Raw genomic sequence first — 288,358 nt, 5'->3', positions numbered from 1 at the left:
CGTCTGGCTGTGATGTCCTGACTGGCTCATTGACTAGTTGTGACGTGTTGACTGGTTTACTGTCTGGTTGTAATGTGCTGACTAGATTGCTGTCTAGTTGTGACGTGTTGACTGGTTTACTGTCTGTTTGTAATGTGCTGACTAGATTGCTGTCTAGTTGTGATGTGTTGACTGGTTTACTGTCTGGTTGTAATGTGCTGACTAGATTGCTGTCTAGTTGTGATGTGTTGACTGGTTCACAGTTGGTTTGTGATATGTTATGTGTTGACATATCCAGAAGTGGGGCAGTATCACAGTCAGAGTTTTGAGACACAAACTCTCGCTCAGGCTCATGCTCAGACACACTGTCACAGGAGGCTGTACCTGCAGCACAGGTGTGCTCCGACCCATCCACCTGTTGTAGTTGATGCTCTGCCTCTGCAGGAGCAGTGGGGGTTAAAATCACAGGTTGGTAGGTATCACTCAGGTTTTCCTCAATCAGCATGGCACACACCATGCTCTGTGAGCATGCACCATTCTTCAAAAGACTCTGTTCTGGTTTGGCTTTAGGCTGAGTAGAAGCCGCAGTCTGTGGTTTATGTAGATTTCTGTAGTTCATGCTAATGGCTTGAGTGAGAGAGCCCTTCTGTGGGGAAAAGCGTGGTAAGGAAATATCAGCTAGCTCCACATACTCTCCCTCTGAATCCTCTGCCATCCTGCTAGAGCTCCGTCCACTGCTCTCTTTACCGATCTCACTGAGAGCAGGGAGGAGCTTAACCCCCTTGCTCTGACAGTCCATCTCCCTTGATTGGTCCGTCGAAGTGTCAATAAAAATCCTACATTGAATATTCTCAGGGTTGTCTTCTTGATCTACATCCGAGTCCCTTTCCTCTCTGTTGGCAACTTCCTTGGCCACCCCTCTTTCAGCTTCTTCTGAAACTTTGGGGGGTCTGCTGATAAACTCTGGGTGAACAATATCCTCCCACGGTACCCTAAAAATATCATTATCCGCTGATAAAAGACAGTGTTCCAGGGTGGCTTTTCTGACCACACTCCTCTCCCGGTTGATGGAGTCCAGCCAATCCATGGTGAATAGAGAGGTGTATGCTAGCTTTGGCACATCCAGCTCCTCCACATGCTGCCTGCTAGCTGCCAGACACTTCACTGTGATGCGTGGGGGGCTTTTGGGTGATGGCGTCACCTGTAAGTAGAAGTCGCTTGGCCGTAACACACGCCAGTCCAAAGATGAGAGCTGAATTATGATCTTCTCATGGACACACAGCGGCCAGCCCTCATGACGAAACAGGAAACCACAGTATGGGAACTGCAGAGAACAGAGAGAGGGAATAATCAGTAAGGTCATCAATTATTGTTAATTTAACTGTTGATAATTACATAGAAAGACTTGCTGGACACATTTCTGTTATCTTAAAAAATACATTCCAAACTTGAATATATTGCTTTTTAAAAAAACCCATGGTGGCTATTTATGCTTTCTATGTTTCCCATTCTAAGGGAACAAAGTGATATAAGATAACAGGCTTGTCTATCATGGGAAACTACTGTTAACAACCAATTGCCACAGATGACTTTGGCTTGCTCAATGGGGATTTTAAGGAAAAATATGTATTGCAAAAAGTAGAATATATCCAATAAATTAAATTAATGCCACATTTACCACAGCATATACCATGCCATTTTATTAACGCAGCACAGGGAATAATAAGGGTAAGATCACAGGGACTTAAAGTGGACAGGGATTATGAGAGATTCTTTCTTGCTGAATCCTAATGCTTCTAGATGATTCAATGAAACCGTTTGCACAATAAGCCCCTTTATTAAACTCAATTTCAGAGAGCGAGTGAGTGAGCCCTGTAGTCACTCTGTACCGTTTCATTCATTTGATCGAATTCTGCTTGCAAAGTTTACTACAACAGAAGTGTACTGGGACACTAAAGAATCAGAAATAGACATGGAGTCCAGAAACAACTGCATAATTCAGTGGGTTTCTTCCTATATGCCTTGACAGTCATGTCACAGACTGTAACACTGACCCTCTCTGTGTAACTTGATGCAAACGTGCTTTGGGATATCTCGGCGATGAAATGAATATTCTGCTTAAGTTGACTACGGTAGGCTGAAAATGACCCGTTTCCTTTGAAAGGCAGAGCAGGGCAAGGGAGGAAGGAGGGTTGGGTGTCCTTGTGCCGAATGTAAAGGGGGTGAAAGGGCTTTTTATTCACAGACCTCTCATTTTAAGCTTCTGTTTCCCATTATTATATCCTCATTCACCTTGAAGCTGAAGCCCCCACCAAGGAGGAAGAGACCTGGAGATACTCCACTGACCCCAGGTGCAGCAAGCAGCCGCTGTTCCCACAGGGTTCACAAGAGCATAAATGCACATGGACACACACACACATATGCACACACAAAGTACAAAAACTGAGACCTTAAAAGGGGGTATAAATAAAACGGTAGGGGTCCTATTAAATGGTCTTTTTTCAGGTGCACAGTGGAACCATTCCAGCTGTCCCCTGGCACTGGCTTTCAGCTCATGAAACATCACAGATACTAAGAGTGAGTGTGCAGAGTAGGGATGATTGGAACTTTTTTTCCAAACAAATAGAAGAAAAAATAAGAAAAAGAAGCCCGGGCTTTGTTATCTCCAGATCCCCATCTATCCATCATTTCCTGTCCTCTCCTTGTCACTTAGAATCAAGTATGCTGTGCGTATAGCATATTGTGGCATCACAAAGAAAACTGTAACTGAGGGACCAGCAGCTGAAGTCGAGTGTAAAGAACATGTGTGTGTAGACAGCTGTGTAGAGCATGTGAGTGTGTGTATCTGTACTGATCTGGCTGGAAAAAATCCCAGTGCTCTGCAGCGTTGATAGGACTTCTGGGGGCTTCTTCTCAAATAACCATAACAAGAAGCACTAACACAAACATTCAGGCCAACAGGCTTGCCGTGCCTTTTGTTTTAAGATGCACATGTGTGTGTTCTGGTTACACCCTCATGATGACTAATGATGAGTGGGGGCTCAGCTAACAAAACATGACAGACAGAATAGGACGTGACAAAACACAACCAGAGGCCGAAAGAGAAATGATGAACACAATAAGGTCGTAAATGTTACACTAAGATAAATGACAAAATGAGTTAAGCAATGAGTAAGAGAACTGAAAAGAATGAAAGGGAAATGTGTCACACATGTATAATACAAGTGAATAATACAAGAGAATGCATGTCTATGAATGTTATCAGGCTAGATATGGGGTTTGCATTAGTTTAGAATTAAAATATAACCATAACATATATAAGAAATAATAATGAATAAATTAACAAATAAATAAATAAAATGAGAACTTTGATACTCACACATGCATCCTGTTGAATGCTCTGTAGGATGTGTTTAGCGGGCACCAGGAAGTCAATGATGTAGCGTAGTCCGTCTCCACGGTATTTCGTCTCAACCACGTCTAACACCTGGCATAGCACGGTGGCCGCAGTGGCTTCAAATGGAGGGTAGAGAGCAGAGAGCGTGCTCTGAATGCAGTTGTCCAGAGATTCAGAGTCCTGTAGAGAAACATAGCAATAATCAGAGGAAGCACAAAAACTTTCTTCACGACTATATCTCAACAGTAGAGCCCGACCGATATATCGGCCGGCCGATATAAGCTAATTGCATTTAAATCGGCATCGGCATTTATAACGGCCGATGAAACATGAGAAACAGTCTCATGCTTCACTCATGTTATGAGTGTTGCATAGTGCGCCCACCAGAGGGAGCTCTGCAGCTCCAGAGTTAACAACAGCACCAGAAGTCCACTACAGAAGAAAGCGATTAGCCAAGCCACGGAGATGTAACTTACTGTTTTGACGGTGAGTCTGTCGTTCGTCATGTGAAATGATTTTAGATTTAGTTCATACCCTGTATATAAAAACTGTGTGGTAGTTCTAGCTAACGGTCCTATCATTATCACTTCTAAATATTCTGTAACATCACTTACAGCCGCTAATGCATTGCTATATTAGATTAGCCACAAAGCTAATACCATGTTTATCAGTGGAAGAGCGCGAATGTTAATAGGAGGTCAAACTATAACGTTAGCGTTTAACTTATTCTTATTCTATTGCGGTGTGTTTCCCACATAATGACCGCATAATTGGGCCTTTCACACAGGACGCGGTATGCACGGCGCTTGCCGCTGGGTTCAGCGTTGCCCTTCAGATACAACGCGATTTGCGATGCGCTATGGCGTAGGCGGGGTTTTAAAAACGTTTAGCGGGAGCTCTTTCATAGTCTGTTCCTCCTCCTTTCAGTCAGAAGCAAACATGTATCTGTCCCGTTGTAAGAAGCGAGCGATAGCGCTAGTCCTGCTGATGAGAATTAAGAGAGAAGCAAGGAAGAAGAGGCTACCCTCAGGTCCAGAGAACAATTTGGTGAATTCAGGCTGGTTACGTTACTCTAACGCTAATAGCTTGCTTTTTAGCAGGCCCCTTTAATGCTTGCTATTAACTTGTTTGAAGGTGGTTCTTCTCAAAATTGACAGCGGTGTGTTCATGACACTAACGTTAACCATTCAACTTGGAATTGATTCCTTAATCTTCCGGTAATAGTAGGCAAGACGATGTTCTGTGAGAGCAAATATAGTGTAGTTACAGTAACTAGAGTAGGTGCGTCAGAAATGATTAAACCAGAGGGGACATGTAAATAAATGTGAGCTGAACAAGCGCTTTTTTTTTTTTTTTTTTTTTTTTACATATTGTTTCAAAGCAGCTTTACAGACATAACAGGAAAATGTTGAAATAATATTGTTAAATATAAGTAGGTAATACCTATTACTTGACAAATAATATATATATATATATATATATATATCTCATTTTTGCCTATGTAGGAGATCCCAGTTTATTATTATTATAATTCTAATGATGACATGAGTAATGATACATGGTGATATTATTAATACACATGCTTATTCTTTCTCTGTCTCTCTTTCTGCCTGCAGATGGCTGAAAAAGGTGAATGCTGTAGCAGCAAAGTGTGGGACTACTTCTGCAAATACTTTAACTTTAGTATTATAATTTATTTACAGTACACACACAGACTGTTAAAACCAGCTTCAACTGGAAGAAAGTAAAAGTGTTAAATGTTTAAAACCAGACTGTTTTTTGATCATTAAAAAATATATACTTTTGATGTGCAATTGTTTAGTCATTGAGACTGTAATCTAAGGCTTTTTTTTAACATAGTCCATTCTGGAAAATGGTTTATACAGCCCACATACATAGAACAGGCAGATATTTTGCTATTGAATGTTGTGTAAGTGCAGTTTATAGGAAATGGGTCTAAAATCCAGATTATTTTTAAAATCAAAATATCGGCTTATAAATCGGCTCTTCTCGAGTTAATATCGGCATCGGCCCCCAAAAATCCATATCGGTCGGGCTCTACTCAACAGTATTGACATAAATACAACAACATTGTTTGTTTCTAATACGAACAATGAGAATTCAAGATGGTTTTAAGTCCAACACAGGCACACAGATAGACACACTCTCAGGAAGTGAATCACCCCAAGCCTGGCCTTGTCAGTCAAAACCTAGACCAAGCTTTTTTTCTACCATGTCCACACGTGTCCTGAAAGCAGCTGATCAGTGTCCCTGGTGGTCTCCATCATGAGCCTTCCGATCTGAGAAGTTTAGAGAAGAACAGCGACTGGTGAAACATGACTCTTGAAGTCAGTGCAGGGAGCAACCAATACATGCTTAAAAATAACAGCTGCTCCAGCCTCTAGTCTAACTTTACTGTGTCTACAGTCAGTGACTGGTTAATGTCCATTAAAATTGTATTAATTGAGCTCATCGACTGACAGCTGATAAATCAATAGCAGCATAAATGCAATAAATACTCATGCAAGGAGATAAAAAAAAAAACATCTGTACAGTCCATACAACTTTTGTAGTGCATGTCATATCACATCTGCAACAAACATGCATCACTGCCTTTCTTGAAAAAACTTATGTTGCAGTGTTTCTCTGTAAATAAAGATTACGTTCACTGCAAACACTATAATTGTATCTCATCAGTCCTTCCCACTATCATCTCAACCAACAATCATGTCAGTACTCGCCAGGTTAGCATCCACGTAAATTCACCTGAAATCTCTGTGTTGCCATATGTTATGCATTGGTTTCTCATTGGGTATTATTAACCGGAATATTTCACAATCCCCAATGTTACGTTTTAATTAAGAAAAGGAAATTAAGAGACAATGAATTAAGTGACAGTAAAAACATTTATAACTCTCACCATGTGGGCCCATCTTACCTACCTCTCCTGTTCTCTGTATCACACATAACTGTGTTATTGAATTATTTCCTTTATTACTCATTTCCAGTAGATTATCAATAAACTCATTGATCTTACTGAATTCCACCCAGACCAGACAACTGCCCTGAAAGAAAATCAACTAACATCCTCATGATGCAGTACCGTATTTTCCGGACTATAAGTCGCACTTTTATTCATAGTTTGGCTGGTCCTGCGACTTATAGTCAGGTGCGACTTATTTATCAAAATTAATTTGACATGAACCGAGAGACATGAACCAAGAGAAATACCTCATCATGACGTATTTTTGGACTGATGCGACTTATACTCATGTGCGACTTATAGTTCGAAAAATACGGTACTTACAGTACCACTTAGGGCCTCACAAAACTACTGGGGTCATTAAAGCTCAAAAGTACAGTCTAGCATATCCATGACTGAGGCATGCCAGGCAGGAGGGATGGATGAAACATTCAGACACCACTTTAGAGACCCCTGATTACCTGTATGTGCACACATGTGTAGATAGTAATCTGGGGTATGACCGTACCATACAAGTTAAGGGAACCATAGCAAAACCAGAGTCAGAATGAAGATGTTTATGTTGAGAGTAAGAAAGATAAAGAACGTGGGAATGAACAAACTAAAAATCAACATGACACAGCTGTGAGCCAAGCAGACACACAGGTGCACTGAGGGTAAATATTGTAATTCCACCAGCATTAAACCGAAGATGAGAGATTAAAGATGTCATGTGACTACACTTTATGATTAAAGTCAAAAGCTGGTTAGCATAAGCACCACATCTTACAATCTAAGTGCTGCTTCTGTTAGGGATTGTCTACAGTTTGGATAATTAGAATATATAAAAACGATAAAAGTCTATGGAAGTTGTTCTCAAACAGCCTGTCAAACTTGTCACAAAAATTGTTGAAGTGATAATATCTTAAATGAAAATTATATTTAAAGAAGATTAATAATAAAGATGTACATCAATGTTTGTTTTATTACAACAGGAGTTCCAGAGGAACATTTTAGCTCAGATAACAGGACCTTCAATTTTGTCCTGGACAAGCCAAAATAGTTGAGAATCCCTGCTCTGTGGTATGTCCCCATTTATATAGCCAAGTAAATGTCTTCATTTAAAACGACCTTGCTGTGCCATACTGTTATCAGTGCTGTAACTCAGTCAGCCTGGGAACTGAGATCCCCTCACACACATTTCAACCATCTGAAATAACACAAAGAGGATGAAAGTGTGCTCATTCTCTGGCTCTCATCTTGTTGAAGCTCAAATCTGCACGAGAGTTTTATGCTGGTTTCATACACTGATCCATATCTGAAGCTATAAGAATGCACATTGGTCTGTCTAGTCAGGTTTCTCCAGCTCTGAAAACATTCTTAAATACTGTGGCATTGATGCATTAGATTCATTAGAAGAACAAACTTCATTTGATCAACTCATTTTACATTACACAAATCTAAATTACAGAATCGGTGTTGTTTGAAGTGAAAGTTCAACTGATGTTTACCAGGTCTAAACATCATCAACATGCCTGAATGTTCTTCATCAACATCAGTCATTTCCAATATATGAGCCACTTCTTGTACAGAATACATTCTCACAGCCATTTTCAAGAGTAAATTAATTCCAGGTTGTGGGATCTTCATTGGTTTTTGATGTTTGTTCAGATTCAGCTAAAATCTTATATATAAAGATTCTTTATTGACATCAACATTTAAGTTTTTTTCAATTTCACAAACTGTTCTTTAGATTATTAAAATGTTCTTTACACTTATATAAGAAAAAATATTATTTTAATGGGAAGAAACCAGGAGATCTATAAAACCAATGAGTTCTATGTTCTATAATGGAGACTTATAATGTCCATTGTTATTTGAGTATTTGAGATGAGTGGAAGTCTTTTTTTTTTGCAGCAGGACGGCCTTTAAAAGCAAGAGACATAGGGCTTTTCCTCTCAAACAGTTCTGACAGAGGTGCCAAGAAGTCATCAATTAAAAAGCAGGGCCTGAACCTTGGGGAAAAGCTCTTGAGACCCACAAAACCCTGCACCCTCTCTGCTGGATAATGTATAACATCATTAGGATCCCCATTTAAACCCGAACAGTAACACACACCACCCATCATTGTGAGCAATCGCAATATCATTTTTTCAAGAGCAGTCACTCTCGTTAAACTCATGCGAACACGAACGGTAGCAAGACCTGACAGAAATATGTTGATTAGAGGAGGCTGTGTTCATGTACTCATCATGACTAATGCTCATTTATGAGTCTGACCGTGCCTGTAGTGTGTTGACCAAGGAAGGAATAGGAATCAATGCACACTTCCTGTCTCTAACAGTGTAAAAGCAAACATTTCCAAGAGAAAGTCAAATATTCCACATTTTCAGTCTCCATTTTACCTTTTAAAGGTAAGAAACAGCAGCTTAGGCTTTTCCTCTGTGAGCTGAATTGGAGACCTTAAGAAGGGCCTATTCTGAGAGAGGAGAGGGATTTACTGTTAGTCTGCAGTAGACGGCTTAATTCTCTCCAGATCTGAATGGCCACACAAGCCGTTCATTCCTCTCCCTTTTTTAATCACTCATCTTGGTCTTTTCTCTCAGGCATTAGTGAAACAAGTTGGTGAGATTTGGGTCTACAATGGTATCATTCTGCAGAGGACCGTAGTCATGCCTACAGGATAAACACGGTGCCTCATAAGCTTGTGTGAGTGCGCGGTACCACACTTTGTCAGGCAGATATTCTGTGGTTTTGGTTTGGCTTGTTCTTCATTACACTGAGCCCTCATATGCAGGCCCTGGCAGAATCTGACAAAAAGTCTTTTAGCATGTTCTTCAGTGATTCAGGGACAAAACTGTCTTAAATCAGTTAAATAGTTTGGGGTCAGTACGACTTTTTTTAAATCAGTATTTTTATTCAGCAATGATGCATTACATTTATGAACTTTCTATTAAAGGGGTCATATGATGCTTTTTTAAAGATCATTATTTTGTGCATTTGGTGTAATGGAATATGTTGACATGCTTTATTGTTCAAAAAAAAAACACACTATCTTTCAAATATTGTACATTATTGTAGGTCCTCTATGCCCCGTCTCTCTCACACACGTCTTTTCTACAAAGTCCCTACTTCCGACAAACACAGTCTGCTCTGATTGGCCAGTGTATTGACCCAGTGTATTGTGATTGGACGAACACTGCAACACTCGTCGGAAATGTAATGCCCCTTTCCATAATTGCTAGCTTCATCTTTCAAAATAAATGTAAAGACATAATGTCCTTAGTTTTACCATCAGTTCAAGCCCAAAGGGGAAACGGAGTTGCATGACAGACACAGTGATGAAAATTGTATGTGTTTTGTAGTACACAAGCCACGGACGGATAAGACAGCTGACTCCACTGTGTGACCTGTCTCTCTCTCTAACACACGCACGTGCACACACACACACACACACACACGTGCGTGAACACACAAACACACACGTGTCCATGTCTGGGGGCACATAGAGCCAATGTTGCCAGGGGGGTGGTTTTACCACACAATTGGGCTATTTTGAAAATTCAGTCGCGGGAAAAATTTAAGAGCCAAATTTTTTCGACTACTTTTATAATGGACCGCGGCCACTCAAAGTATATCTATAGACAAATAAAAATAGACCCTTTTACTAATGTGTTTTATACTTGGAATATATACCTGGCAACTTGAAAACAGAGAGGCGGAGGTCACATCACAAACTAGTACGTGACTTTCACCCAGAGCATTAGAGGTTAAGGCTTTTACAGAGCAGAAATGAACACAACAGCCAGCATGTCGCTTAGAAGTCTGTATGTTCTGTGTGTTTCTGTTTAAATAGCATAGTTTTATCTCCTACAGTAACTGAGGTTTAAAACTGTTCAAAGAAAAGGCTCATTAAACTAGCCCACAGATTTAATACAGTACGTATCAATATCTCTTCCCTTTGTACTAGTGATGTCCAGTTCGCAAACAAATCGTTTGGTTTAAATGGTTCTTCCGCGTCTCCAGTAAGCATTAATCCACAAATTATTTACTTTTTTAACGTGGCCAACACTCCCTCTGAGTCTAAATAAACCAATATCCCAGAGTAATTAATTGACTCAAACAGGACATTGATTGAACTGCTGTGATTAGGCGAGCAGCTTGTGTTGTGCGCTATGTGAACTCAGAGGGCTGCGCAGCCTGCACACTGTGATTCCATGTTGTTTCAAGCTCATCATTATGCGCACAGGATGCAAATAAGTGCTCGGTGTCGCTCTGTATTGGCGCCTTTAGTATTATAATAATTTTTCTGCGCAATCAAAGATTATTAATAGTCTTTCTTGTTCTGTCCTATATATGTTGCTGCCTTTATTACTGAGCTATACATTTAAAAAAAAACATCTTTTAGATTTCTATATAAATGTATATACACTTGTTTTTTCATGAATATATTTTACAACAATACAAAGAGTAAATGTGTAACATTTTACCAGATTTTTTTTTTTTTATAATTTTACTTATTCACTTTTATTTGCAAATAAAATATTTTACTAGATTTTATAAAATTATATTGTGCAACCGTGATTTTTCTAGAATCAAGAGTATCTTTTGCTGCTCAATTATCCACTAACCTAGTTTATAATAGTATTTTTGTCATAGATTATGATTATATATTTTTTCATGTTATTTTTCATTAAAATGTAGTTGTTTATATGTAGTAGATTGTGATTAACACAAAAGAGTGATGATCAGGTCAACACAGAGAAGTACAGAAATTCTACATTGATTAAAAAAAAACTGCGCTGGTATCGGATTGGATCGGTATCAGCAGATACTCCGAATCTTCAGTATCGGATCGGTTCTGAATAAATGGTATCGTTGCAACCCTAATTATAATTTGAAGGTTTTTAGACAGGATTTTTCATGATAAATTTGTATTAAGCATACAAAATAAATAGTTAAACAAAATAAATTAAATCAAAAACACAGAATCTAGGGAAAAAATAAAGTGAATTTCATGGGGCCTTAAATTAAAAGTTGGCTTGAAAGAATCTATGATAAAAAGAAAAAAAAAACTAATACTACTACACTCTAAAAATGCTGGGTTAAATACAACCCAGTGCTGAGTATATATGGACAAACCCAGCGATTGGGTTGTTTTCAAACAGCAGTTGGTCAAAACAACCCAGTCGCTGGTTCGTCCAAATTTGGCTGGTTTTCATTCCTTTTGTGCAGGTTTTGAATAAGCTTTGGACTGGAAATTTTTCTGGGACCTGGCAACCCTGCATAGACCTAAAGGGGACTTTAGCATCAGCTAATAAAGGGTAGCTGAAAGTAATGTTTGATAAATTAACAAGCGAACATGCATGTAAAAACTTTGAAATAAGTAAGCTTCATTTTTTTTTTAATGTCTGAAACCTTAAGGCAAACTAACAGACATAGATAATGTGATTGTAGCTCTGTCTAATTCAGCATGTCAACATGTTAATCAGACTACAACTGGCTTTGTGTGCTTTCTCTGAAACACGTGTGACATGTATTTAATCTCATTATTGAATTATACTTTGTGTAATGTCCAAGTGATCAGACAAAGTTCCTTTGTATTGTTTTTGCTTTCTGAAAACAATATTAAATCTTGGCATACACGCTGAATTGAACCATTTCCCAGAATGTAACAAAACCATCTAATGGTGGCTGTCTGTGTCTAGGGATGTTGTCAGGAGGAGTGTTATTTATGGCATGGGCTCTTTTCATTAATGATAATCATGACATGAGAGTGCACGGCATACTGCTTTGTTAAATCAAGCCTGTCCCCTTTTAAGATGGCAGCTTGGCCTTTGGCTGCACAATATTAGATTACTTAAAGCATCTCTATGGGTAACACTCTTACTGGTGAATAATCAAATCAATTGCATCTGTCCCGAGGGAACAGTGAATCCCTCTGTAGACTGTTTGAGCCTTACAGAACAACATTTTTAGGAAATGAAAGCACAAAAATGTTTGAAAAGCAGTGATGTGGAACACAATCTAGGTTTACATGTGCAGTTGTAATCGAGCTACAATGGGTTTTTGCATAGTTGAGCAGCAGCCTTCATCTGTCTATTCAAGTATAGGAAAAAAATGAGTAACTGAGTAGAATTGCAATTAAACTTTTTAAAAGTGCATTTAAACCTACATACTGTCCTTGTGTACAATAGTGAAGTGCTGCATAGCACAGTGGTTGGATAGATGATAGGAATTTGAGATTTCAGATTTGATCTTAAAAACTGCCATCTGACGAAGAAGGAAAAGATTGAATAATGTAACTAGAGAGATAATATAATCCATTAAAAATGTCGGCCAATTTGAATGAGTTGAATAAAAACAACCTTGTTCTTTCAAGTGCATTTGTGTCAAACTGCAGCTGAGCTCAAACAGATGTGCAAGGTAATAAGAGACATGGTCAACTATGTGTGCACACACTAAAACACACACACACCGACTCTGAGAGACAACGTATGGCAGGCCAAAGCCCTGGGGACCTGACCTTTCACCCCAGCACAAGTGACAGATTGAACCATCTGTCCATTAAAGCAACAGAGTGAAAGAGAAAAGAGGGACAGAGAATGAAAGAGATGTTAGGTACCAAAAAGAAAGAACAAATATTTCCATTTCTAGTGTTTGTCCTGTCCCAGCTGATCAGGTGACCAGGCTATTGTGCATGAGGGTGGCACAGAGGTTTAGAGGGTGGAAACTTTGGCAGGGTACAATGTGATGGTGGTACGTCATTGGGGAATTATGAACACAAAAGAAAAGTATAAACCTCTCTTTTTCTCTACTCCCAATCCCCAATATAGACATTTTCCTACTCCGTTATCAGCAGGCTGATAAGAATAAGGTTCCGGACAAGGGAATATTTAGCATCTACTGACTTCCCGAAGAGGTGAAGCAGCTGTTGCACTATCACACCTCCCAGTCACCACATCAAATGACTGTCCAATGCTGCTGAACTCACTCACAGATCACTGATGAGGTCAGATTTACCTGGAACACCTTCCAGTGCTCAAATATAGCTCACCACATTCAGGAAATATTTATCAAATGGCTAACTACAGAAATGGTACCTAGCTAGTAATTTTTTTTCACTAAAACGGATCCCCAGAGAGACATTTTGGCTTAAGAGAACAGGAAAGGATTTTAGAGAGCAGGCCTAATTATGGAACTATGTTCAACTCTAACTGTCAGCAACATTTCATTTATGATTGTGTAGACAGGGTTTGAGATTCTGGCACTCTGCTTGTTTATAAAAGATCTGCATTAAAGCGATAGATACTAATATGTTGCTGTATGACTGACTTTCTAACATGGAACACAGAAGTCTGTGATTTGAACATCTTTAAGTGTTAGTTTTTGAGTGAATTGTTGATTTTAAGTTTGAGTTATGAAACACCAGAGAAGTTACGAAAAATCTGAAAAAATGGTGCCATGCTAAAACTGAGTTCATCACATTCCTGGGGTGAGTGAGGCAGAAAATGAGAGCTGTCTGACATTCCACAAGGAATCAAACCTGATGCTCACACATGTCATAACTGTTCAAACAGCCCTTAAAGAGATCAACAAACCCTACCCACGTGCATTTTACATTTACATTTAATCATTTAGCAGACGCTTTTATCCAAAGCGACTTACAAATGAGAACAATAGAAGCAGTCAGGTCAACAAGAGAACAACAACAGTATACAAGTGCCATGACAAGTCTCAGTTAGTCTAGTATAGAACGCATAGGTAAGGTTTTTTATTATTTTTTTATTTTATTTTTTTTAAAAGACAAGAAAAGGAAAAGTGCTAGTGTTAGTTGGTTAAGTGCAGGCGAAAAAGATGAGTCTTTAGCTGTTTCTTGAAAATGAGTAAAGACTCAGCTGTACGAATTGAGATTGGGAGGTGCATGTTTTTTAACAATCATTTACTGTGGTAAGTTCCCAGTGACTAGAAATTTGCTGGTCCAAAAGAAAAATTAAATGCTCTGCCAGTCAGAACAGATCTAATGTTTATTATATAAGGTCGTATGATGCTGGACGAGTGGCAGTCTTCAGGCGGCCCACATGCTGACCCAGAGGCGTCAGGCCAGCGCTGATTCACACTGCCACTGCGCTGGCGTCAAGCTGTGAACAGTGTGCCTGAAGCCAAGACTCATAAGAGGGTCCATCCATTTACAGCTGTCTACTCAAAACACTCAAATGTGCATCATTAGTACCATTTGGGGCCCACAGTCATTATTTATGGCTTTGTGGAGAATGACCAATTGATGTATGTGTAGGTGTGTGTGTTTCTGTTTGTCTTACCTTGCTAACACATCCAGCCGTTAATAAAAAAAAGAGATCATCTGACGATCTTGCCAAATTTTGCAGTCAAATCATAAAACTTGATCCGGCAGGTTAGGATGGGAAGGTTAACTATATTCTACAACACTGAGAATTTTGAAGAAATCACTATGCTACTACACAGTACTTTGGGGTGATAACTTGTTTTAAAGACATTTACTATGGCAATACTACAGTGTATTTTGAAGAAGCTTGGTATACAAAATTGACACTGCTTAAATCCAATGAATAGGCAATACAACAGAGGGACTTTAGGATAAAGACATGGCTGAGAGGCAGTTGCTAAAATATACATGTTTGTATGAATGAAATTCATACAAATACCAGACTTACAGGGCCGGCCCTGTAACAGCTTAGCTTCTAAGCTTAAAGTGTCTCCTTAAAATAAACCCCATCTAATTTTAATCAGTCTTTCCATGAAATCCAAACCTGTAGATGGGACTCCATCTGAACTCACTGGCACATAATCAGTCAAATACACAACTCAAAATCCTGAGTCCTTGGGTCTTTGGGGTTAATCTCCAGAACGGTGTACAACTTCAGAGCGGCTGCATTGAGATCAAAGCCTATTCATGAGCTAAACACAAAAAACGTTGACTTTTGGCCCTCTGCCACTGATGGATTGAGACCTCGTCTCTTCTATTGTGAAGAAAGACTCCATTGGCTGAGAGCTGGATATTGTGGCGACACTGTCTGGGGCTGAACTCAGCAGGATGTGACAGTGTAAGGTCATGTGAAAGGGGTTACATAAATTTGGGGGGGTCCCAATGTTTGACTTTGGCACAAGCAATGAGCACCAACTGTGAAGATAAACAAAATTTAGAAGATCACATGACAACATAGAGTACAGCCATTCTAGGACATTCAGTTACACTTTACACATCCTATACATTTAGACTTCAAGCAAGCCTAAATGTGTGCTTCTAGCGGCAATTCTATTTAACAAATTTATGTGCAAGCTAACAGGTAAGTGTGAATAATATGAGCAAGTTTCAGTTTAAAGCTGTGGTCTGACAAGATTTTTTTTCAGTGTTTACATGTTGTCGCTAAAATGTGTGCACGTTTATATTTATGGTCCTCCTTTTCATCCTTTCCTCTACAAATGAACCATACATTTTTTCCTCAAATGGTTCACACAGAATGATTTTCTTTCCAGCCTAGTGTGTTGGGATTACCATATTGAAGAAGAGAGACCCAAAGGGTGTGACAGCATTCTTAAAGCAGCAAGAGCCACACAAACGAGATCCATAACAGTACACTGATTCATGCGGTCATATTCCGTTTGAGAGATCTGATATCTGCTTTGTCAACTCTTCTGAAAGCCTGATTTATTTATATTAAAAATATGTATTATAAAGCAATAGTTCACAAAAAAATTAATTAAAAACTCACAACCTTTACAACTTCTGTTTAAAAACAACAACAACAACCGTTTTGCCCATTTTATATAAAAAAAATTAAAATTATTCTTACAGTCAAAGTCTACCCCATTAACTATTTTGTTAATCAGAAAATGTATACTGTTGGAACTTCAGTCAGGTTTTACACATTATGGTCTGACTACAATTTACTAAAGGATGAAGACTGTCTGTGCACAGATTGTAACTTTAGCGTGTGAAGTAATGAAATGGCATGAAAATGAATGATGATTAGCATCAATGCCTCAAAAGAAACAAGACAAAAAGCCCCTTTCACTCTGCACATTGGTCCCGGAAAATTGCCGGATTGCATTATGTGTGAACGCAAACACATCCTGGGATTGATTCCGGGATCGATCCCGGGTTGGGGACCTAGTAACATTGCCGGGTTCAGTCCCAGAACGAGCTCTGTGTGAACAAAAGCCAGAACCAATGCTAACTGTAATGGATTTTTCATAGTGATGACTCTTTTAACAGGTGTTTTGAAGACAGATCAACGTTCACGGTGAAAAACTATCCGTGCTGAATCTGAGCAACAGCTTAAGTGAAAGTTAAAGTGCATAGCGTTTTCGACTTGTACATTACACATCATCCTGATGTCACGTGTCATTACGAGACCTTTCATGGGTTATGTGTGAACGCATGCACAGATTCCGGAAAATCACTGGCAGTGTGAATAAACCAAAATCTAAATCTCATAGGTGTGATCGACAAAGGACAAAAAAGCAGGAAACTATACGGTGCACTTACCCCCCCACCACACGCACACAGTGACATAATTTATATAGTATAATAATAAATTAATAAAAAATATTGTACTTGTTTTTTGTTTAAATGAATTTATAAATTAAATAATAAAAAAAAATAATTAAACACACATCTAAATTAAATGATTGAACAAAAAAAAAATCATAAAATGAGTAATGTGGGAAATATGCTTCAAAGACTGGGCAAAATAGGGATGAAATCCAAAAAAAATCTGTCAACAACTTGCTGCTGACGTGCACGAAAACTAGCCATTTATTGGGCATTTCTTGTCCTCCCAGATGTTTTGTTTTTCCTTATTTCTATGGTGTCCTTTACATCTATTAAAAATAACATCTTTATTTGCCTCTATATTTTTGAAAGGTATCTTTTCTTGTGTTTTTGTTCAGCCATTTTGTCAGTGCTTTATTATAGACTTCTAGGATTGCTAATTCACAACAGAAGACGATTATTAGGTTGAACGTTCAGAATACGATTCCATAGGTTATATTTCAGCACGAATTTCGCGAATGGACAGCGACTCTTAAGTAGCACGTAGAACGCGTTCATGTCAAGTAAAGTTTTTGGGATAAGCGCGTGGAATTTCGGCGAGCGTTTATAACCTTGCACGTTGAGAGCGCTCTTCAGAGCTAAGATACATTGTTATCGGGAAACTCGACCCAGATCAGATTTATGCATTCATTAAAGTGAATCGGTTCAAAGGAGTCATTAGTTCGCAAATCGGACGAGTCATTAGTGGACAGATATGCTCATATGCTCCGCGCATATAACGTTACTCCCAAATATATTTTTAGGTCGCACAGATTAAATTTCAGGAGCATATGCGACAAAAATGTTGGCAATTTCGAGCATTGTAGAAGCTGCTAAACCTTCTAGCTAGAAGTAAGCAATAACCAACATGGCGTTACTTTGCTAAGTTAGCCCAGAATCGTTTAACATTAATGTTATGGAATCATGACAAAAGTGATCAATTGATTGGTCAAATTTTACTAGACCTGCATATAAAAATGAAAGACAATATATTGGATTTGCTTACATGAATCACCCTTGTTCACGGTCTTCGTCAATCAACTGAAGCTGTTCAAGTGAGTAGATGGTTGGGTGTGTGACATTCAGAACGGTGCACGTACACTTTGAACTTCAATTGTGACAAATTATTGGACTACTTGCGGAGTGACATGACGACATGATTCAAAGGCACAAAAAACATTGACAGCGGTGAGCGATCATTATGTTTACCAATACCTGACCCATCGCAACAGACTACATTTTTTTTTTTTTGCTTGATTTAGGAGAGCAGCATTTTCAGGTCGGAAAAGCCGGATTTCGGGATTTTTCCGGAAGAATCACACCCCTGAGATCTAAATCTAAATCTAAAAAAACAGAACAAAAGCCGGGACACGCAGGAGCAAACAGTAAAATCTCCCATGTCTTGAGTTGTGTCTGTATGTAACAGTTGTCCCAAAGGTGACTAGTGTACCATGATTTACAGACATGTAGGACAAAATTAACCCTAAAGGTCTTTAGTCACCAGCCCTGAACTCTGCCCGAATCCCATTATATCACAATTACATTTAAAAATGCTTCCCTTTTACTCAGACATCTGTTAACATTCACACTAAAAACTATTTCAAACCAAGCTGACTATCCTAAACGTACTGGATGATCTATTTTTGTACACAAAAGATAGATCAGAGCGCTCCAGCTGCATAACAAACATGTACTCTTGCAGGGTCAAATTTTAGGACCTGTAAAGCACATATGAAGGCTAATTGGTTAGTCCAAGCAGACCATAATCCCCATGTGACCTGTTCCACCAAACAGCATTTGCAGTATTGAGGACTATCCAATTAGCAGGGTTTGGAATGGACCTGACTATAACCAAATGTCACAATCTGAGTGCTGGACTAACATGACATTTAGTTTTTTTAGTGGTGGGAATGATGGGAACAGTGGTTTTCTGTGCATATCTAGAATAAAAGCCAGAAAGCAACAGAAGGGAGCAAGAGCGAGAAAGAGAGTGCTGTGATCATGTATTAAACAGGTCTGATCAGGAGAAGCATCGCGAGTATTCCTCTGCCTCAGCAATATGAAGAGCAGCCATGAGATCAGCCTTCCTGTTCTCTCTCTCTCTCTCTCTCTCTCTCTCTCTCTCACACACACACACACACACACACACAAATCCTAGTTAGGGGTCTGTAACATTTTTTAAAATTATTTTTATTTAATTAGGCAAGAACGCATTACATTGATCAAAATTGACAGTAAATACATTTATAATGTTACAAAAGATTTCTAATAGCCTAAATGTTGTTCTTCTGAAGTATTCAATCCTAAAGCATTATCTTTTCCTAACAATTAAGTAAATTAAGTACGGATGATCACAATAAATGTTTCTTGACATGGGTATGACCCAGGTATTACAAGAAGAGGGTGACTTATTAGGACATAACCCATGTCCCCAAGTTTTCAGAGTTTTTCTGAGAAAGTAAAAATGCACAAAGTTTCCTGTGAGGGTTAGGGTTAGGTGTAGGGTTGGTGTAGGGCCATAGAATATACAGTTTGTACAGTATAAAAACCATTACGCCTATGGGATGTCCCTACTTTTCACAAAAACAAACGTGTGTGTGTGTTTGTGTGTGTGTGTTCCAAAAGGGGTGTATTGTCATATTTATTTTACTTCTTCAGGTTGCCCTAAAGGTAATCATACTCTCAGAAACACGTCAGACAAATTTGCCCACTAGCAAAATGTAGCCTCAAATTTACAAACAGATGCCTACACATTAAATATCATAGACAAGGTGTTTGTTATTACTGTTGAGACCCCCTAGTTATAAAAACCCTGCAGCTGCCTTTCTCATGAAGCCTCCTGAAGAATAGAGTGGTGAAATTCTTCAGTCAAGAGTCATGATCTTATGGCGCTTTTCCATTGCATAGTACTGCACGGTACGGATCACTTTTGGGGGTTTCCACTGGATACAGTGCCTGGTACTTTTTGTAGTACCACCTCGGTTGAGGTTCCAAGTGAACCGTACCATTACCAAAACGTGACGTGAAAACTCCACTGATCACTGATTGGCCGAAGAGTATTGTCACTACCTGAACTTGCACACGAGACACACACAATCAGCACAGCCAGCGAAGGACCAAACCCAACGGTTTTGAACGAGCGCACCTTTTTAAACAACCAAAAATGGCTGTTTTGTTGTCTACTGAGGAAGTACAAACAATCCTTTCGTTGATAACAGAGGAGCGGATCCAGCAAGAGCTTGATGGGGCAACGTTGAATGAAAAAGTTTTTTAGGAGTCGCGGCAGTAGAGGCGGCACAACAATAACAACATGTGAATAGACCAAGTCATATCACGCAGCAGAGAAGTGCCATTAGAAGCATGCAGTGTTACTCTGAAGGGTTAAAGTTTAACACATCAGAGCAGGCTCAAGAACAGCTCTCTACCTGACAACAGATACAGACAAACCACAGACCTCTCTGAAGCATCTGAGTAAACCTGCTCTTCAAACACAACTTCTAGATAACCCAGTGACCCTTGGACAAATGTCTCTACAGCGAGGTGGGTCGAATTAAAAGATCACCTCACCGCCAAGCCGCACAGAGACACAAAAAAGGACACAATAAATGGACCTAATTTAAGCTTCTGACATCTTGACAAGCAGTGGTGGGCTTGAATGAATGAGGTGGAGGCTATTTTGCTTTTAAACCCATTTGTTTCCAGTTACCTCTACAGCTACAGATCACTGAGCCAGAGCTGCAGTGTTTCCTGAAAAACTGAACCATATGCAGCTTGGCCGGTTTGGGGGATTGGATGTTTAGATTGTAATTGAGTGAGCCGGGTACTATTTACAAAGTCAAAGACAGAGCGATTGCTCACAGGACAAGCCCAGCAGCGCTCTTGGAGACGATACACTCCAGGTCAGAGGAAGTTCCTCGTAAAGCATAAGAACAACGAATGTTTGTGGTTCAAATTAGCAGATGTAGCACAGCACAACCTGCTCGGAGCGTAATTGTGGTTTGGAGTGAAGACTGAGCATATGAGTGTACTAATGACAAAGTACTTCTACTCCAAACACTTAATTTTGCCCCTCTTTCCGCCCCCATTCTTTCCTTCTAGGCTCATTTTTGAAATCAACCTGGGCAAACCCAAACACAAAAGATGAGGCTAAATTGAGTCCACACATGTCAGTGTTTTAAAACTCGATGAAGATACAACTCAGATAAAACATATCGCCTTCTTTCCACACCTTCAGGGCAGCAGTCACCTTTAAAAGAGAACGAAAGTACAAGAGTGTTGTACACATACACACTTTCCTTCCTCTCTGCAAGGCTGACCTCTTTATAGGCATGCTGAGATGTAAAGGAGACGAGTGTAATGCAGAGAACAGCTGGCGTGACAGGCCTGAGCACACACACACACACAAATTTGGAAGACCCCGATAATCATGAAGAGAGGTCACACACAGACACAGTCAAACCAGCAGAAAAACAGCATCACGCAGTCAGCTCTCAGCGGAATGTATTAATGCTGAATCCACAGTTTCATTGCCGTCGGCTGCTTTACCTGCGTCAAGGACAGTCCAGACCACCAACACACACTCTGAGCACTTATTCATTAAAAACACACACTGACTATAGGTCCTATTCAAGTCTAACACGGATAACCAGCACAATGCATCACCACAAAGATGTTCCCCTATAGCTAAAGTGTATTCTCACACTGTTGTCACAGTCAATCAGCAGCAGTACAGTAAAAGTCAGTAAAAACAGCAACGGTACCCCCTGTCTCCCACCCCTCCCCCGTCTCAACCCCCACAAGGTAAAGCCATTAGCACCTCTAAACTCCAGAGTTGTCTGTACTCACCATGCTGTAGGCTGACTGTCCATCCCTTCATTAAATTCATTTTCCAGCGAGTCCGGTGGCGGCCCGTGCCACAGTTGAGTTTGTGTGTGAGTGCATGTGTGCTGAGTGGGCAAGTTTGTGTGTGTGTTGCTCACTAACCCTTCCAAACTGCAGGTCCCCAACACACTGACACACTCCCCACACACTGCAGCAGCTCACGAGGTAGAGACCGCCCATTCACTCCCCTCCCCTCCCCTCCCCTCACACTGCCTGCCCGTCTGTCTCAGAAAAGTATTTTTAAGGCATAGTTTACTCAATATATATATATATATATATATATATATATATATATATATATATATATATATATATATATATATATATATATATATATATATATATATATTTACTGGGAAACTTTACTTCAAAATATCTTCTTTAATACTTCACAGATGAAAACGTCATACAGGTTTGAAAAGCCATGGGGATAAATTATTCATTTCCATTTTTGGGTAAAGTATCCCATTGAAATTATGTTTTCACACAATCATGCATCAAATTCTGATCAGCTAAAATCATCCAACAAGTTGGTAATGTGACCTTCCAGTAACTAAAAAAAAAAAAAAAAAAACTTCATAAAAAAAATTATGCTGCCTTGACAACTAATGGAAATAAATTAATTAACATTGAAATTAAAATAAATTAAAGCTAAATAGACAAAAAAAGACAACTAATACAAATGAAGTGAAAATATGAATATAAAATCTAATTCAAAATATTAATATATAATACACAGTCAAACCAAAAAATATTCAGACACCATATATATAATATAATATATAATTTAATCTTTTTTACTAGTGGGTGCAGGACACTATAGTTCATAAATGTAAGTGAGGATAGAAAAATAAAGTGAACTGTGACATATTATACCCAAACATCCTTCATACAGTGGACTACCAGTAAAACTTGGGATGCAAAAATATTCAGACACTTTGACCTGAGCATGTTTTGCTTAAGTGTGTTTCTTTAATTGCTAATGCAACTCTTTATACCACAGATTGAACAAAATCAAGCATTGCTTGGTAATTGGTTGACTTTAATTGGTATTATCTAATTGTGAACTTAAATTTAACAGATGAATAATTTTGGTTGATTGTAATCCATTACATACTTTTCTATCAAAGTTATCTGATATTATCAATATTAATTTGTTCTGACACAGGTTAACTCTTGAGGTCTTGACGTATTTTATTACCATTTTCTAAACTATAGCAAATAATCTGTGATATAATGTGAGAAATGTTGAAGCTGTCTGAATACATTTTGGTTTGACTGTAATAGTACATAAATACTAATATATATATATATATATATATATATATATATATATATATATATATTCAGGGTGTAACCGAATGCAATATTTTGTATGCAGAACATAGGTACATTTTCGTGTTTCCAAACGAACATATTAAGTGGCGGAAGTCTTCGCGATCAGCGCAAATCCCGCCCTGCAGCTGATTCTAAGGCCGGTGACACACTGGCTGCGTGGCGTGAGTGTGCGTTTCTGCTGCGTGTCAGTTGCGTGACGGCTGCTTCGCGTTTTCTGTGTCTTTACACACCAGAATCGTGCCTGACGCGGCACTGGCACGCTGCTCCTTTTGTAGGTGACATAGAGGGAGACCGCCGACAGACCAGGATCTTGTCTTCACGACAACAATATCTATACTTCATGTTGAGCATAAATATAAAGCCTACTGATAAAGGACACCGTCAACAGTATTGACGGCAAAATAGACTATGTTTGACAGGTGCAATATGCCAGTGTGTCACCGGCCTAAGGTTTTCAAAAGGCATCACGCGAGTGTGAACATCACTACAACTAGGAAAAAAACGACTGTAATTCAAACGCAGTTCCCGTCGGCATTTAAACAGACCTTTGCTCTTAATTCCTATCGGGCAAACGCAATAACGAAATCTGAGCAGGTCTAAAAACTGAAACTGTTGAAGCTGCACTTTACACTTTGGAAAAGTTATATATATATTTTTTAAATATGAGCAGGCCTACAAGCTGGGATTGGTAATGCTGTACTGTAATCATAGTTATTTATTTATATTTTTCATTATATTTTATTATATGATATTGGTTTGAGACTGAGAGTATTTTATTTAGTGGAGAACTTTGCAGCAGTATTTATATATATATATATATATATATATATATATATATATATATATATATATATATATATATATATATATATATATATATATATATTATTAAAAAGTATTTAAAAAAAGTGTAAACAAATAGTTAAAAAAAAAGTTTATAGTAAACAACCTGCAGTTTAATGTTTGCATTTCTTTCCCTTACTGTACCAAAAAATGAACTGAACCGTGACTTTAAAACCGAGGTACGTACCGAACCGTGATTTTTGCGTACCGTTACATACATATATATATATATATATATATATATATATAAATAACTGAACTCACTGACACGGTTAAGTAACCTTAACTGACTTTATGTGATGTTATAAATGGGAACAGCACTTTTACAATTAAATGTTAACCAAAATTGATCATTCAGTCAAATTTAATTTACTGCACAGGACTCTTGACAAAACACAGTAGGAAACACTGTAATCTGGCTTTTCAGTGAGAAAGCTACACACACCCAGAGACTGGCTCCCCGCTGACAGAGTGAATGGACACAGAGCTTTAGTGGGAGGAGACATGCTGTCCAAGATGAGTGATTGACACTTGATCTGCTCACCACTGTCTAAAGATGAGCTGGGATCAACCAGGAGAAAGACAGACCGTGAGGGGCCACTGACTCAGCCAAATGCACAGCTGTCACCTCTTAATACACAGTTAATTCATTGAATGATTGATTCATTATTTGTACCTCAGAATGCTTTTTCTTTCTTTAAAAGTCTGTATGCCTCTTTCTTGTCCATCTGCAGTTGTTGGAGTTTTTTTCTACCATTACATTTGATTAATATCTCAACCTGATGACAGAATTGTCATTTATGAGTTCAGCTAAAGCTTCTAAACAACAAACATGTCCATAATAACACTGCATTCATATGTATACTACTGTTAAAAAGTATAGGGTCTATAAGATCTGTTCATGTTTTTGAAATAAGTCTCTTATGCTCACTAAGGCTGCATTTATTTAAAACATGAAAACAGTGATATTATAAAATAATTTGACAATTTAAAATAACTGTTTTCTGTTTTAATATATTTGAAAATGTAATTTATTCCTGTGATGGCAAAGCTGAAGTTTCAGACTCAATTACTCTTCAGAAATCACTCTTATATGCTGCTTTGGTGCTCAAGGAGCTTTCATACCGGGCAAACAAATGTTACTCAGTGTTGATAAATTGCTAAATACAACTGGTTAAATGAAAACTAGGTTAAAGCAATTTTTCAACCAATGCCTTTCAGTGTCATCTTGGATATTGACTTTCTTAAGAAACATTGACAGGGCCCTTAAATCAATCATTTAACCATTAAAGTAGATAAGGCATTTAGGAAAATCAGCAAATACAATACATTATTTCATAAATGAAAACAGATGGAATTAATATTATTCAAATTAATTCTGTATTTATATTTCTCCTGCTGGAAACATCATGGGAAGCCCTAATAATCAAACATTTAGCTTGAGGCTGATCTGCAAGAGCACAAAGGAGATTTCAACTACCACACTGCATGTGAACCTGAACAATGAATTAAGGTCATACTAATTTGAACCCACATATGTGGGTCAGTGTATTTAAGTTTTTCATCACTGGGTTAGGTTTATCTATTTTTATAGGGGTCCAGTATAAACAGAGCCTGTGCAGTGCAAAGCCCTACCTCACTAAAACTCTCTATGTCAAGCATGTGACCATTCCTCAATTAAAATATATTTACTTTTAAACAGGCATGTAAAAAACACATGTTCCTTTGGCTCTAGACCAGGGGTCTTCAACCTTTTACAAGCCAAGGATCACTTGATGGATAGAGAGATGGACCAGGGACCCCTGTAGTATATAAATAAGCACAGCATTTTAAGCCTGGCCTATAATAGCATAGGTACATTACCATATTGATGTATTTATATACTTTGTTATCATGTCTACATTGCACAAACATTAAAAAAATATATATATATTATTAATGTACAGTCAAATCTTACTTAACATTTAGCTGAACTTTAGCTTCTTTTGGTTGAGCTTTATTTAACACTATTTTAATTTATTATTTATATTTTATCCATTATCTATTATATATTTTAACATAACAAAAATGTACTTCACTTGAAGATGATTTGAGAAGCTGAGGTGCGATAATAAACCTCTAACAGGTATCTGATGGTGCAAATCAGTCATACTTCCGTCTGTTTCTCTCACACTAAAAGTTTGTTGAGAGCTGAGCTCGAGGAATATGAACACTCACATTCCAGCTGCAAACAGCAACAGCAGGAAGCCATGTAGGAAAGATTCCTCAAACAGCAAGATCAACTCACTGCCATACCAAAAACATTCAAATTGAAAATGTAATATATTTTTTCCCCTGTTCAAAATAGTTTCATTTTAATAAGCTTTACTGGCATGACATATATTTGTATACTGTATGTATACAAATATATGTATAGAAACGTAAATATAAACGTATACTGTACCTTTACATTCATATTTCCAATGGCTTTTCCAGCTTAGCTGCAAACAAATAAATTATTCCAAGGAAAAAAAGCCATTAATGACAGCCATTGGGTTTCCTTATTAAGAAATTGTACATAAAGGTTTAAAATGTGTGGTATATATGTCTAATTTAATATCATAATATATTACAATTATTACATGTCTGTGTATTTTGTGCATTCTGTCTCCCTCTGTAAGTCCAGTTTTGACACTGACATGTCACCTTGAAAAAAGACACGAAAATGATCTCATTAAGTCCACACAGAAGCTGTATGGCAGGAAGTGGAAAACGGAGGGAGAGTGGATATTCAGCCATGGGACAAAAAGCAGCTCTTGTACTGCAGCCTTTGTTAATGGCCTGTTATATGACATGGTCCTTCACTCAAGGCTTTCATCAGGAGTAATGCTTGGTTCCTCTGTGTGTGTGTGTGTGTGTGTGTGTGTGTGTGTGTGTGTTTGCAGCACACTTTATCACCGGCTACACAAACAGAGTAGAGTTTGAGGTAAAGGAACAGCTGAGATGCTCTGCTACAGAAATTTAGCTTTGGCCTCAAGTACAAAAAACAGTGAATGTAAAGTGAGAAGGACTGAAGTCACTAATTAGAGCAGTTATACCAGATGTAATTGGGTAACCATTATTTCCAAATTGAATTAAACTGAGATCAACGGGAATATATATTGATTCCCATGCAATTGTATCAGTCGTGAGGATTTATGTCCGAAGGAAATCTCAGAAGCTGATACCTCTTTAAAGCAGGTTTCACAAACACACGCCCCCATCATCCAGAGTGTGGCAAGGTTGAAGGACTACATCTACAGGCCAGAGTGAGCGTGTGCTTGATGACCGTTCTTTGATGGGGAGGTCAGATAACGCAATGACTGAACAGCATTATAGCTCTTAAACAACATCAAAAAAAGGAAGAAACAGTAAAAGTAGGAAGGAGAAGATGGGTACAAATGATCACTCCAGTTGTTTTCTTACCTTTAATGGTAAAGAAGGCCATAAATGAGTAGGGCTACAAACATCTCCAGACATACCGGAGATAGGAATTGATGTTTATGTGTTGAAGTAACAGCACAACAGGCATGCACAGGCCTCAGGCAGCCAGCAAATGAGGAATAAACTTTGGAGTGGAGGGTAATGGTGCAACACATAAACACATAGAACCCTAAAGTACTGTACTTACAAACTGAATATTTCAACCTCTCTCGGTGTTTGTTGATGTAAGCTGCAAATCTCCAACATCAAGTTTTATGAAACCACACATGGATTTTACTCACTACATATACTTCAAATACAAACCAGTAAGGAACAAACACTGGTCTTTTTTTTTTTAGCTATTTATTGGTATAATTTAGACTATGTTTATTGCAAAGGCTTCTCTGAACTAAAGTATGTCTGGAAAATGAAAAGTCACTCAGTGACTTAAAACAAACCATGTTTAAGGTAATTTTACACATGAAAAAAAAAAAAGAATTAAAATCAGTCTAATTTGGAACCGCATGCTCGCCATCCTACACTTATTATTTTTTGCCATATATTTCTATGATAGTGTCTTATAATAGTATCCTTGTATGATATTGAGTTATCCTGAATCCATACAAATCTTTGGAATTCCATTTATACACCATTTATTCCATTTGACATATTTTGGTGCAAGATGTTTTTAAACGTTGAAAGTCAAAGATCACAGCCAAACTGGATATTCAGGAAAATTAATATGAAATTTCCTGGTGGAAACATGATATTACTTCATCCACTTTTACAATGACTTCTTTCCGACATTGTTTGCTTCCACATACAGATACTCTCAAAAACACATCCACAAGCACAGATGATGGAAAAACAAGACTTTCTGTCCTGATCTGTTTCTCCAAAACTTAATCTGATTTAGTGATTAAACATGAAAAGCCATGCAGTTTGTCTGGCATGACTGACTAAAGCACTGCTGATACCAGTTAACCTGAAGCCCTCTGCTTTCTGACAGGATCAAATGACTGAGAAACTGATTTATTTTTACATTTATTAGCTTACGCAGTTTATATAAAGAGAACAAGAGAATAAGAGCAAGAAAAGAGAGAGAGAGAGAGAATAAATCAAGAACAGGACATGTTTTTTCCATTATATGTTATGAATGGATAAAAAGCAGTAATATAGATATGACCTTAAATTATAAGAAGAAAAGGCAAACTATCTCAGAGACAGTTGAAATAAACCTTCATGTGATCCTATGATAATTCCATCTATTTGCACCAAAATTTGTCATAAGAGGTGAACATTACCAGCCAAAACCAACAGAGATACAGAGAGGCACAATAGCCAATCTGAGCTCCAACAATATCAGCAATGAAAACAAGGATTAAACAAATAAATGACAGAACACACATGTGAATTTACTGAATGAATATGCCATGTGGTTGCATATGCTGAAAAAGTTGAAAGAGAGAGAGCCTGTTTTCCTTCTAAAAAACAAAATGTGTAAAGCCTGGTTCACACGGCAGGATAATTAGGCCGATTTTAGCCCCGATTCATCCCTTTCGACAATCTTAAGGATGCTCCGATTATCGTAAAATAATCTGATTAGATACTCCTGCCGTGTGTGGTGTGTTAAGACTATATCCAACATGTTGGATTTATTTGGCCCGATTTCTTCTCGTGTGTGGTGTCCCCCGAGGACAAACGATCACGCAGCCTGTGGACTGTGGCATGTAGCCAATCAGAAAGCGAGGTGACGAGGCTGCGAGGAAGTACCGGGAAACAAAATCAAAACAGCCGGTGGCATGGCGCACCAGAAATTCCGGTGGACAAATAAAGTCGATGGGCATAACTACATCCACAACTGCAGTCCACCAGAGTACATTAAAACGAATATATGAACGTTTATTTCAACAGTAATTAATCTGTGTAGAATGTAACGACATTTCTATGAGATAAAACAGCAACTCACCTCCATATCATGATGTAGCAAGTATAGTCCATGCTCGCGTTGTCTCCACTTCTTTGACCATTGCCTTTTCTTGTTTTTCTTATGTTTTGTTCGGTTAAAAACAAAGCACAAACTATGGCCACTGCATCCTCTTCGTCCGCCATGATTGTTTACTCTGAAGTCATGTTTGATCTCGAGGGATTTTGTGAGATTTCCCGTCTGACCTGGGAATGCTCGGGAGTCAAATCGGTTCGTGTGTGATGTGTTGATTTTGCCGTGTGGCTGCACACCACACACTGTACGACCAAAACTGTTAGACCCGTGATTTTTTATTGCCGTGTGTGGGGTCTCTCAGGTTTGGAAAATCGCCCGACAATTTTAAAATCGTCCCGTGTGAACCAGGCTTATGAAGAACCATCACAGATCTCATCAGCATATCTATAAATCCAGGGATGTGCATTTTGTTGTAAGTAGCTAGTAAAACTGATCTGCCAAGAATAGTGAAAGAGTTGACTACAGCAATTCTGACAGAGAGAGAGAGGGAGAGAGAGAGAGAGAGAGAGGGAGAGAGAGAGGGAGAGGGAGCGAGGGGGACTTAGTGGCATTCCATTCATGGCCATTGTGACTAGGGATGTGCAAGGATAGTCAAACATTCGAATATTCGTTCTGCTCTAATTATTCGATAAATAAAAATGATATTCGAATTTCGCAAAAAAAAAAAGTTCACAATAAAACCTAATTTGGTCACTTTCTGTGATTCTCCACGGCATATTTGAAGGTGTATGCAAGCAAAAAATAATTAATGAATGATTAAGGGGCCATTCACATATCGCGCCTAATAAGGCGTGGAAAAGGCTATGCGCGCTGCTTTCTCCTTCTTTCCAAAGCGCTCGGGCAGAAGCGCTCCTGAGGCGACGCGTTCTCTCCATGAAGACGCGGAAATTTCAGCAAAGGATAAATGGCTTTGCAGCACAAAAAAAATCGCTTTCAGTAGCTCTGCTACTAAATTTATTTAAAAATGGCAATCCATATACAGCTATGATCAGCTGTTCCATCATCTTGGCTGAGCTTTCAACGTTGTTACAGGAAAGGATGAAGCTGAATGTTTAGTTCTTGTCACATGCCCTTGTGGCATTCTGAAAGTTGAGATGTTTTTAACTCAATGCTGTGCGGACGCGCCTGGAAAAAACGGGACCGCGTCGCACCGCGTCGCTTCCATTATGAGCGCGCATACCGCGCGCCTACATTGGAAATAACGAACTTGAGCATGCAAAAGACGTGATATGTGAACACCCCCTAAAAGAACTGCGGTCTTCTACACTACTTCAAATATGCCGTGGAGAATCACAGAAAGTGATCCAAGAACATTGTTGCAGCATCTCTCAAGCAACGAATAAACACTGCTAACTTGGAGAATGCAGTGAAAACTCCTCTTTTCGCGTCTGCCCTAGACCCTCGGCACAAACATCTCAGGTTTCTCGATGAAAACATGAGAGAAGTAAGAAAAAAAAACTTTTTTGAACATTATCAGAACATTTTCCTTGATGCAAGTGGTGCGGATGCAGTCGCCACGATGAAGATGCAATGCCCACTCGTCGGAAAAGGCTGAGCCAGTTCTCCAGCGATGATTACAGAGAGTCCAGCCGAGACGAGTGGGAACAGTTCTTGCTGGAGCCATGTATTCCACCAGATGAGCATCCCATTCAGTGGTGAAACGAAAACACGAGGCGCTTCACAAAACATATTCGCTTAGCACACCGTTATTTGTGAGTCCCGCCAACGTCTGTGCCGTCAGAGCGCGTTTTCTCCACGGTCGGTCTTATTGTTAACAGACTAATTAGCCGACTTTCCCCCGATCATGTTTACATGCCCGTATTTCTTAACAAGAACATTTGAAACAATAGAAAAAAAGAAAAAAAGATTTGCTGACAGTTTAAAAGTTAAGTGTAAGCTACATTCTGTACAATAGCCTAATTGCTGCAGGCTGCTTTACGTTTTTTCTTTGTTCACTTTTTTTTTTTTTTTTTTGCTTTTAATCTGTACTTTTGTTTGTTTGCACGCATTGTTAAAGGTTTTCAGCTACAAAACACGATGTGTAATGTTCAAGCTTATTGTAAGCTTGTTCAAAATGACGAAAACAAATGTTGCTGAAAAATAACGTCTGACTCATTAAACTTAATTTAAATAAACAAATATTCGAATATTCGTTTTTTGTGAGCTCAAATATTCGAATGTGATATTTGTGGAAAACGCCCATCCCTAATTGTGACAAATGGACAGAAAGCAAGCTACATAAACATACCCACAATCTATATCAGCAAAGCTAAAATCTCTAAATAAACCACCTAACAGGCTACCTCCTTAGATTTACCTTAGAATGGGAATGATTTGTGCTGAATCACAAGAGATTGTATATGAACATTCAGTTCAATGCCAATTTTTTTTTACCCACTCAAATATCAAGGTCAACAGAAAAACAAGGACCACCACCCACCCCAAGCACATGTATTTTGACTCAAAAGTATAAAATCTTGCAATTAGAAAAGATTTCACACAAACATTTATTCTTCAGCATAAGCATAAGGGTGGTGCTCTTTTAGTCCATTGTGAGGATTTCCTCCAGATAAAACCATGACTGGCTGATGGCATTATACCAATCTTAAATAATGACTTTAGTTCAGTAAATCACTGCAGCTCTGTGCACCTGTCAGCGACTGCCCCAACAAAAGACGAGATTAAAAATGTGCCATCATAATCATTCCACCAGAATCACATTCTGATGTCATATCTAAAAGCAATCTGATGCTTTAGTATTTTCTACTGGTTGAATTTACTTAATTAAAATGGAACACAATTCTGTAAAATGGAACACATATTTTGTCAACTTCTTTTCAGTGTGTAGTATTAACAAGTGAAAGATGACAGGAAAAAAACGTAACACTTTCCTAGAACATATTTGTGTCTCTAGAGGAGATTGTGCCTGTATTAAGTGTACCATCTGTTAAATAACTAGGCCTACTTCCTAAATCTCCTTACATCAGAGTAGTTAATCTTCAGTTCTATTAACTTTAATCTGTTTGTGCACTAAGTGTCTATTGAATGGACGGTTAACCACAGCCAGACGTGCTTTTGTGGACATAAGCACAGGTAATCCTCAATGAAAATAATAAGTCCACATATGTTCTCAAGTGCACCTGTATTCTGAATAGGTAAAACCAGAGCATAAGTCTAATAAAGCACAATGCTTATTTTCCAAGCTGAGGTAAAGTTAAAATCAACAAATTATGTGAGATGTTATTAGGTGCTCTGCAGGTTACCTATTGAGTAAACATCCACGTTTCTATGTATGACATTAGTAAACACACCCTCAAAACATTTTCATTGATTCTGGGATACACATGAGAGGTTTGTGGTTTAAATGAAACCTTTTGTGAAGGCAGTGAACTGAAGTGTGCTTTATACAGATTGCTGTGGAGTTATTTTTATTTTAGAAACAGCACACACAGGCTGAACAAGTCAGTGCTCTTTTTAAGCTGAAAAAAGCTATGACAGTAACAAATATTTTATGTTGCAAATAAATAACTAAATGTTCTTATCAAACTGGTGTAGGGAATATAAAAATAGATGTGCAGAATAATAATAACAAAAAAATGTATTTACTGATTAGTACATATTGGATTATAATTTGTGCATGCAAATTCACTGACAAGGCCTGTCCCATGACACATGCCTGTGTCACCAGAGCATGTAAAATGTGTCCAATACTGTAGAAGGAGACTATTTGTACACATCAGTGTTTCAGAGAGTTCAGCCATAAGCCATGAAGTGAGACTCACCAACATCATTAACCCCTAACCTCAGCTTCAATGCATACTGAGGATAAATTATCCATAGCCTTCAAAGAAAATGAGTTTCCTTCAAAAATAGCAAAGATAACCCTCCAACATATTTATTTACAATGTCTGTTTGAATGATGGGCCTGGACGGGATGCAGCCCACTGTGAGATGAAATGCCACAGTGATGGGGACCAGCATATATTTCACTGATTTCACATTAAATACTTCACTTTTTTTTTTTACACACAATATTAAGCAATCTGTTTTTTACTTGTAAATCTTAAACCAGATAAGAATCAGCAGTTGAATTATGCATGAATTAAGCACAGATGAATTATGCATGCATTCATTATTGAAGGATAATAGTTCAGTTTTACACACTGAATTTTGATTCTGTAGGAATATGACTGAAAGAACTAGAACCCACTTAAAGGGCTTAACATTTTTAGGAATGTGGATTAGTAAAGTGATTTAAGGATAGAAACTCACTAACAGGTGGAGCCCTGATGACACGACTCACTTGTGCCTAATCAGAAGGGTGCGTTGTATGCTGCTTTACCGCGTGAAGTCTCATTCAGCTTCATATCCTGAAAATAAATTCAGGCAAAAGCAAGGACCTTGATCAACTAAATATGGGGTCACCGATGACACAATTTCCTGCAACATAACTACTGGGCAGAGCACTGATTAATAAGCTAACTGATTGAAACACATAGGACGCATTCCAAGATAGGGGGGCATCAAGGCACGTCCAAATTCAATAATAGCTTCAGCTCCTGTCTCCTGAGATGCCTTCATCTGGCCGATTTTTAAAGGCAGGATAGATGTATACTTCGCTGCCTTTGATATCCCACAATCCTGTGCGTTCCATTCTGTGACAGTTAAGCTAAAAAATAAAGATGGTGTTTGTGTGTAAATGTACGTTTTTGATCAGCGTTTTCCACTTTCGATGTCGTTTCTAGCGAAATTTAAGAAAAATTGAATTTTTCTAGCGAGTAATTTTGGGAAATTCCAAGTTTTCAGAAGCAGCCTTCGGGCCGTTAACATATCGCTTTCTCCTTCTTTCCAAAGCGCTCGGGCAGTTGTGCTCCTGAGGTGTCTGCCGTTGCTAAGCAACCATGACCTGCTCTCTCCATGAAGACGCAGAAATTTCAGCAATGGATAAATGGATTTGCAGCATTAAAAATCGCTTGCAGTAGCTCTGCTACTAAATTTATTTAAAAATGGCAATCCATATACAGGTTTTATCATCTGTTCCTTCATCTTGGCTGAGTTTTCAACGTTGTTACGGGAAAGGATGAAGCTGATTGGTTGGTTCTTGTCACATGACCTGCAGTGCGCTTGCGGCATTCTGAAAGTTGAGATGTTTTTAACACTATGCAGTATGGACGCGCCTGGAAAAACGAGCGCATCACACCGCGTGCGCATCGCGACCGCATTGCTTCCAATTTGAGCGCGCATACCACGCGCCTACATTGGAAATAACGAACTTGAGCGAGCAAAAGACGCGATATGTGAATGGCCCCTTAGAATGGCACACCCCTACACTCGGAGTGTCTTGCTTTGTCTCCATTTTCCATCATCCTTAATCTGACACATGGATACGCTTTGCTAGGATTGCAACATTTGAGGTGGATCAAAAAAGTTCAAAGTTGTCCTAAGACAAGAACACATTTTGGTGAAAGGTTTTGATAAACTTCAAATGTTGAGTACTGTATTTCCCCTAGACCACTGGCTCTCAAACTTTTTGAAAGAAATAATATTAATCTAAAGAACAAATTTAAAGAATATATTTATTTTTTACTCAATTTTCTACCTGAGAAAATATTTTAGAGCTTTGCAGGGAGCTTTAAGCTTTTAATAATTTACATGGCTTTTCTAGGTCTTCCATGAAAACCCTGGTTCTTTAAAGAAAAATCGAACAAAAAATAAATAGATAAATAAATACCTTGATTTTTTGTTGTTTTAGCTCATTTTAATACTTTTGTCTTCATTTAAATAATCTTAAGCAATCCTGAGGATGCATTCTGAGGCGCCCGCTAGGCCTCTCACACCATATGAATGATTTACAGACATTATTTTTGGATGAATGAGAAGAGAGGATAAATACAGAATATGGTGATTAAATGATACACACATACACCAATTTCCAAAAATTTCACAGTGGAAACCTATATGATTAACAGAAAACATGTTTTGGCAAAACAGGAGGAGTATGACTTCTCTTAACGGCTGGCTGACACGGATGAAGAGAAGGAGACTTTGTGACATGCTGAGAGTCTCAGTGTTACATCAGAGCAGGACTGAGCAGGTCCGCTCAAGCCCAACTAAGATTTCAATATATGAGGATTTATTCACTAAGTTCAGGTCAGTTATTATCTCTCGCTTTTCTCTTCATGGCTGCCCTCTTTCATCATTCTGTTTCTTATATCTTTATCCTGTTATCTGAAGCATTATTATTTGGGCAAAAAAAGGGAGACAGACATTAGGGATGCACCTGTTGACTGGCCATAAATCGGAACTGGACGGTTTTTGCTTAAAATACGCGATCTGCAATCGGCCGGTTTTGGTCTTTTTTCAACCGATTTTTCTGGAAGTGCGCCCGCGTGCACAGACTACATTGTAATCATTCGCTATCATGTCAGCTGAGTGGAAGTATTTCGAAATCTGTGCTCAGGACACGGGCAACCGTTCAGCGCTGGAAGTGCAGAGCTACATGTCTGAGGCACAGATAGCAGGAAGCGAACAGCCGACTGCACAAAATAAGAGTCCCTTTCCTGTGCTCACTGAAGCTGTGCGAGTGTATCTGTACCTGTCCGTGCCCTGCATAAGCGGAGACAGTGAAAAACTGAAATACTTTTTTTTTTTTTTTGTAAAGTAGAACTTGCATACATGTTTGAGCGAGAAGTAACCTCAGTTCTTTATAGGATGATTATTTTTATTTACCTTAAAATTACATCGACTTTATTTGATTTAAAAATCACCAGCACACTGAAGTGTTTCATTCATCCAATTAAAAAAAAAAAGGGTAATGATTCACATCTATATATTTTTTTTAAACTTAAGCCAATAGTTATTTATTTTTCATTAGCTCAAGTAAAAAAAATATAGGTGTGAATCATTACCCTTTTTTTTTTCTTCCCTAATTTTTACAATTTTTAATTGGATGAATGAAACACTTTGCATCTTTATTTTATTCGCACCAACATTATTTGATTTTAACATTTTGGAATAATGTATTTATATAGCATACATTTATTTAGTCTCACTGGTAAAGACCTTTTTTTAATTTAAAACCAAATTTAAATACTAAAACAAATACTGAACGCTGATTAAGAAACATCTTATTGAACGTGCTTTGATTTTGTTGTTTGGATTGTAGAAATATGCAGTCGTTGCCTTTAATTCACATGGTTACAGTTAATCTTTGAATTTAAGGCCAGTTCTCTGTAGTTTCAACCCAATTCAAAAACAAAAGCTAAATGCTGATGTCTGTACCATCTATGTTTGTATTGAATGTAGGCTACTTACTGTGCAGTTGCTGCTGTTAATTTCAGATGGTTACGGTTATTGTTTTTAATAGCCAAAAGCCAGTTTGGCCTATTAAATACCAAATAAACATCTTGTTTATGCATACTTTCCTTCTTTTTTGTTTGTTGCTTAAAAAAAGATCGGAAATCGGTATCGGAATCGGTCAGTTTGCTTGTAAAAAAAATCGGTATTGGAATCGGCCATAAAAAATCATGATCATGCATCCCTAACAGACAGATCCTTTGGTGGTTCACTAAATGAAAACGAGACAGGCCTTCATTGTGATGCAGTAGAGATTTAAACCAGATCTCGTATACATGAGCATCTGTTTTTGTTTTAACACTCTGCTTGTTCTTATTAGATATACCATTCATAAATGATGTGGAGAAACTGAACAACATGTGGCTGAGCTGAGGTTTTCTGCAAAATATTACAGTCTGTCCACCACGAGAAGAGTCCAAAATATTCTTCCTATCTAACTGCCGTCCTGCAAAAGACAAATAAATAAATGTGTAAAGATGACTCAAGGTCACTTTTTCATCCAAGCTTCACCTTCTGAAGCTTCACCTGTTCAAGGAACTTCCTCACAACTGTTGGATGTTCAAGGCATCAGGCAACATTGTTAAACTAAATAAAACATTACTGAAATAAATATAACCCACTCGAAGAGAATCAACTCTCAGTTTCAATATATAATTTCTCTTAGGTGGAGGGCAAACACTCTCTCTTTTCTGGACCCGCCTGCAGTTCTGTGAACCCACTTCATCTTCCCCGTTGAGCCGAAGGATTCACCTACAGCCAACATGTTATGCAAAACGAATGAGACCGAGATACCATCACTGAGGAAATCACATGACTGTTTGTGTAATTTAAACATGAAACACAGGATATTCCGAGAGAAAGAAAAAATATGAGAGAGGATATGCGTTTGATTTGCATAAAAAAGTGAAGAGTTTAACCTGAGGTTATGAAAATCAGACAATCCAGGTCCAGGGCTAAGTATCACAGAATACCTCTGTTAGCCAAGCGCTAACTGCCAATTTTTTCAATCTATCTCATATCTGCGTCTAAGCAATGCATGAGCACATGCGTATTGGGATGGGAGAAGGCAGATGACTGAAGCTTCAGCAGAGGAAATTGAAGTTTAAGAGCAATGTATTTCCTATTGTCCAGTGCAGACATTCTGTAATATCCTGTGTCTGTGTCTATCCCTATTTTTTCTCCCTCTCTGTTTATGTCTATTCAAGCAAAACTTTTTTTTTTTTTACTCCTAATCACCCTAATACTAGGCAGCAGTTGTTCAACGCCCTATGAGGTGGGTCCTCTATTGCAGAGAAGGTGCCCACCTATGCACAGTGGCAGATTAAGACTCTTTGGTGCTCCTGGACAACGACACCTAGAGTGCACCCCCCCCCCCCCCCCCCCCCAAAAAAAAATTATATTAAAAAAGAATAATAATAATGAATGAAATGTGCTTCATGTGATAATTTAGATTTTATTTATTGCAAAAATTTATATTAATAAACTGATCTGATATGGCTACAAAAATCATTACAGAAACAGGTTAACACTTTTTACAGTGTACTCTGAAATTAATATATAATTATTTATAACTTGTGAACCCACCTCTTACAGGTAATCTGTAATCTGTTCTAAAATGTGATATAAATCTGAAATGTATGCAGCAAATTGAACATTTTTATAACTAGCGACGCTAACTGTTACAGGTATAATAATAATAATCTAATCTGTTAATCACTTCAGACTCTATGGAAAAAAGGAAAAAGTGGATAATCTCTTTAGTCATTTATATTTAATTTACAAAAACATTTTCTAATGTCTTACTCCCTTGTGTAAAAAGGGTGTTTTTTTAGAAATGCAACAATGAGTGCATGGTCTTGTTAGCAATTACATATACAGTGCTTAACAAATTTATTAGGCCACCACCCAATAGGTTTGTGCCACAGCTGCCCTAAACTAAGTATTGGTAATTACCAAAAATGACCCTTGTTATGTTTCTGTAATGGTTAATCCACCAGAATGTGTAAGATCTTTAGTCACAGTAGTGTTTCTAATGCTAAAATATAATTATTGTTGGGACTGAATGATTTTGAATGATTAGATTGCACAAAAGTTTAATCAAAAGCAAGTCTTAGGGAACAACTAATCTATTTGGAAGTCAGTAACACTAAAGACTGGAAAAGTGCATAAAAATTATGCCAAAAAAGAATAAAAATACAGACTTTTATCAAGGCCAAAGTAGCCTATTTATATTTTTCGGTTTATTCGTTTTTGGTTGTTGTGTGTAAATAAAGACCATTTAGTTTCAATGATAACACAATTTTTAGTTTTAAACAGGTTTCTGATGGGGGGGGGGGGGGGTCTAATAAATAAGTTCAGCACTGTATATAGCTACATATAGTTTTGTGAGGATTTGAACTGAAAATAAAAAGCTTACAAACTCACTCGTTTACACTTTGACCCTTTCTTGATTGCCAATGGCTGCAAAGTACAATGTGAAAGCTCAAGGCTAACACTCCGTAGCGGATTCACACATCAATGAGCGATGCATTTCAGCTGAAGAGACGGGAGGTGCGCGACAGCATGCTGCTAGAATCTGTTTGAGTAATATATGGCTGTCGAAACGAAAGCACATGGGTTCACGCAGGATAGCCTATGTGTGAATCTGCCGATTGATCAGGCATCCACTGTTTCACGCATGAAAGTTTTTTTTTTTTTAAACTTTCAGAGAACGTACTATGTTCTGATAAATGGGTAACGTAAATGGGTAAATATGTATAGGCCACGGCTAGATAAGAGTTTGATAATACGTTGCTTGTTTTACCGCAGAAAATTTATTTGCGTGGTGCCCCCCGAACGTGGTGCCCCTGGGCACTTGCCCAATTGCCCGTATGGTTAATCCGACTATGACCAGGCAGTGCTAACTTATCCCACATGACACTGATAAAAATGTCAACTACTCTGAGGCCAATCTGTGATTACTTCAATTGGCGCTGGCAGTCCAACAAATCCCCTCAAACAACATAAATCATTTCATGTGCCTCCACAATTTCCCTGCAACAAAGTTCCCATCATAAAACATACTTCTCACGGAGTAAGATTTATGCATCTCTTTCCATAATATTTTCAGTGCTGCATATAAGATTAATTTCTCATTTTGTGTCGTTGAAAAGAGGTCTGCTGGACAGAGAGACATTGAAGGTATGTTTCCCACACTTTCAGTGCCCTCTGGGTCAGACATTGTAGCTTCAGGTCCAGCTGTAGTGCATAGACGCACCCAGCCGTGACGGCACAGCACTGTACACATCAGAACAGGGTCCACAAAGGGGTCTCAACATAATCCAGAGTAGAAAACCTTCACCAACTGACCCTCTTAATGATAATGCAAAGCATAATCTTAACAAATAAATCAACATTAAAACACATAGACATAGACAGAATTTCAGGGTAACTTGGATCTGGTGGTGGGACCCTTGTTTGTCAGTTCAGGAGTTCTTGGGAAATAAAAGACAGTCAGGGGTATTTACTATGACATGCTACTCTGGCATCAGCTTTGCTTCATGCTGACGAGAATCCAAAACCAGTGTCTATTACAAGCCGGTTAGACTGAGGTGTCAAACAGGGGCTGCAGCACTATTAAATCAACAGTCACATTCATCCTGCCACGTCTAAAAGTTCAGCAACCATTCATCTGGACTCCTCATTGACCTAGCTGATGTAAGAACGGTCTTCTTTATGCGTGTGAGGTTAATGGTGTGTGAACTCATCGCAGTCATGGCATACAAAGTCTTAACAGGGCTATTTAAAACAAAAATACTGAGCTGTGCAGGCATCTGTCCACACACACACACACACACACACACACACACACACACACACACACACACATTCCAGCAAAAGACTAACACAAAAAAAACTATCACTCTCTATATGGACACACACATAAGTAAAAGATAAGTTTACACATATTAAGTAAAAAATACATTTATATTACAGCACAAACACTTTTCAGATATAAGAATGGTCCAACATTACATATATCAGTGGTTCTCAACCAGGGGCCAAGTGTCCACTGAGGAACTTCAGGGGGCCCCAAGATTACTTTAAATTATCTAAAATAACACAAACAGCCATCAAATTGAGCTAAAAGAACTAAGGAGAGCAATTTTAGACCTTCCAAAGTCTTCAAATTATTCAGAGTTTAAATTCAGATTCAGGGAGCGATGGGAAAATTAGTTCAGAGATAAAGGGAGGGGAAGACACAGTAAAGCATGCAGAGGAAAAGTGGGGGAAAGCAACAGTCAGGATGACTTGCTCGGGCATGGAGAGCTGTGACTGCAGGCTGAGTGAGTGGAGAGGCAGAATTCCAGAGACAGGTGGAAAGAGACAGAGACACTAAATGTTCAATCTGAGAGTCACTTACCCTTAGTAGATCTGCAGTATCAGCACTACAGCAGCTCTCCACTGACCCAGACGCTAATCAGAAAACAGTCAGTCTCCGTAGACCCTCCGTGGTAATGCTGACAGCATGTGAGAGGAAAAACCAAAAACACCCTGTGAGAAACTCATACACACACTGAGATTTGTCTGTCACTGTGGTAACTCAGCCAAGGAAAGCTCCTCCCCTTTCCCTTCTGTAAAACCTCCATCTCTCTCCTTTTTTCTCTCTCTCAGGGAGAATAAACTCCTCTATTTGTCCATTTCCTCACACTGTTCCCAAATCCGCCTGTTGGAGCATGTGAGACTCTCCTATCTAAGCAGTCTGAGTAGTGAAGACTGATATTACAATAAGAGTTACCTCACAGACACAAACACACGGTCGAGCACTGCCTTTCACAACCACCCACACACTTACAGCCAAGCCAACTTGCACTGAAAGCAAGGGAACATACTCATACTCAAATTACGGCATACAGCTTGTGGTCTTTGGAAATGTTCACAGGCACAAGACATCCTGATATACAGCCCTTAACAAAACAGCCCTAAAGTCCACTCGCTGTCACACACCGGCTGCAGGATGGAATCTGCATGTGCAAAATGAAAATAAATGCTAACGAAGGAAAATATAAAGAACAGAATGTTATTTAAAAATGTATGACATTGTTCTTAGAAGGTTTTTAAAAAATAAGTTTTAGTGGAAACGACTTTTCTTATCCATCACCTTTTCCATATCCACTTTCTGTATTTCTATAGAATATTTTTTTAGGGCATCTATCATGTTGAGTCTTCATCAGCCACTGCAAACAGAGATAGCTTGCTGTAGTTCAAAATAGATTCCCCTTTAGCTTATGATGTAAACAAAACTAAGACGTGCACTTGATGGACCACTAAACGGATGGAAAGTGTTCGAACTCTGGCAGAGCAGGTTTACCCACCTCTTCACGTCAACAGAAATTGCCAACAAAAGGTGTGGATGTGACACAGACACAAAAGGTGAAAAACAAAGGCTTTTTCTCAGATCTGTTGAAGCCTGCTTAAAGACTGATTTAAGACAGACATGTCACTGAAATCCTTCTGCTTAAGGTCATCGGAACTCAATACAGGCAGGAAATATCAACCCGGATGCTCTTCTACCGCTTTCTGCCTTACTGCATGCTTTAAACTCATGTCCTGTTATGACTTTTATTCAAAAAATATTTTGGGATTTGTCCATGTATTAAACACCATATACACCATCCAAAAGTGACTCATCAAGGCAGCACTTATTTAATAAAAAATACTGTAAAACAGTAATATTGTGAAATATTATTACAATTCAAATGTTGAACTGTACTGTATATATGCTTACTCTTTCAACTGGAGTTCAGCTGCTGAAGAGAAACATGAGTGAAGGCACAAGCGGGTCTGGAGAAGACATAACACACATTAAATCTACTCTGTTTCTCACTCTGTAAAACACGAGAATACTCAGGGCGCTCATCATGGTGATGGTGCCGACAACTGGGCTGTCTGAACTTAGACAGGGGGTCTCAGATGGCACGAGAGTGTCCTGCTCTTCTCCTTTTCTCCAGATCCAGAGCACTCATCAGAATGTGTTCTTTACATTATAAGAGATTCATTGTCATGATCTAGTGTGAAGCGTGCTTCCTGTCTCAAGTCTCTATAGACATGACTGAAGACTTCGGTCTTCTCAGTGTTATTTAAAGGGATAGTTCACCCAAAAATGAAAATTCTGTCATTAATTACTCACCTACTACCACACGGAGCCGCATGGCACAGCTGACACAGAACAGCATACACTGTTTATGTTCAGTGGAAACTCTACAAAAGGCTGCTAGGGTGATTTTTTTTTTGCTTACAAAACGTATATTCATTGCTTCATAAAATTACAGTTGAACGCTGATGTCACATTGATTATTTTACCGATCTCCTTGCTAGGTTTCTGGACTTTGATCATGTAAGGACACTTGCTGTCTACAGAGGGTCAGAGAGCTCTCAAAATGCATCAAAAATATCTTAATTTGTGTCCTGAAGATGAACCGAGGTCTTACAGGTTTGGAATGACATGAGGGTGAATAATTAATGACAGATTTTTCATTTTTGGGTGAACTATCCCTTTACATATCACACTAAAAACGAATTCTAAAAACCTAACAATAATCAACAAGGCCATGGAAGTGGAAAACTAAAGGTGCAAGAGTCAGGACTTTTTTTAGTGCTGACAAAGGCCTCTTTCATGGAATCGCTGCAACATGCTAAACTTTATATCCCTAACCTTCACTTCAAGTTTGCGGTGATGTTCAGAAAACCACGTCTGATGTCTGGAAGCTCTTAACCTCCAATGCTAAATGAATTCAAACAAATCTGTCACTTCAATGATTTCGCATACAAAGGCCCGGTTACATTTATTATTGTATGGTGAAATTTCATGGGTGAAATATCAGCCATATCAATAGGAATCTCAGTGATCGGGATATTTGTGTGAGGGACATGTGAGAATACGTAATCCCACATGGATACATTGCATTAAAGTCTTGTGAACTTTAACATGCAAATTTGTAGTGATTACAAATTACGTCTGCCGCTTTAAATCCTCGAGCTCGTTACAGCAGGATGGATTCTGATTGGATGTCAATGTTTGTATCGTTCATCAGCTGGAAAAAAATCATTCTGAAAATGATTCCAACGATATCGTTTCTCTATGCCTTTATCGTTATAGTTGTAGTGTGGACTCTGCTATTCTTTAATATTGAGAACGATTTTTAGAACTATATCTTAATCGTTATCTTTATAGTTATCGTGCTTTGTGTGAACGGGCCTTTACCGTTCTTGTGAACACACTTATACTTAAATCCCACCTACTGTATTCAACATAGTTGTTGCACAGTTATGTAATCAGACACTTTTGAAAGGAGAAAACTTAAACGCATTCTTAACATAATTCTGGTGCATGAGATCTGGCTGATTACAGCCTGACAGCCACAAATGTCAAACTAAATGTGTTAGAACAGCATCTACAGACCATTGTGTTAGACTTCAGATTCTGAACGACATATAAAGGCTTAAGACAGTCACATTCCAGTGGACAGAAGCCTTATTTACAGCCATATTATACAACCGCAAGTCATGTGACTATGTATTCAAATATCTATGAAGAAAATACACTCTAAGTGTTGCAGTGAGAACCAAATGGTTGTTTCAAACCATCCACTCACTCACTTTCAGTTCAAAGCGTGTAGCTATTCATATGCCAAAACAACACCACATCGCACTCAGCTCAAATGTACAAAATGTAACACACAGTTCCTTCTCAACCAACACTTTACTTTTGATTTAATCCAATGTTCTCTTGTGGAAATGCCAGATTCTATTATTCCTCTGATTCAATAATAAAAAAAAATAAAATTATTAATGACATTTTCCCCATTTAACCTCACACACACATAAATGTCTCTTAGGTAAACATTAAGAAACCAAACAGACAGATAGACACACATGCTGGAAAACAAACCGAGGCCAAAAAAAGAAAAAAAGAAATTCACAGATAGTGTTTGTCTACAAAGAGTAGTCAGGGCAAAAAATGGCCATGGGTTGTGCTTTTTAAAATCCCAAAACATATTTTATAATAGCTCTACTACTATCATATTCACTTCTTACATTTGTACAAGACTGACACATCGATTAACTGTGAATGTTACAGAAAACCATTATTATTTCACCAATGGAAAAGACAGGGTGGAAAAACCTCATCTGAGATCATCTGATTAGCTCTACTATCCATGAATAGAAAATATGTACGTGATACACCACCTTTTCTGGGAAAAAAAACACACATGATCATAATTTGTGATTACCCAGAAGGGCCCCTTTCACAGAACTTGTGGAGCTCTAATCAGCTAGTGCTCCAGCCTGACATGGAAAATTCCTGTTCTCGGTTTGGAGGTCCCACTGACATATCAGCCAGATATCGGATGATCTCCTGCACAGTGACAATGCAAAGTGTCTGTTAAGAATGTGAGCAGGTTTTCCACCCGGGGGAACAATTTCCACCCAGCCAATAAGGACTGAGCTGTATGAACGCTGCCCTCTAATCTACCCTGGACAGGCCCACAATTAAGCCCTGAAAGAATAACTCCGTTCTTGGACCTGCACAAGGGATGGCAGAAACTGTGAGCTCCACACACTACTGTTTGATCAGTTTAATGTGCACCAGAAACACACAATCTGCAGACTGCCAATGGAACCAAATGTGCTCTGAAAATTTGGGGACTTGTTGCTTGATTCATTTTAGTCAAAAAAAAAAGATTACCGTATATTCCTGTACAGACATGTATATATGTACTGAGTCTGAAATACAGTTCATCAGTTTATCAATCACACAAAGTAAAAATAAGTAACTAAATAAATAACCAAGATTATGAAGAAGTTTGATATTATGTGTTATGGTGCTTTTGTTATATATTTGTTATGGTGTTTTAATCTGCAAAAACCTGAAAATATCATTCAATCCTATCTGTATTTCTATCTCACAAACATATAATTGTACATATGCAGACACCCTTTAATTAGTGTGATGTATACAGTTACCTGCACACTTGTTAACCTGCACAGGGGGGTTAATTACATCAGAAGTTCAAGGTAATATGGAAATTGGAACACCCTCCAGACTTTTTTATACCAAACAACTTCCTGGTGTCTGCTGATATTTAATGGCAAATCCAGATTTAAATAAATAGAAAAACAATTAAATCCACCATCTTTATATAGTTTCAAGTTGACAATGACTTTGTAAATAATCCATAAAATAATAATAAAAAATAAAAAAAACATGGAAATTAATTTGTCAAAAGGTGTGCAAGAGCTGCAATGTCACATTTGTGCTTGTCAATGACTATATAAATTAATGTGCACAAATGCAAACAGAGTTAATATATCGTCTAAAAAATAATAACCTGGTGTGCAGCAATGTGTCTCAAAAGGAGCAGCTGAATCTGGCTTTTGCCATCGTCATTACAGGGGTGGAGGACAAGGCACTGCCAACAAATGGAAACAATTTTCAAATCTACAAGTTAATCACCTCTAACAGGCCTCTGTGAAATGTGGCTCCTGATTGAGCCTGTGTCCTTCGCCCTAAAGAGCTCCAATTACATTCTTCTAAACCACTCATCAGGCACTCGTCCACACCTTTACAAGAGTCCCAACAAGCTTGTGGCTTCAACCACATTTTCAGATTCAACAGAGCTAAAGCTACATGTTTTTAGGTCAGTGCACCCAAAAGAAAGGAATCAGTATTTAGGCCTATTATCAATCGCATTATTATAGCATCTCATTGCACGTATGAACACCCAGTTCAGCTGGACAGTTCGTTCGGACGACCGATTCATCACGTGATCTCACAGTTTCACAACTAAACGATGTCTATCCAGTATGGTCAAGACCATAGACTGTATAAAAACGGGTCCAGACCAGTGATCTCCAAACAGACGGCTTAAGCCTTAAGGTGTCGGTTCAAATGAACAACTCATTCCGACATCACTAACGTTAGGCCCAGAGACCAACGCAACAGGTGCACGTGTATACATTTAAAAACAGACATTTAGGTTAAATATAGTGAGTTTCGTATACAATTTTTGCAGGTTAAGTTATAATATTCATTTTTACTTGCACTAGCACTGTCTACTTTAATATTTAATACTTGCTCATTTTTGTAGATTTATTTGACAACATATAGAGTTACGTTAGACAGCGATCGATGATTATAACGTTACGTTACCTGGGGCGACACTGTAAACAGAGGTCGACAAGTTGACAGAAATCCAAAACAAATGCGACTTCTGTAGTCGTAACTAGCTACATTGCTAGTTCAGTATTTCACCTATGTAGGTTGCTGTTTAATACGTTACAGATTTATTGTTTAACGGATGTTTCTGGCTCTACATTCCGAATGGATGACGTACGTCCAACGGTTGTCGCAATATTAATGCGCCAAACTATGCTGCTGTGCAACGCTAAACAGCGACCTATATTACTTGGCGGAAGAATTTACAATATGATTACTTTTAATAATCAATGTTTTATTTTATGTTTAAAATAATTTTGAACACTATAGTGTCCTGTATCATGTTATCTTGATGCCGTTTTCATTTATTAAATATTACATAATGCCAATAATCCTTGAGAGAATGAGTTTAGCAAAGTTAAAGGGATAGTTCACCCAAAAATGACAATTCTGTCATCATTTACTCACCCTCATGTCGTTCCAAACCTGTATGAGTTGCTTTCTGATGTTGAACATAAAATAATATATTTTGAAAATTGCTGGTAATCAAACAGTTGGTGGTTCCCATTGACTTCCATAGTATTTTTTTTCATATTATGGAAGTCAAAGGCAACCACCAACTGTTTGATTACCAGCAATCTGGTAAGAATATCCCTGGCCAATAGTATGCCATTGCACCATCATAATTATTTAGTTAGTAGTAAACAGCCTGCTGAAATTAGGACACATTCTTGTGCGTTATTTCCAATAAAACTGTAAGTTGCCTGATTACTGCAAAATAAAAAAAAAGTATGAAAATATTTCATTTTGCGTAGGATATATAAAATGCTAGCCGTAGTCATAACATCAAAGGAAAACTGGATAATTAATTTTAAACATTTTACATCGATTTTCATTAACGCCACTTCCATTAAAGAATGTTATCAAGCTCAATACATAATCTAATATGTGACAAAAATGACAGTTAGAGAAAGAATCCCTACTATTGGACATTAGTAGACAAACTAAATTTGTAGTTTTTTTTTATTTCTAAAACTCAACAAAAGGCCTAAAGTGCTCATAGATACAGTTATTTATCAAACATGACCAGAGAAATCTTAAGATTACTTCTGAGGGCAACAACAGAAAACCCTGATATTAAGTGAGGTGGGAAAATCACTTGGTGGAATCAGTTTTAAGTCTCCACATTCAAATCTAACTTTTGTTCTCTCGCCAGTGACTTCATCGGTGCCCGAGATCTGTTTCAGGACTTGAGGAAGAGAAAATGGCACATTAGCACATAAATGCGCTGTAGTCTTTTGAGGGCAGTCTCGGGAAGCCCTGCCTAAACCACAGGGACTCCTGGGTTGAAGGGGGAATATAACTTCATTATTCACCAAAAGGTTCCCTTCACTGGGCCTCCTTAGGATCTACCTAAAATGGACGAAAAGCCAGCTGAGCTAAATATGACACAGTTTGGAATACATGAATGATAAGTTTTTGTCTAAACATTAAATAGGTAAATGAACATGAAATGATGAGACAAACAACTAGTGGCATTCAAAAGCACTGTCCTCTCTTATGTTAACTTTATTCCAGGAAGCTATTCAAAGTCAATATTTGGCACACAGATACCTAATACAGATGCCTACAAAAATAAACACATATGGGAGAAAAGAGATTAAAATTTCATTAAAATTTAATGGATGGATAATTTAATTCCAGTTCAATTTCAAGGGGGTCAAACGACTGGGGCAACATGTCTGCTAACACGACAAGTTCAAGAAAGACAACATACAGTAGCACGAAACCACTCCAAACCGTTTACAGTCACAATAAAGATCGACAAGGCCTCTTTCTCAAAATCTTCCACTGTCCCTCTCAAGGCACAACAATCATCAGTACATACAAAGAATTACACAGCAATACAAAACAATGAGACAGCAGCTTCAACAGCACAAGTACAATTGGGCTAAATGGCATTCGACATAATGTGCAAAACCTAAATTCTGTTCCATTGTATGGTACAGTAAAAAACTTTAAGGGTGAAGATGTAGTATAGAGCAACAGACTGAGAGGCGACATATTTAGAAAAGAGAGAAATTACATCCATCTTCAAGTCATTGTGCCGGCATACAGTCGATCATGAGAAACCTCATTAAAATAAGTGCATTAGATTATATAGATTAGTCTGTGCATTGTCTCGATCAATTATTTCTGTAGACATTTTGCATCACATCAGACCTACAATATAATTAGGCACACAATTTACATGGTGAGAGTTCATTTTCAGGCCCCTACTACTGATTAAGCACATACAATTTGGATGATCCTTAATTAGTTATTCATGATTATAAATATAGTATCATAATTAATAATGGAGGAAAATTACACTAAACAATTAACATAATACACTTTGGTTATTTGTAGATTAAAATGCAGATTCACATAACCCTGTTATTCAAAAAGCAAAAGCATTAAAGGCATGAAGATGATACATAAATATAAAATAAATTAACACGCTTTACTTTTTTGCCCAAACACAACAACAAAGGACAGGTAATGTGCTGCATAGAAGCTTATATATCCTGTACACCGCATAAATGCTCCTGATGACAACCATCGTGGGTTTTTTGTCACCCAATACTGTGGGTGTGGATTTGTTATGCATATTTAAAACCCACTGAGAGATAATGGCTCTGATTGAAGAGGTGTGACCCTAACCTCATGTGCTTTCTGTAATCTGTTACGTTGTCATCCCAGTCTGAAAAGGGAAGACCTCAGTATTACTCATTTTTGTATAAAGATGGATTGGCTGATTAAAGATTAAAGCTGTGAGGTTATGAGTAACCATGAAGTGATTTTCTTTTCTTTCATGTGAGTGAAAAAACACTGTTTGACAGACACACCCAGTAGGCCCTTGGAATGTGGTTTAGCCTTATATATGTTCAGTAGTTGTACAATCACATATGCAGAGGTACATAATACAGGGCAGATCCCTTTAAACTAAGAGAAAAAGCAACTGTGAAAGGAACTGCCCTGTACACAAAGGATTGGACCCTCAGCAAACTCTACCAACCATTTCTAAACCCACGTAACCTATTCGTGTTAAAAAAGGAAACCAAATTAATAGTCTCTTAGAAAGGAATTTACTGACTTTCTAAAAAACAAAGTCTGGCCTGAGGAGGTAAATGTCTGCAGTTAGGTGATTGAGGGTCCTAAAAAGATAAAACATGAAAGAGGGAGATTTTACAGCTGGGTCGGCCTCCTACTTTGTGGCTCCGCACCAGAAGGTGGCATTGTCACCAGACTTCTAAGATAAACACAAGGATTCCTTCTCTTTCCTGCGGATTGCGTGGCAGGTGCTGGAGGAGGTGGTGGCGGAGGTCTCAAAGATGACATTAGCGGCTGCATTTCCTGCTGCTGCTGAGAGAGGGCACCCTCCTCCTCTTCTTCCTTCCCTGTAGGGAACTTGAACTGCCCTGAACTTGGGGAACCTGTATTACTTCCTGATCCTGCACCACTACCACTACTTTTCCCCTTCGCTGGGGTCCGCAGGGGTCCTCCCAGCCTCGAGAGGGCGCTAACACGTGGGTGCTGAGGCTCCGGAGGTGCTGGAGGAGAAGCCAGGCTCTCCAGAGAGGAGATGCTCTGGTACCAAGCCTGCTGCAGGTCTATAGGGATAATTTTAGTTGCCTCCACAGACACACATGGAGGGAGGGAACCCATGCCACTTTTCCACGGCAGGTTTTTCTCTCCACATGTTGGTGATGGAGGGGCTGCGACTGGGCTCTGACAAACATCCAGTGCAGCTGGTACTGAAAGAACAGAAAGAGACACAAGAAGATATAGAAGTGTTGGGGACAAAACACAATAAGTTCTCATATTCATATCTCACCTGATTTTGGTCTCTCCTTTGGTGTTTCTGGGGCTTTCCGAGCCACAAACGTGATGCCTACATCATCATCTTTATCTGGTTCAGAAGGGTCATGTTTATCCTCCTCAGGTGCCACTGGAACCACAACTGGGTCTGAAGACGTGCACAAAAACATATTACCCACAATGCACTGGGAACTTTTAGTAGCATGGCATAGCTTAATGAACAGTTAATTGGACAACCAACCTTTGTCCTGCCAGCTGACATTTCGACGTGGTTTGTCATTGGTGTCTTGCTCTTTAGCATCTGACCCTTTCCGCTGTAAAACAATATTATCAACATTTTAAAATGTGGGTGGGGAAAACAAATATCGAAAACTTATCTTAATCATCATAGCTTCATAAGATATTTACACACACACACACACACACACACATATATATGTATATGTGTGTGTGTGTGTGTGTGTGTGTGTGTGTCTACAATATGTAAGATTTTTTTATGTTTTTGAAAGAAATCTCTTTTCCTCAGCATTTATTTTATTAACAATTAATTTATATTAAACTTGTTAGAAATTTTATATATTTCTATATTTTTTCATGTATTTAATTCTTGCAATGGCAAAACTACATTTTCAGTAGCCATTACTCCAGTCTTTAGTGTCACATGATCCTTCAGAAACAATTCAAATTAGCTGAGGTTGTGATTAAGATACAATATTATTAATATAATCAGTTGTGCTGCTTCATTTTTTTGTTTGTTTGTGGAAAACATACATTTTTAAGGATTCTTTTACGAGTAGCAAATTCAAAAGAAAAGCATTTATTTGGAAGGGATATCTTTCAGTCAAACATTATATCTTTATATCAGTCACTTCAATCACTCAATAAAAGAAGTAATAATGAAGAATAATTGTAACATTCCCTTTCATTTTCTCTCTCTCAATAACATGCACATGCAGATTCACACACACACATTAGCTAGTCATTACTCATGATACACACCAGTAACTACAAACATTACCTGCTGATACATACACACACACTTGTCTGTTTTAGCCTACCTTGGCCTCCCTCAGATCCCCCTAACTCAACATAAGTGTGTTCTGCTGCAGTTTTGAGCCCTTGCCTTTTTCTGACTGCGATCCTTCTTGTGGCGCTTGTAACGAGTGGATTTAAAGGACTCCAGACGGTTGCGCATATTCCTCTGGAACACCTCCCTGTCCTGTCTCTCTTTTTCACCCACTGTCATGAAGTGGCGACTGTAGTGGGACTGGTACTGCAGGAATAGAGGAGGAGAGGTCAACAAAAGCAAACACATCATACAAATTGTTACCCATTTTACTGATATAATATAATGCTTCAGAGCTCTTCTCAGTGAGAGGATGTGTGTGTGTGTGTGTGTGTGTGGCAGGATCTGTACCCGTCTCCTGGGTTTGTAGAGGTTTCCAGCAAGTACATGATGTGTCTCTAGCTCTTCCTCTATCTTGGCTCCTGGCACCGTGTCAATCACCTGGAGGTCTAGACACACCCCACTGCCATTTTCTCTCCTGAGGGATCACACACAGAGAGACACAGAAAAGTTACACGAACCAACATGCATGTAAACACATGTGCACTTAGACCACATATATGTACCAAATGTCTCCTATGTCCCTGCACACACTAACACACAAAAAGATTTTTCTTAAGCAACAAGTCAGCATATTGGAATGATTTCTGAAGGATCATGTGACACTAAAGACTAGAGTAATGACTGCTAAAAAATATACAAATATAATTTTATAGTTATTTTAAATTGTAATATTATTTCATAAAATGACAGCTCTTTTTCACTTAATTTAGATACATTAAAATGTACCTAAACAAAAGCATTTTCAATGTCCTGAAACATATTCACATACTCACAGGTAGTTGGTAACATTTGTGACCTCTGGAAAAGAGGTTCTGCTGGCCATGGAAGGCAGAGAGAGTCTAGCAGAGGTCAACACATTCCCACCCTGAGAGAGAGACAGAGAAATACCCTAGAATCAAACATACTCTCATACTCTATGCTCGATTCTGATTCTGGCAGACACATACAGTTGATTATAAAGCTATTGATTGATGCTCTATAACTGCCTAGCTATCAAGCAGTTCCAGTTCTTGCATTGCTGAAAATAATGCACACCTGAGATGATAATACAGCTATTTTTCAAAGTGCACTCACACCTTAAGTGTGCATTCATTTTAAATGTTTTAGTCAATTTTCAGTCAAAGCGTCTGCTAAATGATTAAATGTAAATTTTGCTCCTGATATAGATTGCAGCTCTCGGTTTTACATTCTCCATATACAGTAGATGGTACGTCTAACCGCAAATTACTCCGGCATGTGGGTAACTAATTCTCAATGTGGATAAGCAATATGTTTAAACACTGTCTGGTCTGCACTCTTACATGAGACCTCCTAGTTCATAAAAAATAGACACACAGTAAGTACACACCTGTGGGAAAGAAATGCAAGTAAACGTAAGAGCAAAAGTAAAAGAACACACTCTATTTTTATGTTTTGGTTGATACATTTAGTTTTTACCCTGCCCATATTAAGAGTGATTCTGTGCCTCTTTTACTGGGTGGTCCAAATAAAAACAGAGGTTTTCTATCTCTCAATCTTGTGCTAATATTAGCTTGATAACTCCTCTCAGGAAGCCGAGCTCTATGAAACTCAAGGGTACAGGAAATGATCTCGCTCGAGGACAAAAGTGCCGCCTGACTAGCGTTCCAGGTGTTCTAAAAAGGTGAATCTAACATGACTAAAGACAAATTATAATCAACTAAATTGCATCAAGTGGGAAGTGTGTAACAGTTATCATATTTAAATACATTACATCACTCTACTGGAGGCCCTTCTTTCTCTTTCCTCTTTCACTCTCTTTCTCTCTCTTTGTATGATGCCATCTCTGAGTATTTCTGTAGGTAGGTTTGATGTTGGAGCTGACAGGTATCAGATGCCTTCAAAAGGCCAGTACTGGCAGAGACACAGTGGCGTCAGCGTAACTAACAAAGAGAGCAATTATCCTCTGCTCTTCTCAAACGACTCTCTTGAGGCTGAGAAAAGATCTCCGTGCTTCCTCGGCTCATGCCATAATCCAGGGGCTTTCAGCCTTTAAAGGCCCAGAGACCCCCAACCAGACTCTCATCCAACCCCAGAGACCCCCCCAGTATAAAAAAAACTCCAGTATCACTTTTATGAAGAACATTAAGTAACATCGGTGCAAAAGTTAATGTTCATTCAAAAAGTTATACAATTAAAATGTATTGGAAAAACTTTGATACACGACTGTGAGTAAGTCTGAATGAATAAAAACTTGGAAGTGGAAGCAGATGAAAATATAAGTGGTTTTATAGCAGTTTTATTGTTGTGTCGCACAGCAGTGAGGTTTTTACCTAGTACTGATTTCTTGAGTGTGGGCCCCATCTAGCGGTCAGCAATTATAATACAGCATGGAAACCCTTACAAAAACGCCATGGAGAGATACTGTATGTCTAAATGCAGAAATACAGCTCCATACATGACAACCGTTTCATCACCGTGTCTAAAGAATGTGACCGTTCCAATCTACCTTTTTAATGACAGAACAAGCAAATCCCAAATCTAATACAATTTCTTTTAAAAATAATGCTGATAAACAGACCGTATACCACATAAATTGCTACATTAAGACTTTTACCTGATCAATGACACTGATGGCATCTCTGATGTTGATTTTCTGATAGGCCTCCCACAGTTCACTCTTATGGTACACAGACTTTCTCAACAGCAACTTACTCAAATAGTTCTTGTCAAATTGCTCCCACCTAAAGGATAAAAAAAAGATTCTTTTTAGTTTTTGTATTTTCACTGAGCAGATTTATTATCATAAGAGTATAAGTGCCGCTCACTTGTCCCTCCAGTGATGGTATCCATTCAAACCGGCAATGTCCTCCACAGCTGTCAGAATGTGGTCAAAGGCCTGAACACAGAAGAACGGACATGTTCAGTGCTTCTGTAAATTATTTATGGCTATTTAATTTGAATTATCTACATCTCTGCATTTAGATTTACAGTGGGTACCGAAAGTATTCAGACCTCCTTAAATTTTTCACTCTTTGTTATATTGCAGCCATTTGCTAAAATAATTTAAGTTTAATTTAAGCCATTTCTTTTGACGAATGGTTTCAATCGAGGGAAAGATGAATGCGGCCAAGTACAGGGATATCCTGGATTAAAACCTTCTCCAGAGTGCTCAGGACCTCAGACTGGGCCGAAAGTTCACCTTCCAACAAGACAATGACCCTAAGCACACATCTAAAATAACGAAGGAGTGGCTTCACAACAACTCCGTGACTGTTCTTGAATGGCCCAGCCAGAGCCCTGACTTAAACCCAATTGAGCATCTCTGGAGAGACCTGAAAATGGCTGTCCACCAACGTTTACCATCCAACCTGACAGAACTAGAGAGGATCTGCAAGGAGGATTGGCAGAGGATCCCCAAATCCAGGTGTGAAAAACATGTTGCATCTTTCCCAAAAAGACTCATGGCTGTATTAGATCAAAAGGGTGCTTCTACTAAATACTGAGCAAAGGGTGTGAATACTTAGGACCATGTGATATTTCAGTCTTTCTTTTTTAATGTCAACAATTCTGTGTTTTTCTGTCAATATGGGGTGCTGTGTGTACATTAATGAGGGGAAAAAAGCACTTAAATTATTTTAGCAAATGGCTGCAATATAACAAAGTGTGAAAAATTTAAGGGGGTCTGAATACTTTCCGTCCCCACTGTATATATTAGGTTCTTTATTTCATGTCAGCATCCAAGGCTATTATCAACAGCGATGCCATTAAAAAAAAATAGGAAGTTCAAACAAAACTGCTGCTTTCCAAGAAAATGTCTCTTCTATTCCGCTTTATTTTCTCTGTCTCTCCTATATTATTTTGTATCTCTTCTGCCAGCTCAGCTACACTACAGTCTATCTTTAGCGCAGGTTTTAGAGTGCTCAGCAGGTAGTCTTGAGTCCCAGAGTGTGCATGCAGCAGCAGGGTGTGTAAGGCCTTCAGAAAGAGGATGAGGTAAATGGCAAGGGGCCGTGTGACCTCTGCCTATGTGTGCACATCTATTTATGGAAAGGCAAAAAAGGGCTCTGATGATTAATTCATTGGAATGAAGAGTCTAACGTCAGTCTGTTGGTCGCAATTCTGCTGTTTCAGTCGTCAGATCACATCACTGCACAGACAGCAAGGTCAACATCTTCACTCACACATTTCACCACAGGCAGTCAGGCAGGGACAGAGAGAGACAGGTGATGAGAAACGGAGACAGAAAAGAGGCATGAGAGTATTGGATGTGATATTGACTCACACGCTCGTGGATCTCTTCGTTAATGGTGGGTTTTCTGTTTGTGCTGCGAGGCACTTTCAACCATTTCACTAAAGGCTTGATGGTTAAACCCTGGGAGGAAAGATTAGCAAAATGTCAACAAATCAGAGAGAAGGAAACCTCCAAACCTCTCAACTAAATGTCACAGCTCATATTTCTAGGAGAAGCACCAAGTCAGTCTTTTTGGTCTTTTAAATAAACTTTTTTACCTAATTAAGCAGTATCACACTAGCAAAAATGCTGTTTTTAGAAAATCAGCAGGACTATGGCCTACGAATGACTTTAGACCAGCAGCGTGATCACATATGTAATATTGCTTTTATTTAACAGTTTGAATAAACAAGAACTTAATACTGAATAAGATCATTTTGTGAATTTTTGCTCTATCACTGAAAGAGGTTTTAAATGAAGCAGAAACATAATCAATGTTACGTGTGAATCACGGTCTTTGAATAAATTGTATAAGCGAATGATTCAATGACTCATTCAAATTTAGTTGTGTTAAACATACTGAAAAACTGTACTTAAAGTACAGAACTACAGACACTACGTCAAAATATTTGACTAAAAATTACTTACTAAACTAGCCAAAAAAATCCTTGAGTTAAATTAAAAAAGGATTTACTCGTACTCTTATTATTGCTAACATACTTGTATAAGGCAAAAATGTATAGCAGTATGTTAGTATGAAGTTGCAAATTCATCGAGTGTTTTCAAATGAATTGGTTGAATGAATGACTCAAATGACTCACTCATAAAAAGTGTCTGAATTTGGAATTGTATCACACTATAAAAACTACACTAACTATTCCTTCCATATCCTAATATAGTAGAGATAATATGAGTAGTATGTGGTTTCAAATTTAGCCAGCCCCTTGTTTAAGTCCTGTATGAATCATTGTTTTTGAACAAATAGGCTGAATGAATGAGTCAATGTCTCACTCATAAAGACAGCCACTTTGTAGGCACCTACAGTGCTAGCATATCAATGTAACCTACAGACAGATTTGCTGAAAAACCTTCACCACTAATCCCCAGACTGACAGTCTTAAAATGTATATTATTTCATGTTTTAAAGTTTTTTTAAGCAATACAAAAAAAGGCATACTTGTCTAACCAGCATGAATATTTGTGGGATCTATTGACAGATGAGTTCCTAACCAAAGCTTGGCAGTATGTCCTAATGATTTCAGCAGTCAGATATACTGTGGCATGTTGGATACACCGATATGACAACACGCACATAGACACTCCAGAGATTCTCCAGCCTTAAATAATGGATGAGATTGGAATAAGGTAATATGCCTCGCACTGGCCAGATGGGCACATCACACACACACACGCATTTACACATAGGCAGCACCTTCAAAATCACTCCATTCATCATAATTAATATCTCTGTGTCAGACCAGCTTTGGAAATAACAGCAATTTGACACAGCAGTGGGGAAATGTCATCCCTGCAAGGCAATTACCTGTATGCTGCCCACACACACACAAGTAATAATAATAATCAGAGCATAAGGAAAGATGAAACAGAACAAAAAACACTTTTATTAACACATAATGATTCTGTAAAGGTGAATGGAGAGGGAAAACATGAATTGGCAGGAATACAGAAAAATTAAATCAGTTACCTGAAACATTACTGTGAAGAAAACCACAACTATGGTTGTTGCCACAAAGTAGTCTTTAGCCATCACCTGTTCTTTATCTAAAAGTACCACCAGCGCAAAGGCCACCGCACCTCGGAGACCGCCATATGACATCACCACTTGATCAATCTTGTCCAGGGGAACCAGTCTGAACCAGTTCAGGAACCAAGTCTGCCCAACAACACCTGCAAATGTTGAGCAAATACATAGGCTAACTGTTACAGCTGAGTCCACTGCAATGTTTAGTGCAATGATTAATTCAGCATCTCAATCCATTATAAATGACTAAAGAAGTTAAATGAAAACTTATGTACTATATGGTATATTTTCAGCTTTCGTGGTTTACAATAATAAATGAGCCAATGTGCCAAAGCCAAAACCTTAAGCCAAAGTAAAAGTTAACTCTAAAGCAAAATTTACTTTGAGTGAAGAGTTTCAATTAACAGTTCTCTTTTTGTTTTTGACTTCAGCAACCAAAGTGTACCAACAATACAATGTGACTATCATGTTTTTTGAAAAGAATAGAATAGAATAGACTCTCTCTCACCCATGGCCCTGAAGACTAAGATAAATATGAGTGTGCTGACAACAAGGCCAGTGTCCCAGGCCCATTTGGACTTGTCCACAGCTGAGATACCCAAAAAGATAAAGATGATCGTCTCGGCAATACTGGCCAGGGTTTTCATGGTGTACTTCACGGTGGTCCGGGACTTGTGGGATATATTTGCCTCCACATACTTTTTGCAGCCAATGCCACAGAAAGTCATCCTATTATCGATATACATTAGAAAGATATAATAGATAGACCGTTAGATATAATGATGATAGAATACAATACATGTATTTTTATACAAAGAAAAAAATATAAATAATTGAGTTTAGAATTGAACTGGGAGGTTGTTAATGTTCATATAAATTGTTTCAGACCTTTGTACCTTTGGATTGATGTCTATATTTAGACAGAGATACGAGATAGCTCCATATTTACATTCCATATACTCATAGTGCTGTGTTACATGAGTCACTCTGCATTACCCACAGAACAGACAAGAATAAAAAGTGCAAATTATATTGATGAGAACATATTTATGTCATCCAGTTTCACATGGCCTTTTCCCATGATCTTTAAATCCTACTATGGCTTATTTCAGTCCTAACTCAATTGCACCTTGTGCAGTATGTGTGATGACGTGCCATCAGGGGGCGCTCCAAGCAATGCATTATTATGTACTGTACTTATAAAATCTGAAAGACATGCCTTTACTTTGAACTACATACAAGATAAATCATTACTTCATATCTTGTACTACTGATCTCTGTCCTTAAGGCATGTTGTATTCGAGCATGACTCTGCATCTTAAAATCTGTTCTAATGCTCTGCTGAGCAATACTAAAATGGGTAAATAATCTAATTCCTCTCTTCATAATCCCCTTATCTGATTTATGACCGCCAAAAAAAAACTACTGAGATTTACAGGTCAGCACAAATGGTTTGAAAACAATCTGAAACAATCTTCGAATTGGTAGTGGAAATATTTATATACAGCTCATCTAAACAAGCGCACTCGCCACTTTTCATTCATTGTATAATTTATCCCTGACCCTGATGTTTTCGTTCTCCTTTCTCTATTATGCTCATATATTCTCACTCTCTCGTTGTAGTACTCTTAGGTATGAATCATTCCCACTCTCTGCATTAATACTGTCATTTAACTTCTCACCGTTTTAAATGTCAGCCACTACAGCATTTGTCACAGAGCTGCACAGACACAGTTATTTTTCTATCATGACAGGAACCTTCCCCTGACTTCTATTTTTTATTCTAAGCTTATGATATTTTCTATCCCCTCATGCTCATACAAATCTTTTTTCATTTCATATTTTCAGTAATATTTACTATACATGACTGTATATTATTTGACTAAATAAATTCCCTGGTCACAGTGCATTTTACAAGTATGTTTTTAAATAAGTCAAATTATTGAGATGAGTATGCTAGCAGTGGCAATACTCACGATAGAATAGCTGACAGAGAGAAGAGTTCTGCCGTCAGGTAGGCCAGGTAAACCAAGAGGAAGACGAACAGTGGCTCTATGATGCGCACTTTCTTTGTAAAACGAGTGACAAAGGCCAGAATAACGGCAAAGATGAGACCGACCAAAGTCCCTCCAATACTGACAATGAGGAACGATGCTGGAATAATTCATTATAAGATAAAGAATTATTATTATTATTTTTTAAACTCACTCAGCAACTGGGTGTGACAGAAACAACTGATACATTTTGTACTCACCAATTCCTTTAAAATAGTCTGCAGTGTGAACATTTCCTGGTCCCACTTCCACAAAGGATATGTACACTTTATATAAGACCTGTTGAGGGAATTACAAATTTATCCCTTGCCAATCTATACATCTAAAAAATAAAAATAAAATAGACATTGAAACTTTAAAAAACAAAAACTCTACACCTTTAAATGATAATAACATTTCAAAATTTGGGGTCGGAAAGATTCTTACATTTTTAAATCTAAAATGTTTAATTATGCTCACCAAGGCTCCATGTTTTTGATCAAAATAGAGATAACAGTAATACTGTCAAATATTATTACAATTTAAATAATTATCTATTCCTGTAAATTTTCAGTAGTCATTATTCCAGTCTTCAGTGTCCCATGATCCTTCAGAAAGCATTCTAATATGCAGATTTTTAAGAATCTAAAATAAGGTCATGCAGAAGGCATAAATATGTGCTTTATATGGACTGATAAAACGCCAATATGCATGCTTATAAGCAACTAGTTAATAGTGAGAACTAGTCCCTAAGCTAAAGTGTTACCTTAATGAATGTATATATGTAGTCAACGCTAAGATTTAAAGCTACTGTAGAAAGTGCATGGACAGACTGAAAGTGCATTTGAAATTGTTCCCCGTAATAGCAATATAAGATTTCCTATTGCACACATCAGGTGAGTTAATATGCAGCTCAGCAATCAAACTGAAGATGTGCAATTTTGTGAAGAGCTTTGTCCATCTTAAATGTCTCATAATTGCCTTGAATAATATATGATATGGCCATTAGGCCAGTAGCACAAGAGACAGAGCCCTGCATTTGACTCAAGTGTGTTCAGCTCCTTCTCATCACTAAATTAACATTGTGTTACCGTTGATAATGATTATAAGAAGAAGAGGCTGCACCTGTCCCCTTGTCATTTGTTAACAAGACTTTTTTCAATCTGTTATTCAGTGCCTATCAATAACAAAAAGTGTCTAATTAACAACAGATTAGTCTGATTGCAAAGTCAAAGCTGGATTTTCAGTAACAGCCTTTCATTTTTAAGTGCATGCTGGTTTGAATGGTATCCACTTGTTTTTAGACTCTTCCTGTAGATTGCGAAGGCAGCACTCAATTTAGCATCAATCTAAGTCATGACCAATATTAATTGGTATGTATTGAGAATGTATGCATTCCAAATAGCATGTCCTCAAAAGACACACAATCACACTCTAACCCACTGGCACTTCTACGTTAAAGCTTGGTGAGAACCAGCTCATAAGGGGAAAATCCCTAGAATGTGACTGTGTTAACTTTACAACTAAGCTTCTAAAAAGGAGACTTACAATAGAAATCTCGTACCGACACAGCTCAAAGAGCATTGACATGAACAGAACAAAAGAAAATTATTATGGCTGAGAAAAGCTGTTATTTATTGCCATTTAAAGGGATAGTTCACCAAAAATGAACAATTCTGTCATCATTTATTCACCCTCATGTTGTTCCAAACTTGTATGACGTTCTGTCTTCTGTGAGACAATTAATAAGAAGATATTTTGAAGAATGTTGGTAACACAAACAAGTGGTGCTGCCAACTGGCTTCCATTGAATATGTACAAAATAAAAAGAGACATTTCTCAAAATATCTTCTATATCCCGCAGAAGAAACAAAGTCACACAGTTTTGGAACAAAGTAAATGATGACAGCATTGTCATTTTGGGGGTGAACTCTCCCTTAAAGGCATAAAAAATAAAATGTCAGTTCTGATTTTAGAGTTGAACGTGTATAAGAGTCTCTGTCTTTGTCCAGACTGGTAATTCATAATCTTTGATTTGCCCTTTGTGTTGGATGCAGTTTTACAACATTCACAACTGACCTATAAAAGAGCAACTCAAAACTTTTCCACTACTGTCTGTTACTGCTGTTCCCCGTATAACCTGTGTATTCAAGCATAAATATGCAGACCCAGAAGACTAATCTTCTGAATGGCATTCAGATATGGATGGATACATCCATGCTTTTACATTCCAGACAGAGTGAGGCTGATGCTGTAGGGTAGAATGAGGTGAAGTAGGTGGGGTGTTTAGTGATGAAGGGTCACTGGGTGTAATCCTTTACATTTGGGTCAACAAGTGTGATCGCTATAAATCTAAAGACTTCAACAGTCAACACAAACTCAAGACTGCACAAGCAAGAGCTTGATATTCTATACCACAGACATAGCATGAACAATTAACACTAAATCAGTTTATCTCTAACCAGTAGCTACTGTATGACCTCAGAGTCATTATATAAAAAAATACAAAGAAATGGTTTGGGTAATTCAGTGGAAATGTCTTTGCCAAAGTCATTTACTATCGATTTGCTTCTCCAGAGCAAGTAAATGACTTCTGGTTATGTTTTATAACATAATCATGTCAGCACCACAGCAGAGGTTTCTGGTGTAATGTTACCATAACAACAGACATGCGACTGAACAGAGAGAACACAGAAGGAAGGATGTCTTGAGCTCTCCCTGAGCCTTTTAAATCCCCAAATTCTCAAATGTCCACAAGAAAATAATTAGCGTAAGTAGGTATATCAAAACACTCTATCATGTCATGCCAAGATTGAGTAACCTCATCTATGGTACTACAGATCTTTTAAAAGAAATTAATACTTTTAATTTGCTAGGGTGAATTAAATTTATCAAAAAGGACAGAAAAGCCTTTTTCTTGTTAAAAAATATTTTTATTTCAATAAATTGTATTATTTTGAACTTTCAGTGCTTCAAAGCATACTGATTGCTAAAACATTGCTAATAACAGGAAACAGCAAATGAGCAAATTACAATCATTTCTGCAGGATCATGTGACACTAAAGACTGGAGTAATAGTTTTGGTGAGCATAAGAGACTTACAAAAAAAAAAGAGCTTACTGACCTCAAACTTTTAAATGGTAGTGTATTTTCTCACTCACATTGCTGACCACATTGTGTCACATTGCCCATGCTTATATAGTAAAAAGTAATTTGTCTTTTATAAGTAAAGGATCGAAGCAAACAAGAGTCATACAAGGGAAGATGATTAAAAACTAAATCCTCCTGACTCACCACAGTGACAGCATCATTGACCAGTGACTCGCCAAAGACAATGATGAAGAGTGTCTCATTCACATGGACTTCTTCAAACACAGCGAGCACTGCTACAGGATCCACAGCTGAGATCAGAGCTCCAAACAACAAGAAATCCATCAAACCTGCGTTCACTTTTTCATCTGCACACAAACACAGTACAAAAACAAGCTGCAGTCAGTAATTACAACAGAATTGGCCGTCATACAGCCCTAATGGTGTGGTGTAGAAGTTAAAGATCTGTGATGGTAGCTTCAAACATTGCAAGCGGTGATTCACCATAGTGCCCTCGAGTGCCCTCACCTATGACCCCTGCCATCTTGACTCCATAGAGACAGAATCCAGTGCAGAAAGCATTCCACAATGTGCCTACCACAGCATACAACAAAATGGCTCCCAGGTTGTCAAAAAAGAGCCGTGCTGGCATAAAATACCCAGCATCCCCCACTATAGTTGGCAGGAGAAAGAGGAAAAAAAGTCCTGGGTCCAGTTGGTACGGCTGCGTCTTGCTGGCGATAAGAACCACTCCACCCAGAACCAGTCCCAGCAGAATCAGCATACAGCTCTCTGGGACCGCTGTGGTGAAACGCTGAGAGAAGTGGAACACTGTAGATTACAGACCAGAGAAAAAAGAGAACAGGGAACAAAGGTAAAATGAATTGAGATATTATGTTGCCATTCAGTGTCATTAAAAGTCATAAAATTATATGTTAAATTTGACCCTTTTCAAACAGACTTGAGTTTGATTTTGCACATAATGTAAATACAGCACACTGCACACATGTACTGCACTGTAGTAATTAGTACAGTGATTACTATATAGCATAATAATTGTATTGCGTAGTAAATAGATTGCAAAATCTCAAACATCACTGCAATATCTGACTGATCTTTTAGAGATACTTAGTGCATCCCTAATTTTGTCAGGCATTTTGAATTCATGTGGTTTAAAAAAACCTAAAGCAAATTAAAAGACAGTCATACAGGATTATGACTAAGGGTCAAAGGTCAACATGAAACATCATACCCTAAACAGTTTAAAGATCTTTCCACTGTACTGGATGTCATGCATTAAAGGATGAAAAATTGTAACAAAGTTTCCAACTTGCTTCCAGATGCACACATGCCAATTTTATAAACACGCAAATGCAAAAAGCATGCAAAAAGCTAAAAGCTTCAAAGCCCACAGCAGCCAACAAGCCTCATTTAAAGAGTAGTTTATAAGTTGCGGCTGCTGTAATTCCATACCGTGGTTTCAGGTGAATTGTTACTCAACACCACTCTAACGTACAATGCCTTGCAGTGACAAATAGTGAGTCACAGAGGGACAGTGTGCTGGCACAAAAACATCAATCTCAATCTACAGCTTTAAGAAAGAAGTATAATATACACAAACGAAACAAACGGCCAAAAACTGGACAAGGTGACTGCATACTCACTTCACCAGTAAAATGCATGACCTTACTCCACGAAAGAGTTCATCACAATATTTCCACTGGGAAATTCAGTCTGACCAGTTTCCATTCACAAGACATATCAAATGGCCGTACAAGTGATTATCAGAAGCGGAACAATCACACCACAAAAACCCCAATAACTCAGGTTCCTGGTTCCTCCTCAAAATAATGTTGATTAATAAAGCTTATTACACACACTGACCTCATTTACAAAAGTAGTCCTCATGAAATGCCAGTGTGTAAAATCACAACACATTACAGCATATTGAGAGATTCTAATGGCACTAATTATTAATGTTTCCGCGATCTGAGTGATTTTGTGGAGGAGGGAGAACACGCTGCACACCTCTGCCAAGAAACATAACAATCACCGCTCACCATGAGTCATTCACACAAGGACAGAAAAACACTGACGTACACCCAAAAAAAAGCATACTAGACATCTGCACAAACACATGCATGTGTGCACACACAAACACTAAACAACAAACAAGCCTATATAGATATAAAATACACAGAGCTACAGATTCATTTCATTCATACTGACACCTGTACAACCTCTTACTGTTGTAATAGAAAAGACCTTCATATGTGTGAATATGATGCTTCTTGGTACTGCTTAATCATTTCTATCACGAGACCTCCTGCTTTTAAATTATTACTTGACATAAGGTTTTAATAATCAGTCCACATATAATTACAAACCTAATGAAAGAAAATTAAATCCAATTACACCGATGCCCTTCATTTTCAAGGACAGGCAGAGAGAGAACTTTTGCACAGCAAATTAGGAATATAGAGTGGGGGGATCTTTATTAACATTAGAACAGGTCTGTCATTAAACTAAAGTGTGTGTGTAATGGGATTGTGCTTTGTATAAAACCCCATGACTCAAACTCTACAACTGTGAGAGAATGGATGTTTGAAAAGAGTGTGTTCTGAATGCAGTACTCTGAAAAATGAGAGGGTGAAAGTGACACAGTGTCTGTTTTTTTTTAATCATGAAAGTTAACGAACGAGACGGTAAACAATGTTACAAAAGATTTCCATTTTAGATAAATGTTGTTCTATTGGACCTTCATCAAAGAAAATTAAGAAGGTTTTAAGCAAAACAGTTTTCATCACTAAAAATATCAAATATTTTTTGTGCATCAGTGATTTCTGAAGGATCATGTGAAACTGAAGACTAGAGAAATGGTTGCTGAGAATTCAGCTTTGCCATCACAGGTATAAATTACATTTTAAAATGTATTTAAAAATCAGAAAAAGTCATTTAAATGTTAATAATATTTCACTTTAGTAATATATATATATGTTTTTCATTTTGAGCAAATAAGAGCATATGTAATTTCAATAATGTACTGATGCAATGTTATGAGTGTCATTATGAAACAGTAGTTTAAGGATATTATAAAACACGTTGCCTTTTGTGGTTTTGTCACTTACTGTATGTAGGTGACACACTATAAAAGTATGTACTGCTTTCTTATCACCTGTTCAGGCTTTGTGTACTCAGCACTGAACTCAGCTGAACATTGTGCGCAGGTGCTTCAGACAGTATACTTTCTCTAGATGCAAGATAAATATTCAGAGTGAATTTTGATGGTGTTACCGTGGCAATTGAATCATGAAGAAACAGATGATTGAGCTACCAGAACTAAATGATCTGATATAACCATGTCATAGCCAAAAATACAAGCTGGAGAGACGCCTGAGAGACACCCACACATGCAAATACAGGTGGCAGTGCATTTTGTGTATGAATATGAGTGTATTTTCATGAATAACCTACGCCACAAAATCTACAGCGAGTTTTTTTTTTTGTTAGCCATTTTGTCCTCAAATCCTGAATTCTGCATTCATGGGTCATTATTAATCTGCAAGTTGATAGTACCATTAAAACTGAGAAGTCTCCTGTGTTCTTAAGATATTATTATGATGTACATTTGGCACTATGTGAGCTTTCAATTTACTACTTACTGCAGCACAACTGAATACAACAGACCTCTCCCATAAAGAAATCATTCATATGAGGTGGATCTTTTCACTGAATCAGTTGAACCATTTAACAAAAGGGCTCAAATTCATTCATGAATAACACAAACTCATATGGTTCTCATGTAAACTCAAGCAAGAATCATCTTATTTGTAATGAGCCGAGAGAAGATGATTGTACAAGCATCTAACTAATTGATTTTGACCAAAAAAAACTATTAAACAAATAGCATCAGTGTTGCAAGTTAAACATATTGTAAATAACTTTATGGTATGAAAATATTATTCATACACATGCCAAACAGTGCCGATTTAAAGAGTTCACCCAAAAATCTAAACTGTATTTTTCTCACCCACAAGTTGTTCCTCACCTGCATGAGTTTGTTTCTGCTGTTGGACACAGATGATGATATTTTTAAGAATGCTTGTACCAAATCTTCGAAATATCTTCTTATGTGTTCAACAGAAGAAAATATCTTACATGTTTGGAAAAACATGAGGGTGAGTAAATGAACTGAATCGATTTTTTTTAAACGTGTTCTTCGTAAAACAGTTCGAAAGAACCGACTCGTGGTCAAGAATCGAACTTCCCATCAGCAGCAGAACACCGCGCGCAGTGTTGCCAGACGTACGATAATTATCGTATTTGTATGATAATTTTTACCTCTGTACGATCAATAATGAAAAAAATCCCGTAATGTACGATAATTTCAGAATTTTATGAAAATTTAAATGATGGTAGTTGCAGTCATAGGGCTTCTTTACTCATACACGAAATCGGCTCATTACAGACACTCTAAATGCGTTGGTGTGCACCTCAGAGTGTGTTAAGAATGCAGGAGGGTGCCCTGAACTAGTTGCGGTCCATGACAGAAAGAACCCCTTCAACATCAACATGCAGGATTCCGATGACAGCGACTCAGATGTGGAGTTACTGCACCACGCAGAAACAGCTAAATTCCTTCTTCACTGGATGCGACGAAGCAAGTGTTAAAAATCATTTAAATATGTTTTAATATGCGCCACGCCGGAGACAGTCACTGAAAATAATGGGATAGTATTTTGTCTCATTGCTTCCTTCCAACAATACGCCTTGTTATCTATTGTGCTAATTTGCAGGTCGTGTCAAAATGTTGTTGGTTTAGAATAGATAAATAACTCTTTTGACTCGTGTACGATAATTTTCTTCCAAATACGATAATTTTGAACTTCTGGTACGATACTTGGGCATTTCCAATCTGGCAACACTGACCGCGCGAGACTAATGACGAGTCAGAGCACGCTACTGTCCACAGGGGCTCGTGCCTTTGGAAAGGTGCCGGACCGATCGGCGGGAATACGGTGCACAGAGATATCTCGCGGGGTTTTACAGCACTGATTGCAATAAAGAAAAATCGAGAAAATTATAGGTACAAATAGAAACCCATCAAAACCGCAAAGTAGGTACAGTGCTATCCGGCAGCCATATCACCCTGGAGCCCAAGAACGGTTTCCCACTGAAGCTAAGCAGGGCTGAGCCTGGTCAGTACCTGGATGGGAGACCTCCTGAGAAAACTAGGTTGCTGCTGGAAGAGGCACCTATTGTATCCGTTAGCGTAATTTTTTTCTTCCGCCGCAAGTCTATGGCAGCCCATAGAACCGATTGCGGGAAAGTTGTATAATTGGGCACACTGATAGAGGACAGTCCCAACATTAACTACAGTACAGCAAATTTGAAGTCCCTAACTCCAACTCTCTAGTGCCACCACTTGTCCAAAGTTTCAATATTTTTATGCTAATAACTTTTGAACCGTAAGCCAGAAAATTATAATTCTTTTTTTCCTCTGAATCCTTGGCTCATTCCAAGTCGATTTAACCCAAAAATAGTTTTTTTTCTATTTTCAATTTTTTTTTGAAAAACCTACTTTTTCGAACTTGTCCTAGACGGTTAGTCCGATTTTCACGAAAATTGGTTTAGATCATCTTCAGACCATGCTGGCAAAAAGTTATGGAATTCAAGTTGATTTGTCCAACTGTTCTCTAATGACACATGAACAAATTTGACGAAAAGCACACAAAATGCATGTGAGGCTATATCTCGACAACGCTTTGGCATATTGAGACCAAACTTGGTGTGTGTTATAATAATCATGACCTGAGACTACCTGCAGTGTTTCGAAACAGCGCCACCTAGTGGTCAGGAGATATGAAAAATGCATATTTTGACTTATAACTTCTGAATAGTTTGGCCAAAAATCACACAACTGGTCTCTTTAGATTCAGTGAGTCATGTTGAGTCGAATGATATCCAGATTTCCAGCCATTTTAGGCGTCGGCCATTTTGAATTATGTTTTAAAATGCTGTATTTTTTGAACGCATTATCGTATCGTTATGAAAATAATTACAAAAATATTCGGCTCCATGCCCTGAAGGTACTCAAAAAGTTCGGTGGCAGCGCCACCTTGTCGTCAAGAGTTATAATGAAATATCTAAAAAATGCTAATAACTTTTGAATAAATTAGACTATTGAAATTATAATGGTCTCCCTATATTCTTTGCGTCATGCCGAGAACAACGAATCCAATTATTCCCAAATTGGCCATACTTCCTGTCCGCCATTTTGATTAATGTTGAAAATCTACTTTTTCGAACTCCTCCTAGACCGTTAGTCCGATTTTCACCAAACTTGACGCGGATCATCTTCAGACCCCACTGGCCAAAAGTTATGTATTTCGTGTCGATATACGAAACGGTTCTCATTTAGAGCATCAACAAATTTGCTGGAAGGATGCCAAAATGCATTTGAGGCTGTATCTCAACAAAGCTTTGACATATTTGCACCAAACTTTGTAACAGTACCAGCACCACCTATTGGCCAAGAGTAATTAACCAATAATTAACCTTAAATTATGAAATTTCCAAAAATGCTAATAACTTTTGAGTGCATTAGGCTATTGTAATGAAACTGATCTCAAAATATTCCTTGGGTTGTGCTGACAATAGACATATTGAACGCTTTGGAGTAAGAGTAATAAACCATTAACTAACCATGAATTATTACACTTTTATAAATGCGAATAACTTTTTAATGCATTAGCCTATTGCAATGACACTGGTCTCAAAGTATTCCCTGTGTTATGCCGACAACATAGATACCAAATATGCCAGAGTAAGCTGAACTTCCGGTCCGCCATTTTGATTTATGTTGAAAACCGACTTTTTCAAACTCCTCATCAACCGTAGGTCTGATTTTCACCAAATTCGAATCAGATGATCTACAGACTGTGCTGACAAAAAGTTAGGGATTTTGTGTCGATAGACAAAACCGTTTTCGCATACCACCACAACAAATTTGAGGCATCATGCCAAGATGACACTTCAGCCTATATCACTGCAATGCTTTGGCATATTGACACCAAACTTTGTGTGTGCCATCGTCATCTCTCACAGAACACCGCCAAAATGATTTGATAACAGCGCCACCCCTTGGTCAAAAGTGCTAAGCCATTTAATCATATTACTAGTGGTTGTATTTATGATTTTTCAGCCATTTCAGTTACAATCATTCTAAAATTGCTGTAACTGCTCACTGCTGCATTTGGTGTGGTCCTTCATGCCATGCTTAGCTCCTAAATTTGCCGTTGGAGTGCTTGGCCCCGTAATTGCTGCTTGCAGCTATATTTTTTATTGTTATTGTATCACAATGTCCCCGAGGAAATGTATGGGCTTTATTGCCATGACAACCACCAGCGTCTGCCAGCGTGCCTTGCGCTTCTTACGCACGGTTTTACAGCCATCTACTGAATACACCGCGCTGCGCTTTACTAAAATAAAAACCCTAGACATTAACGTCCTTAAGAAAGTCAACTTTCCGCCAAACGGACAGAGGAAGCGACTAAACACCACAGTCAAAACAACTCGTTCAGTACGCGAAAACTACATTATTATTACAGAACTTACGTATTTTCGCCACACTGGCCACTAAAAGCCAGCTGGCTATAATGTAAGGTGTCTGCACGTAGCTCCATTCCCACTGCACTATCTTGTAACCTCCTCCTCCGTGGTGGTGAGACGACTCTCCGTCCTCCGAGCTCGGCGCCGCCGGTTCTTCCGCAGACCGTGCGAGCGCAATACCGGGATGCCCGTACTCTTCTGGAATATAGCGCGAGGCGACGGGGGATGTGACGGCAGGTGCGGCGCTCGCCCCCAGCTCCGGCTGCAGCGATGCAGCTGTCACGTAAAGGTCAGTCACAGCATCACGAGCCACCGTTATGAACAGGAGCAAACTCAAGCCCCGCATCTTTCTGGCGTGTTCAACGGCGTGTCATCTTCATTGCTTTTATACAATCCTGTTGCGATGGGAAGCCCTCCGCGGGACGCCCCATTACCGGTTTACAACATCAACACACACTCCACTTGCCGGTAACTCGCGAAGGTGCAGCTGGCGTATAGGAACACGTGATTCGCTCGCGCACGAGGAGGTCCTTATTAAAGAGCCGCCACTCATCATCACACACACATCAAAACAGTCACATAGCATTCAAAACTCGCGTTATGTGACACGGAACATTACATAATTGAGAAATAGATTTGTTTTTATAACAAAATAATAAATTTAACCATTTACGCAGTATATTCTAAATATCAGATTATAACTCATAAAGCAGCTCTCAATTGAATTAAAAAAAAGACACATGCGCCCCCAGGAGAACAAAACAATTAAGCATTTCTGACATCTGACCTTATTGTTTGATTGGCACTGAGCAAATAAAAATGTCTAATAAACATTTATTTTTTTTAAAAAGCTTCAAGGCCAACATCTCAATATGAAGCAATTCTGAAACACAATACAATTAGAATACATAATACATTAGAAGCACTGTACTTTCAAACGGTTTCATTGCAAAAAAACCTTTCTTTGTGCAGGTGTCAAGAGTAGTGATGGGACGTCCAGCACTGGAACATGCTAATAGTGATACATTCAGAGTGAACAACACATGCACTCATGCAAACTGGTAATAAGGTCAAACATAAAACAACAGAGTGATTCATAGTGACTCTAAATTCCTACAGCATAACCCCCCATAAAAAAAAAGCAATACCAACAAAATCCTTAAAATATGTGCTCGTAACGGTTTTTAAAATTTGCTACAGAAATACTGTGCCTTTAACGCAACACTTCTCTTCTGCAAGAAACAGAGTGGTCCATGCACATTTTATAACATCATAAAAATGGTATAACTAAAAAGATGAACTCAAAAAAACTGCACAATAATAAATATCAGGACAGAAATGTGATACAGCAGAATACAGGACTGTTGTAGCATCCACAAACCTTTCAAGAGAGCTCTGTGATTAATAAAAGAAAAACAAATGTGACCTAGTTTGTGTCCTCTCTAATCAAGATCTCCTTGGTACTCAGGATATTCAGTTGAACACCACCCAGGTGCACATGGGTCAGCTTTCCAGACACAAATTAAACCCTGTGCAAGACTAAGGAGTTTTCCATGGTCAATCATTACTGACAGTGCCATTTATTCCAGGGTTTAGCTTCATTAATGGGCACCAGTGTGTTTGAGTTACCCTATTGCACTGATCTCAATTACTGGCTTCCAAGATCCTAACCTTGAGCTGAGACATTTTAAAAGATATGGCCAAAATATAAAAACTTTGTCTTAAAAAAAAATGTATTCCCTTAAAACCTTTCAAACCCTTAGATATTGTACATATCCTTCACCGATAAATTGTGCTCCAATCTATGCAATCTAAGGCTCTATGCAAAATAATGTGTGTGCACCTGGTCAAAATATATAACATTTTAATTCACTGGATCATATATGCATCTATTCTCCATCAGTAAACATGGGCTGGTATTTAATACTATGCTATTAAAGTTTGTACCAATCAAATCATGATATATGTCTAATGGATATCATGCACACTTCATTTATTTGTATAGTAATGCAGTTGTTTGTATTTCAGCTGGAATTACATGATTCTTCCACTAAAGCGTCCAGATTGGCAGGCAAATTTAGTTGCAGGCATCCCATGAAATGTCTTTATCACAGTTCCTCCTTTCATTACAGCAGCTCTCCTTATGGCCTCATTGCTGCCTTTCTACAGTTTCCCCTCACATGAGAACTACCAGCTTCAGACCTTCCCGTTAGTACTGCCGAGGCCAAGGGCCTGCACCACATCCACACTCAGCCCACTCTTCAGAGTCCTCCGCACTGCAACACAAACAGCACACCATTAAAACCACAACACTATGTTATACTGATATATAAAACATGCAATTCAGTGTCAAACGATCTAAATAATACAAACTGTTTGCACATGTATAAACACGGTCTTTTGATGAACTAAAATGATCTGGAACAGTAAAGGCAAAGCTTTCCTGTTGTTCAAACAGTTTAGCAAGGCTAGCAACACCATGGTCATGGCTGTAATTCACACTTGATAAATGTGTACCTTCAATGCAACGCAAGTCACGCTAAATAAAACTTCTGCCAAAAGCATAAATGTAAATGCAAAAAAATTTAAAAGTTGTAGACAGATTAGCAAATATTTGGCAAAGTTTTGCGGTCAAAAATTACCAACTTGAGCAGTTGCAAAGTCTGCATGCTGAAGTCTTCGGCCCCTGGTTAAATTCCTGATAACATGAATTCATATTCCTATTCATTTGGAAACAATGGTAAATGTGACTGTGCCTTAAGACATATCATAGACGGCTTCAGCATGTTACAAATAAACCTAAAAGGTTCTCAACTGCATAGAATATTTTCCAGGTTTGGAGGTTTGTGTGCTTTCACTTTCCATGTTTAAAAAGTACAGTTGTAAGAATGCCCTACAAAAGACTCTTCGTGGCATTCGATTTCTGAGATGTCTGGCAGTTCAATCCGGCACAAGCAGAAGTAAAGAGGTGGCACGATACGGATCTGACAGGGAGATTTAGGGGCTTTTGAAAGCTAAGCAATGGTTGAAGCCAGATTACATTGTGTTTTGAACACAGATAGTGTTGAATGCAAACAGTGACTAAATCCTTAATCTCATCCCCCAGGTTTAGGTCTAAAACAACCTTCAGAACTGGTTATGAAGTTCAGTGGTCAAAAGAAAAAAAAAAAAATCCAGTTGACAGTCAAAATGTACTCACATGACTTTCTGTTAAGCCGGGAGCGTTTCCGTGTTTTTGGACTAGATTTCCTCTCTGTGGGATTCTGGGTGACAGATTTAACCAGACGATCCATGATCTCATCTGTGGCATCGTCCTGTGAGCTGGGGCTGTCCTCTTTGGCTACAGACATGCTTGAGTTAACTCTGCCAAGACCTGTGTGGAAATTACATGAGATCAAGCATTAGTGCGCTTAATTACTTTAGGAACCAGTCCAAGATCTTTCCAAGGAAGTGTTAAAATGAATGAGGTTGCTATTACATCTTGGCAAGCTAATGAAAATCTGTCAGATATTCAGGCAAACACAGAGTTGGGTGCAAAGTCTGAATCGACGCTTTATTCATCCAGGTTTTTCCATGTCTGTCTTGTCAGTTACCCCTCAAAAATAATTTCAAAGGGCATGATTTATTTACTATTTATCTCACAATAATTATGTTAGTTGAGCAAACCCACTCCATGCAGCTTGTGCAGTAACTCTACCTTCATCATCACCATCATCATCGTGTGCTGACTGGCTCTCTACTGGTGAAGTAGGAACACTGTCAGAGTCATAAGGCCTCTCTGTAAGATCAAATGACCCAACCTTAATGCTCTCATTAATTATAAAGTTTTATCATATATTAAAAGCTGCACAATTGCTTTATCTTTGCACACATCCATGCTCCAAATGCTCTACCTTCATCACTCAACTGAAGAGTGGGTGAAATTGGAGAAGTGTCCCCACCAGTGGTAAGAATCTCTATAAAAGATCCCCAAATTGACAAACAAAATAATAAACAAAACTTAAAATAATCATCATCATCATCCAAACAGTCTTAACAGATGTTGTAGCAGAATAAAAAATAAATAAACAAAAGCTACATTTGGGCTGGGTAACTGCACTTTTTGTGATTGAAACCGTAGATCTCAGTTTGGCTTGGAGATCTACCTTCCTGCAGTGGTTCCTTCTGTGACTGTAATTAAACAAATCTGAATCACCTAATGAATGTTTCTAAATCAGGTGTGCTAGAGGAGGGGTGTAACTAAATTCCACAGGAAGGCTGGGTCCAAGCAGGAGGACTAAACTGCTAACTCTTATATAACCTGGATTTGCTGCGTGTTGTGGTATCTTACTTCGTACAGCACGGCTCCTGCGCAGCTTGCTGTTGTCAATGAGCAGGTTTTTCATGTTCTCATGCTCCTCTTGGGCTGGCTCTGATTCGACTGTTGAAGAAACCGGGGATAGATTGTCCTCCAGAGAGAGCTGTGGAACTGCTACAGAAAACTTCTCTGTCTATGAGAGAAAGAAAGATTCAGAAAGTATAATTAGTTACTGGTAAAGTTTTTTTTTCTCAGCCTACTAACTGATGATTGAGGGTGATACAGTGGGGTTGTGGAGAGGACCATGAATTGGTTCATTCCCTCAAATTAATGATCTGAGCTCAATACCAGTTAAGCACTATTGACAACATTTGTGGCATAATGTCGATCAGTGCTGTCTTCGGGGGGAGGCCCTGTGCTGAGGGGGCCGGCTAAATACTTTATACTGCGGAGTGTTCAGAGGTAGATTTTGTCTAGCTATGGGTTTTGTCTAGCAACGGCCTTGATGGCACAGAAACGATGAAGATGTGAAACTGTCTCGTTTAAAAGAGCTTTTTTTCCCCTATTTAATACTGCCCTTCAGAAGCCACACAAAACAAGGACACTTTATCCTAATCCTAGTATTTAAAAAAAATTACTCCTGGAGGATTTTTCTGAAGATAAGTTGAACTGCTCTGGACTATCCATAACATGAAAGCTGTGGCTCATCCAGAGAAAAAAAGAAAAAAAAACCCTGGCATTAAGAATCAAGCATATGTACACTTTTGAAAAGGGAAATTTAGAATAAATATTCAGCGATTATTATTCCTATTATTTTGCTGAAAATTTCAGATTCTACAAGGTATGTGTAAACTCAAGACTATAACAGTAAACTGGAAGTACATGAGCAATAATCATTAAAATAGTTAAAAAAATTATATCAAAAAGTTGTAAACATTACATGTTATGGAATTAGGTTAGTGGACTAAAATCAGAGGACATCTTGGTGTTTTAAGTTGGTGATTTTCCTAAAGAGCGTTCATTCCGCACCTCAGTGATCAGCTTGCCCCGTGTCTTGGTGCGCTCCCGGAGGACGGCACGCTTGCGTTTCTGGGTGAGGACTCTCTCTCGTGTGGTGCGGTACTCCAGGGTAAACTCACTGATGATCTTACAGAACGGAGTTACTTTAGTGTCCCGCACCGAGTATGAGGGCTGACCCAAGTACAGCAAGAAGGAATGAAACCTGCATGAAGGAAGTATGAGTAATATACTGTATGCTCCGATTTAAAAAATTAGGCATAATCATTGAAGCTCATTAACTTAAGGGGAGAATCCAAATGAAGTTGGTATCTTTTAATTTAACGAAGTATAAAATGTGTTGCAGTGTTTTTTTATTACCTATTAATAATGCGTCTATGCACTACTTTCAGGATGATGATCCTTTCTGTACAGTCTTTCAGAAATTCTGTCATTTTGCTTCTCAAGTTAGGTTTAGTTTCATGTTTGGCCACTACTTTAATGTTGTCCCAAGATGCTTTGCATTTTCTCTCCAACTGAATCAGGTTTTCAGACAACTGCTCAAAATCCACCTGTGGGAACAGAAAGGTGGTAGTGATAAATTATGAAGGTAAACAATGTTATTTGCATGGTAAGCTTCAAATTGAGAAACAGAACAAAAAAGAAACCAATGTACACAGCAGTTTGTTAATTACAATGGCAACCTTTACAAAAAAAAAAAAAACGGCTACTTGAAAAGTCTAGAAGAGAGCAATGAAATGAAAATCCCAGGGCAAATGAATAAATAATTTTGAACACTGTTACATTTAAAAGTGTCTGAGTCACCTACTTTAGCAGAGCGTGTGATAGCAGGGATCTCAGAATAAAGGTCTGTTGTATCTGGGTAGTCTTCCACCACAAAATTGCAGGTATGATGAAGCAGAGACTGCCTGTGTACTGTGTCCTTCACCTCAGTAACCTTCTCCAGATAACTGAGCTCAAAGCCCTTAGCCTGCCAGAGAGACAATAAGTGCCAATTAAAGTCATTATGTGATGTTTAATGAAATACTACATTAGCTTTGATGGCAACTGGTGGGGAAAAAATATTAACAACTGCCAATTTTTAACATGGCATTGCAACGGACAGCAAGTTATAAAATTGGTACTGCATTAATGACCTCATTAAAATTAATGATGTTTCTGAATATTTTTAAGTAAAGCTTTAGAGAGCCTGAACTGATGAGAAAACTTTCACTTTTCTGGTCAATTATTCCTTGTAACAAATGCATAGAATCTTTTCAGAAGGCCTTTATTACACTTTTTTATAATGGATGGACGCACTTTTTTGACCTTCAAAATCTCATCCACTAAATCTCATCCACTATTCACTTCCATCATAAAGCTTGGATGAGCCGGGACATTTTTTAATATAACTCTGTGTTCGTCTGAAAGAGAAAAGTCATATAAACCTAGGATTGCTTGAGGGTGAGAAAATCAGTGGGCAATTTTCATTTATTGGTGAACTATCCCTTTAAAATCACAAATTGGTTTGATCTGTCCGCCCTGGTTCAAAACGAAAGTGTTCTACACATCGTAGTACAGAGTGAATACGGTTTTCAATACTTGTGTGTACGAGTTCAAGAGGTTGTGACATAATTCAGCACAGAAAATACATGCCATGCAGGGTCTTGATCATATCTTATCTTCCACAAGGCAAAAGCAAAAGATTAAGGCATCAGAACAGAGCTGCTCTGACTAATCACGTGTCCATCAAGCTTCAGACTGCAGCACTTGCCCTTAATCCAGGTGCTTTAAAGGTAGCTCTGCTCCTAGGACTCACTGTGGAGGAGATGGAGCACTTACATTGGCACAATTGAGGAAGTTGCCAATGGCCAGTAGTGTTGCTAGGATACGCTTGAAGGTTTTGTTCTTGGCGAGTTGTTCCATTCCCAGTTTCAGGTCAAAAAGAGGCTCCGCAATCTCCTGCAACATTTTAGTGTGAGGGATAGAAGAATGACAGAGAAAGAGAGAGACTGAGAACAAATGTTTGGAAATGAAAGCCTCACTGAACACAAAGTCACTACAAATCAAGGTCAGCAGAAATGCATTATAGAAGCCTAAATTACTAAATTACTACTATCAGAACTAGAGTTCAATGATCAGAAAGAATGCAATTCTGAAACACACTGAGGCTGTGAATAAGTTATGTTCCAATATCAAAATAGATAAATAGAATTACACTGTAAAACATTTAAAAGATTTATTCTAATAGGTGTAGGGCTGGGCGATATATCTAACGATATGATCATGCACATTTAGTCAGTAAATCTGGTTCAGTGATTAGCGCTAAATCACCATCACCAGCTTTCAAATGGAGAGGCACTAAATAGTAAGAAACCGTAGATCACTGACAAGCTACGCAATATCGCGTTCATTATCCAAGGTGATTCATCTGCAATAATGAACGCGATATTGCGTAGCTTGTCAGTGATCTACAGCTCTGTCTATTTAGTGCCTCTCCATTTGAAAGCTGGTGATGGCGATTTAGCGCTAATCACTGAACCAGATTTGCTGACTAAATGTGCATGATCATATCGTTAGATATATCGCCCAGCCCTAAATAGGTGTAAACAATGCTTCGACCAATTGATATAATCCTTTAACTAAATAATTGTAAGGGTGCCAAGCAATGCAGCATTAGGCGAATTCATGAGCATTTTTACAGTTGCTTCAAATGCAGCAGACTTCACATATATACATATATATATACATACACGCACACACACACACACATATACATATATATATATACATATATACATATATATATACACATATATACATATATATATATATATATATATATATATATATATATATATATATATATATATACACATATATATATATACATATACATATACATATATATACATATACATATATATATACATATATATAGAGAGAGAGAGAGAGAGAGAGAGAGAGAGCGAGAGAGAGAGAGAGAGCTTGGTCATCACAGGAATAAATTACTTGTATTACTTTTAAATGGTCACCTCTGCATGGTGTAATACAGCAGACTAGAATTATACATATAGTTATACCGCTTTAGTCAATTAATCCTTTTATTATGATCATTCTGCTGGAGTAAACAGGTTTTCATTCCAAGTATAAAAAGAGGATTAATTGTCGTAGGGCACTGACCTTCTCCAGGGTCTCATAGTTCAGTTTAAAGGCCCAGAGCTGTAATCTGGCTTTGAGGCCACTGATGGATGAGAGAGCGAGCAGAAACTGCTCTGCTGTGCCCAGTGGTACATCAGGGTTGGCCAGCTGCGCCTCCTGAATCTTCTGTTTCTCTTCATCCGTGGGAATCATGGTCAGGATTTTCTACAGGTGGATAGAAGCAGAAGGTATTTTACTTCAGATTTGTAATGTACTAAATAATCATTTTAATCTTTCTTAGTTTTATAATAATTAATAAAAATAAAAAAACATTTATGCTCAATACAGAAATGAGGGGAAATTAAACAAATGTAACAAGCTTCTACTGCCCCCTGGTGGTAGGAGCCAGTGTTACATTACCTCAATGCCCTCTTTACTGATGGCAAACTCATCAAAGGTGAGGATGGCACTTTTAATGACATGTGTAGCAGGCAAAACAGTCATGCCGATGTTGATGGCATTGCTCCTCTTTGGATCAAGCACTAAAATGGCTGCTTTCTTGATCTCAGCACCTTTCTGTAGGAGAATTATAGAACCATTTTTAGCATGCACTGGCCATAGAAAAGTTGTTGCTTTAACATTTATTCATCCCTATATTCAATAGCAGCATTCCCTCAGTGAGGTGACCCATCATATTATGATAGAAAAACAGCTTTAGTAAATTTATAAATTTTCATTTGTGTGTAACCCTGAATATTTTTTTTATTAAACAAGTTTACCAGTTTGAGTTGTCTGGCATCCGTATGCTATTTGTTACTTGTACTGTAGGTAGGTATAATATGCATAATATTGTGTACATTCACTGTAAATGCATACAAATGCGCAAGGATGAAATTGTAAAAATAAATAATTTTTTCTTACTATTATTATTATTATTATTATTAAATAATTTAAATAAGTACAGATCAGGGAGAAAAAAAAAGTCTGCCCATCGCACCTTTGCTACTGGAAGATCCTTTCCCTTGCACTCAAACAGGTGCTCCAGCTTAGCTGTATCGACTGCAACCTTATCAAGTGAAGCCCAAACTGTGCCCCTCCCAAACTTGCACTTCCTGGGGCTGTCGGGCTGCTTAAGCTCCTTCCAGAACAGCTTGACCGTTTTCCATTTCTTTAGAAAAGCTGGATCATTTCCTTGAGACGGGGACGGAGGGAGGAGTCCTAGAGGTGGAGGAGGCACACTTAAACCCCCAGGAAGAGGTGGAGGAGGAGGGGGTGGAGCCAGACCAGGAGGTCCAGGAGGAGGAGGAGGGGGTGGAGCCAGACCAGGAAGTCCAGCAGGGGGAGGAGGAGGGGGTGGAGCAAGACCAGGAGGTCCAGGAGGAGGAGGAGGAGGAGGAGGAGGAGGAGGGGGAGCAGAGCACAGTCCTGGCACTGGATGAGGGGGTGGTGGTACTCCATCAGGTGAAAAAATGTCAAAAGTGTCTATATCCAGCACATCGATATCCTCCTCCTCCATCAGATCTGAGAAGTCAAGATCTTTAATCCGCAGAGGTCTGGAGCTGGGCTGCAGCTTCTCCCAGGCATCCCGACTACCCCTGGATAATGGTGTCATCTTTGTCTTCTCTAAACTCTGTGAATGGGTCTCCGCTTCAATACTATACTGTGGACGCAGCTTCTTGCCCCGTCCCTCTGCTGGCCTGGCACGAGCAGCCTGAGCAGTACCTTCAGGGATCTCCAGGTCCTCCCGTCTGGATGTGTCCTCTGTGGGCTGAGAAGTGTTAGACTGAAGCCTGGACAGTCGTCCAGCCATACGGGTGATCCCATGGCCCTCAAGTGTACTTTCTAGACCAGGAATTTGTAGGCCTTCAGGGGTGTTTTTTTTGGAGTAGAGCATATCCAACATGAACTTCCTGTCATTAGAGAGGGTGCTGTGCTGTTCTGCTGCACTGCCCTGACGCTGCAAACCACCCTCTAGAGGAACAAAAAAAAAATCATTCAGTGCTGTAAGAAAAATAGTAGGGATGCACAATACATTTAGTACCATACAGCATAGAGTAGAGTTCTTTGTATAATTATTTATCAGTATCGGCTGATACTGAATATTTTTATTTATTTAGTATTTTAGATAAACAGAAAAATTACATCTGCAGTCCATGGAGGAGAAAAAAAAAATAAGCGTATTATGCTTGTTCTATAATAAACAGTCCAAAAAAAAAAAAAAATTATATATATATATATATATATATATATATATATATAAACACACACACATACATACACACACACACTGTATATATATAAAAATGCTACACTGAAAATTTTTTATATAGATTATACTAAATAAAAAAATTGTGTAGGTTCATTAACTTAAAAACAAGAAATAAAACTTAAGACCACAGTTACAAGGCCTAAATTCATTTGTAGCAATTTACAATGACGGATTTACATTTTTTGCATTTTATATTCGATCTACTTAAAAGTCTATAAAAAAAAAAACACTTCAGAATTTTAATATCGGCCAGGTTTTAGTTATCAGTCATAAACAAATCTGCTTATTGATACAGGTCAGAATTTGTATAGGTGTGAATTGCTATAAAGTACAGTATGCAACCTAAGTGTTGCCATTTGCACTGTAAATCAAGCAAATCTTTTTTTCAGTATAATAGAAGCAGGCTAAAAGAGACATCCTACCTTCAAAGTGCCCAGTGCAAGCACAGATCATGTTGTTCCCACATGCTACCATCCTCTAGTTTCAGTGACCCAGAGCAGACTAATAGCAGTAACTCCTGAGCTCTAAAGGCATTGAAGTGCTAACTGCTTAAAAACTCTACATGCCAAAACGGAAACTGAAAAGAGGAGATCCCCCATCTCCAAATCTAAACCGTTTACATATCTGCCCTCTACTTCAGCTAATTTACGTTCCCTAGACGAAAGGCCTGTTAGTGGCGGTGTCACTTGGAGCAAAGCCACTAGAGGAAGAGATGGAATCACTTACATATTTCCACTTTGAAGTTTTCTGCTTGAAATAAAGCTCTTGACTTCTCAGAGAAGCCCTCACACAGAAGTGCTTTACTGCTCAGTGTCAGAGTAGTCTGAGATTTTTTATGGGCAGAAACCAGGTTATGAAACCTACTGGTAAACAGTTGCTTAGCAAAAGAAACAAGTAGCTTCTTAAATTAATCTTAAACAAAATGTCTCAAAAAGCCAATAAATACAACTGAACAACAGAAATACAACTGAACTCTTAAGAATGAAGGCTGGGTGAGCTCTGATTGAATTAGGTATGTGGAAGACACAGTGACATGGAGAATGACAGAGACCGAGGGTTGTGGTGGGAAAGTAATTTCTTGCCTGCTTCATTGTGGGCTGTTGTGTCCTCTGGCTGCTCCAGGGTGTGCCCGGTCAAGTTTACCTCTTGAGATTCCTGACCACTAATAGATCCTGCAAGACACACATACACATTGGAAAACACTTTAAAAAAAAAAAAAAAAAGGATCTAGCAGTTTTTGTAAGCCATACAAATTCCATATAACTGTTTGGAATATGTAACAGATCATGAAGTGAAGTGACATTCAGCCAAGTATGGTGACCCATACTCAGAATTTGTGCTCTGCATTTAACCCATCCGAAATGCACACACACACACACACTGTGAGCACACACCCAGAGCAGTGGGCAGCCATTTATGCTGCGGCGCCCGGGGAGCAGTTGGGGGTTCGATGCCTTGCTCAAGGGCACCTAAGTCGTGGTATTAAAGGTGGAGAGAGAACTGTACATGCACTCCCCCCACCCACAATTCCTGCCGGCCCGGGACTCGAACTCACAACCCTTCGATTGGGAGTCCGACTCTCTAACCATTAGGCCACGACTTCCCGAAGCACACTACTAATGTCTAAAAGATGGTCCGGTTCTGCTTCACACATCTACCGGTACTCAGTTTTGATTTGAGAAAATGTGTTGTTAACAAGGATCACACAGTTGCCATAGGAAGTTCAAATAAATTAGCTTTAATATTATTCATATACTATTATGGCATTCATTATTTTGAATTGGAATTTTTTTTTATTTTCTGTTTTCATTCTAGTCATGTGCTTGTCATTTTAATGCATTTTAATTAGGAAAATTAATATCTAATTAGCTTTTATTTCAAACCAAAATTTTTGTTTGAATATTTTAGCATTTCAACTTTATTTCAGTCAGTGGATATTACTAATTTAAACAATTTTTTTCATGTAATATTTAGATTTTGTTACCTTTATTCCTATTAAAAAATAAAAAATAAAAGTTTAAGCAAAGTTTTTGTTAAAAATAAACAGATAGTTGACCCCCAAATTAAAATTGTATTCAAGAAAATTATGTATTATTATTATTATTATTATAATTTTGTCTCAGTAATTTTTTCCACCCTCATTGTTTTATACCTGTATAACTTGCTTTCTTCTGTGGAAAACCAAAGATATTTTAAAGAATATTGGAGTGCCCACTGACTTCCGTTGCATGGACAATAACATTATTTTTATTTTTGGTGTACTATCAATTTAAATCTCCCGCAAGACGTTTCCCTTCATATAGTAGTTAGAGAATTTAATTAACTCTTGATGAGCTATAGCTCTTTAGATACAGCAGTGATGTGGCCAACCAGCATTTCTGCTTCCATAATAATCAGTCACCTCACACTTAACTAGGAACTTTCAGCCCTGTAAGACCCATGACCCCAGAAGAACAACACACAAAGTTCATCCCAACCTTACAACATTAATCAAGTTAGGCAACTTCCTATCTATGCTTGAAAACCAGATGACAAGCTCGTAATCATCCATGACAGTGTACACATACTAATAGACAAATAAAATGACCACAAATACGCTCACACACTCATATGCATTCAGGATTAAAGCTTCACTGATGAGGGGAAAGCAGAGAGCTTAAAATGTCAGATCATGACTGGAGTCTTGAAAGATAGAAAGACAAGCAGAGTAAGAAGACAACTAGACAAAAAGAGACAAGGAGAAGTGTAAAGATTGAATGCAGAAGACTTAAAATGAAGAAGTCCATGCATATTGTAAAGGACAACAGTGTGACATTGTGAGGAACAGAAGGTCAGGGTATCAGCACCTGTGGTGGTTGAGCTGGAGACTGGCTGCTCGTCTTCAGTAGATAACTCTATGCCTGGAATCACCACACTCTCGCAAAGAGATGGTGGTCTCTCATGGGTGCCGTTTGACTTTTTCTTCTCCCACTGGGATGCAGCCAGACTACGCAAGAATTTGTCTCTATAAAGCCAATGGAGAAGAAGAACTCACTTATTGGGCTGTAAATGGAGGGTTGGGTGACATAAGTGTTCTGATTCTGAGGATAAGTTATATATAGTAGACTTGCTCTGAAATGAGTGGATGCAGAATAGAGTGAAACCATAAACTAGTTCAAATCACAATGGCATGTGTGACCCTGGACTACAAAACCAAACTACAAAACCAAAGTCTTAAGTGTACATTTTTCTAAACTGAGATTTATATCGTTAATTCAGCTTTCGGATGATGTATTTTACATTGATATATTGGTTGCTAGGATAGGACAATATTTGGTTGAGATAGAACTATTTGAAAATCTGGATTCTGAGGGTGCAAAAAAAAAAAAAAAAATTATGGGAAGATGATCTTTACTTAATATTGTAATGACTTTTTGGCATAAAAGAAAAATATATAATTCTGACCCATAGTGTATTTTTTGGTATTGCTATAAATATACCCCAGCACCTTAAAGGGATAGTTCAGCCCAAAATGAATATTTTATGTTTATCTGCTTACCCCCAAGTCATCCAAAATGTAGGTGACTTTCTTTCTTCAGTAGAACACAAATTATGATTTTTAACTTCAGTCGTTGTAGTCTCTCAGTCGTACAATGCATGGCAAATGGTAACAGAATCTATTAGTAAAAAAAAAACATGCACAGACAAATCCATATTAAACCCTGCAGCACATGATGATACATTGATGTGTAAAGACACAAAACAATCGCTCTGTGCAAAAAAACTGAATGGTAATTATATATTTTTTTTACCTCTGATTCACACAATGTCCAAACCTTGCACAACTTGCACAAACCGATCGTTTTGTGTCTTTACACATCAGTGTATCATAATAAGCTGCAGGGTTTAATATGGATTTGTCGGTGCATGTTTTTTTTTTTTTACTCACAGATCGTTACCATTTGCCATGCATTGTACAACAGAGACTGCAACGACCTAAAAATTATAATTTGTGTTCTACTGAAGAAACCAAGTCACCTACATCTTGGATGCTCTGGGGGTGAGCAGATAAACGTTACATTTTCATTTTTGGGTGAACTATCCCTTTAAGACTGGTTTTGTGGTCCAGGGTCACATATTTAGTAAAAATGTAAGCTTTGGGACCAAAAACTTTATTTGCCCATAAATTTGTGTTTAGTACATTAACACACAAAATTATTTTAAAGGTTATTACACACTTGTTTGATACAGTGCAGTTATATTGCAAAGAGAAAACGGATTAAATAATGTTCACTCGTACAAAATGGCAAAGGTATGCAATATGGAATAATAAATGAATGCATTTTAAAAACAATCCCTTGTGTTCCATCACAGAAATCCAGCCCTGTGTCTGACAAAGCCCACCACCACCACCACCATATAAATTATTAGAAATTAGAAATATTTCCCACAATTTCCAATTTTATTGATTTTTAATCTTGGAAACATGTATAAACCAATGCAGAAAACAAATTTTCTGTATTACTTGTTTCAATAACCACCATACTGATCAGGTTTGATTAACTCCACCGTGATCCACCAGAAGAAGTGTGGTAAACTCAGTGTTACACTGAAGCATGTGCGCAGAAAATCAACTGCTTCTCAAGAATGACATATTGATGATGAAATCTTTTATAAGAGTTTTATTTTAAAAGGCAGTAAAGTAGATAAGAATGTAATTGTTAAACCCAATGCCACTTCATTAATACATGCAATTCTACCCATGTATAATCAGTAATATAAGGATCATACTACATGAAATTAAAAATAAATAGCCAAACTAAAGGTTAACATTCACACAAAGCCTCAGTTTCGGAGGATAGTGGCTGAGTTATGCCCCAAACACCTGGTTGCTTGCTGATGTATGCAGAAAGAGAGCCTGTAACCAAACAGAGTTGCTCTATACTTACGCATAATTCCTCAGAACCGGCAAGTCCCTATTCACACTCTCTAGACTGAAGAAAAACACTTCAATTTACACACTTTGCCCATATCACTTCTGTTAACTACACTTCACAAGGCTCATTAAATGTATAGAAAATGGCAATAGCAAAACCTGCTCACATTAAACCACATCTGGTATAACTTTGGATTTTAAGCTTTGGAAAAAAGTAAAATAATAATTGCAGCCCAAAAAAGGCAGGAGATAAAGGTATCTTGGAGTAGAAACCTGAGATAAAAGAAGAACTTTAAAGAAAGAATGACCACAGAAGAAATAATTATTGTCCATTCATGACAATAAAAGTAATTCTCTCACTTCTAAACTCTGCTAAATATTCTGCACTAATGTTATGTCTGAAATATCAGAAATAAAAAAATAACCAAGTAGCATGACAAACTATTAAAAAAATTATAATTAAAAAAACTAATAAAAAAAAGTGGATTAAGTCTTTTTCTCCATAAAATGGATTGATTCAATTTATTCAAAAATTTCCAGCCAGTAGTGGTTTCCTCCAACTCTCCCTCTATGACTTTGTCTCACCAAAATGACTAAGCATCAGAATAATTTAAAGTGCTAGCACCTCCAAAAAGCCACATTCTTTGGCCACACTGCAGCTACTCACCAAACACTGTCTGCCTGCTGCGGTCTGTAAAAGGAGAGAGAGAAGCAAAGCGCAGGAATGTTGGGCGCAGCAGCAGAGGAGGAAGAGATTAGGATATGCGCCAAATATTATGAGAGAAGAGAGCAGAGGAGTGAAAGATGCAGGGGAGACAGAGAGAGAATACACAGAGAGAGAGACAGAGAGAATACAAGATGGGTAAATCAGGTAATTGGCAAAAACAGAAAGAAAAAAAAGACCAGAAAACAGGCAAAGAACATACTGAAGCAAATCTGTTTCAAAAAATATAAGCAAAGAATACTTGAGTAGAAGTAGGAAGATAAAAAGAAACACGCCTGATCCTACGCATTAGAAGGAACATAAAAGGAATAATCCTCAGTGTAGCAATTCCAGATAGTTTAAAAGTTATAAGTTGAGAACAATTAAATAAACACGTTAACATTTACGGTAATAAATTCAGTATTTTTGAAACCTCAAAAATGGAAAACTTACCTATTTTCCTATAACTTCACAGTTAACAGTAGATTCCCATATAAATTAATCACTGATCACACAGTCCAAAACAGCTCACACCATTCAACTAATCCTTGTTTTGCTCCTCAAGACCTTCCCAAAAGGTTCCCATGTCCTGCCTTCTCTTATTCCTACACCTCCTTTCACATCTCTTTCCTCTCACTCCTCCCATCACAGGATCAGTTGCTTTCTTACTTGAAGACTTGCTTTCCCTCCGTCTGGCTGGGCTGCTCCGCTCCCGTCTGAGAAGGCATCTCCTGAGGAGAGTCTGTTTCTGTGAAAGACGCCCTGTCGAGAGACAGCTAGTAAGTGCAAGCTAAAAGCTATAGCACACTATGGGCAGTTTGATGTGAATCAGGTCAACACGTACACAAACACACAAAACGTGCATGTCAGTAAATGTGCGTCTCACAATCCACCCCAAAATACACAATATTTGAAGGCACATTGCTTTGTTTCATCAAATTTTCATATTCTATTTTTCTTACAGGTACAATGCTAATACAGATCCTTTGAGAAAAACAATTTAAAATAAGGTTAACATATGTTTATGTTTTTTTTAATAAAATGAACTAACAACAAATAACTTCACAGCATTTATTAATCTTGGTTCATTTCAATATAAACTACTGATAAAAGGTTTGGTGGTCAGCAAGTCTCTTACCAATAAGGCTGCATTTATTTGATCAGAAATACAGTAACATTGTGCGTTTTAACAATATAACTTTTCTATTTAAAATGCAAATTATTCCAGTGATGGTAAAACTGAATTTTCACCATTAATCCAGTCCTCAGCATCACATGATCCTTCAGAAATGGTGTCCAATACACATTTATTATTATTAATGTTGATACATTTTCCGTATTCTCTGATGAATAGAAAGTTCAAAAGAACAGATTTCATTTAAATTTTAATTTGTAACCATTTTGGTAACAATAAAAGTCTTTCCTTTCACTTTTGATCAATTTAATGCAAACTAGAGGAAAAAATTCTCAATTCTACATATAATAATAATAATAACAACAATAATAATAATAATAATCAGTAAAGTCATGAATGCTTCAAATTCATATTATCAAATCATATTTCATAAACTAATAAATGTCTATCAGCACTGGCCAGCAGTAACAGCAGTTTGCTAATCTAATATACTGTACATGACGTTTCTTCAGATGGATCACTTTAAACCTTTCTGCTGCTTTATTAGAGTCAGCACTTTTATTTAACATTTCACAGATGAGCTGAGCATCCTGGCTGCAGAGAGCTTCTTCTGCAGTTCTGCTCGAGAGAGCAGCATTCAGGACATCTTTAGTGAGCTACAATAATCCTCTGCCACCACTGCCAACAACTTGTCCATTCATGTGATGCACCTTGTCAAATGTCAGATATTAAAAAAAGAAACTAAAATGGGGACTATGACATGTGCATGAGAGTTATATGTTGTAATTCTTGTTAGTTTAGAAAAGGTTGAAATTAGATTAATTTATTGTTGAAGTTACTCTGGCTTGCTGATCTACAACCTCAATCCAAAATCCAGATTACTTTGAATATAATATGAGCTCTAAACTGGCATCAGATCAGTAGCCAGGACAAGTTCAACAAACACCAAACAATTAGTCCAAGGCTCGAAAGCAGAAAGTGATGTAAATGTGATACAGACCTGCTGGAGATGCTTGAGGTTTCCTGTGTAATAGACCTCTCCTTTTTTAACCTCCGTCTAGAAATTCCCATGTGTGCTATGTACTGACTCGTAAAAGAGCGCTCCCTAGTGAATGACCAGGGAATTGTGGGCGAGAAGAAACAGAAGTAGAGAGAAAGAGGAGGAACGGTGGTTGTTACATGGACAAACAGAGAGTTAATATGTTGACATGACCAAAACATCAGCAAGAATCAGAGAAACAGTCCCAACCACCCAGAGCCACTGAGAAAATATGCAGCACTGAATTAAAAGAGGAGCAAAACAGCAAATGAACAGAAATTGTTATAATTAAGGAAACACAAAAGGGAATGGTTACCAGTGTAAACCAAATATTACAAATACTTCAAAAAAAAAAAAAAAAAAAAAAGGTATGCGACATGGATGTTTTAGAAATAATGATAATTTTATGTATTCTATAATTTTATGTATTCTATCTCTTATAAAAATAAAGTATAAACTGCTGTATTATTGAATTTAATGCCTGTGCTTGTGACTGGTCATGTTCCTTTGTGATGTCACATAAAAATGGCAAAACATTTAGAGGGAAACAAGCTCGTATCAAAAGAGCTGATAGGCAGATCACAATTGTGCCCAGTTCTGGACCTTTTTGGACCAAACACATCCTGTCCAACCCTAGAAAACATTCCTGTAGCTCCACACAGAGAGGAAAGCTTCCCAAATAAAACATTCACTTTCCACATATATGTGCAAGACTCAAGACATTTCCCTTTGGCCAAAGGCCAAAAAAGCATGCCTACCAAAATGTCTTACATACCCCATCTACAAAAACCAGAAAAACCTGACAATCTGAAAACGTAAAATGAAATTTACAAGCTTATATGCGTAAATGTAACAAAAATGTAACGCTGGCTACCCACGTGTGACGCAGATCTGAGTTATTAATATAATAAAATAGTAGCCTATATTTTCTATCCACAATCTGGTTTTATAAATGGTTTGTGAAAAATGAGAATGGTAGATTGTTTTGTGGTGCATCTTGGTGCCACATGGTAATTACATAAGACACCCAGAGCATAGGAAATAAAATAAGCATTAACTAATGAATCAAAGTAATAGGTCACCTGCCTAAGGACTTCACCTACACAGACTGGAAAATGAATACTCATCACTTTTACCACTAATGCTGCATGTATCAATCACTGACTTGGTCATGTGTAAAGACTCTGATAATGGCTGTGAAATGTTTAGCAGATTCCAGTTAGGCTGTACACGGTAGGTAAAGTAGGAAGGTGCTAATCATTTAGTATTTCAAACATGACAAACAATGCTGTGTGTCTACATAAGGAAGACCGCATAAGAGTGCAGGATTGTGTCTGTCATACCCTCATCCACAAAGGAAAAAAATACATAGAGTCAAAGAACAAACAGAAATCTAGAAGGAATGATTGGTCAGGAAAAAAAAAAAAAAACCTAACCAGCCAACTAACTAAATAAATAGATAGATAGAATTAATGAATTTAAAATAAATAATAAAATCCATACTGGTGTGGGTGTCATTTTCATTCATTTTAAAAAAAATATACTAATTAATAAATAGAAATGCTGCTTTGTCAACTAAGTTGAAGTATTAAATTCACTGGGGGGTGGGAATAAAAAGGACTACAGTGGATACACTTGAAAACGAATTACCGTAATTCCTCAAATAAAAACCTGTAGTCAAATAAACGCTAGGCCTATTATAGTGGCCGGGGGGCATGGTCAACACGGACAAATAAAGGCCGGTCTTAAATAAAGTTTGGGGGAAAATTTGTGCAGCAGAGCCAGATAATGAACATACACGCCCACTGCCGGAGCGTTTCTCGTTCTCGAGTCAAGAACCGGTTGCATCGGTTTTCGGATCGCCAGTACACTGAACCAAGAACCGTTTCTGTCGGACGCGTCCGATTCGAGAACCGAGGAGCTGATGATACTGCGCATTCGGGATTCAGCATGAAGCAGACCGACACAGAGCGCGTCTGAACCGAACTGGTTCTTTTGGTGATTGATTCTGTGCTAATGTTATGATCTCTGTCCACTGGAACGCTAGCTTTTAATTTAAAATGGGTTATTTAAAACAATTACTTATCAAACAGATGGAATTAGAAATAAAGGCCTGCCTCTAATAAAAGCCTGCTTCAAATAAAAGCCTGTTACCTTCTGCAGTTCAGGTAAATAAAGGCCCTGGCTTTTATTTGAGGTATTACGGTATTTTGCATTACACTAAAAAGAAAAGCTGTTGCCTTAATAATCCATATAATCCAAACATGAACTGAATCCATGAGATGAACCAATGAATGAATGAATGTTATTGTTGGTTGAGAACTTGATTGATCTCAGAATGGATTCACATCTGTGAAGGCTACAAATCATCCTTTATGAAACCATTCTTTCCTACAGTGTCACGACTGAAAGGTCTGCTTACTTTACACTGCCACACAGTGGAGAAACATCACATTGCTGTATGAAAGTCATGCAATGTATCCTTGCTGTTAAATTATTGAAAAGCTTAGTAATAAAAAAACATATTCCAAGTATATGATCTGATTATGAATGTGCAAGAATGCATAAACACACAATGCACTGTTCAAACTCACAAGTTATGCTCCTGCTCAGCTGTAGTTGTAGACTCTGCTCCATTAGTCGCTGGAGTGACAGCAGGAGTGAGGGAGCCAGGGGTCATAGAGGAGGGACTGGTAAACACAGGACTGCCAGGAACAGGAGAAGAAGAGGAATCTGACAGCTGAGGGGAGGCTGTTTCCATCACCTCTGAAACACAAAAGGTGCAAGAGAAATGTGAATGCAATAGTCTTTTACCATTAGGTCTGAAATGATGCGTGAATGTGTGAGACAGGCCCTTCAGGGGACAGCACAAGGTACAAGGTCAGGGACGGAGAGAGACTGCATTAAAGATACCTGGGGTAGGGCTGTTAGACGAGACTGATACAGTTGGGGAAGCTGGTGGAAAGGAACTATCTGTAAGATTATGAGAAGATGACCGCCGGCTCCTCCTGCCCTCCTGCTCGCTGGGTGTCAGTTTCCTTCGGTCTTTACGGACATTTGGTGTCCCTTCATCAATCTCATCATCTTCTTTCTTGAGGGCATTCTACATAATATACACAACACCGAAATCATTCAGTATTGTTATACTGGTAGTTATACTACCATTTAAAAGGTTGGAGTCAGAATCTTTTACTTTGACGAAGACTCGTATGCTCACCAAAGCTGCATTGCTTATTTGACACACTTTATATTAGGTGGCCTGAACTACTATGTACCTGCATCAAAAATAAGTACAATGTACTTATTGTGTTCATATTCTATTGCAAAACACTTTTGCTGATATTGCACTGGGCTACAGGTAAGGTTAGGGACAGGTTTGGTGGTATGGATAGGTTAATTACAGATGTAATTACCAACAGGTATATTTGTTAAATATAAGAACAAGGTAGAAACATGTATGTACACTATGTGAATTGCATCAAATTATTAATTTAAATTTAAGTACATTAGTTGTGAAGACCACTTAATACTGCATAAAGTGTGACCGTAAAGACAATTACTATAATATTAAATACAATTTAAAAGGACTATTTTCTAATGTGATTAAAAATGTAATTTATTCCTAAAAACTAAAATGAAGCCACATCTTTACACAATCCTTCAGAATCATTAAAATATGCTGTTTTGGTGTTCATTTTCAGAACATTTTTATGGACCTCAAAGAATGAAGGCATGTGTGTTTGTGCAAGTAGACTGTAGAAATCTCATTGGTAACCTTCTCTCATCCAACATATTCCCAAACCATGGTCTGATCACTGTAAGAACACTGTAGTTTTTTTTTATTTTTTATTATTTGATAGCTATATTCACAATATTGCACATAGCTAACACCAGCCAAATCATCTATATCTTGAAAATAAAGGTTCCAAAAGGTAGGTTTCATAATGATGATTTTTTACTACTATAAAGAACTTTTTGGGCAATGGAAATATTACATGGATGTTAAAGGTTTTTGACCATCAATGGAACCATCAATGGCAATAAAGAACCTTTATTTTTAAACATAATCTTGACCAGCTGTTTTAGAAAATTTACTCTGCGTTCAAATATGTCTACTTCCCAACTAGGTGAAAAACAGTATGTGAGATGAGTAGTATGTCTGAATTGTGATATATATGATATATAAAACTCCCAATTTTATATATCATACTACAAACATTCATGTATTATTAATCAAATGTTGAAAACTATTGTGCTGTTATAGTTTTTTTCCCGAAATCTTTGATTAATTGAAAAGTTCAAAAGAACAGCATTTATTTTAAACAAAAATCTATATAAATGTAATGCTATCGCTTTTGTTCAATTTATTGTGTATAATAAAAGCATTAATTTCTTTATTAAAAATAAAACAAAATGAAAATCTTACTGACCCCAAACTTTTGGTCAAAAGTCTATAATATACTGGAGATATGGAGTGTTTGAGGTGTACTGGAAGTTAACCTCATAAATGATGAACTGTTGTTTGAGGTCACCCTCGTTGCCGCTGCCAGTCATGTATTTCTGAACAATGCCTTCCATTCCTAGCTGCTCCAAACAATCGGTCATGTCATAAAAGGAGTCCTGATCGGGAAGCGCAGACAGAGTCTGGGAGGGCAGAGGGATAGATACACATCAAGGACATCTAGGCTCAACCTTGTGCTGATGTGTTGTAGATTTGGGTGTGTATTCTGTGGTTTACCTTGTTGATGAGGGTCATGGTGTAGATGAGCAGCTCTGTGTCTGATCCATTCTTCTCTGACAGGATCTCTGTTAGATATGCCCAAGGCTTTACACCTGAAAAAGATAACATACACCTTAAGTGCTCTCTCTCTAAAAAAAAAAAGTTACTGTGAGGGTAATGACAGAAAAAGGGAATGAATGACACATGATTGATTCAGAGTGTCCGTATTATGAGAGAATGTTTAAATGTGTTTAACCTCTCTTGCCATCCACAGTGCTGACAGCTTGAATAAGCAGTGCACTGTTGGACTCTGTGTACTCCACAAACACTATCAGCAACTTCAGAGCTGTCTTCACAACCAGCCGAGACTGAAAAGAAAGGGAATGAGAAAAATAGGCTATAAAGAGGCAGCATTTACCATCATCTTACAGAAGATGGCAGTATAAAACCTAAATGAGGCCAAGTTATAGTGAAATCAAGTGCTGCACATAATAATAATAATGTGTCATGACAAAAAAAAACATGCATCTCCAACATTCTGTATTCGCTGTAAAAAACAGTCTGGTTCAGGTTTGGTTTCTGATACTTACTTGATTGCCCTGCCATTCTCATTTTCACTTCCTCACACAGAAGGATATGACATTAAACTGATGTTCAAGATGACTGAATCCAAAAACTGTACAAGTCCCATGTCAACGGATTCACACTAACTTTGCAATAAAAATAACTTCCAAAACTATACATACATATTTAAATTTTCATTTGAAAAGATGCAAACTCAACAGATGAATGGCACAAACTTGTGCACCAGGCAGTTTATTATGGCCATTTTAACTTCAGTAACAAGTAATAAACATCTCCGTGGTAGATTTGGCAAACTATTCTCCCACAGTAGTAATATTTAACTTTAATAATGTGAAGCCTGCAAGTTAAGATCAAAATTCTTGTATTTGCTCCAGATTCACACCAACATCTCTGCACTAGCTTGAACATACATACATACATATACACACACACTCTTATAATTTTACAGCGCATTAGGATGAACTGACTGGTTTGCTGAACTGCACTTTTTCCCCCCTTTTCTTATTTTTTTATTTTTTACATTTACACATTTGGCAGCCACTTTAATCCAAAGCGACTTCAAGGTGTCTAGCACTATGTTGTTCTGTTTGAGCTATAAAAAAGCATTCGTAAGTTGCTTTGGATAATTTAACAGACTAGCATTTGCTCAATGAGTTAATGTACAGTAAATGTAATCCAGCCCTCAGGAACCAAATGGTTATCACATACGATTACATTTTGAACATGGATCTATTGACTCTTAATCAACTGGCATGTTGTGGTATTAAAATGTCAAGGTGCAGTAATTCACAGCCACTGGTGGAACAGTGTCCTAATTCTATATTGTGGCCAGTGTTTAGTGATGCTGTGGTGTGTGTGTTTCTGTCACTCACCAGGCTGCCAGTCAGTGTGTACAGCCACTGTACTGTCTCATTGTGGTTCACAACACCGTTCATTCCATCCACAAACAGCATGATCTGACTGAGAGCTGGGAACAGGACAGTAGAGTTTACTGTACAGTGCCGGCATGTCCTTAAGGATCTAGTGATTTGTCCTAAAGCTTTCCTGTTTGCTGGTCTAAGTCCAGTCAGTATAAACTTCCTGTTACAGATACTTCTGTACTAGTCTGCATGCAAGATGTGAGGTGTTCATGCATAATAAATACATCATATAAGACTGCTTTAGATACACACACACACACCTCAAGTCATGTCATGTCAATGATAAATGAAAGAACCAGCGTTAGCAACTTAGCATAGCCCTGCTAATAATGTTAACAATGCTAAACATTTGAATTGAGGCATGCATTAATTATTATGTCGTAGTTGCATATGTTTCAGTAAAGACGTAATGTTGAATACAAACCTCTGAGAATGTAGTTCTGGTAGTTATGATCTGCCTCAGCACCCACTTTAATGAAACACGTCAGACCCTCGGAGATCACAAACTCTGGAACCAAGTCCTTATCATCCTGTTCAAAATAAAACAATTAACTTCTGCTTCTGTGTACAACTACATACAATGCTATGAACTACAGTTCAAATAGTTTTGGGGTCAACATTGATATGGGTATATATGGATTATAGGTGCACCATTAGTGTAAAGGTGGATTGTATCAAAATAGCTGTGTCCTGTTATGAGGCACTCAGGATTTAATTTTGTGCTTAATTTTCCTCACAATTTAGACTACATTTAGAATCCAATGTAATAACAGTACATGTGGAAGAGATGAGGTCTGTCACTCATTCAGTTCAGACTATACTTCACTGTTCTGTTCCAACTCTCACTCTCTGTAACCAGTCCCCGGTGCCTGGATGCATGACCTGGGGGGGCTCGCATTTTATAATGCTCATTCAGAGAATCGGATCTTGGGATTAACATAACATGAAATCACCCATTTCTCCCAAAATACATAAAAGTTAGCTACCTTTGAAATAGAAGAAGAGAGTGAACTTTAACTACACAACCTTTATGTAAATATAACACTTTGTCAGATTTTAATTAAAAGGCTACTGCAGCTTTCCTTAGACACCAGTGTATTAAACTCATGTCTGAAACCTAAAATAAATTTGTATGTGGTGTAAAACACAGAATTATTGTGATATAGGCAATGAAAAGCACTGGTGCGTCTCTGGCTCAGCGCCAGACAAAGTGCTAAAACATGTTTGAATTATCAGTGATCTTCTAAATACACGAGTGATCGTCTGCATCGAATCGTAATCGACGGGGTTCCGAGGGGTTGGAAGGTGTCAAATTGAATCGGAGGTGCCACAAATCAGATCCGAGGGATACCCCTTGGTTGAAGTCACATTATTTTAGATTGCTTTCTGCATTTAAAATCGTATTCCAGGGTGGAGGGGGTGGGTCATTGAGATCATTGCAGGGAGCTTCAGAACCTCACAGAGGGGCTAAGCCTCTTGATGCCGGGCATGTCTGTAATATCTCATTGTCCTTATCCAACTAGTCTCAGCCTCAGACTACACACCCACAGACTGGTAAATGTCTGATGCATACAGGACACAAAAGTGGAAAAACTTCAGAAGTGTCGAAGTCGTCATGGGATTGGCTGAATTATACAGGATTTCCGGGAGTGGCCGTCACGTTTTTTTAACGTTATGCCTGGAAACAAAAATGATGTGGCCTCAAATGCCCTCACGAATGAAGAAAGCTGTTGTGTTTACAACGGTGACGACAAGCAGTTCAGGATATACTAAACGCTGGATATTTAAAAGTATCTCAAAATTTAAAAGTTCACAGCATAGAATATTTAAAATATATCCGAGAGTTTTACACACTGTCTGTTTTTGTGGCGACATTTCCGCTCCCTGAAACATGGCGCTGAACGAAACGAACTGTGATTGGTTGTTTGACATGTCAGTCAAACAGCCTCATAGGCAGGACTTAGCCAGTGAAAGCTGCCATAGATTCCAGACTTACAGTCTTCAGTCTGAAGGTCTGGCTATGCGAGACTAATATCCAACTCACTCACATATAGCTTTTTCTCTCTTAAAAAAACTTGAGTGTGTTTTTTATGATCTTACCTGAAAGAGTTGCTTTAATGAGAACAAGGACCGTCGAAGCTCAGGACCATGGGAATTATACAACTTCTCTATAAGAGGGAAGAAGGGGAGGAAACTGGTTATTTATCAGTCAACTGACGAGGGCATCAGTACTTGTATCTAGGAGGCAATGATTGTTATTATTGCAGTGACTCACTGTCAAAGAGCACTAAAACACACCTTATCAAGACACCTACTCACAGAAATTGACCTTCGCAGTATGTCTAAGACACAGTATCTGATTCAGTATAACTCACACAGCTATTTAGATCCTACCAGTACAATTTGTGTGGTGGTAAACAAGCAACTTTCGATAAAAACAAGGCATCATTAAGCATCGGCTCTTAGGAATTCTCTAACTGGCTTATCATTCAGAATCAGAGGAAATGAGAGGTGGCGTCACTGACTACCTGTAAACATTCCTGTCATATAAAGGCCTTTCACATGTTCAGCACTCAACTGACAGGTTATTCTTGACACATTCAAGTAAAACCATTTAACCCTTTAACACAGTTTTTTTTCTCTAAGCATTTAAAATTGTTGTACTGTACCAGTCGAGAGAGAGAGAGAGAGATCATGCTCAGATCTTTCAGTCCAGCTGGTTATCCTGTGCCTACTGTGAGAATTGAAAGAATCTGGCACAGCAGACACATGACAATCTTCCTCAAGTAGCTAACGCAGGCTGATGCACTCAGGCAATGTGTGCTACAAACAGCCTCTCTTATATTTTCAGACTTATTCACCATCTTTTGCCTACTGTTTATTTGGAAAATTTGCAGAGATGCTTACTAAACAGTAGCCGCATTTCCACTGTCGGGCCAGTGCGAGCCAGGGCTTAAAATGGGCCGGGCGGGGCTCATAGAATAGCGCAAGGTTTCCAGTCGAGCCTGAAGCACCGCTGCGCATCACTTAAAACACGACCTTTACACGCCTCTCAGTAACATCATCACACAACCTCATTTCACCGACAAAGAGAAGTTATCAGAAAACTAATAAGAAATAAATCACTGGAACATGCGATCACACACGAACACGATAAAAGCGGCCGTTTGTTTGCATGCTTTGTTAAATATTCAAATTCAAAAGCATCAAAGTTTTACTATAGAATAAATGATACATTGATCATAATTTATCAGGACTCAAAATTAATTCACACTGAAATAAATGTATATATTTTTTTATTTTTAACTCTTATGAAAATTGCCTGCTTATTCAGTCGAGTCTGTTTCTGTTTATTTGTAGCCACAGTACCCTATACGTCACATTAAGAATGAATGATATCTTTATTTTTATAAAAGCTCCCGGACAAAACCTTTATTATATTTTTATAATAGGAAACGTGGAGCTATAACTCTCTATGGTAACATTAATGTTTAGGGTGCACAGTCTTTTACATCGCTTATAAAGTTAAAATTCAAACACTTGATGCTGACTGAAAGTGAGTTTTGAGCTCAACTTATTTTTAAAAGTCTTTAATACTGTTATCTTTCTGAAACGATCTGCAGCGCTGAGCTCTCCAGACTGGGAGAAACTCCGCCTTAGTTCATAACCCCTCATCTAGCCCCAGCTGGCACGCTTTGGCCAAAAAACCCTGGCCGTTGGCCCCAAGGAAGCCCCAACGAGGCACGATCAAGCACCGGAAGTGACAGTGGAAACGCGACTGGCCCTGGCATGCACTAGCACGCCCGGTTTAAGCTCGACAGTGGAAACGCAGCTAGTAATTCCTCAATGCCTGGGAATAGCATTTGAAAACGAGCATTTGGAATGCAACTTAAAACTTACTGGTTCAAAAGGTCTAAGACTCCGCAAACAGGTATTAAAGCTCTAATGTGTTAAATTAATGTTAATATTAACATACATTAATAACTTTTAAAGTTTTCTCAACTTGACAGATGTATATCCCACAATATAGGGCATGAATGGTGATTACAAAAGAACATTGAGATTACCGTATTTTCCGGACTATAAGTCACACATTTTTTTCATAGTTTGGCTGGTCCTGCGACTTATAGTCAGGTGCGACTTATACAGTGAATATTTGTAGATTATGTGCCCAAATTAATATCCCGTGAGAATTGAACATCACTGGCCACTAGATCCCTTGATGTTGCGTCATGAAGCACGTCAAATGAGAAGCTTCTGGCTTTTAGCCAATACATGGGTTTCAAATAATGATTTGTTTTGGTGATCTGTTTTGACAACGGAAAATCAAAGGTCTGTGACTATGATGTGTTCTGTTACAGTTAGTTTCGCTTTGTATGTGTGTGCGCGCAGTGTGTGTGTGTATTCAAAAACACAAAGGAGAAAGAGTGAAAGAGACGGGTACAGAGAGCGTTTGTGTGTGTGTGTGTGTGTGTCTGTGTGTGTGTGTGTGTGTGTTCAGCCAGGCATCTGAGGTAAAGTCCATGACAGCACGGATAATGATGTGGTCCACCACAGACAGCTGTTTGCTACTGATAATGTTACACACACACAAACACACACACACAAAGAAAAGGAAGTATAGTTTCCTGGAGAGAGTGTGGCACACATTTAAAACAATTCCCTCAAAATCTGACTTAGACAAATATACACCTAGCACATTCTTTGCATGTAAGACAACAGTCTTTCAATAAATTATATCCAACCTTTTTTACCGTCAGCAAATGTGGTACCATAAACCAGTCTTTTGAGTCTAAAACTGTACATCACTGGGGTAGAGCCCTGCACAGGCCTCAAATATAGGCCTGTGCCTGGCCCTGGCCCCAGATGCTCAGGCCCGAACCCGGCCCGTGTTCGACAGCTTATCAGAATAACCGGCCAGGGCCTACACCTTCTCCCAAAACAGCTTATACTACCGTTTCAGTAATTAAAAAAAAAAAAATCAGTTTTGTATGTAATTGCAAAGTGATTAGATTTCATTTCATTCAAGTTAATTTCGAAAAACATTTGGACCTTTTTTTTTTTTTTTTTTTTTGAGAATAATGACCAAGTGGCCAGCAGCAGATAGTAAGCTGACAGTATGTTTGATTAATTTAGCCTTCTCAAATTATCAAGACTTGCCTAAAATAAAATATATAGATATACTAAAACAGTTCAAGCATATAACAATGTTTAAACATTAAAATTAAAAGTACACTTACTAGGTCTACTTTTATTTTTGTTCACTCACAATATCAACAAAACATTGTGCTTTTATGAAATAAAGAAAACAAACATATGATGCGCTTTTTGTCTTGAAAAGGAGCACTTCACAGAAATGAACTGAAACTCAGAATACATGCATCACAGACATGATAAATATATCTATAGAAAACACATCGAAAACAAATCTAATGAGATGGCGAACACTTCTATATTATTCGATATTCTAAAAGTAAGATATTCAAACACAAACATGAAACCACCAAAAGATCTGAGAGTTATTCTAATGCCCTTATGTGAAGGGTAAACCAACAGAGAGACTATAGAGCTAACAAACTAACACATTAAAGTGAACTTTAAAGTGATCTTTAATATGAACTCACTTGTTACACAAGCAGTCACATGCACATCCTACATAATGAATAATGCAAAGCACATAAATGATTGACACGTTAGACAGTTCTGCTATTGCTTCTTTTCCTAACCTCATATACTGTAACCTGTCAAGCCCAGTCATACAACAATAGCTACTGTTAAATCACATCATAAAGCAGAACTATGGGAAGCTCAAAACACAAGGCCTTCTTGCATTTTAGACAATGGATTACACACCGATTCTTACTCAAGGAAGAAAAAAAAAGAAAAAAGAAATCTAAATATTTATTAATATTTAACAATTAAGATTGTCATTATTAACTGGTCATTATTAAATTACTGTCAATAAAAAGAGCACAGTTTAATTTATACAGGATTGGTTCAACCCTTCTGTGAAAGAAAGGATCGCTCTAGGTTCATCTGAGGGCAAGCGAGTGACAAAACCAAATATGACAGAGGACACAGAATCCAAGGGGAACTGTGACTTGGCACATTCTTCATGTCACACTGAATGAGATTATTCCTCATGGCCTCTGCCTCCATTTATGAATTCACTGCTCCAACTCAAGACAAGATATTTGCTATGCATCTAAGGTTTGACAAAAATAAGCGATTAGATATAACTGACCTTCACACCACGGAATCACTTCAAGAACACGGTTTAAAAGGAACCGTTAGGATAAACACAACATAGAGTACTAACGGTGTAAGTGATAACACCTGAATTCTGCACCATGCCATATTCCTCCAGCTATGTTTTATTAGTCATGATGCAGTCCTGCAGTACTGTGACAAAGGGTGCTTCAGAAGTCAAGCCCATTGTATGAGGGCTCCAACACAGGAAGCCATTATGGGCAGGAAACGGAAATGTGGGAAGAGTGACAAGGGAAGAGTAACAGACATCACTCGGAACTGTTTGAGAAAACAAGAGTGCTACTAATTTAGATCAGCTGGATCAGACATTTACAAAAAGACAATTACAAACTGATTACCATCACAGGGTCTACAATGACAACTTCATGAATCAGTAACTATAGCCTTGTGTTGAGCATACCAGACAGATCTCATTAGTTATAGTTCATAATCACTTATCAATCAGAGGAAAACAGGTGGTGCTTCATGTAACTACATCATATGGACAGAATTAACTTCTACAGAAAGGCCTTCTTTGGAAGTCAAGTTTTGCATTACTAAATATCTTTTAAATCAGGCTGAGAACTTGTTCATTTGTTAGAACATGAACACACATGAACACAGATGAACCTCAATTTGAATTTTGCATAACAAATGTTCTCTACAGGTTACTGCTGGCCTGACATTTATTACCACTACAGCATTTCAGTGTTATTCTCAGTGGAAGCTTGGCAAGACTATGGAAATAAACTTCTACCTCAGTTAACCCCCATTTCTCAGGACCGGTTCCTCTGAAAGCTGATATGCTGTGAGTTCCTTATACTGCTTTATTCCATAAGAAATTAAGAATGGTACATGTATTTGTAACGAACCGTTTCGGTACAGGTCTGTCGGTCTGGCACGCATGTGTACTGAATGAAAAGTTGTTTTTTCTTCTCTCAAGAAATACAAATAATAAATGGCGTTTTGACAGTCTTTGATGTGGGATGACAGATCGCTGTAAAAAACACCTCGGAGAGCCGCTTCAGGGGACGATTCAGAAACTTGTTGGGATAATCCCAACACAAGCACTGACAAGAGCAGTCGCGATCAGCTCTGGTTCCCATGTCTGAGCCATGATGCCCTGCAGATTTGAGCAGAGCATAGCACGAGGGAACGCGGCCAGTTCTTTCCTGTACTAGTTTTAAAGCGAATAAACTTGACTGAACATCTAATGCCTCATGTAATTGCCCAATCAATGTTTCAACTGCGGAAAGACAACAACAACAACAACAATACAGCATGGATATAAAATGTCACGTAGTATTAAATTTACCTCAGCAAATCATCAGTGTCCACAGCTCGTTAGTTCAGCAGAGAAATCTAGAGAAGAGCATTTAGCAAAATATTACACCATATACCGGTCATCATTTTACTAAACCTGTTAGTCTTTATTTAATGTACAGTATGTTTAAATTAATTTTAGGAAACATGCTATGACAGCCATTGTGTAATTGAATACATTTTAACAAACAGCTTAGAAGTTTTATACATTTATTAAGTATAAAGTTGAGTTGAGTGTTGATCTTCATAGTAATTAAATTTAAGTTTGGGTTAAGTTGTTAGGCCTAATGGTAACTTTATACTGTAGATGGACTCCCTGTAGTTTTAAGCATAAACTGAAGTAGATTTTTAATCACTAAGAAAATGTAAACTATAACAATGTATTTACAGAAAGAGCAACTTGCTCAGTAAAAAAAAAAAAAAAAAAAACACTTTACTTTTACCCCCTGCTGTACCGAAATCATACCGAACCGAGACTTTAAAACTGAGGTACGTACCGAACCATCATATTTGTGTACTGTTACACCCCTAACACATCATGATCTAGGCTTGTAAGCTTCTACCCTAGAGCAGGGAAATGGTTAACAATGCAGGTAAAAACAATGCCTATACAGAAATGCTCTGTGTGTCATGTTCACGCATGCCATCCTAAACTGCAGTAAACAATATACACTACTCCTGCTCCATGCCCATATACAAGAACTGCACATTGGTACAGAATCACCAAAAATGACAGGGCACAGTCCCTGAAGACAGTTTAATGTGCCTGTGAAGACTAAGTACGGGTGACTTTTAGCAGTGCCACAACAAAAGGTTATAGGTTAGACATTTACTATAGGTCAGATTTCACTTTCGGTGATTCCAGTACATCTAAAGATAGATCCTGTACAGCCTTATAAGGGCAAACTAGAAAAACCACTCTCTCTGATCTGCATCAATAGAAAGCATGCACAGAGCTGGTTGCCAAAAAGAGTAATCGAAATTATTCCCAGAATACAGAAGACCATGTTCAAGACAAAAATCAACAGTAAATGAGTCCTTGATTAAAAACAAAAAACAGACCACAAAGAAATTTATGCTTCGCACAATGAGAAACATTTGTTATGGGCAGTGTTTGAATTGTGTCAAGCTCTTTTCCTCGTCCCATCCTCGTTATCGCTGAGAAAACCTAATGATGATTAGTGAAATAGGTATCCCAAACGATCACGAAGCAGAGAAGAATTAAATATCTGGCCTAGGGGTGTGCGATGTTGCCAAAACATGATCGCTCTATATTTTCTCTGACTTTATTGATAATCAGATGAAATTTTGGTAAAAGTTTTGTGCTGCAGGACTGCCATGGAGAGCTGAATCTGTGTGGCGGTCAGTTCACAGCATTTTTTTTTTTCTAGAAGTGTGGCAAATTCTTACCTTTAAATAAAAAAAGTAAATTACAAAAATAAGACATTTGGGAATGTTACCAAACAAATAAAATAATTACCAACAAAATTCATGCAATGCATTGGAAACACAGAAGCTGCATCTGAAGTGGCATTTAGATGTTAGCATGAATGCTTTAACCTGCAGTTACAAATGCATAAACAATGTTTTGAAATTTTAATCTAAAATGTTGAATACTTATTTGAAATTTAAAAATTATATATATATATATAAAAGATACTTTAAAATTTGAAATTAAACAGCCAATAGGTGGCAGCAAGTGTTAATAAGTGAGTCACTGCGATTGAACCAAATCATACAAATGGTTGATTCATTCAGGAGTGAAACATGTATTTCAGAGGCGCAAAACGGTGCTGTGTAGGGCTGTGAATCTTTGGCAAGGCAGCGATTCGATTACGATTCATAGGTTTTCGATTCGATTCAAGAACGATTTTTGCAAATTTAGAACGATTCAATTCGATTCACAATTAAATTCGATTCGATTCAATTATTATATGATTCGATTCTGCATTCTTTAAGTGCATTCACGGGATTATTTAAATGCTTCTACTAAATTCTTTAAATGCTTAGTCAGGGGGCAAATTACAGTAGCATTTATGGTTAGAGAACCATAGGTTAGAAAAAAAAAAAAAAAAAAAAACCTTTTGTCCATTGTTAAATGCTAGTTTAATGATGCGACATGGCATATGTAAAAATGTATGCAAGCTAAGTTTTTAAAAAAGAGCTTAAAGACTATTATGTATAAGCTAACATTTTGTCACACCAGGGGCGTAACCATAATTTCAGAAGTGACAGAAATGTCAAATACAATCATTTTATGTATGTAGCCTATATAATAATAATAATAATTATTATTATTATTTTTATTTTATTTTATTTTTTTTACAAGGAATAGCTGTAGTAAATCAAATACACTGCTGGACAATAATCAATCATTTGTAATTTTATGATTGCAATTTTGCAATTTTATGATTGTTTTATATACTAGGCTACATTTAATTAGCAATTATTTAAATTTTCTGCACAGAATAAGGTAGAAAATATACTTTATAGTTTCTGTACTGTCAATTAGCACTGCATCATTCATAAATTGTTTGTGGGTTTTTTTTAGTTTCATCAGTTCATTCTGCTTTTACTCAGTTTAGCTGCAGATATAGCCTGGCACGTCTATGAGAGCGAGATCGCTTCTCTTTCAGTGTGAAAACGTCTTCATCTCTATTTAACTTTTCCCCTCCATCAGCGAATGATTCTGAGAGAAAACGCGCCAGATGTCTGTTTGCTAATGAAACAAACGCTACTTTCATGCATCTGATTATCAGATAAATCTCGCGCTCTTATTTCAAGGTCGTTGTTAATGCTGTGGTTCATTTTAAAAGTTTCCTTCGTATATTCGGTTCATCCGCATTGAACATTTATCATTCAATGGATCTGTGCGTATGATTTAGACACTTACATTTCTGCTCCTTCCATGCAATAAACACAGCTGTCGACGGCTCCGGTAACTCCGTCGGTAAGATGCAGAGAGCCATTGACAATCTACAGAAAAGTAAAACTACTTCACGTTAGCATTACTGGCCACGAGTCCTATAGATCACACGTCAGCTGCGTCAGAGAGAACGGAGCGCGAGCGCAATCCTGTGACAGTCACTGGAGCGCGTGAAGGACAGATAAGAGGCACGATTCACGAACACTCTTCAAGGTCTCCATTAATTCATGCGTGTAGTAATTTAATTTGTATACATTTTGAAAGCATTGAATCGTTATAGAAATCGGGATTCATTCGATTCTTAGCATTTTGAATCGATTATTGTCCAAGATCGGTGATTCACGATTCAAAAATCATGTTTCAAGATCGATGCATATGAATCGACAAGGTTTGTAATCGATGCATCGAGAAAACGAGTGAATCGTTACACCCCTAGTGCTGTGGCTTTGTTTGGAAACTTTTTTGTTGGTGAAAGACCAAAAATAGGCAATATGGTGTCTAAAACATAAGTCTCTTAATATTAACTACTAGTTTACTGAAATGTTGTATAAAATCAATTTCAAATTTGTGATTTTTACACTGATATCTTTGCCTGCCAGCCAGAGAGTTGTGCTGTTGTTGGGTATCTAAGTCCACTTTAAGTTCACATGAACAGACTTTTATCACTTATTTTTTACAGCCTTCTGTAACTTCAAGCCCCACTTATTGTAGTAGATAAATTTGCCTCTGTTCTGTAGAGTAACAACATACATGCCCTAAAAAAAAAAAAAACCTTATCTACAGAACTTATTTGGTCAAAGGGCAGCTGCTAATGTTGAGCCAAGAGCACCACAGCATGAAATAATTCTGTCATTGTTGCCATAACATTAATTTGTTAACAACAGCCAAGTGTGCCTGGCAGCTTACACAAATCAAGGGGGGAAAAGATAAGTAAAAAAAATTATAATAATAATCTTTATATTGATTGACGATAAGCTGAAAACACTGTTGCAATGTCTTGAGAAACTTTCCAAATGATTGATTTTCAGTTTTACTTAATTTGCATGTTTGTAGGCTTTATTTCTAAAATGCAAACAAAATACTTTACATGCACATTAATCTCTGCATTTGGCAGAGATTCTATCCAAAGTGACTTTTGGACTTTCCCTTGGTTTCTAACATGCAAATGGACTAAGCATAATTTGCCTTTATTTTTTTTACCGTCAGGTCATTAGACTTGCGAATGAAGAACAATTGATAAAAAAAAAAAAAAAAAAAAAAAAAAAAAAATTGATGTGTTAACCTGCACGTCATGTGAACATTAACCAAAATCAGAGAACTGTGAAAATCCAAAGTTCTTAAATTATAAATTTAAATCTCCGGACGTACTTCAAATTAATATTTTAGGTCAGAGGGTTAGAAAAAAAAAAAAAAAGTCTCATTCCAAAATATAAAGAAATGAAACTTCCTGATGAAGACAGTTCAATGCTCACCATTGTTATTATTAACACTATTATTAGTGCTACATGTGTGGTCTGTGTAGTTGGACAAATGCATGTAAACTTTGATAGACATAGACGCAGCATTTCCTGGGGTAATGACATTTGGACTCATTCCAGCCAAAGCCCGATTCAGACTTGACCTCAGCACATATTTGCAATAGAGTATGACACCAGCAGCTGAGTATTATGGGAGATTATCTTTAGGTATGAAAAATTGCGATCCAAATGAGTCACCAAGGGTATGAGGAGTCCCCAGAGTGATGCCAACACAGGGATGTGAAACGCTTCTGTGGTGAACATGATGCTTTAGATAGACTGTCAGGTGGACGAGGAACACAAGGCATGAAAATATGTGGCAGAGAGAGATCAGGCTGTAATGCCCATAAATGACTTGGGCACAAAGGGAAAGAAGAAAGAGATAGAGCTAAAATTGGAATTGGAGCATCATGAAAAAATGTTTTAGGGTTTTGCAAACTTGGGTAACCCACAGTGCATGTACAGTATAGGCACATTGGCTCTTGATTAGCTTGAAGGTGGAAAATAAATAAATAAAAAATAATAATAAAATAAAAACTGAATGTGGAACAGAAGTACTTACTGGCATATAGCATTGTGCCACTACACAAACCCTCTTTATAAATAGACTCCAATATGTCTGGGTCCTCGTCCCTGTGGACCAAACATTGGCAGCCATGCTCAGAAAACCATATTAGAGCAATGGATGGTGGAAAATTCAAAGAGTCTGAGATGAATAACTATCTCAATTCAAAAGATATTCAATTGTGACTATACATACATTAGCACTGCAACAGTGAAGTAAATTCAATAGAATGGTATTTGATTAGATGGCAGTAGTACTGGGAAACGATATTATAGCCCCAGATTACAACCTCGTCTTTCAGAGCATTTCAGCACACTATGGACAGAGAGCCAACAAGTCTGAACACGAGTAGCTGACATAAAGGAATCAGAGACAGGCTTACAAACAGTTTAAACAGTTTGCCTTTAATATCATGGTTCCCACACCTTTTGACATTCATTTCCCTAGAACAATAATTGTTCACCCAAACACTGAAAATAATTTATTCACCCCCATGCTGTTCCAAACCTGTATAACTTATTTTCTACTGCTGAAAATAAAAGATGTTATAACTTTTTTTTTGTTTTCATACGGGTCAAAACACGATTTGTGTATCCAATGACTTTTCATTGTAAGGGTTAAAAAATAAATAAAAAGGCAAGTCATAGATCATTTTTGAGGTTCACTATCCCATAAGGACAATAAAAATGTAGATTCATATATGTAAAGGTATATTTAAAGATTCCCCAGGTTTGCCATTATTGTGGGAACCCTGCAGTATGGAGACAGGATTTTGAAGCAGATCAGTCAACAAAAGCTTAGTTAAATCCAGAAGTCACTTTGCTGCTTCTGTAAACAGGAGAGGGCTAAATACTTAAGCTGTAGATGGAAGAAGATATTATAGAGGCATTTAAGAAGGTTAACCATCTTCATGGTGGCATTAAATATAAAAATAAACTCAGCTGTCCTGTTCTGGCACTATGTTGTACACTTCAAGGTTTGAAATACCACTTACATAAAGTGTTTGTGGTTCACATTCACGCGTCTATGTGAGGGAGAGGGGTCTGTAGAGGCGTTGATGCTAATGACAGGTGTATGGGTGGATTTGGTAAAATTCAAACAGTATGTGCTGCTCTCCAGCCTCACATAAACGGGAGGAAACAGAAGCCCGAGGCCTTAGGGATGACCTATCTGCAGCATGGCATTTCATGTTGGCCAATTCAATTGACACTGTTCCTCCTTTTTAAGAATTACTTAAATGAAAAACCTTTGAAAATGTTTTGCATTTACTGACTGTTTTATATGAGCTTTTTTTTATTGTTTTGACTGATTTTATTTCAATTGAAAGTTAAGCACATGGAATTTGACAGCTAATGGTTGCTTTTAATTTGCATAGACATTAAAATCCATTCAATTACCAATGTTTTGTTGATTGTTGTGTGTGTTGTGTGTGTGTGTGTGTGTGTGTGTGTGTGTGTGTGTGTGTGACACACACACATACACATACATATACATATATATATATCCACACACACACACACATGAGAGAGAGAGAGAGAGAGAGAATTCTGGTCTCTGTAGTGTTGTGACACGTCATTCACGTAGCAGCAGTGGTGAGAGAACGTGCTTGAGAAACCGTTTAGAGAGAGGAAATGAAATCAATCTACATGTAAAAAAAAAAAAAAAAAAAAATGGTAACAAATTATTTGTCACTCTTTAAATAATAAAAGTGTAGCACATCTACTAATAATACTTTAGAAATAAACTGATTTTTGCCAATGCAGATATATTAGAAACGATGCATTGCAATACAACCTGCATCTGACGCACACTTTTTAAATGACTATTTTAATGCAGATGCGCTGATGTTATTCATTTTCATTATTTTTCAAATCTAGAAATCATACCTAAACACCCAGGGTTTCCAGAGAATCCAGATTTTTTTGAAAGAAAATACAATAAATAAAAAGTATTGTGGAAAAAGTATTCATCAGTTCAAAACTTAACCCATTCCATTCCAAGTTACAAGACAAAACTGGATGTGCAGGAGACAATAATATGATATTGCATAATTTATCTAGTTGCAGCAAGAATGAATGTTGCATGAACCTGCAAGCTGAGGACTCTTGAGGAAAGACAAATCCCTTGACTGAGTACAGGATATGATGAATTACATTGTTTTGTGGGAACCTGTGCAAAGTGCCATTTTAATCCATTCATTCAGCAGAAACGTAAAAACATTAGCAAATGTCCTAAAACTGACATTAAAACTTGGTTTGCCATTTAAATTCCTCTTTAGAAGGAAGATAAAGGCCGGCAGTCTAAAACTGATAGAGGCTGTGGTTATCAAAGGAAAGGTTTTTCAATTAACTGATTTTTTTAACTTTAAAGTTTACAGAAGCACTTATTTGAACAACAATGTGTACGTTAGATATTGATAAGCCTCTGTGGAGTTACAGTATAAATTGCAAAGCCAGAATCTTTTTATCCTGAATGGATATATATACATATTTTACACACTCCTTCAGACACTTGGGAAGTAACTCAGCAGATTCTTTCATTTCCATAAATTATGTCTGTAGTGGAGAGCAACACAGGACACATTTGATACTGAATGGATAGGAACACCGTGTTCTCAAAGAAAAAAAAATAAAGTGAGTGAACATGCTGGATATCGGGGAGAACATAGTGTCAAAGCTCAGAAAGTTCAAGTCACACTTAAAATGTGAATTGTGCAAATGGGGAAAAGCAAGCTATGACTCAGCTAAGAACAAATTTAAAAACGTCACTGGAGGAGCACGTAAAACCTATAGACCTATTCATATGCACAGTTATGAAAAAAATAAAGCATTATTTTGAAGACAAAGCAACTATGTAAAAATCACCCATTTTACTAGACATGGTTATTAACTAAATGACAAGCCCAGAGTTTCCCATACATTCATTAATTTGTGGCGGCCCGCCACAATATCAACGCTGGCCGCCACGGATTGATTCAGATTTTTAAACTATTTAATATGGGTACAATTGTATTTTATTGTAGAGCTGCGCGCTGCTTGCTCCCTCCCTCTCACAAACTGACAACGTAGGCACGCACGACTAGCCCCTCCTCTTCGAACACGATCTGAATCAAAACATGAGCATGCGTTAGTTAGAGGACGGATTGTTGCCGGTGCTTAATAATTATTCCCCCAGCGAAGATTCCAGAATCAATCCGGAGTTGAATGGTTAGTAATGAACACTGTTGCTCAACATAACTCTGAGAAGTTAGCCTATGTTAAGCGCTGTCGCGTTTCCATTACAGATTCGCGCAAAACTTGTGTTTTTTTTCTAAATATCGATAAACAACTATTGCAAAATGACGGCGTTTCCATTAACCAATGTTTTGCGACTAAAACGTCATTTTTTTCCTCTCGCGATCAGTCATTCCAAAAATCATGGCAACGGACGTTGGTAGGTTTATATATATCTCACAGCCACCAGACTAGACATTATATTATTATTATCTCCAGGTTCAGGTTGGTGTGTGTTGGTTTTTGTCCACCTCAATCTCCAGGTTTGTGTGTGTGTGTCAGAGTCTGTGTGTGTCCACCTCCAGGTCCAGTTTGGTGTGTGTGTCTGAGTCTGTGTGTGAGTCTTTTTGAATGCTTGAGTGTGTTAGCCTGTGTTTGAGTGTGTCAGTAAGTTTGTGAGTTTGAGTGTGTGTGTGTGTGTGTGTGTGTCCATCTCCAGGTCCAGGTTTGTGTAGGTGTGTGTGTGTGAGCAAAATTTGCAATAAGAAGTCTGTGGAGCAGTCATAGCATAGAAAGTGTAGCAATGGCATAGCAATGTAGCAATAGCAATGTCTTTAAAGGGATAGTTCACCCAAAAATGAAAATTCTATCATCGTTTACTCACCCTCAAGTTGTTCCAAACCTGTATGAGTTTCTTTGTTCTGCTGAACACAAAGGAAGCTATTTGGAAGAATGTTTGTAACCAAACAGATCTCGGTCCCCATTGACTACCATAGTATATATTTTTTCCTACTATGGAAGTCAATGGGGACCGAGATCTGTTTGATTCTGTCATTCTTCCAAATATCTTCCTTTGTGTTCAACAGAACAAAGAAACTCATACAGGTTTGGAACAACTTGAGGGTGAGTATTTTTTGGGTGAACTATCCCTTTAAGGTATCTGAAACTAAGTGGTGGCAATGGAAATGTGTACTTGTCACTAAAATATATATGATAGATTTATGCTATATACATATATCATATATATATATATATATATATATGTATTTAACTTAATCCCCCCCCCCCCTCCCCAGTCCCCAAACACCACCGCAAATAGAATCTAATTTAGGGCTGCAACTAACGATTATTTTGATAATCGATTAATCTGTCGATTATTTTTACGATTAATCGATTAATCGGTTTATGTACTTATATTTTAGTTTTTCCCATTTTTTCCCCAAGTAAATTATTAATAAATGGTCTTTATCCTTCAGCATAGATTTTTAAGAGATTTTAACCATTTTGCACTGTCATATCCTAATCAAAAATATACCTGGAGTTGTTTTATTGTGTTAGTAATCCTTTGTCGAACTATTCTGCAATCAGAACACTGACCCATACTCTAGCAAATTTCACAAGGAGATTTAAAATAATGTTTTCACCATGGCAGACCTTAGAGCTCCTAAAGTAGTTTAACATCCCGAACGAAGCTTAAGGAATCTTTCAGAACATATTTTCACGAAGAATAAGGATAAAACAGAATAAAATTGCAGTGCATTGTATTTTATTATTTACTGGGAAACAGCTTTATAGCTTATGCTGTGAAATTGTAAACAATCCTTCGAATAAAGTGCCAGTGGCATGAAACCTGAATGGAACTCACAATTTAAAGTAAAATCCATCAGAAGGTTGTCCGGAAAAAAAATTGGACACCTGCTGTGTGAAAAAGAGCAGTGAATACTTAGAAAAAAAGTGCATTTCAAATATCTTTAAACATTTACCTCTCTCATTCAGTCATAATTAGGCTGCACGACTGAATTTTGAACTGGTAAACGACAAACTGATCACAGAACATGTTTGTAAAGCTTTAAATGTTAACTGTTAAAAAGCAATGTTATCAGCTTTTACGACTAAACATGTGCAAACAACATTGTACTGGAGAATCTGCACAAATAAAAATCTTAGGGGCCATTCACATATCGTGCCTAAAAACGCGTGGAAAACGCTAGGCGCGCCGCTTTCTCCTTCTTTCCAAAGCGCTCGGGCAGAAGCGCTAAGCAACCATGACGTGCTCTCTCCTTGAAGACGCGGAAATTTCAGCAAAGGATAAATGGATTTGCAGCTCAAAAAATCGCTTGCAGTAGCTCTGCTACTAAATTTATTTCAAAATGGAAATCCATATACAACTATGATCAGCTGTTCCTTTCATCTTGACTGAGCTTTTAACGTTGTTACGGGAAAGGATGAAGCTGATTGGTTAGTTCTTGTCACATGACCCGCGGTGCGCTTGCAGCATTCTGAAAAGTTGAAATGTTTTTAACTCGATGCGGTGCGGTGTTGGAAATAACGAACTAGAGCGCGCAAAAGACGCGATATGTGAACGTCCCCTTAAACAGTTCAGTAGTGCAGAGTTTACAGGTTACTCTTCTTTTTTGAAGGCTCAAAGTAAAGTACTCCCAGTCTCCCACATCCCGCTAAATGCTGCAGAGACGCTGTTCGGGAAGCACGTGACATAAAACGAGGCCAGCTATTGGCTATTCGCTACTTCTCCTGCTGTACTGGCTGAGTAAAACCTCCGGTGGCTCATTACTGCCACACTTTGGTCACCGCAGATTTGAAATATGCACGAAATGAGCCGCTTACGGCAAATAAAAGTTATTTAGCAACGAATCGATGACTAAATTAGTTGACAACTATTTTAATAATCGATTTTTATCGATTAAATCGATTCGTTGTTTCAGCTCTAATCTAATTCTATGGGAAACACTGAAGCCTGTTCCAGTTCCAACAGAAACATTTATAAACGGCCATGACTTATATATCAATGGCTTTATTAAAATGCTGGATCTCAGTCAAATCAGACACTTTTTACTTGAATCTGATTGGCTGGGCCAGCTGGCACTGACAGCATCAATAGAGCACCAGTGGCACATGTTCAAGAGCCAAAGTCATGTGACCATGCAGTCACAGTAAGCACTGGAATGGAGCCTGGCCACTTGTTTGTAACAAATGAGTGAAAGCGTGAGCATAGTATGCCTTAATTAATAAAGTAAAAGTATGCCAGACACTACAAGACCTCTGTGGGGGTTGATTGCTTGTTCTTTAATTCAAACTGATCCAAATGCGAACAAAACAAACAAAAAACACTGCCAAGATTTTATTTTTTTCATGCATTTCAACTGGTCAATATAGAGAGGGAAACATCTCAGATCTGAAAAGAGCAACACTTCACGCAGAGACAAAGAAAATAAACTGGCAACGTGATTAAATTCCTGAACATTCCACATGACATTCTTGACAACACAATTACAAGGACTCAGCATTACCTCTATTACAAGACAGTAGTTTAGAAATAAAAATATCTACTGCGCTAAAACTGGTAAATCATTATCTATTGTGCATGACCACATAAGCAGCACCAAAGATTCAGCACACCATCAGAGGTGTGTGGTGCATCACAGTGACCCAGAAACCCCAGGACTGGACCAGTCTTTCCTGTCTTGAGGTATGTTATTCTCTTTGCATCACTCAAATACACACACACACACACACACACACACACTCAAAAACCAACATCCATTCAAAAATTTCCCATCAGTAGAAAAATACATCAGCATAATATAATCCAAGACAAGACATGCATTCACAGACAGTATGGAGGGGAGACAGGTGTTCATTCATAGTGTATACACAGATGGTATCAAAAGGTTTCCAAAGGCCTTGTTTCCACCTTCTCATCTGTTCACTATGTCACACGATACAAATTAAAATAATAGCTAATCACAGGGTGTGACTAGGCCCTGGCAACATCAACAATTTAAATAAATAATCAATATAAATATAAAGTAAGTGAACAATGAAATGTTTATACCACCACATGAATTTGGGTATACCTGAAACTTGCAGTGCAGATGGACATGTTGATTATAAATTGAGTGTTTCTGGTTTGGTCACATTGATGGAGTGCCATTCATTCTGCACTTTCTAAATATGTGGAGAGGAATCCCTCACAGAGGTAACTTTGTTACTACACCCTGGACATCAAAAACATTTTTGAAGGGGTTTATGCATTTAACAGGACTGGAAAGAAGTTTTGGACACATCTGGTGCCAAAAATCTAGTCAAGCTACTTTGTCTTATTCATTAAAGAGAGTAGAGATGACATGTTTTGCCCTTAAGTTTATATTTATCAGGTATAGCTTAACCAAAAACTAAATGATGGAGAGTGACGAATATCTGGACTGTATACAGAAACCAAACAATAAAGACGGCTCTGAAGACAACAAGATACTGTGCAGTGCCAAGTTGTGGAAAAACAATCTTTGCATTGCCTTCCTTCTGTTCCCAATGTTAGGAAAGAGTGAATGAACTATTTTTAAATGAAGACTGACTGCATCAGTAAAAACTTGGTCCTTTGTTCACTTCATTTTACCATGGATTTGTTTACAAACAAGGCACAATTGGACACAGGATTTTCAAAAAGCCTGAACCTAGAAGACGATGCTGTGCCGTCTATATTTTATCTAACAGTAACATTACACAACACAAGTGTGTCACTATTGCTTTGTCTGTTAAACAGATCGTTTTATATGCAACAAGTATTTATGCATTTTTAACTGCAATCACACCAGCGTCAACCTGTGAAGGCTGTAGGCTATCAAACATACACAACTATTAGCCAATCATAGCAGTAGGCATTTACTGCAGAGTTAACAATCCACAACGCCGACTCGGTTCTGATGAGGGAGTTAAAACAGAACAGAAAATAGGCTATTACTTTGAAATTATGTTATGTTGATAACATTATAAGTGGACCTCAGAGAACAGTACAATATAAAAACGAAGCAGTTCAGTCCATGACTTGAACCAATTGTATTTGAACTATTAAAATGTGCACAAAGTGATTTTTGCCAAACGATGTCGATATTTTATAGCACCAAAACAAACACGCCCATAGCCCAACAGGACTTTGCCCCCATTTTGAAATCTCCAACCCACGCATACGTAAACAACCATGGCAACGACAATCACAGAAACAAGTGAAGATGGCACACACATATTCAAACAAAAGCCAAAACGGATAAGTTGTATGAAACAAAGCAAAAATCAATGCTATGCAACTATCAAGAAGAAAAAACAATGCAACCTCAGCGTCCAATTCCAGGCCTTCCCGCTTCTTGAGCTGCTGCGTCTTAACTCTTGCCTGATCATAACCCTTCTTTTTAATGGTTTGTTTCTTATATTTTACTTTTTTTTATTTTTTTATCTGTCATTTCTCTCCATTTATAGCAGATCTGCTAATATCCATCCTGTGCACTCAAATAGAGCACTTTCTTCTCTCCATCATTACAAGACACGCCCCCTTACTGCTGATTGGCTTCAAGTGCGTTTTGGGACTTTGTCCGACACTGTGGTCACCAGCGTTTTTATTTTTTATTGCTTAGTGCACCTTTAAGTGGGGAAATCTTATGTTCATTCCTTTCACAGATCCATGTTACGATGAGAGGCCAGCTGAACCTGAAGTTGTCACTGAGGATTATGAAGATATAGTTGGAAAGTTCTCAACTGAGGGGGAAAAAAACTATACAGGGATAATACCATTTCAGCATTTTTGGAGAACGCGGTCCTTTTTTGCCTTCAAGAAGAACTAAACCAACAGCCAGAACTGAAAGCCAGGAATGACGTACTGGCCTCCTCAGCAATACAGATACAAATGCTTATGAAATAAGCATGCATATCAGTCATATGCTCATCATATAGTAGTACAGTGTATACAGAACACTCTTACCTAGGATGGAATGAACCCGTACTGAGAGCTGTGTACGAAGAATCAAGATGGGCTTTTTGCCTTTTCTATAGAAAGAAGAAAAATTTGAGAATTAAGATCTCACACATCAAAACCAGTAACATAATTCAGAAACAGTTTGTGCTTATTTTTCTAGGTGAATACGGTTCACTTGAATTCTTTCCCTATGTTAATGAGACCGATGGAGAAAAATACATTTAAAGAATACTGTAAATTTGTCATTATTACAGACACACTACACTGAAGGCAGACTGGAGACAGAGTCAGAAAGAGAGAATATGGGTTGGTAGGGATTAAGGTATGGAAAGAGAGAGTAAACATGGAAACTATGCATCAAGAGTGTTCGTGGCTTAAAATTGACCTATCCATGGCTTATGTTTTCTTCACGATGTTCTGTGTGGTTCATACAACCAGTCACAAAGACACAGACATTCTTACACACACCCCAATATTGTCTTTTATTTTCTGAGTGCTGCTGTTTCAAATGACGTGTTGCCAATCTCAGCGAACCTGAAGGAGCTCCAGCTGTAGCTACATTTTTGCTGGCTTACAAATACACACCATGTATGCTTTAAACTAGGGATGCACCGAATTTTCGGCCACCGAAAATTTTCGGCCGAAAATGGCCCAAAAGTGCATTTTCGGTTTTCGGCCCATAGACTTTTATCACCGAAACAACACGGCCGAAATGTTGTGATGACGCAAACAGAAACCGCGACCTGCACGTGCACCTGCATAGCGCAGACCACGAGCTCCCCGCGACATTCACTTCACACCAGTGAGAACATTCTCTCTCTTCTTATTCCTTTATTCGCAGCACTAAAGCGTCTCCTAACAAAGAGATTAAGACGGACCACGAAGTGAAAACAAAGAAAAAGTACAGTCTTATAGAGTCTGTTAGCACACGTCTCACTGAGATCTTTTCGAATCCTCTGCACTTCATCGCGAATGACCATTACTTGGATGCGGAAATAAGGCAGCGCGCACGAGAAATGATCCAGGCCGCGCTGGATGCGGAGAACCCGCGTGGAGACGGAGAAGCGCCAATAGGCTACATACATACATATACATACAATAATATAAGATTGTAGCCATATTTCTGCTAGATTTCTGCTTTAATTTGATAAAAATGTTTATTTATGCCCTGGCCCTATTTAAATACACTCTCTCAAATATTTCTCAAATGTCAGGCAGATGACAAGCTCAACTGCTCAACAGCTAGATGGTTATCTATCTGAAGTCCCCATCCCCAGAAGTGATAACCCTCTTGCCTACTGGAGAAGTAATGCACTTTCTAGTCCTACAGAGAAAAATTTCAAATGCACTTCACGTAAATGCACTTTGTTTTTATGAGAGACCAGTTCATTTTAAAACCTTTCTGCAGGCCAGTAGGCCTGTACATTATTATTTAATATACACATGAGTGGGATAAATTTTTAGTTTGAATTTTATTTTATACTGTGCATTGTTGCAATGTGCTTAATAAATATTTGCATAATTTCTAATTATGTATTTTTATGTTTTAAAAAAAAAAATATGTAATTGTAATTATCTTTGAAACTAATATTAAGTTATGCAATTGCAATGTCTTAATTTTAGTAAAGTTAGTACACGGTCATAGCAATAAATGCAATGGTACTAATAATTGGCATAATTTCTTTCGGTGTTTCGGTTTTCGGCCTTGGTTTTCTCTTTTTCGGTTTTCCGTTTCGGCCAAGAATTTTCATTTCGGTGCATCCCTACTTTAAACACACACCCCCACAAACACAAACACTGAGACCTTAGAAAGATTCAAAATGCTTTATAATGAGAAATTATTGCATTTCCACGGGCATGAAGCTGCTAGTTGACTAGGTGACTTGGATAACCAAGATGGCGGCGCGCCCACACGCAGCGGCTTCTCTCTGTCCCGACAGAAAGGTGTTTTCGTTTTTTTGTCTTGTGAGTCGCAGTGTTTTTGTACGTTGTCGTCGCGTCTACCTGTCTGTAAGCGCAAATACAGTCGCGATTTTCTGCTCGATGTCGGCAGAACCACATTTTTACAGTTAAACTCCGCGCACACGGAACAGCTGCGGGATCTCGGTCTGCTACGGAGGCCTTCACCATCACCGACCCCCACTACTGCATCTCGCCCACAGTGGAGGTGCCACAAGCGGCGTGAGAGGAAGCAGAAGAGGGGTAAGCGCGGAGGTATCCGGGCTAGGCTAACGGCTAACCCACACAAGCCATCTATCCCCACCATCGTACTGGCTAACGTACGCTCGTTGGACAATAAACTGGACTACATTCGATTACTACGCTCAACTCAGAGGACTGTAAGAGACTGTTGTGTTTTTGTGTTCACGGAAACATGGCTCAGCAACAGCGTTCCAGACTGCGCTATTCAGCTCGACCAGCTGACGTAATATCGAGCGGATAGAGCTCGTCGCGGGAGGAAAAACCCACGGCGGTCGGCTTTGGGTTTACATCAATGACACGTGGTGCCGCGATACTGTTGTGATCTGCAAACACTGCTCACCCCTGGTGGAGTTTATGATTATTAAGTGCCGGCCGTTCTATCTGGCGAGGGAATATACTGCTCATTTCGGTGTACATTCCCCTGTTCAACATTATCAGCAACAGGAACGACGCACTAAATTAACTGTACCAGCACATCAGTGAGCAGCAGACAGCACACCCTGATGCTTTTCTCATCATAGCTGGGGATTTCAACCATGCTGACCTAAAGAGTGTGTTTCCAAAAATACACCAGCACATCAACTTTCCAACACGAGGTAATAACATTTTGGACTTTGTTTACACCACACAGAGAGGAGCTTACAAAGCCCTCCCCCTCCCCCTCCCCCACCTCGGAGCCTCAGACCACATCACTGTTATGCTAATGCCTGCATACAGACCGCTCATTAAAGTCGCCAAACCAGTTTACAAACAGATTAAAGTGTGGTCAGAAGGATCATCAGAGGTTCTTCAAGACTGCTTCAACACAACTGACTGGGACATGTTTAAACAGGCTGCCACATGCAATAACACCACTGACCTCCAGGAGTACTCAGAGACTGTCACTGCCTACATCAACAAGTGTATTGATGATGTAACGGTCAGAAAAACCATCACTGTCCGGGCCAACCAGAAGCCATGGATGACAGGGGAGGTTTACAGACTCCTGAAGACACGGAACGCTGCCTTCAGAGCTGGAGATGAGTTGGGCCTGAGAACAGCTAGGGCCAACCTGTCCCGTGGCATCAGAGAGGCTAAGAGACAGCACTCCAGGAGGATAGCTCATCAATTCAGCGACAGCAGAGACACTAGGAACCTCCCGGCGACCAGGTGATGACGCTGACCTCAGACAGTGTGAGGAGATCCTTCAGCAGGATCAATGCTCGCAAAGCTCCAGGTCCTGACAACATCCCTGGGCATGTACTGAAAGACTGTGCAGCAGAACTCACTGATGTCTTCACAGACATTTTCAACATCTCATAGTCTCACATCTCAACAGTCAGGCTGTTGTTCCCACATGCTTCAAAACTACAACCATCATTCCAGTTCCGAAGAAGCCATCTCCATCCTGCTTCAATGACTACCGTCCTGTTGCACTTACCCCCATCCTCATGAAGTGCTTTGAACGGCTAGTCATCCACCACATCAAGTCTGCCCTCCCCCCCTCCCTGGACCCCTTCCAGTTTGCATATCGGTCCAACCGGTCGACCGATGATGCCATCGCCACTGCCGTCCACTCAGCACTCACCCATGTGGACAAAAAGGACTCATATGTCAGAATGCTGTTCATAGACTTCAGTTCAGCATTCAACACAATCATCCCTCAACAGCTCATCTACAAACTGATTCAGCTGGGGCTCAACACTTCGCTGTGCAACTGGCTGTTGGACTTTCTGACTGGAAGACCTCAGGCAGTACAGGTCGGCAGCAACACATCCAGCATCATCACACCGAACACTGGGGCCCCCCAAGGATGTGTGCTGAGCCCCCTCCTCTTCACTCTGCTGACCCATGACTGCACACTATCACACAACTCCAACCTCTTTATTAAGTTTGCAGATGACACGACTGTGGTGGGTCTCATTAGCAACAAAGATGAGATAAACTACAGGAGTGAGGTGAGCCGCCTGGCCAAGTGGTGCAGTGACAACAATCTGTCTCTGAACATGGAGAAGACAAAGGAGATTGTTGTAGACTTCAGGAGAGCACACACTCAGCACGTTCCTCTGACCATCAATGGTGCGACTGTGGAGAGAGTGAGCAGCACCAAGTTCCTGGGTGTGCACATCACAGAGGACCTCTCCTGGACTGAAAACACCGCAGCACTGGCCAAGAAATCTCAACAGCGTCTCTACTTCCTCCGCAAACTGAGAAGAGCCAGAGCCCCGGCCCCCATCATGTACACCTTCTACAGAGGCACCATCGAGAGCATCCTGATGAGCTGCATCACTGTGTGGTATGGCGCCTGCAACGCATCCTGCCGAAAGACTCTGCAACGCATAGTGAGAGCAGCTGAGAAGACCATTGGTGTCTCTCTCCCCTCCCTCAAGGACATTTATGGAACACGTCTCAACCGCAAAGCCCTCTGCATCACAGGTGATCCCACTGACCCATCACACAGCTTCTTCAGCCTGCTGCCATCAGGGAGGAGACTGCGGAGTCTCCAGGCCAGGCCAGCAGACTGAAGGACAGCTTCATCCATCAGGCTGTCAGGAAGCTGAACTCCCTCCCGAACTCCCCCCCTCCCCTCTTCTTCCCCAGGCACCACTGAACTATGAACCCCCCCCCCCCACACACACACACTAATTATATGATGGCATGTACAAGTCACTTTGTGCAGCATTGGTCTGCTCACTACCTCATTCAGCATGGAACTGACGTCATTCCACTACCTCATCAGTCAGTTAAATAAAATAACTGCTCGAGCCCCTTGTCACTTGTCACTTTACTCAGACTTAAGGTATTGTTTAATAAGTGATTTTTTTTGCACTAAAAATCTTTTATCTGCACTGTTGTTCACTTCATTGAATTGCACTATATCGGTCATTTGCCTTGCGCTGCTTATTTAACTTTATTTTTAATTTTATTATATGCCTTTTTGTTTTTTACATTCCCTTATTGTATAGTTGTATCTACATTTTATATTTGATCTAGATTTTTTTAGGCTTTAGTGTTAATGTTATCTGTATGCACCGGGGTCTGAGAGTAACGCAATTTCGATTCTCTGTATGTATGTACTGTACATGTGGAAATTGACAAAGCAGACTTGAACTTGAACTAGTTCTCCTTCAGTCTCTAATGCTTACCAAGGCTGCATTTATATGACTAAAAATACAGTAAAATTATATCAAATAGAATAGTTGTTTAAATTTTCCAATTATATATATATATATATATATATATATATATATATATATATATATATATATATATATATATATATATATACACACACACACATATATATATTGTCAAAGCTGAATTTATCAGCCAAACTGTCAGTCTTCAAACATTTAATCCATATTAAAAACAGTTGAGCTGCTTAATATTTTTGTGGAAATGGCAAAGCATTTTTTTTGGGGTTCTTTGGTGAACAGAAAGTTAAAATATAAAATATAAACCTTTAGTAACAGTATAAATGACTGCCACTTTTGATTAATGTCTCCTTGCTAATTTCTTTAAAAAGGAAAAATAATCTTAGTCCCCAAGTTTTTAACCTGTAATTAAACAAACAAACGGACTACACTTGTATTAATTTTGCTCTTTACAAATACAGCACTCTGCTGGGTTTTAAAGTCGTTCTCCAGAGCATGGCTGAACACAACAGGAAAAAAACAGCCTGAGTATAAGTAGCATTACAGATCCAAAGTTATGCAATCCTTCAGTTTGAGCTGACTCAGAATTCTAAATCTGCGGTTCAGGGTTTTAGCTCCATTCAGTGAATTCTGAGACTGTCAGTCTAAGCTGTGGTCAGCACACTCAATGAAACGCTGGCTCTGCCTGTGTGAAATCACTCATGTCTTTTGGTGGATCCAAAGCATCCTTACTAAGCAACACTAATAAATAATTTAGTGAAACTGATACAGTCATAATTGGGTAATGCTGAACAAGGGTCACAGACCTTCTACATAGAAGTTTGGCAAGTTTTCAAAAGTATAAATGAATAATAAATAAGCATTTATCTGAAAAATAAGGGTTGCACTTTATTTTACAGTATGTGTACTTATAGTGTACTTAGTGTATTTATCTAAGAAAGTTCTGGTAATAAAAGGTAACTACATAAGGTAGGGTTAGGTTTAGGGGTAGGTTCAGGGTTAGTACCTAGTTATTACATAGTTATTATTGTAATTATAATAAGTACATTGTATGTACATGAGGAACAGGACTGTAAAATAAAGTGCTACCAAAATAAGTGCATTTAGTCCAAGCATTGTTTGCAGTTTAACCAGTGCAAAAGCTGATCTCAGTCATATAATAAACATACTAAGGAAGAGTTAAGTCTGTACTACAGAAGAAAGGAACAATATGTCCAAAGTCATAGATCCTTATTAATTAACCTGTTTTTATATAGAAAATGTATATTCTTAAACATTAATTTGTGATTAATCCAATTTTCTCCAAGCTGTACTGTGTACCACCCTATCATCATAAGCATCATGGTACACCCCCAAAACTGCTGCTTGTTTTATTGCGTGTTTTTTTTTTTTGAGCATGATTGTGCCTTTACCTGAGTAAAGCATTTTCTAAATAAAATGTCAAATACTTTTTCACAGTTATGATCTAAGACGACTGAATAAAAGTCATTGTTAGGATTGCAAAAAGGTGGAAACTTTCCAGCAAATTTCAGAAATATTCCAGAAATTTTGGAAACTTTCCTGGATTTTTTTGAATTTCCTGGGATTTTCAGAAATTAACTGGAAATGCTCCACCCCTTTGCAACCCTAGCCATTGTTGACATTAGTTTACAAAAATGACTCAAATTGGGGAATTCTATATAGTGTCAAAGACAGAATAGTTATCAGTACATTTCCTGACTACAACAGTTTCTGCAGCATTGTTTAAATTCTGTTCCATCTGACAAAGGAACAAATGGATGGATGTGCCAGGATGGAGATCTAAAAACATACAGGAAATGTTCTTTGATTTTTTTTTTCTTTCTGTTAGACAGACCTCCTTTGACAATGGATGGCTTAAATAATGTGAAAGTCTGAAATGAGGTTGGTTTAAAAATATACAACAAACAAATAAATAAATAAGGACACCCCTAACAACCATGTCCCTAAACTTTACCATTGGTTGGGCATAAGCAGACAATGTAGATATGTACAAATTATATTGTATGAATTCATACAAATTAGCCACCAATTTACCAAAGTTTAAAACAGTTATGAATGTCACAAGAGTGTTGGCTGAAACCTGTTCTTTTTTTTTTTTTTTTTAACAAGCATCCCACAGAACCTGCAATGTAGCAGCTGTATCATTCATCACAAACAAGTCAAGTTTTGAACTTTATTCTGTGGTACACGTTATAGCAATCAATACAAATAGTAATTTAAGAACTTATTTATAATCTCAAAGAAGCTTTTGTATCAGATCTACAAAACCATCATACAAGTGTTCTACTGGAGGAGCATTAAGACACTTGAGTCATAATTATAGTCTGATGACACCACCATGTAATAGAAAAACAACTAAATATAGCAGTGCTGAAACACCCTTTGTATTTAAAAAGCTAATGCTGCAGAGTGCAGTTAAATGCATCCAAAACAATATCCCAAGAGGTCAAAACTTTACATTCTTGCACATCCCAAAATCCAGATTCAGTGTGTTGTGTTGCAAGCTTTTCTTATCCACTTTCTCTTTTAAACACTCTATCATTATAAAGCCATGTTCCCAGCATCTGTGACTAATGTTGTCCACTCCTTCCCTCTGGCCTCACTAAAAATATCTGTGTGTGTGTGTGTGTGTGTAAGTAACATTCACCGTATGAACGATTCTCCCAAATTTGGTTCTTGAATGACTAAGAACTCAGACTGACCCAAGAATTGATTGTGAAAAGATTTGTTATAAAAATTAAAAAGAAGGGTTAGATGGGGGCTGACATGTTCAAAAGTCCCTGACTTTAGACTAAACCTAGTCAAAGTCTTTCAAGTCCAAACCAAGACTAAGATTTGACACTTGATTTACACTAATAACAATAAAGATATTTTTAATTAGTTATTGGGATTTCCCTGATTATTAATGAATTCCACCCTAACACAATGTAGACAGGGTTTTTCATGAATTAATTTAATCTTTAATACTACTTTTAATTGACAGTTTATTCATTCAAGTCAGCAAGGGAGGAACTTCGTTAAATTAAAAAATAATAATAATTAAATGAAATTTGATGATTTTTTTTTCTTTTTTAAAATGCCATTCTGTTAAAAAAAATGCATTTTTGTTTTCATGACCGAGAGTGCGTGACAGACTCCCTTTTATCCAAACAATCTCACAATGCTCTAAGAACTTTTTTTTTTCCTGGTAGACTGAAAGTCTAAAAGTGTATTTTGTAGTTTAAGGCAAGACAGTTGCTTAAAAGTCTTATCTTTTGAGTCTCAGATGCAAGTTTCCATCTCTGGGAAAACTTAAACTAAAAGACAGTGAAAGGGAAAGAGAGGAAAGAGAGAGAAGATTGGATGTCAAATTATGAAGATATTCTTACTCCACGTCATCATAGAGCTGCTCCAGATCATCTCTCTGTTCAGCAAGGGATGAATCCAGATCCAGGTAGTTGCCATTAGAAGCCAGTTGCAGTGTACACTCCTCTAACTGAGAGAGACAGAAGATCATCACTGCCTAGCACTGTTACTTGACACAGCACATAAACAGATTACGGTTTCATATTAGACTCTTCATGCTTTTTGAATGTGCAACTGGAAGACGAGTCGTCTTTCCACACATTTAGACATGACTGGCATGACACCAACTACATCATTCACAACTACAGTGAAAATCCAATCTCAAATGCGTAACCCTTGAGACACACTCACATTATAGCATATGAACATACACTCATAAAAAACAAAACAGCCATCATTAGCCTTCTACTAGTGCACAAAAAAAGAGAGGTCATCGTTGTTAAATGGTGGTGTTTGATAGAGTCCCATCTGAAACTGTGTCGTAACAATGGTTTGATTGAGGAGCTGAGCTTATCTGTTTACAGATCCCATCCTTTTCTCAAGCATCAACTCGCTCTCCAGCTGTAGGCAATTCTGACAACCCTCTCAAAGAGTTACATTCCCTCCCTTCATGCATTCAAGGATCACACACAAACCCGTGCACAATTACATGCATGCTTATTTTATCATATAGCTAAACAGAAGCACATTGACCGTAAAAGTACAAAAGCAGTCAATGGGGTGGTACTTTTACAAAAGGTCTACCTTTGTACCTTATCCCTAAAGAGTGCACATTAGTACACATTTTAGTACTTAAAAGTGCAATTACTAAGGCTTTTCAAAAGGTACGGTCCAAGTGACAGCTTTTTGTACTTTTATTCCATGAACAAATAAAGACACTTGGAAACACATTTCTAATGTTTTAATGTGTGCAGCATAGACTGTATGGGCCTATCAATCTTTTGTTTACAGTATTGTAACACTGTTCACATAATGTCCCGATTACTAGCAATTATTAAAAAGTTGAAGCTCCGGTATCTTCAGTTAGGCAAGTTGTTACCCAACTTCTAGACATTCACATATCCTTCAATGAGGCCATGTGCTCTTGAATTTGACCATTTACTTCCTTCAAACATTGCACTACAAGGGCGATATATTAAAAGAATAAAGAACACTGTGGTGTCACACGACTTTTTAAGGATTAGAGGCACAAATATCATGTTTTCTGTAGCATTTGTGTTAACTATTAGATAAATAACAAACTTATATTAGGGGAGAGTGGGGACAGTTGCAACGTGTGGCAGTTGCAACATTGCTGATTTATCCAATCAGGAATGAGCTGGAGTCATGACACTCCTACTACACATGCTCAGTATGCCCCTCCTTTTTTCTGGAAGTTTACAGCCACATGTGAAACTACCTTATGGGAGAACTGAAATTCAGGGTAAAAAAGTAACTTTTTTTACAACTAGATTTTTTGTCATAATGTCTAAACTGTTTAAGCATTGATCTTTATAGTTTTATAGTTTGAATGTGCAGTTTCTTAGCTCTTAACAGACTTAGGTACAATGTGTTCAAGCTAATTTGTTAGGCTAGCATCACTAGTTTTAAGATGGCTGCCAGGGGGTGGGACACGTTGCAACTGTCCCCACATGGTGTTGCAACTGTCCCTCATGACAATAATAATGACAATTAGATATTGCTGTGACATCTGATCCTTTGGAAGTTCCTCCAGTGCATGCAGGGACTTCTGCCTCTTCTGCAGTTCCTCCAGTGCAAGCTGGGAGTTCTGCTTCTTTTGCAGTTCCTCCAGTGCATGCTGGGACTTCTGCCTCTTCTGCAGTTCCTCCAGTGCAAGCTGGGAGTTCTGCTTCTTTTGCAGTTCCTCCAGTGCATGCTGGGACTTCTGCCTCTTCTGCAGTTCCTCCAGTGCAAGCTGGGAGTTCTGCTTCTTTTGCAGTTCCTCCAGTGCATGCTGGGACTTCTGCAGTTCCTCCAGTGCAAGCTGGGAGTTCTGCTTCTTTTGCAGTTCCTCCAGTGCATGCTGGGACTTTTGCTGCTACTACAGTTCCTCCAGTGCAAGCTGGGAGTTCTGCTTCTTTTCCAGTTCCTCCAGTGCATGCTGGGACTTCTGCTGCTACTACAGTTCCTCCAGTGCAAGCTGGGAGTTCTGCTTCTTTTCCAGTTCCTCCAGTGCATGCTGGGACTTCTGCTGCTACTACAGTTCCTCCAGTGCAAGCTGGGAGTTCTGCTTCTTTTCCAGTTCCTCCAGTGCATGCTGGGACTTCTGCTGCTACTACAGTTCCTCCAGTGCATGCTGGGACTTCTGCTGCTACTACAGTTCCTCCAGTGCAAGCTGGGAGTTCTGCTTCTTTTCCAGTTCCTCCAGTGCATGCTGGGACTTCTGCTGCTACTACAGTTCCTCCAGTGCAAGCTGGGAGTTCTGCTTCTTTTCCAGTTCCTCCAGTGCATGCTGGGACTTCTGCTGCTACTACAGTTCCTCCAGTGCAAGCTGAGTTCTCACCTGAGACTGTTAGACCTCACCCCAGAGCAGGACCACGGAAGATAACGAAAGCAAATGGTAGGAAAAAATGCAAATCAGCCATCTTGACAGACACCCCCGAAAAGGAGGCTTTGGAGAGGGAGAAAGCAAAAGTAAAGAGAAAGCCAACCAAAGTTAAGTGAAAACTGACAAAAAACACAATGGAAACAAGCCAACAAACCAAAACCGAGAAGAAAAAGCATACATAGAAGGACGGTGACTCTGAGAAAGAAGACGATTTTTGTTGGGAGAGCTACTCCAGACCAAGCGAGGTGTGACTTCAATGTTGGCAGTGCAAGGCATGGGCTCATGAAGCCTGCACTGATGGTGGTTCCATTTACGTTTGCCACAATTATGAGTCAGATGGGGAATTGTGAATACATGATACTATGAAATAAACAGTTTGTGTTCTTTTGGTGGTGTTATAAAATTATTAGGGCCTACATTAATCAGTTTGTGGGATTTACAAAGGTGTTACATGGTTGTGTACTTGTTTTTTACTTTAATAAGTTAACTCAGTGAACTCTGGTCTCAAATAAACTAAAAAAAGATTTGAAAAATGATGCCGAAGTATGAGTTTTATTACATCTAAATGACTGTTGCAACTGCCCCTCGGTTTTTCAGGGTCCATTTAAGTACAAATTACTTTCATATTATCACATGTACACATGTTGCAACAGTATGGGCAGGTAGGTGAAATATATGGGTTTAATATATATATATATATATATTTGTCTAATACAAACAGTCGCTGAGAAACTGAAGGAAATGTAAAAAGTGTTGCAACCGCCCCCACTCTCCCCTACAATAAATTTACTCATTTAAAATACCCAAGACATACTATCTAGCTGATTTTCCCCCATTTCGAAAAAAGTAAACGTAACATTTCTAACATCTTCCATTTATTTACGATAGATAGATAGATAGATAGATAGATAAATAGATAGATAGATAGATAGATAGATAGATAGATAGATAGATAGATAACACCATAAACACGCGGACACTTACTGGCAGGTATTCGGTGCAGGTAAGCACACCTTCATCATGAAGTAAATGACTGACCTTCAAAGGCGCTTCCAGCAGCTTGTGAATCCCGGCGATCTGTTCGGTCAACAACAAATGCTCGTTGAGCTCATACTGCAGAGGTCTGCGGGGCACGGGGAAATTTGAGCACACGAACGGGTCCGAGTCCTCCAGGTATTGCACTCGACACGTTATTGTAGCCATGGCTCATCCGTGGTCACAAAGTCTAAAAGTTAAACTCGCTTTCCACCACAGTTTTCCGTTTTGTTACAAAATGTCATCTAAAATAAGAAAGCAACTAGCTCGCCACGCGCCGCTGTCAACACTGAACTGAAACTGGGCTGTAGTCAAATTAAAGAGCGAAGCAGGGACGTCATCAGTGAGTCACACGCTGGGATTACAGCGACCGACTGATATGCGCTCAGCCGCGCGCATTCATGGTGTCTCTCAAGACAAGTACAGAAGCAATAAATCATTCAATAGCACATGTTTTATAGGCTATGTTTGCTGTCTTGACAAACCTCGCATGTTAGTTTAAGGGAAAGGGCTGTTTTATGAGGACGCTGTTAAATAGTGCGTTATGGCGCCATCTGCTGGTCAAGTGAAGCTTTTTTCATTTGTGATTGGTCTGTTTGTATGTTGAGTTCAAATTTAAAGGGTTAGTTCACCCAGATAGCAAAATTATGTAATTAATAACTTACCCTCATGTTGTTCCAAACCCGTAAGACCTCCGTTTATCTTTGGAAGACTGTTTAAGATATTTTAGATTTAGTCCGAGAGCTCTCAGTCCCTCCATTGAAGCTGTGTGTACGGTATACTGTCCATGTCCAGAAAGGTAAGAAAAACATCATCAAAGTAGTCCATGTGACATCAGAGGGTCAGTTAGAATTTTTTGAAGCATCGAAAATACATTTTGGTCCAAAAATAGCAAAAATGACAACTTTATTTAGCATTGTCTTCTCTTCCGTGTCTGTTGTGTGAGAGAGTTCAAAACAAAGCAGTCTGGATATCCGGTTCGCGAACGAATCATTCAGTTCACCAAATCGAACTGAATCGTTTTAAACGGTTCGCATCTCTAATACGCATTAATCCACAAATGACTTAAGCTGTTAACTTTTTTAATGTGGCTGACACTCCTTCTGAGTTCAAACAAACCAATATCCCGGAGTAATGCATGCACTCAAACAGTACACTGACTGAACTGCTGTGAAGAGAGAACTGAAGATGAACACCGAGCCGAGCCAGATAGTGAACAATAGACTGACTCGTTTACGAGTGAAGAACCGGTTGCATCGGTTTTCGGATCACCAGTAGTTCTTTCGGACAGTTCGATTCAATAAACCGGTGTCAATAAACCGGTTGAAGAAAACGGTTCACCGGTTCTTTTGCGCTCAACGTAATGGCGTCATTTGCGATGATTGCCCTTGAATTCAAGCCGTCGATTTACCTGGGCTCATAACATTAGCACAGAATCAGTTCAAAATCAATCACCAAAATAATCAGTTCGGTTCAGGCGCTCTGTGTGTCAGTCTGCTTCACGCTGAATCACACATGCGCAGTATCATCAGCTCCTCGATTCTTCTTATCTGGCTCGGCCCGGTGTTCATCTTCAGTTCTCTCTTCACATCAGTTCAGTCAGTGTACTGTTTGAGTGCATGCATTACTCCGGGATATTGGTTTGTTTGAACTCAGAGGGAGTGTCAGCCACATTAAAAAAGTTAACAGCTTAAGTCATTTGTGGATTAATGCGTATTAGAGATGCGAACCGTTTAAAACGATTCAGTTCAATTTGGTGAACTGAATGATTCGTTCGTGAACCGGATATCCAGACTACTTTTTTTTTTAACTCTCTCTCAAAACAGACACGGAAGAGTAGACAATGCTGAATAAAGTCGTCGTTTTTGCTATTTTTGGACCAAAATGAATTTTCGATGCTTCAAAAAATTCTAACCGACCCTCTGATGTCACATGGACTACTTTGATGATGTTTTTCTTACCTTTCTGGACATGGACAGTATATCGTACACAGAGCTTTAATGGAGGGACTGAGAGCTCTCGGACTAGATCTAAAATATCTTAAACTGTGTTCCAAAGATAAACAGAGGTTTTACGGGTTTGAAACAACATCAGGGTAAGTTATTAATTACATAATTTTGCTATCTGGGTGAACTAACCCTTTAATGCAAAGCAAGTGACTCATCATCAGCCAAAAGAGATCTCCCTTTTACTTCCCATGAAACACACGGTGCTTCTATAAACACTATATCCCTATATATTTAATAGGAACATATTTGTTAAATAATTATCATAAATCCCTGTTATATCAGTTTCAATAGGTTGGTTGTACATGATAAAGGTTCATGCTCAAAGTACAGCTTGAACTGGTTGACTTTATTCTAAAATAATACTGGCAGGACTTGAATCCAGAGCTAAGCTTTGCATTCTTCACACAGAACCATTTCAATTAATATTTCAAATGAGATGTGTTGTATTATTTTTACACAAGACAATCCTGGCTTTCCAAATAGTCTGAAACAGAGAGAACAAATTATTTGCCATACTTTACAAAATGTTTACTGGTTTTTAAAACCACTTTAAAAAAAATCTCAACATCAGTAAGCACTTTCAATACAAAAGAATGAAGAAAATCTTGCTGAAATTACATAACAAATTTCATCAAGCTACCATAAAGCGTCTGTACATAAACAATAACAACACGAGGGAATAGAACGGACAATTCTACCAAGTCAAAGTCAAAGAATCATACAGTCACGTTTCTGGCCTGCTTCTTCATTAAAGTAGAAATAGTAGTGCTTGTTCAAAAAACAAACGTTTACATACTTTTAACAGGAAGGAAATAGTAATGATAAAGACATTTTTTTAAAAGAAAACAAATTATGTCACAAGTGAATTTTCTTCTGTTGGACAGAAATACTCATGTTACTGTAAATAAAGTCATGACATGTACAGAGATCAAATGCAAATTTAACTTTTTTTTTGTGTGTAAATGAACAGTGGATTATTTAAATGTTTTTAATTGAACATTTCAATTGCTTTCACTCATTTACATGTAAGCATTTCTTAACAAGATCCTCAAAGGGCTCCTGAACATAAGAACACAAACGGACACTTTTTTACTTTAACCCCCCAAACAGTAGCTCCTCAAAACACTGGGGCTTCATGTATTGCACTGAAATTCCCAAAGCCAAAGTTCCTCAATGAAATTAGTGCAATAAAAAGAAGAACTTTGAAATGAATTTCAACTTGAGAAGAACTTTGAAATGAATTTTGAAGTGAATTTTCAGTTGTTACATTTCCAGTGTTAACTGCTTAACCCTGTGCAAAAATAAATAAATAAATGGATATGAAAAAACCACAACACATGTTAAAACCCATGCTATATTCTCACACAAAAGCACACTCTTATGTGGGAACAAAAACTGGAAGCCAAATAATAAATAAATGAGAAGAAAAGCTTGAAAATTAAAACTCACAACAAGCTATATCTATACAAGAGATGTCTAGTTATGTAAACTATTAATTGTAACAAAAACAAAACAAAAACATTGTCAAAGACCACTGGGTCACTATCATCATGGTCATATTGTCAACAAGAATGTTAGTCAAACTTGTAATACAGTGTAATTTTTTCTTTTATAAATGGAGCTTATTTACAGAGCGTCACAACAAACAGAAATTCCATAGTGGACTTTCTTCATCCTATAAATACCAGAAGCATGAAGTCTGACATGCCATGTTAATAAAATTCAAGTGCTACAGTGGTCATATGCAAGTGACACAATTATGCATAAAACAAATTCCCTTTTCAACCCCACGATCTTGGCCCCATTTGCCCCAAACCTGGGTGACATTTTCATAAATGCATTTTAAAACATGCATCTTAAAAACTGGGGTAAGAATTTAATTTGAAAGTGGTGATGCTAAAAAGGTAGAATTCCTATTTTTTCTCAGTAATTACAAAACTTTGGTATGGAAGTAAGGCTAAGATTGAATTCAATAACTACCGCACTCAGTAACAAAGTGTATCTTAAGATCTGCTATTCTGAAAGCAGACTACTAATCAAGTACTTCAGTACAGTTATGGCCCTTTGACTGAAATGTCTTCATTCCAGCTTTCAAAGCGAGTGGGGGCAGGGGGCTATCTGATATTAGCGCTGAGCTCATTTATTGTTAATGTGATCTGGGTATTTTCAGTTTCCTGATGTTTTTACAGCTGGTGTGATGGTTTGATTAAGGGGTAAAGGCTCTTTATTAGTGCATGTTATAAAGAAGTTCCTGAATGAAGTGCTCAAGTAGAAAACAGTCGTTGAAAATGCCAAAACAAGGCATGTGCACGAGACAATATATACTTCAATGAATCTCATTTATGCAAACTGCCAAACGACATTGGGGAAAATTAATACAAAGTCAGAAAAGTGTCTACTCATCTATTTTTTGGCCACATAAATGCATAGTTAACAATAACATTTGGGATAGTTTGACAACTGTTTTAAAACTTTTTTTTTTTTTTTTTACAACTATACTTTGGCATTTTTGTTTCACCAGTTACGATTAACCAACCAATTTCTACTTCTAATTCTTCCATTTTAAATCCATATTCGAATAGCAAATGCAATATTAAGGTGCCAGCTAGTGCAATAACCAGTGCCATGATCATTCATTGACTGGGTTTAAATTAAACCCAGCTTTTTCTGTTGGATAAAATCTGATTGATATCTTCCAATTTAGAGGTTGGGGAAACCTGACATGCAGCTTATAGGGGTGAAAAAAACCTACATAGGTCAATATTTTTACCTTTCAATTTACGTAAGTTTTAGCATAAGTAAGTTAAAATTTCAAAAGTGCACTCATTTATTCATTTATGTAACAAGCGATTTTGGGCAAGTAGATGCATACTTCCCAATTGACATAGTGGTTGACAATAAGAATAAAGCTGCAAATGTAAATTGTTTACTGGTTCATGTTACGAATTCTAACATGGTGGCACATTTGTGTGAAATAATTTATTACTTTGTAAACAGCGGCTGCAGGTATAAGCTGTTCTATTTCAATATTAAGCATCGCCTGAAAGTTTAACATTGCAAATGGGATCTTCCCTTATTCTTTGTTTACTGAAAGACAATACAGATGTTCAACATGTTCAAAGCTGATTTTCTGCACATGGAAGCACCGATTTTGTTTACAGAGTGAAAAAGCTAATTAGATGAGGTACAGTACCTCTTTATAGCTGGTGTTACCTCAAAATACAAATATTTTTCTTCAAGATAAAGGGTTAAAAAGAAGTTATTTTCCAATCTTCCATACAATACCCTTTTACTGCAAAATGTTCAAAGGATTATATAAAAATAGTGTAACTGATGCACAATGCACATACCAGTGTAGAGGCATAAAGATGTCTCCGATGACTTCTTATGTAAAGCTCTGACGTGTTTTCTTGCAAAACTGGTGAGAAAGAGCAGGTGTGACAGTATTTCTAGGTTAGGCTGTTTCTCAAAAACCACTGAGACAAAGAACCAGCAATCTTGAAAGGGCAATCATTTCTGTTAAGGCTGGCACTTCAATATAGACCTGTGTTGTGACGTCCAGGGGCTCATAGCAGTAGGTGCTGCACGACGAGACGAATATATACATTGATGAGATTTCGAAAATACATACATGGAAACCTATCCAAATAGCAAAACAACACAAAAGCACAAATTAACCCAACATTTCCACTGTTGCCTGGTCTTTGTTCTCCAACCAGTCAAAGCCCGCAGAATTCACAGTCTCGCTGCATATCTGTTGAAAAAGTGGGTCGTTCTTCAGTTCTTCCAGTGTGGAGTCTTCATATTGTCCTTGCTGTTGACTGGGGTCAAAAAGAAGGTTGGTGTCCAATGTATTTAAGTCACTTATGCTACCGGTAAGCTCAGAGGTTAATCGCATATCGCTGGGAAACACTGAACTCCCAGCACGGAGCTCTGATCCTTGCCCCACACAGCCAGCATTCAAGCTTTCCTCATGTAAAAGATCTTTAACAGTTCTGTCTAAATCCAAGGGTTGCTGGTGCTGATGCTGCTGGAGGCTTTGCTGTAGAGGCAAAAGCATGGCCTGACTCTGTTGTTTCTTTCCAAGGAGCTGCCGTCTGCCTAAGTGCTGCTGCTGCTGCTGTTGTCGCGACTGGTGCTCCCCTGAGGCTGATTGTGCTTGGCTTTCATCTACAGAGAAGCTCATTGGCTCCTCTCTGGCATTTTTCATGAGGTAACCAGACTTCTGGGACTCAAAGGCTGATGAACAAGGCGAGATCAGAGCTTGGCGGCTGGCACTACCAGGAAAGCTGGGCACTGTGGTGGTCTCCAGAATCTGGGTGAGATTCATGCGGGCAGTGTAGTTGGATGGCATATTGTTGATTCCGAGGCCACGTACAGAGTCATCTCCATCGCCATCCATTTTGTTGATGAGGACATTGGTGATGTTTTTGGTATTCATCTGCTGGCCTGCTTGCATGGGTAGAACCTCAGACTGCATCATCACTGTGACTGGAACAGACTGACTCCTCTGTGCCATGCTGCTGATGCTTGCATCAGGGTCACTGTTAGAAAAGATGTTTAGCACTTCAGGTGTTACAGGTGAGTTGAAAGGTGAGACCACAGAGTGGGGAACACTGGGATTTTGGGTCCCGCTCAAGTTGCGCTGTCTGACTGCTGGGCTAACGCTGCGGCATCGAAATGTTCCAGACCCTGAGCTGGCCTTGTTGTCAAGGGGTGCTGGAACAGCAAAACCCTCTTTCCTGTTGAGGCTAGCCATGCTTGCCACTTGTTGTTGGACAGGCGAAATGGGTGTCAAGCGGCTGATATGAGTGTCATTATATCTGTTTTGCGACTGACAGGTCTGGCCTGGGATGGCGAAGGCATGAGGCTTTCGAAAATGGTCATCTACTAGGTCTTGGTAGCTGGGCAGAATGCTAATGCCATTGTTGGTGTTCCCACCACTGTTACTGTACCCACTGTTCATCCATTCCAGTTTAGTCTTATCTGGATGTGTGGCCATTGGTCTTTGCATGGGCTTGACAGGGCTTGAGGAGACGGTACTTCCATCGTGGTATCCAGTGATGCTGGAGTTAATAGGAGTAAAGGCAAAAGGGTTCCTGCATTCCACAGGGCTTGGTGGGATACTACTGCTGCAGTTGGAGTGGGGAGTGCCAATAGGTGTTTGCCGACTACTTCCAAGAGCGCTGTCGACCGGAGTGGTTGGGGCTAAGCGTGAACAGGGGCTTTCATGCATCATACCCTGACCACTTCCGATCATCTCAGAAGTGGGAGTAGGTGTAGGAGTGGGTGTTTGGATTGGGGTGCTGCTGCTATGAGCAGAGCTGTAATACAGGGTGTTGGTCTGGAGGGTGGACATCATGGTAGTCTGCATGGTTTGTTGCTGGCCTTGCAGTGAATTATCCACACAGTTGCTGAAACTTTGTATGCTACTGTTAATTTTCATCTGCTCTTCCATTTGTACAAGTTCCTCAACAATGCTATCCTGGGTCATGTCATCATCAAACGGAAAGTAGCTAAGGTTGGCCTGGGTTCTATAGTCACTCATCTGAGCCTGCTGGTTGGAAGAGGCTTGAGCAATTGCAGGAAGGGGCTCCATCAATGGGGTGGACATTTGCTTTGACTCAGACACCATTTGTGGGCCATAAACTTCCTGATGTTGTTGAGTAGCATCTTGCAGCTCACTATCCCAAAATACACTCTTCAGTTCATATGCTGCAGAAGAGTCAGACTGGTCTATAAGCAAATCCTGTGAGTTTTTGGTGACTTGTTGTAGCAAAGCCTGTCCTGGAGCACTAACAGTTCGGGTGACCACAGCTCTACCTTCGACACCTGTTGAAGATCCTTCCCATCTCCCTTGGGAGATGCTTCGAGGTCTGCAAACAGTCTGAAACATGGTATTCCCCACTGAAGTATCCTGACCTGCTGTAGAGGTGACAGAAACTCTGTAATCCATTACTGATGAAGCTCCTTCCCATCTTCCCTGGGAGATGCTTTGAGGCCTGTGAACGATCTGGAAGCCAGTATTCCTGACCGGACATGCAGTAGCTTTGCCTGTCGCGTTGAGAGGTGCACTTTCTGTCCTTATAGGAGTGCTTGATCTTGGAATTTGCTTTGCCATTATGTTCGACTTCAGTCCATCGGATCCACCTGCTGGTAGAACAGAAATATGGGCTTTTTTAACAGGTGTTGGGCTCAAATCAGTGCATAAGCCAGGTCTTTTGTGAGGGCTCCTGGTTGCCAACACTGCATCTTTGGGTGATGTCACAACCCCATTACCACTGTATGACTGAGTGCTACTTGTGTTCTGGTACAAAGTGCTTTCATTAGTGTTGGACGAATTATTGCTGCCAGCAGCCAGAGTTTTGACACTAAGGAGTGTCCTCTCACTGCATTTGGTCCCTGTTAGAGTGTCCAATCCCAGAGAGTCCTTGTCAAGAGGAGTGGGTACGCTAGCCGCTCTGGGTTTGAATATCCCTGACCGCTGTACACTACCAACGGTGTCCAGAGTGGTTGCCAGTCTACGTGTACCACCGTGCTCTTGACCACTTCCAATTATGGCTTCAGTATTTGTTTTAGTGTCGATGACAGGGGTCGTGGATGTTGAGCGGCCTAACCTTGCCAAAACAGATGGCATTACAGCTATAGACCCACTGCGAACACGCGTAACTGGCTGTGGATCATCACTGATGCTGGCAACTCCAGCAGATGCAGGTCTGACTTTGTTGCTAGCAGGGGTATCGGATAGTGTGCTGGTCCCACTGCCATTAGAGCCCAGAGATATAGTTGTCATCTTGACTACATTGACCGAACTGACGTGCGGAGTTGACATTACCGTCTTGATGGGGCTGTTGGTGATAAGCAATGTTGGTGAGCGCAGGGTTATGCCACTTGAGGCAGATGGCTTGGGCAGGATTTGGGCATAACGATGACGGGCTGACCGGTCGCTTATCGGACTAGCCGAGATATTATGAGGTGTCTTGGGGCACTGCTTCACAGGGTGCACTGACTGGGTAACCACTTGAAAGTTTACAGGAAGAACTTTGCTGTCTGCAGCTCCAATGGGAACAGGGCTAGGAGACAACACCTGCCTGCTCCTCTGAACCTGCAGGAAATACAAAAAAGGAGGAATGAGAAATATTAGTCAAAGAACAGGTACTACTATAAATTAGGGCTAGTTCCCCCCCAAAAAATTTATTCTGTCATTAATTACTATCATTCCAAACCCCTAACACCGTCATTCATCTTTGGAAAACAAATATAGATATTTTTGATGAAATCTGAGAGCTTTCTGACCCTCCAAGACTGCAACGCAACTGATACGTTCAAGCCCCAGAAAGTACAGCAAACTTTAAAATTGTCCATTTTACATCAGTGGTTCAACCATAATTTTATTTACAAGAATACTTTATTTTGTGCGCAAAGAAAACTAAAATAACAACTTTATTCAAGAATTTCTCTTCTTCCCTGTCTGTCTTTGACATGCATTCATGACAGTGCCACGCATGCATGTGATGCTGCTAACCCAGGAGCCGGCGTTCTAACATAGAACCCGGATGGCACTGTGCCTTATTTGCAAGTGTGGTACTCTTGTGAACGTACATCATAGATTGACAGGGAGATTAGGAAATTGTTGAATGAAGCCCTTATTTTTGTTTTCTTTGCATATTCTCGAAGTATTCTCGTAGTTTCTAAAATTAACGTTGAACCACTGATGTCACATGGACTATATTGACAATGTGCTTACTACGATTCTGGGTCTTGAACATGTCAGTTGTGTTGCTGTCTATGCAGGGTCAGAATTTCATCAAAATATTTAAATTTGTTTTTAAAGCTGAATGAAGGTCTTACGGGTTTGAAACAACACAAATTCATGGGTGTGTAATTCATGACAGAACTATCTCTTTAAAATGTAATTTGTCACTTTTTGTCTTTTGTGTGAAAGTCATAGTTTACCGTGATAGGGCTGGAAACAGCCGCAACCACAATCCCAATAGGTTGAGGCGAGAGCAGAGCAGGACTTCCACAGGGTATGCCTGTTCTTGCACCAGGAGTTATGCCCCCATCTGCCCTCCTGGCCTGAGCTTCACCAGGGAGTGGAGAATGCAGTTTCTGTTCTTGCTGCTTCTTCTGGATCTTCCTTTGTAGTTGCTGTTTGGCATCTACTGAGGGTGAGACCAGGGTTTTAACCTGTTGTTGGAATGAGTTTGCATCGGTTGTGGGAGCAAATGCAGATGATTGAATGGACAATTTTGCTCCTGTGGGAAAGAAAAGAGAAACGATTATAGAACCATGACGACATAAAAAAAAAACGCCATTTATTTTTAGCTTTGTCTTGTGGTTGTTAGCCACAAGGTGGAGACATTTGCAAGTTTAGGTACAACTGATGGGCTATTACAAGTTTACTGTACCTGATGGGGAACCGGTCATCACAGTAAGAGCAGCCACAGACTTAGTTCCAATATAGTGGCTGTTCAAAAGAAATCGAGCCAGATCCTCAACGCTGTCAAACTGCCGACTCAGCACTTTCTGTGCCCACTCGCACACCAACCCACATGCGGCCACGCGCACCTCATCTTCTGCACTGGACAGTTGACCAGTAGGTTCAAACACTTCACACTGATAATGAAAAGTGAAAGAACTGAATCAGAAGTTTTCAATAGAACAGAAAATATTCTAGACTTTGACACATGCCATTGTTTGAGTTATATCTAAAATAAGAGCGACAATTGCAGCTAAACAGAGGTAAGAAAAGAACATACAGAAAGAAAGAAAGAAAGAAAGAAAGAAAGAAAGAAAGAAAGAAAGATATGTAATAACTAAATGATAAAGAAGAGTAGTTACTCACCCCATCACCTGATTTGTGAAGATCTAGGTTGGGAAGAGATGGCATGTGAACAAAAGCCTTCTTTCTAAGCCCACTATAGCAATACATTCACAGAAGTCAAGGAAATACATCTCTCCATTAAACAAATAAAAGGTATGTGGATGTCCACATATCAAACAATGTATTGGATCTCTTTGGCATGAAGCAAATAACATAATAATGTTTGTTAATGGTATGGAATAAAAATATTATTTTTGTTTAATCAATGTCAATATGTAAAAGGCACAACTGAGGCCAAGCCAGTGCCATAAGCCATGCAGGGCAGAGGTGTTGGTAACAAGTAAAGACTATGACACACCAAACCAAAAATACAACATCAATAATTTACTGTTAACCCATCTACTCTTTTGGGTATGTAAAGAGACTGCATGCAGGTCTATAGTGGGTTTCCAGCTCATGTACTTCTACCATTCCTTTAACCTCATTTTTTTACCGAGCATCTCACAGAGCTCAGACGGGAAGCTGACAAACTGCCAGTTTTTGTTCTTAGATGCACACTGTGTATGGCATTACATCAAACATGACGTTCACAAACCAAAAAGGTATGACTACTGCAGAGCTGAATGGAAAAAAAGAATCATTAAAAAGAATCATCTTATTCACTTCTCTAGGATAAGAAAATACAAGAGGTCCTCTGCTGGAATAATGGTGTTGGTGAGGATTGGGTTTCCGTGGCAGTGGCGACCATCAATAACAAGCATGGTTTATTTCAGTGACGCACCACTCTGAAAGTAAAAATATAATTCTCACTCACAAATGCACTTTTAACCCTGCCTTACTTAAAACCAAAATAACCATGACCTCAGTTACACATCATCATTTCTGAGATTTGTCGCAACAGCTAAAGATATGATGTTGTTTTGTTGCTTTCTCTTATGATATTTTTTAACAAAACTATGAAATAAGATGATTAATTTATATATCATGGTCAAATCTAGAATAATGTAAAAAAATATATATTTTTATTTCAAATTATGTTACCTAAGTTAATAAGACTATAGCCTGTACTACCGTAGAGAAATGATCTCGACTGCAAGGCTGTACAGAAATGAATGTCTTTTCAAGATCAAGCATTTGGCAGCCAAAAGTGAAGGGGTTTGCTATACAGGAGGAGGAGGAAGTTTTATTTGATTCAATTTCTGATCTATATATAGCGCCTACATGAATTACAGCAACAGGTGTTTTAGTACACAGAGTTCAGGGACAGGAACGTGTATATGCTTTGCGGGGCTGGAAAGAAGGGGGGTGGGATTGTTACATAAAGTTCCACTGAAGGATATTTGGATTTGCCTCGCATGCCAAGTCGACGTGCCTTCATGTTGGGAAAGACGTTCTTCATGATCTTTCCAAAGTCTGCAGCACTGAGAGCGTGATACCCCAGGCTATCACAGTAACTCCTGTGAAGCACACACATTTAAAAAAATCAATTAGAATATGCACAGAGACCACAAGGACTCTCAAGTTCTGTGTAAAACAACTTGTTAAAGTAAATTATACATATATACATATTCCATCTCTTCCAGATGATTTGAGTTTTAGGTGAATGGGGAAAGCACGACGGCACAGGAATCCTAACTTACTTGTACTCGTCGTAGACTTCTTGTTTAGGCAGCGATGTTTCAGGATGTTCCTCAAGGTGGCTGCGAATCCAGCTAAATGCATGCAACTGCTGGGTACGACTTGATGACATGGAGCTCTGCTCACTGAGAGGAAAGCATTTAACAATACAATTTGAATGACTGTATAGTTGGTAGCCACAGATACTGTTTTGCAGCTGTGTTTCCCCTACCCTTAGCAAAATGCAATATGATAAAGAAGATAAAATCATTTCTGAAGGGTTGCAATGCCCTGAATTTGCATTAATTTTGCCTGAATGTAATTTAGTAGAACACGATAAAGATCACTCACTTTTTCTCATTGCCACTGCTGGGTCCAGAAGGCAACTTCAGATAGAGGTAGAGTTTTTCAATGTCTGTAAGATTCTCCACATCTTGCTGCAAAGCAACAGAAACACAGATGATGTGTGCTCAGTATTACGAAATTTATAATGTCATGCATGTTTCAAGAATATGAAATGTGACCCTCTCTGTGAAATCCAGGCGAAAGTCTAAAAATCGAATCAAATCAAAGTTTGATTTGAACCATTCATTTCATCTTTGACATTGCCTTGCTCAGTCAATATTAAAGATATAAAGGTTACAGTTTCAAAGAATGTTCTTTACCTTATGAAGGAAGATCTTATGTAGAAAACAGTATCACAAAAAACATGACTTTAGCTGGGTTTTCACAGAGAGGGTCACAAATGCAGCGGAAAACTGTCTTTAGAAGCACAAATAATTCTGATGCAAAATGAACAAATTCACAATTTTATGTATTTACTTTTTTTTAAAGTAAAAGTTTAACTGTTTACAAGTTTAATCAGACTATATAATAAAAAAAAAAAATCATACTACAATTTTTGGCAAGATTTCCATGTTTTGAAAGAGGTCCATTATTTTCAGTAAAAAGGTATAGCAAAAATATATTAAATGTTAAATATATATATATATATATATATATATATATATATATATATATATATATATATATATATTTTTTTTTTTTTTATTTTTTTTTTTTTTTATTAAGAATGTTTTCTATTTTATTTTAATTCAAATTGTAAAGTATTCCTGTGATGGCAAAGCTGCATTTACAGCAGTCATTACTCCAGTCTTAAGTGTCACATGACCCTTCAGAAATCATTCTAATATCCTGACTTGGTGCTCAAGAAACATTTCTTCTTATTATAAATGTTGAAAAGTTGCAGGAGCTTAATATTTTTGTGGAAACTGAGATACATTTTTAGGATTCTTTGATGAATAGAAAGCTCCCAAGAACAGCATTTATTTTAAATATAATGTCACACATTTAATGCCACTTTTGATCAATTAAATGCATTCCTTGTCAAATAAATATTCAATGTGTCAATGGCATGAAATTAAGTGACTTCATTACAAAATTATAGATGTTTGAAGGGCATCAGAGTCAGTGTTATATGACCTACCAAGTCAAAATGATTCACCAGCTACCCAACAATAAAAGCAATGAACAAATACGAATGAACTCCCTTTCACTTTCTACAATAAAGACCTTATTCTGATCTTCAGGTCTCTTTATTTCTCTTACAGGCAGCTCTTGTTAAGTGTGTGAGAGCCCTGAACAGCTCTTCAAAGAGAATGTGTGAGATGTTTGGGTGGGGCAGAGCTGATTTAAATTCTGCCCGAGTAGAGAGCAGCAGACACGAGTCTCTCCCTCCAGGCACTGCTTCCCATCTTCACTTACCCGCTCTTTCTCACTCGCAAACATACACTTAAACCCCCAAACATCCCCCTTTCCTAAAGCACTGAAAACATTAATTGGATAGAAATACTAAAGTGATTTTTGACAGGTTTTCTGCACCTGGCAACCACCAGGAAACTTCATGCAATATTAAAACTCAGAGGCATTTACTCAGCAAGCTGGGCTGAGACCTGAAGTGCTGTGAGCGGCAAATCAAAATAAACGGACTTCAATAGGATTGTGCGGCATAACCCTAAACAGGAAGTCATCCAAGGTAAAAATAATCCTGAAGAATACCTAATCCCTTAGCGATCAGAGCAGTCAGTTAAACCAGCGTAAACAAGCCTTTGTTTTCATGGTGTCTACACCAACAATTACTCCACAATTATCTCCTTGGGGTAAGGGCCATGTCAAAATAAACAATACCTACACACTTGGGGAAAGACTGTCAGGAAACGCACCTGTCACCTAAACATCTCTTCATCAGTGATGGCATCATCACTCGCTGATTCTCCCGCCCTCCCCTTTCCGTCGAATTCTAAGAATAGTTGTGTCTCTTTCTGTCTTTTCTATTCGTCTCTTCGTTGCTAAGGGAAAGATGGCCAGCAAATAGCTAAAGTTATCAACCACTGAGAGCCGTTAGCGTTAACATTGGAGAGGGGTAAGAAAGGTAAGTAAAAATGGCATGAGAATGCAGACGTCTCGGAGCCAAGTGAACAACCCTATTTAAGAGAGGACTTGGGGGACTTAAGGGTGGGCAAAAATAAGCATGTGGAAAACAAAAACATTAACACATATACGCTACAGTGGAAAAGATTTGGGTCAGTTAACATTAAAAAAAAAAAACTGTTGAAAACAGTAAAGTACGATAAATACTTGATATTTCTGGGAAAACTGTTGTATAGCCTATTTCTCTTTTGTTAAGGATTCTTTGATGAAAGAAAATGTATAAGATGAGATTATAAATGCTTTTTCCGACACCTCTGATCCATTTAATGCTGATAAAAGTATTAATTACCTTTTATAAAATTATTTAACTGACCCCAAATTTTTGAAAAGTAGTGAACAAACCAAACTTGACATTTGAACAATACATATTTATGATGCCTGTAGAGACTAAAATAAGGTCTCCTGGACATCTGAATTATACACAAATTAATTTTGGAACAGATTTATTGAAAACATGAAGACACTGGCAATCAGGTCATGACAAAGCTTGGAAGAACCTGTAGCTCATCATCACTCAGTTCATTCATACAGGTGTAATGTCCCCTGGGTAGTGTGCAGACCCCTTACTCAGCACTACAGAGCCTACTAGACATGCTTGAATAACTCATGTATTATTCAGATGGGCTGAACCCAGTTCTTACTGACAAGCCTACACACTTTACACAAGCAAATTCTTCCAGGTCTGGATGCTGGAATAATTCAATACTGGCACAAAGTGATGATTCAGTAACAGTCAGGCCCTCAACCCCTGAATGAACAGTGAGTGGATATAATGAACTGAATTATTGTATTGTATCTTCAGCATTTAACATTAACTTCTTAAAGGCACAGTTCACCCAAAAATGATTCAGCATCATATACTCACCCTCAGGTTGTTCCTATATAACTTTTTCTAATGTGGAACAGATGTCTCAAAATTATTTCCTTTGTGTTCCATGAAAGAAATAAAGTCATACCAATTTGGAATAAACAATCTGAAACTTTTATTCTTGGGTAAACTATCCCGTTTATATATAAAGCAGTAAAATAAATCAGACCTGTAACCTTGTTTGTTACAAACAAAGCTTTAACACACATAAAAATATCTAATTATGCCCTGCTAGAGTTAAATGTTAATTTAATTAAACCAGGGATTGTTTGCTCTGAATTTCTTGGTTGACCAAAATTGCCAGAAAAACTGAAATATTATGACAGAATGTTGAACATTTTGATATATTACAGAGTTTTTTTTTTATTAGTTTTTTTTTTTCGTGACATGGTGAGCAAGATGTAAATGTGAGGTAATAAGTGTTAAAAAGCAAGGCTTTGTGGGATACTTCTATGGAATGAAAGTTTCATGCGAGGAGGCTGATGCAAGACTCAGTGAGAGCTGGCAACATCCTGCAGAGGTCAACAGAGGCAGGCTAGAGGAGGAGGGACGGGAGAGGACAGACGAGGTGAGCAGCGGACACAGGGCACACCGCCTAATATCTAGAGAGGATTTCGTGTTTCTCATTACCTTGAGGGGCCAGTAACAAACCACTTTCCCCTTCTCTTCCCCTCACACATCACCCCACATAACTCAAAACCTTATTGACCACAGTCCTACATTACCTGATGGGAACCTCCTCAACTATGCACAACTTAAACATCCGCACTGACAAAAGCCAACGCTTTATGCAGCCCTCACTCAAATATATGATAACTAAAGTACGCTTCACACTAGTTATTTGACATCGCAGACAATTACCGTATTTTTCGGACTATAAGTCGCACCTGAGTATAAATCGCATCAGTCCAAAAATACGTCATGACGAGGAAAAAAACATATAAGTCGCACCGGACTACAAGTCGCATTTATTTAGAACCAAAAACCAAGAGAAAGCATTATCGTCTACAGCCGCGGTAATGTTTTCTGTTAGTTCATTTCTCTTGGTTCATGTCAAATTAATTTTGATAAATAAGTCGCACCTGACTATGAGTCGCAGGACCAGCCAAACTATGAAAAAGGGCGACTTATAGTCCAGAAAATACGGTATATTACAATAAATTGCTAAAAATAATTTTCTTATGCTCACCAAGGCTGGATTTATTTGCTTAAAATCCAGGAAAACATTTTGAAGTATTATTACAACTTAAAATAGCGGTTTTCTATTTTAAAATATTCTCTAAAATGAATTATTGTGATGGTATAGATGAATTTTCGGCAGCCATTACTCCTTAGTGCTTAAGAAACATTTCTTATTATTATTGTCAATGTTGAAAACATTCACAAATGTGGAAACTTAAGTGCTGAAATTCTACCACACTTGATCTCCTCACTATAAACAATGCAGGGTATGTCGCATGCAGCGAACAATGACATTTACTTTTCGAAGCCCACTGTTACAAAAGTCCCGAAGGTGTGAGGATGTATGCCAGCTTGGACGTGGCCAGAAAGACTAATAAGATGGGCGCACAAGAACACTGTTTCTGTTCTGGACTCGGCCTTGTGATCTTTATGTGTGTCTCTGTCTCACAGTTTTCTTTATACTTTGGGTTAGCTTCCCCATAATAGGCGGTGGCTCTGTTATTCTAATATCATCATATTTGTCACTGTTTTGACCACAACAGAAAAACTGCGCTTAAAGACAGAACTCTACTCTACCAACGTCAGTGCTGAACCAGCCAAACCCTTTCTGAATGAAAACACAACTATAGAAAAGTCAAAGCAAAGTCAGCCAATACAGATGAATGACTTCTTTCTGGGCATTCCACAAGATGGCATACATATGACCACACACCGTTTTAGGATCATCTCGAATTTCATTTCTAGCATAAAAAAAAATCTAGCATTATAAGAAAAGGAACAAAGGTCACTGATCTTTTTTCCCATTTGGAATTCTTTGTCTCCATAAATGAGGGGAAATATTTTGTATTTGATAAACATTTTAGTATTTTGATATTTGATAGCAGACGCAGTATTTTTCAGTATAATGCCATCATTTGACAGATTTGACTTACAAACACTTCTCCTCCTATCACTCAACAATCAGCCCTGTTGTAGCTTACAACAATAACCCTAACCTCTAACCCTATTATCTAACAATTAACTCCAACCCTAACCTAACCCTAACCGCCTTCTCCTTGGCTTTATGTTTAACACACCTTGTGTAATTTATAATTCGACAGTCTACCTTTTAAACAAACAAAATCAAGCTTTGTTTACTTGTTACTGTCCGATGTTATTTAATTCAATTATATGATTATTCAATTCACCATGTCTTGAATCAAATATATTTAAATTAACCAGTTAATACAATTAACTATGGTTTAAAGCACATTTTTGTATGTCTATTGTAATGTTTTGTAAGATTTGTAACCATAATATTATATTATTAGATAAATATCAGGTTATTTGTTGATCAATTAAAGGTCAGGTTATTTTTGTTGATTAGTTGCATGATTATTTTTGTTGGTGTTGTATTTTTAGTGAATCAACATGTTTCATCATATTTCAAATACTCACCAAAATGCAATCCACCTTTGATTGTACGGTTTTGCTGCAAAAAAAAAGAAAAAGACAAGAGAAAGAATCATTATGACACAAGAGTAATTTGAGAAACATTCATAAAGCTGGCTTTATTAATAAATCAGTGGCATTCAAAACATCTTTCCATCCTCTAACCATCAGCCCTGTCTGGCTCACACCAATATATCCTCAGGAACACATGTGCTCATGCACAAAAAAAAAGTCTCGCATTAATGTTCCATCACATGCGGGTCTATAAATATTCCTGCCAATCAGAATGTGTTGACCATCAGGATGTTTAAGGGACCAGAATGAACCAGTATGGAATCTATATACAGGTACAGAACAGTAAAGAGGGTCATGTAAAGACACTTTCACACACTTTTTAGGCCTAACTGGCACAAGGACAACAGAGAGCATGGCACTTTGAACAGCAAATCAGTGTAATAACTGACTGGTTGTTCACTTGACTAACTGCAGTTAAACATACAGACATAGCACAAAGTAATGAGTGTAAAAAATTATACTTTAATAAATGAAAAAAAAAAACACATCCACACATATACGTGTATATATATGCCTTGCAAAAGTATTCATTTATTTCACATTTTGTTATGTTGCTGCCTTATGTTAAACTGCTTTAAATTATTTTTTTTCCCATACCAATCTACACTCCATACACCATATTGACAAAGCAAAAACAAAACTGTCACAACTTATTAATAAAAAAAAAAAGAAAAAAAATGAAATACGTACATTGCATAACTCACTACTTAGTTGAAGCCCCTTGAAAGCCTCAAGTCTTTTTGACTATGATGTGACAAGCTTCATCCATCAGCATTTGGCAATTTTCTGCCATTCTTCTCCTCTCAAGCTCTGTCAGGTATTTAGGATTCTCCAGAAATATTTTGATTGGGTTCAATCCCAGGCTGTGGATGGGCCACTCAAGGACATTCTATAAGCCACTCTTGCTGTGTGCTTAGGTTCATTGTCCTGTTGGAAGATGAACCTTCTGCCCAGTCTGAGGTTCTGGATGCTTTGGACTGGGTTTTTATTAAGGCGATCTCAATATTTTGGTGCAATGAGTGTTCCTTCTATTCTTCCGAGTGCCTCAGTCCCTGCCGCTGAAAAACTGCACCATAGCACAATTTACTTTTGGGATGCTACTCTGCAGGTGATGAGCAGAGCTGGTTTCCTTCAAACATGATGCTTGGAATTGAGCTTCATCAGACCAGAGAATCTTGTTTCTCAGAGTCTAAGGGTCATTTAGGTGCTTTTTTGCAAAGTCCAAGTGTGTTTTCGCGCGTCTTCACTACGGAGAGGATTGAGTTTGGCCACACCACCATAAAGCACAGATTGGTGGAGTGCTGCAGTGCAGTGATGTTTGTTCTTCTGTAGGTTTCTCCCATCTGCATATATGATCATGGAGCTCAACTAGAGTGACTATCAGCTAGGGATGCACCGAAATGAAAATTCTTGGCCGAAACCGAAAACCGAAAAAGAGAAAACCAAGGCCGAAAACCGAAACCGAAACACCGAAAGAAATTATGCCAATTATTAGTACCATTGCATTTATTGCTATGACCGTGTACTAACTTTACTAAAATGAAGACATTGCAATTGCATAAATTAATATTAAAGTTTCAAAGATAATTACAATTACATAAATTATAAAAAACATAAAAATATATAATTACAAATTATGCAAATATTTATTAAGCACATTGCAACAATGCACAGTATAAAATAAAATTCAAACTAAAAATGTATCCCACTCATGTGAATATTAAATAATAATGTACAGGCCTACTGGCCTGCAGAAAGGTTTTAAAATGTTAAAACTGTTCTCTCATAAAAACAAAGTGCATTTAGGTGAAGTGCATTTGAAATTGTTCTCTGTAGGACTAGAAAGTGCATTACTTCTCCAGTAGGCAAGAGGGTTATCACTTCTGGGGATGGGGACTTCAGACAGATAACCATCTAGCTGTTGAGCAGTTGAGCTTGTCATCTACCTGACATTTGAGAAATATTTGAGAGAGTGTATTTAAATAGGGCCAGGGCATAAATAAACATTTTTATCAAATTAAAGCAGAAATCTAGCAGAAATATGGCTACAATCTGATATTATGTATGTATATGTGTGTGTGTGTGTGTATATAAAATGTCACATATATAGTAGCCGAAGAACAAAATAGCCAACGTATTATTATTATTTGAGGCACTTTCTTGCAGAATTTCACTGAACATATCAGTCACCGAGGGTGCATGCCCCTCATCTGGTGCAGAGACGGGTCTTTTTTTCTGCGCTCTGATCTCAGTCTCCTGCGCTTGTCGCTTCTCCGTCTCCGCGCGGGTTCTCCACATCCAGCGTGGCCTGGATCATTTCTCGTGCGCCCTGCCTTATTTCTGCATCGAAGTAATGGTCTTTATAACGTGGATCAAGCACATTCGCGATGAAGTGCGGAGGATCCGAAAAGATCTCGGTGAGACGTGTGCTAACAGACTCTATAAGACTGTACTTTTCTTTGTTTTCACTTCGTGGTCCGTCTCAATCTCTTTGTTAGGAGATGCTTTAGTGCTGCGAATAAAGGAATAAGAATAGAGAGAATGTTCTCTATTAAGACCCACTGGTGTGAAGTGAATGTCGCGCTATAGGTGCACGTGCAGGTCGCTGTTTCTGTTTGTGTCATCACAACATTTCGGCCGTGTTGTTTCGGTTATAAAAGTCTTTTCGGAAAATTTTCGGTGGCCGAATATTCGGTGCATCCCTACTATCAGCTTCTTAGTCACTAGTCTAGACAAGGCCCTTCACCATCAGTTGCTCAGTTTGGCCAGGAAGCCAGCTCTGCGAAGAGTCCTGGTTGTTTCTAACGTCTTCCATTATGGATAATGAAGGTTATATGATTCTGTGAACCTTCAATGAGGCAGAACTCTTCCCCATATGTTTGGCTTTAGACAAACCTGTTTCTGATCTCTACAAGCAGTTATTTTGACCTCAGGGCTTGGCTTTTGCCCTGAAATGCATGTTCAGCTTTTAGACCTTTTATTAAGACATGTGTGCCTTTCCAAATCATACCCATTCAAATGAATTTGCTTCAACATCTAGAAGCAATATGAATGCTCCCGAGCTAAATTTTAGCTTTACCAGATAGGTTTTTTATATATATATATATATATATATATATATATATATATATATATATATATATATATATATATATATATATATATATATATATATAAATTTGCAAAGATGTTAAAACACTTTTTTTTTTTTGCTTAACCATTATAAGGTGTATGGAGTGTAGAATGATGGAGGGGAAAAGTAATTTAACATAAGGCAGCAACATAACAAAACGTGAAAAAAATTAAGGGGTATGAATACTTAAGCACTGTTTGTATGTATAAAAAAATAGTATGATAGCATAATAAAAATCTAAATCAAAGATTACCTGAAGGCTACATGTCACTGATCAACAATTATACACCCTCATAATACATAACTTTCTCTGAAAATACATAAAACAAGTAAAGGAAACATCTGCTTTAAACTGAAGGACCAGCAATGTTCTTTAGCAGCATGTCAGTCAGTTGCAGTAAACTTAAAATGTCTGTACTGAAGGACTTATGAAAGATTTATTTGACAAAGATGTGCAGTTTGGTATTAATTAGCTGCTGAAACAGAAACCCAGCAGTTCTGGCCTCTTGTTGGTATAAGGTTTGAAAATTGTATTTTGTCAAAACCAAATAATCTGCAAATGGGGCTTAAACAGCTAGATACAACTAAACATTTAACCAGCAACATTTGTTACATGAATTAAGGTAATGACAAATCTATGGACAGGCAACCCTTTACAAATTTTGCTCTTCAATCACACGTCACAGGATAAATCACAGTTTGGCAAGACATAAAATATGTACACAACCTATGAATGTACGAAATAGCGGCAACACAGGCCCAAATCTCTCTTGCACTGGTCCTGAGCCATCAGACCATACGTACTGTTGAGTCCTGATTTGCCAATCGCATACTATGGCTTTTAATTATAGGCTATCCAATCAGGCAGCATGTTGTTCCAACATTCTGACTTCTTAATCCCATATAAAACCTTTCAGGCTTATGGCAGAGGCAAAAGCCTAGCAGCATGTGTGGACGCAGTCATATGACTGTGCCTAAGAGAAAGAGGTCAGGGAACTAATGAACTGTTACTAGGTGAGTCGGCATTTGCTCCCATGTGGCTTCAGGCCAGGTAACTCTCATTAAACTGTATCTAGGTAGTGGTGAAGCAAATAAAGGGTTCACACCACTGTTGTCAAGGCAGGCAGTAAAAACAGGATTTCCCGTTAATGTCACTTCCTGCAGCAACAACAAGCCGACACCTGATTGGGACTTACTTAATAAGCTAAACATGCAATTATCAACAGCAAAGTTTAACTCTCTTAGTCTAGTGTTCACCTGATAGACCTAAAATGGCCCTAATTTAGACAGCAGTATGCCATAAGTGCATTGTGATATTATTTGTCATGCATGGCATAAGCATATCTGGAAATGTTCGTGTGTTGTTAAGTCATAAGTGGGCTGCCGGAATTCCACATGCAATGCATCAATTGGTATGTATCTCATGCCCAGCCCAGCCCATTCATAATAAGTTGTTTGTGTACATGAACCGCAAATCATTAGAAGTCTAAACGATAAAGAAAAAGAGAATGGATTTGCAGTATAAAATCACTACACATAATATACTCTATAACATTAACTGTCAAAGAATTCAGCAAATTTTGGAATAGTAAACCTAAAGTAAAGCTTTACAATTAATTCAAATTGTGATATGGACTGGTGTCTGTAATTATTAAACCAATTAACATATGTAGTCAATGTGTTCTATGTGTCTAAGAGTGAACGAGCAGAGCAGTTTTATCTTGCACTGCAGTTATATCAGTTCATTTCATGTTGCTTTCTTATGTTGAACATAAAAGAAGAACATAAAAGAATATATTTTGAAGATTGTTGGTAAACAAACAGTTTGTGGTTCCCAGTGACTTCCATAGTAGGAAAATAAATACTATGGAAGTCAATGGGAACCACCAACTGTTTGATTACCAGCAATCTTCAAAATATCTTCTATGTTCAACATAAGAAAGCAACTCATACAGGTTTGGAACGACATGAGGATGAGTAAATGATGACAGAATTTACATTTTTGGATGAACTATCCCTTTAAGTGCCATTAATGATAGAGAATTTAAGTTTCATATACATGTCTTTATCACTTTTTTCATGATCAATCTTTGGTGTGATTTTTCAGCATGTGTGCATATCCCTTGCACTTGAATTTGGGACCAGAGAGGGAGGTGTGAGGGGTCAACAGGCTCTTAATGGCAACATGGATTAACTATACCACCACTTTTATCCCATTCAATCATCACTCTGTGTTAACAACAAACTATTATTTTACATACAGCTACAAAAAGCAAATACAATACATATAAATGTATTTATAACAAAACACAACTTAAAATCAAGTCATTTAAAGGGTTAGTTTACCGAAAAATGTTGTAATTTATGACTCACCCTCATGTCGTTCCAAACCCGTAAGACCTCCGTTCATCTTCGGTACACAGTTTAAGATATTTTAGATTTAGTCCGAGAGCGATTGAAGCGATTGACTCGTTCTCGAGTCAAGAACCGTTTCTGTCAGACGCGTCCGATTCGAGAACCGAGGAGCTGATGATAACTGCACATGTGTGATTCAGCGTGGAGCAGACTGACACACAGCGCGTCTGAACCAAACTGATTTTTTTGATGATTGATTCTGAACTGATTCTGTGCTAATGTTATGAGCGCAGGTAAACCTAATGTCACAGTGTCTGGTTGGTGTTCCCTGGGTAACCACTAGATGTCCTCTTTCCCCACGGTGTCTGTCACTTCCTGAACCACATTTCCCACGATCTCTGTCTCCTCATTGCCCTCAGCTGTCACTAGTCATTAATCATTGCACTCAGCCAATTCCCCATTAGCATTGTCATTTCCCTGTGTATTTACACACGGACGTGGTGGTCTTCTGCTCTGCCCTGGGGGGCTTCTGTCTCGACCACACGGACGTGGTGGCCTTCTGCTCCGCCCGGGTGGGCTTCTGTCTTTACCGCACGGAGGTGGTGGTCTTCTGCGCCGTCCTGGTGGGCTTCTGTCTCGACCACACGGATATGGTGGTCTTCTGCTCCACCCTGGAATCCTGCCCGGTCAGCACTGTCCTGAATGCCCTGACCCACCCTGGTCTCCTGTTGTATTGTTGTTGTTTTTTTTGTTCACTTCCTGTCTCTGTTCCCCTCTGTGACCCTGGCCCTCCGTCCCTCCCCCTGATCCTCCGCCGGTCCACCTCCCTCCTGGGCTCCCTGTTTTTGTGATTGCACTTCTGGTCTCTGTCTCCCAAATTTACATGTTCCTCTTGTCTCTGTTTTCCCCATTTTATCTGGCCCTCCGTCCCTCCCCCTGAGCCTCCACCTGTCCACCTCCCTCCTGGTCTCTTGTTTTGTCAGTCAGGTCTTGGAGCGTCTGGTAGCCGCTCCGTAGAGAGGGGGTATTGTCACAGTGTCTGGTTGGTGTTCCCTGGGTAACCACTAGATGTCCTCCTTCCCCACGGTGTCTGTCACTTCCTGAACCACATTCCCCACGGCCTCTGTCTCCTCATTGCACTCAGCTGTCACTAGTCATTAATCATTGCACTCAGCCAATTCCCCATTAGCATTGTCATTTCCCTGTGTATTTATACCCTGTCTGTTGTAGTATGTGTCACGGAATCCTTGTAGTAGAGCTGAAACAACGAATCGATTTAATCGATAAAAATCGATTATTAAAATAGTTGTCAACTAATTTAGTCATCGATTCGTTGCTAAATAACTTTTATTTGCCGTAAGCGGCTCATTTCGTGCATATTTCAAATCTTTTTTCAAATCTAAGGTTTTACTCAGCCAGTACAGCAGGAGAAGTAGCGAATAGCCAATAGCTGGCCTCGTTTTATGTCACGTGCTTCCCGAACAGCGTCTCTGCAGCATTTAGCGGGATGTGGGAGACTGGGAGTACTTTACTTTGAGCCTTCAAAAAAGAAGAGTAACCTGTAAACTCTGCACTACTGAACTGTTTAAGGGGACGTTCACATATCGCGTCTTTTGCGCGCTCAAGTTCGTTATTTCCAACACCGCACCGCATCGAGTTAAAAACATCTCAACTTTTCAGAATGCTGCAAGCGCATCGCGGGTCATGTGACAAGAACTAACCAATCAGCTTCATCCTTTCCCGTAACAACGTTAAAAGCTCAGTCAAGATGAAAGGAACAGCTGATCATAGTTGTATATGGATTTCCATTTTGAAATAAATTTAGTAGCAGAGCTACTGCAAGCGATTTTTTGAGCTGCAAATCCATTTATCCTTTGCTGAAATTTCCGCGTCTTCAAGGAGAGAGCACGTCATGGTTGCTTATTAAAGGCAGACGCCTCAGGGGCGCTTCTGCGCGAGCGCTTTGGAAAGAAGGAGAAAGCGGCGCGCCTAGCGTTTTCCACGCGTTTTTAGGCACGATATGTGAACGGCCCCTAAGACTTTTATTTGTGCAGATTCTCCAGTACAATGTTGTTTGCAAATGTTTAGTCGTAAAAGCTGATAACATTGCTTTTTAACAGTTAACATTAAAAGCTTTACAAACGTGTTCTGTGATCAGTTTGTAGTTTACCAGTTCAAAATTCAGTCGTGCAGCCTAATTATGACTGAATGAGAGAGGTAAATGTTTAAAGATATTTGAAATGCACTTTTTTTCTAAGTATTCACTGCTCTTTTTCACACAGCAGGTTTTTTGTGTGTGACTGTCCAATTTTTTTTTCTGGACAACCTTCTGATGGATTTTACTTTAAATTGTGAGTTCCATTCAGGTTTCATGCCACTGGCACTTTATTCGAAGGATTGTTTACAATTTCACAGCAAAAGCTATAAAGCTGTTTCCCAGTAAATAATAAAATACAATGCACTGCAATTTTATTCTGTTTTATCCTTATTCTTAGTGAAAATATGTTCTGAAAGATTCCTAAATAAGCTTCGTTCGGGATGTTAAACTACTTTAGGAGCTCTAAGGACTGCCATGGTGAAAACATTATTTTAAATCTCCTTGTGAAATTTGCTAGAGTATGGGTCAGTGTTCTGATTGGTGATGATTAGGATATAACAGTGCAAAATGGTTAAAATCTCTTAAAAATCTATGCTGAAGGATAAAGACCATTTATTAATAATTTACTTGGGGAAAAAATGGGAAAAACTAAAATATAAGTACATAAACCGATTAATCGATTAATCGTAAAAATAATCGACAGATTAATCGATTATCAAAATAATCGTTAGCTGCAGCCCTACCTTGTAGTATTCACGACAAATTCTAGTCCTGTTCTTGCCTGTGTGTTTGTGTCTGTCTATTATTGTTTGGATTGCTACTTTGGTTTTGACCCCTGCCTGGACTGATTACGATTTGGATTACCCCAATAAAAGCATACCTGCATTTGGATCTCTCGCTGTCTTTTCTGGATCGCGATCGTGACAGAAGGACTCCGTCACACACTAGATCCAGCGGTATGTCTGTCCCCAGCCACCGAGCGGGAGAGAAGGAGTCAGTTTGAGGGAACCCGCCTGGTCGTGTTTCGCGGGACCAGGGGAGGTCGCAGAGGAGTGAGTGGTCGAGAGGACGTTTAGCGTCGCTCTCCACCATGGCCCCCCTTCGACCCGGGGCTCGTGTGGGACTGATCGGAGCCGACGTCTCACCACGGCGGAAGGAGAAGGGAGAGGAAGCGCACGTCTACTGAGCCAGCGCCACTGCACAAGATGGCCACCAGCCCAGCGCCATGAGACAAGATGGACGCCAGCCCAGCGCCACCGCACAAGATGGCCGCCAGCCTAGCGCCGCTGCCCAGGATGGCCACCAGCCCAACACCACTGCCCATGATGGCCACGAGTCCAGCGCCACTGCACACGATGGCCGCCAGCCCAGCGCCACGAGGCAGGATGGACGCCAGCCCCGCGCCACAGCACCAGGTGGTCGCTAGCCCAGCGCCACGATGCAAGATGGCCGCCAGCCCAGCGCCACTGCCCAAGATGGCCGCCGCCGAGCCTGTTCATATCACGTCTGTCAAGCCTGTGTCTTCGGACAAGATGGCCGCTGAAACAGTTTTGGATTATTTCTCTATGCTGTCCAAGATACTAGAGATTCCCCGGAGTGTTCACATCACGTCTGCTGAGCCAGCGCCACAGTACAAGACAGTCGCCAGCCCAGCGCCACTGCACAAGGTGGTCGCCAGCCCAGAGCCACTGCAGAGGAAGGCCGCCACAGTTGACTTTCCAGATTCGAGGCAGGTCCCCGTTTACTTTTCGAGAGTCAAGTCAGGTCCCCGTTGACCCTCCAGAGTCAGGGCTAGTCACCATTGACCTTCCAGAGTCAGGGCTAGTCACCGTTGACCTTCCAGAGTCAGGGCTAGTCACCGTTGAACTTCCAGAGTCAAGGCTAGTCACCGTTGACCTTCCAGAGTCAAGGCTAGTCACCGTTGACACGCCGGAGTCAAGCCAAGTCACCAGTGAGATTCATGGGCAGAGGCAAGTCACCATTGATCTTAATGAACAAATGCAAGTCACCAATGATCTTCATGAACAAAGGCAAGTCACCATTGATCTTCATGAACAAAGGCAAGTCACCATTGATCTTCATGAACAAAGGCAAGTCACCATTGATCTTCATGAACAAATGCAAGTCACCAATGATCTTCATGAAAAAATGCAAGTCACCAATGATCTTCATAAACAAATGCAAGTCACCAATGATCTTCATGAGCAGAGTCAAGTCAGCGTTGATCTTCTGGAATCCAGTCTAAACACCATGGGATTACCAGAGTCTCTCCACGTCTCTGTGGAACTACCAGAGCTTCCCCACATCTCTGCTGAACTACCAGAGCCTCTCCATGTCTCTGCCGAACTCTCGGAGCGCCCGACTGATCCTGTCGTGGCCACGGAGGCTACCCTTAACTTGTTCATGTTCTCTGTTTCAGACTTGCCTAACCAGACTTGCTCTCCTGTCAATTCGATCCCACTGTGGTGGTCTTCTGCGCCGCCCTGGTGGGCTTCTGTCTCGACCACACCGATGTGGTGGTCTTCTGCTCCGCCCTGGGGGGCTTCTGTCTCGACCACACGGAAGTGGTGGTCTTCTGCTCCACCCTGGGGGGCTTCTGTCTTGACCACACGGACGTGGTGGTCTTCTGCTCCGCCCTGGGGGGCTTCTGTCTCGACCACACAGACGTGGGGGTCCTCTGCTCCGCCCTGGGGGACTTCTGTCTCGACCACACGGACGTGGTGGTCTCCTGCTTCACCCTGGGGGACTTCTGTCTCGACCACACGGACGTGGTGGTCTTCTGCTCCGCCCGGGTGGGCTTCTGTCTTGACCGCACGGAGGTGGTGGTCTTCTGCGCCGTCCTGGTGGGCTTCTGTCTCGACCACACGGATATGGTGGTCTTCTGCTCCACCCTGGAATCCTGCCCGGTCGGCACTGTCCTGAATGCCCTGACCCACCCTGGTCTCCTGTTGTATTGTTGTTGTTTTTTTTGTTCACTTCCTGTCTCTGTTCCCCTCTGTGACCCTGGCCCTCCGTCCCTCCCCCTGATCCTCCGCCGGTCCACCTCCCTCCTGGGCTCCCTGTTTTTGTGATTGCACTTCTGGTCTCTGTCTCCCCAATTTACATGTTCCTCTTGTCTCTGTTTTCCCCATTATATCTGGCCCTCCGTCCCTCCCCCTGAGCCTCCACCTGTCCACCTCCCTCCTGGTCTCTTGTTTTGTCAGTCAGGTCTTGGAGCGTCTGGTAGCCACTCCGTAGAGAGGGGGTATTGTCACAGTGTGTGGTTGGTGTTCCCTGGGTAACCACTAGATGTCCTCCTTCCCCACGGTGTCTGTCACTTCCTGAACCACATTCCCCACGGTCTCTGTCTCCTCATTGCACTCAGCTGTCACTAGTCATTAATCATTGCACTCAGCCAATTCCCCATTAGCATTGTCATTTCCCTGTGTATTTATACCCTGTCTGTTGTAGTATGTGTCACGGAGTCCTTGTAGAATTCACGACAAATTCTAGTCTTGTTCTTGCCCGTGTGTTTGTGTCTGTCTATTATTGTTTGGATTGCTACTTTGGTTTTGACCCCTGCCTGGACTGATTACGATTTGGATTACCCCAATAAAAGCATACCTGCATTTGGATCTCTCTCTGTGTTTTCTGGATCGCGATCGTGACACCTAAGGCTTGAATGAAGGTCAATCATCGCTAATGACATCATTACGTTGAGCGCAAAAGAACCGGTGAACCGTTTTCTTCAACCGGTTTATTGAATCGAACTGTCCGGAAGAACCGGTTCGCGAAAAAGAACTGAACTTCCCATCACTACTGGTGATCCAACAACCGATGCAACCGAATCTCGACTCGAGAACGAGTCAATCTTTCGTTCGTTATCTGGCTCGGCTCGGTGTTCATCTTCAGTTCACTCTTCACAGCAGTTCAGTCAGTGTACTGTTTGAGTAAATGAATTACTCCGGGATATTGGTTTGTTTGAACTCCGAGGGAGTGTCAGCCACATTAAAGAAGCTAACAGCTTAAGTCATTTGTGGATTAATGCTTATTGGAGACGCAAACCGTTTCAAATTATTCAGTTCGATTTGGTGAACTGGTTCAAGAAGATTGTAGTTTTTGCTATTTTTGGACCAGAATGTATTTTCGATGCTTCAAAAAATTCTAACTGACCCTCTGATGTCACATGGACTACTTTGAGGATGTTTTTATTACCTTTCTGGACATGGACAGTATACCGTGCACACAGTTTCAATGGAGGGACTGAGAGCTCTCGGACTAAATCTAAAATATCTTAAACTGTGTTCCGAAGATAAACGGAGGTCTTACGGGTTTGGAACGACATAAGGGTGAGTTATTAATTACATAATTTTCATTTTTGGGTGAACTATCCCTTTAAGGTTTGTTTTTTTTCCTGTAAACAGTGTCCTATTTAAGCCACAGACTTTTATCCTGTCGGTCACTGCCCCTCCCCCAAAGATCCCCTCCTCCAGCTGGCCGCATGTGCTCTGATCATAACAGAAACGTAAACAACTGCCTGAGAGAGAGAGAGAGAGAGAGAGAGACAGAGACAGAGAGAGACAGAGAGAGAGAGGTGGGGGTGAAAGGTGAGAGGTCATGGTGTCACTGGTTGGAAGAGATGGTTGTGGACGTCTCCACCTTTTGCTCTCAATAAGATTGTCCCGGGAAGAGGGCAGAGGCCTGTGAGCTTCACGGCTAATTCCACATGAGCAAAGAGCTGATTTGAGAACAGCCAGACATCACAACAGAGACTAACACTACTGCTGGTCAGCATGACCTACATGTGTGATATTTGTGTGTCAGTGTGTGTGTGTGTGTGTGTGTGAGAGAGAGATTGAGGATGGGAAAGCTCTCCCTCTCTCTCACCGACAGACAGAAAACTCCACTGAACCTGCTGAACTCAGCTACTACCATGCCGTATCTCATAACCTCATGTGTGCACTAACACACACAACTAACAAACACAACTCAAGCTGTCAGTACTGAGCACACAATCATTCTACACTTAAACGGGAGAAATTTAGGTGTATAATACCGGTATAATATAATTAAATTAAGGATAAATAACTGGTAAAGTGATATTTACATAGCCTCTCCTTTATTTTACACATCCAAATATTTGAAGTACAAACAGGTATCCCTGGCAGCATGCTAAAGCCATTAGCACATAGAGTGCTGCTAATAGCAGAAAACATGAGCATGGCAGGCAACCTTCCAGCTGCTCCTCTAACAGGAACTGTCTGGCTTCCGAGACCACTGTGAGCAGAGAGGTGATCTAAGGTCTCACACACGGCTGCTAAATTACTGATATCTTGAAAAGGCTGGGGTGCCAGGAGGATTAATTTCATTTAAGGTTTTGTGTCGTTTTGTCAAGTTTCGTGGGTGGCTACCTTTAAGAAGCTACACAACATTATGTTATATAGCTCAACGTCTGAGGCCGGTGACACACTGGCTGCGTGGCGTCTCTACTGCGTGTCAGGAGCGTGGCAGCTGCCTCGCGTTTTCTGTGTCTTTACACACCAGAACCGTGCTTACGCGGCGCTGGCGCGCTGCTGCTGCTGCTGCTGTAGGTACCATGGAGGGAGGCCGTCGACAGACCAGGCTCTTGTCTTCATGACAATAATATCAACTTTTATATATATATAAAATACACACCTACACCTACGCCTACTGATAAAGGACACCGTCAACAGTATTGACGGCAAAATAGACTATGTTTGACAGGTGCAATATTTGAAAATCGATAATTATTTATTTTTTAAATTACATTTATATCTGAATTTGTCAACCTATAGACTTTCAAATATCAAAATGTCATGAATTAATATGTATTTGTGTACAAAATGACATATAAACATATTTTCCTATTATATTTTGCCTGGAAATGCTTCCAACACGCGTGCGTGTCGCGTGAAAAATAGGCGTCGGTTCTATTTCTAGCATGCACGCGTTTTCCACGCGGCTCGAGCCGCAACTGAGACGCGCATCTCACACAGGCAGTCTGCAAGCTCTAACCTGTTAACGTGTGTCGCCGGCCTGAGGCTTGGGATCTTAAGTTCACCCAGGCTGTATGTATTTGCTCAAACATGCAATAAAAACAATGATATTGTGAAATATTATTACAATTAAAAATATTGTTTCTATATGAATATATTATAGAATGTCATTTATTCCTGTGAATTGTCAGCAGACATTGTTCTAGTCTTCATTGTCACATGATCCTTCAAAAATCCTCCTCATATGATATTTTCGTGCCCGAGAAATATTACTTATTTCATCTTATTTTCATCTTAATATTTTTGTTGAACGTTTTTTTCCCAATGATTTAATGTTTTTGACTCAAGACAGATTCTTTGATGAAAAGAAAGTTCAAAAGAACAGTGTAGAAATATAAATCTTTAGTAATATTATAAATGACTTTGCTGCCAGTTCTGAGCAATTTAATGCACACTTGCTGAATAAAAGTTTTTTACCTGTGTGCAAATTAAAAAATAGGCTACTTGCAAAACCTAACACATTCTAAGTAACTCGAAGAAATACAGAGAGGAAATGCTATGATACATGCTATGATTACTAGTTTGCTGAATGTCTTCTCAAACAGGAAAACTGTAAACTTCATTGGGCATTTTGCAGACCTAATAGAATGTTTATGCAGCAAAACCACAGACATAGATCTTTCTATTGTTTGAGCAGCATTGGCCTAGATGTAGGCTAAACCTAAACAGATTCATTTAACAGCACCAAAGCAGCAGTTGTGAGCCGTTCTCAGAGACTGCAGTTTGGTAAAAACAGCTGGGCTCCTTGCCAGCGGTGCTATGGCTCATTTTCATTTCTCTTTGAAGGTGATTACCACCATTGTGTTTGGATCTCTTCCCCTCCTCCCAATTTCATACAATATCCTTTCATATGCAGATGAACAAAGACTCACACTGACGTGCCTGTCCATACACATGAACATCCATGTAAAAATAAGGCACCAAATTCACCCCCGTCCAAACTCATGCTAGACAATTTAAGGTCTGTTGTTAATCTAAAATAAACCTGACAGATTTTGCACAAACCAAATGAACCCTGAAAATAAGCTCAAAGTGCTTAATCACAATATTGAATTACAGCTCATTCCAAAACAACCCCCTCTGCTGGTCTGTTGCTAAATGTAAATTATTTCCCCCATCAGTAACAGGCGAGATTCTAGTGATTTGTCGTCTACCTTCATTTCAGTAGCTATTGATTCAGTAAGCAGTATTTATGCATTAATCATCTCCAACATCAATGTATAAATGACAAGATATTCCCATTAGTGACAAACTTTACTACTGGCAAATCACAATCTCTTTTCCACAGGGTTTGCCAGCACCAGCGCCAAATACCTGGTTCTTTTCCACAGAGACCATCCCATGTGCCAACCAGCATGCCAAATGCAGATGGGGGTATCAGCTATCACATCGACAGACCTAACCTTTAGAGCTCTCCTCAGAGTGAAGGGCAAGTAGCACAGGCTGAGAAGTCCACTCATCATATGGGTGTCTGCTCAAATGGTCAATCCATTCAATAGTACTCAGAGCTATAATAAACAGTAGAATTCGAGTGTGAATGATGCACAACTTCAAGTTAAAATGTCAGACAATAGTCAAATTCACAAAGGAGACAAATACAGCAACTTAAATCAATAATAACTGGTATAAAAAATGGTATTGGTATGCCAATGTTGTGATTAGAAAAGTAAACCAGTAATTATCAAATCCACTGTTATACAGATCACAGTAAAATAATTATTTTACTGCTAAAAAGCCAACCTAAAGAGTGAAATGGATTATCAAAAAACTTAGTGTTTTTTTTTTCTTTTCTGTAAAGGCCATGTCCTGGAAACATATTTTGTGTGGGTTTTGGTTTACTCCAATTAACTAGCAAAATAACTATCAATTTTGTATACAAGAATCTATTCCAATAGTACAACTGAACAGTCTACTCTAGCCCATTAAGAGCAGCTATATGAGACAAAACTGCATTCAAAATGTAAACTGTTACTCAATGACTGGATTAACTGTTATGTATTTGTCATCCTAAAACAATCTACTTAAAGCTTCCCAGGAAGTTACATTTAAAGTCAAAATGTCAACATGGTTTCATCACTCCACTGATTAGCTGTATGAACTAATTTATAGTAGGGGTGCACGATAAAGTTCGGCCGACCATTAATGAGCATCTCTGTAAAGCCTGTTCTCTATTTAGCGGTAAATTCCATCAGGTGCGTGATTTCACATAGTGCAGCTGTTACTACAAGAGCCGCTGTTTACTGACTAGCTGCGCAAATCCAAGTTCAGCGTTTATTTGCGCAGCTAGTCAGTTAACAACGGCTCTGTAGTAAATGGAATTTATCGCTGATTAGAGAACCGGCTTTACTGATGAGATGCGCATTAATGATCGGCCGATCTTTATCGGTGCACCCCTAATTTATAGATAGGCTAATTCAATAAAAACACAGAGTAATGAGGAATATGCTACAAACAGGATTCCTACATCTTTCTACAAATTAATTTGAATAATCTTTTTCTAGCTCCTCATAAGAAACGGATAAGGACACATGCTGTACTTTGTAGCTCGCTAAACATTTTAAAATATTTTAATTTTCACTAATATTTCAATTTTTTTCCCTGACCTTGGGAGACCTTTGAACTGAAGTTTTGAATACGAATTTCGTATGTGTAATGAAAACAACTGGGCCTTTATAATTACAAATGCTCAGCAGAAACGCCCATAATAAATGCTGCCATATATGTATGCAACTTAACGTATGTATTTATGTATGTGTGTCCATATATATATATATATGGACACACATACATAAATACAAATATATATATAGCGAGAGAGAGAGAGAGTAAACACGTGCGGCTAAACTAATTTACGTCCCATACTGGAAGTACAGTACAGGCGCTGCTGCAGATGCATGTCGTTGAGAGCATGTCTCAACATGCAAAAACAAGGGTGGTGGTGAGGGGGGACGGAGGCTGCAAAATAATCGTGTCAGCGTTTTTTATTTTTGCTTCCACAAGCAATGTGCACCAACAATGATCAATTCCAGGTAAAACTACTGACCCAAGACAAGACTAGGTTGAATGACCATGCACACAGAAGCTATACATTGTCTTCACAATATTTATTTACAAATGCAGGTTTAACGCATGCGCTGCTATGCTGTAAACATCATGAGCCATGGCTGCATGCTTCACGACGTCTTCATCATTAATAGCAGTAACTAAGTGCTTCCCCGATGAATTAAAACACGATTTGGATAACCGCAAAACAATCCAAAAGATGAAGAAGATCAGCATAGGCATGCTTTTGCACACTGGCCGTTTAAACGCTGTACCCGGCTGCTGCACGCGAGTTGTTTACCACCGTAAGCGCGCGCCCACTAAATCTGTTGCGAACGCGTGGTCGCGGGAAATCTTTCTTTCACGAAATCCAAGACAGACATTTCACTTTCTGTACACTTTCATAAGAAGACAAAAGCAGCTCTATAAAGAAACGACTACTCTATTAATGACAATCAGGGCGAGTTACCCACCTCAGACTTTAACATGCATAATCTGGTCAGCCCAAAATGTCGGTAACCAAAGCAAACAACTTTAATAAGTTGACTTACCGTTTTTATAATAATGAAAAGAACTGTGAAATTAGTTGAATACATTGAGTTCCTCTAATAGTGACACACTGTCAGGTGGAAACGAAGGACCATCTAGAATAGAGTTAATTAAGATGGAGAGCCTTCACTTCCATTAACCCACACATATCCAGCAGCACTCAATTACAGGGCAATATTCCGCACAGCGCTTACCAGATCGAGCTCTTTATTTTTAGCTGCAACGCATTGGCTTCAGCTCCCTGCAGTCCTTGAACCGCGGAAGGTAAAGCTCCTGCTCCAGCTCCAGACTGCTGCTGGTCATCAGCCATCGCGATGCAACTCTGTTGAGACGAGGATGGGGATCTAACAAGTAGGCCTTAACCTGAACCTGGAGAATACAGCTTTCCTCCGTAAATAGTACATTACGATCACCGCCTGTTGACTTCACGGACAAATCGGACTCGACTCTAATAGATCGCGTTGGTAATTCATGGCTTGCGGTTTCAGTTGAAGTCACTAGCCCCGCGCGTGCACCAGGAGCAGGGGAACACTTGGGGCTGCTGCAGGTTCAGAGTCAGACACTACCTCCTCTCGCTCTGGCGACCGCTGGGGAACTGATGCTGCGGGACCGCGCATGCGCACTGCGCAGCAGCGGAGACCCACACGAGGGAGCTGCAGCGAGTTCACGTAGCTCAAAAGTATAATCAGTCACTCACGTCTGAAGCATAACTGGCTGTCAGTAAGGATTGATAATATAATTCTCATTGTTTTACAAGATTCACACCATATTCAATCGTCTGTGGGGTTTTTTCTAATTTATTTTTATTTACGTTTAGTTTTCATCTTGGAGGTTGTGCTGGAATGCCCTTGAGATATTTAAGAGTTAATAAAAAGGAAGAAAAAGAATGGTCCGAAATACACAACATACTGATTTTACCTTTGATTTGCTTTAACGTAAATTAATTAAAAATTAATGAAAATAATAAAAGTAGTACAATTATTTGATAAATTCATTTGGCCCTCTAACTCTAGCACTCTATTCCAATTCTATTTTATCTATTTGTTTTTTCTTTTTATTTATAAAAAACACTTGACCCTGATTCCTGGTAAGATCCTATAACACTTGCATTCTCTATTCTTTTTCTGTTCTTTTGACTTGTTTTGTTTATATATATATATATATATATATATACATTGTGTGTATACGCACAATCATACATGTGTACACTCCTGTTTTTATATGGTACAATCGCCTCACTGATCTCCATGTGACATGAACGTGTCCTTGTTGCTTAGCAACGGCGTCTCTCCACTAACAAACAAACATGGCAGACATCACACCCAGACACGCGCTACCTGCTGTAAGTCTGACGAAATAAAACTCTTCAGGTTATACCGTATTAATTACAATTTCACCTAAAGGACTCTTCTGTGTGTTAAATCAAATAATTATAGTTAAATCTCAGTATAGACAGTTCTTTCGTTGCTCGGTTGGAATGAGACATAAAATGTAATATCCCTAACGGAGCAATAGCTGTCTTTAATTATCAAAATGCGTAAAAAAATGGGAAAGAAAGTAAGGGGACAGAGGAGGATTAATAACTGCTATAATACTTGTACTTTCTTTCCAACCAGTTAAAAAAGCCTCAAACGTCTCACTTAGAAAGGCCTTCAAGACCCAGAGCTCAGAGCAGGTCTTCCTCCGCTCCTTTAAAGAAACCTCCACACATGGACCTCCTAGCCAGAGAGGAAGAATACAAGTATTTATGCATTTATTACTTAAATGCACATTAATTTATCTATGCTGCATTGTATGTAGCTTATATCAATTGACTGCATAACAGGTGCTATAAAGAATTTAGGATTGAAGATCACATGGCAGTATGTTTAATATTCAACGTTAATCTCTTGCAATTCTGATGCACCTCAGGCGTCTCAATGCAGAGCTAGAAGCAAAAACAGCAGAACTTGTTCGGGAAGCAGAGAAAGTTATGGTAAGACTAGAAAAACAACAAATTTGATTCTGATAAGAAACATTTGAGAGAACATGAGCTGTGTTTTTAGTCTAACTTTTATTTGTGTCGTTTATAGAATGTGATATATGTCTGTTTACGCAACAAACTCAGATGCAAACACTATGTTTTCGATAATATTGTTTCAGAGGGATCAAAATGAGGTGCTCTCCAAACCAATCTCCTCCCACATCTCCATTGATACTGACTGTGATTTTGAAGTTTCTAGGTAACGGTCATCACACTGTTTGATATGAGCATTAGCGACATCTTTTGCTGTCTGCCAGCATAACACTTTGTCTGTCTTAACAGGAAGGCTGAGATAAAAAGAGAATCCACGTCTAAGCAGCCCCCTGCAATGGTACAACTCAAATAAATGTGAAAAAAATGTATTGTCCGCAACACTGCTTTTAACTCCCATATTTAAGTTTCGACCCTGCTTGGTCTTAAAGGGTTAGTTCATCCAAAAATGAAAATGAGGTCATTAATTACTCACCCTCATGTCGTTCCAAAACAGTAAGACCTCCGTTCATCTTCGGGAACACAGTTTAAGATATTTAAGATTTAGTCAGAGAGCTTTCTGTCCCTCCATTGAAAGTGTGTGTACGGTATACTGTCCATGTCCAGAAAGGTAATAAAAACATCATCAAAGTAGTCCATGTGACATCAGAGGGCCGGTTAGAATTTGTTGAAAAAAATAAATTTTGGTCCAAAAATAACAAAAATCACGACTTTATTCAGTATTGTCTTCTCTTCCGGGTCTGTTGTGAGAGCGACTGCTGTGACTTGACGTACGACGCTACTGAATTGCTATCTTTTGTACTGGGCGCACCAGAAAACACGTCAGCAGCGTCGTACGTCACCAGCATCGTGAACGTCGTAATTTTTGTTATTATTGGACCAAAATGTGTTTTCGATGATTCAGCATATTCTTACTGACACTCTGATGTCACATGGACTACTTTGATGATGTTTTTCTTAACTTTCTGGACATGGACAGTATACCATACACACAGTTTCAATGGAGGGACTGAGAGCTCTCGGACTAAATCTAAAATATCTTAAACTGTGTTTCGAAGATGAACAGAGGTCTCAAGGGTTTGGAACGACATGAGGGTGAGTGATTAATGACATCATTTTTGGATGAACTAACCCTTTAAGACCCAGTAGGGTCGAAACATTGTCTCTTTTAAATATGGGAGTTAAAAGCAGTGTTGTGGACATTACATGTTTTTCACTTTAGTAGTTTCTTTCGTCCTGCACCTGCCAGATGGTGGGATGTGCACACAATTACTTGTTTAACAAATCAAACAAATATCATATGAATCACTGGAAATGTACAAGACCCTATTAGTTACAGAAACATTTCTGCTGTGTTATGTAGATCATAAGAAACAAGAACTACTCTGCAAAATCTTCAAAGCCAAACAAGCCAGGATCGGGAAACAGAAAGAATTCCCAGTAAGTGTATTCTCAGAACTTTTATTAAAAGAAATGTGTACATACAATAATAATAATAAGCTAATTTATGTAAGGTGTGAACAAATCTTATGAGATCTGGATGAATTTTGGCCTTTATTTGTTATGTTTATATATTTGCGATAAAGATGTTTGGGTAGCATTTTTCCACCGCCACAAATGGTTTCTTCCAACTATAGAAAAGCACCACAGACTGTGGTTGATGATGTTGCTATTCCTGAAGACTTTGGGGATTTCTCACTTGCTAAAACAATCAGCATAATTGAAGGCAAAGTTAGTGATGATCTCAATGAGGAACACTTGCAGGATGACATCATGCCCAGTGCTGGAGATGAGATGGGTGCAGGTGGGTTAAAAAGGACAAATACACTGATATATTTAATCTGCTGCGCTGTTATACTATTTGCATAATTCCTTGTACATTTATTTTGTGTAATTACAGAAGCTCAAATCAGATTTTTGAAGGCTAAACTTCGAGTAATGCAGGAAGAATTGAACAGACTCGCATATGAATGCAACAAGAAGGTAAAAAGTTTGAGATGTGTATAAGGTTAGTTAATCTATTCAGTCAGTTAAAATCCCTCTTGCTCAAAATGTCTTTTGGTCATCTTGAAGGATGATGAAAACAGCACTTTAAACAATAAACTGAAGGACTTGGAGGAGGAAAAGACAAGATTGCAGAGGACTACAAATGTCCAGCAGACTCAAATTGAGAAACAAAGAGCTTTAGCTGAAGAATCAAGTCGGAAATCTGAAGGTCTGCAACAGCAAGTGGCAGCATTGCAAAAGGTACTTGAACTGTTGGCAAAATATTATTTATAAAGTTTGTCTCACAATCCACTGAAATAAAGTGACCTTATGACAGTACAACTGTTACTTATCTGAAAAGAATGTTCCTTTACTCATTTCCTATAGGAAATGTATAGTGTATATATAGACCATAATTCCTGTTAATTACAGTTGTGCCAGGATCTAGAGCCCTGGAATCTTTGGCATGGGCCCTTTAACCTGATTAGTCCTCTGTGTGTAAAGTGAGACTACCCCACAGCTGCTCAGAGACCAGAGCACACTGCACTTGGGCTTCTGGGACAGATATCTTTAGAACTCTCCCTTCCCCTTTTGATAGGGACATGGAAACTAATTAAGGATAGAGAACAATGGTAGAGTCCGATAAAAAAAAAGTCATTTTAGAATGGGATATATTGTGGGAAAAAAATATTCACTGTCTTCTCACTTTAGACTTATTTTAGGTTAAAAGCATTAATTGCTGCTTTAAAGATTCAACTTTTTGAACAAACTGCACGATATTGAATTGGAACGTCTGCATCTGAACACACAATCTGCATAATGTTTTTTCCTGTGTCGGTACACTCTAGGAGTTGGAAAGCATGAAGAGGACCCACAAGCAGGCAGCCAGTGCCCACAGTGCAACAGAGGTGCGGTTGAATAGAGCTCTGGAGGAGGTTGAGAGGACTAAAACACAACTCAACAAACTCAAACAAACCAGTAAGGTAAAGTCATCTCAAATATAAACCAAGTGAAGTTTTTTGTGCAAAATCCAGAATTTTTTCAGATTTAGATTGGATTATTTTTTGTTCATTTTACATTTCTCTTCTGTTTTTTGTATCCGACCTAAGGATTTAACCAGTCAGGAGCAACAAAAGATTGAAACATTACAAACTGAGAACAGAAAACTGGAACGACAGAAGGCTGAGCTCATTGTGGGTTTTAAAAAGCAACTTAAGCTAATAGATATTTTAAAGCGACAGAAGGTAAGAAATCAGTTTCTTCACAATTACTTGAATCTGTAATTTCCAATTACAGTAATATGATCTTGAACTCGCTAATTGCACTTTTTTAAAAGCATTTTATGTTCATGGCTTTATTTTCAAAGATGCATTTTGAAGCGGCCAAGCTGTTGTCCTTCACTGAAGAGGAGTTCATGAAAGCTCTGGATTGGGGAAAGGATGGAGTGTCATAGGTTTCCGTTTTGTATTTTGTAAATAGAGTAAAATAAATGAATGGGTACAACAAACAGCTTACATTTCCTTCATTTTTTAACAATCTTCAAACTTAATTAAATAACATTGTGATTATCATGACAGTTTTCATGACATTTATTCAGATTACTTCATGATTGCCATCTAGTGGTGAACACTTGAATCAAGCTGTATATCAAAATATGAGTTCTTTATTGTAATTTAATCAGCTGTTTACAATGTTTACACAGAACAAAAATCTCATTCTTGCTAGTAAAATAATTGCAATATTCAGGGTAAGGGGCCAACCCGCTCTTCTTTACTAGTAGTCAACTGAAGGAAGTGTGACCATTCTGGTGAACTCCTCATAATAAACAAGTCCATCACGTCCAACATTAGCCTCTTTAAAAAGCTCATCCACTGAAAAATAATTCACAGTTAAATAACATTTAACAACTTTTTTTTTCATTTAATTTGCTTAGTTTTGATGAAAACAATGTAAACGGAGAAGATAAATGATTTATACCTTCTTTATCAGTGAGCTTTTCTCCCAAGCCTGTGAGTTTGGCCCGTAGCTCAGAGGCCAGAATGTAACCCTTCTTGTGTTTATCTGTCATGCGCATAGCCTCCAGAATTTCAGTCTTAGGATCTTCCTGCTGCATCTGTCTATGCATCATAGTTAGAAATGTAGAAAAATCCAACTCCCCTGTCTTATCTGTGGTGAGGATAAAGTAAAATATGTATGAACTCCTTACATTAAAGAAAGCAAAGAATTCAAGATTAACTACTGAGAATTTTTCTTCAGACTATGACTGATACCAGTGCCTCAATACGCTCTTACACTGTCCTTAGAAAAAACAACTGCCATAGCTGTATTGATTCATTAAGGGTTTTTACCCATCAGGTTTTCATCAGCATTTAGAGACCACTAGTCCAACTGTGGTGACACAAGGAAGCTATGGAAGAGCAGACAAGGAAGACATGTGTTAAACAAGAGATTGTTACCTATTTTGTGGATTTGCAGATGTCTGTCCACTTCATTATATGTGGGACTTGTACCCAGACAGCGCATGACTGTAATAAGGTCTTTGGCTTCAATCTTCCCCTTTCGCTTCTTGTCATAAAGCGAGAAACATTCTTTGAACTCTGCATGAGAACAAGGAAACTACAGTATAAACCAATGCCACAAATTTTCTTAATAATGTACTGCATGTTATTTTCTTTTTTAAAAGAACGACTATTTTGTTTTACTATATTTATGGATCGTAAATCACACACACATTACTTCTGTGTAACAAGGCTTACCATCAATCTGAGTTTGTGATAAGAATTTTGCCTGAAAAGAGATTTTTTTTAAATAGCTAAGTTGAAAAAATTTATTGTGAATCGATGAAAAATTAAATTCAGAATAGAAAAAGAATATACCGAACTCACCATGTCTACACACGTTTCTGCTGTTCAGTTAAAGAGTCACTCCCTCTGGATTACCTGCAGGAACTAAAGTCCACTGCAGAGTTGATGTAATTGATAGCCTTGTTGTCATAGGAACATTGATATAGGAGTCCAGCTGTCACATTACACTGTCTGCTACAGTAGGTGCAGCTCATGACCACACTCAATGACTCATTACATATAGGGAGTACACACTTTATTCAGATAAAACAAGGACATAAAAGCAACATTCTCTTACTGTAAGCCTCAATAAATAGATGGCTTTATTATTCAGTACACCAAAATTACAAACATGTCAGTGAATAGTTTGCCTTGTGAAGATTCAAACCTAAACTAAACTAGATCCAACTCTTTAAAGGGATAGTTCACCCAAAAATGAAAACTGTCATCATTTACCTGTTTTTTCTTCTTCTGTTGAACACATCAGGCATTTTAAGAATATTGGTAACCAGTTTGTATTTTTTATTTATTAATTTTTTTTAACTCTCCATACTGTGGAAGTAAATGGCTACCGTCAACTGTTTGGTTACCAACATTTTTCAAAATACTTTCTTTTGTGGTCAACAAGAAACCAGTAAAGGTTTGGAACACCTCAAGGGTTTTGGAACAACCTGTGGGTGAGTAAATGATGACAGAATTTTCATTTTTGGATGAACAATCCCTTTCAGTAACACTGGAACTAAATTAAATGTTCAGTTTCCCTAAAAGTGCCATTAAACTTGGTCAAAGCATTATACTGGAGAAATGTCAATTGAATCTAGTTCAGATTTGCTGTTAGTATTTAACTGCCTTTGATGTGTAAGGTATAGAAGGACCAAGGCTCTGGAACATATATGATACCAGGATACTTTTTGCGCAAAACTTTATCATTCCACAGATATGCGACCCAAACCAGAACTAATCCCAGAGTAATGATGAAGTTATAGATGAGGAAACGGCCATTGCTGTCTAACACAAAGCCCATCCGCCTCTGGCGCATCACAGTGGCAACCATCGCAAAAAAGGTGAAGACATACAGGACAAAGATCTGCCCCTCAGTAATCAGATACCTGCAGAAATAAACCACAGCAATGTTTGGACAACATTAATGTTTCATTAGATACTCTGTTTCACTTAAAAATTACTTAACAGAAATAAAATTGTTGTTTGAATTTGAAGGAATAATTCACTAACCAATAGTACACCGCACTGGGGCCAAGTAGCAGCCAGCCTGAGTAAGGCATCTTCTCATCTTTAACTTGTGTAAAGCAGCCAGTGAAATATAGGAAGAGGATGAGAAAGAAAGGGACGTACCTATAATGATAACATGGGGTGATTTACACACATAAACTTGTAAATTGTAGAACAGTTATAGATAAAATATGAGTACGGAAAGTACACTTACCACATGGAATGCCCTAAGTGCTCATCATAGTAATACAGAAGCTCAAAGGAATCAATCTGGAAACCACATAAAAGATTTGTTACCATTGTCATAAAAAAAAACTGTGTTCCAAAAGAGCAAATAATTTGGTTGATCTGTACGTTTATCTACTGTACCAGTGAGGCAGGCTTCAGATCTTTGATAATGGGGTTTTCTCTGACAGAAAGGTGAAGCTGGTATCCACTGAGGATGAGGCGATGGTTAATAGAGTCTCCTACCAGGTGTATGCTAGCTCCCATGACAAAGGTGATGATGCAGAGGTAAACAGCAGAGCGAGGAAGGGCTGTGGGACTCCGCTCAATCAGCTACAAAATGTTTAAGACAGTCATGTTTAGTTCAAAACAACACTTTATTAATGGAACATGCTGCGCAACTTCTTGTCCAGGCTCTTATCATTTCTAGGCTGGACTACTGCAATGCTCTTCTGGCTGGACTTCCATCGTGTGCAATGAAATCTCTTACAAATGGTTCAGAACGCAGCAGTTAGACTGGCCTTCAACAAGTCTCACCTTTCTTTATCTACCAGCACTGGTTACATTATAAGTGCTTTGGATATGAGCTGTTACATGAATAAATGTAAATGTCTAATTTTACAGATAGGCCTATATCTCAAGCAAAAGCACATATGAAAGTGAAAGCCGTGACATTTGCCAAGTATGGTAACCCATACTCGGAATCGGTGCTTTGCATTTAGCTCATCCAAGTGCACACACACAGCAGTGAGTAGTGAATACATTGTTAACACACACCCTATATATCCAGTGCTATATACAGTATCCAGTGCCCGGGGAGCATGGGAGCACTTCAGCCATGGGTACTGAGGGTGGAAGAGAGCGCTGTTCACAATAAAGTCAACTGTGGTGTGTAAATACATTCTTCTGTTAATATTTTTAATGTAGTAGAAGAAAGTGTACCTTCAGCAATAGGAATGGTGTGATGACATTATATGCCATGTGAAAATAATCTCCAACACTGGGTTTATTTAGAGGAAACCATTCCAGGGGCATTATGATCTAAATTAAAAATATAACAATTTTTATCAGTACTAAAGAAGATATAATTCATGAATGCATAAACATCACAGCTTGAGTTAACTTGTACCATAGCAATTGGCCTCCCAAAGTCCAATATCCAGTTCTGCAGAGTGAAACAGAGCCAGAGGTCTGTGTGAAACTGCGACTGTGCTGCAGCTGCAGAAACGGGTTTCTCACTCCCAGCCCTGCTTTAAAACAAAGTACAGCATGTTCATCATAAATTCTAGTATAAAAAAATCTAGCATGATTTTTAAGAGAAGTTAATTGAATCATAATGTCATGCATTTCAGCTGCCAGGCAGTACAGTAAATCACCCAACACTGTGACTTGTTCAGGTAACCACCATTAATTGTGATATTAAATAACACTGCAGCATTAGAATACACTTTAACATTAGACTGGACAAGATAACGTCGGTGAAAACAACACACAATAAATCTCCCAGACCTTAAAAATGCCGATGTCAAAGCCGCAGACTGTGGTCTTCTCCGCATGGTTAATAGATTTGTTCTTTACAGTAATTTCAAGACTACTTTGTATTGATCAACTCTGCTACACATTTGTATCCAAGCATTCATTCAACCATTTACATGCCAGGTCCTACACCGAAGCTGTAAAAGTTTAAATGCATTATGCGTTTCGTATATATCTTATCTTTTTTACGTTTACGATTTATATGTAACTCGGTTTAAGTTCCCTTATATAAACAGAGTCAAATGCCTTCTTAACACGGTATTTTTGTTTGTTTGAATCCCGTGACGGTCGAACCGGTTTTTCTTCATTTATGGATGCAGCAAAACATATAAGAGTCTTACTGCCATCTGCCGGACTTCAAAAATACTGACCATAACGTCTGTAAAGTACTCTTTTGTACACGGTAAGGCGTGCTATTTTACTATTTCTGCAATAAACGTATTCATATGGCAGAAGACCAGTAAGTTAAACCGAAAGCATCCCTCGGCAATGAGAGTACACATTTTACTCTGCTTTAAATATTTGCTTTTTTACTTTTACACATAAGTTACTTCTGTTAATGATGCGCATCACCACTAAATCACACATAGCATATAAAATAATGAGTGAATATGTTATTGAATAGATTGTCAAGTTACAGCATCTAAAATATACAATTCCCCATTACAAAAATACAGAAAACAAACACTGCCCAAGTTAATGTCCGTGTTTGTGTACTATTCAATTTCTTTCAACTGCTGTTCCCTCAGTATTAATTAATAAACCGAGTATATATCGCCAACTACAGCTTAAAGTTCAGATACATATCTTGTTTACAACGTTGTTTTTCGACCGAATTTTTTTTTATTCTTTAAAATAATCCTACATTTTCCACCACTGTTTACAGAAAGTTAGTTATTAGACATATTTATAGCGATTATCCCGTCAAATATATAATTCAGATGCATCACTAAGGCACTTTTATTTTGAAGGCAGAAGACAACAACAGTCCTGTGATTGTGTGTAACTATCGTTAGCCATCTTAGAGCGCTCTCTTTCCGTGGCCTACCTAACGTGAGGCGTTTCTCTCTTCACATCGCCACCGTGCTGGATTAAAGATCTTGTCATCTTCAGCGAAGCAAGGTATCACTGGAAAAGTAGCGTTATTTTCATTTGATCACGTGACGTCTCGAGGACCGGGGTCTGTGTGATAAGGTGTTAGCTCATCTAAGTTAGCTGTCATGATGGAGACATGTCTGTCAGTGCTAGGTGCTTAATATAACACTTGTAAACACCCTGGATCAAACGACATTTGACATGAACACACTTAACGTAAAGTTGTCCGGTTTAATCTCTCAGTGTTTAAGTGGTAGTTGAAGGGGTTGTTTTATGTTTATTTTGTTACACCAGTGTTGTTTAAGGAGCCCAGGCTAACAGGGTGTTTTGGCTAACTGATCACCTTTAACCCTTCTTTTAAGTATAGTTTTATGAGTCGTAATCTGCCTTTTTGATCATGTCCTGGGTTCATTAGAGCCTAATCCTAGAGTGACAGTATTTGGGGTGAAGTGCAGACTAAAGCCGGCTGATTTACTCGGAATCCTTCACAGTAATGCGTGTGATATACTAGTTACAGAGGTCTAGTGAGCTGTTTATACATCTGTTCCGGTCCTCTGATTTGATAGATCGAGTAACCTAAAAAAATATGCTGATAGTTATTATGATGACAGCAGTGTCACTGTTTTAAATAGATCTGTTTTCAATCTAGAATTGAAACGTAGTTGCGTGACTCCTGCCTCCAGCGACGAGCAGAAGATCTCTGCGTCAGCGTCTCCAGGAACTCTCTGAGCACAGAGCGCGAAATGATATTATTAATAATAATTAAATCATTTAAATGAAGACGAATCTTCTCCAAATACAGATTAAATAACCATAATTTAGAAACACAGAGATGAAGACAGAGCAAGAGCAGACCGTGATCTGCTGAGTTGACATTAATATCACAATGTGAGGGAAACATTTCTCCCCAGATTTGAAATGATACTGAGAATACAGTATTCAACATTTGAAGTGGATCAAAACCTTTCATCAAAGGTGTCCTAAAACCAAAATGCGTCCTTTTCATAGGTAAACTTTGATTAAGTTTTTTGATCCTCTTCAAATGTTGAATACTGTATACCCTACATAATTGGAGAAGATGACAACAGCTGCACTAGCTGCAACATTTGTGTTAGCCATTCCCAATGTCAGGTGTTAAACACTGTTAACTCTAAACTGACTCACTTTTTCTTTTCATCTATTTAGATTGATTTTATTTATTATCTATGTTGTTTTTTCCCCAGCCTGTGCATTGGTTGGTGACACAAATCACGTTAATGCATGATTTTTTTAAATAATGTAAAAACAGTGTATGAACTAAGCCAGAACTATGACTTATACCAGACTTATCCAATCATGTAATCCAGAGATGGGCAAACTCCGGTCCTGGAGATCCACAGCCCTGCAGAATTCAGCTCCAACCCTAATTAAAACTCACCTGCCTGTGGCTTTCTAGTAACCCTTCAGACCTTGAATAACTTGTTCAGTTGTGTTTGATTAGGGTTGAAGCAAAACTCTGCAGGGCTGCGGCTCTCCGGCTCTCCCGGACTGACATTCGCCACAACTGATTTAGTCTGTGTAAATCCATCCTTACAAGCTTGTGTTCAACTGCCTCCATTGGTCTCTGCAGGACAGTAATTGGAGTAACCAGACAGGGACATAATGGAGGGGCGTTTTTAATGGTGTTACCTGATTTGCTCACTGCAGAGCCAAATGACATCCAGCTCCCCCTCTCTGGATGTAATGGGTTGAGCTTGATGTAGTAGGGTAGTTAGGATGTGGTTGGGCCGAAGGGTAGCTGGACATTGAACTTAACCCATCAGCTCTGTAGTGAGCAGCTTATCAGTTTGCTCACATCACAGTGATGGTTGTTTTTAGGGGAGGGGTGAAGAGGCATCATTTTCATCGCAGGATTCATTAACACCCACCAGTTTGAAAATACCCACAAATTTAGAAAGGCCCACTTTTGTTCTGCAGACACCTCATGCTTCCATTGTTTTTGTGCAATGTTTGCATCTCAAAATCCAGTCAGCAACCTTTGGATAGAGCCAATTTTCTCAGATCTGCCATTATCTCAATTTCATCCAATTTCAATAGCAGTGCGTCTATGATTACACACAACCTAATATACTGTACCCAACCTTTAACATGTCACTCTGTAATAAACATATTAGCAAGTGCTTAAATTTGAGCCATTTTCAACTATGAGACATAATTTTTCCTAGACCTCTTTGTGAGGAATACAGTTATTTTAATGTAGGAGTTAGTGTGCAGTCATTGCCGCCTGAATATCTGTGAAAGAGCAGTTTTAACCTCTGTCATTTGTGTCTGACAAGTTGTTTATTTACAGTCGTGGAGAAAGTCTTACCTTTAAGGCGATGCCACAAGTGTGACACCCTGTTCATATATAGTTCATGTATAATTTACCTCTTACCCACCATTTTATAGTCTGCATGAAATGGTGGGTGAATTTTGTGCCCATTTTCTGTAAAACCTCTTTCAGTTTGGTGATAGACATGGAAACCAGCCTACGCATCGCCTCTATGTTGCTTTGCCGTTTTTTTTTTGTTTTTTTTTTGTATCAGCAAAAGTAGTTCCATGTTGAGGGTGTAAGCCAACAGTAATTTAGACTAAATCGTGTGTTGCCGCCTTGCATTATGAATCTGCATCCTATGTATAGTAAGGATTTCTTCCTCTTCATTCTCATGACAAATTTAGAGGAAGCTTGTACAGAATTGGAAAACACCACTTCCTAAAACCAGCTGAATCTTAACTTTAACCTATTTCTGGGTTTGAATCTCTCAGGCAGCAGATAAACACCCTGCAAATGAACACAAGCGAATTAACTAGGCTCTCTTCTGAAATGAAGTAGTCTGAATTATTCTTGTTTCAGTTGTTCAGACGATCATATCTGCCAGCAGATGAGCTGACTCTTGTTCTGGCAGATGTAGAGCACACTGGTTGACAGGACAAAGGTAACAGCCCACTGATAAGTACAGAACATTGGACACTGTAAGAAGCCTTCCATTGGTTTACTTCAGGTCACGTTCAATGTGTTTTTAATGGGTGTTTAATTCAGATAGGATCTATACAATTCATTGAACCCTTGAACAAAGGGGAATTGAGACTCTTGTTCTGGCAGATGACTCGATTCTTTCTCCTTTTTTCAGCTGAACCATTGTTATTTCTTAGAGCTGCTATAATGTGTGCTGACTGTCATGCTATTTATGAAAAAAAAATCTCTTTAGAATCTTGTAAAGTATATTTTACTTTACAGCGTGTGTATTAGAAATGGTTGTTTTTATTGTTTATTCTCTGGGGCTGATAAGAGTTTCTGACTTTTTATGGTTCTATAGTTGCTGTTTCAATTTTATTTGTTTTATTTCCTAAGTTTTGTACCGCTGGTGGTGACATAACCTGGACTTGGATCAGTTTCTGGGATAGCTGTAACTGTGGGATGAGGCATGTCGGGGTTGTCTCCTGGATGACATTATTTAGACTGTTAAAGCACAAACTTTTTATGATGTCTAGTGTGGTACTCCCATTACTGCTTATTTTGAATTCAGTAAATGCATAAATAACATCCAGGTTTTACAGGATGTCATAATTTTAGTGGTGAATTTTTTTTTTTTAGATGTTTTTTTGTGCATCTTTTCAGTGACTCCATATGTTTCTAAATTCCAAGATGTGTAAAATATGTGCTTTGGGAGACACACTTGCAGGAGCTCAGGCCTCTGTAGGGATTTCACAGCCATGTGAACGACCGCTAGTAACCTCTCGTGTGCCCTCTTGCTCTCTTTTTTCCTCCCTCCTTTTTTCTCCTCTCCCTCTCTCTCTCACTCACTCGCCCACCTTCTCTTCTGTCATTTCTTTCTTGTTTTGACACCTCAGCATTGGAGCCGTTCAACCTCCACACAGAAGTCAGATTGTTGTTTTTTTCTCTCTTTGTTTTGCTGTCAGTCAGAAAGCTGCAACACAGAAGAGTCAATTATAGGAGAGAAGTTTCCTCTGATGGCATCCAGACTGTTGGAGAGGATAAACATGATGTGCTGCTAGTGACTCAGAGAACAACATGGACAGACAATAACAAATCATCACGCTAGGGGTAAGTGGAGCTCTCACTCATGAACTTATTCTGCTGCTTCAACCCACTCCAACACACTTGCCTGGAAGTTTCTACTAGTTAGTCGGAAATCCTTGATTAGCTGGTTGAGCTGTGTTTAATCAGGGTTAGAGTTAAACTCTGCAGGACAGTGGCCCTTGGGGAACAGATCTGGGCACACCTGTTCTGTAAATAGCAATGCATTTTAGGTGTTTTTATTGTATGCAGAAAGAATTTCACTTTTTTTGTTCAGTTTACCATAATGCTTAAGTCCATGTTCTTTGTCTATAGTTAGATGCTTATCTTTCAGATATTAGGCTTTGTAAACCTGCTTTGTGACAACCTAATTCATATTTTGTAACTGATCTTTTTGATACATAAGCATTAAGATATGCATATATTTAAATTCTGGCATGCAACAATTAAGCTGGTAATATTTTTTATTGTTATGATGACCAATAATATAAATCTTTATTACTTTTACTACTGTTTAAAGAAAAGAAAAGAATCATAAAATGAAAAGTACTAAAAACTGAACTAAATAGTTACGCTATAGCTGAAGTTAGGTATTCTTTTTGAATTAGAAAATAAGTACAGCTATTTTAATGAATAGTTGGGTATTTGAATATTTGTTTGTGTTTGGTCTGAGAAAAAAAGTTTACTGTGCATTTGAATGTAAGTAGTGAATACTACTTAATTTCTTCATATCTTCATCAATATAATTTCTTTGGGAGGAGCTGGAATGCATTTGGCCTGTCAATTAAGGACATTGATATTAAAAGAAATTACCCATAGAAACCTTTTTTTTTTGTTGTTGTTGGTTTTTGGTTTTCTTAGGAGGCATTTTATTTTTGTGAGGCATGTTTTTCTTTTGCTTATAACTGATAAGGTCATATTGTGGAATTGAATCCGCATACTTTGCTTTATTTTAAGGCGTGGTCACATTTACCCTAGCATGGCAAAATTTCCCAGATAAAGAAGGCAGGACCTGTGCTTGTGGACTGTCCACACAAAGTTCACTGGCACAGGGATCCTACGGGGTCTGGAAAAGTAAAGAAAAAAGAAATCGGAGTATGGAAAAGTATTTGTGTTTCCAGACTGTTGCCCCTATTTAGTTTTTTTTTTTTTTTGTAATAGAAAATTTATAATTGAATTAAAATAAATGTATCATACAAAGAAGTGATGTTTCATGGAAGCTGTTTAATGATTCTTTAGTGATTGTCAAATACAACTGAATGAATTCAAGATGCACTTTTTCATTATGCAAAATGCAGGTTATAAGCATTTTGTGTTTCTTCTCACTATATTCTTAGCACCGTATTACATAGCCTCAAGGACCTTTGCAAAAACAAAAAAATCTACAGACTTTTATGTGTGCCCGAGAAACCATTAAACTTAGCAGATAGGGCAATATATGCATTAAAGAGACCTTTAGCATACTGCCCTGATGAAAGCCAAATCTTTTATATATTTTTTTAAAGGTGTCAGGTGTCAAGTGTCATGGTTTCTCTGCTGCAACATCGGATGTGTTAAATTTGACATTAGGCCTCGATTATAAGAGATAATACCAAGAAAAGCCAAATTTTGAGCAAATAGATCCCCGTTAATTCATGTGCATCCATCCTCTCGTTTTATTCATAGTAAGATTCCAGTGATGCACTAAGGAAATAAGTTATATAAAACTAGAAATTGTAATGCAAAAAAAAAAAAAAATCAGGGGCGCAAAAATGTTTCTTGTGTGCATGTAACTTTTGTTGCACAACAAAGCTCTTACTGTATTCATGTGTTTGCTGTTAGTTGTGGTGAAAGCATTTTGTGAGAGAAAACGTGTTGCAATAATGACGAGATCACTGCATTCACGCGATAAACAGACTCTGTTTATTCAATGCTCATCACTGCAGCCTTTCATGTGATGGGAAAAGATCGGAAAAAATAATTATATAATCAACACTTCCACGATTCGTTAATCTCGACAGCTGTAATAGTAAATATATATATATATATATATATATATATATATATATTTGAGAGGGGTTCCACATGTAATACGCATTTCAAATGCAAAGATGTCAGCCAATCACAACAGTTGTCGTTTACTCTGCGAGTCTCACAGCAGACACGCCCCTTCAAACAGAGCATTCAAGCCAGAGGGCTAATATCAGGATATAAAAAATGCTTTTTATTTCTAAATTTTAAATGTAAAAATCATACTAACAATATAAGTACACCTAAGGAAACATTAAAAAGCATTTAAAGAATAGGAAATAATCCATGTCATGGGACCTTTAATAAAAGTTCTATGAGTTTGATGCTGTTGTTGCTTGAATTGAATGAACGCCCAATTGCCACTAATTTGAAAGTGAAAGTAAAATGTGCACAGCATTTTTCAAGTTATTTGAAAGCCAAAAAATCAGAGGAAAAGAGAAAAAACTCAAATGAACAGTTGCTTGACTCCGGATTGCGGCAATTCAGTTACCTCTAATTTGAAAGTGAAAGAAAAGAGGGAACTCAAATGAACTAACACCCCCCACCTCAATGGTGAAAAGTATGGATTTTTAAAATGGAAAATGTGTAGGAACTCTGCTGGCAGACCAAGAAACTTGCTGTTTGGTTAGAGCTGTGATTTTACATGTCTAAAAACTTTAAACTTTAAATTCCACTTAACTGGAATTTAACAACCATTGGAAGTCTATTAGGAAAATGACATTACATAACCAGATTATTTTGCCCATTGACTTTTGTCAGACCAGGGTTAGTGCGATTGAACCTTTATCCAAAAATACTGTCCCCAAATCAGATATCCCTCTGTTTTTTTTAATGTTCTTAAAACTCTCAAAGCAACACCCATGAATGACCAGTCTTGACCAATATATATATATTTTCCGCTTTCAGTTCCTATTCTCAAATAGTTAGTTCGTACAGCATGCTTAGTCGGCAAAAAAATACATTCATTTTGACGAATATTTCTCAATTGTATTTTTATGTTTTGCTGTGCAAAGTTTAGCTTAAGAAAATTCCCAGAATGTGAAAGGGTGACCGTGCAGTTTTTATGAGCTTTGCATACAGAAGTGTGACTACTTAAGGAACTGTACTGGTGTCAGGTGTGTCATTGCATTCTGAACACGCTGGGCTGCTTGCTGCCCAACTTTGTGGATGGTTTTGATTCAATATTAAATTTTATATCCAAAGATGGTATCAGTTTGAGGCAGTTTTGGTGACTTAACATTATAAACAGAATCAGGCAGTCTTTCAAGACTTCAGTTTTGGCTTTTATTGTTTTCTCCAGGTGCAGTCTTGGTTCGTTATGACAAGTGGCTGTGTGGAAGATGTCCACCCTTTCTACGACTAATATCACTGATGTTGGTCATGGTAAGACTCTATTTTTTCTTTTACTAGAATGTCAAATGTTCGCATACAATAACGGGATAAAAATCAGAAGTTGCCAGAACACATTTGACCTCTGAAGTCACACGTATAAATATATGAATGTCATTTAATTTGATAATATATTATCAATGCAAGTGGCTTTTTATTCCTAAGAACAATAACACAAGCTTTATTTTACAACATATTTAATGAAAGGTTTGTGAACTTGAGGAACCGATTTCATATAACAACTAGAATCACCTTGACACCAGTTATTGAAAAGTAATTGCAGTATTCAGTCAGAAAGATGTTATTAGTTATTAAGAGATAATGTTTGAATTTATTGTATAAATAACAAAATATCAAACCTGATAGAAATTGTATTCGTGTTAGTCAGTTCTATCATTTTCTCACCCTCAGGCTGTTATTCTGTGGAACTAAAATAACAGCCTGAAAAAAAAAAATACAGATTTATAATGACATAAGAGTGAGGAAACGCCACAATTTTCATTTTGGTGTCCAAACTGGAAGTTTACAGTTGGATTAATATAGTTAAATTAAAGCATAAATTTAGCATGAATAATAAATCTACCATTTGTGTAAAGGTATGTTTTATATAAAGATGTGGTTAAAAACATATCAACCATTTTCAGGGTGTTTTGATGTTTGTAAAAACCCAATTAACCAATTGATCCATCAAAATTTGGGTCATGTGTTATATTTATGCATGTTGTTTTGATATGTAATAAGCATTCATTAGAACCAGAGATGTAGCATAATGTCTATTCAAGGTTTTCAAGATATTTTCAACTATTTGGTACCTTGTGTCAATGAATAGTCGTAAGGATTCTCTGTATAATAGTAATAATAATAATTATAATAATAAACATGCAAAACAAAGCATGTGACATGACCAAAAGGCATGTGTATGCAACATTAAATCAATTCTAGTGGTTATTTCTAATTGAGCACGTTAACATGCACAACAGTAAGCTGAGAACTCACAAATATCAGCTTATTAAAATAACCAGGGTTCCCCGTTTACATGCACATCGGTAACCTGACAAAGCAAGTAAGCTGTGTTTACATGACTTTATTAATAAATCAGGTTATTTTCTTTTAGTGACATCAAAATATAATAATTTGCATATCTGACTACGGGTATTCCATGTGTTTGTCAGTTGTGATGTTAAATAAAGCTTGCAACATGTCAGCGTGAAACTTCCAGCTCATATCCTCTCATGCAGTTATATAGCAACGTTTTGACTGAACCACTTCTACTTCTGCTGCACGAGATGAGAACACTTTTATCATTTTCTGAGTCATGAAAGAGTCTGCTTTTGTGATATATTTCCTTCTTTCTTTACTGCTAAACATTTGCTCTGTCCAGATGCGTTTAAATCTGCACTAATGATGTGCTCCTGTCACGTATCACACATGCACACTTCAATGAAAGCGGGTTATTGCATCTAATAGCTGGTGCAAAATCGGAGTAAGAGCTAATTCTGATAAAAGAAAACGGGTTACAGCGTATACATGACCATGTGCGGTTTTGGTTTATTAAGCATAATCAGCATGACTAGTTGGTTGTTTTGAATACCTTGTTAATAATCAGACCCAGCTGTAATAGAACTGTGTTCTGTTGGTATGTGTGTACAGGGGACTCTCTCTGCTGTGCCAGTGAAGAGGGGCCTTCAGCAGCGACAGCAGAAGTGAAACAGGAGATTGTCAGTCAGACGGCCTCATACGGCACCTCACACAATGAGCTGAACGAACCGCTGCTCATGGAGCCCGGCGACATCAAGATGTACCCCACAGAGGACACACCTGCACCAGGTGAGACTGAATGACTGGAGGTTACTTCTGAACTTGCTTGTAGTGCAAAAGGATTCAGATCATGCAGAATTGAACTTTACCCATTATGTAACATGTGACTTTTACTCCTGTATGAACATGCATGTCAGTTTGACTATGTGTACGTTTGGATGAACTGGCCTAACTGGTTAAGTGAACACAAATGCACTCATTCATAAGGTTGTAGGGTATTAACTCATTGTTTATTTGTATATGAAGTGTTTCTGTCCTGTGTGTTTGTGCAGAGGGTCACCCAGTCAAGAGAAAGAAAGGCCCTGCTCCCAAGATGTTGGGGAATGAGGTGTGTAGCGTATGTGGAGACAAAGCTTCTGGCTTTCATTACAATGTGCTGAGCTGTGAGGGCTGTAAAGGTTTCTTCAGACGCAGCGTCATCAAAGGAGCGCAATACACCTGCAAAAATTCGGGCCGCTGCGAGATGGACATGTACATGCGCCGCAAGTGTCAGCAGTGCCGTCTGCGCAAGTGCAGGGAGGCCGGCATGCTGGAGCAATGTAAGTCACTCTCTTTGACTCTTCTTGAAAGAAGTTTCTTATGCTCACCAAGGCAGCTTTTATTTGATTAGAAATACAGTGAACAGTAATATTGTAAAATATGACAAAATAAAATAACTTTTTTTTTTTATTTAAATCTAGTGCTGGGCAATGATAAAAAATTTTTTTTTGAGCAATTAATCGCATTATTGTCAGTGATTAATCGCATTGTTATGCGCAAATCTAATAATGCATTCAAAAGTAGTGTTTTATTTAAATGTAGCCCTACTGCTATATGAACAAAAGTGTAACATTTGGTTTGCAAACACTTTAAACAAATAAGGTGCTTTTTACAGCAGTGTTCCTTTTACATAATAGCAGTTAAAATATTTATTGTAGCTTAAATCTCAACTTATAACATTAATGCAATTAAATTAAATATAAAACAAGCTATTTGTCACTGCCAAGACATTAACATTTTTATACAAAATATTTCATATTTTTTTATAGAAAAACAAAAGAGCCTCGATCATAACATTATAACAGGTACCTACCTATTAGAGACCTGCATGATCACGGACCCATCGCAGCAGAGTGCAGCGTGGGTCAACACTTGATGGGCGGGTAGAGACTCGTGTGTGCAGTAGTGCGCAGTTAGTGGACAGTGGTTTGTAAATGCTGATGCTTAGCTGAAATAATTTTGTCGGAAGCATCCGCTCCTGTGACCCATGATTTGTTTGTATGTGTATTCAGAACCAGTGAGGAACAGACTTTCATAATAATAAAAAAACTGTTAACACGCAATAAAATAATTGTCAGCATTAATCAATTAATGCATTAACGCGATAATAATGCGTTAACTTGCCCAGCCCTATTTAAAACATTTTAAAATGTAGTTTATTCCTGTGATGGCAAAGTGGAATTTTCAGCTGCCTTCACGCCAGTCTTCAGTGTAACATGATCTCTCAGAAACCTTTCTTATATGCTGATTCGGTGCTCGGAAAACATTTCTAATCATTGTCAATGTTGAGAACAGTTGTGCTGCTAAATATTTTGGTAGAAACCATTATACTTTTTTTCAGCATTCTTTCATGAATGAAAAGTTCAAAACAACAGCTTTTGTTTGAAATAGAACATTTTGTGAATTCATGCATCCTTATTGAATAAAAATATACATTTTATCAAAAACTTTGGAACAGCAGTGTGATTTTCTTTTTTTTACCTATGTCTGGAGTTTTTCATAAACATGAATGCCACAAGCATTCCATACAAATGCCATCCAATCTTTGATCTTATCTGTTATGATATGTTCATATGACATTGTGATCATCTTGTTAAGCTTATCAAACTATTAGCAGCTTTATCTCTCCGTCTCTTGTAGGTGTGCTCTCAGAAGAGCAGATCCGACTAAAAAAGATGAAAAAACAGGAAGAGGAGACAGCACGTACCTCTGCAGTCCCAACACCCAGCCCTGCTCCTGAGATGCCCCCTCTGGCTCCTGAACAGCAGGAGATGATCGAAAAACTGGTGTCCATGCAGAAACAGTGCAACAAACGCTCTTTTCTCGACCGGCCCAGAGTTACTGTAAGTGCATTTGAGTGAGCCTTACACATATGATTTAAAGCAGACAAAAACAGTAATTTGTTAATTTAAAATGAAATAGTCGGACTGAAATCATACTACTCTGGTTTTTGTGAAGCTATTGTTGCTCAGCTTTGTAAAGCATTTAATGCATTATCTCAACTACAGTTGTGCTTTTTGTTGTGCGTTTGCTCAGAAATGCCTGTATTTAATCCTTCAAATATCCAGTTATGCATTGTGCCAAGTAGATTGAATCTTTCTGAAGCTGTGACTCATTGATTCTAAAAGTTTACATCAGGATCTGTTGTTTTTCAGCCTTGGCCACAGAGTCAGGACCCACTTAACCGAGAGGTTCGACAGCAGCGGTTTGCTCATTTCACTGAGCTGGCCATCATGTCTGTGCAGGAGATTGTAGACTTTGCTAAACAGCTGCCTGGCTTCCTGGAGCTCACCCGAGAGGACCAGATCGCCCTGCTGAAGACCTCCACTATAGAGGTTCGATTTGACTGACCCTTAACCCACATTGTTTTCGGTCATTCTCTGTTGCTGTTTTTTGTGTGCGCAGATGGGGCACTGTTGTTGTTGCTGTTATTTTTTAACACAAAGTACTTTTGGAAAAAATGCCACCTGGTGACAAATGTTGTTTCTCATAAAAAAACTAAGCACAGCCTGTACTGCTTGTTTAACATAGCTGCTAAACTGTATTTTCTCCTGTAGATCATGCTGCTAGAGACTTCCAGACGTTATAACCCAGCGATAGAGAGCATCACCTTTCTCAAAGACTTCAGTTATAATAAGGAAGATTTTGCCAAAGCAGGTACTGGATGAAACTATTATATGGGTTCTTGTTTTAAACATCTCTAATGCTTACAATAAAGAAGAATATGGTTTTTCATAACTAGGGCTTACAGGTATGTCTAAATTGCACCGTTGTTCTTATTTTTAATAACACAGATAAATAAAATCAGGAAAATAGCTATATTGTGAAATGTATTCTTATCATTAATAAAAAAAAAAGAGAGATTTTGGTAATGTAGTCCCCCACCTAGTTCAAGCTTAATGAATATTACGTGTGGTTTTATTTGAGACCTGTTTTTGTTGTTCATGCTCTAAAATGATCTCTGTCCTCTCTGGCTCGTCCGCAGGGCTGCAATTTGAGTTCATCAACCCCATCTTTGAGTTTTCAAAAGGCATGAATGACCTCCACCTGGATGAGGCGGAGTACGCTTTGCTCATCGCTATCAACATTTTCTCAGCAGGTCAGTTTGACACAAGTAGCAACATTATATTGTTTGTCTTCTGGTGAGTCTTATCAGGATTTTATTCGTCCCTATCCCAGTTTAGAAATAAAGGGGCACCCCATTTTCAGGAGAGAAGAAAGAAAAGAACAGCAAAATAACTATGAGCACAATCAATTTTATAACGGCACAAAACCTCCTGCTATAGAAGACTATTTGTAATCAGTATGCTATTATGGATTTCTAATCATTAAGCTTTTGTTTGAGTGTCATAAGGGGTTTAATACAATTTCATGTTTTGAAAGGGGAAGCCATTTTTAATAACCCATTAGATTTAGTAGATTCTAATTTGAGATTGGCATCTGGTGTGCTGCTGGTTAATTTGAGAGCTTTTTAATGATGCATCCTGCAGTTATTCCCAAGGCGTTTTCTGACAAAAAAAAAAATTAAATGCAGCATCATTCTTATTCATTTGTGTCAATAACTCTTGCTATTCTTGTCGTGTGTGTGTGTGTGTGTGTGGTGGGGGTCAGACCGACCGAACGTGCAGGATCATGAGTTAGTGGAAAGACTACAGCAGCCATATGTGGACGCTCTCCACTCTTACATCCGAATAAAACGACCCAACGTGAGTATGATTCACCTTAGAGGACAAACATAACACTTAAAGAAGAAAAGATTGTGCAAAAAGAATATCAGTGTTTTGATTGAGTTTGTTCATTTTAAAGTTATCCAGTTTATGGTCAGTTAGATTTTTTTTTAATAATGTTTTGAAAGAAGTCACAAAGGCTTGCCAAGACTGCATTTGTTTGATAAAAAATACAGTAAAACTTTTTTTGTGGAACTTCTTTTTTTAATTAATACAATTTATTTTATATTTAAAAGGATTTTTTTTTGTATGTTTTTATAGCATCATAAATGATATAAAAAAATAATTTTTGAATGGTAGTGTATCTATGTAAGATTATAGTAAATATATTAGTGTTTTGTCATAAAACAAAGACATTATATATTTTGCCTGTTGTGTACTTTTGCATCCAGTTGGTGGCACTGATGATCCTACCTTTGCACCAATAAACTTATAATATAACCATTTTTATATATTATGATAGCATTTATCAATGTTAAATTAGTAGTTATTTTTATATTTTCAGTTGAATTTTGTTTTTTTAGTTTTAATTTTTTTTTGTCTTGCTTGTCATTTTTATATTTCTTTGTAGGTTTTTTTTATCTCAGTTTTTCTAATATTTATATTTTATTTCAGTTGACATCATTTTTAGTTAGCAATAACAACCCTGTATAACTGCTGAAATGTTGCTAGTATTCTTATGTGTTCCTAATCATCCACTGCTCATTAATCCCCACCTAAGGATCATCTGATGTTTCCCCGGATGCTGATGAAGCTGGTCAGCCTGCGCACACTGAGCAGCGTCCACTCAGAGCAAGTCTTCGCTCTGCGCCTCCAAGACAAGAAACTCCCACCTCTGCTTTCTGAAATTTGGGATGTCCACGAGTGAGCCGGGCGCTCACAGACAGAAGGACAGAATGAGCCAGAGTCAGGGAAACATGGGTGGGCAGGGGTCCTCACAGACAGAACACAGGGTCAGGATGTCCTAAAGGGCTGAAACATCTCCCACTGTCATCATTCTCTTCCTTGACTTCTATACTTTGGACTCAGTGGTCAGTGAGCTGCTTCCTTTGAATGTGCTATTGCTAGACTGTATGGCCAGAAGTAGCTCAAGAACCGTTCAGAACAGATAATGGTTATTAGACCATACTCAATAGATTCAGAGACTTACTTGCTAGAGTGAGCAGCCACAGTGTGGTCATGATTTTTTTAGTTGTTGTTCTTGTTTATACCTAATGTTTCTGGTACCAAAAGCTTTGAGCAGGTTTTGGCAATGGTTTCTACTTTCTAATTAACAGAAAAGGTTGTCTTGAAGGTTCTTCATTACAGAAATGTAGTTTATTTACAGTGTTTGTGTAATTCCACTCTAGGTGATTGGTTGATGGCTAATGCCCATTTGATTTTTTTTTTCTAACATGCTTGGATCATGCATAGCAGTGAGTAACAGTCTTCTGTTAGTACGGACTCATTTGCTCATTTTTATTTCATTATGTTTGACATGCATTTAGTCTTTAATTTTATTCAAATGCAATCTTCTGTTAACACCCATGTTACACTGATCCAGCATATCATAAAATGCTCAAGCAATTCTGTTTTCTGCTGGTTGGAATATTCAGAAGAAGAACTGACAAATCAAATTGCCTGAAAGTACTGCAGATGTATTCCGCACACATCCCAGTGTTTTGGAGTGGTTAAAAGTGCTTCTCAGTGTAGCATATGGTTGTCTGGGATCAGTAAGAGTGACTGGGGCTGTTAACCCAAATCAGTGTGCCGCTTAACAAACAGCAATTACCGAGATGCATTGGTAGATAGATAACCTTCAAGAGTGAAGCCTTCTGAAAACTTAATGCAGACCATGATTATTCTGTTTTGTATTATTATTACTTTATCATGTGTAGTTACTGCAATCTCATAACTTAACATGCTGTAGTTTCATTTCTATTTTTTTGACTCCTCGGTTATACTTAGAAATAGAAAACATTCTCAAACATAACATCCATACACAAACTAAATCTCAGTTTCATGCCTATGTCTTGATCAGTGTGCCATTTTTGTTCCCCTGAATACAAATCACAAAAGAACAGTACAGAAATGTATATCTTCCAAAATCAGTGGTTGAAATTGTCATAGGAAATAGCTTGGGCTATTATTGTTGTATAACTTTTTTTGTATCATTGTTATATTTGGTTCTATATACACCCATTCTTCAATGAGGATAGTTTTGTCAACTTTTATTTACATGTACTAAATAATTTAAATCTTTAATATTTCTTTTTGTGTGATTATCTGACAATCTGTTTTAACACAATTTTGTTGTACTTGTACATTATTATGATATTCAGATAGACTGAATGCACACAGAATAAAATCTGTCCCATACACATTCATTGAGATTGGCAATGTATGCGAAACAACTGTATTTTGGTATGAAACTGAACTGCATCTCAACAGTATCTCTGAAAATAGGGACTAGACATATGAGAGCGCTTCTTAACGTCTTATGCACCATAACAATGCAAACATCGGGTGTGACCACATACAATTCAGGTTTTACTGATCTTAAAAACCACTTTTATGATAGGCATGGTTTGTTTTGAATCAGTTATAGATTTTAACATCATTTCTATGGTTGACTAATACAGTTGGTTTGCTGTGGCATTCTTTGCCCTGACTGTGCATATTGTTTAGACTTTGTTTGCTAAATCAGATGATGATGTGTACGTTTTTATACCACCTTTCTGTCAGCTAGTGTATTTGCTAAATGCACATTGGTTTTCTCAAGATCTTTTTTGATTTCTGATTGGACTTGTCCATGCTCATTTTTATTCCAAGTCTTTTCCAATCTTTCATAACGGCTTGAAGATACAAGTGTGTCAATGCAGTTCTTTTACCTCCATCTGTTCAGCAGCCAAACTCAAGACAGTTCCCAAACTGAAACTTGGTAGAAAACCCACTGAAAGACATGCATTTTTAAACCTCAGTGATCTTCCTGATGATTTGCCATTGCTTATCATATGTTTGTGCACATGTTGTGAGGGCATAGACAAATTCTAGTCATCACCGAAATGAGTGTTTACTCCCGCTGCTCAAAGCAGTTTTCTCTTAACTGAAATACTAAACTGATTTTCTAACAGAATGTTATTACATTAGGCAGAGTGTAATGCAAAGTTGATTGTAGTTCTAATTTATTTGTACCCTCTCAGCTCAGTGGACGTCATTGCTCTGATTAACATTAGTCATGGAAGGATGACAACGCCTTAAGTCCTTGGATGTATTCTGCTTTATATGTATGAATTAAAAGTAGACTAAATTTGTTTTGTGAGAGTATATATTTATCTGATAAAAATGCTGAAAAACCTAGATGACACAAAGCCTATTCTTTATACAAATACTTTTACCTGAAACAGGGAACCTCCGTATTGTTTCTGTATTTTTATTATTCTGCTGTTTTTTTTTTAAAAATAGATCAAGGTTGACACTGTAAATAAATACTGAATCTGAGCTTACAAAACTGGTGTCGGTGATCTGTGTGTTAGCATTTGTGTTATGTAAGCATCCTAATTCAAGGAAACGTGAGCTTCCGATGGAAGCATATTGGGGTTGTTTGCTCAATCAAACCTTCTGAGCAATATGTAAATAACCAGTCTCATAAGTCATTGGACGTCAGTTTGCGCCTGTGTAATCTTATCGTTTGAACCACTCTCTAGCACATAACGAATGTTTTCACTTTTAACCTCGGTCTAACTAGTCACTGTTAAATAAAAGCCAGAAAACCGTCAGTTCACTTGTCTGACTGTAAGCCTAAACGTGAAGGCGTGTCCCCTCTTGATGACTGAATGGTACAGGCCACAGTATGCGGAACTAAAGCGCGGCTCTTTTGCGAGTCGGTTCTTTTGAACGTTTTGTTTCAATTAACCGGTTCTTTTTCTTAACGTTCTCTGTCACCCTCATGGTCACTCTGGAGCACAAAACTAGTCATAAGTAGCACGGGTATATTTGTAGCAAAAGCAGTAGCCAACAATACATTGTATGTATCAAAATTATCGACTTTTCTTTAATGCCAAAAATCATCAGGATATTAAGAAAATAGCAAATTCCATGAAGATATTTTGTAAAATTTTTTTTACCGTAAATATCTAAAAACTTAACTTATTTGATTAGTAATAATGCATTGCTAAAAACTTAATTTGGACAATTTTAAAGGTGATATTCTCAATATTTGTATTTTTTTGCACCCTCACATTTACATTTAACCTACATTTACATTTAAGATGCTTTTATCCAAAGCTTACAGTGCATTCAGGCCATAATTTTTTTTTTTACCAGTATGTGGTTCAAGATTTTCAAAAAATTGACTCTTATGACTTGTTTTATTATGGCCCAGGGTAATCTGTCAGTTGTGTGTGTTTGTTATTATTATTTAGCATACTTATTGAAATTTTATTTCATTTGTCGCAGCCATAAATCAGCGTGAAATCATAAAGATCCCAGTAATAGTTTAATTAATTAATTAATTTATTTATTTATTTATTTTCATTTATAACGGCTATTCAAGTTATTAACCTTTCACCCTATCAATTAACAATCTGTCCAACATTCAACACTTCTTTTTTTTTCGGTTAAGTGCATCATCCGGGTATTTAATGTGTTAATATATTTATTTATTTTTTTAAACCAAAGACTGTATAGGTGTGAACGCACTCCTCGCACTGTATACTTAAAAAGGTCATACAATAGTGCATAAGTATGCGATTTGAGACGCACCAATCGGTGAACCGTTTCAACTGATTCACTGAAAAGAACCGATTCAATCGAACGATTCCTTCACGATTCGGACGTCGCTGTCGTACGGTCAGTTTGCAAGCAGAGAGAGGGAGAGAGGAGGAGGACGAGCAGCACTTATCTACAGGCACGATCGTCTCTGCATCACTGACTGACCCGCCGCCCCTGAACGCGAGCGTCGCGTCGTGCCACTGTCACATCATGTGTTGGCCATCGTCTGTAACGACGAACGCGGTTTGAGACGCTGTTTCGCCGCAGAAGGGCCACAGATAGACGGCTAAAGCGAATAGCAGTGGCGTTATCTCCTGGAGGTCAGTATCTCTTCTACTCCCATCCTCGCGTCTAACATTATACCTTATAACTGCTTTATGGTGCTTATATGATGGTTTGCGCTGAAGCAGATGTGCGGTGAACGGATAGATGAAGATGTTTAACACGTTATAACAGTGTGGAAATGTAGGCAGCTGTTTATTATATAAGCAGCTTTGACATCTAGCTCAGTGCTGCTATTTGATCCTGTTAGCTGCTTATCGTTATTTGTCACTGTATAAATGTGTGTTGGGCTGGATCTCTGCTTATAATATATGACCAAAGACTTTTAAATGTCATGAGTGCCTAATAACAAGGCTGTCGATAGGCAGAACTCTCATCGTTAATTGATGTCCTTTGACTCAGTGCATTCGATAGGGATAGCTGATATAAACAGCAGTATAATAACCACAGACTATATACACCATTTTCCAAAGCAAATGACCAGATGAGCCTCTTGATTTGATTCTGGTAAGAGCCCATCTGTTTGTTCTCCAGAGGTCATAGGGACACAGGTTTTGTCTCCAGAGGGCTGTAGGTCAAGATGATGATGATGTGACACAGGAAAAGCTTGGCTGTATCCTGCAGCAACATCTCTCTGAATTAGTTAAACATGAGCAGTAAACCTGTTTGTTTTTGGGGGATGCTTGAAGCATCTGTGACATCAGGCCGTGCGTATGATGACTTGGGTGGTGTTGTTTCTCTCTTGAGTGAAATGTGAGACTCTCTTTGCCTTTGTCAGTTCAGCCTGTGTCTTGTCACTTAATCTGAAATGTATTATGAGTGCTAATTTGGGTGTAGAAGTTTACTGGTTGATAGTATGTGTATTTGAGATCGTTCTTCACTGTGCAAGTGTCTTTTAAATGTCAAATAATAGGTTTGAAACCCTTCACATTATTAGATTTCGACTAAGGGCATAATTATATTCACAGCAATATGCTTTCATTTCTCTCTTAAATTGAAGAGTCAGATGGGGGTAAGTAGTATAAATGTCTGGATAAATGTAATAAATTTATCTCCCGCGCTTTGATGCTTTGAAAACTGTATTGATAATGAAAGATGGAAACTGTGTGAAGGAGTGATTCTCAGTTCCTTCTGTAAGCAGGGATTCATACTGGATTATGAATGAGTCTGATGGGTTAAGTGTCAGAAATTAACTTAAAAATATGAAAATTCTCAATTCTCAACACCTGATGATACTTCAATTCCACCTATCAATTCCAGTGTGAACATATTTTTTTTAGGTGGCAAAAAGGGGCTGTTAAAAAATTAATTTGTTTTTGAATCATTTATTCAAGAGATTCATTCCAAAACACTGATTCATCCAGAAATGAAACAAGTATATATTGAGTGAGTCATTGAATTATTCCATTTATAAATTCCAGTTGTCTAATATATTTTCGTCTACTACAACCTCCATTAAAAAAAAGTCTCAGTTTATCCAGAATTGTACTGCTCTACTTTGCAGAGAAACAGCTCTTAATCAAGTCCAGTTTTTATGTAATCAGCTGATTTTTATTCATAGTATTCAGCAGCAATTAAACGTTTTAAAGAAAGAGACACAGAATAAATATGTTTGATATTTAAATGTCTGAATTGAAATTGGGATTAATAAAATTCAATTGATATCCAGCCCTAGTTACGTTTTGTCAATTAAAAAAAAAGTCTCCATTTAAATAATCAGAATAATTAATAGACTAGAATTTTGAAAAATAAAACATATTTTAACTGGTGAATTTGGGAGGGGAAATCACAATTAAAGACTTAAAGGGTTAGTTCACCCAAAAATCTAAATTATGTCATTAATAACTCACCCTCATGTTGTTCCAAACCCATGAGACCTCCGTTCATCTTCGGAACACAGTTTAAGATATTTTAGATTTAATCCGAGAGCTCTCAGTCCCTCCATTGAAGCTGTGTGTACGGTATACTGTCCATGTCCAGAAAGGTAAGAAAAACATCATCAAAGTAGTCCATTTGACATCAAAGGGTCTGTTAGAATTTGATTAAGCATTGAAAATACATTTTGGTCCAAAAATAGCAAAAACTACGACTTTATCATTGTCTTCTCTTCTGGGTCTGTTGTGAGATTTCAAAACACTGCAGTTTAGTGATATCCGGTTCGTGAACGAATCATTCGATGTAACCGGATCTTCTTGAACCAATTCACCAAATCGAACTGAATCGTTTAAAATTGTTCGCGTCTCCAATAAGCATTAATCCGCAAATGACTTAAGCTGTTAACTTTTTTAATATGGCTGACACTCCCTCTAAGTTAAAACAAACCAATATCCCGGAGTAATTCATGTAATTAAACAGTACACCGAGCCGAGCCAGATAACGAACGAAAGATTGATTGATTGAGCACAGGTAAAGCGAAGGCTTAAATCAAGGGCAATCATCGCAAATTACTTCATTACGTCGAGCGCAAAAGAACCAGTGAACCGTTTTCTTCAACCGGTTTATTGAATCGAACTGTCCGGAAGAACTACTGGTGATCCGAAAACCGATGCAACCGGTTCTTCACTCGTAAACGAGTCAGTCTATTGTTCGTTATCTGGCTCGGCTCGGTGTTCATCTTCAGTTCTCTCTTCACAGCAGTTCAGTCAGTGTACTGTTTGAGTAAATTACTCCGGGATATTGGTTTGTTTGAACTCAGAGGGAGTGTCAGCCACATTAAAAAAGTTAACAGCTTAAGTCATTTGCGAATTAATGCTTATTGGAGACGCAAACCATTTTAAACGATTCAGTTCGATTTAGTGAACTGGTTCAAGAAGTAGGGATGCACCGGTTGACCGGCCATAAATCGGAACCGGCCGGGTTTTGCTTAAAATACGCGATCGGCAATCGGGCGGTTTTTGGTCTTTTTTTCAGCTGATTTTCCCGGAAGTGCACCTGCGTGCACATACTACATTGTAAACATTCGCTGTCATGTTATTTGTGTGGAAGTACTTCAAAATCTGTGCGCAGGACACGGGCAGCCGATCAGCACTGGAAGTGCAGAGCTAATGTTACACGTCTGAGGCACAGATAGCAGGAAGCGAACAGCCGACTGCACAAAATAAGAGCCCCTTTCCTGCTCACTGAAGCTGCGCGAGTGTATCTGTACCTGTCCGCGCCCTGCACAAGCAGAGACAGTGAAGGATGTGTTGGATGAGAAACGAAACAGACTAAACTGTGACAAAACTTTTTTGTATAGTAGAACTTGCATACACGTTTGAAAAGCCAGAAGTAAACGTCAGTTCTGTATAGGATGATTATTTTTTCTATTACCTTAAAATTACATAGACTTAATTTTATTTAAAAATCACCTGCTGTAGCACACTGAAAAAAAGTGTTTAATTCATCCAGTCAAAAAAATTTGGGGTAATGATGGACATCTATATTTTTTAACTTGAGACAATAGTTATTTATTTTTAATTGGTTCAAGTAAAAAAAATATGTGAATCATTACCCTAATTTTTTATTTTTTTTAATTGGATGAATGAAACGCTTTGCATTTTTGTTTTATTCACACCAACATTATTTGATTTTAACATTTTGGAATAATTTATTTATATAGCATACATTTATTTAGTCTCACTGGTTTAAGTTTAAAACCAAATTTAAAAACTAAAATACTGAATGCTGATTAAGAAACATCTTATTGAATGTGTGTTAATTTTGGTGTTTGGACTGTAGAACTATGCAGTTATTGCCTTTAATTCACATGGTTACAGTTAATCTTTGAATTTAAGGCCAGTTCTCTGTAGTTTCAACACAGTTCAAAAACAAAAGCTAAATGCTGATGTCTGTACCATCTATGTTTGTATTGAATGTAGGCTACTTACTGTGCAGGTACTGCCGTTAATTTCAGATGGTTACGGTTATTGTTTTTAATAGCCAAAAGCCAGTTTGGCCTATTAAATACCAAATAAACATCTTGTTTATGCACACTTTCCTTCATTCTTGTTTGTTGTTTAAAAAAAAAATCAGAAATCGGTATCGGAATCGGAATCGTCCAGTTGGCTTGTAAAAAATTCGGTATCAGAATCGACCATGAAAAATCATGATCGTGCATCCCTATCAAGAAGATCTGGTTACATAGAATGATTCGTTCGCGAACCGGATATCACTAAACTGCAGTGTTTTGAAATCTCACAACAGACCCGGAAGAGAGGACAATGCGGAATAATGTCATAGTTTTTGCTATTTTTGGACCAAAATGTATTTTCAATGCTTAAAAAAAATCTAATTGACCCTCTGATGTCACATGGACTACTTTGATGATGTTTTTCTTACCTTTCTGGACATGGACAGTATACCGTACACACAGCTTCAATGGAGGGACTGAGAGCTCTCGGACTAAATCTAAAATATCTTAAACTGTGTTCTGAAGATGAACGGAGGTCTCATGGGTTTGGAACAACATGAGTGTGAGTTATTAATGACATAATTTTGATTTTTGGGTGAGCTACCCCTTTAAGATATCACTCTCCCTTAAAGGGATAGTTCACCCAAAAATGAAACTTTTGATGTTTATCTGCTTACCCCCAGGGCATCCAAGATGTAGGTGACTTTGTTTCTTCAGTAGAACACAAACTGAGATTTTTAACACAAACCATTGCAGTCTGTCAGTCATATAATAGAGGTGAATGGGACTTCTTCTTCTTCTTGCTTTATGGCGGAGCGCAGACTTATAAGTGCATTTACCGTCACCTATCTTTCAAGTGGACCATTGACACTCTATCTTCAATCTCAATTAGGAGTGTCAATGGTCCACTTGAAAGATAGGTGGTGGTAATGCATTTATAAGTCTGCGATCTGCCATAAAGCAAGAAGAAGAAGCCTCATGCCCTGCTTGAGAATGCGATCGAGAGAGTTCTAACAGTTCAAACATTGCATGAATTAGAGGTGAAAAACAACAACTATATAAATACTGTTCAGATTCTTGCACAGACTGATCGTTTTGTGTCTTTACACATCAATGTCACGAGCCGCAGGGTTTAATTTGGTTTTGTTTGTTTGTGTGTGTGTGTGTGTGTGTGTGTGTGTGTGTGTGTTTTTAGTTTTACTGTATGTTTTAGTTATGATTCCCATCCACTTACATTATAATACTAACAGACTGCAAAAATCTCAGTTTGTATTTTACTGAAGAAACAAAGTCACCTACATCTTGAATGCCCTGGGGGTAAGCAGATAAACATCCAATTTTCCTTTTTGGGTGAACTATCACTTTAAAGGTTTGTATTGTGAGCACCGGAAGTAAGTAACTAACATGGCTATATTTATGATTGTTAGGACAATATTAAATTAAACCTGCCAGCTCATCCTTATGCTAACTATGTGCTCTCAGTGGTGAATGGTGAATGGTGAATGACGCTTGTGCGTGCGCAAGCATGGAGTGGTCAGACTGAAGTGTCTGTGGCTTTGATCTGATTTGGCCACTGGAGAATGCTGGGTCCTGAGTTGATTGAAATGGCCTCTCCTCTCCACACTTAACCCTGATTTATGTTTATGTCAAAGATTTAATATGTCATTGTGTTAGGTTTTCCTCCCTGACAGAATTTAGTTTGAATTGCACATGATGCACAGTGAAGTGAGCAGTGAAGCTCATTTTAGAGATTAGAAAGCAATTACACAGCCATTTCTCCTCCTTGGGTGTGGTTCTGCTCTACTGTATATCCTCAGAGAGAAATGATGGAGATCTTTATCAGCAAGTTTTTGTATATTTGAGATTTCACTATTCCCATAAATATTCAGTATCAACTACCTGTGAGAAATCCAGCTCTAAGATTCTTTGAGGGTGGTTTTAGTTACCAATAGGATTGCTGTATAATTTGTCTCTCTATTGATTGGCTGGCTGGAGCACTGCCAGAAAAAGCTTATTTTATCTCGAGCTCAGCAGTAGTTTGAGGGGTGTGCTGTGAGCATGTGTGCTGCCAACGGGTGGGATGGCTTTTGGCAATCAGCCTCTCTCCTACCACATGAACAAGTCTGAGTAATGCATCGCCACTGGCTTTCACAGTTTACACTGTATTTTATCACAACTAGACCTGAAATTACAGTTAGGTAGTACATCTCAATTGTGCAAACTTATTACTAGGCATGATCATAGGCCGAAATCCCCGGGGAACAGGACCACCCCCATCTGAGTGTTGTCCTCCCAAAAAATATGATTGAAAACCACGCTGTGCATTGTAAATAACAATGTTTTATACTTTAAATAATTGTGCAAGTAGTAAAACAACACAAATAGGGCAAAAATGTTTAAGTTTAGAAACATTTTGAGTCTCCCCCTCCCTTGCCTCTCAGTGCTTTGGTCCAAATGCCCGCTTTCCTCTTTTACATCACCTACACACACACACACACACAGACACACACAGACGGGTCCGGTGAGAGAGAACAAAGTCAATAGTTGTGATACTCCAGCAAGTAAGGCTGACAAGACTATTTTATTAACTTAAACATTGAATGAAGTGATTATTTTCTCTTTAATAAGGATGATGCCAATATATTGCTATTTTAGCAATAATAATGTTACCTGCTTGAGGGAAAGTGTTGCCGGGTTTTCATAACAAAACCCGCCCAATTGTTCCAAAAAACTAGCCCAAACTATCCGCGTTTCGAGTAGGTCCCCTGATAAAAATCGTGTTCTGGGGGCTAAAATACACGTTATTGGGGTCGCTTCAACCCGCGGACATGAAAAACAACCCACGGCATCAGTGATAAAGAAGCCCAATTCCACAGGAAAACCGCAGACTTGGCAACACTGCGTCTGATAGTAATGTCTACAACGGACACGAGCGCTGTCACGGCACGACCACAACAGCTTGAAGTTGTCTAATTTGGCATGGTCTTTCTGCTGCACTAATAGTAGTAATACATTCCTCTGTGTATACATATCCTTACAAGTACAATTTTAGCTGTATAAATTGTGTCCCCTTCAAATATTGCTCTTGAGAAATTTTATGTTTGTTGTCCACCCTACTGTAAGTCGAAATTTATACCCCGGGCATGACCGCTTTTTTGTAATGCTTCTTGTCAGAATTAAGCACATAAAATAAAAATAAATAAAGGGTACAAAACAGTAAATTTAGGCTGCTTGTGTTTTATGAAAACCCTGGCTCTGACTTTTTTTCTTCCCATAAAATGTAAGGTTGAAAAAAAAAAAAAAAAAAAAAAATACAAGTGTGGTTTCTCAAATTTTAGTCAAAGACCTTTTTCATCAAAGACATTTTTCACACATCTGTGACATAAAACAACTGAAAGTAATTTACACTGTATTTCCTCTACAGAAGTACATTATACATTTGATGATTTTGACCGTTACAGTGCATTTCAATTTTATTTTTGTTCCATATTGTTTAATTTTTAGTTTTCATTTTTAGTTATATTTTATTTCTGTTTAGCTTTATTTTTATTTCAATTTTAGTTTTAGTGCTTTCATGACTTCAACTTATTTTATTTCAGCTTATTTTATTTTATTTATTTAATTGGTTTACTTTTTTTTTGTATGGGTTTTTCATCTAATTATTATTATTATTATTATTAACATATCTTTATTACGAGGATTAACCCCTTGAGATGAAACATCTCATTTTCGAGGGGGTCCTCCAGTACATCAAAGCAAAATGAACCAAAACAGCAGAGCAAATATCACGGTCAAAAACAGTACAACAAAACACAACAACACACACATACCAGCTCACAATGCTCAACCCTACCCCACCCAGCACGAACCCCACAAGTGACATGACAAAAAAAAACAACCACATGACTAGCATTGCACAAGATCAAGGACTAAGAGAAACACAAACAAGAACATTGATGATGATAATAACAATAATAATAATAATAATAAATAAATAAAAATGAGGACATAAAAATGAGAAATTGTAAACACATGACCAATGAATTCCTAGTCCAAGGTCAAACAAACAAAACTAGAAACAAAGACAAATGTTCCAAAGATGTTCCCCGAGGGCCCTTCGAAACTCTGTAAGTGAAGTTAAAGAACGGATAGAAAATGGAAGATTATTCTAATCATATGGAGCCTTAAAACAAAATGCATATTTCCCTACCTGTCATTTAACTCTAGGAACAACAAAAAAGATCTGATCATTGTGTCGCAGGCTGTATAATGAATTATAAAGCACTAAGTGTTGCTTGAGATAAACTGGATAATTCAAGTAAAAACCTTTAAAAATAAACTGTAACCAGTGATACTGTCTCCTGGCAGAATGGTATAATACTTATACTGTATTTTATTGCAGCTTTATTTCAATTAACAAAAGCATTTTTATTAATTTTACTATCAGTATTAGTTAAACTTTGTTCAGATTTGTATGCCTGTCACAGCATGTGTAAATTAAATCAAGCCTGACAGACATTTATTTTGAACAGTGGGTAAATAGGTCACTCTATTATGTAGGGCTGCGATTAATCAATTCAAAAAAAAAAAAAAAAAAAAGTATGACAAAAATCATTAGGATATTGAGTATAGGGCTGTGCAAAAAATCTAATGCGATTTTCATGCGCATCTCATCAAGACGCTCCTGTAATTAGAAGTATATCTCCAGCACGTGCGTTCAGATCAGGGTTGCCAGGTTTTCACAACAAATCCTGCCCAGTTGCTTCTCAACTAGTCCAAAACTAGCCCAAGTGCGTTTCCAGGAGGTTCCCCGATAAAAATAGCTTCCCGGGGTTAAAAAATACATTTTTATGGAAGGGTTGACTTGGTAAAAATCACATTTTAGGAACTAAATATCATGTTATTGATATTGTGTTAATAAATAGGTTTCTTGTGTATTTTTACTGTGTTTTTGTGGGTGAGAAACTGTACTCTCAGTGATGAGGCTCACACAGGTAGTGTGAATATGTGTGCCAAAATAAGTACATGTGCTTATGCGTCACAGATGGATGTGTGAAACAAACTCCTCATATATTGTTTGTACTTTTTTTTATTTATGTGTATTTTGGACTGTGTTACCTTTTGTTACCTTGCCAGTAAGATGTAACAGTTAAAGTAAGATAAATGAAAGTAAAAAAGTAAAAGAAAACTAAAAAAGAAAAGAAAAAAAAAGCTTGTCACAAACCAGCTGTGAAAACCGGGGGTGCAAAACCTTAAGAGTCTTGAGAATTTAAAAAAAGCTTTGGGGTGATGTTAACCCTATGTAACCCTGTGATATGACCTGTGGTCTATATGAGGATTGTTGAAACATGGAAGCACTTGCTGCTAAGTTTCTTATAACAGAGCATCCTCAAATGATAAAAGAAATGTCATGTTTAGGTTTAGACTTTAGAGTTCCTCTTCAGATCACTTCATTGAGATATATATTGCTCTTCATGTTTTGTTACAGTATACCTTTCATTATGCTGCTGTATGTGTGTTTAAATGGAGAAGTGTTTGTCTTATAGGTGGAGGAAAAGTCTTTTATTTGTTTTATTGTCTTGAAGCACATGTTGGAGAACATGCAGCTCTTGTAAAGATAAGACATGTAAATTGTAACTCAGTTTTTTACTTTTTTCTTCACTGTGATCAAAATATGAGAGATTTCCATCAGCTAGATATTGATTTATCATTTAATTTGTATTTCATTTTAGATTTATGTAGTGATTTTAACTATAAGTGTCACAATTTGTTTAAAATGTTTAATGCTAATTTAATATGAATAAATACAAATGAATTACGAAATCACAAGTTATCGGTAAATACAGATGCACAGAAAGAAAATACTAGCCTAACTAACATAAGTAAAAGTTTTATAATAAAATAAGAACAAATTGCTCTAGCACAAATAAATAAAATCTAGTTTTCAGGAAAGTCTATCAGAAATATATATATTTTTTAAAGAAATGTAGTCTTCATTGTATAAATCAAGTTTATTTATTTTTATTAAAGCTACAGAAGTTATTTAGTCAAGAGCAGCAAGAGACTTTCTCTTTGTTTTTAATTGTTTGATTAACACAGAAACAACAGCAGGTATATGAGGTTGCTGTCACTTTAGGACCTGATGCATGGATCCAGTATATTGCCACACATCCAATTGTCTCCCAGCTATTTACAATCACTTAAGACTTAAGTTAATACTTACCAAGACCAAGTCATTACCATGTCATTTTTAAATATTTGTGTGAGTATTGGCCTGCCATCACCCACCCCTAGTTGTGATATATACGTGCGTAGTGACAAGTTGAGACAACAAATTAAATAATACATAATTGTATTGCTTGTCAGCATAGTAGGGGTATGCTTTAGTTTAGTTGTTAATAGCCTATTACATTTTAAATCTTGTGCTAATATGTAGATTAAACCCGTTTCTAAATATTTTGTTTGTGTGTTTTGCAAAAACGTCCCTTAAATTGCTCGGTGACATCTTAACATTTTTCTCTGTATTCTTTGTAGGAATGCAACAATACCATTTTTCAGAACCGATGTTGAGACGTGCTGCGTTTGGTCTCGTACTCTATCGCATATGTTGTCAGTGTTGTGTGCTTGCTTAGATCTTTGTTGTGATAAACAGTAAAGTGCGTTCAAGCGCCAGCCAAGAGAGTGTAAAGAAATACCCTTTGTGATAAGCAGTTAAATCAGCGGGAGTTAAAAGCAGATCGTAAGTGTATTTATTTCTTGTCTCATTAGTATTTAGCGCAGTTGTTGTTGCTAGGAGACACTTGTTTGTTTACTGTGTTGAGACGTGCTGCGTTTGGTCTTGTACTCTATCGCATACGTTGTACGTCGGGTTTAAAAAAGATTAGTATACCGCGGCAGCGGTCACGGCAGCCCTCAAGTTAAGCCCTCCTCGTGTGAAGACCGAAGAGTGTAAAGACCATCGACTCTACCGTGCGACTCTACCGTGCGACTCCACCGGGCAGGGACACCGGCAGGGACACCGGCAGGGAATATAAGTATTGTTTTGATTAATCTCTTTTTCCTTCTCCTTGTTTCATTTCTATTTCAGTTGTTTTTTGTTTATAACCAAATCTTACTATGTGTTTCCAGATCCCTACTATCACGACCACTCGCAAACCACACATCACACAATGTAGACAGCGCAATCTTAACAATCTGCACACTTTGCCTATATCTGCTAATACACTACTTTCTTTTTCTATTGGTCTCTGGAATTGCCAGTCTGCTGTAAACAAAGCCGATTTCATTACTTCTATTATTAGTCATTCAAAGCTTAATCTCATGGCCCTAACAGAGACCTGGATCAAACCAGAGGACACTGCTACACCTGCAGCACTCGCACTCTCCAATAATTTCTCATTTTCCCACTCCCCCCGTTTGACTGGAAGAGTTGGAGGTACTGGTCTGCTCATCTCTAATGATTGGAAATTTAATTCTTTACCATCTTTGGGTATCAACAGCTCCTTTGAATCTCATTCAGTTACTGTTACCTACCCTTTAAAAATACATTTTGTAGTTGTCTATCGACCCCCAGGAGCACTGGGTAACTTTTTGGATGAATTAGATGTGTTGCTCTCAACCTTTTCTGAGGATGGTACTCCCCTAGTTATGCTTGGAGATTTCAACATCCATCTAGATAAACCTCTGTTTGCTGATTTCCACACTCTGCTTGCCTCTTTTGATCTCAACCGAGTGTCAACTACTGCTACTCACAAATCAGGCAACCAACTGGACCTTATTTATACACGACACTGCTCTACTGATCATGTTCTGGTTACTCCACTGCACACGTCGGATCACTTCCTCCTCACTCTTAACCTCAACATGGTCCCTGCCACATCACTTACTTCTCCACATGTCATCTTTCGACGTAACCTACGCACACTTTCACCCTCCCGGCTATCTGCAATGGTTTCATCTTCACTTCCTTCCCCTAAACTGTTTGCATCTTTGGATGCTAACAGTTCTACTGATACTTTCTGCTCCACTCTTACATCTTGTTTAGACACTGTTTGTCCCTTATCTTCCAGGCCAGCCCGTAACACCCCTTCTGCCCCTTGGTTATCTGATGTTCTACGCGAACACCGTTCTAAGCTTAGAGCTGCTGAAAGGGTGTGGCACAAATCCAAAAATACTACTGACCTTAATGTGTATCAGTCACTCCTATCTTCCTTCTCTGCTAATGTCTCCACTGCTAAAATGACATACTACCAAAACTGTCTGTCCGCTGCTTTTGACACGGTTAACCACCAGATCCTCCTATCAACCCTACTGGCAAAAGGCATCTCAGGAACCACACTTCAATGGTTTGAGTCTTACCTATCAGGTAGGTCCTTCAAAGTATCTCTTGAGAGGTGAGGTGTCCAAGTCACAACATCTAACTACTGGGGTGCCTCAGGGCTCAGTTCTTGGACCACTTCTCTTCTCTGTCTACATGGTATCATTAGGTTCTGTCATTCAGAAACATGGCTTTTCATACCACTGCTATGCTGATGACACTCAACTCTACCTCTCATTCCATCCTGATGATCCGACGGTAGCTATTCGCATCTCAGCTTGGCTAACAGACATTTCTTCCTGGATGATGGACCATCACCTTCAACTCAACCTTGCCAAGACAGAACTGCTTGTGATTCCAGCAAACCTATCGTTTCATCACAATTTCACCATCAAGTTAGGCACATCAACCATAACTCCTTCAAAAACAGCTAGAAGCCTTGGAGTTATGATTGATGATCAGCTGACTTTCTCAGACCACATTGCTAAAACTGTCCGATCCTGCAGATTTGCTTTATTCAACATCAAGAAGATCAAGCCCTTTCTTTCGAAACATGCTGCACAACTCCTTGTTCAAGCTCTTGTTCTGTCCAAGCTGGACTATTGCAATGCCCTCTTGGCAGGTCTTCCAGCCAATTCTATCAAACCTTTACAATTAATTCAGAACGCGGCAGCAAGATTAATTTTTAATGAGCCAAAAAGAATACACGTCACACCTCTGTTTATCAATTTGCACTGGCTTCCAATAGCTGCTCGCATAAAATTCAAGGCATTAATGTTTGCCTACAAAACTAACACTGGCTCTGCACCCATTTACCTAAATTTGCTACTTCAGATTTATGTGCCCTCTAGAAGCTTGCGTTCTGCAAGTGAACGTCGCTTGATTGTGCCATCCCAAAGAAGCACAAAGTCACTTTTAAATTAAATGTTCCCTCCTGGTGGAATGACCTCCCCAACTTAATCCGAGCAGCTGAGTCCTTAGCCAACTTCAAGAATCGGCTTAAAACACATCTTTTCCATCTTTATTTGACCCTCTAACTTTAACACTCACTATTCTAATTCTATTCTTTAAAAAAATCTAACTACCTTTCTAATCTTTTTGTATTCTATTTTCTTTTCATTTATTATGCAATTGTATGTGTATATATATATATATATATATATATATATATATATTTTTTTTTTTTTTTTAAATCCCATACTACATGTACTGTTAACCTAACTGAGACTTGTTATAGCACTTATATATCATTGCTCTTTTTGTTTTTTTTTAATGTAAATGTAATATAAACCGAGTATTAGCCAATTCTGATCCAGTACCAGCGCAATTTTTTTTTTTTTTTATAAAATCAATGTAGATTTTCTATACTTCTGTGGGTTGACCTGATCATCACTCTTGTGTGTCTTAAACACATTCTGCTAAATATAGACAACTTCATTTTAATGTAAAATAACAAATGAAAAAAATATATAAAATATATGACAAAAACACTATTATTAACTAGGTTAGTGGATAATTCAGCAGCAGAAGTTATTCTAGAAAAATCATGTGTGCACAATAATTTTATAAAAACAATAAACATTAGGTGAAACAACATTATTTAGAGGGGAACAAATAAAAGTTAATAAGTTTAGGACTAAATCTGTTCAGTTGTTACATGTTGCTTTACACATTGCACATCTTTGTATTGTTGTAAAATACATTAATGAAAAACATTTTGAATGCTTGAATGCACACAGTTTGAATGCTAAAGGTATTATGACAGACAGACGGAGCGGGGAGAAGAGTTTACATCAACTTGACTTAAATATTCATCTATACTTCACAGTAAACTATGGAATGGCTTCAGAACCCTTGAAATATAGTGCACAAAAACGTTATGGTGTTTTATAATGTTTTTGTGCCTTTTGTGGGGCTTAACAATAACACAGAATAGTATACGCACTATATCAGATTTGGATAGGTCTCACCTGACTGAAAATTCCCGTATCAGAGCCAGATACTGAGTATCAGATTAATGCATCCCTAGTTCTTTGCAGTCATGCAGTTTAGTTGAGTTTTAACACAATGTTGGGCTCCGATGCATGAAAAACCCTAAACTTCAGTCAGATCCTTTATAGGAGATGAAAGGTTTTCTCTGAGTGCACTATTGTGGTTACCCCAATGCAATTGCTGATTTATGATTTGCTAAGGCAATTGTTTTTTTTCATTTCTGTGGATAGAAAGAAGCAATTAGCCTTGCTCATTTTCATTTTGCTCATGCTCATTTTATTGGGCTGTTCATTGTCTTTCTGTGTGTATGATGATTGGGACAGTGTATTGTCTGTTTAAAATAGCCGTCACAGCTGTGCTCATGAAAAGAGGCAGTATTGGTTTCCACGGTGACCGTGTGGAATCTCATTACCCGAGGCTGATTGTAGAACCATGAGGCAGACACACTATGATTGACAGGGTACGAGATCATGTCACGTTTTCCATAGACACATAAACGCATATGTTCCATGGAGGTGACGAGGTCTGGGATTTGTTCCACGCTAAGCCTATGGGCTAGGCTTCCGTTTAATCAGCCACTATAGGGAAATAACGAGAAGTATAACAACGTGCAGTAAAGGGTAAAACTGTTTGTACTATAAACCAGTGTGAATAATTAAGATAATATTTTAAAATAATATGGTAAGACACCCCAGTTTTTAATATCAAGCAATAAAATGAGCTGTAAAAATAGCTGGAGAAGTATAAGACCGAAAGCCAGACCCATAGAACTCACAAATGGCCGCATCTGCTCTTGATGGAAGAAAAAGGTGGATAAAAAAGAAAAAAGGAGCCATCGATATGTTCATTTGTTTAGAAAATAGAGGTAAAATACTTGTACACAAGTAGGGATATGCTGGTATCCAATTTTCCTGTTGCGATTAATTGCTGATGCTTTTGTCATGGTATATGGTATTATCACGGTATTTAAATTTAGTTTCAGAAAAGTGGTCATAATACAGTATAACAGGTTAAATAACTTTTTTCGTATAACAAAAATAACTGAACATTTAAATACAATAAAGCAATACAGAAAAATATATAAATCTAAGCATTTTACACAGATTAAAGTGCAAAAGAACTATAAAGACCAATAGGCATCACTTTACAATAAGATCACATTAGTTAACCTAAGTTAATGCATTAACATTCACAATGAGCAATAGCTACATTTGCTACAGAAGTTATTAATCTTTGTTAAAAAATACAAGTCTTAGTTCATATTAGCTCATTGAATAACAGTTGCAATTTTCAATTTTATTGTTATTTATTGTTCAATGTTATTAAATATTGAAATACCTAAGATTAATGAATGTTCAGAAGAATTTTTAATTGGCAGTTTTAAAATGTAAAAGAAAAAGTTTGAAAATAAATGGCCTATTAAGTCGAAATATTTAAATATTTGGCACTGTGATGAACACCATAGCAAATACACAAATCTGAATGGCCATTCAAATAGTAAAAAAAAATAGTGCAGCTGCTTTATTTGTGGGGTTTCTAGGGTAAAGGCTGCATTTTCTGCAGTTTAGCACCATCTGCTGTCAGAGAGTGAATGTTATTCAGCGTGTGTCTCATGTGGTCCCCCATATGCTTCTCATACGCGCTTGTTTACATCAGAGCGCACACGCATCTTTTTAAGCAGCATACAGTAGTGTTGTGCATTTTGAACAGTTGATGGGAATCAAAATGCATTCCAAATTCGGAATAAATTGTGATATATAATTATTCATGGTATTTAGAAGTGCCCACAATAACAATATTGTGCATATTCATTACCGTGATATATCGCACTACCCAATACTCGCACATGTCTATTCACAAGTAAAGTTCATCCATCTTCAGTAGTTTGTCTTGGCAGTGTAAGATATGTCCCAGTGCCGTTTACAGGGACGTAGTTGTCACTGGCATGTAATTGTATTGTCTGGTTAGATTAGTGAAAAGATTTATGTCACAATTAGCTGCAAAAAAAAAAACTTTAGATCTAAGGTTTAAATTAATTTCTGAGAATTGAAACATAATTTTTCAATTGGAAATGTAATTGAGCAAGAGTATACAGTTTCAGTATTCTGCTGGTAAAGTACAAAAGTCCTGAAATAATTAAAGTATAATAACTCATGTACTTTACACCCCTGCCCCAGTGCATCCCATAGCTCCTAGAAGCTTCCGCTCCAAGTGCAAGTGATTCATGTTGGATCAGTAGTGAGAGCTATGATTTAAGAAAAGAACAGCATGGAGGTCCTGGTGTCAGATGATCCGGGTGATGCTTAGAGGAAGGAACCGAGGCGTTATTGATGTCTTAGCCACAGACCATCCATCTTCTCACCTCCCTCCCTTCCACCACGTCTTCCTCTCTGAGCTGTTGAGAGTGATGGAGGAAGAGCAGAAAGTGCCACTCCAGCAGAAAAAGGAGGCTACTAATCACAGTGTGAACGCTTCGGTTCATCTCACACCAGGGATTAATACATCCTTTCGGACAAGGCCAAACTTGCTGATTGGACTAGTCATTCAAAAGCAGTTTGAGTCAAGGTTCAAAATGAATATGTTTCTGGTCTTTCCAGAATTAAAATGTTCCAGAGGATCTGGCTGAGTGTAATAGACTTTGAGGATAGCAGCATTTTACACACACGGTTGTGGACTGGCAGTGCGTTTAGAAGCGGTGCGTCTGCAGCAGCGCTGAGATCGTTTCCGCACTGAGTCTGTTTTTGCTGCATTGCAAGTGCTGAATTAAAGTAACAGCGCATTGTTTGCGTAAATGTGAACATGCATTGACACAAAAATTTAGTCATTATTACACCATAAGTGCATATAATAAAAGTCTACTGTGTTTCACAGCCAACACATAGGCTATGGTTTTTTGGATAGATTTAAAGGAAAAGAGCGTTTTTAGATAAACAAGGCAATAATTTTACAATTCTTAAAGTTCTTAAAGGGATCCCCGGGTAATAAGACATATATAGCTTAATATAACATAAATGATGTCTCTTATTGAAATATGTAATAGAAAACCCATGAACGATGTATGTTATTTAAAAAAAGAAAATCGGCATCGTTTTTACACTATGGGGGGGCGCCATTATTTTATTAGCACAGCACATTCTGCGTTGATGACGTCAGATTGTTGCACTCTGTGAGCTTCTGGCACTTTTTACCACAAGACCAAAAATAACATAAATCTTTAATGGGTTTTCCACTAAATATTTTTAGTTAGGACATAATTTATATTAAGATATACAAATCTTAATACCCAGGGATCCCTTTAATTAAAGTTCTTTGCAAAGAAGAAAAGGTAGTAGAGCTGATGGTTTCTGTCAGTGGTTTTAAATGAGAATGTTTGTGATAAAGTAAGAAAAGAAGTTTAAATGTTTTGTTATAGCAACTTAATATATAAATCTAGAAGTAAATGCAAAAGTAAAAAGCATTGAATAATTGATGAAAGATTGTATTACTGTACTGTGTAAAAAAAAAAAACATTCACAATGTTCAAAAAGCATTTTATGTAACAATGTTTGGACATACTAAATACATGCATACTGCAAACAGAGTATGTGTGAACTTCACATACAGCTCACAAAATCAGGCATTGCGCTGTGTAAGCTTTTGTGCAAGAATTATACAATTGTAAAAACAAAAATACAGTGCATGATCAAACATTTATGTGAGATAAATTTATATTTTTTGAAAAATGCCGCCCTCAAATGAAAAATAAATAAATAAATCCTCCCACAAGAATCACATAAGAGAGGGATTCATTTTCAAAATTCATTTTCAAAAATAAAATTCAGGCCCTGAATAAATATCTAAAAATCTTGATTGGATCATCACTATAAATAATTCTACATGATAAAAAAGAAGACTTTAAAAAGATCGGTATCGGTGATCGTATCGGCAGATACTGCTTTCTGTGATTGGATTTAAAGGGCACCTGTTATGCTTTTTAAATTTGTTACCTTTCCTTTAATGTGTAATATAGCTGTTTGTTCATGTAAACAGTCTGCAGAGTTACAAAACACAAAGTCCTTGCCAATAGGAGTTCTCTCCAGCAGAAAACACTTGCCTGAAATGCTTTGTAGTCCTGCCATTATTTACATGACTTAGCTGCATCACCCTGTTACACATTTGCATAATGCGCCTACTGGTTTGTCCACCCTCAAAGATCAGCTTGGTAAGTGATGTCGAGGATGCATTATTTTTTTAAACTGCAAAGGCCTTGTTTAGACTTCCAAGACCAACAACTGAGTTATCATAGATCTAAACCGTTTACAGCTGCTAATGAAACCTCAGGAGCTGAAATCTGTTAAATAAGGTGCGTTTTATTTTCAGGTTGACCAAACACAACAGACTGGAGCCTGCGGACCAATCAGAGTCACAGTGACTAGAGGTGCCGCAGCAATGTAAAATATGCACAGAAATTATGTTTTTATTCTGTTTTACTTAAATAATGTAAATGTATTCCAGCAGGCACCAGAAAAAAAAAATGAATTTCGTAAATAAGTTTAAATAGGCTTTTTAATTCTGGGCTGTGATGTAAAGAAATGACCTCAGACTATTAAGCTTCTGAAGCAAATGTAATGCAGTTGTTTGTCAGATGGAGGGTGCAGGTGTCTGTCTGTGTGTTAGAGCACGATGGAGTGCAGAGTATCCAGAACTTCAGACATGCACTGACCCAGATTTTAACAGACACTGAAAGCAACTGCTTGTGAAAGGCTGTCTGGCTCTCTCTTCATAATTCTGTTTACAGCCTTTCAAAACCGTATTTGCTTAGTTAACAGAATATACTCATCCAGAAATGTCTTGCTTGAGTAAGTTGCATTTTGATATAGATAATAGATAAATTCTTCTATTCACAAACATCTAGCAGGTTTACTGAACAGTAGTTGAATTGATAGCATCCCAGCCAATCTAGCTGGATATTATGCAAGGTGTGTTTGTCCTGTGTGAAATTTGAGCATGCTTTCGTTTGTATTTACATTGAGGCATGTGCTCATGCATATGAATGCTAGTGCATGAGGAACACAAATGGACAATTTGTGTGGTGAGGATGCAGCTGGGCTCCAATCCCTTTAGTTTATCAGAATGTGTGTGTGTGTGTGTGTGTGTGTGTTTACATCTGAAGTTGAGCCTCCAGTCAAGATGTGTTAGTGAAGACTTCAGAAGCTTGGCTTATACAGTGTACTCTGTTTGACTGTAAAGATTGCTGTCAGAAATATATCAATCATACTCCAGTGGTATGTAGCTGTAACTGAACGCTATGCTTCCTTTTCGTTGTTTAGTATGGACAGTACATTTAATCTTGAGTACATAAACGTGCTGCAAAATTACTATCAATCCGATACTCCTACAAGTAGTCAGGCACAAAATATTTTTGGAGCATTTCAAGTATTTTGAAGTACTGCTGCACCTTCTGACATACAGTATGTGACCAAAACAGCAACAACAACAACAAAAAAATATGCCTTTCATGACACCCTGAATAGCATAAAGAATTCAATTACCTAATTACCCAAGTTTAATTACCAAAACTTTGTTTCAGCTAAATGAAAACTTTAATTTTGGTTTCGGCAACAACAACAACAACAAAAAAAGTAACTTAAAAAGACTAATGCTGGGTACACACCAAAATTTTTTTTTTTACATCTTATAAGATTTTCAAAATGTGATAGACCACAAACATGAGGATAAAAAATCCTAGATTTAACCGTTTTGCTCCTATAGTGTGTGGTGTGCCATGATTTGACAAAGACAGCACACCACACACAAACAGTGGCAGTGGGGGCGGCAGTGGCTCAGTGGTTAATGTAGGTTGTCTACAAACTGGAAGGTTGGTGGTTCAATCCCCGGCTCCACCTGACCAAGTGTCGAGGTGTCCTTGAGCAAGACACCTAACCCCAGCTGCTCCCGACGAGCTGGATGGCGCCTTGAATGGCTGACACCGCAGTCGGTGTATGAATGAGTGTGTGAATGGGTGAATGTGAGGCAAATTGTAAAGCGCTTTGGATGACCATGTGGTCTGTTGAAAGCGCTATATAAATGCAGTCCATTTACCACAAACACAGGAAATCTCGCGAGACTTCAGAATAAGCATGGTGGATGATGTGCAGGAAGAAATTGCAATGACAGTGTTTGGAATGATTTTCACAAAAAAATTCATGGAAAAAAAGAAAAGGGTTTGGGTGAAGTCATGGAGACAGCGGGGACATGGTCTGTACAAGTTACAGAGTGAGCTAGAGGTGGGCAATGGTCACAAAATCACACAGATATGTTTTTTTTTTATAATTGTTGTTCTCAGTTCTCTCTTGGAAAAGATATCTTATTCTCTTTGAAATTTCCTTATTAAATAAACTTTAAATAATTTATATCAGATCTTACATCACTCTTTAAGAACGTGATAATTCGCTTTCTGATTGGATATTGTTTCGTTTCACGTGATAATCTCCAGAGCGTGTGCGCGTTTGTCCTCGGGGTTCCCCCCACACATCAGAATTCCTGTGTGATGGAGAACCATCAAGATAATCAGGACAGAGCTAGGATTGTCAGAAGGGGGGAAATTGGCCCAAAATCAACCCGATTATCTTTTGGTGTGTACCCAAAATTAATTGCTGAATAAGACACACATCCTCCTTACAAAACTTCACTCTTTGAGGATGCCATTGTAATATTGCAAATAGAAAAATAACAGCTGAAAACTTCTTATTGAGATCCCCAATTGAGATTGCATTGGGTCCTGTGGGTCCCCAATATATTTTTTGCAGGTCTCTACTTTGTGGTAGTGCAGAAGGTTTAATTTCACTGCAGAGCAATTGCTTTGTGATGGATTACTTCTATAATATTCGCTGTTACTCTTTCACAGGCCCCATTCCTACACACCACAGACTGCAATGATTGGCCGCTGCCTGCCTCGATCATCCAACTCCTAGTTCTGCTGCACCTGATTGGACAACTGCCTGCCTGAGAGCTGATGCTTGCTACAGTTGCCATGACTTAGAGACACTCCTGATACAGACATGGAGAAAAAGAAACCGTGTCCCCGCCTCCTGGACTACCTGGTGGTAGTTGGAGCCAGGTAAGGGAGATTGTTGAATGGTATGTGGGCGTGCTTGTGTGTATAGGGCTCAGACATAGGTTCTATAGGTGCTTAAGTAAATTGTTAACAGGAGAATTGAATCACTGATTGTGTGTTTTGTTTGTATGTGACCTGTGCAGGTGTATTCATTCCAAGCATCCAGCCTCAGGTGTACGCTGTCAGTTAATGTTAAATGGGATTGTATGTTATCATGATGAAGTCTGGAGTAGTGTTGACATCAGATCACAATACAATGAATAAGAAAAGATGGATCTTGGGAAAATATGTTTGTGGAGCAGCCCTTCTCAAACTTCGGTTTCCCCACTCCCATAACCCTTTGTTTTCCAAAATGGTGTTTGTAAGGGAGTTGCAAGGAGTTTGTGAGATTGTTATAGAAATATTGAACTGAACTATTAAACCAGTTAAATCTTGAATTATAGACCATTTATAATTAGAACAAGGTCATTTAAAAAGTTAAGTAAATAATAGAAACATTCCAGAAGTGAGAATACAAAGATGTTGTAAAATTATTTTCATTTCATGGCTAAGCTGAATTTTCTACAGCCATCATTCCAGTCTTAAGTGTCAAATTAATCTTATTATCAATGTTGAAAACAGTTGTGTTGCTTAATAGTTAATATATATATACAGTACAGACCAAAAGTTTGGACACACCTTCTCATTCAAGAGTTTTCTTTATTTTCATGACTATGAAAATTGTAGATTCACAGTAGGGCTTCACAATATTGGGAAAAAATGACATTGCAAAATTTTATTTTTCTGCTATATATATTGCGATATCAAATTTTTTCTTACAAACAAAAATGGGGTGAGCACACTTCCATTCTCATTTTAAATGATTTAAACATCGACACCATCTTGTCAATTAATTAATATGCACGAGGGAGAGAAAGCAAGACAGCGCTCGTGTTGTTTGAAGACGGTCTCTCTCCCTCTGTCTCTCTCTCTCTCTCTCTCTCTCTCTCTCTCTCTCTCTCTCTCTCACTCTTTCTCGCGCACGCGCTCTCTCTCTGCCCTGTCAAAACTTTCACTCTGTGATGGTTAAACTGTGCAATTAATCCGTCAAGGGCCGGGGAGCAGCTGGCCCGTACAGTTAATGAATAACGGATCAACTAAGACAACCTAAATCGCACATCCTGCGATGTGACTATCGTGGATTCGTACATCGCGATATCGATGCTTAAACGACACATCGTGCAGCCCTAATTCACACTGAAGGCATCAAAACTATGAATTAACACATGTGGAATTATATATGGAATTATATACATTACACAAAAAGTGTGAAACAACTGAAAATATGTCATATTCTAGGATCTTCAAAGTAGCCACCTTTTGCTTTGATTACTGCTTTGCCACTCTTGGCATTCTCTTGATGAGCTTCAAGAGGTAGTCACCTGAAATGGTCTTCCAACAGTCTTGAAGGAGTTCCCCGAGAGATGCTTAGCACTTGTTGGCCCTTTTGCCTTCTGTCTGCGGTCCAGCTCACCCTAAACCATCTCGATTGGGTTCAGGTCCGGTGACTGTGGAGGCCAGGTCATCTGGCGCAGCACCCCATCACTCTCCTTCTTGGTCAAATAGCCCTTGATGCCTTCAGTGTGACTCTACAATTTTCATAGTCATGAAAATAAAGAAAACTCTTTGAATGAGAAGGTGTGTCCAAACTTTTGGTCTGTACTGTATATATATATATATATATATATATATATATATATATGCATAAAAGGACAGGCGCTGGGGCTGAGAAAAGCCAGAGATCTGTCTTCCTGTCTCTCACTTCAGTCTTTTTCTCTTAATCAGGCAACCCGTCAGTGACAGTGTGGCACAAACACCTCAGCTGCTGAGGCGCTATCCACTGGAGGACCACAATGATTTCCCTCTGCCCCCTGACGTCGTCTTCTTCTGCCAGCCTGAGGGCTGCTTGAGCATCCGCCAGCGTCGGGTCAGCCTTCGTGACGACACCTCTTTCGTCTTCACTCTCACTGACAAAGACTCAGGTATCACTCGCTACGGAATCTGCCTCAACTTTTACCGCTCTTTCCAGAAGGGCCACCACCGCCCACGATCTGAAGGAAAAGGTGAGAGGTCATTTTGGAGCAGTTATATGTCGCAGAACCATTTTCACGTATAACATGTAACATCATGGAATTCGCTAAAAATGTTGATGAATGCATCAAAAGTATTGTGATATGCAGTAGTGTCTGTGAACATTAATCTGCAAAAAGACTGCTGTTTAAGTATGAAGTCTTGATGTTCTGCATGTGTCTGTTAATGTAGTGAATTTAAATGGTATTTTAAAAGAGTAATTCCATTGTTAAAGTTGTTTGCATTTAACTGATTACCACTGCTTTTGAAAATAAATGTGTATTAAATCATAAAAACTGAATTTCAAAAAATAAATAATAATAATATATAATAATAATAAATAATATATATATATATATATATATATATATATATATATATATATATATATATATATATATATATAATTTTTTTTTTCATTGAGCAATAATAGATTATTTAAATATTAAAGTTTTATTAATAAAGTCAGTTAGACATCTGTTCTGATTATTACATTTTTATTGAAATTGAATACTTATGGCTGTAATTTCTCCTTAATATTTTTCTTTATACAGGAGAAAAGGCTCCTCATACAGAGGAGAAATCGGACCCTTCCACATTGACTCTTCCAGGGGAATCTGCGCTGCCCCCTGCAGGAGATGGGACTTTGCCACCAGGCGAGTCGGGCAGCAGTGGAAAGTCTCCACGATCCAAACGCAGTGGTCGACTGGCACCACAGAACCGGAACAGCACGTTAACCTCTCTGTGCATTCTGAGCCACTACCCCTTCTTTTCTACATTCAGGGAGTGTCTGTACATCCTCAAGCGCATGGTGGACTGCTGTAGCCAGCAGCTCAACCAGAGACCCGCTGCTGCCAAGTCCACACAGCGGTGAGAACAGCCTTCTTTTTGCTTTTCTATGAAGTATGCAGATATGTAATGTTACCCTGAGATTCAGCAAGATAATACTTATGCAGGAAAGTGATGCCTAATGACTGCAATGTATTGCAATATCTTACAGTAGACGTTTAAGTGTCAAACACTGTGGTGCTGCCAGAAGATGCTAACTGGCAACATTCTGCCTCTCTGTTTACAAATGCTGCTACTATCTCCATTTTTATTTATTGCTTTGAGTTAATTCACACACATACAAAAAAAATTATATTCTAGTGATGCAATGAATTTTTTTTTTTTCAAATCTAAAAGAAAACTGCAAACTGCGTCGAAATCCAAAATCATTTTTTTTTAATTACTGTCAATATTAAATAGGGTCCAAAAATAGTTTAAATATTGCTACTGTTATTTTTATTGTTAATATATGCTGACACTGAATAGTCAGTGATAATCAATGCAATACTGATCAATGAATATTCGATGCAAATGTAAGCTATTTGCATTCGCATTCAAATTTTGAGTTTAATATGTTTATTTCTCTAGTCATTAGTGAGATTGATGCATGGTCACATTTGCTGCCCATGTGGAATTTTGTTTGTGCATCTCGTCTCCCATCATGTGCATATTTCCAATATCAAGATAACATCAAATAGGAGTTTACATTGAAACATAAACAGTCTGACATATAAGTCATACACTGAAGAAAATAAAAAATCTCTGATCTCACTCATCATCATACATGCTTTCAAACCTGGCATGTCTTGATATATGTGAGAGTACTGATTCAAATTTTTTTGGTGATATTACACTGAAACAAACAAATAGCTCTTGACATGTTCATAATCTTGCAACATGAATATGAGTACACAATGAGCCAATTCAAATTTTGGGGGTGTATTACGTCTTTAAATATGTTACTCTAGCAATGCCAAGAGGGTTTGACATTGTTAGTGTTGTGGCTGTGATTAAATTGACAAGTAACAAGGTGCTGATGATTTTATAAAAGGAAGTCACAAGTGGAAGGATGTGTGATGGTGCTTGTGACTTAGAGAGGGCGACGAGCGAAAAGGAAGTAGTGTGAAGAAGCGATTACATGTGACAGGGTCTGGGATTGTGTGAAGGAGAGAAGGGTTGTGCAAGTGGCCTTGCAGTGCGGTGCTCCACACAGGAGAGCTTTTAAGATCTTCTTCACATATCAAAGTGGTAACGGTAACTACTACATCCTTCAGTGTATATTGGTAAACAGTCTGTACGATAGCACTCTGCTGCAGATCAATAAGCATTGAGTAGAAAGTATTTTTTCTCTGTGATTTCCTCAGCCGAATCTATTCTTGCGTAACCTAGCAACCACATCCACCATGAGCCACAGTTGCATTTGCAGGCCTCAATTTGTTTTTAGCTGAATTGCCCTGCCAAGCCCCTTTTATTTGCTTGAAGTGTGGAGAATAATTTATCCAGCATAGCAGCTTGTGTCGAGTGTTCAGATCTGCAGTAGTTCATATATTCCATCTAGATGCTATGTTGCTCATTCAGCTGGATTTCAGTCATCTCCATTTCAAACTGAAATGCTATATTTACTTTGCTAGGTTTTAGTCCACAGTTAGCTGTAGTTGGTGTTAGTCCATAATTAGCTAGTTAAACATTGTGTAGACTAGAGTGTAGAGCTTTTTGTAGAGGTGAGGAGGTGATACTATGAATAAAAATGTACTTTGGCTTGCTGGCTTGCTCATTTATATGTTGTTCTTTTTATTCATAAAGGAATAGTTGACCCCAAAATTTAAATGTTTGGGTCATCCAAAATGAAGATGCATTAGTTTCTTCATTGGAACCGATTTGGAGAAATGTAGCATTTCTTTACTTGCTGATCATTGGATCCTCTGCAGTGAATGGGTGCCATCAGAATGAGAGTTCAAACAGCTGATAAAAAAAATCACACTAATCCACAAGCAATACAACTCCAGTCCATTAAATGTGTTTTGTTTATAATAAATAAATCCATCATTAAAACATTTTTAACTTCAAACTGATGAGTCCATTATCTGTATATGCTTTTTTCCTGTTGTCCACTAAGATCAAAATCCACTGACATATATGTTTAAAACAGGTCTAGACATGTTTTTACTTGTAAACGGTGCTTCATCTGTGTGGATTTTTCCTTTGATTTAGCCTAGATTACTTTTTCATTGGAGAAAGCAATTTTATGGATTATGGACTTGAGCCAGTCTAAAGTTGAAAAAGTCTTGATTGATAGTTGTTGTTTTTTTTTTACAAACATGCAGCTTGTGGATTATTGTTATGTTTTAGTCAGCTATTTAATTTGATTACATTCGATCATGAAGTCTACATAAAGCATGAATTTGTTTATATTCATAGAATGAGTCAAACTTCGCTTTTAGCTGTTGTAAATATTAATACATTTTGGCTTGCCAACAATAAACAGCCTACAATTTGGCTAATGGACTGTTATTTGATCAGCTTATTCTTGTGTCGTGCTTAAGTACACTCTATCTTATTGTTTTAATTAGTGCGCCTACCTACTTGGCAGCCTCAAACATATGACCTTATGTCACATTACAGTGAAAATTTCAAATATAAATGACTCCGATTAAATGAGATAATGTTCTGTGTGTTTATGTGCCTTTGCAGTGAATGTGTCTTTAAAGGCCATTTCAAACTCCGTCATCATGTTCTCGCAGTACTGCAGTGACCTTGGCATTACCCACATTTGTAGTCTTTCAGTATGCACGACTCAACCTTATAATGATAAAGGATCATGCGTCATACTGCTCTCGGCTATTCTGTGGGAGAATAACCATATGTCAGTAGACTGGCCTAATGGACAAACCAGAAATCAGTTTTCACTTAAACCACTACTGCAACTAAGTTTCACATTTGATGTCCACATTTAATGAAACGCAGGACACCCATGGTCATGGATAACCAAGAAGTTTGAGGAAATTGTGGTTTCCAGGATTAAAGAATATACACAGTAAATATATTCATAATTCAAAACAGTTCTATTTCAAGTGAATGCTGTACTTTTGAACTTTCTATTAATGAAAAAGAATCCTAAAAATGTTTTATCACTCAACACAAATGCACAGTGGTTTTTAACACTGAAAATCATAAAAAGAAATGTTTCTTGAGCACCAAATCAGCATATTAGACTGATTTTCTATCACAAGAATAAATTACATTTGCAAATAAATTCAAATAGATATCATTCATTTTAAATCGTAGCAATATTTCACAAAGTTACTGTATCAATTTGATGTTTTGATCAAGTAAATGCTCCCTTGGTAAACATAGAGACTTCTTTCCAAAACTTAAAAATCTTACCAATCCACAAACTTTTGAAGAGTAGTGCATGTTTCAGTTTATTTTTAGGTAGATTTTGGATGACAGGAAGGAATATAAAAGTATGGAACTTCAGATGCAGGAATCCTGAATACCATACACTATTTTGCATATTGTAATATCAGATTAGCATCATCAGTTTTCATTGCGGAACTGTGGTTGGCTAGACTAGAGACCCGATATTCATTAGCATTTGTGTCCCTAAACAGGCCTGTGTTAATATGCAACAATTTAAGTACATGTATGCAGCAACAGCACAATTAATGAAGATGTCTCAGTGGTTTTGCCGATACAAGTTGATAGTAGAAGGAAAAAGACAGGTAGAGTGCAAGAGAACAAAACACTTTAAGAGCTGGAGCGAGTGCGTGGAGCTGGTGGAGACAGGCTGGATGACAGATTGAGGCCACTGACTGTTCTCAGAGCAGCTGAGAGAAGTGGGAGTTCTCAGATGAACCAGTTATGACTTACTGCAGCACCTCTACTCAGCCCACACAGCCATAGTCTGGCCTGTCTGGATCTTAGACGCTAAGCTTGTATATTTAAGCTCCAGTGAATTGATATTAACTATTATGTAGGCCTAAATGATCTACCAGGAAAGCCTTGACAAACTTAAACCATTATTATAAGCAAAATGAAAATCCTTTGTGGCCTTCATTGATAATTACAAGTTACTTCAATGCTATCAACTCTTTTGACTTGAAGTCCCACCATTTTCCAACACAATATTTAAAATACAAACTGAAATATTTAATGTTAAATAGTTTTAAGCCATCCTGCTACCTCCTTGCTAAGCCCCCCTGGTTTTGAGAACCACTGCTGTAATGCATTCATGGCAAGAAATCATTATGATTTATGCTGATATTATCCAAAACCCCTTTTTGGCTATGGCGCGTCTAAAGTTTCTGAGGGCACTCTACTAATCTTTTTAGAACTGGTTTGGACATTATACTTGATACCAGTGATTCTCTGTTGGTATTGAGTTATACTGAGAGTATTATTGAGAATAAAGCTAATTCTGATTCTGTGAAAATATTCCCCAGACAATTACAGAACTGCCACCAGCTCCTTGAATGATTGAAAAGGCAAGATGGATCCATGGATTTGTGATGTTTATTTCTGACCTTACCAATCTTGTACTTTCCAATTTTCCAGACAAACTAGAGATTTCTGTTTATGAAAATCCCAGAAGATTAGCTGGCTCTTGAGATACTCGGACCACTCTGTTATTATCATCCTATGGTTAAAATCATGTATAAAAAACATTCCTTCATAGTTTCAAAAAAATCCAATCGTAATTTTTTTTTATCTGATAAAAATTATTGTAGTACTTTAAAAATTTGTAAAGAAAAAACATACCAGGTTTGCTGTGTTTGTTTGTAAGAACACAATTTGTACACTTTGTACACCACACTTCACTGTAAAACACAGCATGTATGTGACCCTGGACCACAAAACCAGTCTTAAGTCTCTGGGGTACATTTTTAGCAATAGCCAAAAAACATTGTATGGGTCAAAAACATAGATTTTTTTTACATGCCAAAAATCATTAAGATATTGAGTAAAGATCATGTTCCATGAAGATATTTTGTAAATTTCCTACCCTAAGTATATCAAAACTTAATTTTTGATTAGTAATATACATTGCTAAGAACTTAATTTGGACAACTTTAAAGGTGATGTTCTCAATAATTCAATTTTTTTTGCACTCTTGGATTCCAGATTTTCAAATAGTATAATATTTTATAATAGTATAATACAAATAATATTTTAAAATCTTGGCCAAATATTGCCCTATCCTAACTAATCATACATCAATGGAAAGATCATTTATACAGCTTTCAGATTCACAAGATTGATGCTTAAGACTGATTTTGTGGTCCAGGGTCACATATATATTTATTAAATTAAAGCATAGTTTTATTTTGATTAACCGTGCAGCCATATTTTCTTCCTCATTCTAATGTTTGGTTTGCATAATTCAACCAATTGAACATAAGGTAATTATGCATTGATTTGCTGCTGCAAGAATGCCTGATTAGATATTTGCATTAAGAATGAGAATATATGGTAATGCAAACAGTAAGTGACCACTGTTGTGTATGTTATGCTGTAGTCTAGTGCTTGTAGAGCTTTTGAACCGTGTGCCTGGTCACTGCTGTGCCGTTTTTCTTCAAGTGATTAGTAGTTTAATCCTGAACAGTAGAAACCAGCTGCCACTGTTTTTGTGCTATTTCTGTTTTCTGTGTAGATGCTAGAATAAATCATTAGATTAAGACAATACCTGAATGTACTGGACAGTTCAAAAACTAGTTAATGAATAATTAAATGTTCAGAAATTTCAAGGAATGAAACAGAACTGAGGAGCAGCATGAACAAAGACAAAACAATTGAAAGAGAGCTTGTCATACTTGTTCCTTTGAACCCGAACCCTGATCCTGATCAAACACTTTAAATGTGTATTTGTGTATTTATCTCCCTCAGGGACACAATGTGGCGTGTGTTCACAGGGGCTCTCTCCGTCGAGGAAAAGGAAAAGGGCAGTCAGGTGCTTCAGGACCTGAGGGAGATCGAGTCATGGGTGTATCGGCTGCTGCGCTCCCCTGTGCCTGTTGCTGGTCAGCGACGTGTTGATGTGGAAGTGCTCCCCCATGACCTGCATTCTGCCCTGACCTTTGCCCTTCCAGACCCTTCCCGCTTCAGCATTGTAGACTTCCCTCTCCACCTGCCCCTGGAGCTGCTGGGAGTTGATGCTTGTCTGCAGGTCCTGGCCTGCATTCTGCTGGAGCACAAGGTATGGATGGCCAGAGGAACACAACCAGATGTCTATCAGATGACAGAGACCCATAGATTACTATATTTGTGTACTGTTTTCATGGTACACCAACTTATGTCAAAGAACATGGTGCCACCACAGTTAATGTACAGAAATACAATATGCATCTGTATCATAATGCATCTGTGATGTGGTGATGCTTACATTTACCTCACTGGTAAGGATGCATCATATACCAGTACCATATGAGACCCTGGACCACAAAACCTTTTTTGAAACTGTGATTTTATTGATTTATAGTTTTATAGGATAGGATAATATTTGGCCGAGATATTTGAAACCATTTGAAAGTCTGGAATCTAAGAGTGCAAAAAAATCTAAATGTTGATTAAAATCTCCTTTAAAGTTGTCCAAATGAAGTCCTTAGCAATACATGTTACTAATCAAAAATTAAGTTTTGATATATTTACAGTAGGAATTTACAAAATATCTTTATGGAACATGATCTTTACTTAATAATCTTGTGATTTTTGGCATAAAAAAAAAATCGATAATTCTGATACAATGCATTGTTGGCTATTGCTACAAATATACCTGTGCTACATATGACTGGCTTTGTGCTCCAGGGTCACATATCAGTTATTAGCCGATTTAATTAAAGGTTTAGTTCACCCAAAAATGAAAATTCTGGCTGCTGGTTTCTTGGGTCAACATAATCACACGCATGCGTCATGCTCCTCTCGTGAATGTGTTGAAGACTGACATTGAAGAGAAGAAATTGTCGAAAAGTGCTGTATCCAAGCATGTTAACATAAAGTTAAGTGAAAGGAAAAAGTGTGGAAGAAAAAGATGCACAACCAACCGAGAGAACCGCAGCCTTATGTGGATTGTGAAGCAAACTAGATTCAAGAATTTTAAAGAGCATCACAAGGAATGGACTGAGGCTGGGATCAAGCCATACATACGTATCAAGGAATTTGGCTACAGTTGTCTTATTCCTTTTGTTAAGCCACTCCTGAACCACAGACAACATCAGATGCGTCTTACCTGGGCTAAGGAGAAGAAGAACTGGACTGTTGCCTAGTGGTCCAAACTTTCTTTTCAGATGAGAGCAAGTTTTGTATTTCATTTGGAAACCAATGTTCTACAGTCTGGAGGAAGGGTGGAGAAGCTCATAGCCCAAGTTGCTTGAAGTCCAGTGTTAAGTTTCCACAGTCTTCTGCTTGTGTTGGTTCATTGTGTTTTTTGAAAACCAAAGTCACTGCCTTGTTTACCAAGAAATCTTGGAGCACTTCGTGCTTCCTTCTGCTGACCAGCAGGATTTGGCACCTGCCCACACTGCCAAAAGCACCAGAAGTTGGTTAAATGACAATGGTGTTGGTGTGCTTGACTGGCCAGCAAACTCACCAGATCTGAACCCCACAGAGAATCTACACCTGAGAATCTATGGGCTATTGTCAAGAGGAAGATGAGAAACAAGAGACCAAACAATACAGATGAGCTGAAGGCTACTGTCAAAGAAACCTGGGCTTCCATACCACCTCAGCAGTGCCACAAACGGATCACCTCCATGCCATGCCAAATTGAAGCAGTAATTAAAGCAAAAGGAACCCTTACTAAGTATTGAGTACATGTACAGTAAATGAACATACTTTCCAGAGGGCCAACAATTCACAAAAAATTTTTTTATTGGTCTTATGAAGTATTCTAATTTGTTGAGATGTGAATCTGAGCCAAAAATGTCAGCCAAAATCATCACAATTAAAAAACCCAAAGACTTAAACTGCTTCAGTCTGTGTGCATTGAATTTATTTAATACACGAGTTTCACAATTTGAGTTGAATTACTGAAATAAATTAACTTTTCCACAACATTCTAATTTATTGAGATGCACCTGTATGTGTAGATTTTATAATTTGATCATTATCGTTTTGTGTCCAGTGACCTGGAGACTTACTCTCACCCTCTGCTGTGTGTAGGTGGTATTGCAGTCTCGAGATTATAACGCTCTCTCAATGAGCGTCATGGCATTTGTTGCAATGATTTACCCCCTTGAGTACATGTTTCCTGTCATTCCACTGTTGCCCACCTGCATGGCCTCCGCAGAACAGGTACCACAATGTCTTTTTTGACCAGTTGGTGTATAAACAATGAAGCTCCCTTTATTTGTCACACACATATCTTATTTTTCTAGCTCCTGCTAGCACCTACTCCATATGTCATTGGTGTGCCTGCCAGTTTCTTCCTGTACAAGTCTGATTTTAAGATGCCTGATGACGTTTGGTTAGTGGATCTGGACTGCAACAAGGTATATCTGTCTGTAACTACCCAGACAGGGGCTTGTGGATTCTACCATGCTGTAAAGCTTTTAATAATTAATTACGTATACACTATAGTGGTCTTATGTTGCTTCTATATCTTTATCAATGTAGGTCATTGCTCCAAGCAACGCAGAATTTCTCCCTCCCCTTCCTGAACCCGAGGCCTCTGAGCTGAAGAAACATTTAAAGCAGGTAAGCGAACCAGATGGTCTCTTTTCTCTGAGGAGCCCTACCATTAGCTCTGAATAGGAATTGGATACTAACTGGATTCTAGAAGAAATGCATAGTAATTATATTGCCTTCTAACAGCTGCTGTAAATATGGTCTATATTGGTCTAACTGCATTTAAACCAAGGAGATGGCTAGCAATGCAAAGAGATTTTTTTAAACCCTGCCATTTGAAGCAAAATGCAGACATAAAATTAGACATTTTCTGATGTTTCTGGGGTTTATGTTGATGGATTCATATTTTATATGATCACATATATGTATTGTAATCACTATATATTCTCCCCTTTTTTGTTCCAGCTCTTGGAGGTAATAAGTTTGGAGTTTCCCTATCTATAGACTCAATAATGGTTATAGTTCTTTTGCTTAACCCTTTACAATCCCACATAGTCCCTTATCTAGAGTTTCTGACCTGATTCTGGCACCTCTGAGCTTAATCAAACCCCATTCATATAAACCCTTTAAACATTTCACTATGTTGTCATTAATCATTGTCATATACTGACCAACTCTGTCCTTCCTCATGTCTTTTTAATAGAGATGCATTTAATTTGGTCACAGTCTGTTGTTTTTGTTTTTGCTGGTCTGCAACAGAATTTCTCAGCCAAATTGATTTACCATTTTATTCATCTTGCATCCAACATAATTATCATGCTGTCATTTGTAATAACTCAAGCCAAAATAGTCAATACACTGAATCATCAGTTGTGTCTCACAGACCATGAGTCATGAATCTTCATTCGCCATTATGAATCATCATGAGTCAGGTTCTCATCTTCAGATCATTATTGTTCGAAAAGCTGATTTAGATTGAAGGTCATCTTTTTCAGTGGTCTATAGATGTAAATTATTGCCCTATCATTCATGAACCACACATAATAGCTCAAGAGCTCTATGAGCTAATATGGAAATCATACTTTTCTTGTGACTGTCATTCAGTTCTGTTTCTCACTCAGTTTAGCTTTAGATTTTAAGTAAATGTTATGTAACATCCTTACTGTCAAAATGAAATCAACATTTACTCTGTTCCTTCCTTAATGCACATTCATAGGAACAAAATGTCATAATATATCTCACTAGAATGTCATTTCTTTTTGGGTAACCAAAAAGAACAACTCGTTTCACTTTTTGTTTGTTGAAAATCCTGTTTCACTCTGAAAAGCATCACATTAAAATAGGTTGAGAATGTCATTTTATGTTGACTAGCACCTATCAAACAATGTTTGCAGTCAAATTTTGAGATTTGTACACATTCTCTAATGGCAAGTTTGTGTGAGATCTGCTTCCCTTTCCAACTGATAACCCACTGATTTTCTTGAGATCAGTGTGTTTTATGTCCTGTGTGCACTCATACTGTCCAGCTCACGGTGTGTTGTGTCTTCGCTCTATGTGGTTTCTCCCCATCCTTGAATTGTCTCCACTCATGTTTAGTCACATGATTTCCCAATCTTTCTCAGTAACAGGCAGTCATGTGACATTTCCTCCATGTTTTCTTGTGTCCTTCAGTGTCTGGTAAGATTGACTGTGATAACCCAAAAGCAGATCTTCGCCTCTGATTCCAAGGTTCACAAATCTTTGCATTTTGACTGTGCACGGAAAAATAATCTCTCCCCCCTTCATTAACACCTGTAGCCCTACACTCTCTGTATACTTAACAAATACTGAAGCCATACACATACTTTTTATTCCACATCCTTTGAATAAACAAACTCACAAATACACACACTTGTGACTCTGTTTGCCTCCATATCCCCTAACTCTTTGCACTCTTCCCTCCCTGCAATGAAGGCCCTACAGAGCCCATTTTAACTCATAGCACTATGTTTGGCTTGAGCATGTTTCATTGCAACATCTCACTTACATTATGCTCATAACCCAAAGCAAAAAATCATTGTAAGCAGCTGGAGGAGATTATGTGATTGGTTTGGTGCCGGCCAAATGGCGTGGCGAGACCAGGGTCTGATGGAATGCCAGCTGAGAGGCATTGAGTGAGCAATGGCAGAATTCCCAGAGTGCTTTGTTAATGGCTCTATGTGACGCACCCTTCCCTCTAACATTTTGACTATTAAATCTTTGATGCAACACTGTCGGTTCAGGCAATAGCGTTCTCTTATCCCCATGTTAGATTTTCTGAATTTTAAAGGGATAGTTACCCAGAAATTAAAATTCTGTCATCGGCTACTCACTCTTATATTGTTCCACATCCATAAGACTTTCGCTTCTCTTCGAAAAACAAATGACATTCGAAGACATTTGTAATGGAACCTGAGAGATTTCTTTCCCTCCACTGAAAGTTCATTTGTGATCCAGGACCACAAAATAAGGGACAGTTTTTTGAAACTGAGATTTTTACATCATCTGAAAGCTGATAGGTAAATAATTGGCCGAGATACAGCTATTTGAAAATCTGAGGATGCAAAAAAAATTAAACATTGATAAAATCTCCTTTAAAGTTTTCCAAATGAAGTCCTTAGCAATGCATATTACAAATCAAAAATGAAGTTATTATAAATTTATGGTAGGAAATTTAAAAAATATCTTCATGGAACATGATCTTTACTTAATATCCTAATGATTTTTGGCATAAAAGAAAAATCACGAATTTTGACCGATACAGTGTTGGCTATTGCTACAAATGTACCCGTGCTACTTATGTCCAGGGTCATATTTGACCAAAACATTGACAATAAAGACATTGTAAATGTAATCCATGTGAATCTTCAAAAGAGACATAATGACTTTATATAATGAACAGATTTATATTAGATTTATTTATATGATTCATCTATCAACACTGACATAGATCTCATTAAATATCGTAAACCAAAGCTCAAATGTACGTGTTTACTGTGCGTGAACCAATTAGGGTTTGTTCACGGTTGAGCTTCGGCTTACCATAAACCAAAATCAAGGCATGTAAATTCTGACAGAATTAAAATTTTGGGGTGAACTATCCCCTAAATCTAATCACACGCAATCTTGTTTAAATAAAAATAGTGACTATGATTTTACCTTTGCAATGCATTCGATTTTTAGACAAGTAACTGTAGGCCTCCAGTGTGAGACATGATTGCCTGAGGCGATAGTGCTCTTACATCAGTCTCCTCTGTCAGGATTCATTGTTAAATTGATCTCTACTCTATCCATCTTCCTCCTCCACTTCTCTCTCTCTTGCTCTGTGTCATCGACTCCTCTGTGCAGGCTCTGGCTAGCATGAGTCTGAACACACAGCCTATTCTAAACCTGGAGAAGTTTCAGGATGGACAAGAGATGTCTTTATTGCCCCCTGGTCGTGACAAAGCCTCCCCTTCCTCCACTGAGTTCAACCCACTCATCTATGGCAATGATGTGGACTCGGTTGATGTTGCCACAAGGTATGATAACATATAGCATACTTTATCAAACTGTATCAAACTTTATCAAATGTGACATGAATTAGTGGCTGGTAGAGTTGCAAGGTTAATAGAACATGATTTTGGTGTAATTTGAAGTACCAGATGGAGCTAAAAATAATGCTTCTTTCTAAACATATGGAAGACCTGGTCATAATGTTTGCTAGTAGGCTTCCATGAGTTTCTAAACAATCAATGGGTCTCATTCAACGTGTATACATGCAGATTTGTGTGTGATATCTGCATACAATTGCTTTCATGAAAAAACGAAAATGTATTTATTAATGAAAAATAAATAGTTTGGGCATGTTTTATGCACATTTCTGTCCTTGGGTGTGCTGTCCCTCATTTGGAATACTTCAAATCCATCAACATTAGAATAAGGTTAAGAACAAATTGTGAATCAAAAAATTAAAATTTTCCGTGAGCGGTTGTCCTGTATGTATAAATATAAATAGTCCATACAATAATTAGCAAATGAGACCTGCTGTATTTGTTAGTGGTCCAGAAAACAGAATTTGAACCAAGCCTAAAAAAGATACTAATGTTTGTACCATTTCGCCATATAAAGTACATAATAGCTACGTGTTCCTGTAGCTCAGTTGGTAGGGCACTGCACAATTGATAAAAGCGTCTGCTAAATGCATAAATTTAATTTAATTTAATTTAATTTAATTTAATTTAATTTAATTTAATTTAATTTAATTTAATTTAATTTAATTTAATTTAATTTAATTTAATTTAATTTAATTTAATAGAAATGTTTATTTTTTTTTAATTTTGCCCTTAGGGTGGCGATGGTGAGGTTCTTCAACTCTCCAAATGTGCTGCAAGGGTTCCAGATGCACACTCGCACTCTGCGGCTCTTCCCCCGTCCTGTGGTGGCATTCCAGGCCACGTCTTTCCTGGCCTCTAGGCCAAGGCGGAATGGATTCACCGAAAAGCTCTCCCACACCCAGGCAGTGGAGTACTATGGAGAGTGGGCTCTCAGCCCCACCAATCTGGCTTTCCAAAGGATTCATAACAGTGAGAGACACAGATACACCTCATCCGTTGTCCTTAAATTGCTATTTCTTTCACCCCCCAGATTTGACTGTCACAGTTCGCCCCCTAGTGCATATGTGATGACTTCTCAATTAGTTATCAATTTCAATTTGTGAAGACACTGACAGTAAGAGAATTAAACCTGTTTTTATTGACCATGGTTAGCATAAATGAATAATGTATGAATAGTTGCCCATAAAAATGATGGCCAACAGTTTTAGAAGGGACATATTATGGGGTTACGCTAAAATGTAGTTTATTCTCACCTTGTGTAAATAAATCAAATCTGTTCAGAAGGTCGCACACCATATATTTGCACAAGTTACAGTATTTACATATAATAATGTGGTATATTTTATATATATATATATATATATATATATATGTGTGTGTGTGTGTGTGTGTGTGTACAGTAGATATAGTGTAAAACTAAAATTAAGTCTCACATCTGCAAAGGGGGAGAACTCCACTCAGCCCACTCTTCAGTTGTGACTTCCAGTCTGTATGCTGTTTGTTGCATTGTAAATGCAGCTTTACTCTTACCTGCATGTAGTTTCACTATGAAGAGTGTCTATTATGTTTTTCCCATTTTGTATGTAGCCAGTAATTATACTGTGTGTGTGTGTGTGTGTGTGTGTGTGTGTTTCAGATGTGTATGACCCCTCTCTAATAGGCGATAAGCCTAAGTGGTATGCCCACCAGTTACAGCCGGTATTCTACCGTGTGTACGATGGGAACTCTCATCTGGCACAGGCGCTGAGTGGACCCCTGCAGGATGAGACCAATGATTCAGACCCAACAGATGACAGGTTACAAAAACACCCAATACACACTCATCCTTGCATACTTTGTACTCACTAACACACATACAGTAGACCTTTATTCATGTTTACCTAAACTCATTCTTTTTTTACGTATACATACACAAAGTCTGGATTATTCTTTTATTTTTTCAAGAATTTAGATGATGAAATAAATAATTTTATTCAGCAAGCATGTTTTCAGTTGTTAAGAAATGAAAGTAAAGAAGACTGTTATTGTGAACTTTCTATATGTCAAAGAATCCTGACATATAGCAGAACTGTTTTCAACATTTCTAATAAGAAATTAAAATACTGGAATGAATTATTGAACTATGGGGTAATGGCTGCTGAAAATTCAGTTTTGCCATCATAAAATTACATTTTAAAATAGAAGAGGTTTATTTTTAAATCAAAATAATCTGAAAACATAGCTGTTTGTCACTATTTGTGGTCAAATAAATGAAGGCTTGGTTAGCATAAGACTTCTTCTTTCGAAAATATTACAAAACTTAACCCACATGCATTTTTGTGTTTAAACTGTTATTGTCTTTTTAAAACTATATTATTTGTTGCTGTTTATTTTAGTGGCAGTGACAGTGAAGCATACGATGACTCTAGCTCTTCCTACTCGTCTCTTGGAGACTTTGTGAATGAGATGATCAAAGGGGAAATACAAGGGGACACACCAAGTTAGCTTCTTCTTTTTTAATCACTTTCCTGACAATAGATTCTTCTACCTTACCTCTTCTTACCAATAATGGCTTCATAATCGTTATGTTTACACTCTTTCTAGATGTTGACACCCTGACCCATGCTGCGCTGGAAGACGTGAATGAGGTAGAGATTCATGACTTCCAAGAGTATAAGGGGGACAACGGTGACCCAGATCCAGAAGGCCCCCTGGAAGCAGCGGACAGCCAGCCACTGCGGTCCAGCTCTAGCACGACGGCCAGTTCTAGCCCCAGTACAGTCATACAGGGAGTCAACCATGTCAGTCCCCAAACTACATGTGTACATCTGAATCTAGAAGAAAGCATAATGAGCTGTGATCTGTAAAGTGTGTGTGTTTGTTTGTGTAGGAACAGAAGGAACCTGCTGAGGTGGAGGCGACAGCAGGCATAACCCTCCCTAACTCTGTCCCAGGATTGGGAGCTCCACCTTTTACAAGACCCACCCCTGATCCGGTCCCTGTTGACCCATCCAATAAAAGGCGAGACTATGATAATCCCTATTTTGAGCCCCAGTATGGCTTCCCTTCAGAGGAGGATACTGAAGCAGATGAGCAGGAGGAGAGTTACACACCGCGATTCAACCAGAATCTCAATGGCAACAAGTATGTACTTGGAGATAATCCTACACAAACACTCAGAATCTATATATCTGCTGCACAGACCAGCTCTCAACATCCTCTCCTTGAATTGTGTGTGTGTGTGTGTGTGTGTGTGTGTTTAGACCGTCTCGTCCATTGAGACCCAGCAGCCTGAAGCTTCCGGGTGAATCTGATGGAGAGGGGGACTCCAGAAATAGCTCTCCGAACTCCACCATCTCCAACAATAGCAACGATGGCTTCGGGGGACTCATGTCCTTCGCCAGTGAGTGGCCAGCTTAACATAACCTCTATTCATTCCTTAGTAGCTTATGCTCACGTTTTGCAAAATTGGACATAAAAATATTGAAAACACAAATGAATGTTTGAATATGTTTGCTTGACAAAAGAGAATAACGCTAACAGGATAGAGAAATACTAGAAGGTTACATTGCATTCTTTCAACTTTAATATTTGTTAACACACTACCGTTCAAAAGTATAGGATCAGTACTTTTTTTAAGGATTTAATAAAAATTAAAAAAAAACAGTAAACAAATGATTTTCATGTTACACTAAACACTAAAATTGCCCCTTGTGGGATTAATAAAGTTGTTAACTTAAACAGTGTTACACAGAAATGTGTGTTCCCTATTGTACGTCTCACCTTAATCGTATGTGTGCAGGTAACCTGTATAAAAACCATGGCACCAGTTTCAGTCTGTCCAGTCTGGCTCTGCCTAATAAAGCTCGAGAGAAGAACACGCCATTCCCCAGCCTCAAAGGTACATACATCCCCTCAGATCTCTCCATGCGACCTTCTCGCTCATCCACTCATTTCGCCCCGTCTCATTTTTCCAGTCTAGTCCAGTTATCTTCTATTCTTCTTCTTTTACTTCCTCTCCTTCTCTCCAAATGCTTTCCTCACCTTTCCTTTCCCTGCCTTCTTCTTTTTTTACTCTGGCTTTACAAAGGCAGTGTGACTAATGGTTGAATAACTCTAATTAGATTGAACTTGTTATAAAACATCCACTGAATTCAAGTAATTTAAGGGTCAAATAAGTAGATGTTAATTCTACTCCAGTAATTCTGTTTAGTACATGCAGTAGGTTTAGAAAGGCTCCAACCTCAGCTGTTTAAAAGCAATATTTCTTCTTCTTAGTTTTCATTGTTCTACTTTTTCTCTTCTTCCTTTATAATTTGTTGTATTTCTTTTAAAGAATATTTTAATTTTGATTTAACAGAGGACTCAGATCAAGGTTTGTGGGAATGTTGCCTGATTTCTTTGCCCCCCCCCATGTCTTTTATCCAGTGTTGCTGCCCTGAAAGTGCTGAATATCTTGCCTCCTTTTTGCACTGTAAACTGATTTAGTGGAAAATGGTGGTGTAGACATATAGTCACTTTCTAAAGTAGCAACCTCAGTTTTTCTATCTGTTATTGTTGACTTTATTTTCTGTTTGTTTATGATTTTGGATGATTGTATTGCTCAGACGATGCTGATGACAGTCCCGAGAGTCCTGGTATGTTTTCTATCTGTAGCCTGCCCTAATGATGAAACCAGTTGCTGTTTCTAGTAATATAGACCCTTTGAGTCCTGAGAGAATGAGAAACTCCTAACTCCTATCCTTGATGCTTCCTTTTACACCCCTGAATCTCAACTATAGCGCCAAACAGCACTTGTCATGAACTGATAATGTGTGCTATTTCAGGGTTGGAAAAGAAAATCTTGTGGGACAGCAGTTTGGAAGAGGATATATCTGTGCCCACATATATCCACTATGCCTCTCCTCCTCCTATTCTGTGATTGTTAGTAATGAACATAATAATGGTGGCACCTTAATAGACAACAGCCAGTTTGTGGTTGCATTTCAAAACCTTTTTCTTTCTATACTGAAAGGATGTTTCCATAGGAATGGAATGAGATGATTTTTGACTGCTCTTTGTGTTGTGTGCGGTGTGTTTTTCCTTTATTTGTGTGTCATCTCAGTTGGAGACAGATTTGAGGTCTGTTCCAATTCAATTCCACCTGAAAGATAACAAAACCACGCTGGGAGAAGTTCAGCCTCTCAGTACATTTCAAGCTCTGATCAGCTTCAGAACTGAAATGTGGTTTCTGCTAAACTTGGTAGATGGGTTTCCACCAAAGTCTCGATGAAGGAGACTTTGAAGTCTGGTGGTTGTGTAGGAGTTTTAAAATAAATCAATGATATGTCAAGGATTGTAGCTTACATGAACAGATAGTGTGCCGCTTTAAGCAGAGCAGTAGTACTGCTGCTTTTAAAGCTGGGTACTGGAGAAAACCAATAGAGCACTTCAGGACACGAAAGCACACTGCAGTTCAGCATTCCATGATTATTTTTTTTCTTTTAATGTTCAGTAAACACACACACAAACACCCTTTTGTTGTCTTTATCGACCAGACAGTCCTTCCAGTAGTTTAACTGTGTCAGTTTTACCCCCTTTGCTATATCCTAAAAGTAAATTTTTGCGCATATTTTTCAAACAATATCAAAACTCACAGGAAATACAAATATGATTAGCAATATAAAGCACAGAATTATGCCTATCCTTATTTAAAAAACTCACACTGAGCAGAATGAATCTGGTTTTCATGTCATGTTGAATGTGATAATTCCTTTAAAGTTGAAACGGAAGGAACAGCATCTGGACTGTACATCCCAATATAATGGATTATTGGGGAAAAAATAAAAATAAAATGGGGACTTTGATCTGTTCATTGATTGTTAGTTGGATTTTAATAATGCAACTTGCAATTGATTTTGTTATGTTTAATTGGACTAAATGATTAGAGAAGTATTGCTCGGTCACCTAAAAAAACTGAGTTATGACATTTGATTAAAAAAAATAAAAAATAAAAAAATTAAACATGCACAGATTAATTGTTTACGCTATGATGTATAACATGCATTTACCAAATAGAGTGACATTTTTAATTTCATGGCAACTTTAAAAAATAAAATATTTCAGTTCATTTATAAATTATTTTGAAAAGCACAATTTACTTATTTAGAGCTGAAACATTGTTTAAATAATATTTCTGCTCATTATATGCCATGGTGTTTTTTTTTTCTCTATGAATGGAGTTGGAGTTGGAATGGAGTCTGAAATGCTTATATTTTTCTGATTTCAGTCTTTCTCTCTCTTTTTCATATTCCATGCTCTCTGCTGGTTTCTCTGTTGTATATGTACATGTGTCTGGTGCTTGTGGTTGTGGGTTGATGTTTGGACTGGTTCTGTCTGGGCCGGTGTTGTTCTCTGTCCCCTCTTTGACCCCTGCACTAATTCTGGCTTCTGTGTCCAGTATTTGGGCTAAATTCTCTAATGGAGATTGTAACAGAGATCGGCCCGGGGAGCGGAGAAGGTGGGTTCTGCCCTTTGCTGCGTGAGCTGCATGCTTCTCCAAAGCCAGTCAGCTACATCTCCCAGCATCCTGTTCCACCATTGCTTCCTCATTCCTAATGTCAGATGTCAGTCACTGTCGAGTGTGTGTTTGACTCTTTTGTTTCACATGGCATCTGTTCTGCTGATGTACTGGACCTGTAATGTAAAAAGAAAAAAAAATTGTGCTGTGTTATATAGAAAGTCTGGGTTTGGATTATGGATTATCCTAAAAATGAGATGAAGTTGGGTGAGAAAATGTCCAGAATGTGCAGATCTATGCAGAAAGTGGCTTTGAAAATAAATGTGTTGATTTTGCGGGGAAAAAAGGGGCAATTACTTAGTAATTATCGCAAAATAAACAGACTCATGGTTATTGAAGATTGTTCTGAACAACAATTGGGTCCTGATGATCCCGTCTTTTTGTTCCCATATTGACCTTCTGACTATACATTATAGTTTGAGGATAGTAAGATTTGTTGTATTGGTCACAAAGGCTGCATTTATTTGATAAAAAAATATATATGTATTTAAATATAGCAAATACAGTAATGTTCAAATCTAAATGAACTGTTTTCTATTTTAATATATTTTAAAATGTAGTTTATTATCAATTCTCAGTTTACAGGGCCTGAGTCTTCAGAAATTATTCTAATATGCTGACTTGGTGCTCAAGATACAATACTTATTATCACTGGTGAAATCTGTTGCACTGATAAATATTTGATTATTTTTTTTATATTTTCATCATAAGGCATTTAAGTCTTGTCTGAAAATATTCCCTGACCAAATCTAACGTGCAATCTAAGCACACAGTGTGAAATATGTGTGAAGATGTCCACCTGTTAATGCCCTTGTATGCAGCACAAACCATCCATGCACATCGAAATGTTCAGATGAATGCACAGAGGCTGTGTAGACAAACACTGTGTGTGTAGTATGATCATCTGAACCGATAGGGCATTTTTCATTCTTTTTTTGTGTTTCTTGTTGCCATCAAGTCTGTTTCTCACTCGTCCGTTCTTCCACTGATCTTTCTCACTCTGTTCTCTGCCTGTGTGTGTGTGTGTGTGTGTGTGTGTGTGTGTGTGCTCCAACCAGCATCCTTACTGCTCCAGTCCTTCAGTCTCACCTCTAACTGTCAGCGTTAGCATCATTAGTCATGTAATACTCCCTAACTGCAGTGTCCAAAAAACTGAGGTGCAAAGGAATATTAGCAAGTTGCTTGAGTGTGTATGTAAGTCTATTAAAAGCTGTATGTGTGTTGCCCTTTACTTCTATTAAATCTGTGCTATTACCAGACACGGGTTAAAACATCGGTGTAGAGGTCTAAGACTGCACTGTGTTTTAATGCTGTCGTCTTTGTGTTTCTGCTGTGGTGTTTATTTGATGTGTGTTTTCAAGTGGATTGTTTACTAAAGAATTTTAAAGAAATTCATGCTCTATTTGTGAGTGTTTATGCAGGGGTTGTGTAGAGGTGGATAGGTTGGTGGATGGGTGGGTGTGAACACATGGAAGCAGGTTTCATGTGACACACATTCATACATATAAGTTCTATATCCAGTCTGACGAAGTGAATGGTCTGTTGTAGGTGCTCGAGCCCCCAGAGCTCTGGTAGATCAGAAACCCTCTGTTATTAAGCACAGTCCCACCGTCAAAAGAGAGTCTCCATCTCCTCAGGGCAGATCCAACAACACCAGGTACTGCAATGACCCTCATATTTATTCATTTATGTGTCTTTATCTGAAGGAAGGATCTTACATATTAGAAAAATACAAGCAGATGTGATTACTCCAAGCAAGAAAACACTAGTGCTATCTTGCATATATCAAAAGAGTAAAATAGTTTCCACCCCCTTGTGCTTTTAAAATAATAGAATATATACGTATATGCCCCCTTCCGTTTTTTTTTTCTTCCATATTTGCATATATTTTGCAATTACTTTTTTACATAGGGCCAGGCAGGTTTGGACAGCTTTTTCCCCTTAATAAATAAAATCATTATTTATTTGGGTTATCTTTGTGTAATATAAAAATTAGTTTGATGATCTGAATCATTTAAGAGTGATAAACTTGCAAAAAAAAATGAAAAAACATTTGAAGGGGGTAAAAACATTTTCACAGCATTGTATATGTGTGTCAGTGATGCGCGGGTTGATCCAAAATGAGCAAGTGCCTGCAGTCACCTGCCGGTACGAGTCATCCAAAAATATTTTTCATGATATTCGGGTCACGGTCGGTCGGGTCGTTTGAAATAAAGATGCCAATTAAACCTTTGTAATTTATATAGTACTAGACACAATTTTGAAATACATAGGCCTACACTTTATTGGCTGAATAACTGACACATGAGCTCAATCTGCAGGTAGAGATGGAGGCAGCAAGAGAAAAGATGGGGAGAAACGGCACGATCACTTGCATTGCATGTGATTTGAGAAATATAGGCTATATATTACAGAAAGCTTTTAAACGAAAATATTCAAACCAAAATAAATAGGCTACACTCTTGATTATGTAATCCATATGAAATGTGCATTTCTCTCTGGCGTTCATGGCGACTCCGCATCATCAACTTCATCTTTGCAGCGACACAGGAAACACCAGTTTATTACTAAACAATTAGATGTCTCCTTGCTAATTTAGACACATTCATAATCATTACTTTAACCGGTTCTTTGTGGCAAGCTTTATGCGTGCGGTCATAATGCTTATTATCCGACCCCACGGAATTAGTAAAGCAGCGGAATATTCAGAACTCCGCTCACGAGCTCTGATTGGAACAAACCCGAACCTCACTGTCTGCTGAACTTGCAGATACATCAAAATAGACATAGCCAGACTAGACTATTTTAGTACAAATTATGAGCTTATTGACGATTTTTTATCAATCTTGACAAAAATTAGAATATATTAAGGTATTTCCTTTTTTTTTTTTTTTTTTTACCTAGTTCCTACGTCTATGGCCCAAGGAAGCTACGATGAACATTTACTACTTGTAAAAAATGCGGGTCAAGAAGCGAGTCGGGTACAATATTTTCTTTTTCTTTTTTTGCGGTCCGAGTTGTGGGCGGGTTAGTTGAAAACGTCGGTCGGGTGCGGGTTGTTTATACATTGACCCGCGCATCACTGATGTGTGTATATATAACAATATTTAGAAATGCACTGTACATCTATAATCATTGTATATACATGGTCCTATGTATTTGAAAATTTATTTAAAAATGTATTTTATTCTTGTGATGACAAAGCTTTCATGTTAGAATGATCCTTCAGAAATCCTGTATGTATGCTGATTTATTGCTCAAGAAGCATTTCTCATTATTAATGTTTAATGTTTAGAGGATTTTTTGATTAATAGAAAGTTCAAAAGAACAGCATTTTTTATTTATTTATTAATATAATGCATCCTTGCTAAATAAAAAGAAAGCTTACTGATTGTCCTGACTGATAGTGTTAAAAATAAACCTATTGTTAAAAATGTACCATTAATTAATAACCTCAGAACAACAAATTTTTTTTTTTTTTTAACCCTCTTCTGTACTTCTGTTGTGCTCTATTGAGGGTCTATGAAGTGAATATGTAGCTCTTCCTCGGTTAAACCTGTTCTTTTTTTCTGTTCAGTGAGAACCAGCAGTTTCTCAAGGAGGTGGTCCAGAGCGTGCACGATGGGCAGGGTGTGGGCTGGCTCAACATGAAGAAAGTACGGCGCCTGCTAGAAAACGAACAGCTCAGAGTCTTTGTGCTCAGCAAACTCAACCGGTCGGTCCAATCAGAAGAGGATGCTCAGCAGGAAGTCATAAGAGATGTGGTGAGTTAAAAGTGATGAGCCACACAGCTGAACCGAAGCAAGACTCCAATATTTGTCTTATGTTTTATTGATTATATGGTTTTGTGTGCCTGTATATAAAGGAGATAAACAGGAAGGTGTACAAAGGCATGTTGGACCTATTGAAGTGCACAGTGTCCAGTTTGGAGCACTCATACACTAATGCTGGCCTGGGAGGCATGGCCAGTGTCTTCAGTCTGCTAGAGATAGCGCGCACCCACTACCAAACCAAAGGTAATTCTCATTCAAATGTCCCAATTAAATTTTTAGGTGAATATTTAGCAACAGACGTGGTTTCTGCATGCATTCAGAGCAATAGACATGTACCAACACAAATAGTTTTTGCTTTCTAGAGTCTTGTTCCTCTTCACAGCCATGTCCATGTTGGTGTCAGTCACTTTTACATATCCTTGGGTTTCGGCCTTTCTTTTCGTACCTTTTTAGAAAAAAATCACCTGTAGCCTGTCTTCAGATTTAACTTCTATCCCTTGTTTCTCCATGTGTCTTTGCTATTTCCTCTTCTTCCTTTTTCCTGTGCTCTGTTTCCTTGGTGCCCACTTGTGGCTCACAGACCCAGAGAAGCGGAAACGGAGCCCCACGGAGGGGGTTAGCAGCCCGGGCAGTAAGGAGAGCCCATCGGGTCGAATGGAGAACGCCAGGGCAGGTGGTGTGCTCCTGGTACCCCGTATCCAATTGCCACCACCCTCCTCTGGAAAATCGTCACAGCATTTTGATACCCGGAGTCTGAACGAGGAGAATTTTATTGCTTCCATTGGTGTGTAAACCGCAGACCCCATTGCATGCCCCCCGCCCCCTTCAAACTGCTTGTTACGTTCCGTGAACTCCCTAGGGGCAACGTGTCCCTTCTGGCTGCATCCTTTATTTCATTAACTCTCTACACCAACTTTCTGCCTGGAGTTAAGAACTAAGTTGGCTGAAGAGTTCCTATACCCAAAATTGAAAATTCTGCCATCATTTTCTCACCTTCATGTTGTTTCAAACCTGTATGACTTTCTTTCCTCTGTGGAAAAAAAAAAGTTGTTTTGAAAGTCATTGGGGTTTAAAACATCACGAGACCCTTCATTCATGGACAGAAAAAACTTTTGTGTTCGAGACAAGAAGTAAAGTCATACAGGTTTGGAGCAGCATGAGGCTGAGAAAATGACAGAAATGACTTTTTTTGGTTGAACTGTTAGTTTAAACATTGTAATTTTCCTTCCAAAAACAGTTGTCAAATTCTCCAGTTCAGTAGCTTTCGGAGCCAGCAAATATTTTAAGGTGGCATTGGTTTGTGTAGACATATTAGTGGAATATTGTGATGGATATGAACCCAATTTATGTAGACTTCTTCTGGAATGTTCAGCGTGTTTTTTCAAATCCTGTATGCCAGTCCCAACTCCCCTTAAATCCATTGGATGCATGTTAGTGAAAGAGCTGCTGAGAGTGAAAAAGTGGGACGGTGAAGGTCTTGGACTGTACCACTAATCTCTTTAAAAGGGTCCTGAGCTGTTGCCTCCCCTGTTAACAGTCCTATGATGAGCTCTAAAGCTAACCACTGATGTCTGGCTTGTGGATTTTTAGGCCCAGGCCTCTGATTGGTGGTCATATCTGGGTCTGTGTACAGGGGACCGTTCAACCTCTCCAAAGCCCAACCCTCATAACTTTGCCTTGTCTGTCTTTTGGTAATAATGCACCTGCAATTCTACGGAATGTACCCCTGCTTTTGCAACACCTCATTTCACCCAACAGCTGTGAGGCTGATTTGTCGTCCTCATTTCACGCCTTGTACATCTCCACCCTTGCCTTGGAGAGCCATTGCCCATTATGGATGACAAGAATGGGGAAAGAAAACCAAGGCATGAGGCTGATTTTGTGAAATCTATCATTTTGGCTCTTCAGGAACAGGGTCGCAGAGATTAGGATGTTTTGTAATGGGACCTCATTAGCTTTAAATGATTGGATGGTTTTACATGACGTGTCAGATCTATTATTTAGCTTGCATATGGTTGTGTGATCATTGCAAAACATCCTTGTTTTGGAAAATTACACTTTGCACTTGTTCAGTTTTATTTATTAATTTTTTTATTATAATTTTTCTCTCTCTCTTAAAAAAAAGAAGAAAAAAAGAAAAAAAGCTCATCCTCCATATCTGACAATTCAGCCGGCTCTCTGATTCTCTCTCTGTCTTTCTCTCCTTGCTTGCAATGCATCTTGGGTAGAATTGTGGAGCAAGCACCAGGATAACAGAAAGCAAAAAGCTTTGGAAAAAGAACAGAGTAAGATCACTTCCCTAAGCACCCAATTAGACTTTACTTTGAAAACAGAGACTTTCTATCTGCACCAGTCCTCTTTCCTTAAACCCCTTTCGGTAACACTTTCTATGAAGCCCGTATTTATAATACATTATAAGGGTATTCTTAAGGCATTATAATGAATGCATAATGCATTATAAAAAAAAACGTATAATATTTTGTATCATCTAGTGAATATTCATAAGAACAGTTTTAATATATTATAATATTTACTTATTTGTGGTTATAGCTTTTAAGAGTATGATGATTTATAACACAATAAACATGTTACATCAACTTTTACAATGGATTATATTTCTCATAGTTAAAAGTATTATAAGTCTCATATCTTACCATTTTTCCGATGCTACTTTACTTAAAGCGGTTCAAGTCCACTTATAAATAGTAATTTTTCTCTCAAACAGCCATAACATCAGATATCAAATCAGATGAATGTGTAATATGACACATTTGCTTTGAACTATTTTTATTGTAATATCAGTTTATTATTTTTTTTATTTTGATGGTACCCTTTAGACAGCTGTTGATGAGTACTCTGCAACCACATGTCAACTAGCAGTTATTGGAGTATTAGTATTTCTGCTACTGTAAATATATGCTAACACTTTATTTTGATGGTCAACCAGCAGATAAACTGAATATAAGTGTCTTTGCAAATATGTCAACTTATTCTAGCATACTAGATTCTACCATTCTTGAGAATACTAATACTCTTATGAGAGGTAGTTGGTATGTAGTTGCAAAGTCACTCATAGTCGATTGATTAAGGGGACAATCAAAATAAAATGTAACCATATAAAACATTGTTTTTTTTTTTTGTTTTTTTGCTTTTTTCAGTTGGAGTATTAAGCTCACATCAATTAATTAACATTAGCTCCACAGGAAAGACTCAAATAACACTCAACATCTAATCACTCACAAGCTGTGGTAAGATACTGTGCAGATCTTAAACATTGTCAAGATATGATACAGTCCATTATACTGTAAATGAAGTAGTTTTAATATGGTGTTCATTGTGTTATAAATAATTATACTTAAACTTATAACCGGAAATAAATAAGTATTATGATGTATTATAATTGTTGTTATGATTATTCATGAGTTTATATAACATATTATAATGTTTTTGTAATGCATTATGCATTAATTATAATGCCTTAAGGATACCCTTATAATGTATTATAAATACAGGCTTCATAGAAAGTGTTACCCCACTTTCTATTGTGAGGAGAAGCAGATTTGGCCCCCAAATATTCAACTACTTTTCAAAAAGCCCATTTAGACATGTGGCGCAAACATTATTTCAAGGAATAAATTGCATTTATTTAAAAGGAGCAAGGTATATAGATGCAAAGTAAAATATTGCAATCCAATCCATTTAAATCACATTGAAATAAAATCAGTATTTGGGCCAGTATATTTCTAAGTATGCAAATCTGTCTCTTGACTAGGGATGTGCATTTTGGTAATTTTGACAGCTTGAGTACTTGACACATGTTAGCTTGGGCTACTTGAGAACTCTGGGTGGGCAATGAGCAGAATGTCAGAAGGCCTTCTATTGCCATTGTATCACATCATTGTTTTTTTAAGCGTCTCACACCATGAGCAGAGTGTTTTTTTATGATTTGTCGTAATTATATATATTTTTTTGTCTAGTGTAGCTCTTTTTAAAAAAATACATTGCAAGACCACTGCGCTAGAATGTGTTTCAGTGTACACACACTACATGTGGACTGAAAGTCAGCTTCCATGCGTAGGTGGCATCCAATCATGGCAATCAGACAACAAGGGATTGAACTGATGTACTGTTGTAACCAATCACAAAATTGTTCATTATTTACCAATGCTGTCTCTTTGTAGTACTCTGGTACTAATGCCCATCCCTACTCTTGACTGGTTTGCTCTGTTTTTAACTTGGCAACTTTTCTTGAAAGCATTCACCACGATGAAATAGATTTATCTACATTTCTATCTACGACTTTCTACATTTATTTAATGTTTCATTGCTGTCAGGTCATGTAAATAAATGTACATTTGCAGCACATTTCTCTTTACAGTTAAGTCTCAAGGACTGAACACAGGCATGTGTCGTCTTTGGTTTTCCACCTCCTTTTAATTAATTATATTACTTTTTATGCAAGTATGAAATATGAGATAAACTACATTATCTCACATTTCAGTAACCTGTTTCAGTTGAGTATTGAAAGAAAATGTTTTTACAGAAGATTTGGAATGCAGCTTTAAAAAAATGTTTGTTTTACTTATTTTTTTGTTCTTGATGCATCATACAGTACAGCATAATCAATTTTAACCAACTGAGGTTTGCAATTGCAATATCAGTTTCTTCATTTAAGAAGCAGTGAGTGCGCTAGTTGTAGATGAAGCTTCCTCCTGTCTGATTGATTGTCTGTGTTTGCCTGCATGTGCGACTGCTTCTGTCTGTGTGTCTGGGATATCTTGCGCTACTTTCAGCTGATCTGCTTCTGTGAGTTTCCCCAATATGACCGCAAGCATTATTTGTTACTCTCTGCCTGACCCTTGTAGTCTAATGAGTGGCAGCCGGCTGAATGGCATAATTCTCCTCGGTGAAATCGATAACTGTCCCTCTCCAGAACAGAGATGGCTTCAGCTCGCTGTTAGTCATGTGACGTCCCAGAATGCTGTGCAGAGTATTAATGGATGGAAGAGCTGATTATGTGTTTTCTACAGGGGCTGATGGAGCAAAACAGCGTCTGGAAGGTGGAGACACTGAGGAAAAGAAATCCCAGATCAGTGCTGACAGTGGCCTCAGTGTAACGTCTGGCTCACAGGCGGGTTTTAACCTTATACCACGATATAAATCTTAAAACTTTGACTATTTTATTAAAAAAATGAATGCATGTAAAAATACCTGTACGTATTGTTGTCCATATAGTTCTTCTTGCTTGTCCCTTCTGCAGAAGAGTGATACAGAGTCCCTGGCGAGCTCCGAGCCTCCTGCTCTGACGAGAAGCACCAGCCAGGACTCCGAGGCCAGCACAGTGGTAGGACACGGCCATTACAGAGACACTGCCATCCTTTCCCTAAAATACCATCCAGATCATATGTCGTTCCCACTGACAGTCTTGTTTCACAGTTTTTACAGCCTTTATTTATTTCTATCTTTTATTATAGACAAGTTTATTACTTTCTGTTTATGTTTATGGATAGTTCACTTGAAAATAACAATTATTTCATGATTTACTTTACCCCCTTTTCCTTTCAATCTTTTATAATTTTCTCTCTTCTATAGACCACAAAATTAGATTTTAGGCAGAATGGTTTCACTGACCATAACAGTAGTCCATACGACTCATATGCAATATTACAAGAGTTCTGAATCTAATATCTAATATCCTGTGAATAAATGATTTAGGAATTTAGGATCCAGTCTGTCCACAAAAAACTTGGAAATACAGCCCAAGCTTGAAGCTTTTAGTAATTTGAGTCACTTTCGATTTATACACTACCGTTCAAAGGTTTTGGGGTGTTCAATACCGTTCAATAATTTTTGATTTGTTTGTTTTTTGTAAATGAAATTAATACTTTTATTCAAAAAGGATGCATTTAATTAGTCTACAATTAAAGTAAATACATGTATAAGTTACTTAAGGTTTCAGTTTCAAATATGTGCTGTTCTTTTGAACTTTATTTTCATCAAAGAATAATAATAAGAAATGTTTCTTAAGCTCCAAGTCAGCATATTAGAATGATTTCTGAACACTGAAGATTTGAGTAATGATGCTGAAAATTCAGTTGTCCCTTCACAGCAATAAACTACATTTTAAAATATATTAAATTAGAAATCTGTTATTTTAAATTGCTGTTATTAGGCCTGGGTATCTATTCAGATGTCTCGATAAGATTCAATTTCGATTCATAAGCTCTAGATTCAATTTGATTCTCAATTTTTTTGTATTTTTTATTATATTCATTGAATATATTTTTAATGCAAATGCTATTGATATTTCAAAAAAATTAACAGTAAACATTTAAAAAATAGTGAATTTATAAAAGAAATTAAGTTCCACAGGCCTGTATTTTAAACCTTTTTGTGTGCGTGTGTGTATTGTTTTTTTTAAACAATAATTGGGCCCTATAAAACGTTCTTATTAATTTTTCTTTATTTTAATAATATTTAAATAATATTTTAATAAATTCTTATATTAATAAATCGTTATTTTTAAAGGAATAACCACATTTGTTTTCGTTTTAATTTAATCAGTAAACCTCTATTGTGCAGCACTTGATATTCTTATAAATTCTCTGGTGATCAGATGAAGGCATAAAACTATTTAATTCATCCTAATGTTTTTTTTATTTGATTAGGATAAATTAAAGTTTTATGCCTTCATCTGATCACCAGAGAATTTATAAGAATATCAAGTGCTGCACAACAGAGGTTAACTGCTAAAATTTAAACGAAAACAAATGTGGTAATTCCTTTAAAAATAAAGATTTATTAATATTTATTAGTAGTAGTAGTAGTAGCTTTGTTGTTATATTGAATCTTAAGACTGCTACTGTAAATAGTAACATATTTTTGACAGTTTCTTCACGTTAAACTAAACGTTTATTTTGACGGGTTTCAATGAGGAACTTGTAGCTGCTGTGCATGTGATATGATGGTCGTTTTGTCAGGTTAAACGGTAAAATGCTAATGAAGGGACTTGTGTATTCATATCATCATAGTGAGACGACAGAGGCTGAAAACACCTGAGCGTAGTCCACGCTTGTATAGACAAAACCGTGCGTTTCACCATTCACCATTCATTCATTACGGAAATTATGGTGCCTTTACGCGTGATATCAAATGCTTCCGCAGATTTTAGTATTACTATAGAACTTTACCTGAGCATTGCAAATCACACATATTGCTTTGTTGTTGGTTTTTGTCAGCAGTATCTCTGCCATGATAAGCACTGAATGAGTGAGTGACAGGCTTTCTGTTGTGACATTGTGCAAGGTAAATAAGAAGGTAACATCTAGTGGAGAAGACTAATGAAAAGATTCACATTAATCAGATCTTCTTTTAAATGTTTGCTGAAACAGATACCGAAAAAGATAGCGTAGCAGTCTTTTCTCAAGATCAATAAAAATGTCTTAAACAACTCAAACTTTAAAACATTGGTATAAAAAAATCAGCTTACTGTCGTCTTGCAGAAAAATCTCAGTTCATGCAGATTTTAAACAACATCTAGATTTTTCATTTTTATAAGGAATTATCCTATTAAGTAGCTGCATAATCCCTCTTGTTTGCCGTCCTGTTGCTGACCTCTGACCTCGGATCTGTAGGTGAGTAACAGCTCAGGTGAGACGCTGGGTGCGGACAGTGACCTGAGCAGCACTGCCGGAGACGGCCTGACAGGAAGACATGCTCAACATCTCAACCTGTCCCGGGGCACACTGTCTGACAGCGAGATTGAGACCAACCCTGCGACCAGCTCTGTGTTTGTGAGGATCTCTCTTTGTTTTAGTTCTCCTCTTCACCGCATCCAATAAAACTGAAGGATAATAAAATAATGAATATGGACTATTGTCAATGTCACACGTATAGGGCAAGACTCATAAGCTGAAGCCAGGAGTGAAGGAACCTCTTGGTGTTAATAAGGGAGCACCAGCTCCACCCCTCGAGGATGTTAGCATGAGGATCTATCTGTGTGAGGGACTGCTGGGTAAGAGTCGATCCTCTTCCTTAATCCATTCAGAATTCCTTTCCATCCATTCATTTTGTTTCCTTTTTTCTTCTCTTCTTTCATGTCCGTTCTCACTGCTTTAGTAATCAACTTTGGCATATTTTTTAAGGTCTGTGTTCATTAAAATGATGAGGTATTTCCAAAAGTTTTCCATAACCTCAGCGTTTTCAAGTTGTAATAACATGTCTGCTGCTCAGAACAATGTTTTCAGCAGTTTGTTCTGTAAACTCTTCTATTATTCTGATCATTAGAGAAGTGTTTCTGTTAATTTGCTGTCCTCATATTAACCAGTGTGTTATGAATTTTTGGTTTGCATATCTCTGACAGCACACAGCATTGCTTCTAACACTAACACATTCTTTGACTTTTGCTCTGCGGCCACCACCTTTTCCCTCTCTCTCCTTTTTCTTTGTCTTCTTCCGTTTAATGCCACGAAGGGCGAGATAAAAGCTCAGTTTGGGACCAACTGGAGGATGCGGCCATGGAGACCTTTTCTCTGAGTATGGCTGAACTCTGCCTTTGACCTTTGGGATGTGTGTATTTTGGGATTGTGAAGTTGTAGTATTAGACACTACATGCATTCCCTCACATCCATACAAAGTCCTGTATGGAGCATGTAGGGTGTGTTTTTTGTGTGTGTTCTTCTTCTAAGAAATGAAATATATTTGAATGTATTGGCGTGTGCATGGTAATGTTTGCATGAAGAGAGAATTAAAATACCCAAGCCAGCCAGATCAGATAAGCCAACTTTATTTTGTAATTGAATGTGTTTGTGTGATAAAAGCTGCCTGAGAGAATGGGAATGCTGAAACAATAAGCAGATGTATGGAGGCGTGTGTTACCTCTGTGTTAAAATTAATTTCATGAGATTTGATGGCAAGCTCTATTTATTACAGCATGCTGCGCAGTTGCTTTGGGTGCTTGACGTCTCTTTCTGTTAATGTTTTATTTTAATACATATCTTGAACATCTTACATTTACAATAAACAGTGTTTTATGCTGGCGTGTTATGTTGAAATACTGTTTTACTCGAGTTAAAGAGTGAAAGTGTGTGTGTATGCGTTAGGTAAGGAGCGTTCTACTCTGTGGGATCAGATGCAGTTCTGGGAGGATGCCTTCCTGGATGCCGTTATGTTGGAAAGGGAAGGAATGGGGATGGATCAGGGACCACAAGAAATGATTGACAGGTTAGTATGTTATATAAGTGCCTACATTAGTGTTCACACCGAATCGAAATGGAAAAACATCTGCATAACTAGTCCAGTATGAATCTCTTTCATTCATAATCCTCTGTTTTCAACAGTTTACATACTTTACTGATAGCAGAATGCATATTGGTTGTTCACATGCTTTTATACAAATTACACCCATCTGACCGTGCTGAAATGCTTTCACATGTTCTGCTCCAGACGAATGACAGCATTTTGGAATGGTTTAAGCTAGAAGCTATTTAGTTATGCCAGGATTCAGATGTAAACTGTGTTGTTTTGTTTGGATTATGTTGTCCAAATACGACTGTGCTGTGGTCTCTCAGGTATCTGTCTCTGGCAGAGCATGACCGCAAGAGACTGGAGGACGATGAGGACAGACTACTGGCCACTCTCCTGCATAACATGATCGCTTACATGCTTATGATTAAGGTATACACATATCTGTTTAAGTGAATATGGAGATTTTTAAAGTGTACGGTTCAGTTGTGACATATATTCAGCCATTCAGTGTTACCAAATTATTACATTCATATACAGGAACAGTTTGGGGTCAGTAATTCATTTTTCTTTTTTAAGAAATCAGTACTTTTATTTGGCAAGAATGCATTAATTAGATCAAAAGTGACCGTAAAGACATTTATAATGTTACAAAGGATTTATGGTTCAAATAACTTAAGTTCTTTTGAAATTTCTGTTTGTTAAAGACTACTGGGAAAAAAGTACTGCTGTACGGCTTCCACAAAAATATGAACTTACGTTAATATTAACTCTTGCTGTTCTCTAGGTCAATAAAAATGACATCAGGAAGAAGGTACGGCGTCTTATGGGGAAATCTCACATTGGCCTCACACACAGTCAAGAGGTCAATGAAGTCCTGGACCGCCTCGCACATTTGGTAAGAGCTGGTTAAATGAAGAGTTACAGCTGTTGGATGGAAACCAGTAGCCAGATCAGGTGATGAGTGAATGATTGAGCATTTGTTTTGTTGCAGAGTGGCCGGGAGCTTCCCATCAGGCCAAGTGGCAGCCGACACATTAAGAAGCAGACATTCGTCGTGCATGCTGGGACTGATACAACTGGTGATATATTTTTCATGGAGGTATGAGTTTTGTGTGTCCTTTTATTCTATTTAACAAGTCTGCATGAAAACATATTGTAAATTAGCATTCACTCTTTCTTTTCTCATCCTTGTGTGTGTGATAGGTGTGTGACGACTGCATCGTCTTGCGCAGTAACATCGGCACAGTCTATGAGCGCTGGTGGTATGAGAAGCTCATAAATATGACCTACTGTCCCAAGACCAAAGTGTTGTGTCTGTGGAGAAGAAACGGTCAGGAAACACAGCTTAACAAGTTCTACACCAAGAAGGTAGGACAAACATCAGTTTAAGGCATACTGTAGTGCACACACAACACATACTTCAAAATGTGACAATGTCTCATTCTCAATTCACAAATTTGATATTGTTTCAGCATAGTCAGTGGAAACTGGAATCAGTTACTGTACTTCTCTTTCTCTGTTTCTGTGTTTTTTTGTGTTAAGTGTCGGGAACTGTACTACTGTGTTAAAGACAGCATGGAGCGTGCTGCCGCACGACAACAAAGCATCAAACCAGGTACATTGTGCATCTTTGTACACAACCATTCAAGAGTTTTGGGTCCTATGTTTTTTTTGGTCCCACTTTATATCGTGTCACTAATAACTGTGTACTTACACAGTAAGTAGTGTGTAACCACAGTGTAAGTACCGTATTTTCCGGACTATAAGTCACACTTTTTTTCATAGTTTGGCTGGTCCTGTGACTTATAGTCAGGTGAGACTTATTTATCAAAATTAATTTGACATGAACCAAGAGAAAACATTACCGTCTACAGCCGCGAGAGGGCGCTCTATGCTGCTTATTGCTCCTGTAGCCTACAGGAGCAATAAGCCGCCCTCTTGCGGCTGTAGATGGTAATGTTTTCTCTTGGTTCTAAATAAATGCGACTTATAGTCCAGTGTGACTTATACATGTTTTTTTCCTCGTCATGACGTATTTTTGGACTAATGCGACTTATACTCAGGTGCAACTTATTGTCCGAAAAATACGGTACATATTTTTGTACATAGTATCTATAGCTCTAATGTTTGTTCAACTACACATTTGTAACAACCCACTGAATGGGATATTTAAATACAAATGTGTTACAGGACATTGGTAACAACACTTTTTGGCAATAAAAGTAGAAAAGTGTAACAGGACTAACAGCACTTTTTGGTAAAGAAAGTGTTACACTTTATATTAGATTTATCATGTAATTACTCTTGATGTTACACAGCAGCAACCAATTGGTTAGGTTTACATATAAATTGTGGTTGGTGTCCAGAATGTTATACTTTATATTAAGTGGACTGTTCCTGAGGAGTTACCATGTAAGTACACAGTGGTGCACCAACTCCAACTCGAGATTCAACTCCTCCCACTTTACATATCCCTAAACCTGCCCCCCTGAATCCCATTTCCACCCCTAAACCTACCCATCTCCACCCCCTGGATCAAATGGTTCCAATTATTCTTATACATATTGTTGTTACAAAATGTAGTTATATAATTCCTTGTTACACAAGTACTTAGTGAAGTGAAGTGATGTTACCAATGTCCTGTTACACATTTGTACTTACACAAACCATCCTGAGGATTGTTACATGTGTGTAGCTCCAGAAATATTAGATCTGTAGATACTATGTGTACTTTAACTGTGGTTACATACTACAGTACATACACATTTAGTTACTATTTAGTGCAACTGTTTTTTTATTTTTTTATTTAGGCTCATTTATTTGATCAAAAATTACAGTAAAAAAAAAGTGTTTTTTATTTGAATCCATTTTAAAATGTTATTTATTAGTGTTTTCAAATTATTAATCACATCCAAAATAAAAGTTATTGTTTATGTAATATATGTGTGTATAATGTGTAAGGGTATTATGTATATATAAATGCAAACATATGCATGTACTGTATATATTTAAGAAAAATATGTTATGTTTATATGTTCAATATATTTATATGTAATATAAAATATGAGATTATAATATATATATATATGCAAATACATGGCAATATTTTGAAAATATTGACTGTATGTGTGTGTATTTATGTATATGTAATGAATATACACAGTACACATACATATATTATATAAACAAATACTTTTATTTTGGATGCAAATTTATTTTGGAATTGTTTGACAGCACTATAATTTATTCCTTGAAGGCAAAGCAGAATTTTCTCCAGCCTTCAGTTTCAAATTATCCTACAGAAATCATTCTAATATGCTGATTTGGTACTTAAGAAATATTTATTATTATTATTATTATCACTGCTGAAAACAGTTGTGCTTCTTAATATTTTTGTGTAAACCATGAGATTTTTTTAGGATTTTTCAAGATGTGGACCAAAATAGAAATCTTTACAATTGCTTGTAAACAATTTGTTGTGTCCTTTCTGAATAAAAAGTATCAATTCTTACTGACCCCAAACTGTTGAACTGTAGTGCATGGGTTTGTAGGGTAAATTAAGTTCAAATGGACTGCTTTTGGCAGTCATCTCAATGAAAGTGGCCCAATTTACTCCTCGTATTATTGGATATATGAAAGGCATGACATTTGCCAAGTATGGTTACCCATACTCAGAATTGGTGCTCTGCATTTAACCCATCCAAGTGCACACACACAGCAGTGAGAAGTGAACACACCGTGAACATAGGGATGGGACGATAACCGGTTTTATTGATAACCGTGATAAAATGTGCTGAAGGTTAGTAATATCGTTTAAAAATGAATTATCATTAAAACCGTGTTTGATTATCGCGGTTTTAATAACTCACTATTAAATCATGTCCAGCCAGCAACAGTCTGACGCAAGCGCAGCGCACAATGTTTTTTTTGGTTTTTTTTCGAGAAGGAATGGCGAAAGTCAGTGACTTTTCTATGCTTTTCTATGCTTCTACACTTTTCATTGTAAGGAAGGAAATGCCACAGAATTTAATCTTTCTTTAAATTAAGTGCATAGAGTTGCTTGTTTTATTAGTTGTTTGTTGATTATTAAATATAAAACTTGCTGAAATGTTTTCAGTGTGAGCATCAACTATTTTTGAACACTTTCATCTCGTTTCAACAAAACCGTGATAATATTGATAATCGTGATAATTTTAGTCACTATAATCGTGATATTAAATTTTCATACCGTCCCATCCCTACGTGAACACACACCCAGCGCACTGGGCAGCTATAGATATAATATCCAACTTCTTGTTGTTGAAATAAAGTATTTATTTATTTTTTATTTCTCATTACGATTTGCTTTTTTTCATGTGTGTAGGTCCAGAGCTGGGAGGCGAGTTTCCAGTACAGGACATGAAAACAGGGGAGGGTGGTCTCCTTCAGGTCACACTGGAAGGCATCAACCTCAAATTTATGCATAGCCAGGTAGGAGGTGTTGCCTTTATCATAACCATGACCAAGTGCTTGCCAGATTCAACACCACCCTTCCTCTCATTCTCCTCCCATCCAATCCTGTCTCTCTTTTCTGCCACTACTCGTCTGTATTCATCTCATCATCTCTCCAAGTCCATCCTCTCACTCTTTCTTTCTGTCTGTGCCTGACTTCCTTTGAGAATTTTTTTGGAACAACTGACAAAGTAATAAGAAAATGCGCTAAAAGGTTAAATAATCAAAGTATGAAGCTTTTGTTTTGATATTAGACTCTAAAATAAATGAAGATATGGAAAAAGTCTGTAAGTGTTGTTCCTGAAGAATCTTTAAGAGGAATAGCTGTTTTCTTTTTTCCGTTGTTGCTGGATGTTTGTTTTTGGGTTGCATAATCACAAGCAGAGATTTACTTTGTCAAATGTCAGAACATTCCACCCGCTGTGTGTGTTAGTATGATGTGTTAATGGTCACGGCACCCAGCTCTGGTCCTTACGCCTTGTGAGTGTTGGTGTGAAGTCGGTTTGTTGTGGTGTGCCAGAGGTAAGACGTAGAACCTTGTGCAAAACATATTCAGCATGTACAAAATACATTGTTGGGGAGATTGAAGTAATACATTTTGTATTTAAAACCCACTTTAAAATCACTTTAGTGAGTTTTTTCATTCTAATAAATTTTATTAACCAACTATAAAAACACATGCTTCAAACTGGCTCTAATGGGAGACAATCAGGTAATAGTTTTTAATAATACATGTTTTATATATTCTACTTTAAGTGATTGAGACCATATGTCCGCCTTCTGCTGCAGCTAATATTGCTGTTCTGGGATTATTTAACCTGGTTATTTGTCTCTTGTTACTTTGCTGTTCATAAAGCTCTAATGCGAAATAAATGTATGTCTAGAAAACAAAATAAATAAAAAAAACTCCCTCAAGGAGAAAAGCAGTAGTTACGGAACACTGAAACTCTGGAAAAGACCGGACCGATTAGGAAAGAATGCAAACCTTAATAAGTCATTTATTTTTATTTTATTTCCAACATACGTCGTTTGCCTGGGTTATCTTAGGTTATAGTCTTCCACTGGCGTAAGAACTTAAAGAGATAGTTCACCCGTTTACTCACCCTCATGTCGTTCCAGTCCTGTATGACTTGCTTTCTTCTGTGGAATTTAAAAGAAGATATTTTGAGAGATGTTTGTTTTTTTGTCCCAAAAAATGGAAGTCAAATGGTCACCGAAACTGTTCCGCAGAAGAAGGAGCTGGAATGACAGGCTTGGAATTAGATGAGCTTGACTAAAATAAAAAACTAAATAAATATTGGTTTAATATTGAGGACATGGATGCCTCCCTGTGGTCACTAGTCAATTACTTGAGCTTTTAAAGAGTGCTAACAAGTCAAATGTCAGCAGAAGAGTTAAGCGCTATTGAAACTGTAAAAATGGTTTATGTAGTGTAGTTGTGTGTGTCGTAATGGTTTTGGCTGTAGGCTTGTGTGAGGGAGCTGGTCCTCATTGCTGGTGGAGGAGGCATGGAGGGTAATGGGGTGGGAACACATCAGGGATTCAAAACTAATGTAAACATAATGGAAGATATTAACAGCTAATGTACAAAGACTTTGTTCCTTCTGGGTGGAATCAGCGGTTGTAGTTTAATACCGTAAGGGTGGGCTCGTAGCACCAGAGAGTGTTCTGTGCTCTTTTTGTCCAATAATAATCCAAACCGTTTCTCTCCCATGCTCTCTCCCCCTGCAAGGAGCGGAAGGTACACAACCTCTGCAGTCTTTGCTTTTTAGTGTACCATTTTCATTTACCTTTTCCTTCTTTTCCTTGTACTGTAGCTTTTCTGGCAGACGCCTTATTTTTTTGATGTCTTCTGTATTATTTTCTCTCAGTTTTTGGTTTTCTTTTTGGTCTGTGTGTCTGTCTGTCTTTCTGATGATGAAATTTTCCATGGACGTCTTTGCATGGGCCCTTTCAGCACGTAGGGGGATCAGTGCCATGATTTTGTTCCCACTTTTGGTGCAAATGGTCACAGCTGCAGGGTTTATATTAGCTCTTTAGTCTTAAGTGCTTCAAAAATACAGTACAGACCAAAAGTTTGGAAACATTACTATTTTTAATGTTTTTGAAAGAAGTTTCTTCTGCTCATCAAGCCTGCATTTATTTGATCAAAAATACAGAATTTTTTTTAATATTGTGATATATTATTACAATTTAAAATAATTGTTTTTAAATTTATTATACTTTAAATTATCATTTATTTCTGTGATGCAAAGCTGAATTTAGGATCATTATCACATGATCCTTTAGAAATTATTCTAATATGATGATTCATTATCAAAGTTGGAAACAGTTCTACTGCTTAATATTTTTTCAGAACATGTGATACTTTTTTAGGATACTTTGATGAATACAAAGTAAAAAAAAAAAGAAGCTATGTTTTAAAATATAAATATTTTGTAATAACAATATACACTACTGGTCAGTAATTTGGGTTCAGTAATTTTTTTTTTCTTTCTTTTTTTTTTAAATAAAATCAATACTTTTATTCAGCAAGGATGTGTTAAATTGATAAAAAGTGATAGTAAAGAAAATATATTATTAGAATTATTATTAAATTATTTTTTTATTTTGAATAAGTGCAGTTCTTTTTACCCTTTTATTCATCAAATATATTAGACAGCAGAACTGTTTCCAACACTCATAATAAATCAGAATATTAGAATGATTTCTAAATGATCATGTGATAGACTGGATGTTACATGTGACACTGAAGGCTGGAGTAATGATGCTGAAAATTCAGCTTTGCATCACAGGAATAAATTATTTTTTTTAAGTATATTTAAAATAGAAAACTATTATTTGAAGTTGTAAAAATATTTCATAATATTACTGTTTTTTTCTGTATTTTTGATAAATGCAGGCTTGATGAGCAGAAGAAACTTCTTTCAAAAACATTAAAAATAGTAATGTTTCCAAACTTTTGGTCTGTACTGTAGATCTGTTATACAAGTCTCCAAGTGCCTCAAGAACACGTCATGAATAGTGTAGAACGAAGGCAGTTCTCCTCTTGGCTGGACTAGTATTGTAAATACACAGTGCTTCTTTTGAAAGATAGACTTTCCTAAGAGCTATGGTGCTGACTTGTTGATTAATTAAATATAATTTAAAAATGACAAAAAAATATAGATCTGGGGGTATTTTTACTCTCAAGAATACGAAGACCCATAATGCTGCTCAGGTGTAGAAACTTTCACGGCTCTCCATTTGCGTCACTGGCCCATGTAATCCTGTCAACATGGAAACTTCTCTTTCTGTGCAGTCATATTTTAGTTCTGATAGTTTTTCAACAGCTTGCTTATCATGTTCTTTCTTCGTTTCTCCCTTGTTTACAGTTACTAACTGTCCAGATTGTCATCTCTTCAGAAAATACTTTTTTGTTTTGTTTTCCCACAAGTGCGTGATTGAGTTGGTAACAGTGTGTCCTGTTGTTTTTTTGTTTGTTTTTGTTTGTTTTTAGGTTTTCATAGAGCTGAGTCACATTAAAAAGTGCAATACAGTGAAAGGAGTCTTTGTCCTGGAGGAGTTTGGTAATTACCCCCATTTTGATTCTAGGCCTGTACGTGACACAGCAGTAACCCAGTCACATGAAGAGCAGTTGAGTTATCATGTTCAGTACTGTTAGATGTGGAGATCTGTATGAGCTTTACAGTAGGAACAAAGGTTATATATTATAAGACAGTAGGGTGTTGTTTTTAGCTGTTGCTCCTGTAATGCACTGTCTGTGAATGACGTTATGAAACGAATCGCCCAAAATGAACCAGATCCTATCTGCCTGCAGAATCCTGTTCTTGGACCGTGGTGTATTCATTATTAATATTTTATTAATGTTAGAGTATTGACACCAGAGATTGTATATTAAAGGATGTATGCTCATTTCCTCTATTTGTACTTTGCCATCTAGAAATGCTTAACATTCATCTGTAAAAACACAAATTATTTAATATAAATGTAGTAAAATATAAAATGTGATCTTTAAACAAATATGCATTTTTCATACTCTGCATGATAATTTTGTGATCCATACATTCACTATCTATTGAAACAATTGATTTGATTTTTTAGATCTAAATTCTAGTTATATTTAGTCAAATATGACAGTTTTAATGTCATCTGTTTTTTGGTTATAATGTGAAAATATCACAGTCTGTTAAAATATTGTTTTTATTATTCACATATCACCCTGTATTATAGAAAGCATTTAAATCAAACTTTTCCCTTTTTGTGTTTTCAGTGCATCTTGAGTTGGCAAGCTAACAGCTTTATGTAGTATTAACTGGTTAAGAAATGCTCGGTTTATTAGCTAAAACAAGAAGGAAAAGGAAAAGGATTCTTCTGGTGGATAAGGTCTTGCACACCATCAGCAGATTTGAGGAAATAATGCACAGTTCAAGTTCTTTTGTGACAAATTAACTGATCAGCTAGTTGTTTCCTTTGATGCATCTTTTGCAAAGGTTTTCATCAAGAATACTGCTTTAATGATACTTCAACTAAAATTGTCAGTCTCCAAAATAGAAGTCTTTTTAGATTTAGATAATAAATAAAACGAGGAAAGATTTTCGAGACCGGTGCTTTTGGAGATATGTAGAATGAAGGGAGGTGCAGTGTATGAAGTCTCTTCTGTAGTCATAGAGTGGGCTCTAGACGGGGTTAGTGCTGTGTCTTTGTGCTTCCTTTTTGTAATCCGCCCCTCATCTTTGCTGCTATGAAAACCTTCATTCTCCAGCAGGTAAAGTGCTGTCACCTTTATCCTTTCTTCTCTTTCTTAACCTCTCCTCCTCATGTCATCATCTCTCACACATCCTTTTTCACCACTAATGGCTGTCGACTGCTCATCTGCACTGCACTGCCTTGATGTCACATGTCACTTCTCCTACACTCGAGTTCATACACACTCATGCTTGTAGTAAAAGTCATACCATAAGTGATGAAAAAACCCAGCAGACCCCGGATTTCCTTACAACTTTAAATTTCAATGATATTCCCTTTGTTGCTTTCTCTCTCTCTCTCTCTCTCTCTCTTTCTCTCTGATTTCTCCATCTATCCCCCACCACTCTTCCTTTGGTTTTCTTTCTCCTCCTTGAGCCTGCCTTGATTTTGTTCCTCATTGCACAAGAGTTTCTCAGTCTTGTGGGAAACGTCTACTGATGATAAATCCTGTTCAGTCATATGATCTTTATGAGTGCTGCTCTTCTGCTGCAAGATTCAGTGCTCTGTAGCTCTTTCTGAAATGTGCAGGGGTCAAATATAGATTATTAATATTCATTTGTCATGGGCCGTATGTATGCCTCCCCTTCTCTTTCTCTTTCTCTCTCTCTCTCTCTCTCTCGGTCTCTATCACTCTTTCTTTCTCCCTGTTTCTGTCCCCTGGCCTTGAATATTGAATACTTGTTATTCCACTGCTGTTGAACTTTTTATTTTGTGTCTTGCACTGGGATTTGCAGTTCCTGAAACTAAAGAAGTGGTGATCCATAAGTACAAGACTCCTATGGTAAGATTTCAGTGTTCATAAAGTACTACACAGTAGAGCTGGGTATCAATACGGATTTCCAGATTCAATTAAGAGGCTCTTAACTTGTTGCAGTATCTGCTTTCAATGTTTTTTAATATTCCAATAGTACATATTTTTAAATATCATTAATGTAATTTTTTATGAGTAAGACTACACTTAACAGTTGAGTCGCATCTTGCAACATTGACACTGTTATTGAACAGAACTGAATCAATACTGAACTGATTCAAGCTGAATAATACAACTTGGTTCCCTTTTGCTTATAGCTGAATTTAGCTGAATTGAATTTATGATCTTCATTTGTTTATCTGAACTGAACAAATGCTGAACTGACTTGAGATAAATAATTACTCTGTTGTCTTTTAGAGCTGCTTTACAGCAGAATCTGAATTGTTGCCATAGTTGAGTTTGCATAATTGATTTTCCTGTTTATCACTATAAAGCTGCTTTGATTCAATCTGTATTGTATAAAGCATTGACTAATCCAGCTTTATGTTTTTGATTAAAAAGTAGAGAAGCACCGATACCATTTTTCATACCTTTTTCCCGAACTGGCCGATACCAATACTTTTATTTTTGGTACCTGCTGATACCAAGTACTGTTTTATTTGCATGTATAATTTTTTTTTAAATACTGGGTATACAGAAACCCATAATAATATGTACAGTATATATCATTAGCACAAGCTATAGAGAAACTATAGCTTGTATAGAAATCACAAACATTGCACTTGTAAATTAAATAATTTAATATATACAGATTTATTCAAATAGATTATGAAAACTTAAATATAAGGAGCTCTTAAAGAATTTTAGAATTGTTACAAATAAAAGTTAAGGTTTCAACTGAACCTGTCTGAGGGAAAAAAAAACTGCAGAGATTGATTTTATTACAGTTATTTTCAAGGTTTTCAATGTACTCTCGTAAAAATTATAAAGTTTTAATAAAGTTTATTACTTTTAACAAATAGGTTTTTGCTCAAAACTAACCAAAATTAAAAAAATATTTGTTTATAATTTCTGCACAGGAGAGGCTTGGTGTTGTTTCAAAACAAAGGGAAATATATACCAGCATCGGCTATTGACCTAAATGATTTGAAAAATATCGGCAAAAATCTAATATCGTGCATACCTAATTTTAAGGTGTGACACCAATGAAAAGTAGTACAGAAAATACAGGGATAGAAGAAGAAGAAACATACATGGGATTTTAAGAATGGATCAGGATTGTTCAAATAAAGATTGCAGTTAACCAGGAAAACAATCTTTTTACCCAGCCCTACAATATGGTATAGAACGATGTGTGGGTTTGTTTTTTGGCATAACAGTTGTTATCTGTTCTTTCTTGGAAAGGCACACCAGATCTGTTATTCGGTGCTCTGCCTCTTCTCCTACATGGCGGCGGTCAAGGGGAAAGAGTCAGAGGGCAAGCCCAAGATGCTGTCCCCTCGTCCACTACTGAGCTAGCACACTTCTCTCCTATGTTCACTTCAACCCCTCAGCTCCTGAACTCCCTGAAATACTACTCCTGTTCAATACAAGCCGACACTCCTGCCAAGCTCCTTTTAAAGACCCCTGCTCTTGTATCCATTCAAATGTAGATGCATTCACATATTCTACACATTCATCCTAAAAGAAACAACCTGTTCATATAATGTATCTGATATAATATTCCAGTCCTTGGACATTAAAATGCTGGCATTTCATTCTCATAATATGGACCAACCAGAAGAAGAACAGACTTTGACTACTATTGGTTGACGTCCTCACATTTGTAGACTTTTATTTATTTCAATAAGAGGCATTTGGTTGCATGCAGGTCCCATGCGCAGCTCTTTGCAAGTTGACACTGGCATGCAGACATCAGGCAAACGTCTTTCCCCTCTTCAACCCCCTCTGATATCAGTCAACAGGCTGTGTATTTAATATCCATGTGTGAAGTTGTACTGTAAATTACAGTCTGTTCTGTCTGTGGTGGGTGAAATGTTCAAGTCTTTGCAATCTAGCGCTGCCACGTATGAGGGGTTTGCCTTAACCGTCCGCGACGGAGCAGCTGTCCCATTCGTAAATGTTCCATTCGCCCTCTTCTTCCTGCTGTAAGTTGTCTAAGGTCTGTGCATCTCTTTAGCTCAAAAGGCTCAAACTACTGTACTAGTTCTGCTGTAAAGTTCCCTGTCTGTGAACTGCTGTGTTAAATTTGCATGTCACTTAAAAAAGAAAAAAAATGATTATTTAAGATAGGATTTGTTCATTTTCTGAAGCAATGCTGGAAAAGCAACTAAAATGTTTAGGAAATACTGTAGTTTGTTTTCTAGATGTGCAATACTATCACTAGTGGGTACCAAGAACAAGTCCAGTCATGTCCTTAAGAGTTCATCCACTGTCCTCCTGTGTTCATAATGAGGAGAGCAGAGAGCTGATCAGGCATCATGTTTTCTGTTCATTTGTTGTCCTTATTTTGACACCGCAATGAAAAAAGGCATTATTAATCTATAAGATAGCTGCATTTGGAGATTGTTTAAATATTGATGGAAAAGTCTTGTGTCCAAAATGTCCTGTGTGTGTGTGTGTGTGTGTGTGTGTGTCTGTGGGATTGTGTGTTTGTGTTAGAAACACAGATGGCAAGAGATTGTGTCTGTTCATAGAGGTGCAGATTTTCTCGTTTCATCTCTTTTTGACTAAACATTTACATGTTTTAATGTTCTTTTATGTTTTGCTCACATTTTTAATCATTGACATGTATGAAGTGTTGTTTCACATCTCCATTAAATTGAGTTGTTGAATGCAGACTGTAAATGGACTTGAGCCCACTCAATATTGGTTTAGAAATGTAAATAGCACAAAACTGATTGCCCAGAGTCCCAAAACAGGTGTTTTGAGTTGGACAGTGGATCAGGTCTGTTGTTTGAAAGTGGGAGAGCGATACAGTTGCACATTATTTGGGCTTTCATTTTAGTCTGTATTGTTTAGAACAAGAGAGAAAGGAAAAAAATAGAGACATGGATGTAAATATTTCAGCATTTAAAAATATTTATAGAACCTGTACAGCTTTGGCAATATGAAAATAAAAGATGTCCAACCCGATTCTGGGACTGTGCATATTGTTACTGCATGAATTATTATTCAGAGGTCACATAATACATTTTTAATTTATAAAGGGATTATATTTGCCTCTTAGATTTCTTTCTGATCATATAACAACTTATTTAGCTTTTAAAAAGCAATTTGTCAAATACTTTAATTGAATAACTAGCTATAAAATCATCAAATATAAATGTAACATTATCATGATAATCACAACTATACATTTTGGAGATCTATGTTAGCAGCATATTCAAAAACTGTCCCAGCAGATGTATAACCACAGCATGTGAGTTTGTGTATGTGCATGCATGAAAAAGAATGTGACATCTCTGTATATTATAAATGTATTTTACTGGCATTTTGGAAAAAAAGAATCTCTGTCAGCGTCCTCCTAAATCATTATCATTGTAACTCTACAACCCCAGCATATTATTTTTTATAAACATTGCATTTTTATGTAGAGGCCCATCCAAAAAAAGCCTACTGGAGGTGCTCAAAATCCTGAGCCTTTTAAATATCGACATTGTGTATTTACAAAAGATGAGGCTATAGCAGGTTTGTAACTAATTGACTAATTAGAGTCATTAGCCACATGAGCTATTTTTGCATTGTTGCTGCATTAGTACAAATGGGCCAGTTTTCTTTCTTTCTTTAATAATTTCATATTTAAGGTCTTTCAAGTATCAAAGATCTTAAGGTCTACTGGTCTACAATCAGTATACAAGTACTGATGAACTATCCAATCTCCATACACTGTATCAAAACAGAGACACTTTGCTGTACCTCAAAAACATTTTTCTCTTTAAGAGTCAATGTCTCATCATTATCCAAACCTCTATTTACAATACAAGCAAATATAAACTGTATGGTTCATTAGAGAATAAAAGGGCAAACTACCATTAATTGTGATTGGTTGATTGGCAAACCAGAATGTTTGTGTGGAGGAGAGAGGAAAGTACTGACCGTTAAAACAATAATCCCTGTAAGAATCAAAGGTTGGCTAAAAACTGTTAGAATGGTTGACACCATCTGTGAAATACATAAGAGCTAAAATTATATACATCACAAAGTAAATCTCAAACTTTGCCAGAGATGTCACTTTTGTTACAACATGGACTAACTGATGAAACCAGTGCTTTAGAATAAACCCCCACTGTATTAGCTCAGACTAGTACCTTATTTTGGGCAGCCGTCCATACATATGCTAAACATTTCATTTTAAACAAAATTTCACCATCACATGTGATCGTCATTAACATATGAAGACTAAAACCGAATTACCTCTGGTAAACTGTCCCTTATACCAAAGAACAAGTGATATACACGAAGACAAAGAAAATGAAGTGCAAGAAAGAGCCAAAGACTCCAAGAGGCCTTCAGTAAAAGGCTGCAATTATAGTATTACATTAACTACAGAAGAAAAAATATCCACTTGCCAAAACTGAAAATATCCCTAGGCCCTAAAGCTTTCGACAGTGAAGTGATGTTTTTAAAGTTATCAGGAAGCAACGCCAGCCTAAAACCAGAGAACGGATTAGACATCAGCTTTGTTTCCTATCATAACGGATGAAGAGAAGTGTCTAGCTATCTCCACGGACAGCTTTCCGGAGGATCCTGAGACGGGACATGACCTCATCCCAGTCCAGATATGCTCCTTCAAGATGTCTTGAGTTCTGACCTCGTGACAGGTAGCTCTTTCGGCCATGCAACAGACGCCAGTTATCAAAAGTCACCAAGTCACCTGCGCGGAGATGAAATGAACAACCATCATCAGTCCCATATTTATACAGGCAATGTCATATTTGGTTTAGTAAGAGGGCTAGGAGCAAAGGAAAAGCTTTTGGGATTCAAAATCTTTTAAATGTGGGATAATTCTAGTGATCATTTTTGAAAACCCTGGCATTAGATTTAAAATAGCCTGAGCCTAATCCCAAATTCATAAGCTTATAACCCTTCATCTTTGCCTATTATGCAGTTGTCAACTGTCATGACTGTCAACTTTAGTACAAACGTGAGCTATAACAACCGTAATCTGATTAGGTAAAGAGGTGAACGGTGGCTGTTTCTGGCCACACTGACCTAGTTCCATTCTGTACGTGAACACGTTTTCAGGTCTGCTGAGCAGCTCCACGAAGGCCTTTAGAGACGAGTAGAAGGGCTGAACCTGATGCACAGGCATATCCAGCACTGAGTCTCGTGTGGCGTTGTTATAGTTGATCCTCGTCACCCGACCCTCAGAGTCCACACTGCACATTACATACAAGCTTGTATTGAAAGTTACCAGCATTTATGAAAACTACTACAGTGTATTGCTGTTGTTTAGAATTGCATGGGAAAGAGCAACCACAGTACAGTTTTCCCTGCTGAAGAAAACAGCTAAAACCAGCCTAAGATGGTTGGCTGGTTTTAGCTGGTCATAGTTGGTCAGCAGGCTGGTTTTAGAGGGATTCTGGCCACTTCTTCAGCTGGTCAGGCTGGGAGACCAGATAAAACCACCTGCTTCCAGCAACCAGCTTTGGCTGATTTGAGCAAATTTATAACCTAATAAACGCATTCATTTGCAGAAATCTAGCTCTTATGAATGCCAGTTCTATAACTGTCCATGAGATGGTGCTGTTTTACATTATTTACATACATTCAGTGTTGATGACGATGAGATGTGACAAAGTGAATCCACTGCATTAGCTATGCGTGATTATGTGAGTATGTATGCTTCTGCTGGAGCCACAGTCTGTCTTACTCGATGATGTGGTTTTTGGACTGCACGCTGAAGTCACAGTAGTCAGCACCGCTGTCTGTGAAATCCACCCTGAGTGAGGAGAGGATGTTAAACGCCTCAGGGTTCTCCCTACGGAGCTGCTCTGCTATGTGAAACCCATCAACCACTTCACTCTCTCCCCCCTGATCAGCCTGACGGACACAGTGCAGGAACTGCACCTACAACCAGAGGAATTACAACAGCAGTCCTCTCGTCAAATTAATCATTTACTCTATTATCTATTAAGGGTGTAATAATTTAATTTTAAAAAGGCACAATAAAGGGAAGTCCTATCTTGATCTAAAGAATGCATATACTCACCTTCATGAGTAACGCACTACAGTACAGTGTGTATGTGTGTGTGTGTGTGTGTGTACTCACTCCAGGTGGATGGTGCAGAGCAGGGTAATCTGTGTGCAGGCTCAATTCTCCAGAAGTGTAGGCAACATTGTTAGCCATGGGCTTGTCCTGCACTTGCCATGTGTGTCTGTGAATCACAGAGGGGCGATGCATCAGAACAGGTGACTATGGCCTTGTAAAGTTCTCTTTCATCATCTCGTGTTCGAGATCCACCTATGGGAAGGGCATCCGTACCTGACCTCTGCAGAAGCATCCAATTGCACCAAGTGGCTAGACAGACAGAAGCGCGCAGCCAATGCCAGGTAAGGCCCCGCCCCCCATATAATAATGGCTGCAGTGCTGCTATTCTCCAGTTGACATTCGCTTCACGCGATCTCTGCATTGACACAGTTCGGTTGGATTACGCTGCTCAACTTCGTGTCTTCAGGAGGACATATCGATTGATCACCCTCCGCCAGACATGACTGTCGTCTTCTCAGCCTTCTGCTGTGTTCTGCATTCAGGGCCGCCCGCGCTCTCGTCGTTTCACCTGCTCCCACAGCTGCCTGCCATGGATTTTTCCGATTTCTTCTCCGGTATGTCGCTTTCTAAACCTACCGCTTCTCCGGGGAATAGACTATCACGGGCCTGCCTGGCCACGTGTGGAGCACTCATCGCTGCTAAGGACCTTCACCCGTTCTGCGTGGTTTGCTTGGGCCTTTAACACGCTCAAGATGCCTTGGAGAACACGGAAAATTGCAGTCATTGCCTTATGCTGCCCAAAAAGCTTTTACGACGCCGTCTTAAAGTTGCAGCGACCTAGTGCGCCGAGCTCGGCTTTTCTGACTCAGATGGGGGACACGGTGATGACGACGCGCTACCTGGGGACTCCCAGGGCTCCTCCTCACTTGTTTAGGCTGACCTGCCGAGAGAGGAGAGAGGAAATCTGTCTGAACCCCTGCATGTTGCCCCTGGTGTGTCCACTAGATGGCGCCATTGCATCACAAATAATCCAGCTGGGCTTACACAACTCCGCTGCAGCTCGGGTGGGAACACTCGCAAGTCACGAATGGGCTTGGCAAACTGTTTCGGCTCCCGAGTGGGTGATGCAAACTATAATGCAGGGATACAGACTGCAGTTTGCAATGAAACCCCCGCATTTCAACGCCGTTCTCTCTTCACACACGAAAGAGAACGCCTCACACATTCTGAAAGAGGAAATATCCTCCCTCCTAAACAAGGGAGCGATTCAGGTGGTGCCCCCCAGTCTGATGAATTTTAGGATTTTGTTCTCGTTATTTCCTGGTCCCAAAAAAGGACGGCGCTCTCCACCCTATTTTGGACCTTCATGTGTTGAACAAACATTTGAGGAAATACAATTTCAGAATGCTGACTCATGGCTCGCTTGCCCATGCCATAAAACAGAACGACTGGTTCACATCGGTCGACCTGAAAGATGCTTTCTTCCATATAAGCATTTATCCGCCACACAGGAAGTTTCTTCGTTTCGCCTACCAAGGCACATGTTACGAATTCACAGTTCTGCCATATGGGCTCAGTCTAAGCCCCCTGTGTTTCTGTCTGTGTGCTGAGGCGGGTTTAGCGTCTCTCAAGAGCGCGTTCTCTCTTTAATGAACTGTCTGTCGCAGTTCAGAGAGGGGGCGAAAGTACAATATCGCACATGCATCAGGCTGCAGGGTCTTATGGCTTCATTTATCCAGGTTGTACCGCTGGGACTCATGAGAATGAGAGCGTTCATGAAATGGGTTTTGTTACTACATTGTATACTACATAATAGTGACACACGCCTGCTCGGCAGCCTTGCGCCACTGGAAGAGCGCAGACTTTTACGCACAGGGAACCCCTCTGGGGACGATTGTGATGTGGAAAGTTGTGGCGACAGATGTGTCCTTAACAGGATGAGGCGCCACCCAGGAGTGCAGAACGGTGAATGGTCTGTGGCCGAGCAGACTACGTTCAGCGCACATAAATTATTTATAGCTTATGGCCTTATGGAAAGCTCTGAATCATTTTCTCCCTCGCCTGCAAGGACATCATGTGCTTGTACGTTGCGACAATACCACGGCAGTGGCTTATATCAACCGTCAGGGCGGTGTGCGCTCGTCAAAACTTCACGCTCTAGCTTACAAGCTTTTAGTGTGGGGCAGACGGGTTTTCCTGTCGTTATGCGCGACTCATGTTCCGGGCCTTCTAAACAGAGGCGCGGATCTTCTATCAAGGGGAAACCCAATCTACGGAGATTGGCGCCTTCACCCGCAGATAGTGGATATGTTATGGATGAGATTCGGACAGGCAACCGTAGATCTATTCGCCTCGCGCGAAAACTATCATTGTCCTATGTTCTTCTCGCTAAAAGACGTGGACGCACCCCTCGGGGTAGATGCACTGGCCCACCCGTGGCCCAGAGTGCTGCTGTATGCCTTTCCTCCCCTGTGCCTAATAATTCCAACACTGGCCAGGGTGAGAGAACAGGGCCTGTCTCTCATTCTGATAGCACCCAGGTGGCTCTTTGGGCTTGGCCAGTGAGAGGACGAACCTAAGCGCACTGGGGCTTTCGCCGCGTGTGATTGCTACTATACAGAATGCCAGGGCCGTTTCTACGCGATTCTTGTATGGTAGTAAGTGGCAAGTGTTCGAAGGGTGGTGTGATGGGCGTGGTCTCACATCTTATCAGTGCTCAGTTCCTGATATTTTGTGTTTCCTCCAAGACCTCATGGAAAAAGGCAGGTCTTTTTCCACAATTAAGGTCTACTTGGCTGCGATTTCAGCCTGTCATGTGGGCTTTGAGGGCTCAACAGTCGGGCAGCATCCTCTAATCCGCAGATTTATGAAGGGTGCCCGTCGCCGCTTGCCAGTCATCAGGAGAACTGTTCCTGAGTGGGACCTCTCCATGTTGTTGGAGGCTCTGTCTCAATATCCTTTTGAACCTCTTGGAAGTATTTCCCTAAAGCTGCTGTCATTCAAGACAGCTTTGCTCTTGGCCTTGGCATCAGCCAAATGTATCAGTGAGCTACATGCACTTTCGTTTCATCCCTAATGCACTAAATTCTCTCTTAGTGGAGATATGGTTTCCCTTAAGCCTAATCCGGCCTTCATGCCGAAGCGCTTCCCTGCGTTCACTTCAGAGGTGTTGGAGCTGTCCGCTTTTCACCCTCTACCTTTTTCCTCCCCGGAGGATGAGAGGCTAAATGCTCTGTGTCCCGTCCGTGCTTTACGGACATATATGAACAGGACCAGTGCTTTCCGGAAGAGCAACCAGCTCTTTATTTCATGGGCACCCCCTCATGGAGGGAATCCTATTTCTAAGCAACGCCTCTCACATTGGCTTGTGAATGCTATAGCTTTGGCTTATGAATCAAAGGGAATGCAGCCACCAGGGGACATCAGAGCTCATTCCACGAGGGGCATTGCCACCTCTTGGGCTTTGTTTAGGAGAGTGTCGCTAAAGGACATCTGCTCCGCTGCCAGTTGGGCTTCTCCTCATACCTTTGTGCGTTATTACCGGCTGGATGTCACCAGTATCTCGTTAGCACATTCGGTTTTAGGGGTGGGGTCTTCTTAGCCCTTCCCTGCAACCCCGCTGGAAGAGGTGAAGAAGGAGTGAATGGGCCGGCTGGCCATGCACATCCCTGTCACTAAGCATGTTTTTACATTCCTTTTCTGGGTGTATTTATATGCACATTGGTTATCGTGTGTGATGCTAACATTTTTTCATGTGCTGCATATGCACAGCAGTCACGATTGTGCATCACTATTGCAGGTTCATGAGTATGGGACGTGTCAGGCACCGCCTCTCTGGGGCGACCGTCCTTCTCTGGCTTTCAGAACCTCACTGTGAGTGTATTGGGCAATCGGGGAGCTGTCCATGTCTCTCCCATAGGTGGATCTCGAACACGAGATGATGAAAGAGAACAATAGGTTACTGTCGTAACCCAGGTTCTCTGAAACATCGAGTGGAGAGATCCACCAGCTTTGCCCCGCTTGCCACACGAGAAGCGAATATACTTACTGGAGAATAGCAGCGCTGCAGCCATTATTATACCCCTAGGTAAGGGGGCGGGGCCTTACCTGGCAATGGCTGCGTGCTTCTGTCTGTCTAGCCAGACTTGGTGCAATTGGATGCTTCTGCAGAGGTCAGGTACGGATGCCCTTCCCATAGGTGGATCTCTCCACTCGATGTTTCAGAGAACCGGGGTTACGACAGTAACCTATTGTTTTATTGCATTTCTCCATGTATTTATTGTCGGAAACCACAGCAGTAAAATGCTTGCTTGATTTAGTACGGCCTTGCGAGTAAATTTAAAGACTAAGGAATCACTTCAGTGAACAAAGCAGAAATGAAAATGAATAATGATTTTTAATGATTTAAAAAAATGTTTCATGATTAAAAATGATTTTTTAGTAGTGAAATCTTGAAACTACTCACTGCAAAGGACTACTTGTAATTACTATTATATAATACTATACTTTTTTAATTTTAGAAGTAAATCTGTTTAAATTAACTTTTTCAAAAAAAAATATTTTGTATTTTTATGTATCTTAATTAATTTTTATTTTTTTTCAGTTTTAAGCCTTAAATTAAGTGAATCTGAATACAAGTCTTACGCAATTTTGTTTCTTTTCTTTGATATTTTACTGGAAGACACAAATAAAGTAAGAAATAGATTTTTGCAAGACTTTAACAAACAATAAAAAGCAAATATGGATTATATAATGTTACAGAGATCACTGCTGGCTTATCCAGAACCAGCCTTTTTGATACAGTTGAGTTCTTCAGACACTATTGGAAATTTGTCCCTAAAAAAAAAATTTTTACTCTGTACCCACCAAAAAAGGAGGTTCGGTAGACTAATTTTAGATTTCTATTAAAAATATATATATTTTCTCCTGTTATCAAATTGAAAACAAAGGAAGTAAGAGTGTGAAAGAGGAGTATCTGTGGCTCTTCAAAAGGAAATGAGGCAGATTAGTGGTATCAATAAGACCATGTTAGACACCAGAATGTCACGCCTCCTCCTTCAGTCTGAAGATCCCTAGCCAGTGAAGTCTTGATTTGGCAGACGCAGTGCTTTTTGTAAACTGCTTTTTGGCCAGTTTGAGCGAGCTCCTGGGGCTAGTGCGGTGTTAAATCATTCAGCCTGTCACTCAACAGGTGTCAGCTGGGAGGGAGTTCACATGCATGGATTTGTGATAACAGCCAGAAGCTCACAGTGTGTCTGTCTCTGTTCTGTCTCTTTTCTCCAGCTCCTCTATCTGTCTGTCCTAGGCTGGGCTTTCCATTCACTCATCCTTACTTATTAAAAATGTTCTCTACATGATCTTGTGAGAGGCTTTAGTGTTTGGCAAGAAAATAAATCAGAATCTCAATGGTTTTTGATTATTAAAATGGGCTCAGTACGTCTAGACCAATGGAACAAGTTTAACTGAGTGTAAAGCAAAGCTCTTTCACATCATTTCCCATTCATTCAGATGCCGTCAGAGGCGGTCCTTTTTTTCTTTGAAAACAGAACATTGTTCTGAATGTTGGCCAACAGTTACAGCACGAAATGCTTTCTTCAGAGGATGCTGTGACATCCATGATAATCATATTTAAATGGAACAGTCCTATGGTCCAGTTCTGTGGTTGCATTACCAATTTTGCACATTACTCTCAACTCAATAGCCAAGATGCATGTGGCAAAAACAGAAATATGACTTGAGGACTAGAGATAAAGGTAATAGCAACCATCATTCTTCTCAGGGATGGGCAAAATAACTGAAATACCTGACAACATACCAGTGAATGTATAATGACAGGTTAAGGTCATTTATTGACTAATTTTAGTCTTTCTTAAAATGCTGTCTAACAAGTTTTGGCATTTGAGAAAGAAGCTATATATAGTTTGGGATCATTAACTTTTTTTATTTTTTTATTAATACTTTTGTTCAGCAAGATAGCATTAAGTGGGACAAATGTGACAGTAAAGACAATATTAGAAAACATACTTAAAAAAAAAAACTATTTGAACTTCACAGTATTACTGTTTTTGCTGTTTTTCTGAGAGAGCAGTGAGCATATGATATAAAAATTCTCTCTGACCCCAAACTAGCAACACTAAAAAAAAAAAAAATCTCATGAAGAAAAGGTGGTTATAAGATGCACCTGGTCCTTTAAAATGGCCTTCGTTTTCGTTGGGTATCCTGAATACTACATATCTCCTACCATGTTTTCATCATTGTGGGTTGAGGGGCTTTTTATTTCCTTCAGTTATAAACCTGTCCAGATGTAACACATTAGGGTGGAAGATCAGACCACATTACTCATCACACCATATTTCGTTTTCCATGAATGATGGGTTTGTGCCCTTTGCAGCGAGTTATTTGTCTTTCTTTGTAGATCTTGGAGTGAGAATGGCAGTTCTGGCATAAATGGTAGTTTCGCACAATTTAATAAACACAGAGTCACAGATGTTCAAAATCAGTTGAACAATTTCTGAAATGGTATTTTTGAGAAACATACAGTACTACCACTGAGTTTGTAATTGAAATTTGAACGGGTTTGAAATGTACGTAATTATTTTTCATATATTTTCCAGTGACAGACTGAATATTCTTTGCATATTTTGCACTACGCAAGTAGGCATTCAGTTAAAGAACCATCTAGAACCTCTTGATCACTGCGTAAGTAGTAATACTAGTTGTCAGAATGACAATGACTATTATTACTGCACTGTTTCCAAGTCCAATGACTGTATTTGCTGCTTCTGTTTGTGTCTTTGCTCACTAAATGGTTAAATCATTATTATTATATAAAAATAGACATTTCATTGCTTTAATTAGAGTGCAGCCAAAGCCATAGTCCATACCCGTAAAAGGTGAGGCGTAGATAGCCAATCCTCTGACTCAGTCTGGCCACCTGGCCCTGCTCTGCCGGCGCCCCCCTCAGGTAGACAATGCCAATGCGTCTCAGAGCCTCTAGCCAGGCCAGGGCAGCCTTGTCATCGTGTAGCACTTCCTCAAAGTCAGCTGTAGGGATCTGCAGACTTGAATCCCAATAATCAGGCTCTGAAACACAGATATGCATTTAACAATACAATGCACAACACAAAACATCACAGAGAAATAACACAACTTAGCGTCTAGTGTCATGAAGTGTTAAGAAACAGAAACCTAATTTTCTCAAAATTAGGCTCAACTGTCTATATAATTATGTGGGAATGATGTCAGCATTACTCAAAAAGTAGCTTAAATCCTTTCCAAGCTAAACATGTTTCTCTTTCTATCTTTCGTGTCTCTGATACTCGTTTTCTAAGCATCCTGATTTACAATGCAAATAAACACATGATAGAAACTTTGCACCTATAACCATCCCAGGAGTCTTAACATAATGAAGGATTGTGTGTGTGTGTGTGTGTGTGTGTGTGTTTGTCAGGGTTAAGGCCAGAACACATTGGTCAGAACACTGTGTGAGGGCCTGCCTGTTTGAAGCAGTACAGCTGGAAAACCCTGGTTCTTATGTCTACTTTCACAGAAAGGGCCTCCAGAGAAGTATGCATGTGAGAGCAAGCATTCTGCACTTATGTCTGTAATTCACTGCTTGGACCTCTGTGCTGAAAAAGTATTTTTCAGTCCCGCACCTCTTTCTCAGCTTCTCTCGATTTAGAAAACTGTTCCACTAGAGAATTTGTCACAGTTGAGAATCCAGAGACAAATATAGTTCAGGAACAGCAAGAGAAAGAACAGAACTCCTGACCAATTATTTCCCGATTTAAGAAGCCATGTACACCACCATTCATTAGTCTGGGGTCAGAGAAAAAAAAATGAAGTGAATACTTTTATTCTCTGAGGATATGTTTATTTAATTAAAAGTGACAGTAAATACACGTACAGTATAATGCTAAAAGATGAAGATTAATTAATTAATACTGTTATCCTGAAAAACAAAATTTTTTACCATAAAGGCAATTTGAGCTCTTAATCAGCATTTTAGAATGATTTCTGAAGAATCATGACATTGAAGACTGGAGTAATTGCCATCACAGGAATAAATGACATTTTACATTTTTTATATATTTATATTTAAACAGAAGATAGTTATTTTAAATTATTGTATAACAATGCTGATTTGATCAAATAAATGCAGCCTTGGTGAGAAAAAAGAAAAAATGGAATGGTAGCATATTTCCACCTGACACAGATACTCCCCTCAAAATACTTTGTCATGATGATGTGCATGAATAAGCTTCTGATTTCTCAGATGTATTTTATCTCAGAGGTATAGTCGCCCCTCAACAGGATAAATAAAGTTTGTATATTCCAAACCTCGACTAGGTAGAAGCCATAATGCCAACTCAGCAAACTTTACTTGGAAGGGAAAGGTGCATCTAAAATTTAACCACAGCTGACAGACATGCAGGATATCCATGGTGATGAGCACAAACATAAGAGCTGTTTCAATGTGGCTTGTAAAAAAACATTCTCATAAATATACAAATAAAGTTAAAACAGTGGGGGTAAATAGAGGGCTTAAATTTTTAACTGAAAAATGTGGGGATGCTTAAGAAACCTATTAGAAAACGGGTATTGATGCATTTCGGTTTGGCATCACTAGAGGCACTAAAATGAAACATTGCTGTTTGTTTACTACTGAATGCATTTGCTGGAGTCTCCTAAAAATGCTGCTATTTCAGGCATCAGAAGCTGAGGGCCACACAGCAGACTACTAGAATGGTATTTTGTTAATACCAACCATAGTTGTAATAAAATGTGTAATGACAAGTTGACAAAATGCATTGAAAACAGATGTAACCCTGAGAGAGGAAATCATGTTGCTAAATTAGTCATGTTATACACTGACATGCAGTACGAATATGCAATCATATAACCACGCAATCAACTTAATAGCAAACAAAACCAAAAATGAATCACACAAGGCAGAGAAAACACCCACTATCTCACAGCAATATTGAGGTTCTGGTATGAATTTGATCAAAAAAAGAGAGCGATTGAGCTGGGCACTGGGCCCAGGGTGAAGTGGTTCAGTCAGTCCAGGTTAGTAATGTTCAGCTCTTATAAGCGTGTAATGTGTAATATTCTCTGTCTCAGTGACATACTAGGGTTTCCTGGCAGTGCTAAAGTTGACTTCAGAGCCAGAGATTAATCTCATGCTATCATTCTGTCCAGCTGCGGCTTCTGACACGCTTTAATAAAAACTGACATTATGTTCCAATGACCCTTTCAGTCTCTAAAACAGATGGAAACACATACATTTATGCACAAAAAGGCATGCCGGAAAAGAAAGGTGTCAGCTTATGTGTGCTTGAACAGTTTCCTTCAGCATTGCCTCTGTGATTTTTCCAGCTATGGTAATGTGAAGCCATGGCTGCTGTAACTGGCAGGCAGCTACGTCCAGTCAAACTCTGTCAACAGAGTCCCTACTGAGAGCTCAGCACAGAGCAGAATTCATTAAGAACAGGGCAGACAGAAGCTCACAATCAGAGAACAAACCACTTACAGAGATCATTTCCAAATGGGATATGGAAAATAGATTTATCTGATTTGAGTAACTCAATTTGCATGTGCGCAGCATCCTATATTCAGTTCATGTACCATGTGCTTCTCAAGAAAATGAAGTAAGACACCTCTTTCGAATCAAGCCATCAGTTTTCCATGAGCCATTTGGAAAAATACGGTTTTAAAAGTACTTTTTCAACTGTTATTTAAGTAATCTTAATCTTTGGCCTGTGCCAGTGTGGTCTTTTTCTGTGTGGGAAGGGTGAACTGTTTTTCATCTAATGCAGCAATGTGACTGTTTTGCTGTTTTTGAACTTAAGACGGAAACAATGCGGTCTTGGTGCTCTGAAGGATCATGATGTGATTGCATGCATGATGTCAGCTGAACCAGGACATGCTGTGTCCACAGTAGAGCACACTTGTGCCCTCCTGTAAATGAGACACTACAGCCACACTTGAAAAACTCCTTAAAGTGGATCAGTTCACTGGGTCATAAAAATCCTAGTGTGCAATATACTAGTGTGACCTAATTCAGCCTAATTGCCTGTTATTTCCAACTTCATGAAATATACTGTATATGCAACCTTGTTAAGCATAAGACACAGCAGTCATTACAGTAGCTGTATTGTTTTAATTTTAACTGTTTTAATGTTACTGTATATTTTAAAATGCTTTTTATTCTTGTGATTAAAAAAAGCTGAATTCAGCAGCCAGTGTCACATGATCCTTTAGAAATCGTACATTTCTGATTATAATCAATGCTAAAACAGTTCTGCCGCTTTGTGGAAATTATTATCCATTTTCTTAGGATTCTTTGATGAACAGCAAGTCCAACAGAACAGCACTTATTAAAATAAAAAAGATTATAATTATCTTTACTCACTATAATTGTTGTACAAGGATCAATGCATCCTTATCTTTAAAAAACTTTTACATTGCTGTACTTCTAAACTTAAATTTTGCCTCACCTCTAAACTACTAAAACAAGCCACTTACACTGCATTAATATAAACCTTGAAGTAAAATAAAATAAAAATAATAGTTTAAAAACAAAAATGGACACAAAATTGTCCTTCTCATTTGTTGAGATTGAGTAACACCATGAAGACACATCAGTTGTCTACAAATGGTGCTAACCTATCAGGAAATGGCTAATGGTAAAACACTGCCCAAGACAGACTTATTATAGCAAGGTGAGAGCTTTACAGGCCTCTTTCAGGCAGTTTGGAGACAGTTTATATGGGAGGTCTTAAAACAAGGGGCAGAACTTGTCATGTTATGTGCCAGTTAAGGAGCTTTGTTAAACACATGCAAGCCTTGTGTGTTTTACATCTCAGCTAGAAGCAGACACTTGTGATGTGTAGTCTACGCTTTAAACCGTGGAAATTTATTGGTTGTCTTTCACTGATTTATGGGGCACAAGAGGAGGCCTTTTGTTCCTTTAAACAAAACAACAGCATAATTTCCTAAACTTCAAAGAGAAAATCACAAAGTTAAAAACAACAGTGAGATGTTTAAGACTAAAGAACATTTGTGGCTAACCGAATCTCTTACAAAGCCCCATTGACGTGCATTAATTTTCAAAATGTAATCTTAAAATCTCAGGACACACAAATATGTGCAGGGTGCTTGTCCTGGCAGACACATTGTTCAGTCTGCTCCAACCACAGCATCCCTCAAGACTGCTGTAAGCACAACAGCTCACTCTTCTCAAATGGCCTTAAATCTCTATTCCATGAGGCAGGAAGTGGAAAGAGTCTTTCCATTCAGGGGCGATCCTGAGGAGAAGTGCCTGCACTACAAAAGTTACTGCTGTCCAGATCACACATTAATTCAACTATAGCACAAATATTAGCTTACATGAGTGCATTTTAACTATATATGGAGCTATTCTAAAAAATGACTAAAACAAAACCAAAACCCATCCAGTCTTCATTTGATAAAAAAAAAAAATTATTGAAGGCAGATTTATTATTTCAATACAAAGTGTGCCTTTATAAGGACGGTTATATAAGGATATCAACAAGTATAAGGCAGATTCACCACATACTCTCAAGCGGCACATCGAGTGAATAATGACAACAGCAGGCTGAGAGTGTTTTGGCTGCATGACCCAACTGCAGCTTTATGCAGTACAGAAAATAAAATCCCAAGGTTGATATATAAAATACATTATTTTATAATATCCATATAAATCATAGAAAGATTAGAGATCTATATAGCTAAAAAAGAGAGATAACTAATACAAATATTATGGCAATGAAGACTAACAGATCCCAATTAACCTACCATTAAGGAAGAGCTCCTCTTGCATAGCCTGTCTTGCCTCAGAGGAAAAACAGCGTTTCTTCAGCCAGTCAGGATCAAACTCACTACTGTGCTGATCAGGCCAAGTAATGGACACCTACGATGAGTTTCAGAAAAACAGGTTTATGGATTATTAGACAATGACTTGGTGTAAAAAGACCAGGGGTGTGTTTCCCAAACCATCGTTAGTTAACTTTGGTCATTAGTTCCATTAAACTCTATTGGTAATGACGGAACTTGCGTCTTTAGTTGCTTTTGGGAAATGCACCCCTGAATAGCTGCTCACTAGCATAATACTAGTGAGATACCAATAGTGCTGGAGCCTACACCAGACTTCCTAACTGTCTTACCCAGAAATACTACAATAGTACAGCAGATATACAGTGTTTAGGTGCAATCAAATTATCCACTGTCCATTATCATTATTTTAGCAATGAGTGAAGCACAGCTCACACAGAAATCAGTTTCAAGCAGCATTCTGTTGGTCAACACAATTAAATCTGCATGGAGAAAACTTTCACCATCACAAGAAAAATTCGTTTGTATAGATTCCAATTTAAATGACTCTATTTTGCCTGCAAAATTACTTGTGTTACATGTTCAGCAGCTTTAGTTTCAGAATGTCTTAATACAGAGCCAGGTTTAAAGGAATAGTTCATCTAAAAATTTAAATTCTCATTCACTCATTTAGTTTCTAAACTTCTATGACTAAAGGCCCATTCACATAAAAAACTATATAACGTTAACTATATATTGATTTAAAAATAGTTCTAAATTAAAAAAAATAAAAATAGCCCACACAGAATAGTCCACACAACAACTACAGTATAGCGAAAAGGGCAAAGAGGAACAATATTGTTGGAATACATTTCAAAACTATTTATTTCCAACTGATGAACAACATTGACAAAAACAGTTACATTTAAAGTGGCAGATGACAAAACAGCAGCATGTTCTTACAATAAACACAACGTTACTGTGTTGATGTATGGACGATTATAACTTTATCGGTATAATTATCCTTATAGTTATCATTCTTGGTGTGAACAGGCCTGTTCTTTGTCATTCAGTGAAAATGAATGGGCCCATCAAGCTCTAAAAATGACAAAAAAGCACCACAGTGGATGGGAATAAAGTGTATAAACCTGGAATACAGCACAATGCAATATTTATGGGACGCAACAGGTCTATTCCCCTTCCACTTGTATTGTATCAAAAAGAGCAGGATGGACATTCTGCAAAACATCTTTTGTGTTTTGCTAAAGAAAGACATATCCATTTGGAATGACATGATAATGCGTAAATGGTGACAAATTTCTATTTAGCATGAACTGTCCCATTAGGCTTTGCTTCCAAGACCAACCTTATTGTCCATCAGCTGTACTTGGTCCAATCCGGTGTGCACGTCCAGATTTGAGAACAGCAGACTGCGTGCTTGTGCGGACTGCAGCGTGCAGTGAGGACACTGGCAGTTATCCCTTAACCAGGTGAATGGATACAAACTACAACTCCCATCATCCCAATCAATCTGCAGTAGTCTCTCCTGGACCAGTGCCTGGGCCTGCCTTACTCCTGGACTCCCCCCAGTGAAGGGCAGAGGAGCCGCTGCCAGAGTCTGATTCCCAATATGAGGTGTCTTGACCAGCTGAGGCCAACTGCTTGTCCCCTTTAGTGCCTGGAAAGCACCTCTGGACATCCAGCGAGTGAGATAGGACAACATCCTGATTTGTGAGTAGCTGCTGTTAGTCTGAGGATACAGAAAGAAAGAGGTTATTGCGTTCATATAACAGCCACACCCTTTCAGACAATAATTAGATGAGTCACCACAGTGAAATGTGCTGCTGTAAACACTGAAGATGACAGATGTGAGCGGCACACAGGTGTGTCAAGTAACATTCAGACTTTACAGACACTTGATTAATTTAATGCATCCTTGCTGAATAAATGTATTTTTTTTTTTCTTTTTTAAAATGTTTAAATGGTAGTGCATTAGAACCATAAATTAAAATTTGTTAGTGTGTGTTCTCTTCATATTAGGCTGACTGTTCCCAACAAAATCACAAGCCAGTCTAGAAACGTTTTTTTTATTATTATCACTGTTTAATTTATTTTGCTCTTCCACAGAAGGCAGATCACTGATTTGTTGCATGTCACAGTTTGTCTGACAGCCCAGCAGTTGAGATAGCTCTTGATAAATGATTAATGCAATGACGTCATCCAGAACTGAATTATCTGAATGACTGTAAGGGTGCATAACAACAATAATACAAACAGTATTACATCAAAGCAACCAAGATAAAAGCAAGGCTAATCTGGGGCAAAGGTGACCTTATGACTTTAGCACTGCCATACTAATCAAACTATGCCTTACTGAACTCTGCACTTCAATTCTACTTTACACTAGTAGGAAGAATTTTGACTATTTAATGTGTACAGTTTTAAACAAACTCTTAAAGGGTTAGTTCATCCAAAAATGAAAAGTAGGCTGTGCTTTACTCACTCCCGAGGCATCCTAGGTGTATATGAATTTCTTCTTTCAGACGAATCCAGTCAGAGTTATATTAACATTTTTATTTTCAAGCTGTCATTGCAGTCAGTGGGTGTTGCATTGCTTCAGTCCAAAAGAAGTTAAATAAAAAGCACCCTTCCATAAAGAAAAGTGTCTTGTGAAAACCAACGTTTGTTAACAGGATCAAAAGAAGCAGCTTCCTTAATTTAGCAAAGGAAGACCAGTCTCCTCTTGGCTTATATCAAAATCCTCCAACATTCTTCTTTACAAATCCTCGTTTTGTACTTCTAATTAATGACCATTATTTTGTTTTGATCTCTCCAATGTGCTTCCGTGTTTTTAACTTCCAAGTGACGAATGCGCAAAGCCGAACTCATACGTCATTCCTCCGGAACAGCTTCATTTACAACAATGAGCGCAAGCTAGATTAAAGTTATTACTACGTTTTGAATATGGATATTTTTCTTACAAAAATGCAAATCAATGTTCATTACAATTCCAAACAGACTACTCTGCAAAACTCGATAAAATTTATATATTAATCACTATCCACTGCTCAAAGTCTCATAATCATCTTAACAATATTGATAATGTCATAAGTTGTTTTTAGTACATTTGGAATGTCAACTATCAGTGTTACTGATCCATTAATCCCAGTTATTTTATTTTTTATTTTATTTTATTCTGTTAAAAGCCATAGTTTCTTGTGAGATTTATATACTATATAACACTATTGTACTGTCAGCTTCATACAAATTTTTTTTGACTTTTTGGCGCTTTACTAATGCCAATTATTAATTTTTGCAAACAACATGGTATCTTTATAACGCTTTCTTTTTTCTCACACATTACAAATAGGGTATAATACCTGAAAATAACTTGTTTATCTGGCAGCAAAGCGAAAATCACATTTGTGGGTCCATGATATAAAATAGATATTATTATATAATCACTGTACCCTAAACAGACCTTTGAGTACTGGTTATGTAATGTGCAAGCACTTTAGCTCATGTGTCTCAGGGAACATGGAAGTAGGTGAAAGGTCACCACTTCATTTACTCTGCAAACAAACACATTCCCGCCTCCAGCGTTACGACAGCACGTACACACACACACACACACACTGCAGTTGCCATGAAATAGAAAAATTCAACTTCAACATTTATTGTCTTTATTTAGACTTGATAGCTAAATATGTATCTGTCTTGTTGTTTCCGGGTATTTTTAGCACTCGCCTTGTTTGTAGCGCGCTTTAGTAAATGACATGTGGAGCAGCTGACTGACTGAAGAGCTTTCCATTCATGAAATATTACATGAGGAAATAACGAGTATGACGCTTACAACAAACTCAACAACACCAAGCGATCTTTCATCCATCAGGCTGATGTACGCCAACGTCCCGTTTACTAAACGTAGCCCAGCCACTGCATTTCATTTGCGTTATTTACATGTGATGAGAAAAGAGGAAAACATAAGCGGCATGTGACACTTACCGTGAAGCCGTGGGTAAGGTAGGCTCGGTTATTTCAGCCTTATATAGCGCTGAGAAGCGTGAGAACTCACAGTGCTGGAAGTGGGTGATAGGTCAGCTGCACTGTAGCACAGCTGCTGCACACACACACACACACACACACACACACACACACTACACTCACTGAGATGTGTGCTGTGTGCGCGCCACTGTATGTGACACCTCTGCCAAAATGACGTGCAGCTTTGCCCGATAACTTCTGTTCCAGGCTTGTTTTTGTGACTACATTTTATTGCAGTTGTCATGTGGAGATGCTACACTGTTTCCAAATCCTACTATATTGCTTTTTATTTAAATATATATTATTCATTCATTCTAAATAATTCAAATAATTATATATAGTACAGTGTGAAGTAGACCTGTGTACATGACAGACAGATAGATGCTAACACTTTAGAATAGGAAACATAAATTAAGGGATCTAAAATATGATCATGCAGAATAAGGCATTAATATGTGCTTTATAAGTACTAATAAATAGTCACTATGCCAGTAATGTGCATGCTAATAAGCAACTAGTTAATAGCTATTCTCTCTCTTACACACACACACTGAAACTGAGAGATGAGAACAGTTACTCTGTCTTGTAATTCATAATTTCAGTGTTTTAACATGAAACAAAGTGACACCTGCATATGCTTAGAGCAACTACCATACTGCTCATACCTTAATAGTTCTGGATCAACCTGTGTGGCTTTAATTCATAATCTCAATATAATTATTTTAATAGTTTTGAGGCCTCTGAATAGTTTTGCCATCAGTGTTGTAACTTTGAAAAGCTTTAAAGCTTTAAAATAAACTAAAAAAATAAAATAAAATAAATTTATCATGTGATCCAAACAACATGCGCACTAAGTTAAGATACATATTTGTGTATAAACAAACTGCATGATTCACTGACAATCTTCCCTCTTCATTGAGCTGTTATGATCAAGTTGATCTCAGGATCCAGATCAGTCCAGTTTGTGAATGAATCATTTAGTGAATAAGAACAACCAACTCAAAGGAATGATTTGTTAATAATTTGTTCATATATTTTATGAGAGAAGTCATACAGCTTTTTTGAACAATATGAGCCTTAGTGAAGGATGACTGAGTTTTCATTTTTTTGGTCGACTATTACTTTAAATATTTTCTGGAATGTTTTAGAACAATGCAGTTCACTCACTCACACAGATACTATCTTAAATATTTTTATTACAAAAAGGAATATACACAATATATACTGTATCTCAGGAATGGAACTACACATGGTAGAATACTTCAAGTCCAATAATCCTGCCCGCAGTCATCTTGGTTTGTCTGGAATGTCATCCCAAATCGTCCTTTTCCCATTACTTCTCAGAGGATTACAAGAATACGTACAGTTTCATAAAATGAATACAGTTATGCTTTTTCATAAATATAAACACTCACAGTTTAATATTTTAATATATAGATTTCTTAGGGCACACAAAACTTAATTACATGTACAAAGAAGAGCAATTGTGTTTTTATTCCTCCAAGTGTATCATAGAAAATAATAATAATAGAATTGTATGTTTTTAATATGCCAGTATCTTTGGGAGGATTGTCAGACTGAATGCTTAAAAACTATTCCAAGTACATGCTCTTATATAAACTAAATATTAATATGACAGCTAACATTTGTACAATGAAAACTATATTCCTTCTGTTTAACCAACATGAATTTTCACTGAAACATTCAAGTAATGCCAATGGAAATGAGCAAATGCAAATACACCCTACATAATTATCTGAGAAAATAGTGAGTGACGCAATGCTGACACTAACTCAGTGTTTAGTATGTCTCCTCTGAGAGGTCAAGCCTCTATATTGGTTAGACTGAGATACCAGTCATAAGCTGCAAATATTGTTAATGACTAGAATTTAAGGGCAGTATTGCCACGTTTAAAGCATTTAATGGTTGTCCATCATGTATGATTGCCGCTATTAAGTGAATACTGGCTTTCATTTATTGCACAGAATAGCTGCATCACTTTTGCCAAGTAGTTACAGAGAAATAGCATTTATTCCTTCAAAAAAAAAAAGCATATTTTTATGTTACTAGTACTTCTTTTCAGTAAGCAATCCAATAGTGATTAATAAATTTTACAACTATGGTGATAGTAACAAGAAACAAATCCAAATATTTTTACAGTGAGTTCTATAGGGATCCGTGGTTCAAACATTAACAATTCACTTCAGACTAGTACAGGGATAGGTAACGTCGGTCCTGGAGTGCCGCTGACCTGCAGAGTTTAACTCTAACCCTAATCAAACACACCTGAACAAGCCAATCAAGGTCTTCAGGATTAGTAAGGCTACAGACCTGTGAGGTTTTTTTTTCAGGGTTGGAGCTAAACTCTGCAGGACATCGGCTCTCCACGATCGACATTGCCTACCCCTGGACTAGTATGTGTTCCAATGTTTGCTAGCATCTAGTCCAGTTTTCACTATAAACTATTTACTGTAGTTCTTATATCTATTCAAATGTGACCTTGGAGCACAAAACCAGTCATAAGTAGCAAGGGGATATTTGTAGAAATAGCTAACAAGACATTGTATGGGTCAGAATTATCAGTTTTTCTGTTATGCCAAAAATCTTTAGGATATTAAGTAAAGATCATGTTCCATGAGAATATTTCATAAATTTCCTACCGTAAGTATATCAAAACATAATTTTTGATTAGTAACATGAATTGCTAAGCACTTCATTTGGACACCTTTCAAGGCCATTTTCTCAATATTTTTGATATTCCAGATTTTCAAATAGTTGTATCTTGGCTAAATGTTGACCTATCCTAACAAACCATGCATCAATGGAAAGCTGATTTATTCAGCTTGCAGATTATGTATAAATATACATTTTAGAAAATTGTCCCTTATGACTGGTTTTGTGGTCCAGGGTCACAAATGTAGGCTATTTCAGCTTCATTTGTTAGACCAGTGTGTGTTGTGTAACTAGTGAGACAGTAGCCTATATATTACTAATAAGAGCTAGGATTGACCCTAGTGTTTCATAGAAATGAATTTGAACCGAATAATTACGTGCAGTATATTATAGCTTCAGTACTATTACATAAAGACGATTGGGACAATTTTATTGGGAAAACTGACTATTTACTAAAAACAAGTACAAGTAAATTACTAGCCCACTTAATTTGAAAGAATTAATGTTAAAATGCCTTGCCATAGGGTTAGGGTTTGCCTGGCTAGGCTCCTGAAGGCAGACAGACAGTCCTCAGTCCTCTCTACACCTTCATGTACTCGTTCTTCAGACGGCTCAACCGGGTCCCGTGACTCCGGATGATAAGCGACAGCAGCTCGTGCTTGTCCTTCAGTCCCAGCGAGATGTCCAGAGTCTCCTTCAAGACGTCGCGCGTGTGCACGATCATGTCGAGGAAGTCGTCGTTGATCTTGTGCTCCTCTTTCAGCTCAGTTTCCTGGCTCTGTTTGAATTTCACTTCCAGCTCCAGAAGAGACTTCTCGGAGTTAGAAAACGCCTCGCTGATCTGGGTCGTCTCCCGTCTCAGGTATTTCCCGTAGCTGTCCTCTCCGTCCAGGTCGAAGGAGATGCTCTTGCCGATGCCCTCCAGCACCCGCGCCGCGTCCTCGATGTGCCGCTTGATGATGATAAAATCGTCCCGGATCACCGAGTCCTGGTCCTCGTCCAGGGTGCATTTGCGATTGTCGGTCATTTTGAACAGCATCTGACATTTCTCGGGATCGTCGTTTTCTTCGTAGTTGCCATCCGGCACGAAATAATGATGAAAGGTGCCGTTGGACATCTCTGGGTGCAAGGGTCCCGCAAAGAAAGCATCTCCGACTTGCAACGAGAGCAGACAGACTATCAGTAGAAACAGAGGGGAAGCCATCATAGCCACCTCTGTCTTATCACAGTCAACAGTAGGCTACCTTCAGCTCTGCTGTTCAAACTTTAGACAAGCCCTCCTGCTCCAGCCCCACGCATGTCCAGAGAGCCACACGGCGAGCACTCCCGACGCAGAAACAGCTAAATCACGCAGAATCGTCCTCGGTTTGATATCGCAACTTTCCTGTCCGCTTTCCTGCCTGTGTTTTTGGCAAAATCAACAGGCGTGAGACACACAGACCCTCGCCGTGTCCTTCCTGGTGTCTGTTTGAAAATCTGGACCGTTCAGACTCTTTGCTAGGTTTAGATAATAATACCCCCGGTCAGACGCTCAAATTACAAGCCCGTCACTCCTTCACTTAAAAGGCAGCACACATTACAGGGCTTGACATTAAAAGACCTGGGCTTCTGAAAGCTACAAAACACAATTTGACTGGAAGGTAAACTAAACTCAAAATCAAAGAGGTGCCAAAATTACGATCATTGCACTTATTTAGAACACGTTAAATTTAATCATAAACTTAATTCATAATTAAATTAAATGTAGCTATTTATAACTCGTGAAAAACTAAAAAATCACAGTAGTAGAAAGTGGGTGAGATAAAGTTGTACAATATTAAATAAAGACAAATAAATAATACTTTTTATTAAAACAATGACTAAACATTAAATATATTGTGGAGCATTTGAATTTTGTATGTAGGCTGCTTTATTTTTATTAGAATCAACTGCTTTAGCTGTACTTGTAATTGCAGGGTAAAGGCAGTCCAGTAAAAAAAATTCAAAATCAAAATCCCCCCCAAAAAAAAAAAAAATATATATATATATATACAGTACAGACCAAAAGTTTGGACACACCTTCTCATTCAAAGAGTTTTCTTTATTTTCATGACTATGAAAATTGTAGAGTCACATTGAAGGCATCAAGGGCTATTTGACCAAGAAGGAGAGTGATGGGGTGCTGTGCCAGATGACCTGGCCTCCACAGTCACCGGACCTGAACCCAATCGAGATGGTTTAGGGGTGAGCTGGACCGCAGACAGAAGGCAAAAGGGCCAACAAGTGCTAAGCATCTCTCGGGGAACTCCTTCAAGACTGTTGGAAGACCATTTCAGGTGACTACCTCTTGAAGCTCATCAAGAGAATGCCAAGAGTGTGCAAAGCAGTAATCAAAGCAAAAGGTGGCTACTTTGAAGATCCTAGAATATGACATATTTTCAGTTGTTTCACACTTTTTTGTTATGTATATAATTCCATATATAATTCCACATGTGTTAATTCATAGTTTTGATGCCTTCAGTGTGAATCTACAATTTTCATAGTCATGAAAATAAAGAAAACTCTTTGAATGAGAAGGTGTGTCCAAACTTTTGGTCTGTACTGTATATCCAATACATTATTAAAAACATAAAATGTATGTGCTCGGTTGATACCTGCATAACCAATAAAACTGTGAAATTATCAAGATTAACAGTTCTTATTGTGAAAAAATGGATACGGATAGAATACACACATTAATGTATTACATTATAGTGTGCATTTATCATTCACTTCACAGCAGTTTCTATAAATGCTTATATCTTTATATTATTCTCTCTTTTGCAATGACACATTTTCGTTTCAGTTTAATACTAAAAATATTAACAACAATCTGTCATAAACTTATGCAAGAGCTGAAAGCCAAGAATGTGGGCGTCCTCATTTGAGACAGTAGCAGACACTGCAGATGGTCACCTTGCATGCTTCCTTCTTCAATTTGTCTTATTGGAGGTGTTTCTCTTTATACTGGAGGTCTTCATTCTCAGAGACAGGTCTCTCAGCTCCTTATGCCGATTACCTAAAGAGGATGTCTGAGTGACAGAGCATGAGACTGAGCAGAAAATGTTCTGCTTCGGCATCAGGATGTGCTACTTTCCTGCAAGGGCCCCTGTAGAGAGACTCACAGGGTGAACAGCAGTGAGATCACACTTACATACTCTAAGATCAAGGCATTAATGAACTACACATTCCAAGAAAACCAAAAGACAAATATTTTGTGGAAACTGTCACAAACAAAAATGGTGATGTCATATATGACGTATGAAGATAAATTCTCAAATACACTCCAAGACTTGGGTCATGGAGGATCACATCAGATGTTGGCCCTGAAAAGCCTCGTTTGCTCAGCCTTGTTGGATTTACAACCGTCTTTCATCATTTTTACAGACACTGTACAGACACTGCCAGCGTTTTTTCATTTCACCATATGGCTCTTAAGCAAACACATATACCCACAC

The 288,358-nt window shown here is 38.2% G+C and overlaps 10 protein-coding genes across 54 annotated transcripts; 3 read left to right on the top strand and 7 right to left on the bottom strand.

Annotated features, from left to right (window-relative positions):
• Positions 1-48,503: 48,503 nt before the first annotated feature.
• LOC132121735 (sodium/hydrogen exchanger 5-like) lies at positions 48,504-71,168 on the bottom strand. Its single transcript, XM_059531470.1, has 16 exons — positions 70,655-71,168; positions 63,566-63,868; positions 63,242-63,405; positions 60,169-60,247; positions 59,891-60,068; positions 58,423-58,643; positions 57,858-58,060; positions 56,204-56,293; positions 54,747-54,817; positions 54,536-54,662; positions 52,734-52,825; positions 52,249-52,375; positions 51,955-52,104; positions 51,073-51,145; positions 50,848-50,979; positions 48,504-50,767 (listed from the first exon to the last, which is right to left on the bottom strand). The coding sequence occupies exons 1-16, from the start codon at positions 70,992-70,994 to the stop codon at positions 50,199-50,201; spliced, it is 2,919 nt and encodes a 972-aa protein (XP_059387453.1). The 5' UTR covers positions 70,995-71,168; the 3' UTR covers positions 48,504-50,198.
• A 297-nt stretch (positions 71,169-71,465) lies between these two features.
• On the bottom strand, positions 71,466-129,696 carry LOC132121772 (FH1/FH2 domain-containing protein 1-like). Of its 6 annotated transcripts, XM_059531528.1 has the most exons (28): positions 129,213-129,695; positions 125,650-125,756; positions 116,931-116,995; positions 97,469-97,536; positions 95,793-95,898; positions 95,321-95,415; positions 94,120-94,231; positions 93,882-93,976; positions 93,644-93,787; positions 92,057-92,246; positions 91,738-91,909; positions 89,105-89,209; positions 87,639-87,731; positions 86,934-86,957; positions 86,280-86,324; positions 84,198-84,355; positions 82,434-82,523; positions 80,080-81,053; positions 79,503-79,658; positions 79,125-79,307; positions 77,784-77,903; positions 76,771-76,932; positions 76,323-76,513; positions 75,975-76,167; positions 74,979-75,138; positions 74,542-74,604; positions 73,848-74,021; positions 71,466-72,924 (listed from the first exon to the last, which is right to left on the bottom strand). In XM_059531528.1, exons 1-28 carry the CDS (start codon positions 129,375-129,377, stop codon positions 72,845-72,847), a joined length of 4,290 nt encoding a protein of 1,429 aa, XP_059387511.1. In that variant the 5' UTR covers positions 129,378-129,695; the 3' UTR covers positions 71,466-72,844. The 6 variants fall into 6 exon arrangements, with proteins under 6 accessions (XP_059387511.1, XP_059387523.1, XP_059387516.1 ...); XM_059531540.1 differs by lacking the exon at positions 74,542-74,604; XM_059531533.1 differs by lacking the exon at positions 86,934-86,957.
• A 4,794-nt stretch (positions 129,697-134,490) lies between these two features.
• On the bottom strand, positions 134,491-165,620 carry rfx7a (regulatory factor X7a). Its single transcript, XM_059531521.1, has 9 exons — positions 165,136-165,620; positions 147,640-147,673; positions 142,014-142,099; positions 141,686-141,808; positions 141,386-141,502; positions 140,067-140,151; positions 139,630-139,837; positions 139,175-139,476; positions 134,491-138,323 (listed from the first exon to the last, which is right to left on the bottom strand). Exons 1-9 carry the CDS (start codon positions 165,249-165,251, stop codon positions 134,892-134,894), a joined length of 4,503 nt encoding a protein of 1,500 aa, XP_059387504.1. The 5' UTR covers positions 165,252-165,620; the 3' UTR covers positions 134,491-134,891.
• On the top strand, positions 164,302-170,512 carry tex9 (testis expressed 9). Of its 2 annotated transcripts, none has more exons than XM_059531595.1 (12): positions 164,302-164,379; positions 166,558-166,682; positions 166,853-166,916; positions 167,084-167,163; positions 167,247-167,295; positions 168,319-168,395; positions 168,593-168,759; positions 168,856-168,938; positions 169,029-169,202; positions 169,790-169,924; positions 170,051-170,185; positions 170,308-170,512. In XM_059531595.1, exons 1-12 carry the CDS (start codon positions 164,353-164,355, stop codon positions 170,392-170,394), a joined length of 1,203 nt encoding a protein of 400 aa, XP_059387578.1. In that variant the 5' UTR covers positions 164,302-164,352; the 3' UTR covers positions 170,395-170,512. The 2 variants fall into 2 exon arrangements, with proteins under 2 accessions (XP_059387578.1, XP_059387575.1); XM_059531592.1 differs by lacking the exon at positions 164,302-164,379 and adding an exon at positions 166,162-166,283.
• A 76-nt stretch (positions 170,513-170,588) lies between these two features.
• On the bottom strand, positions 170,589-171,930 carry calml4a (calmodulin-like 4a). Its single transcript, XM_059531607.1, has 5 exons — positions 171,827-171,930; positions 171,698-171,728; positions 171,398-171,538; positions 170,919-171,107; positions 170,589-170,812 (listed from the first exon to the last, which is right to left on the bottom strand). Exons 1-5 carry the CDS (start codon positions 171,827-171,829, stop codon positions 170,715-170,717), a joined length of 462 nt encoding a protein of 153 aa, XP_059387590.1. The 5' UTR covers positions 171,830-171,930; the 3' UTR covers positions 170,589-170,714.
• A 93-nt stretch (positions 171,931-172,023) lies between these two features.
• cln6a (CLN6 transmembrane ER protein a) lies at positions 172,024-174,957 on the bottom strand. Its single transcript, XM_059531601.1, has 7 exons — positions 174,749-174,957; positions 174,369-174,486; positions 174,182-174,280; positions 173,384-173,572; positions 173,229-173,284; positions 173,018-173,137; positions 172,024-172,893 (listed from the first exon to the last, which is right to left on the bottom strand). The coding sequence occupies exons 1-7, from the start codon at positions 174,793-174,795 to the stop codon at positions 172,626-172,628; spliced, it is 897 nt and encodes a 298-aa protein (XP_059387584.1). The 5' UTR covers positions 174,796-174,957; the 3' UTR covers positions 172,024-172,625.
• Positions 174,958-175,736: 779 nt separating this feature from the next.
• On the top strand, positions 175,737-190,759 carry nr1h3 (nuclear receptor subfamily 1, group H, member 3). Its single transcript, XM_059531457.1, has 11 exons — positions 175,737-175,897; positions 179,810-179,954; positions 183,238-183,320; positions 184,977-185,153; positions 185,417-185,683; positions 187,044-187,246; positions 187,559-187,738; positions 187,961-188,060; positions 188,389-188,502; positions 189,015-189,109; positions 189,852-190,759. The coding sequence occupies exons 3-11, from the start codon at positions 183,278-183,280 to the stop codon at positions 189,996-189,998; spliced, it is 1,326 nt and encodes a 441-aa protein (XP_059387440.1). The 5' UTR covers positions 175,737-175,897; positions 179,810-179,954; positions 183,238-183,277; the 3' UTR covers positions 189,999-190,759.
• Positions 190,760-193,944: 3,185 nt separating this feature from the next.
• LOC132121575 (MAP kinase-activating death domain protein-like) lies at positions 193,945-263,251 on the top strand. 39 transcript variants are annotated; one of them, XM_059531110.1, is made up of 40 exons: positions 193,945-194,202; positions 215,249-215,461; positions 217,283-217,560; positions 218,122-218,437; positions 224,279-224,588; positions 226,550-226,681; positions 226,765-226,878; positions 227,003-227,083; positions 228,626-228,682; positions 230,321-230,493; positions 231,302-231,537; positions 232,205-232,364; positions 232,944-233,047; positions 233,152-233,348; positions 233,438-233,691; positions 233,811-233,950; positions 234,350-234,448; positions 235,155-235,184; positions 236,987-237,046; positions 238,655-238,763; positions 240,684-240,870; positions 240,972-241,122; positions 241,460-241,663; positions 243,108-243,164; positions 245,910-246,010; positions 246,140-246,220; positions 248,514-248,672; positions 248,776-248,893; positions 249,352-249,414; positions 249,981-250,101; positions 250,449-250,554; positions 250,910-251,020; positions 251,117-251,224; positions 251,329-251,493; positions 251,668-251,740; positions 254,489-254,595; positions 258,116-258,185; positions 260,100-260,146; positions 261,521-262,505; positions 262,538-263,251. In XM_059531110.1, exons 2-39 carry the CDS (start codon positions 215,403-215,405, stop codon positions 261,632-261,634), a joined length of 5,052 nt encoding a protein of 1,683 aa, XP_059387093.1. In that variant the 5' UTR covers positions 193,945-194,202; positions 215,249-215,402; the 3' UTR covers positions 261,635-262,505; positions 262,538-263,251. The 39 variants fall into 39 exon arrangements, with proteins under 39 accessions (XP_059387093.1, XP_059387085.1, XP_059387112.1 ...); XM_059531102.1 differs by having other exon boundaries at positions 246,140-246,223; XM_059531129.1 differs by lacking the exon at positions 228,626-228,682 and having other exon boundaries at positions 246,140-246,223.
• A 330-nt stretch (positions 263,252-263,581) lies between these two features.
• LOC132121719 (gamma-butyrobetaine dioxygenase-like) lies at positions 263,582-282,307 on the bottom strand. The gene is made up of 8 exons (XM_059531445.1): positions 282,171-282,307; positions 279,532-279,915; positions 278,151-278,265; positions 273,215-273,413; positions 266,391-266,496; positions 265,992-266,188; positions 265,331-265,497; positions 263,582-264,992 (listed from the first exon to the last, which is right to left on the bottom strand). The coding sequence occupies exons 2-8, from the start codon at positions 279,886-279,888 to the stop codon at positions 264,832-264,834; spliced, it is 1,302 nt and encodes a 433-aa protein (XP_059387428.1). The 5' UTR covers positions 279,889-279,915; positions 282,171-282,307; the 3' UTR covers positions 263,582-264,831.
• A 2,433-nt stretch (positions 282,308-284,740) lies between these two features.
• On the bottom strand, positions 284,741-286,522 carry LOC132121565 (fin bud initiation factor-like). The gene has a single exon (XM_059531090.1). The coding sequence runs from the start codon at positions 286,087-286,089 to the stop codon at positions 285,463-285,465; it is 627 nt and encodes a 208-aa protein (XP_059387073.1). The 5' UTR covers positions 286,090-286,522; the 3' UTR covers positions 284,741-285,462.
• Between the last annotated feature and the right edge of the window lie 1,836 nt (positions 286,523-288,358).

The sequence above is a fragment of the Carassius carassius genome, chromosome 3, assembly GCF_963082965.1.
Source record: "Carassius carassius chromosome 3, fCarCar2.1, whole genome shotgun sequence".
NCBI classification, from domain to species: Eukaryota; Metazoa; Chordata; class Actinopteri; order Cypriniformes; family Cyprinidae; genus Carassius; species Carassius carassius.
This window is presented reverse-complemented; position numbering and strand designations above follow the sequence as displayed.

Excerpts from the sequence above, each read along its gene's own strand:
- LOC132121735 (XM_059531470.1), bottom strand. The coding sequence starts at position 70,994 with ATGCGGGGCTTGAGTTTGCTCCTGTTCATAACGGTGGCTCGTGATGCT. Across the intron at positions 54,818-56,203 it reads ACGAAGAGATCCACGAGCGT|GCCTTTGACCACATTCTGAC; the intron begins GTGAGTCAATAT and ends TTCTGTGTTCAG. Across the intron at positions 54,663-54,746 it reads TACCATCACTGGAGGGACAA|GTGGGAGCAATTTGACAAGA; the intron begins GTGAGCGGCACT and ends TTTATCCTTTAG.
- LOC132121772 (XM_059531528.1), bottom strand. The coding sequence starts at position 129,377 with ATGGCTACAATAACGTGTCGAGTGCAATACCTGGAGGACTCGGACCCG. Across the intron at positions 86,958-87,638 it reads GAGGGAAAGCAAGTCTTCAA|ACCGCAGCAGGCAGACAGTG; the intron begins GTAAGAAAGCAA and ends CTCCTTTTACAG. Across the intron at positions 84,356-86,279 it reads CCGGTTCTGAGGAATTATGC|AGACAAATTCTTGCGTAGTC; the intron begins GTAAGTATAGAG and ends TTGGCTTTATAG.
- rfx7a (XM_059531521.1), bottom strand. The coding sequence starts at position 165,251 with ATGGCTGATGACCAGCAGCAGTCTGGAGCTGGAGCAGGAGCTTTACCT. Across the intron at positions 142,100-147,639 it reads CAAAGGTGGATTGCATTTTG|CAAGATGTGGAGAATCTTAC; the intron begins GTGAGTATTTGA and ends GTTGCTTTGCAG. Across the intron at positions 141,809-142,013 it reads AGCAGTGGCAATGAGAAAAA|TGAGCAGAGCTCCATGTCAT; the intron begins GTGAGTGATCTT and ends CTTTCCTCTCAG.
- tex9 (XM_059531592.1), top strand. The coding sequence starts at position 166,248 with ATGGCAGACATCACACCCAGACACGCGCTACCTGCT. Across the intron at positions 166,284-166,557 it reads CCAGACACGCGCTACCTGCT|TTAAAAAAGCCTCAAACGTC; the intron begins GTAAGTCTGACG and ends CTTTCCAACCAG. Across the intron at positions 170,186-170,307 it reads ATATTTTAAAGCGACAGAAG|ATGCATTTTGAAGCGGCCAA; the intron begins GTAAGAAATCAG and ends TTATTTTCAAAG.
- calml4a (XM_059531607.1), bottom strand. Across the intron at positions 171,539-171,697 it reads ATCACAAACTCAGATTGATG|AGTTCAAAGAATGTTTCTCG; the intron begins GTAAGCCTTGTT and ends GTTCTCATGCAG. Across the intron at positions 171,108-171,397 it reads TCTGCAAATCCACAAAATAG|ATAAGACAGGGGAGTTGGAT; the intron begins GTAACAATCTCT and ends TCCTCACCACAG.
- cln6a (XM_059531601.1), bottom strand. The coding sequence starts at position 174,795 with ATGCGGAGAAGACCACAGTCTGCGGCTTTGACATCGGCATTTTTAAG. Across the intron at positions 173,138-173,228 it reads CACTTAGGGCATTCCATGTG|GTACGTCCCTTTCTTTCTCA; the intron begins GTAAGTGTACTT and ends TTATCATTATAG. Across the intron at positions 172,894-173,017 it reads CCCAGTGCGGTGTACTATTG|GTATCTGATTACTGAGGGGC; the intron begins GTTAGTGAATTA and ends TTATTTCTGCAG.
- nr1h3 (XM_059531457.1), top strand. The coding sequence starts at position 183,278 with ATGTCCACCCTTTCTACGACTAATATCACTGATGTTGGTCATG. Across the intron at positions 183,321-184,976 it reads TATCACTGATGTTGGTCATG|GGGACTCTCTCTGCTGTGCC; the intron begins GTAAGACTCTAT and ends ATGTGTGTACAG. Across the intron at positions 188,503-189,014 it reads TATCAACATTTTCTCAGCAG|ACCGACCGAACGTGCAGGAT; the intron begins GTCAGTTTGACA and ends GGTGGGGGTCAG.
- LOC132121575 (XM_059531102.1), top strand. The coding sequence starts at position 215,403 with ATGGAGAAAAAGAAACCGTGTCCCCGCCTCCTGGACTACCTGGTGGTA. Across the intron at positions 228,683-230,320 it reads TCTTCGCCTCTGATTCCAAG|GCTCTGGCTAGCATGAGTCT; the intron begins GTTCACAAATCT and ends TCCTCTGTGCAG. Across the intron at positions 246,224-248,513 it reads ACTCCGAGGCCAGCACAGTG|GTGAGTAACAGCTCAGGTGA; the intron begins GTAGGACACGGC and ends TCGGATCTGTAG.
- LOC132121719 (XM_059531445.1), bottom strand. The coding sequence starts at position 279,888 with ATGTTGTCCTATCTCACTCGCTGGATGTCCAGAGGTGCTTTCCAGGCA. Across the intron at positions 273,414-278,150 it reads AGAGGAGCTCTTCCTTAATG|AGCCTGATTATTGGGATTCA; the intron begins GTAGGTTAATTG and ends TCTGTGTTTCAG. Across the intron at positions 264,993-265,330 it reads CACGTACAGAATGGAACTAG|GTGACTTGGTGACTTTTGAT; the intron begins GTCAGTGTGGCC and ends ATCTCCGCGCAG.
- LOC132121565 (XM_059531090.1), bottom strand. The coding sequence starts at position 286,089 with ATGATGGCTTCCCCTCTGTTTCTACTGATAGTCTGTCTGCTCTCGTTG.